Source organism: Gymnoscopelus braueri (assembly GCF_963280865.1).
Source record: "Gymnoscopelus braueri genome assembly, chromosome: 20".
NCBI lineage: Eukaryota > Metazoa > Chordata > Actinopteri > Myctophiformes > Myctophidae > Gymnoscopelus > Gymnoscopelus braueri.
Genome location: NC_137622.1, coordinates 29,592,720 through 29,881,077, shown reverse-complemented (window position 1 = coordinate 29,881,077; position 288,358 = coordinate 29,592,720). Strand labels below are relative to the sequence as shown.

General features: G+C 42.4%; 7 protein-coding genes across 7 annotated transcripts in view; 5 read left to right on the top strand and 2 right to left on the bottom strand.

Annotated features, from left to right (window-relative positions):
• Window positions 1-12,327, top strand: part of adad1 (adenosine deaminase domain containing 1 (testis-specific)) — a 12,721-nt gene extending 394 nt beyond the window's left edge. The window contains exons 2-13 of the mRNA XM_080415878.1: window positions 651-860; window positions 3,821-3,961; window positions 4,228-4,401; window positions 5,095-5,181; window positions 5,787-5,915; window positions 6,409-6,532; window positions 7,337-7,507; window positions 8,191-8,266; window positions 8,787-8,943; window positions 9,481-9,718; window positions 10,046-10,178; window positions 11,559-12,327. Of these exons, the coding sequence (XP_080272004.1) occupies window positions 659-860; window positions 3,821-3,961; window positions 4,228-4,401; window positions 5,095-5,181; window positions 5,787-5,915; window positions 6,409-6,532; window positions 7,337-7,507; window positions 8,191-8,266; window positions 8,787-8,943; window positions 9,481-9,718; window positions 10,046-10,178; window positions 11,559-11,672 (1,746 nt within the window). The 5' untranslated portion in view covers window positions 651-658 and the 3' untranslated portion in view covers window positions 11,673-12,327. The remainder of the gene's footprint in view (window positions 1-650; window positions 861-3,820; window positions 3,962-4,227; window positions 4,402-5,094; window positions 5,182-5,786; window positions 5,916-6,408; window positions 6,533-7,336; window positions 7,508-8,190; window positions 8,267-8,786; window positions 8,944-9,480; window positions 9,719-10,045; window positions 10,179-11,558) is intronic.
• Window positions 12,328-54,335: 42,008 nt separating this feature from the next.
• Window positions 54,336-58,366, bottom strand: cetn4 (centrin 4). The gene is made up of 5 exons (XM_080416012.1): window positions 58,258-58,366; window positions 57,221-57,382; window positions 55,742-55,870; window positions 54,966-55,103; window positions 54,336-54,621 (listed from the first exon to the last, which is right to left on the bottom strand). The coding sequence occupies exons 1-5, from the start codon at window positions 58,258-58,260 to the stop codon at window positions 54,532-54,534; spliced, it is 522 nt and encodes a 173-aa protein (XP_080272138.1). The 5' UTR covers window positions 58,261-58,366; the 3' UTR covers window positions 54,336-54,531.
• A 343-nt stretch (window positions 58,367-58,709) lies between these two features.
• On the top strand, window positions 58,710-66,770 carry bbs12 (Bardet-Biedl syndrome 12; the record flags this gene model as incomplete). Its single annotated transcript, XM_080415594.1, has 3 exons — window positions 58,710-58,841; window positions 62,614-62,905; window positions 64,156-66,770. 3 exons carry the CDS (start codon window positions 58,710-58,712, stop codon window positions 65,787-65,789), a joined length of 2,058 nt encoding a protein of 685 aa, XP_080271720.1. The 3' UTR covers window positions 65,790-66,770.
• Window positions 66,771-68,856: 2,086 nt separating this feature from the next.
• fgf2 (fibroblast growth factor 2) lies at window positions 68,857-76,571 on the top strand. Its single transcript, XM_080415476.1, has 3 exons — window positions 68,857-69,157; window positions 71,480-71,583; window positions 75,231-76,571. The coding sequence occupies exons 1-3, from the start codon at window positions 68,980-68,982 to the stop codon at window positions 75,414-75,416; spliced, it is 468 nt and encodes a 155-aa protein (XP_080271602.1). The 5' UTR covers window positions 68,857-68,979; the 3' UTR covers window positions 75,417-76,571.
• A 5-nt stretch (window positions 76,572-76,576) lies between these two features.
• Window positions 76,577-87,897, bottom strand: nudt6 (nudix (nucleoside diphosphate linked moiety X)-type motif 6). The gene is made up of 5 exons (XM_080415475.1): window positions 87,519-87,897; window positions 85,547-85,750; window positions 83,070-83,125; window positions 77,316-77,370; window positions 76,577-76,960 (listed from the first exon to the last, which is right to left on the bottom strand). The coding sequence occupies exons 1-5, from the start codon at window positions 87,823-87,825 to the stop codon at window positions 76,578-76,580; spliced, it is 1,005 nt and encodes a 334-aa protein (XP_080271601.1). The 5' UTR covers window positions 87,826-87,897; the 3' UTR covers window position 76,577.
• Window positions 87,898-88,455: 558 nt separating this feature from the next.
• afg2a (AFG2 AAA ATPase homolog A) lies at window positions 88,456-264,812 on the top strand. The gene is made up of 18 exons (XM_080416776.1): window positions 88,456-88,659; window positions 90,514-90,638; window positions 91,385-91,542; window positions 92,693-92,751; window positions 93,334-93,449; window positions 93,831-94,446; window positions 94,858-94,987; window positions 95,592-95,648; window positions 96,059-96,182; window positions 98,364-98,465; window positions 100,243-100,407; window positions 121,621-121,767; window positions 128,151-128,360; window positions 132,984-133,037; window positions 133,437-133,516; window positions 141,189-141,318; window positions 236,162-236,326; window positions 263,454-264,812. Exons 1-18 carry the CDS (start codon window positions 88,497-88,499, stop codon window positions 263,631-263,633), a joined length of 2,781 nt encoding a protein of 926 aa, XP_080272902.1. The 5' UTR covers window positions 88,456-88,496; the 3' UTR covers window positions 263,634-264,812.
• A 2,434-nt stretch (window positions 264,813-267,246) lies between these two features.
• spry1 (sprouty homolog 1, antagonist of FGF signaling) lies at window positions 267,247-272,123 on the top strand. The gene is made up of 2 exons (XM_080415841.1): window positions 267,247-267,816; window positions 270,003-272,123. The coding sequence occupies exon 2, from the start codon at window positions 270,061-270,063 to the stop codon at window positions 271,213-271,215; it is 1,155 nt and encodes a 384-aa protein (XP_080271967.1). The 5' UTR covers window positions 267,247-267,816; window positions 270,003-270,060; the 3' UTR covers window positions 271,216-272,123.
• The last annotated feature ends 16,235 nt before the right edge of the window (window positions 272,124-288,358 follow it).

Sequence of the window (288,358 nt, the reverse complement as noted above, 5' to 3'; positions counted from 1 at the left end):
GTCTTTTCATCATAAGGACCCCCATTGTGGTATCATGCATTAAGGCCACGGACCCCTTATCTGGCTGTGTACCAATCCATTTGTACACTCTCCCTAGTTACATAGCTGCAAGGGTTCATTTGGTTTTTCCTTATTATCATTTAGCTGGGGTGTGGGGACCCCGTGGAACTCCCTCAAAGACCCCTGGGGGTCCAAGCCGGACCCTACTTTGAGAACCAATGGCCTATGTAATGTTACTGACTAATGTTAGATTATGAAACTGTGATAGATCTAAACCCTGCTGCTTAACTGTATTATTATATTGTCCATGCATTTCGAATTATTACAGTATACATTATTTTTGTCAACTGTCTAAAGATAAAGACAACCTTATTGTCCATTACATTTAACATAAAATGGAAATTTGCCGTTGGCACACTGGCAGCCAGTATACAAACAATAAAAACATAATTAATACATAAATACACAAATGCATTACAATGCTGTATAAAATGCATTCCCCATAGCTCAGCAGCTGTGATCATGGGCTGTAGGAATTAGGTGGTAGGGCTATTTAAACATTTTCTTATTTAAAATATCCACTGCAGATGGCACAAACAAAGTCCTGTAACCCTTTTTTTTGGTCTTCCTGTTACGTAATTATTTTGTAGGTCCCAATATGTATCCAGGGCGTGGAACTCTTCGGGGGGCATCGGCGAGGGGTGCCAGTTTTAAACCAATCCTCCACCAGAACATGTCTGCTCCCCCTGGGAGGACTATATCCATATATTCGCCTCCAAGCATCCCCGGCTCTGTTAAACGCAACTTTGACCCAGCATCATTTACCAGCACATCCAACAACAACAATGTCCAGAGGCCAGGTACAGTAGCCAACGGTGGAATATCATTTCAAGCATTGGTATAGATTAACAAAAAAATTCTGGGCGGCCCAATTGAGAACTCTAATGTTCTATTTTACAGTGGAGAATGCGCCAGCATGGAGGGATATGGAGTCAAGTTCCTTGAAGTTACCTTTCCCTACGTATATCTATTCAGATACTCTTAAGAACCTAAAGAAGAATACACACAATCCCATAACTAAAAATATGATTTCTGTCTGGCATGAGGTAAACAAACACCTGGGCGAACCATCTCGCCTCTCCTGTTTTAGCCCAATTTGGGGCAATAAACAATTTGTGCCAGGGAGAGCGGATGGGGGTTTTAAATTGTGGGCTGATAGGGGAGTGGGGCAAATGAGGGATGTTTTTGGTGCTAATAGGAGCATGCTGACTTTTGAAGAAAATAATATTCCTCGCATTCATTTTTTCAAATATCTGCAATTGAGGGACTTTATTAGAGCTAACCAGGATCACTCCATGCTGGCCCCTCCCTTATCTGTGTTGGAAAGAGTTTTGGTTAAAAATCCATTCGGAAGGGGAATAATATCAGAATTTTATGACCTGCTAATGTCATTTTCTCCGGAATCCTCTGAGCATAGGCTTAATGCCTGGAGAGCAGACTAAAGGCAGGTACACATTGCAGGACCTTAAAGTGCTCGGGGGGTTATCTGATCGTTAAGCATTACACACTGCAGGAGTTTATTTCTTGAAATCGGCTGTCATAATATCGTTGTGGTCTTCACAACAGGATTGATCCCCGACAAGGGCTGACACACTGTAGGATAGTTCACTAGGATGCTATCTCCAGAGTCAGACCCAATACATACATTTGAGTTTATTCCAATTCATTTTAATCGACGTATCCCGTGATATGCCTCTCCCCCTCTCCCTCTCCCTCTCCCCCCTCTCTCGCTCTTTCTCTCTCTCTCCCTCTCTCTCGCTCGCACGTCAAAGTGCGCAGAAGCGGTCAGTGACAGAGTTGCCATGTCCGCTTATTATAAGAGACTTTGGGATAGTTTTTCTGTAAAGTTGCTTTTTTGGCCTTGTTTCCTAATGTTGTTTGAACCAGTTATTCTCAAACATTTTCATGGCAAGGACCCCCAAAATAATATTTGTCCGCAGAGGCGCAGACCTCCCCCTTCTGAAAATATGTCGTGCCATAGACCCTCATACAAGATCTGCGTGGATTTGGAAAATATTCCACAATTCCCCCCCCCCCCAGATATCTTCTTTAAAAATAGCCTATCTACAACGTGAGCTTGTAGATCGTCTATTTTCAAGTATCCAATGTATTTATTTATATATATAGGCTTACAGTTGTTTGGCTTGTTTTCACAAACCTGGTTGCTTATTTCTCTCGCAAAATCTGGCAACACTCACTCACAGACAAACACATACACACACACACACACACACACACACACATACAGATCGCTCGCTCTCTGTGTGTGTCTCTCTCTCTCTCTCTCTCTCTATCTCTGTGCAATAGTCTCAAATAAACAGCCCCCTTCGAGCACGCTCGCTCACTCTCATTCTGTTTTATAATAATGTTTAACTTAATACAGGACTGGACAGTAACTATGCGGGGGAGGGATCTGTTTGTTGTGGTCAGGCCACGGTGGCTGTAATGTGCTCTCATTGGCTGTAGCGTGCATCTCCTCGCAAGGTGGTCGCAGCCCCGTTCATAGTGTATGATATTGTCTGCTGTCCTGTCCCAGACAGAGCTGAATATCTAACATGGTAGTTATCTGAAAACGGTCGGAAAGCCGTCGCAGAGCGGATAATCGCGGCCATATCGTCTCGCGGAACCTTTCACACACAGCGAGCATTATCTCGCAGATCAAAGGCCGATCTGCGTCAGATCGGGAGGTTTTGTCGGCGAGCGCCAAAAAATTTCGGCGACAGCAATATCGGACCCAATCTCCTGCAGTCTGTACGGGCCCTTACAGGAGGACCTAACAGTGGAGCAATGGAGTACAGCTTGTAAACTGGCTCAATCCCAGACTGGGAATACACGCCTAAAACTCCTTCAATATAATTGGCTCATGAGAGTGTACATCACACCTGTGAAGCTTAATAAGTTTAATAACAATATTCCGGACCTATGCACCAGATGCGGTGAAGATAGAGGCACATTGTTCCACTGTTTATGGTCATGCCCAAGATTGATGGACTTTTGGAGGGAGATTGGGCAGGAAATACAAAGGATACTTTCAATTAACATTGTACCAGAACCTAAGTTCTTTCTGCTAGGCCTCTATCCAGTTGGACAAAGAATAAGGCGCAGTGATAGAATATTCATAGATATTTGTCTTTTACAAGCTAAAAGAGTAATTGCATTGACCTGGAAGAGGCCGGATAGACCAAGCATTGCACAGTGGTTCAGGGAATTGTCTTTATGCCTACCTCTAGAAAAAATCACATACATACTTAAGGACAAACAAGAGATGTTTCAGGAGGTGCTTCATACAATATATGGAAAACAATAATCTGCCACATTTAATGGAAGAATCTGGAGAGGAGTAGTGTTGATGCCTATGTATGTTTTTCTTTTGTTTTTGTTTTTGTCATTTCAATGATTGTCTTGTATGATTTAATGTAAATGTCCATTTTTGTTTTCTTTGTATTATAATGTTGATATATTTTGTGTAAAAAAATAAATAAATAAACATATTGTTGAAAAAAAATAATGTTAAACAAAAAATAATAATAGATACTTTATACTTAAAAAATTACATTAATAGTGGAAATAGCCGATCTACTGAGCTTGTAGATCGGCTATTTCCACTATTTTCTTTCAAATTTGGAACATATACGAAGATTTTTTAACATGGAGGAACTATTGCGATTATCTCAAATAATTGTGATTATGTAATAATTGTGACAGCCCTAAGTATGCTTTGTCTAAACTTAATTTTATCCTTTTTATTTTATCAACAAAGGTCCTGACACCAAGCCAATGGGTATGCAAGGCGTGCTGATTGACAGGTACAAGCGAGGTGAGCTCAACCCGGTGAGCACCCTGTACCATCTCTCCCAGACGCTGCCACTGGAGCTGGAGTTTAAGGAGACGGTGACCACAGGTAGGAAGGCTTCAAGGCAGATAATTACACTGAAATTAAAGCGAACACTTTGAACTCAAATGCTTGCTTCTGGGGGTCACTGGAACTAAATATTCTGAGATGGGGGTCCGCGGCCAAATACAATCTTTGGGGTCTTTGACATGAAACCGTTTTAGCACCACGGATATAGAAACATACGCTTTTCCGAAAACTGTTATATGACTTAGAAGACATGTTGTAGAATCGTCCCTCAGGTCTTAATGGGTTGATTCCACCCCTTTCTTCAGGCAACACTGTGTTCCTTTATTTTGCCTATTGCGCCATAATCGATGGCGTGACCTACAAGACGGGAATGGGAAAGACCAAGAAGGAGGCGAAGTCCAAATCAGCGGAGCTGGCCCTGGAGGAGCTGCTGCCCGTGCTGGAAGGCCAGGCAGACTTTCCAGAAGCCTCGGGTGAAGGTAAGATTAAATGAGACACGAGATTTTAATAATAAAGTATGAATAAGAAACCATTATTTCAGGGTTCCCCACAGTCAGAGAAATTCCTGGAAACATTTTGAAGTTAGAAAAACTGCCCTAGAAAAGGTTTTGGAATTAATCAAACTGATTGGATACACATGTTTTTTGTTCATTTTGTTCATAAAAATACATAACATTACGTGAACTATGCAAAAAATGCAGCACTGCACGAGCTGCGTGAATGCGGCCTAATGTATGCAGGATGTCACGTGACAAAAATAATAGATCTACATGCTAGCATGTTGCACCGTGATACGTTGCTAGCTTGTAGATCAGTTTTTTTTTGTCATGTTATGCCTTCGCTCGAGTCGTTGAGTCTAGTCTTGGGGCATTGATAGCACACTGGTGTAAGAGCCTCATTATTGCGCCATATGTGGTAAAATGGGGTAAAATACTTTGGAAAAGTTTTGAAAATTAATTGTTAGAAAAGTGTGGGAACCCTGGTATTTATTCCCATTGGTAAATCTGGTTGTCACAGCAGGAACTATTCCTGAACTTACGCAAACTCTTAGAGGGGCAAATAGGTCACCACCCCCCTTAGCCAGGGCAAATAAAGGTTGGGTATGTGATTAAAAAGTGGATATTCCACTGTATGTGTGTGTAACTAAGGGCTGTGCTACTATTTTTCTTCAGATTTTTCTTCAGAGGGCCCTCCTCCCCTGCCAGTGAAGGAGAAGGAATCCACAGCTGCTTACAACCAATCCTTCAGACCTGTCCATGGTGAGACAGTGGGTTTTGTTGACTCAGTCTTTCTCCCTCTCTCTCTATCTCTGTACAGCATTGGTTCTCAAAGTGGGGTCCTTGGGGGGGGTACCAGGGTGTCCCCAGCAAAATTAGTTAATATATAGCGTCACTATCATTTTAACCACTTTAATCATATTTTGTACCGTGGCTATTCAAAAATAGCAGATATACAAGCTCATAGTGCATCACTTCATGCCTCGCTATGAGCTTGTAGATGTTGTACATTTTTAACTAAACTGCTTCTGGAGGTCCTGCACAAAGTATTTTTGAAATGGGGTTCCGCAGCCAAATGCATACGCAAATTTTTGGGGGTCCTTGAGTTGACATGACATTTTTTGAGAACCACTGCGTGTACAGTACAATGAGTTCTTTACAAAGAGGCACCCCAGTAATGAAAGCTGACATTTTGGTACATTAGCCTGATTCCATAATTCACCTGATTCCATAATTCACCAGCCACTTTTAAGTATTTAACCCACCAAATAGGTTTCTTCCTGTACACTATAGTCTTTCTAAAAATATAAAGATTCACGCCCCCGAAACAAAGCCAAATGTTGATCTTTTGTTCCTACCTCATCCAGAACACACGAAGAACCCTCTCAATGACCAGATACCCCAGGCTGTGAAGGAGCAGCTGTTCAAGTTGATGAAGAGTTACCCAGAGTTTTCTTCCTGTATCGGCTCTGCTGCCGCCTTCATCATCCAGAGCTGTAAGTCCCTATAGGTTCACTTCCTCTTCTTTCTCTCAGTGGCAGGGATTTTATTTACTTTTATTGGAGGACATGTTCACTGCTGGTGGTTCTTAAAATCTTAACCGTAATTTATTAAATCTTTTGTAGTACGTGACCCCCTTGAGGGGTGTTGTAGTTGCTTTGGGACATAACCCTGTTGGGCACCGCTATTGTAAGTATAGAACGTTGTTGTCGGGCAGAAACCTCTAATCTCCATATTTTTACTTTTCGTAAAGTAACGGCCTACTTGAACATAGTACAGCATCACACAAAAGCATCAAAAGTAGCAGATCCGCAACTCGAAACACGATCTGCTACTTTTGCTATTTTTGAATTTGAATCCTGAAAAGTAACTGTTTTGGACATACTGGATGAGGTTTCCACCCGACAGAGACCAGAGTAAAAAATGATCAGGTTGCTGAAGTTGACATGATTCCTCTGTGTGTGTTCTGCCTCTCTTCCTCCCGTCTAGCAAGCGGATGTGAGGTGATCGCCATAGGAACCGGGAACTTCAACACCAGAGAGAGTGCCATGCCAAACGGACGGATTCTGCACGATTCACATGCAGTGGTGGCTGCAAGGCGATCCCTCATGCGGTTAGTAGCACATGGCTGTGTACTGTATGTATTGTGCAAGCAAGTCCCTTGACGTTACTGTAACATCCATGTTTTTCATTGGCAAAGTAGTGGCCAACACTAAATGAACCGACAATGCCATTGTTTGGTGGTTTCAGTTTCAATCGATGATGCGTTTTATCCATTCATTCACCCACTGTTTATTATTATTATTTAGCTTTTTACCCCTTTTATAATTTTTCTCCCCAATTTAGTTATGCCAATTGATTCCTCCCCAAACACACAGCTGTGTTGTCACTGTTGTTGTATCTTACTGACTCACCTGCCAGTGAGGAGCCCCCACCGGGAGGACGTAGAGCCTTCGTTCTACTCCTCCCGCCCAAGTTCACTATCTGCTGACAGGCGTCGCCCCCAACCCGTAGCCGGATTACGTGCAGTGACAATTATCACCCTCCCCGCCCCCGAACACGAGCCAATTGCATTCGTGTAGACGCTCGAAAAAGCCGGATTCACCACGGTGGATTCGAACTAACAACCTCCGTCCGCGGTGGTGGGCTGGCATTTTACCCCTGCGCCATGCCAGCGCCCTGAAACTGTTTATTATTTATTGTTGATTATAATTCATTGTTACATTAAGCAGTAGTCCACTGTCCGGCAGACTATAACCAACCGATAAATGCTAAGACCATTTCTAATAGTTTTTATGTGTTCTTGATTTGCCCTACTGTAGGTGAATAAGGTGCCTTCAAAACATTTAACACATTGCAATGCTGTAAAAAAAACTAAACTGCTTTCCTGTCGATTATCTATTCGCTGCATTGCCAGGTACCTCTACCAACACCTCCTGCTGTTCTTCAGTAAGAGCCCTGTATTGAAGCAGAAGTCCATTTTTGAGAAGAGCGGCAGCAACAGGCTCCTGGGCCTGAAAAGCGACATCAGCCTGCACCTCTTCATCAGCCAGCTGCCCAAGGGAGCCGCACAGGTCCCCGCCGTTCGGTCAGTATTTGTCTTGTCTGTTTCTGGAGGAGCGGAGAAGAGGAATTCCTCTTCTACATTCCCCTTCTAGCTCTTTGAAAAGTCCAGATCCCTTCCAGCATGTGAGTCTGTCGGATCTCCATCACTTGACCTCTGGAGGATTTTGTAGGGACGCTGTGCAAAAGTATTGAAAATATTAGATTAATTTAATAATTTCCTGGTATTGAAAAATAGAGAAATTATATAAATTAAGTGTTCATAGATCTCATAGAACCACTGTCATTTCATATGAAGGAGTTCCTAGTGAGTGGGGATCACCTTGTTTTTGAAGGTAACTACCTGAACCTATAAGTATACTGTAAATATGTTACTTGTTCAGTTGACAGTAGTCTTGCTCATCATTCACATATAAGAGATAATGAACAGTGACATTGAGAAATAAACCCAGACAGGATGATTAGACCCTGACGCAGGGATTTATTACTCTATTCATTATCCAGTTTTTTACATGTCTAATTAATGAAGAAATCAATTATTTCATAGATATACGAAAGGATTTCATTGCTTACAGTAAAGACTAATTCGTTAGATTATGCCAATGAGGTCCGTCAAGTGCCAAGTGCAAAACCAAGCACCGTGGATTGATATGACCCAGGTGTGCAGCATTTTCATATTCTGGTTTGTTTTTGTCCTCTTGCAACCAGGCGTCTGAACCCTATGTCAATGTCGGCGTGGGAAGTCAGCAATCAGATCAGCCTGCACCTGACAGTGGAGGGAAAGGTGGGCGTATTCTTCCTCCTAATGCCTGATTAGTTGCACAGAGGTGTCGCACACTGAAAATAGCCGATCTACAAGCTCGCAAAAAAACCAGCTCAGTGGCCTTGTGGTTAGAATGTCTGCCATGAGGGGTCCAGGTCCCCAACGGCTCCCTGCTTGGCACAATCAAGTGTTGGACAGGGGGCAAGTCCCTGCGACATACCAGCGTCATGTCCAGGGGGTGTACTTGTACTTCAAGCTGCCTTGCGCTACTGAAACGGGAGATGCGTAGGCTCCTGACCTATGGTTCGCAAGGCTACAGTACTTACTTAAAAGCTCATTGCGTCAATGCATTGAGTTTGTAGATGGTCTATTTTCGGTCCGTGACGCCATTTGCACCTGTGTCAATTTTCAAAATAGCTTGACAAAGAAAAACGACAGTAAATTGAAACCAGTAAAAACAATGCACTTTAAAGGTAAGAACAGAGAGCAAGACAGTAAAGAGAGTAATATCAGCTAAAATGGGATTTCTCTTGTGATGAAGGTCTTCTCGGTGTTCTCCTGCACCATGGAACAGTGGGACTCCAAGGTGGTCAGCATGTCGGTCACCGACAAGCTCAGCCGATGGCAGGTGCTGGGCTACCAAGGTGCCCTGCTCAGCCACTTCATTGAGCCCCTCTACGTCAAGAGCATCCTCGTAGGCAAGTGGAACTTCATGTAGACTTATGACGGCCAGGCCAGTCATACTGTAGATCCATAGAACCTCACACAAATCGCTATACATTGTCTCTGGAGTCATAACGCTAAACATCATTCACATTTTTTTATATTCCATTTGGCTATAATTCCATATGTTTGTGGTAGGGGCCCATTTGACAACAATTCCATAAATCGTTGTAATTTTTTCCACCAAATTAGGTACATGATTTGACAATGAGTGTCAAACAGGGTTTTCGTAAATGCATACCGTTTGCCTGGAATGTGCTTAATAAATGTGTGCGATGTGCCCATTTCTTACAAAAAAAAGCCATATGTAATGAATGCAACATCTAATCAATACCCAATTGGTATCACACTTTCACTTCTACCCATATAGGGGATGCCACGAATGTGCAAAGTTGCACTGTATGTCGTAGAAACTATTTCCTCTCGCAGCTTTCCGGGGATCGCCCCTTTCCAGGTTTCTCTTCTGTTCGATCTGTTTTTGTTCTATTCAGCTTTCCTCTGTTGACCTCCAGGTGACTCCAGCTGCAGCAACGTGAAAGGTATGGAGATAGCCGTGTGCCAGCGAGTGGAGGGCATCACCCCGCGCCTGCCCATGTACTACTGCATGCTGCAGCCACACATCAGCCTGTTGCCGTCCATCGTGGAGCCGTCTTCCAGCGCCAGCAGCCAGCGGAGCCTCAGCGTCAACTGGACCTTCGGAGACAGTGTCCTGGAGGTGGTGGACGGACTGGAGGGCAAGACTGTGGAAGAGTAAGGATTCCAGGCCGTGCAGGGCCACGGCTAAAACAGCTGAGATTTCATCATTTAATTGTATACTTCATTTACATTTTGTCAAAATACTAAACGTACGGTAAACGCTTTTGCTGGATATACTGTACAGTAATGGCCAACAAATACAAAAGCATGGTAATGGTGGTGTGAGTAAAGAAATCCTGACGTGGTTTTAGTAGAATTTATAGGTTTAGTTATTGATATGAAGTCTCAAATCTAACCTAGGTTGCCATGGAACAGAAACAAATACCGCTGCAAGTTTACCATTAACCCTGCTTCTCTTACTTCCTCTTCCTTTCCTTAAAGGTCTCCCTTTAAGAGTGGCCCTTGCTTGGCCAGCAGGCTGTGTAAAGCGGCCATGCTGAGTCGCTTTACCCTAGCGGCCAAGGAGGCAGAGAGACAGGATCTGCTGGCCACCGTCTCCTACAGAGAGGCCAAGGTGACCTAACAGCTACCTGGCTATGTACAGCAAAATAGCTTTTTTTTAAAGATATTTAAATTTGGAACCACACATTACACCACCAAATTAATGAAGAATGCACACAAAAGAGGTACCGTATTTTCCGCACTATAAGGCGCACCGTCAGTGCGCCTTATAGTGCGGATGCGCCTTATAATCCGATGCGCCTTATATATGTATCAATATTGGTTCCCTTGGTTTCCGCACTATAAGCCGCACCGTCAGTGCGCCTTATAGTGCGGATGCGCCTTATAATGCGGTGCGCCCTATATATGAAAATAATACATTTATTGAAGGTGCGCCTTATACTCAGATGCGCCTTATAGTGCGGAAAATACGGTATATCTAGTGGTGTCTGAAGAAGTGTTTATCTGATTTTATCCAACAATTTCAAGGTGGCCTATACTGTGAAGAAACAGCACCCTATAATTATATTTTCTCATACTGGCAAGGCAATTCAAAGTGATAGTTTACAAAAAAAGTAATCATCTGATTTCTTCAAAGTTCTGTATGGGCCTCTTTCTGAATGACCACAAAGCAGAATATAGTTCAGCCACTGTTAATGTGATCATCATCACTACTTTACTGGCTGTTTTTAATTTCTGTACTCCTGGTATTACAAAGTAGTGCAGCAAATCTTAGCCTCCTTCGTTGGCACTGCTCTTTGTTTATTATTTAGCCTAAGATGTGACGTATTTTCCAAGCAGCACGAGTGCCGTTTTCTGTCAAAACCGTTCACGGAGGCTCTGCCCACTTGTCATGTTCCGCATGTTGACATCATGATGCACTCATGACAGAGAATCTCTTGAGATTCGAGCACTGAGAGTGAAACGCAGAGCTGCGGTGGGCAGTGGTGTCAGAACGCATGGCTGGTGTAACACCACAACAATTTCGGTCATAAGCTTCTAAATAAAACCCACACTGATGCAATTCATAGCATTAACGATATACTGTGTGTGTATGTATATATATATACAGCTCTCTCTCTATCTCTATATATATAATTAATTCTCCTGTACGTACTATGTATATGTAATGGCTGAAAAAACAAATTTATCCTCCTCAATTCTGATCAATCTTACTAATCAGCTTCATACTTTTACCTCCCAGCAAGCTTTTAGAATACAAAAGGATCACTAAGTAATGGAGGTTTGCTTTTACCTGTCAAAGTGGCAGTAAATGGTATCTTTTAATTTGTGTCTTGGTTATTTTAGATTTGTTGCCATTTAAATATTCGCTTTTAATCAGCTTTTATTATTGTATTATGTTTTACATTCTGTAAATCTAGACTCTTCGTCCTATTACCTTTCTGGCCATTATTGGAGTAATGATTTGGTTGTTGTTAATGTTTCCCTGCAGATGATGGCCAAGCCCTACCAGGAGGCTAAGAGCTTGCTGAAGTCCTACCTGCAGCAACAGGGCTACGGTAGCTGGGTGCACAAATCGCCGGTCAGTGACCAGTTCAGCTTATGAGCACACAAAACTACCTCTGGATTACGTAATGGCTCCCAAAGACGTAGCTGTTCACCAAACGCTACTGTTTAAAAGAGGAAATGTGTAACTGCACGTATTTTATTTACCTATAATTTCTAAGCTGTTGTGTTAAACAGCATATTTTCTAATGGCTTTTCATCCGTTATACCAAATACCCAAGTATTTTACTGTAAGTACATGTAAGTGTAAGTGTACTTAAAGTTGTTCTGGTAAAACATATTTTCTGTTGCCGTTTCGGTTTCACCACGGTTTTTGACATTGTGTTTCATATACAGTAAATCCTAGTTTGTTTTGAAGAAATTCTGGCGTGAATGGTCAATGCTTTATACTTTAAACAAGAAATATTTTCCAAGCTGTTTTTGGGCCTTTAAAAAAAAAAAGCCTTTATTGACAGGTGTAGACGTGACAGGGAACTTTGAGAGAGAACGGGAGTGACATGCAGCAAATGGTCCAGCTGTTAGGCATTAGAGGCAAGCCGCATTTGATCGTTTACACAATACATAAATAAAAGGTTTACTGTTAACTGTGATGGCTGTAAACACATTGGTTGAATTGTTTTTGTTAAGAAATGGCGCCACACCCAGTATGCTTGGAAAAAATTGTTGCATGCTTGCAGCTGACGGTACAAGTGCTACTAGTAACTTCCTTACAGACACTTATCCTATCCGCAAGTTTCCAGTGTCCCATGAGCCCTTGCGTGAATTTTCTGCATCACTTTGTGTTGTCGCTCATTCCACTCCACACAGCTGATTCAAATTAATGATCAATGGCTCTTGACGCTTGCACTTAGCTGTAGTCTAACTCCTGTCCTGTGTTTCATTCTAACTGGCTGCTGTTACCAGTGTTGCCAGATAATGCAAGAGAAACAAGCGGCCAGGTCTATGGAAACAAGCCCAAAAGAAGCTACTAGGCTGTATTTTACCACTTTACATTGGCTATTTGAAAATAGCAAAATAGCTTGTTCCCCCTCACTCTGTCTGGCTGTTTCCTCGTGTGAGGGGGGGGGGGGCAGGGGGCTGTGGAAAGTTGAGATTGTTCTTGAATAAAGTTCATGTTGGCCTAACATTATGTATGTCAATTATTTGCAAGCTATTGAACATCAGTCATAAAGGTAATCAGCAGGTAATAGTTGAACATCAAATTATGTAAATTTTCAGAGCAGTGTCTATGTATTTATATGGATTAAAGTTCTCAGTCGCCACGACTGATTTCAGTCATTTGGATTCCATAGAAGTAAGCATGTCACACACTGAAAATAGGCTAACTACAAGCTAACTACAAGCTCACAACGCGTCGCAGTGTGTTATTTTAAGATTAAAGGGTATTTGAAGTGGTCAAGCTAGCAATAGAATACATGTTCAATCTTCCAGGAAAACCTAATGGTCTCGGATATTTTCATTAAAGTAAAGGTTAAAACCTCAATCTGCAATTTCAATTTCAACTGGTTGGCTGTATGGCTACCAAAACATTATGATTGTACATATTGTGCAAATTGTTTATGAAACAGTGCTAGTGTGTGGTGGGCTCCTTTCACGCCGTTTCACAGATTAGGACTTGGCCTAACAAAAATTTTCGGTTGTGAGATTTTATATTGCTTTAAAATCCATGGTATTGCCAAGTGTTTATATGAATTAAAAAGGCATACAATTACAAGACAAATGTCAATACTAGCTATTATATATTCAGGTATATTATCCCCTTAATAAAAACAAGCACTCATATACTGTGTTACCAGGTGGTTGACTGCTATTACTATGGTGCTGATATCCTCAGACCCCAAGTATGAATGATAGCAGTTCCACCAGCAGTCAATCCCTGAAGAAGACCTTTCCAGGGCGAAAAGTTGGTATCGATACATTATCCTTGGCAACCCCAGCCTAAGCTTGATTAGGGAAATTCCCCACACCTGAATTTTGATTACTGAGTCAGTCCACTTTCCATAGTCAGTTTGCACTCTTCAGACATTCTCCACAGACGTTTACCACTGCACAAGGACCTTTCAAAACTGCCGATCCACCCGATATGCCCATATATGGCCATATACTGATAACATGGGCATAAAAGGGACATAAACAGTCAGACAGACATAGATCTCCATATTTGGGCACAAAACGGACACAGACAGACAGATGGTTACGACGGGTACTCTGACAACGACTACAATGGGTATTGCATAACAGGGTGGGGATGCTTTCCCAACTTGCACTAATTTTCAACATTGAACTATGTCTTTAATACACCTTAGAGCTGTTGTGTGGAAATAAGATGCAAGTCCCCCCCCTCTATGTTGCTTAGAACTGGATAATTGATTGAGGTCATGTGATCAGTGACATACGCAGGGTGTACTTTTGGCTGAGGGGGCGGAGCCAAAAGTACACCCTGCGTATGTCACGGATCACATGACCTCAATCAATTATCCTTTTCTAGGCAACACAGAAGGGGGGGGGGCTTTTTTCTTATTTCCACACAACAGCTCTAAGGTGTATTAAAGACATAGTTCAATGTTGAAAATGAGTGGTCTTCCCCTTTAAATCATACTATAGCAGGCCACAATAACAAGTCCCTTGCTGTAGTTCACAAGCTCCGATAGTGTGGGTGTTTGAATCAATGGAACTTAACGTGATTGAAAATCATATCAGTAACAATATTCTATTACAATAAAAGCTGATTTATAATGTTCAATAATTTCATATGGAGGCGAGTGAGGTGTGGTTGTCAAAACATTTCCCCAAGGGTGACGGGTCATTGCATGTATACTGTATGTGGTGCGAAAGCTGTGGGAGGAGTAACCTGCTAAACTTTTTTGATGTTCAGGTGTGCATATTGCATGTGTATGTGGTACGAAAGCTGTGGGAGTAGTATCCTGCTAAACTTGTTCTTCTCTATTACAGAAGAAAACGAGCACTATATATTATAACAGCAGGGAGTTTACATGGCCATATGTGCCTCTGTGGGACTGGGAACCAGGGCCGGATTACCCATAGGCCGTTGGGGGCGAGTGCCCTGGGGCACAAGCCAATGGGGGCACCCATTCTTTTTTTTTTTTATAGAATGAAATAACATAACCGTAACATAACCCTAAAAACGAAATAAAGTAACCAAAAACCGAAAAGAAACTAACAAAACCGCCCATCTGGCCCTGCTGGGAACCGGCCCTTATTTCCGGCTTGCATCGTGTCTTATCAAGCTACGTTGAATATTTCGGAACCAAAAATAAATCAAGTACTATATGCAATTTCAAAACAGATTATAGCTTATTCCCGCCCTATCAGTATGCGACTTGGGACGGCCTGCTAGTTGACATGCAAGGCCATATAGGCTGTTTGATGCTGGCACTACCTGGTGGCTCGCTCCTGCATGCCTCACAAGCCTCAAGGCCTCTGATGGCAACAGTTTGTTACTACATATAACCCAGCTGACACCCACCGTGTGGGTGGATAGTTTGTTTTACCTCTTTCAGTGCTGCTAGCTACTGTTGTACTCTCCCGCTGTGATTTGCCTGTGATGCTTCCGACTCGGCCGGGGGGCTCCACACAAAGACAACAAATTAGCTGTGTTTGTGGGTGGCAAAGCCGGCAGGGAATTGTGCCCTTGTCGCTCACATTCTTTTAAATCCTACTGGTTGGTCTCTTGTTCAGCATGGAGCGGAACTGGGAGAGTTAGCGTAAAAGCCCTGCATGCATTATGCTCTCCCAGTGAAACTTTTCTCTGTCAGGTGAAAAGAAGCAGCTGGTGATTCCATGTGTATCGGAGGACACTTGTGTCTTCTACACCAGTGGTTCTCAATCTTTTTAGGCCGTGACCCCTCAAAATAATCATATTTGAACTTGGCACTTGGCATTGTGTTGAGGCATCACATTTAGTTTGACTCGGTTCCACAGATAAATATTGTGAAAATAGCCGAGCTCACAACTCCTCGCAACGCAAGACGTTGTGAACCCTCGTTACTTCACCCTTGGGCAGTGGTTTTCAAACTTTAAGTACCCAAGGGTGAGTAAAAAATCTGGCTTATCACTCTGATCGCTGTCAATGTTTATTTTTATTTACTGATGCCAAATAAAAAGTATAACGACTTAACACATTGCTTAGCTTGTTTTCATTGCAGTCTGATAACATTGCAGTGGACCGGGTGATTTTTTTTTTAAATGACGTCATTTTTGCGTCTTTCCTTCTCTGGAAGTCGAAGCAGCTCTGGAGTGCAGCTCTGGAGTGCACGCAAAGTACCGAATTGGTAAATGAAAAGATAATTCATAACTTTTTGTATAATTGTGCATATTCCAATAATGTGTGATTGTCACAAACCGTTTGGGAACCACTGCCCTCTAGGGCAATGCAGTAGAACCCTCTGCATTGTTCCATTGCTGATAATTAACTCCTGACTGAGAATCTGTTGTATCAATGTTATTTAAAAAATAGCGACTTCTGCGAAAAGCAGATCTACAACAATGCTTTGCGATGCAATGTGTTTTCAGCTTGTAGATCTGCTATTGCCTGTATTTCTGTGTGACACCGTTGTACAACAAAGTATACTGTAAAATGGGCCTCATGCCAGGCTAATTGATTTAGTTGATTATAAAAATCTTTTTTTTTTTGTCTATTTGTTGATATTAAAAAGAAAAATGTGCTTCTTGATTGCACTTATCAAAAATTTAGTATAATCTAATATAATAATAGTATAATCGCTAAGAAAATGATTGATAGTTGAAGCCCTAGACTGAAAAGGCATTCATGATGCAGTACCACCCTCGTTTCCTACAGTATTACTATACGTCTCAGTTCACCTTTAATACAGCACCATCTTCACTACAACACACGCACACAGGAAATGCTTGGGCTTCCTGTGTATGTGTGATGCAGTGGGTTGTAAACAGCACTGGTTGTGTTTTCAGCAGTCCTGCGACTGGAATGGTCTGTCGATCTATTTCATGTCCAAAAGGAAAGGATTCGGCAGTGTGTGAAGGAACAGGAACGTCAGGATTAAGCGTCTGAGTTGTACAGTATGTACCGCTAAGACATATCTGCTGAGGATACTTCTTTTTTTTACGTCTTAGACAAATCAGAGTTTTATGGTTTAGGATTAAAGCTTAATATTGGGGTGGGCACTGATGTGCAGATATACGGTCTGCATTTGCTGGCATAGATATGCAAGCTTGTGCATATCACAACAGCGCAATTTAAAAATATATATTTGTTGGCAATGTGCATGCAGTGTTGCTTGTTTTGGACCAGTGTTGGTCAGCGTTGGTCAATTTGCTCCACGACCAACAGTAGTTTGGCAAAGTATTCAGATCTTATAAACATTTTTTTGTGATACTTGCAGTAGATAAATATTTAGATATTGTCTCTGACATACACAGGTTTACGTCAGTTACAAATGCTTGCAGATGACAATGGGTGCTTGTCTAAAAGGGCAAGTGGTACGAAGCTCAGCATTTTATTTGCCCTTCTTTCTTGATAACCAGTACCTACCACAGCTTCACATTAACCACTTTAGCCCCTATATACGTTCATGTGCAGTATTCCACAGGCTCACGAGTTGCGATGCAACACATTGTGATCTTGTATCCATGTTTGTCATTTTTATTTTTTTTATTTTTTATGTTTGCCTATAATGACATGCCCAAAATAGTGATGCCAGGTTGAACGTTGTTAACAATAAAGGGATCACTTGATGTGAAACTCTGTTTTTTTCCCTTTCTTTTCTTTTTCGTACAGTAAGTTTGTGCTGACTAATACCATGCAGTGCTATTTTGGCTCCTGCCTGCTTTTGTGTTGAATTGTATCACAGAAGAGCTGCCTGTGACAGGAAAGAGTATAATGTGATCAGCTCTTACTCCATGACAAAACAGAAATATATCAGAAAAGGTGGGGTGGGGGACAACATGACTACTATATGTTCCCTCATAATCACTTTTCCCTCGCTATCTATCTCCTCGCTATTTGAGAGTAGTCTCAAACTGAAAGTGAAGCCTTATGATAAAATTATAAATGAGCATTGTCCTTTTAAATTGCCACTGTGGTGATGCTAGTAGATTTTGAGATAAACAGGATATGCAACTCTTTTGATGTGGTTGCACACTTGAGACATTTTAGACCCTGTGTGCTTTCTTTCTCTGTCAGGACGTGCTGGATATGGGTCACAATGACAGTACCTCTACTGAGGTGCCTGCTGAGATACGTACAATATGTACCGTCGTCCCCAATCACAGTAGTCTCTTTAGGATGGGCGACCCAACAGACGAATTAAATAGATCCTGGCTTTAGGTGGCAGTTATCACAGCTACCTTTATCAAAGTTGCACAAGCTTGCGCTACTGAGACTTAAAGGCAAAGATGTGAGAGAGCCTGTCAAAAGAATCCTAATCTGGATGCTTGTATTTTGTGTGGGACCTATTAGAGAGGCACATGCATTGTGGGTGCTAAGGTAAACATGTTACCATGTTTACCTTGGTAACATCAACAGACAAGTTTGAAATCCTGTGCGTTCCCTTGCTGGATGACGTTATGACTGTACATTTTCCATACTGCATGTGGCTAGCACTGGACTCATCGTTGAGGGAATGCACCCTGCTCCTACAGCTCATTAATTCACCTCCTACACCAGGAGAGGCCGTCAAACTAGCGATGCTGCAAACCGTCCGCTAAGGGAGGGGGGGGTGCAGACGAGGAAGTGACTAAGAAAATATGAACCCGAGCCAATCTGGAGTACACGTGCAAGCATCTTGGCCTCGCTGTCCCAAGTTGTAGAAATCCACACTATTTACACAGCTTAAATATTTTATTACCAAGTTACAAGTTCAGTATGTACAATATCACACAGACAATAAATACATTTACAATAAATATTCAACTGATAGACGATAGCTTACATCTGAAATATGGGACTTTTTGTTTTCATAATTAGTTAAATAAAGTTTTATTGTAAAAGTCCTGGATTGCAACTTTAATCTCCCAGGAGATTAAATTAAAGTCTGAAAAATATTAAACATAATTGTAGGTTTCACAGCAATTTCCAAGAAATAAGTTAACACATTAAATTACATCATTTACTTAATGAAGAAATAAATAGTGTGTTGAGTGTTTAGAAAACTACTACAACAGAGAACATGGATTAAGGTTTGTTTGGCAGTCAGACTGTAATGTCCACCTTCCCAAATACATTCAGTTTCATGTTCCATAAGTCCTTAGCCCCAGTCTCTAGAACCCCAGCACGTAGTGGGAACACATTGTAGGATTTGGTCTACCCTTTGGCTGAAAATGTTTTCATACTGGAGCTCTTGCTGAAATCTTCTTCATGGTCATTGCTGCAACTGTTTCGTTCATTTTGCGAAGAAACTGTTGTATACCACGTCTTGGCCATATCTCTAAGTCAGGACAGGTTATTGGTCCCTGTAAAGAAGAGTTATTGCATTATTTCCAACAAATAAACTCTATTTCACTCTTCAAATACATTTCTTAACAACTTGAATACTACCTAGCATCACTATTCTGGAGCGAACATTCAGCAAAAATAGCAGTTCTAATGGCTCATAATGCATTGCAACACGTGATGTCGTAGATTGCCTATTTTCTGCAAAGATATTGGGTGTAGAGGGAAATACTCGCAGACCTAGTATAGAACCCTGGGGGACCCCGGTCAACAAAGTATAGTGTTTAAATGTAACTTATTACTATTTCTACAAGCTCTGACTCTGGGAATTTGAGGTCACCCAATCTCAGCTGCTAACCGCTGTCCCAGATCTTTACCCTGTCCTTAATGACAAACCCATACTGTACCTCAATTTAACCGTTCTCTAACCTAATGCTTAAACACAACTATTGTAACCTCTAACTTAAATACGCCATCTCTGACATTATTCTTACAATGATTTCTACTTTATACCTACAACTTAGCCATGTCTAACCCATTACCTAGAAAAAGAAGAAGGAAGTCTGCACGCTGTTCTCAAGCTCCAAGAAACTCACTTTTTATTTTTGCAACGTTTCGACCTTCTAGGTCTTCATCAGGCAAATATATTTGATATTTGCCTGATGAAGACCTAGAAGGTCGAAACGTTGCAAAAATAAAAAGTGAGTTTCTTGGAGCTTGAGAACAGTGTGCGGACTTCCTCCTTCTTTTTCTTGATTCTTCCTTGATGTCCAGCACCTGGCCTAAATACAGGCGTGGGATGTGCACACAACCTTCTCTTTGAACTAACCCATTACTTAAACATAACCGTGTAAAACACCACAAACAGGTGGAACATTACCATTTGAAGGTCGGCTCGGCTCTGGCTGTCCTCTTGTGTTGCTTTCAAGAATTTCTTTATCCTGCCTATTTGGTAACGAGATCCATGGCCGTCTTCAGTACATTCATACTTTACGGTCTCCAGTTCAGTCTCAAAGCACTTCAGAATGCAGTAATCCTGTGAACAGAGGAAAGAGTTAGTTCTGCTGTTGAGTACTATGACCGACTGAAGATGAGGTTGTGGTTGTGGCTACAATGCTGTGAGTTGTAGCTGTATAAAAAATGACACCTGCCAAGCTCTCGTTTCCTGTACTAGAGATCCTTTTTTGCATGTGGTTTGTAAAAGTTGAGATAATACCTGAGGCACACAAATAGCTTACTGATACAAGTATGTCATAGTAGAGTGCTGCAACTCTTTTTTGTTCTAACTTTATATTTCTTAATGGACTGGTCTCCTGAATTGGGACTGTATATGAAAATGTATATCCAATCTAAATTCATATATATATATATGAAAAGAGTTAATACAATTATTGTTTTTGTTGTACAGTATTATAAGAATTTCCAATAGACTTTTAGGTAGTACGTTTCCTGCATTGATCAAACTTCAAGCCGAAATTATTTCAATCATTGCATTGTTCCTGAACCTCATGTATATCTGGAATTTAATTTAATTTCAGTGCCATGTAGACAATTCTTTACAATAGAGTGGTTCTGTTGCAGTACATCATCCTAAATGTAGGTAATTAAGTGTACTCTTACCGTCACATTGGATGTTGAATCTGTCCTATCCGGAGTGTAGAGTGTCGAATCCTGTTTGTATATAAGAAAGCAGATTACATTAGTGACACTTAATGACAATTTGTTTTATATATATAAAAGTATAAATAAAATGTAGAGGAGGAAAAAAATCTTATTTAACTTACACATTGGACCAGGAGGTTGCTGGTTTCATTGACTGCATTTATGAATTCCGTGAGTGTTATCGGTTTCATTGGGTTTGCTTGAAGGCAACCTGAGAGGGTAAACATCCAAAACGCAATCCTGAAAAGTTGATCCATTGTAAGGTATGACGCCCTGGTCAGCTGTGTGTTCAGAAGCTTGTTGAAGAGTGCAGGCTGTTAATTTCTATACCTTCTGAGACTGACATGCTGGTGTTTTATATGTGCAGGCCCACACAGAGGTGGGGTGGGCTGGACTGATACTGTAGTTTAGATATCACCCAATACACACATTGTTTTTCCTTTAGGTGACTCTCTTGGGATTTTTTTTTCTTCTTCTTCGTTGCTCTGTAACAACATGGGTAAACCCCCCCTACATGGCCTGCATCATGTCACATAAAGCAGAGCATTTAACTTTCACTGTTCATCTATCTGTTGTGAAACTAGGTTAGCTTTCCCTGTGTTTTCACTGGGTTTCATGGGTTTTTCTCATTCTCTTTTTGCATAAAGTATGTTACTTTAAAGGTAAAAAAGATTAAAACAAAAAGTATTTTGTTAAAAGGTTAAATCACTATATTCTGATAGTATATAGTCTGATAGTATATAGTATTGCTATAGAGTGTTTGTTCAGTAACAGGAGTCTCCCTGTCTCCCCAGCTCTTTAATAAACAGAAGAAAAAAAAATTCGGTAGGTGTCAAAATCTCAGCCAATCAGGAGAAAGTACCCATTTTTAAGCTTCATTTTTATAGTGTTCCATTTCAATTTTTTTCTTAGTGTCATCACTTCCAATTTCACTTGTTTAATCTATATCCTGATTGAGTTCAGGTCATTTTATAATGGAAGTGAATGGTGGTGGGATTGAGCTGACCTTGGCCAAATATTGAGTCATATGGCATATATAACTCATGTTGAAGGAACCTGGAGAAAGACACTTAACCCATTAAAACCGGGAAAGCGTCTGTGTCATTTTAGTGACACATGTGCTTTACAGAGGTTACATAGCTTGGATAGAGACCTATGAACTTGTCTGTACATACAGTAGGTTACATATCATCTCTGTATGATATGTGACTGAGTACAATGGTTTATGCCGCAAGTGAGCATTTTTCATTTTTCATTTTTTTTACAGATTATTAAAGTAGAGAATATAAGCTTTCATATGATGTATCATTCATTGAAATCGGAACATAGTTGAAGAAGATGTGCTCATTTGAATCTGGTTATCTATAATAGTGCAAACTGAGATAATCCCTTCTAAAGAATTGTCACTTCGAGCACCTCTCAGCTCCAGGTAATGGGCGTGAACAATGGGTAATTTATTCAGCCTAGCCACTCCTCTAATCACTCCCCCATGCTGTCCACTCTATTTAGTGCCAGGGACCCCCATAGAGGATCTGTGTTGTAAAAAATAGGCATATTAAGTAATCATCATCATAATAGATTTTATAAAATATTTATTTGAAAATAGCAGATCTACAAGCTCACAATGCATGCTTGTAGATCGGCAATTTTCAAATAGCCAATGTACGTCGCGATGCGACGCGTTGTGAGCTTGAGTACAGTACTTGAGTTACTTTCCACCACTGCAAATAAGCAGCTACACGTCGCATTATGTCCAAAACTTTCGGGATTCAAATAAAAAAATGGCAAGATCTGGCAGATCTACAAGCTCAAAACGTGTCGCTTCGCGCCGTGTTTCAAGCTTGCAGATCTGCTACTTTTGATGCTTTTGTGACGCTGTAGTATGATAAAGTAGGGCATTAATTTACGAAAAAACAAAAAGTTTAAATATGGAGATTTTCTGCCAGACAGCAACAATATAAAGACCGGTACATGAGTACCTGTCTGTATCCGTGTCACAATTGTTTGCACTCTGATGAAGATGCCATGCCATACAGTCTTGTTCTGCAGATTGTTTATTGATCAAAGAATCTAAAAGATGTTCCGTGTGCTCCAGTGTCTTCACACTCTGGGTAACTTGACTGCATAAGAGGGACTAACCCAGGGGAAGAAAAGTTGTTGAATTCATGCAAAAAAAGAGTGGAATAATGTGTTGGTATGCAATCGGCACAGTGAGTAGGGTAGACCTTTGTGTATGGTTCATAGAGGCTTTAAGAATGTTTGATTTGATAGGAACAGCTTAATTTTTCCTCTTGCTCAAAAGGGATTTTTCTTCCCTAACACCACTGCATGGTAAAACCCCTTCTGGCAACACTGTCACGCACCTTTTCACTGCCCTGAGGGTGGCATTTAGTCAAGATTGCAGTTAAGATTGAAACAGAAATATTGATCAACCCACTCCTTTTGCCCTGGGAATAACTGTACATTGTCCAGAATAGACGGACCAAAACACCCTAGTTGCAAGCCGGGCTAAAACGCTGTATTTTGTGTTTATAAATATCAACATTCTCAGCAACCTTCAGATCATGGTGAACACAAACAGCCTATTCCATTTCCTCGAAACAGTGAGTCTTGTGGCAGCAACGACTAAACATTACACTGGGTGAGATGCGTGGTATGTAGTCTCGCAAGCTAGACTGTTGCCTCCTACATTTTTCAAATGCTTCCGTCATACAGTCGGAAGCACGGAAGCGGATGTCCCTGGGCGTACCCCCCCCCCCCCCCCTTCAGCCCTACCCCTAACGTCTAAATGCTTTATCCTAACCCTGACCCCAACCTGAATCTTTTCCTAATTGTACACCCTGTAACTCCCCAAATCTTTTTTAACCATAGACCATTTTTATCGCAAGAACCATGGAAATGGTCATCACAATGTCTATTTCTCAAATTCAACTATACTTGTGGAGACATTTAGCCCTCACAATTATAGTAATAGAAGTACATTTTTCGCGCTCGGGTGTTGCTGTGGTAAAGTCTCCATCACCAGGGAGGTTGTGGGTTCGAATTCACCGTGGTGCATCTGGCTTTGTCGAGCGTCCACACAAACACAATTGGCCCTTGTTCGGGGGAGGGATGCCGTGCAGGGAAGGTGATAATGGTCATTGCACCTGTCATTGGGGGAGTGTTGGGCGGTAGGAGTCGGACGAAGGCTCTACGTCCTCCTGGTGGGGGCTCCTCACTGGCAGGTGAGTCAGTAGAATACGACAGCAGTGACTGACAACACAGAAATGCGTGTGGGGAGGAATGAAATGGCGTAACGACTAAATTGGGGAGAAAAAGGGGTAAAAAAGTATTGGCTGCTCTTAATTTTTTTTTTTTTTTTAAGTTTCTTTTTTTTTTAATTTTCAAATAATGCTTCTGTCATACAGTCTGGAGCATGGAGGCTACCCCCCCCCCCCCCCCACCAACCAAACAGTTTTGGCGAGGGTGCTACACCAATCTGGTGGAAATTCCAGCTACTCTACCAGCTCATAAAGTCATTAGCAGCTGGTAAAGACTACCAGCTGGTATAAAGTCTTAAGGTAAAGACTACCAGCTGGTATAAAGTCTTAAGGTAAAGACTACCAGCTGGTATAAAGTCATTAGGTAAAGACTACCAGCTGAATTACCTGGTGACGGATAATGACGCGCCAATGTTGTCAGTTACTGGGAAGTCGGATGTGAAGAACTTCCACAGGAATGGGAGTTAGAATCTCAAGGGAAACTGTACCGGATTGTCTGGTTGTGTCACCATTATTAGGAAATGTGCCCATAATCAATCGCATGTGTCTGCTCGTTCATGCATAAGTTGCAATGAATCAGTTAAGATGAGTTTTTTTTAGCTCTGGACCACTAGCATATCTCAGTTAAATAACCTTGGACTTGATTTAATTCACCTCGAATTAACAAATTTAATTAAGCCCGTATTATGATACCCCCCCCCCCCCCCAGGGTATGCAGGGTATGGCTGATTGAGGGGATCACATTAGGAGTTGGAGCCACATTGTGCTCATGACTTTAAATATCTAAAAAAAAGTCTGGGGTACAGGGGTGTTGTGATCTGACCTCACCTATAAAGACCTCATGCTAGGTGTGCTTTTGTACATGAGTCACGACTTGCAGTGGTCCTTGGCAGATGGACTGAAGTTTGTTGTCAGAGTTGATGATATAAACATGCTAGTCTCCCAAGCCAGACAACTATTCCATAATCACTGAATTCACTTCCGTTGCACTGACCGTGTAGGCGGAAGCATTTGAAAATTGTGTGAGGCAACAGTCTGGCTCAATTAAGAGACTAATACTATGCCAATGTTTACGCAATGTGTTGTTGATTTCTTTTCCAAGTGGAGAATATGTCAGGAAACACTTTGGTCTTTCCGCCATTTGTATATTCTTTCCGCTAGAGTTTAAACACTGTGACTGGGAGATGTGAATGCCTTTTTCCATTGCTTCTCGCTAGCCTCCTGCAGAACCGTGTTGTAAAAACACGCAGTTACTGTAAGTCCCTGCAGGCTGAACTCACCATGTTAATGAGAGGTCAGAGAAGAATGGCCAGACTAAACAGACATCTTGTCAAACCTTGAGATGGACACGTGTTGGCACTTTATTGAGTACACATACTTGGTAGATATAGTCTCGTGAGCCAGACTGTTGCCTCCCACAAATTTCAAATGCTTCTGTCATACAAATGCATTCTCTCCAGACTGGAGCAACGGATGCTCTGAAAATTATCAAGCGATAAAGCGGATGTGACGCCTCCTCCCCGCTTCCGTTTCGTGTTCACAGTCGCGTAAATGTATCCTAATATAAATCAAAATCATCTATTCATATATACAATAGCTGGCTGCTTAGCAGAAATGGAAATTCAGCTTCCTGTCTCTTTTTTGGGAGGTGTAGTTCCAGACTCTACTGTGTATACTAGGATTCGGAGATGGTGGAATAGTCGTCTGGCTACGGTGAGACTAAGGTAGATGTAACTTAATAAGAGATGGCGGTGGCTCAGGAAATAGAGCGGCCATTTTGGAATTGGAAGGCTCCTAGTTTGGGTGTCAAAAGCTGCAAATTCCAATACCTTTAGTTTCTGATAATTTGCTCACTCTGCACGCTTTTTGGAGGAGCTGAGAGTGAGCAGAGAGGAGGCTTTCCAAGCCGCTTGGAGCGATTTGAACTTGAGAGCTCTGCCAAATGTACTGTAGGCACCACCGCTGAGGTGGACACCGGTGCTCTGCTCAGCCAATTCCCAATGATTTTAGCCAATGATCATGCTTGGGCAACTTGGGTAGATTTGAAGATAAAGTTTGAATTTTATTTAACATATCTGCCTATTGCTAATGGAGCACTAGGGAGGAAATGTTCTGTCAGATAACTAAAGGAAGGGCATCTCCTCACACCTACAGAATACGGGGGATTCCCCCTGAATAGAACTTTGTGACTGGAGAAAACTCATACATCACGAGATATTGTAGTGATCATAACACATCTCTGTGTACCCCAGTGGTGTCTTCACCACACCTTGGTTTCAAGGGCAATTACTCTTGTTTCCTCAGGCAGAAATTTGTACACTCAGGTTTGTAACCTTTGAAGAGGGTGCCATTCTCTTACGTGATCACTAAAATAAAATAACAGGATTTTGCCACGACTACGAAAAGAGGGTGGGGGAATGTGGGGCTATCTTGGGGGTGTCCCCATTGTTTCCATGTCTAAATGAAGACATACCCACATGGAAAGCTATCCCTTGGTGGATAACTTTCTATAACCTGAAACTGCTTTTCAACCCATTAAAACCGGGAAAGCATCTACAGTATGTATCTTTTTTTACGTTTGCTATTCAAAAATAGCAGATATCCAAGCTCACAGCGCGTCACTTTGTGCAGCGTTTTTCCAGTGACGAAACCAATGTTTTTGTGCATGAAGTGAAAGCATGCAAGCTTAAGCAGCATTATGTGATATGCAGTAATGATAATAATCAGGAGACGTGGGAGAAACAAAAGCTCTGACATCGAAGCGAGAGGTTCCAAACACAGTGCATGGCCGTTACTGCGGTCGGAATCACTGTAGCCTAATGTCTCACATCCTGATCCAACAGACATCCGTGAAATCTTGACATACTGTATCAACTCAATATTCACCTGCTACATTCTCAGTTGCATTGTGTTAGAAACCTGCATACGCTTTTGGTGTTAGCGGGTCAAATTTGACCCGTGATTTAACTCAAGGGTTCCCCAAGTTGGGGTGGGGTCGCGGGACACTGACGGTGGCACAAAAAAAAATAGAACAGAATGTATTTCAATCTAAAAATTAATAATTACAAATAGTACATTTTACCCATCTCATTAGGTACTGTAAATGTGATTGATTGAATTCTATATTAACAAGATTATTAACAGTACAAGTAGTAGGCCTACAGTCAAAAGTCATACTAAAATACATTACAAATGCGCACCGAACGTGCAAGTTTATATGCATGAATTACCTCCACGGTTAGGTGGGGTCGCGAGTCAATGGCCGCATTATTTTGGGGTCGCGGGCTGAAAAGTTTGGGAACCCATGATTTAACTCAGCCCAAAATACTCAAATTATTTTCCTTTTTTTTTTCTCCCACCTCATAGCTGAACACATTGATTGCAATCAAAATCCATTTGACAATTGTGGTGTGGCATTTCAACTACTTGATACTTCCTTAACCCTATGAAATTATGAAATTCAGGCCTGAAGAAGGTCCATGACCATAAGCTTGCTATGAAAAATCAGATTTTGTACAGCTTTGAGTGTGCGGAGGCTTCCTTTCGTTCTTCATATTTGTTTCCTTTTGGCTCCAGCACCTCAACCAATTTTACTGGCAAATGAGCAGTGTTTTTTTTCACTCGTATTAGTTGTACCAAGTTGGGGTGGGGTCGCGGGACACTGACGGTGGCACAAAAAAAAATAGAACAGAATGTATTTCAATCTAAAAATTAATAATTACAAATAGTACATTTTACCCATCTCATTAGGTACTGTAAATGTGATTGATTGAATTCTATATTAACAAGATTATTAACAGTACAAGTAGTAGGCCTACAGTCAAAAGTCATACTAAAATACATTACAAATGCGCACCGAACGTGCAAGTTTATATGCATGAATTACCTCCACGGTTAGGTGGGGTCGCGAGTCAATGGCCGCATTATTTTGGGGTCGCGGGCTGAAAAGTTTGGGAACCCATGATTTAACTCAGCCCAAAATATTCAAATTATTTTCCTTTTTTTTTTCTTCTCCCACCTCATAGCTGAACACATTGATTGCAATCAAAATCCATTTGACAATTGTGGTGTGGCATTTCAACTACTTGATACTTCCTTAACCCTATGAAATTATGAAATTCAGGCCTGAAGAAGGTCCATGACCATAAGCTTGCTATGAAAAATCAGATTTTGTACAGCTTTGAGTGTACGGAGGCTTCCTTTCGTTCTTCATATTTGTTTCCTTTTGGCTCCAGCACCTCACCCAAGTTTACTGGCAAATGAGCAGTGTTTTTTTTCACTCGTATTAATTGCCTACTAGTTGCATAATATGGTCATGCAGAATAAGGAAGTAATACTGTAAGTGCAAGTGGTTTATAATGACTCAAAAAGATCCGATAATATGCATGCTAATAAGCAACTAATTAACCACTTTCCACCTAGCCTCCTTATTGTCTCCGCCAGGCCGAAAGGCATGGCGAGAGAGTATGTTTTACCCCCTGTCCGTCCGTACGTCCGTCCGTCCGTGTGTCCGTCCGTCCGTCCGTCCTGTCCGTCCGTTAGCAGCTAATCTCTGGCACCGTTGGCCCGGCCGCTGTGAAACTGTGCACGCACACTCCCTGGATGCCAACTCAGAACCTCTGGCCCAAATTTTAGCGCCACCAGGAGGCCGATATGTGCAAAACACATTTATTGATACTACTCCTACAGATTTTGTCCAAACATCACACAAATCGGTACACAGTATCTCTATAGTCATGTGATCAACACGGATTTATCCGATTTCCCATATTCCATCCTGATTGCCTAAGATTGGCTTCCAAAGTTTGCAGGATTGTTCCGTTTTGAACAAAATGCCTCAAATCATGAACGCAGCTTGCGATTTCCGTGAAATTTCACACGCACATTTCTATTAGGTCGACGAAGAAATGCCACCCTTTTCACATTGGCCTGTTATAGCGCCACCAGCAGGTCTAATTCTGCAAACATATTTTTGGAACAAAATGCCTCAAATCATGAATGCAGTGTCCGATTGCAGTGAAAAGCCCTTGAACAAATGGCACCCTTTTCACATTGGCCTATTATAGCGCCACCAGGAGGCCACAATAACGTACCTGACCTGGCGGAGACCTGAGCTCCGAGGAGCACTTTTTCTAGTTTTTGGATATGTTATAAAAAATTAATTAATTAAAAACCAGCGGATCTACAAGCTCAACACATCTCACTGCATTGTGGGATTGTATATCTGCTACTGTTGTAAAACTAATTATAGGGCAGTATAGTATAGTAGTTAATGGTGAATATGTGTACCTTAATATAAAGTGTTGCCAGATCTTTGTGACTACGTTGCCAATAAAGACAGAGTATATCAGCGAGTGCTGGTTTTCCCCTCTTCATGAGGCTGGAGCTGTTAGAGAATGAATTGGTGCAGATGGTAAAGTCGGAGTCAGTGAAAGTGGTGAAAGCCTAAATGTGATTCACTTAAATCTGCCATTAATAGCTTCAGAATCCCACAAATAACTCTTTGCTTCCTCTGCCCTCGTATGTCCTCTCATTTTGACTGAGGGAAATTCTAAGTGGGACATCCGCTTTGGCAAAAGACTCCCACACAATTTTAATGCGTGCATTCATGTGAGGGTGATAAAGGTAGTTGAGTGGTTATGGAGATAGGTAGTGAAATGAATACAAGAAAGTATTCACAGGAAGTGAGCAGAACCAATGACCCATCACCGGTAACTTGCCCTGACTTGTCTACATGCCCATTTAACATCTTAGAACATGTACAGTACACTTGTTACTAGCTAGCATGTACGTACAATATATCTGGGTCTGGAAAACACATTGATGCAAAGCGTCCCTGGATGCTCCATGATTATGATGATGATTTTGTGATATTGAGCTATAATAAATTTAACTTACACGATCAGATTGTAATCACGCAAAAATGAATTTTAAAAAAAAACGGTGTAAATGCACCCAAGATGCATTGCAGAGTGTATATGCACTTTGTCTCCAAGCCACATATAAAAAAGGGAATGGAAATAAACGTGTGCGTGTAGATTGAACTATTAAGTAAACAAACACTCCACAAAGAAGTGATAGACATACATGACATACACATATTTAGATTAACCATTAACGGTTATCAGCCCTAAGGCTGATATGGCATATCGCCATTTCTCTGCCCTCTGCCAGGCCAAAATAAAGACAGGGTATGTGATGACTCTTATAGCTAATTAAAACAAAATTTTTAATCCACTTAATGATGTTTCAGATGTAATTCATAATTGCAAATCTGAAATCAATCACCTTTAAAAGGAAGAAGGATAGGGCAGTAACGGTGCACAAGCTCCTTTTTGGAAGTGTGGAAAATGTTTTGATGGAAAGGACATGTTCAGACAAATGTCTCTGATGAAAGAGGGGGTGTGAGAGTGTGAACGTTAATATGTAGGCCTAGTTTCCCCCACAAAGCTTTTCACTGATGCAGACTTTATCGCTGGGCTATTTCCCGACTTCAAGGCAATCTTCTTGACACTAGATTAACCCTGAGTGAATTAAGTTGAATTCAAGGTTGAAACTAGTTTAAACCAGGGTGAACAAGTAGAATTTAAGGTTGACATTTGCTAAGCTGTTTGTTGCAAACATGGCTTCAAGTTTGTGAACCATCCCAAAATTTGCACTAGCACTAGTACTAGTAAATCTTGGCTGAGGGTTAGTTTACCCATTCTTACCTTCACTTTGGCAGGTATTGACATGCATCGTAGTTTAAGGTGTATTTACAGTAGGGTTAGGTCTCTATAGGGAGATATCGAGAGGAGATCAATGATATTCATGACTTACAAATATGACACAGTTGTTGTAAAAAGTAAATTTTCTTGAATGATCATCAATGATTTGACTTAACACTGTCCTTAGAGGCAGATTCAGTACAAAGAACCAAAAGTTTACCATCTCATACTTCATATTCATCTTTTATAGAATTAGTATAGGGACAAATAATTAGTATATTATATCACTTTTTAACCTGCTCTGAGGAAGGCTGATGCCGAAACGCGTTTGCGTTCTCAATAAATAGAATGTGCATCTGAGCCTGTCTTGCGTCTTGTCATTTTGGAGTGCTGCTTTTTTCCACTTTAATGGTTTCTTGAACGTAGTTGTCTTTAGCTGAGCGCACCTGCTTGTTTCTTTATTAGTGTATTATACTTTTAGTTTTTTCTTATGTATTTCTGCAGCAATGAACTCGAAAAATTAACAATTAAAAAGCTTTATTGTTCTAAAACAGCAATGTGACAGTGAAGCTGTTTGCACGTAGTGGGTCTGACAGTGAGTGGAGCAACATAAAAGAGAAAACCCTTCTGTCCGCATTTGACTTCCCATGACGCTTCATGTGTGCATGTGTGTGGGGGAGGAGGGGGGGGGGGGGGTCCCCATGTCTGTCACGTATCTACAGTAAGCGTCATTGTGACCACGAACGACCACGCTTGATTTTCATGTCAAAACGTGTGAGATTCGGAAAACAGCAACTTTGATTTCCTGGTCATTGGTAAAGTGTCTATGCCACAGAATGACACAATGCCACGTAATTGTAGTGGGTGTATTGTTGTGGGTTTATTGCTGTTGGCCTTTTAGTTGCAGGGTCTGAGTTCATCCATGCACTGCATGAATGTTGCATAGTAGTACAGTAATGCAGTTTTCCAAGTGTCCACAATGGAAATAAGCTTTCGAAGTGCTTCATTGGTAATTAAATAATAATTATCCATGAAGTACAAGTAATGAGGATAAAAGAAAGGAAATGAGTTGAAAGAAGAAAAAGAGTTTAATCCTCCTCCTATACAGAGGTCTCTCTGACTTAAACCACTGTGGGGAAAACCCAGTTTGACATTGACATATTACTCACACAGGCAATGGTCAGCATACAGGGTTCATAAAAACAAAGTGATAAACTTTTGCAATTATTTTGGAAAGCTATATTTTATGTAAGTTTCTATTGTTGTGAATTCTTCCCTCCCTTGAATTTCTTTTATCCACTTTCAACCTGCCGTCCTTATTTTGGTGATAGATCAACATTTTCAATATATATATATATTTTTTTTAAATAGCAGATGAACAATCTCACGTTGTGAGCTTGTATATCTGCTATTTCTTTTTGCTATTTTTGAAATAATTGGGAATTAATTGGGGTTGTAGTGGGACAGAACCACTTTTATTATTTACCTATCTATTAACTCTTTGACTGCCAGAGTATTTTCATAAAGTACTCCCCCAGTGCCAGCGATTTTCGTGTTTTTTTGTTTTGTTATTTAATTTTCATATAGTAAGTCTAGCTGTGGTTTTGAACACATACGATGGTTCCACCAGCAGAGAGCAGCAAATAGACACTTTCAACAGAGTCAAACAGTCAAATACGTCAAACCGGATGTGACGTGTTCTCAGATTCTCCGATTGGCCAAATTTACGATGTGATACATGACAGCGATGACTGTTCGTCACCCAGACTATAGATTATAGAAGTGGACCTCTCCGTTCGTTTTTTATACCGTGTGAAAAACCGTGTGTTTCCCTATTCTGGCCGAAAATGACCGTGGAAAAAAAAAAGAAAACCGGAAACGGAATTTGCGTCATAAAACCGGATGCAGGTGTGGGTGAAGTAAGTGGAACTCGAAACCTAGAATGAAAAATAATCAGAATAGCGCGATCAGAGATTAAACAATGAACGCGCGTCCAACGCGTCCAACGTGTCTAACGCGTCGACGGCCAACTGGACAAACTGGCAATTGACGCGTTATCGAGTCAACCGCAGTCAAAGAGTTAATTGATCAATTGAAACCTGGCTGGCTGTCCCAGGCATATCTCGGGCACTGCCCGACCAAACGGTGTCAAACTTGCTGTGTGTGTCTCATATGACCTGGGGGTGTGCAGTGCCAAGCGGCAATTAGATTGGACCAACGGTGTACGAGAACCGAAAAACCACTAAATATCTGCATGTGTTTGTATGCGGCTCTGCGGAAGAAGTGTGGAATGTCCGTGTGTGTGGGAGGGTTGTGGGCATCGACTTCCATGATTGGCTAAACAGACCCGTCGGCTTCACTGATTGGCCTTTGTACCGCTTCGCCGATATACTGCAAAGTGGCGGCGTGTGAGAAAATGTGAGATGAGCCTGAGAGTCCAACGCGGTACAACGACTACATTTGGGAAAGGAGTGTTGCGCAAACGGGTGGGCATATATTCCCGACTTGCGTGGCACCCGAGTTGGCCAGCACCCGAAGGTTTGCCAGATCTAGGAATGTACTGTATGTACAGTACCTAAACTACAGTCTCTAAAGTAAAGCATGGGACCATATTTACATATGATAGACAGTAGCCTGTCCAAATACATCACACACACATACCGTATGTGGAACTCACTGTGTGTATTCAGGCAACAGTGCACATTTTTGTGCATTGAATTTAGATTTCCCCAGGCATATCGGTAGGCAGAGATCTCTGATCGTCTGGCTACGCAAGACTAAATTGGTTCAAATGAAACAAGACACATATGGTCTAGTAAGGGTGTGTCCGTGTGCAGTTTAAGAATGAAGCTGCTTCATTATATTGTTTACTTGTTAATTGCATAATTAAAGTTAAATGTTCTTTGCTAAAGTACTAGAGGCCGGTCCTCCCTTAAAAAATATTTATTTTCTATCAATTACACACCCCATGAAGCCTTGTATTCAGATAAGCCAATAATTTGATGACCAGCAGAGTCGGTCTCCTACTGAGCAGCCACAGGGGGAGATAACAAGCAATTCAGATCTTCATCAGGACATATTACGTCCCGATGAAGACCTGAATTGATCAAAACGTTGACGACGCAATAAAAATACAGCAGAGCTTTTTCAGCATCACCAGTGTACAGACTCTATTCTCTTTTATGATACTTTTGCTTGTCGTGCACCTGGGCCACAGATGTGTGTGCACTACCTTCTTCCTCATGAAATCTACAGCACCACCTCAAAGCATCAGATGCATTCCTACCGGGAGCACCACAATGGGGTTTACCAAAACCACCACACACCTACAGTGCAGCTGACTTTACACCTTCCAGCTGTGCAACAGCTGTGCATTGTGCTTGTGCAGCAGTGACAGCTGAGAGCATTAAGAGTTGCATTGTGTGATATTTTTGATAGTCACACAAGGCCTGAAAATAACATGCACTGTGTGACGGTTTGATTAGCACAGTAGTTCTCAAACGTATTCGTGCCAAGGACCCCCAAATTGATATATATATTTGCCAGGGACCCCCAGTAGAGAAAATGTATGTAAAAAAAATTATAATAATCCCCGATATTTTTCAAAGATAGCAGATGTACAAGCTCGCAGCTCCTAGGACTTTGGGCTCCCCTCCCTGAGCTTTTCCAAGATCTGTTGAAATATTTTGTCACTTCTCTCAGTCTTTAACCACGTGAAGCCTAGCATCCCTATTCTGGGGGGCGAACATTTGGCAAAATTTGCAGATCTACAAGCTTGTAGAGCAGTTATTTCCGGTCCCCCCCAAAGTATATAGGGTTTAAGTGGTTGAAGAGGCAGTGCCACGATTTTGGCAGTTTTTTCGGTTTTTAATTCATCAATGGAGTCCTCAATGGAGTGCGAAGAATTGGATGCCTTCCCTGTGTGTTTCCCGCCTCTTTTTATGAGCTGTAAGCTTCTCTGGAAAACGGGCAAAAATAAACGGTGTAAGTGAAAGAAGTACAAATGGGAGCCAAAAAAAAAATCACATTCTATTTGAAGTGAATGGAGGTCATCTATTACGTCAGCGCAGGCGTGCACAGAGAATAGCTGTATACACTTCTACGCACTGGTGGAAAGTACTGTACTTAAGTACAATTTTGAGGTATTTTAACTTTACTGGAGTATTTCCAATTTTTTATACTTTTACTTCTGCTCCACTACACCTCAAAGGCAAATATTGTACTCTTACTCCGCTACAATTATTTGAAAACTTACTAGTTACCAGTTACTTTGTAGATTTTTATTATTATTACAAAACATGCATTAACCACTTAAGCCTTATATACTTCGGCTATTTGAAAATAGCCAATCTACAAGCTCACTACAGCTCAGTTGTGAGCTTGTAGAGCTGCTATTTTCAAAAGATTAGTATACATATTGAACTTGTGAAATGGGACATTCTGCATAATGAGTATTTTTACTTTTGGTACTCTAAGTATATTGTGATGCCAATACTTTTGTACTTAAAGTACATTTTAAATACCAGACTTTTACTTGGAACAGAGTATTTCTAGATTCTGTTATTGATACTTTTACTTAAGTAAAAAACATCAGTACTTTTTCCACCACTGCTACCTACCATATGTGTCCCTAGATGATCATGATATGATGCAGAACTGGACAGTCAATAAATAATCGCCAAGATTTGTCTTGATAGATAATGACCTGTGTGCTTAATGTTTGTGCTATTGTAGCTAGTGCTAGTCAAAGTCTATATGCCATTGGTTCTCAAAGTGGGGTTTGTGGACCCCCAGGGGTCCTCGGGGGTGTCCCAGGGGGTCCCTAGCAAAAGTAGTTAATACAGCGTCACAATCATCTTAACCACTTTATCCATTTATACGTTGGATATTCAAAAATAGCGGATCTGCAAGCTCACAGCGAGTCACTATGTGCAGCACTGTGAGCTTACATCTGTTATTTTTGAAAATAATGTCAAAAATATTGGAAATGTTTGGAAATTTTTGAATAATAATAATAATTTTAACACAAATGTTCCCTTGCTTTCCCTGGCAACAAACCTTTTCAGATGGGGGTGGGCCAAATCAATTTCGGGGTCTTTGGCACAAAAAAGTTTGAGAACCACTGGTTTATGCATTGGGTTAATATTTAATATGTACATGTACATGTATGTAGCAGTGTGGTGGTCAGTGAGCTGCTGAAAACCCCACCACCACCACCACCACCTCTGGGAACTCCAGGGTTGACACCTGCTGAAAAACATAGACACCTGTCATACAGAGACTTTCCTGTTGGTATGTGGTGGCTTATACCCAGATGACTTTGAGGAAGGAACAACAACATTGTTTTGCATGGGGAAGAGCTGTTTTACGGTATCTGTTTAATCACAGTTAATCACATAAAGCCTCAAAGGGCTTATATGGGGCCCACATCTGACAAAGGAAACAAAAACAACATCCTGATACTGATAGTGCAGGGAACCAGGTATCGGCTCTGCTCACAACTGCCCCCTTCTGGTTTGATGGGGATGTTCTCCCAAGTGCAAGTGTGGGCACCCCAAATAGTTGTCCAAAACACTACGATTTGAATGATAATACAACATAAATATAAGAAAATGGCGTGGTATTAATTTCTTTAAAACTTTGAAAATGTTGTTTTCATAGCAATACCAATAAATAAGAACTTCAAATATCGTCTGTCGGGTGGAAACCTCACATGTCCAAAAATGTTACTTTTCAGATGGGTGGGCCGTGAAAACACTTTCAAGTGGGCCCTGGCCCCTGATCCAGAAAAGGTTGGGAACCACAGCTCTGTGTCTATGAGCTAAAGCCTGGTGTATACTTAGTAGTAGGACGGTTTCACACACCCAGAATAGCTGATCTTGAACTCGATGGTAAATCGGCTATTTTACGGCGAGTGTTGTATGATGGAGCATGACCTTGGTGTCGGGCAGAAACCCCTTATCTCCATATTCTAACTGTTTGTGTTTTTTTTCGTAAATTAACGTCCTACTTGATAATACAACAGCGTCACACGAAATCATCCAAAGTAGCAGATCTACAAGCTCGAAACGTGGGGCGGTGCGACGCGTTTTGAGCTTGTAGATCTGCTACTTTTGCAATTTTTTTAAATTTGAATCCTGAAAAGGAACAGTTTTGGACATATGAGGTTGCCACCCGACAGAGACGATAAAGGCCTCATACCACATCAAACAACACGGATACTGATGATAAGAGGACACTGAGAGATTATGATGAGTTTGCATTACCCGCAGTCAACTCATTCAGTATTGCTCATTTGTTATCTCCCTTCATTACTAAAATAACTTTGTTTGTGTGGACATTGACTCATCAACCAGCACTGAAAAGTCACAAAACATGAACAAATAGAACGTATATGGAATGACAACTGATGAAATTATAATTTCCCCCCTAAATCTACAGTTAGTTAGTCAAATGAAAGCGAATACATTGTACACACGGACACACAGAAGCCAATTAAGAGTCAAGTATCCATTCCTTTTTTTTCAGTTATTTAATATTCTCAACAAATAACAGTTGTTTCCACTAAAGTATTCAATGTGAACAGAATTACACCATCAGTATGCATTGCATGTACTTAAGATGCATTGAGAACTAGAAACACACAATGTATATTTGAATAAATTAACTTGCATTCAATAATATTAAAAGTCAAATAAAACTGCTTGGTTCATAACGTCCACTAGGTGGAGCCAAAGCAGCATTTTTGAATACATTCTTATGAGCTTGAGGGGCTAACAATGCCTCTCTATTTAAATAAATATTAAATAAATTAAATATGAATAAATTAAATGGCCAAAATGGCTTCAGCCACGCCTAGCGTGCCTTTCAGAGTAGTGTCTTATTCATTCAATCCTTAGTCAGTCGATGGATATCCACCGTCCTTTCCTCATTGAGCTCTTCTGCTCAATGTGCTCCGGGCCTGTGGGGGGGATTGGACATTGTTTAGTACAGAACAGTAAATATTTTTCACAACAACTTATCATGTTACATTTTTCTATGTAAGCAATACATTATATTTTGTGTTCTATTCCATATAGATACAGTAAGTGAAATTATGCATAGATTTTGTTTTGCACCATCCTTCTCATCCATGTTCTCCTTGCTATTGGTTACTTGTAATGTCAGTGCAAAGTTACTTTGGATCAGAGCATTGGCCTAAATTGATAATGTAATGCATTCTCTGTAAACAATAACGGATACCGGTGTTATATATATATATATATATATATATATATATATATATATATATATATATACATGGGAAGCGACAAACTAGCATAGAAATAGCTATTAGTTATCATTAGTTATCAAACTAATAAAAATAATCCACAATAACGTTCTACTTGTAGTAGCAGAATGTTTTAAATGTGTGAGTTTACAGTTATATTTCTGCTGATGTCATAATCAAACCAGACATCATCTTTTTGTTTATATTGATGAAAACAATCCCAGTACCTTTTGAATGAGAGACTCCAGCTGATTAATAAATTCGGTGGCATTCTTCTTCGGATAGGAGTCACAGGTTTCACATTCTCTCTAGAGGATGGTCAGGAAAAACACGGTGAGAAATCAATAATGTGCAATCAACAATACTAATATAAACTTAGTAGACAAATAGACAAAATTGGCCAGCCAGATTTTGTATATTTTGAAATAATAGGATTATGTTTTCCAATAGGCTGTCACATTCAATTACAAACATGCTTTCTATTATAACTTTAACACTTACAGGTGTGCATTCAGCATCCAACGACTTCATGGCGGTCTTCTACAATAAGAGATAAGAGAGCATAATAGTGTTAGTAGATATCAATTACACTAACTTTAAAATGTTCAAACATATAGCCTTACAATGGTCTGATTTCATTGTCACTTACAGTCAGTGGACTGCGAAGACTTTTCAAGAGTCTTTTCTGGGTGATTTTCTTTGTAACACTGAGGCTTGTCAGGTTTGACTGGAAACAATCCAAGGCCTTTTCACTGCAGCATTCCTGTTCAAAGATAAAAAGCCGGTGCATGATTAGAATAAGAATAGTATGTTTGCCTAGAACGTCAGAAATCACACCAGGAAGTTAAATAATTGCGCTGAGACGACTAGCCATGTTGTGGATAAGTGAATCGAAAATAACTAAACTGGTTTCACCTAAAGTTCCTGAAAGTGAACCTACATACTGTAGCTTGGAGTAGCTCAGTGCAAATCAAAGCCTTAGCACTAACATGCTCTCTCTACCCATTAAGCTACACAAGACCATTCATTTCGCTTCTTCAACTCTTTGCTTTTGTTTGTCAGTGATGTACAGTAGCCACTTAAGCCTAATTTATATTTACAATCAATAATTATAATCAACAACATATTTTCCACAAGAGGGCACCATTACTCTTCTAGTAAATAGTTGTCTTTCTTTTTGCTCGATTTAGATGAACCATTATTGATCCCTCTGGGGAAATTAAGTCATGTTCTCAAGACAAAGGCCCTCTGACACCCACACATTCCTGAGGCAGTGTTGTTCTATTTTCTCCATCAGACAGCATTTGAGGATTTGGGGATTTGGACAAAATGGCTATGGTTAATATAGCAAGGTATAATTATGCCAGAATTGTTGCGACACTAAATGTACTTCTTTGTAGCAAGGACACTTTTAAGAGATCATTATTTCAAACTTTTGCATTGTTTGTTTAGCATTTAAGATTGCTGTCATTTGTTCCAATTAGGGACTTACTGTATGTTACTGGATATGCTTTTAAAAGTACACATGATATTTATTATTATTATTTTAACAAAAACTAAAACGTTTTCCTCCCATTTCTTGTCATAAAAAATATTTTCAAGAAAGCCTTTGTTCCCCGTTTAATGTCGAGTGTCACAGTTAAAACTTTCCATTCAGCTGAACCAAAACTGATAATCAACCAAAAGAGATTCGAGAGAAAAGAAAGTTTCCATTCTTTTTATAGATTTTTCTAGCGATGAGAAGAACATCATTGCTCTATTGTCCCCATTAGCTAATCATTGGATTGCCTATGTTTTGTTGAGGCTGCGTTATGTTTGTTATATAGAATTTAGATTTTCTTTGTTATTATATTCATGATTCATAATTGGTTTTTGTTTTTTTCATTCCATGTTGTTTCCTTGCACTTTACTCATTTAGTATTGTTCTTGTGTCCTAATTTGCTGAGTCTTGTTGTGTAGCACTTAATATATCTATATCTATTTTTGTATTTATTTTTTAAAAGCCATCTACATGTCTTCACAGCCAAGACAAATTCCTGTGCATTTACAGTATTGCTGTTGAGAAATGGAGACTAGATTAGTTACTAGAATTTGTTACTGATGATCAAGCTATTGTCGGTAGTGTCATAGTGAGAGAAGAGTTTTTAACACCCACAGACACTTTCATTAAGTTCTTTTTCAGTATAAGTTAAACCACAGTGAGCCATAACCTCTTACTTTTAAGACGAAGTGTAAACATGTTTTTCCAAAACACTAACAGAGGAAGGAGGACCCTTCTGATTTTCTAAAGCGATGTGAGGAAGCCTCACAGTTTCATCGTGTGTGTGTGTGTGTGTGAGTGTGTGTGTGTGTGTGTGTGTGTGTGTGTGTGTGTGTGTATGTACTGTAGTGATTACTCATCACTTTTCACTTGAGCGTGCACTAGCGCCTCTGAAAACAACATCTCGGTCTCGGGTTGACTCACTCAGATCAAAAGTGTGCTGGGAACCGATGGTAAAATAACTAATAATCACTGCCATGGTGCCATCTATTAATCTGTCGTAGCGATCATGATACTATTCCAGTTATACTGTTTACTGTTTGGTCTTGTGTAGAATACATATTTGCTATGTATTATAGTAGGTTGTTCTCGTGTTCATAACTATTTACAATTTGTTATGAGAAGAGTTTAAATTGCATCACAAGATATTAAAACTAGATCATTACAGGTGGCTCTGGTGCCAATGCTGCTGTTGTATTCCTTACTGATTAAAATGGCATCTCACATTATTCTAGACAAAATATCATACAAACAAAATTATATTTATTATGTTTTAGTGATGCTATATATTTAAAGTATAGTCTAGTGTGCATGTCTATTGATGTAGATCACACAATGATAGATATTAAAACTTCTAAGATATTAAATCAATCCTCTTCAGTCATGCCTATATGTTATAAGTGGTATCAGTTAGAAACTTTGTTTACAACATACTAGATTATCTCCCCTGCCTGGTACCCACATTTCCTGATTACACATCACATTTGATCTACTCCTACAGTTGTCTACTACTAGCACATGACTATTAATGACTACTGTAAGAAGGAGAGTCACCAACACTGAGTCAAGCAACCGCAAATAAGTGTCAGACAGCACAAACATGGACTTTAGTACTACTTACAGTATTCTGCGGAGTGTTTAGCATCACGTCAGTATGCTGCAAGACAGAAACCAGTAAAAAGTATATTTAGTCACGGCGAGTGCATTCATAAACAAGCAATTTGTTTAAAAAAGACCACATTGACTGACTGACCTGCAAATATTTCTTCAGCGCTGTTAATCCCTCACTAGTTTCTTGAAGTTTCCGATCCACATCACTTGAATCCTTGGCCAAGGCACAGCAGGTGACTGCAAGAAGGCAGAAAACAAGTAGCTTCATATTGTCAGTATGGATGGAGGGACCAGATAGTCAAAGGATGCTTTTTCTAAAGATATTTTCTGGATATGCAGTCAGGTACCTCGCTTACCTGTTTTATACCTATCCCTCAGGACACAGAAAAACCACTCCAAAGAGAGTTGGAAAACTCAGAAACTATTGAGTGAGTAATTACATTTTCTGTTCCACTGGAGAGTCGCCACTACGTGAGCCGAGAGTCGCGTCAGGCACCACATTGCGTGGGGGGGCCTATAGATGCGAAGTGAATGCACACGGCTGTAAGCACAGGAAGACGGCACTTCCCATTTTCAATCTGAATCAGCACCGTAGCAGCCGTGCCGTGTCATAGGTAAGCGTCGTAGGTGTGTTAACTGATAACCTTGAACCATCATGGGTCTCCTACACAAATACACAGAACCTGTTGCAACAACAGGAAACCATTTGAAGTATTGCTGATAAACCACAGGAAAACTGAGGGAACCCCACTATATTTCTATAGGCTGCCCCAATTAGGAAGAGTTTAGGAAGTCTAAACTTGTTTGTCAAAACCAGTGAATGATTGAACAACCTCGCTAATCCTTTGTGTACTTCACAGAGTTTATTTTTGGTTGACTATTGTTGTTTGTTATTTGCTTTGAGCTCATGTTTTAGTTTCTAAATTTGGATAGATGCTGGAATAAAATGGGTGGCACCCCAGGGATATTAGATTAGATGTCCCTTATTATCCACAAGGGAAAATCTTCTTGCTCGGGTCAATCCATACATTCAAGACAAGACAATACATAAATATACAATATTGTGCCCACTAGGGAAATGCTGAGGTCAGCACATCATTGCACAATACCTGAGCATTATGTAATTGAAACATGTTTTAATTATTTTGCTGGGTAAACCCATCTGAACCTAAAATTTACATGGATTTTTATTTAGCACTTCACCAATGACAAAGGCGTCATTTGAATCTTCAAAAATGTTTGTTGTTGAGGACATATTAGATTGTGAAAACTGACACACTTTCAGCTTGTTGAAATTATCACTGTGCAATTTTATCCTGTAAAGTTTCACTGCACAATTTTGCAGGGAAACCCCAATAAAAATGGATCAGTCTTTAGTCTTGGTCACAAAAACCAACAATAACAAATCTCTGGAATACTAATAGAAATGAAAAAAGTGTGGAAATCACTACCACTGTGCTGGGTGAGCTAAAGTGACTGGGTCAAGCTTATCATTAACAAACATTGCACATACAGTACAGTGCATGTACTGCAAATCCCACAAAAATACATGAGTATTGACATGACGTTGGCATTTTTATATATATATATATATTAGTTTATAAAGGTGTCTTTTTCCTTCAGAAATATTTATAAAATCCTTAGTTTCTGCAACTTACTGTAGATATTTAACATTAATACAACCCCTCATAACCTACTTATATTTCATCATATTTTTTATAGCTCCAACATTATTGACTTTGAAAGCATTTAGTTAAATTCCATGTGTCCAACAACAATGGCTGAATTGCCATTTTTTCTTTGTGTCCATTGGGATAGTTGGCATAAATTAATTATCATCCATCAATTAATCCAAATCTTATAATTTGGCAGTCTTACTCATACAGCAGCTACTTATAATTAATGTAGCTGGACCTGAACCTGGCATGTTTTAAAATGTAACAGCACCACCCAGGAATAAATCCACTGTCTTCATAGTTACTGCAATTCATGACAATTCATAATTTTCTACATGATCACACTTAGCAGTAATGTAAAGTGAACAAAAAATATATTTTTTACTAATATTTTATTTAAAAGCATAGTTTGTCTAGTGCAACCCGCGTCATAACTCCAGGTTGGTGGAAATGTATTAGGTATAGGACAGTGATTCACACAGGGTTCCTGCACTGTCAGGATTAGCACCTTGGTATCGGTGACTGTCTACTGCAAGCATATTGTAGGAAGTGAGCTTGTGACGACTGCGAGAGAAAACCCCTTTGTCGTCTCAATCTCTCGTTCACTCAGCATAAGGGAAACGGTGGGTGGGGGCAGGGCGCTAGAGAAAATGCTTCTCTACTGATAGGGTTCCTCCCCAATGGAGGTGACCGCATGGAGTCTTGTTATATGGGGAAAGGCCCTCACTGGCCCCCCTTGCTCAGTACATGTACGTAGTGAGATGTGCATCATCCTTGGAATGGGCAATCCCTTTCATGTCAGGAGTCCCTGGAGTCTCTTAGTTGTCCACTCGCAGAGGGGAGCATGTGACCTCAAGTCAATTTCAAATTCACAAGATTTTCCTTTGCTCACTACTTTCAGGAGTCTTATCACTGAGGACACGCAGTGTAAAGATGTAGATTTTGTCTAAAGTCAAATTTCTCTTTGCTCAAACTGAAGAATCGCAAGAATTTGATTCGGATTAGTTTAGATAATTAGATTCAATTGTCAATATTGGAACTCCAAAGTTTTCCATGAACTTCCTCAAAATTATTGCCACCCTTGAAAAAAGAAAATTGGGATATACTGTATATATTTTCCCCCTCGCATTTTCTATTGATATATCATTTGAATCAACCAAAATAATATACTTGACAATATAACAATATATCCCATAAAAATTGGTTTCACAACCAATATGATTATCCTAAATAAAATCAAGAAAACATAATCACTTCTGCAATACAATACTGCAAAATATAAAGTTAAAATTGGTTACACCTAGGGCTTTTTGTGTTATCCTTTTAACAATTATTGTAAATCGTACCTCTGTACTAATTGCAAACTGTTAATAAAGTATTCAATAAATCAATCAATCAATTGAGGGCAGCATTATAGTCTTGCATCACTTATAGATGTTATATAAATTAGGTGATATGCATGTATAATCCCTTTGCCATCCATCACCATTGAGAGCTGCAAATAAACTAAAGCCTTTAAGTTTGTCTAAGATCACTGGAACATATTGGTACAATAACCAATTTAAACCTTTTGGAAATTTCCAGCTGTGTTACCCATCACAAACGAATAAGAAACAACATAAACTAGAAAAAGTGCTCCTCGGAGCACAGGTCTCCGCCAGGTCAGGTAGGTTATTGTGGCCTCCTGGTGGCGCTATAATTGGCCAATGTGAAAAGGGTGACATTTGCTACTCAACATAGTGTGAATGTGCGTGCAGTTTGACCGCAATCGGACGCTGCGTTCATGATTTGCAGCATTTTGTTCAAAACAGGCCACTACTGCAAACTTTAGATGTCAATCTTAGTCAATCAGGATAGAATATGAAAAATCAAACACATCCGTCTTGATCACATGACTATAGAGATCATGTGTACCGATTTGTGTGAAATTTGGATAAAATCGGAAGGAGTAATATAAAAAAAATTGTATTATATAAGTTGGCCTCCTGGTGGCGCTATAAAAGGCAGATGTGAAAAATGCAGGGCAAAGGTTTTTCCTTGACCTCTAGGGAGTGCGCTTACAAAGTTTTACACAGATCGGTGCAGTTCTAGGTAAAAACACAAATCGTTATAGCGCCACCATGAGGCTGATTTGAAAAATTTCAAGTGACATTTCTTCCTCGCCTAGTGGGAATGTACGTGCAAAATTTCAAGGAAATTGCATTAGCTGTCCACAGACAGAATGACGGACGGACACACGGACGGACGGGCGGACACACGGACGGACGGACAGGGGGCAAAACATACTCTCTCGCCATGCCTTTCGGCCTGGAGGAGACAAAAAACTGACCCAGTGGCGGAGCGTCCAGGGAGGCGGCCGCCTCCAGGCCCGCGACCCTGGAGGGCCCGGGCCGTCAGATAATAAATCGGTAAAATCAGGCAAAAATAAGAATTAAACAACATAACCCTAACATAACCCTACCCTAACCATAAAACCGAAATAAAGTGACAAAAAGACCCCCAAAAAGTGACCGAATCCGCCCAAAACCCGCAAAATTTCACACGCGCGCACGGGACGTGCACCCACGCACGCGTGCGCAGGGGGGGGGCCTGATCACTGTGCTGTGCCTCCCGGCCCGGCTTTGAGTTGTTCCGCCACTGAACGGACCCATCTTTGCATACCATGTTAGATGTGCCCCCAACATAGGCAACATGGTCATCCACTCAGGTTTAGCATCTAGAAAACCTTTCTACTTTCTTTCTGTAAATACTTACAAGATCATCATTTTAGATCCAAGTTCTGTATTCTGTGTATGTTACCCACTTTAACCCTGGCATCCCTAAAAATGTTACCATTTTCAAAAACAGTAGGGCTTAAGTGGTTTGCAAACATAAGCACGGGTCTTATTCATCCTCTTACCAGGAAGACCATCAAGATAAAGACCATCAAGATAAGAAGCACGTGCTCCACCAACAATGTGGTCTACATGTTGAAGGGAGACATTCAAGAGGTTTTATTCCTCACATGCTCATACGCTCTGAACGCACGACTAGTGAGCAAACATTTGAATGTTGAATGTTAAGTGGAAAAGGTTGATTCACGTGATGTTACAGACTGTGGGATTACATGAGCCCTTAAAAGTGTATTGATGGAAGAACAGCAAACGGCATTACATTGGCTAAACTGTTATCAGCTACTGTATATAGACCTTTGAAGACGTATCATATCTTTTAGAGTAAATGTATCAGTGTGGCCATGCCATTGTCAGGACAGATACATTAACATTAACGGACAATGTATCGTCATTCGTCATCAAAATCATGTCTAACATTTCACAAATGGCTTAGCCTCTAATGCTTTATAAAATAAATGCATATCGTTGCTAAATTAACTGGACAGAAACCGTTTTATTATAATTATCTAATAAGGAGGAACGATAAGTGCAGTTGTGACCGTGCAATAAATGTTCTGATGTTCTCAAATACTGTGATTCACCAGTTTACATTTCCTTGACAGACTTCCATAGGCTACCACAGCTTGATGCCTATGGGCTTTGCATCACCACACATGATAAAACAACAAGTGGCAACCTGCAGACCAGAGAGGAAGGTTAGACTGAGAGCAGGAGCAGCCAAATTAATTTAGGTAGAGATTACAACAAGAAAGAGGGTGTTAACTATATGCTAATTGACAGTGGGTGTTGGGTTAAAGGCATAGATAGATATACGTTTCCATCCAACCTGAATCTTCCATGTCAAGATTACAACCAGGTCATAATGTAGACAAAAGTCTATGTGACCGGTTTCATCTTTTTCTTTCATCTTTTTTTTTAGATTTATTTTTGGGGATTTTTATGCCTTTATTGATAAAGTGAAGTGTGTTAGACAGGAAACGGGGGAGAGAGATGGGGACAAGCAGCAAAGGCCGCCGGGAACGGGACTCGAACCCGTGACGTGCTGTCAGGCTACATTATCGCCTAGGTGCACGTGACCGGTTTCATTGAGTGTCCAATCAATATGCTAAGGATTGGTTTCATAAAATAGATAAATGTCATGATTACATTAATAACGGCTTTATATACTGTAGATGAAAGAGATTTACTACATACTACGTAATACTGGTTCATGAAATAACGTTTTTGTCTAATTCACATTTATAACAAGTTACAGTTGCATTGCATGATGGTATCGCTCACTGACAATAACATATATCGTTGCTGTTGGGCAGAAAGCTCATATCCATATTTTAATAACTTTTTGTGTTTTTTAATAAATTTATGTCCTACTTGATCATACTACAGCGTCACACAAAAGCATCAAAAGTAGCAGATCTGCAAGTTCGAAACGCGGCGCGAAGCAACACGTTTTGAGCTTGTAGATCTGCTACTTTTGCCAATTTTTTATTTGAATCCTCAAAAGTAACAGTTTTGGACAGGTTTCCAACCGACAGCGACGATATTCAAGTTGACACTGCAACAAAGTATAAATTACACTTTACACTGACGTGGGCAGATTATGCAAGAGATAATTGCATAATCTAAACAGGGCACACTCGCAGTAGTGCCATTTCCTATGCTGCGGTCTCCCCTTAGTGAAGGTGTTTGCATTTCCGGCGGAGCAGCAAAGTTGAAACTTTGTCACATCCTACTGTCACATCCTACATCCCTGGGGCCGGCTGACGATAAAACCTTTTCCTTGTTTCCTGTTTATTCCTCTCATCATGATTTATTTATTGACAATATGTACAGAACAATAATGCGCACAGGAAAAGTCAAAAGCATAACACAAAAAAAAGCTAAAAGCTTATTTGCATTGTGGTCCCATTGAGGTGTTTAAACAGGAAGGGGGGTAACAAATAGAGTAAAAATGGTGAAAAGAGAAAAAAAATAGAAATAGTGCTCCTCGGAGCACAGGTCTCCGCCAGGTCAGGTACATTATTCTGGCCTCCTGGTGGCGCTATAATAGGCCAATGTGAAAAGGGTGCCAACCGTATCATTTATTCTTGCATTGACACGGCATTCATGATTTGAGGCATTTTGTTCCAAAAATGTGTTTTGCTAAATTAGACCTGCTGGTGGCGCTATAACAGGCCAATGTGAGAAGGGTGGCATTTCTTCCTCGGCTTAGTGGGAATGTGCGTGTGAAATTTCACGGAAATCGCAAGCTGTGTGTATACTTTGAGGCATTTTGTTCAAAACGGACCAATCCTGCAAACTTTGGAAGCCAACCTTAGGCAATGAGGATAGAATATGGGAAATTGGACAGATCCGTGTTGATCACATGACTATAGTGATACTGTGTACTGATTTGCATGACGTTTGGATAACATTTGTAGGAGTAATATAAAAAAATGGGTTTTGCACAAATCGGCCTCCTGGTGGCGCTATAACAGGCCCATGTGAAAGATTTGGGGCAGCAGTTCTGAATTGGCATCCAGGGAGTGTGTGTGTGTGCACAGTTTCGGAGCGACCGGGCCAACGGTGCCGGAGATTAGCTGGTGACAGACGGACACACACACACACACACGGACACACGGACGGACGGACGGACAGGGGGTAAAACATACTCTCTCGCCATGCCTTCGGCCTGGCGGAGACAAATATGTAAAGACATTTGGATATATTGGTAGCTTTCTAAACACCTATTGAAAGCCAAAAAGGTGAAAGGAAGGTGATGTGGTTTGTTTTTCACAAATGATTCAAAGAGAGAGAGAGAGTGGAGAGAGAATGCCTGATATTACCGTAAGAGTACAGGAAGAGTGAAAAGATTGCGCGGGCGGGGAATTACCTCTTATCGGCGGCCTTTGGGCACTTAGGAAGAAACAAGTTGTTTATAGCCGTTGATTATTTCTGTTTTGGGATCATTATTGGGTCATAATGGATCATGATGTTTATGATAATTAACATATGTATTTCTTCTGCAACGGTCAACATTAATGAGCGTGATCAACTGTGTTCAGATAACAAAGCCTCTTACAGTATCTGTGATGTCATCAAGAGAAAACTAAATGTGGTGATGCTCTGTTGACAGTGATTGAGAGGCTGGCTGGGGATCGAATTGTAGTGCTTTGATTGATTGATTGATTGATTGAGTACTTCATTTGTCAGAAATGTAAACAGCAGTGGTGGAAAAAGCTCAATCTTTTTACTTAAGTAAAAGTATCAATACTGCAATGTAGAAGTACTCCGTTACAAGTAAATGTCCGGAATTAAAAATGTACTTGAGTAAAAGTACAAAAGTATCAATATCAAAATGTGCTTAAAGTACCAAAAGTAGAAAGTACTCATTAGGCAGAATGTCCCATTTCACAAGTTTTCAAATGTATAAGAATCTTTTGAAAATTTTGACAAGCTCACCAGGCGTCGTATCGTGACGCATTGTGAGCTTGTAGATCGGCTATTTTCAAATGGCCAAAATGTATGTAGGGCTGAAGTAGGTAATGTATGTTTTGTAATAATAAAAAATCTACAAAGTAACTAGTAACTAATGTTTTCAAGTAATTGTAGTGGAGTAAAAGTACAATATTTGCCTCTGAGATGTAATGGCGTAGAAGTAAAAGTACTGAGAAAAAAGAAAAAAAAAAACTCAAAATTGTTACAGTACTTGAGTAAATGTACTCAGTTACTTTACACCAATGGTAAACGGCACGTTGTACAGTCAGACATTAAGGCTAAAAGTATAACACAAAAAAAGTCCTGGGGACTTGTTTCCATTGTGGTCCTATGTATTCAATTCATCAACATAAAAAATAACACTAATACTTGTCATCAACAAACACAAAACACTATATGTATAAAGGAGAAAAAGGAAAAGGGCAGCAGTGAATGACACTTCCTTTCTATGGGAATTTGCTAACCGCATTATCATGCATAAACATCCAAATCCCTGTAAGATAATTCTGTCCCCAAAGTCGGTCTTCCAAACACTGAGAATCTGTGTATCAGCTTTTGTCGTTTTGGCTGACTTGTTCACATGCTTAGACCCTAACTGAGATCTCCAAGGTCTTAAGAATATAGTATAGTAATGCCTTTTTGGTGGTTTACCTTACGGTGCATATAGAATTAAATAAAATGTGGTAAAAAACTGGTGATTAGACTTTAGTCATCCCAGTTACCAGTTGCAGAATAATCACCAGACTAGATAGACCACAAAAGATTTTTAAACAAAAAACAGGAAATTGGAAATGTGGACATAACAATCGCTTCACGACACTGTCACACTGACAGTCCAAAGTATTACAATGTGTGATCAATATCTATCTCTGATTATAAGTATGGTAATAAAATAAAATCTGCAGTCCATTAAACAAGAATAATGGAAAAGAGCATCATTTTCAAATAGTCAAACGTACCGCTTATGAAGTCACCCTTTGCCTTGTCTAAGTGCAATGACAGTTATTTCTTTATTTGACTTCTTTCTTGAAGTCGTCATACAATAAGTGGGGTTTGTACATATAATAATATAGGTTGCCTGCATAGCAGTGACACATACAGTACAGTATTCAACCTTTTTGGAGTCCATACCATCTTTTACAAGCAAAGATCAAAGGGTTGAACCAGTGAGTTGTTTTGGAAACCGATCGATTGATGGGAAAAGCTAAATACAGGCTGCTGTATTATTATGTATTAGTATCATTATGTGAACGTTGTCTGAAACACAAGGACAGGGGAATAACGTTCCAAGGAGGCGCTCTGTTGCTCATTGTGCAGACTGTCCCCATGTCACAAGTTCAAAGTGTATAAAAATATCTGTATATATATCTATATATTGTGAGCTTGTAGATCTGCTATTTTCAAATGGATGAAATGTGTGTGTGTGTGTGTGTGTGTGTGTGTGTGTGTGTGTGTGTGTGTGTGTGTGTGTGTGTGTGTATGTGTATATTGGCTGAAGTGGTTAGTGTGTTTTGTAAGTAAGTACTTACAAAATATTAGCAACTAACTAGTAACCAAAGTTTAAAAGTACAATATTTTCCTCTGAGATGTAGTGGGGTATAAGTAAAAGTATTGAAATTTGTAATACAGAAGAAAGTAAGTAAGGCTCAAAATTGTACTTTACACCACTGTGTTACTCTAACAGTGGTAACCTTGCTGAATGTTGAAGGTTAAAGGTGAGCTTGATGGGTTAACATATATCTGTACTGGTCATCAGGGGAAATTTAGTGATTTATTGTTTGAGTAATTGAGCATTTTCTTATCATTCCTATCAGAATCAGGTTCTATACTTTTTCCCCCTACAGATCAGAGCCCTGAACCAAGACGCAGTCAGAAAAAAAAGATAAACACAATAAACCAAACTGCATTCATCTATAAATAATCATGCTTGTTTGCTCTGTTATTTGAATGAATGTACAGAGATAAGTGCACTAGATGTACAGATGTAACTTCTATAAATCTGTAAGTGCACTGATGTATAAATGTTCATGCCTTCTACAAATGTATTACTAAATTACCCCCTCCCCCTCTTTTGCACATCTCCATTTACTAAGATTTTCTTTAGAGAAGTTTATAATGTGTGTCCTGCCTGTACCTTTTAACCCTTTTTTAAACATATTTTTTATCTTACTTTCTTTCTTGTTCTATTTATTTTATTATTACAATCCAAAATTAACTCTATTATTATCTTGTCTATATTGTATTGATGTTACCACAGTCGTGCATAACATGCCACACTAACGTTTCACTGCCTGTTCCTGCATGAGTAAGTGACAAATAATCGCCTCTTGACATCCCATACACTCTTGCAGGTATAGTTCCAATATTATTTAGCCACAATAGAAAAAAACAGACTTAAAGAAAGGAGAAAAGGCCTGACTATTTACAGCTACTGTATATGCCCTACATAATATCATTAAATCAGTGTGTAGATTTACTTTTATACAAGTGTGAGAAGCAGATTGGGAAAGTATTAACCTGAGACAAATACATATGGTATATATTTAAAAGCAACACACACACACACACACACACACACACACACACACACACACACACACACACACGTCACAATTTAAAAAATCACAACATTTCCCAAGATGCCAAATTGGAGAACCCTAAAGGATCATTTTACTTTGGTGCACAACACTTCCAGCAGGTTTCATAAATCCTCTATCCAAGATTTTTGGAGAGAGAAGTGTCGATAGACGGCATGCGACAACCTAAACAATTACATGGGCAACTGGCGGCCTAAGGGGGGCCACATGCGGCCCCCGGGTAATTGCAAACATGACCCGCTTTAATTACTTAAGTCTATATTAGTAGCTTAATGACTAGTATTAAAATTCAATCGTCTTTTTTACGTCCAATGTATTTGTATTTAAGTTCATAAAGTTAACATAAGTATAACTAAATGCATTTAAAATTAAATACAAATGTTACTTTTCAGGATTCCAGTTCAAAAATAGCAAAAAATAAATCATGATTCCAATTCAAAAATAGCAGTTCTACAACCTCAAAACGCGTCGCACTGCGACGTGTTTTGAGCTTATGGATCGGCTATTTTTGCTACTATTGTGTGACATAGAATGGCCCGACAGTATATGCAATGTGGCAGTGTGGAAATATAGTGGCCCTCTCCATCATCAAAGTTGCCCATCCCTGAAATAAGCTGGTTTACTTAAATGGGTGAGCTTAAACCATGGTTCATTGACCATGTGTTTCTCAGTTCTCACCTATTGTGGTGTAATGCTTTGATGTTTAACACAGTGGATTGTTTTGAGTCATATGGAATGAGATATTGCCTGGCACCTTTCTCTCTCTTTTTTTTAGGCTCACCAGTTGCATACTAGAGATAATAAAGATAATCAGTTCCATACACTGGTTTAAGGGGATTTTTAATACAATTATTATGGGGATTTTGAATTATAAAGTCATTATGCGTAGGGTTTGTGCCTGTGAATTCTTGTTTTTGGAAATTATTGGGAAACTTTTGAAAAGGAAATAATGTGTGTTGAATTTGCGTGAAGAGTTTTATTAGCAAAATAATTCTTATCCATTTAGGGAAAACAAAGCAAGACAAAAAACGAATTACCTGATGATCTCCATTGAATATATCAAAAGTATAGAGTCTATCAAAGGGTTATTATTGTCAACCAGGGGTTAGGGTTTCAGAATAACCTTTTAAGAGTGCCATTCCCCTTTGTGTTATCAATTATTTTCTAAGTGTAATTTTCTCGTTGTGAAATGGTGAATATCTCATCCTGGAACAAAACTCATATTTTCCATTAAGTCCGTTGCCTGTCTGAGCTTTCACAATAAACAACACGCATCCTCAAAATAATAGTCAGCTTATGGTTTCGGAAATATACGTCATTGCAATATCCTGTTTATTTTCACTGGGTACGATGATCGCTTCGGCCGAAACTAAACTTTCTGTTTTGGAAGTATATTAACCTTAAGCTACGCGTTTTCTGTTTGACAGTAGTCGCCTTAAAAGTCCCTTTTATTGCATTTATGCTGCATGCAACTATCTTACATTAGTAAGCAGGCCAACTGTTGCATGAATGTGACACATTCTGATCATGCATCTGTATACTTGATATTTCTGACCAGGTGGGTCAGGATCAGAAGTTGTCCCAACAGGGTCACTGACAACAAGTTACATTAAACAGAGGAATATTGCTACTTCACCATTTAAACCCTATATACTTCGTTGACGGTACACAAGGCCCCCTCCTTTTTTCCCTCTACACCAAATCTCTATGGCAAAAATAGCCAATCTACAGCTCACGATGCACCACAATGTGAGCTTGTAGATCTGCTAGGGACGCTATAGGGTCCATGTGGGAAATTGACTGGGTGCTTTAGGGACAATGGAACATTTCAGTCCCAGTATCAAACTAGTTTAGTACTCTACTGCTGCAAACATTTCAAAAACAAAACAATAGTGACACATTATTAGTTACCAGATCACCTCCTTTTACCTACTCAAAAGAGAGCAAAAACTAAATTTTCCAATTGCTTATTTGGTATAAGACCACAATGCAACTCTCTAAACATACAGCACATTGTGGGACTCAAATGGGTATTTAACTTTAAAACATTTGTAGGTTCATTTTCACGTCTACTCTGGCTTTTGTGTGCATCCCAGATGTTTTTAATGCCATGCCTCAGTCACACTGCTCTAAACGGTATATTCCCATTTTTACTTTTATACTTATTTATACCTCACTCTTATATTTTATACTGTTCGATCTCATCTGTTTGATATAATTTCTTTCAGAGCAAATGTTCTGATGGCTACTGTATATCTGCAAGACAGTGTTTTAAATCACAGGTTCAAGTCAATGGCATACAACCAAAAGTGAGAGTCACTTTTACTGCTTTACTCATCGCAAGTTAATGCGAGTCATTTCTACAGTAGCACATTCTGTTTGGTTGACTCAGTGATAGGACTTTCACTGTGTTTTCAAGCATGAAGTCATTGTAGGCATACACCACACATCATCACATCTACCGCACTCACCCAGTGTACTCATGGTTATATACCTTTTCTAGTTAGACAACATAGTGCCCAGGGAAGAAGGTAATGTACTAAATACACTTGGATGTATATCACTGACAAGTAAAACATGAAGTGAAATATATTTATTTGCATCGTACAAAAAGAGTTGAGGAAACACAGGTTTTAATTTATTTACAAGCAAGATCAAATCTCATCAGATAAAAAGCTAATGCTCCTGTATAAGTTGTCCTTGAAAGAACCAAAGGTAGATTGTTTAGAAAAATCAGTAATGCAGAACATCATTGTAGCAAAAGAAATAAAAACATTCAGTACAAATTGGTTTTCTTCATTATCCTCAGAAACTCCTCCTCGTTGACCTCTCCATCTCCGTCGCGATCTGCCTCGTCAATCATTTCCTAACAAATCGCAGAGGGAAATTATTTAAAATATATATATTGTGGCCACCCTTATGCCTAAATATTTTTGGCATTTTTTACTATTTTGAAAAACATTTTAAAATAGTGAAAATAGCCGATCTACATAGAAACGTTGTGAGCTTATAGATCGGCTATTTGAACCATTTTAAAATGTTTTTCAAAATAGTAAAAAATGTCAAAAAGGTTTAGGCATAAGGGATAAGGCAAGGTAGGGCCCCAAATGTACACACAGTTAAATGTAAATGCAGTACATTAGTTCACCCATCTGAGGTTGAGAACCAGTGAAATGCATAATAAAAGATACTTCCAGAGAAATGTCACACCTGTAACTCTTCATCTGTCAAGCTTTCACCCAGCTCCTTAGCAACTCTCTTGAGATTTCTGAAGGAGATCTTCCCTGTTCCGTCATCATCGAACAACCGGAAAGCCTTCAGTATTTCCTCCTTTGAGTCCTTTTCGCTCTGATAAACAATGAATCCAAAGATATACAGTAAAACCCTTATTCTCAATCTAAAGGTGAACTAAGAGTTATTTTGTTAAAATAAACGGTGCTCGATACTCGATACTCGAATAGCAGTCATTGCTATAGACTAGAGTGTTTGTTCAGTAACAGTGGTCTACCCGTCTCTAATAAACCTGAAATGGATTTTCATGGATACCAATTTTATACAATCTGGAGAGAGAACTTTTACAGGATAAAGAAATTAACAGACAAAATTGTAACTGTAACACTATACATTTTAAGCTGATATTCCTGATTGGCAGAAATTGGCAACCCACCATAAAATGATTTTTTTCTTTCTTATGTTTCTGTTAATAAAGAGCTGGAAATACCCCTGTTACGGAACACACACTATAGCAATGATTACTACCAGAATATTTAGCTTTTACTTTTTAACAAAAACATTTGTTTTAACCCAAAAACAATATCACTTTGTACATTACCTTTAACTCGGAAGAGTGTGCAAATGGATTTGATTCCATTTGTACACTCTTAATAATTGTTTCCATGATGAAATGTGTCAGGTAATTAGGCTATATGTATTTCTCTCCAAATGTTTTCCTGATTTTCCAGGACAAAAGAAACTATTACACTCACCATTTTCTGCGTCATCATACCAAGAAAGTCACTGAAGTCAATTGTTCCGGAGCCCTCCTTATCTATATCAGAAATCATCTTTTTGATTTCTTCTTTCTTTGGTTCAAAGCCGAGGGCTCGCATGGCGACCTGAAGGAACAGAGTAAATGCATGAAACGCTTTAAAGCACACTATTTGACCCTGGAAGGGTTCCATTTTCAGTTCAGTTTTGTATAGGATTAACACAAGATTCACCTGTGACGATGTACACATGCACATTATCTACAAAGTATGTTTCCACTGACGCCACACTCTTATTGCAAAACAAAACCGGTCAAAATCACAGTTTTAACACATAATCAAATGCAAACAAAGCGGATTATACCAATATAAAAACGTTTTTGTCCATTTATTGTTGGTGGTGATCTTTGAAATTCAAGAGGTAATATAACATGAATCAAGCCATTTCACTTTTCCATAACTAGGTAATATGACTCATTTACTATTGGCAGTATCTAGCTGTTTGTGTCTTGCTAAAAAAGTTTCCCCATACAACGCTTTGTATTAAATAAAGGTGTATAAGTGAAAATAGCCGGGAATACCTTTGCCATGCAACATTAATGGCCCGATAAAAGTATACTATTAAGGTTATATTCACACACATTTCTTAAAGAGTTTAATTTTGACTTTCTTACCAAATCTAAATATAGGTCATATAATGTAAACAAAACTATAACAGCCCCTACATGCAGCAAATATAGATAGAAAATAATTGAATTGAATGTATGGGGAATAAACCTGATTCTAACTCCCTTAGGTAAAGTATGTGATTGTGTAATGCGGGGAACACAATGACTGAAGAGTGAGTGACACCCAATGTCACTCCCTGACATTGGGTGTCACTCCCTCCATGATGGAGAAAATTCTCATTCTACTACTCAGCCACCAAAATGTGGAATGCCCTGACACCATCCATTAAAGGATGTGTAACACTGGTTTCTTTCAAAATTGCTCTGAAAAAACATTATCAGGAGACCACAAGGCAGTGGCCCAACTAAGATCTCGCCTCCCCTAAAAGGTGTCATTGCGTTCTTAATGTCCTCAAAGTCACGCATCCAACAAGCTTTGAACTGAGCAGATTGGACCTTCTGTTCCAGAGATAATGGTCAAAACATCTTCAAAAAAGCCACTTTCACAGGTTTTCGATTGAGTTGAAATTTCTTTTTGGGGGGTAATAGTATACAGACATTAAATGGGGACAGCAAAACGGGGAGTGACACGCAGCAAAGGTCGTCGGGATCGGGCCTCGAACCCGCGACACTGCTGTCAGACTGCAACGAGCCTGGACCGCTGCACCAGCCGTGTCTACATTTCTGACTATAAAGTACTATTCAATCAATCAAAGAACCAACTTGTACTTCCTTCACTTGAGTTCCTTCACATCTATCAGAACCAGAACTTTCAGTTCAGTTCCTTCACATCACATCTATCAGAACCAACCTTCAGTTCCTTCACATCTATGGTGCCTGTTCCTTCGGCATCAAACAGATCGAAGGCTTCTCGGATCTCCTGCTTCTGTTCCTCACTCAACAGCTCTGCTTTGGGACCAGCTGGCTTCTTCCTCTGGCTGGCAGTGGGAGTGGGTTTTCTGTAGCCTGTCGCCTGCGAAAAGAAAACAATATGCTTTTATCCTATTTAGTTGACCTTGTATTTGAACTTTTGAACTTTCATGTGCTTTTTCTCTGCAAACTTCTAAATTAAGTATTCAATCACTCAATCAATCAGGTCAGTTTAGAGGCTGCCACATAAGTAATTATTATTAACACAATGTATGTGTGTCATAAAAACAGGTTTACTGTTAGGAAACGTTCCCAAACAGACAGAGACGCGTGTTAGCTTCGACCTAGCCCTGATAAAGTCATGGATGAACATCACATAATGCTTGCTTTTTCTCACTTTTTGGCCCGTACATCTACATAAACGTTCGGATTTCAAATATAAAGTGCTTACCCCATGGCCACAGATGTTACAAGTATGTACGGGCCCTCAGAAGTACACGTATCTTCCAAATTGTTCAATAGAAAGCATTTTAATACGATTGGTGGCCATTTTCTTCATATGCTTTCAACTACTCGACCCTATCGGTTGGGAGGTGTATTGCACTCTCATACATTATAACTCCATGAGAAAATGGCCACCGATCGTATAAAAATGCTTTTTATTGAACAATACGGAAGATACGGGTACTTCTGATGGCCCGTATATAATTGTAACATCCGTGGCCATGGGGTAAGTACTTAAGATTTGAAATTTGAACGTTTATGTAGATGTACGAACCAAAAAGAGAGTAGGTACAAACACTATTGTGAAGTTCTTCCATGACGGACAGTCATGTATCAGGGCTAGCTTCGACCATGTTAGCAGGCGACGTTTTTCTTTCAGACTTCTCCCTGAAACTGATTGCAACAACAGACATAGTTTCGAAACGTTAAGTTGTACACATGCATACATCCATTATTTAGATAGAAGCATCATACCATTCCTGATCAGGACAGAGTGATCAACGTAGTGTGATGAACCGATGACAACAAAGTAAGCTGAGCAGCAACCAACCAGCAACAACAAAACGACGGGTCTAGTTTTGCTCCGTGCAAAAAAGTGATAAGAATCTTATCCAATCGACACACAGAGTTCACCAGGCTTTGAGTGTCTTAGCCAATCACAAAGTTACGTGGGCGGGACACAATCGTTTAGTTAGTGTTGGCTGTCTCCTAGCAACTAGTGTGTAACTCAGCGTCAGCGTTGCCAGATTTTGCGAGAGAAATAAGCAACCAGGGTCTGTGAAAACAAGCGATACCCTACCCCCCAGGGACCCCATATGAATACATATCAAAAGAAAATATTTTAAATACATTGTGACAGTTATTGTGTTCATTTTCAATACAAAAAACACTATTTTGTTGTTTTTACATAATTTAGTTGTAGTACAATGGAACATCACCTCAGACATGGCAACACTGCCAAGCGTGGCTTGCCCATGCGCAGTGTGTCGCATCACGCTCAGGACCAGGTGGACACAGAGACGGTATCACTATCAGACAGTTACATTCCAGATCATCAGGTATGTTGATGTTCTACATTGTGGTTTGTAAATTGTAAGACATGTTGCCCATTTTAACCCATTCTATTTCCGTTGTTATCACTATGACACAGCAGCTATAAAACAAGGAAGCAGTTGACAATAGGTTCTTAGTATCAGTTGTAAAGGTCCTTGCACACTGGTGCGTCTTTTCGTTGCGTTTTTTTTTTTTTCATTGTTTTTTCAATTTATTTCATTGTTGTAAAAAAAACGCAACGAAAAGACGCACCAGTGTGCAAGGACCTTAACTGTAGCTAGCCCCTACGGAACCTCTCCCTCCGCTAAGTAGCTCCGAGATGAGGTCCCTCTTTAATTCCTGCCGGTGTTTCAAATTGTAAGGAGACCAGATCAAGTTGAGACCGCGTCTACTGTCGTCCTAGTAACAGCAGATGTTGTCCCCGGTGAAAAAAACACGTAGCTGTCCTCGTCAATGCCGTTTTTTTTTCATATCACAATGTCAAAACATACCGATCTGATTCTTGTTTGGGTGAAGAAACGCCAGACAGACGAACACTCACGTTGCGTTGTGGACGGCTCTCCGTTGGTTTTGTTGTTGTTGTTGAGGAAAAGGAAGACAACCACTTCCTGTGTCAGTCTCTCTAACAATAGATTTACACGTTTTATAAATGCAACTATTTGCCATTGGAGTCGGAGTCAACATGTGTAAGGTACAATCACTATTCAGCCCATTCAAAGCGTGCAAATAAACGCATCAATGAATTAATAAATATATAAATAAATGTTCATTCCCTCCTGGGATTCGAACTCTTCCCAATGTCAGCATAAATACACCAGAGAGGCGCTTACTCCGGTGCGCCATTCTTTTCACAACAAATAGGTACCATAAACAAATCATAGAGTATACAACCAGCCATTAAAAAACAAAACAGACATGGTCACAGATTAACTTGAGACCTCAGTCACCACACTGATTTTATTTTACTGGTCTCTAACACACGGCTGTTTAGTACAGATTTGTTTCTCAAATATCTCACCATGATCATCTATTATTCATTATGTTATAGGCTACTTAGAAATAGTAAATATGACGCATGATAGGTTAGATAAACTGTTCGTTTATGATCAATGGTAGGCCTAATGATCAATGGTTATTTATATTGACCAGATCTGTAGAGGGCGCAGGTGAGTAATTTAATACTCACCTGCAATACATATTTTATTTTCTGCACAAAAAGTGTATTATACAGAGAAGGTGGTGTGCTGAGATGTAACCCACCGTGGAGAATAGTTTTTCAGCAACACAAAACAGCCTTTGTTTCGATGAGTAGCAAAATCGTTTTCTTTAGTTTTACTACAGTTGGAGACCTCGCACGGTAGTGGAATTTGCAGTCAATGGGAGGAGCACCGCTCCTAACGGAGACCAGAGCTCTAAATGGACATGCCTTGAAATGCCATTTTCTGTGCAGCGACTGCAACTGTATCTTAAACATACTATTTCCAGGTGATTAGATTACATAAACATTAGCTTCAATAATTTGTAGGACATTTAAAATTGACGGGTCAATAATCACGTCACTGTAATGTGGGGTTTCAGACACTTTTGGCCATATTTTCTCTATAATTGGTCATGTTATAAACAGTTTATCTAACCTATATCATGCGTCATATTTACTATTTCTAAGTAGCCTATAACATAATGAATAATAGATGATCATGGTGAGATATTTGAGAAACAAATCTGTACTAAACAGCCGTGTGTTAGAGACCAGTAAAATAAAATCAGTGTGGTGACTGAGGTCTCAAGTTAATCTGTGACCATGTCTGTTTTGTTTTTTAATGGCTGGTTGTATACTCTATGATTTGTTTATGGTACCTATTTGTTGTGAAAAGAATGGCGCACCGGAGTAAGCGCCTCTCTGGTGTATTTATGCTGACATTGGGAAGAGTTCGAATCCCAGGAGGGAATGAACATTTATTTATATATTTATTAATTCATTGATGCGTTTATTTGCACGCTTTGAATGGGCTGAATAGTGATTGTACCTTACACATGTTGACTCCGACTCCAATGGCAAATAGTTGCATTTATAAAACGTGTAAATCTATTGTTAGAGAGACTGACACAGGAAGTGGTTGTCTTCCTTTTCCTCAACAACAACAACAAAACCAACGGAGAGCCGTCCACAACGCAACGTGAGTGTTCGTCTGTCTGGCGTTTCTTCACCCAAACAAGAATCAGATCGGTATGTTTTGACATTGTGATATGAAAAAAAAACGGCATTGACGAGGACAGCTACGTGTTTTTTTCACCGGGGACAACATCTGCTGTTACTAGGACGACAGTAGACGCGGTCTCAACTTGATCTGGTCTCCTTACAATTTGAAACACCGGCAGGAATTAAAGAGGGACCTCATCTCGGAGCTACTTAGCGGAGGGAGAGGTTCCGTAGGGGCTATAACTGTAGCCAGCTTGAAAGCTACGATAGCCTGCTAGTTACCTATAGTGCCAGTTTGTAGCATCACTTGCTCTTGCCATGTACTTGTGTTCATGTTTAGTGTATCATGGCATAATTATGGATTTTCTCAGCATGATGAAGTGCAGTACCAGTTGCATCAGACAGTCGTTTCGTAGTTTAGCAGAGTGGTTCCCAACTTTTTATCCTTTTCCTTGGAGCCCACCTATACTTACACCTGACAAAAGAAAACCTCTCTCTCTCTCTCTCTCACACACACACACACACACACACACACACACACACACACACACACACACACACACACACACACACACAAATAATTTACAATTTAGGCATTTAGTAGGTCTACGCTCTTAATCCAGAGCGATTTACAGTAAGCAAGGTAAACACAAGGTAATACATCAAATGCATAGATAGATACACACACACACACACACACACACACACACACACACACACACACACACACACACACACACACACACACACACACACACACACACACACACAGAGAGAGAGAGAGGTTTCTCACAGACCTGTTTACATTTAGCAGTAATGTTATTTATTTACAGTTACAGGAAGAGTTGTGTTGACAACACAGGGAGTGGAGGATGAAAGCAAAGATTAAGAAATGTCATGAATATTAGTTGTGATTTTGTGCAACAAGTAAAAAAAAAAAAGTCCACTACCTAAAAACAGACAAGACCTCAGTGATCATAAACCTGGTGTATTTTAACCATCAACACCTGTGATTAGCTGCAGTTTAATTAAACATATTGTCTCTGTCGGGTGGAAACCTCATATGTCCAAAACAGGATTCAAATAAAAAAATAGCAAAAGTAGCAGATCTACAAGCTCAAAACCATGCTCAAAACACACGCTGTGTTTCGAGCTTGTAGATCGAGCTTGTAGATCCCAGGTACGATTTCAGCCCTCAGCAATGTGTCAAAGTGTCCCTGAGCAAGATACTAACTAACTAACTAACTAACTAAGACCCCTAACTGCTCACCCCCTCCGTGCTCCTCTGTGTGCAGCCCTCACATGGGGCTGAAAACTGAAGTTCCCCCAAGGGATGTTAATATGTATCAAAAGTTGGGCATTAATTTACAAGAAAACACTAAAAGTTAAAATATGGAGATAAGAGGTTTATGCCCGACAGAAACGATATACAGTATTAGCCTGGCATGGCCAGACTAATGGGCTTTTTTTTGTTGGCACTGGCAGATTTGTACTGGTTTCCAGGCTAATACAGTATAATAATATGTGACTAACGTGGTTGTAGAGAATTACTTGAACAGATGTGTCCCTTTTCACAGTTTCAGACTCCTCAAGTCATGCCTGGAAGTGCAACTGTAAACCAGAGACAACACGTCGGACTGCAGCAGCTCTCGGCGCTGGCAGGAATAACACATTCCTCTCTGGGACCCGCGACAACATACAAGTTTATCCAGGATGAGACGAGTGGAGAGTCCTCTGTGGTCTGCTCGTGTTTCCGCCTCCTGGAGAACCTGGAGGTGACGTGTGCGGTGGGTCAGCTGGCCTTCGAGACCGTACAGGCTCACCAGAAGCTCCGTCACTCCGGGTCACGCTGTCTTCTTTTTCTTGCAGGTAGGCCTGACACAAATTAGGCCTGTCACAATTATTACATGATCACCTAATTGCAATTATTTGAGATAATTGCAATTATTATAGCATAATCGTCCTAATCGTTTCCATGTTGAAAATGTTTCATACATTTGCAAACATTTTCAAAAATAGCCGATCTACAAGCTCAAAACGCATCGCATATTGAGCTTGTGGATCTGCTATTTCCACTATTAATGTTTTTTAGGAAAGTATGAAGTCATTAAATATGTCAGTCATTTCTTTGTTTATTTAGGTTATTTGTCATATCTGCCTTGTGCAACTTCAAAGCCTAAAAGCCAAACAGAAATGTAATTTCTATTCAAACGACAAATGCACAATTAAATAGTTAATCGCACTTATTTGTGTGACAATTAATCGTCAGGTAAACTCTCATAATTGTGACAGCCCTTGACACAATTATTAAATAGTCGCAATTATTTGAGATAATCACAATTTGTTTGCATAATTGTTATATTCGATACATTCATACTTTTTCCAAACATTTTCAGATCTACAATAGTGGAAAATAGCAGATCTGCAAGCTCTCAAAAACACAACACATTGAGAACTTGTAGATTGTTACATTTTTTTTGTATAAAATTATTAAATATATCAGTCATTTCTTTGTCTATTTCAGATATTTATCATAATCTGCCGTCGTGCCCTGTACAAATTTTTTTTTTAAGCCTAAAAGGCAAACATGTAATTTTTTTTTTATATGTTCCGAAGTTCAATGCAATTTATTAATAACCATTAAAACCTGAGGCCGATTCTAATGCCTTCTAAATCAGTAGTTCTCAAAAGTTTTCGTGCCAAGAACCCCCAAAATGATATGTATTTGGCCGGGGACCCCCATCTGAAAATGTTTCGTGCCCCCCCAGAAGAGAAAATTGTTTAAAAAATGTTCAAAAATAGCAGATGTACAAGCTCGCAGCACTGCACGAAGTGATGCACTGTGAGCTTGTAGATATGCTGTTTTTGAGAACCACTGTTCTAAATCCTAAGAGTTTTCTGAAATACTTATGTTGCTATATATATATATATATATATATATATATATATATATATATATATATATATATATATATATATATATATATATATATAGCAAAAATCTACAATGACACAGATGCTTTCCGGTTTTAATGGTTTAATCACTAATTGCAATTATCTGTAAGACAATTAATTGTCAACTAAAAATGTCATGATCGTGACAACGATCCCATTTGCAGGAGCATGGAGCCGAGCTGCTCTGGAGTGTCTCCAGAGAGGGGTTTCAATACCACACATCATCTCAGCGATGTCTGAAGGCCTGGAGATATGTCTGGATGTGTGCAGGAAAAACAGTGTCTCCATTCAGGATCTCGGCTCAATAGGGTCTGGGAGGGTTTGCGCCGCCAAATCTCAAGATTTGCAACTTGAACAAAGGAAAGCTAGTGTGGAACCTTTGCAGGCGTCATCCCTTCTCCAAAGGGCAACTCCCAAGATTCAGAACATCCCCCCCGGACGGCAGAAAATAAAACTCAGCCACAGTAGACATTTTCGTGAAGCCAAGGCTGACGATGTCACATCTAAACATGTTGACATCGTCCACGTCGCCAGGGCAGTGAGCCACGGTCGTGTTGATACGATGGATTTAGTGGTGGAAGCCGGTCTGATGCAGTCAAAAAACAATACATTTAGTGCAAGTCATTCAACATTTGACATCAATAAGGTGGTAACTTGCGTTCTGCCGAATTTATCAGAGGAACACGCTTGCGTTTTACCCGGTTGTGTGGCTCTGTTATCTGCTGAGCAGGCTTCTGTCACACGGCACTTGAAGGAAAAGCACTTGAGTGTTGCCCTCATTGACGGAGATCTGTGTGAGAGGTATCGCCATGTTGGCTTCAATAAGCCAACGGGTGTAGGAATCGTGTCTGAAACGCTGGCCACGGGGAGTTTAAGCAAAGAGGAAGAATGGATAGAGAATGTATTGGCAACTCTGTTGAAACTGAAAGTGAATCTGATTTTACTCACTGGTGCTGTGAACGAAAATCTGATGCAGCGCTGCGTTGGGCACACTATCCTTGTGGTGGAGAAAATGAAACCCTCCATTTTGAGGGCCTTTGCGGACGCAACTGGGGCTATCCCCGTAACCTATGCTACCCAGCTGACAAGGCATTGTGTTGGTGCTGGGGCGCAGGTCACTGTATGGAGAGACATCAGCAGCAGTGAGAGGAAATCATCACTAGCTGTAAATATTTCTAGTAATAATAACGGCACCGGACTGGTCACAGCGATCCTCACAAGCTGTGTGCGAGGTAAACTGCAGGCCCTGGAGGATCAGTTTTGGAGCTGTGCTTATCGTTTACACTGGGCACTGAAAGACAGAGCAGTCCTGCCTGGGGCCGGAGCCATAGAGATGCTTTGCGTTCATGGCCTTCAAATGCACGTTTGTTCGACGCATCAAACCACAGTGCAGAGAGCAGGTAACCCCTACAGAGAGGTAGTGCTGCCCCTCATGGCAGATGGTTTGCTGGACTACGTCTCCACCATTATGGTGAACAGCGGCAGGTGCTCCAAAATGGAGGCTTGGACTTCACTCAGCCAACGGCTGAAAGACGTGTTGGGAGTATCACACGTAAATGCAGAGTTCTCAAAACTCCTCTCGGAAGGTGAAATGGAAGACGGGCCGATTCCCTCTCGCATGAAATCCAGTGAAGATGCATCAGCAACAGTGAGGGTTTTTGATAATGTGAGTGTGAAGATGGAAGGGTGGAGGAGGGCTCTAGATCTGGTGTTCATTGTGTTGCAGACTGATGCTGAGGTCATCACAGGCATTGATGACAAGACTGTCGATGCACAGGCCAATGTATCGCTGCTATGATTGTCATTATTTGTTTGGGTTATGTCAGTGGTTCTCAACCTGTGGGTCGGGACCGACATGATTTTGAGGGGGTCCCCAGATGACAGTGAAGTGACAATTTAATGACTTAAGACCTTTTTAATACCAAAAAAAGAAAAGAAGACCATTACTGCATTAAAAGTAATCAACAAACTATACTATAAAAACTGGTCAAACATTGGCCACATTTTCTAATATTATAAGAAAGAGGCAAAAATCGTGAAAATAGCGGATGTACAAGCTCACAACGCCTTGTGTTGCAAGGCATTGTTTGTCCCCAGTTCAAATATGATCATTTTGGGGGGTCACTGCCTGAAAAGGTTGAGAACCACTGGGCTATGTTAGCTCAATCAGATGAGTGAGAGAGAATGACAGGGAATGTCTGATTTTTTTAATGGTCAAAGAATGTTACAGCAAAATCATTCGACTTGTTTTCATCAGCCTGTTATTTCTTTACATTGGGTGATTTCTGTTTATGTTCTGTCATAGGCTGTGTCACATAAAGGAACACAAATGAGCTACCATATGATTGGTTTGTGGTAAATGGTAAATGGTGCATTTATATAGCGCTTGTATCCAAAGCGCTTTACATAGATTGTGCATTACATTCACCCATTCACACACACATTCATACACCGATGGCGGAGGAAACCATGCAAGGCACCAACCTGCTCATGGGGAGCAATTAGGGGTTCAGTGTCTTGCTCAAGGACACTTTGACACTAACTCTAGGAGAGCCCGGGATCGAACTGGGAACCTCACGGTTCCCATCCGGCCACTCTACCCCTGAACCACTGCCGGTTTACTACCTCTGACCACATGGGGGAGACAAAATATATTTTTTAGTTTTTTTTAAACTATGGGCTTTGCTAGTATAGTATATTTTATTTATGTTTTAATTCTGTGTCTTTGTGCTATCGACACACTGTATACATACATTTGTCTGTACTGTGACATAAAACTCTCGCTGCTAGACTGCTTTTGGTCCTCTGTCATCATTGGTGGTTAATGGCCTGCTGTCATAAAGGAAATGTTTGACAGAGCAGGGGTGCCTCCAGACAGAGCCAATGTTTTTGGTGAAGTCTGACTTAAGTACTGCAATCACTGGGCAGTCTAATGCAAACGGCTGAAGAAAATTCACCAGATTAGTCGAACAAGTTGGCATTGTTACTTTAGGCTACATCCTGTTATATAATCATACAACTTGTTTCACCAGGGTCCAGTCGTGGAGCATCAGTTTGTCCAGCCGTATATGGGTGGGGGTATGACCAATTTAAACAAAACACTGAGAAGGAAATTGGCATGACAAAACTGGTGACACATGTAAGAGTTCAGACTAAGTGTACAATTGTTTTTCCTCTCTGTCAGCTCTATGTTTTGTATACACAGAAAATAATTTGGATTGCTGCTGTACATGACAAAAACAATGGATGAGGCCATATCACGTGTGATCTGTATAGATTGAAATACTCATACAAAGGCTTCAGTGATAAGGATTATTAACAGTTTGGGTGCTTCTAGCATGGCTTTGGACCTATCATGTTTCACAGGAGAACTTTAGTTCAACAGTTCTTCAACTTCTGAAGGTCAGTTCAGTCACTAGTACGTTTTTAGTCATCTGCACTCTCCATCCTCTATCTTTACAACTACTGTTGTTGTATACTATTTGTAAGACCTTTTACTCTGCTGATTTAGTTTGTAGGGTAGTAAGTAAGACACCGACACAGATGGTGGTCAGCATTGGCAATTTTCTCTAAAGTAGCTTAATTGTTTCTGAAGAGTGAGAGAGGGAAGAGAAAGTACAATTTTGTGCCCAGTGCTGCTGTCACTGAATCATATAATCTGGCCCAGTTAGTCTAGGTAGAGATTGAGCTGTAAGATAAATTGTCTCAAAACATGCATGTATGCTGTGCACACTGCGTGACAGAGTGTAGTGGAGTTCGCCCTCCCTTCATCATTTCATGTGCTGCCATTCACCAGAGTGAGTTCAACCAAGAGTGCAGCAGAATCAACACTAAACCAACATGCCTTTCAGATGTGGTTGCCTGCAGCCATACACATCCAGACCATCAGATGTAGTAGAGTGCAGCTATACACATCCAGACCAGAGCCTCTTATGACAAATAGATGGTCAAGTTGCTGTTGCTCTTAAGAAACAAATACTGCACGGAGAGATTCCTCTTCTGAGCCCTAACTCAAAACCGCTTAGGGAAGTAGAGGAGGACTGCCAGAGTAATTCATTCATTTTTCTTCTCTGGCTTTTGCCCTTTCCACTGTACATTGTTTTTTTTATTGCTGGAATGGAGTGAATCAATGACAGAACTTTTTTTTAACTGCCTCTGGTGTTATTTACAGTATGTCATGTTTTCTTGCTCTTGAACAACAGTGTGTGAGTCAGTGAAACACATGCTGTTGGTTCATTTTGCTGTGCTGGACGTCACTGCTGTCGGCCTTCTTGAGACTCCTGGTGACGCAGATCCATTTGCACGCCCCCCCTCCTTACCTTCCTCTCATTTCTCCTCTTATGTACAGTTGGTTGGTTAAAGCAGAGCTAGAGTCAGTGGGCGTATGCAAGAGAGGGTGTGTGTGTGACTGTGTCTGTGTCTGTGTGTGTGTGTGTGTGTGTGTGTGTGTGTGTGTGCGCGCCTTCATTGGGCGCATGCGAACTGAGGCCCACAGGGGAGAGCCCTCCACAGATCCAAGCCAGCTGCCCTGCTCTAAATATTTTGGTCCAAGAAAGAGTACAAGAGAGGGGGAACCCGCATGCGTCCGTCTTCCAGCGAAACCGCAGCGCACTGGGCCCAGTTTGCTACTGGAGCATACAAACGAGGACAAGCAACTAAAGATGGCAGACTTCAACCCCTTCGTCTAGGGGTGACCACCTTGTCAAAGTCCTTTTGGATGTCCACATTGTCGTTGCTCAATGCTCTTCGAGCTGGCATGTTGTCCGGGAGGAGGATTTTAAAGCAAACTATTTGACCCCCAACCCCAGGTTTAAACTTAATCAGGCTGTGTGGGGCTTTCTGGGGAGGAAGAGGAGGGGGGCGGAGGAGGAGGAGGGAACCCGACAAGACGGTGGGAGGTGGGAGGCCACCGTGGGGCTCCTGCACGATAGAGGAAAGGAAAAGTAGCAGTAGTGGGGAACTGGGGATTGCAGGAAAAAGAGGAGGAGATGGCTACGGGAGAAATCACCACACTTCCCACCGCACCTGAAGACAGCGGCAGCGGATGTTTTCCGCCGGGGAACTTCAAGGATCCCAAGCGGCTGTACAATAAGAACGGAGGCTTCTTCCTCAGAATCAACTCGGACGGCAGGGTGGACGGAATCCGGGAGAAAAACGACCCCCACAGTAAGTACCTCCAGACAGACCCATCTTTCCCTTTCTGTGCCATTACACTACAAGGCACACAAGGCATCTGTTGTTTCTAAGTAACAGAGGAAAGATAAATCGGTGAATGTGAATTATCCAACTCAGTGAGGTTTTATCCTCCATTGGCAAACACTGCAGCTAAAGTGTAACTTTAGTTCAGCATAATATTTACTCTTACAGCAAGAATGTTGACAGTGTGTGTGATGCTTATATATTTAACGTAGATTGTCACCAACATTCAAAGTCACAGCTACAGTACCTGCTTTTAGGATTCGCACAACAGAGAAACCATGGAGCTAAGCCAAAGGCATTCTTGATATGTGTGTGTTAATGGAGTGGCAATCAGTGAAAGTATGTCACCAAGTTTTGGAGCTAAACTACTATTACAGTTAAGCATATTAGCTTTATTTAACCAAAAGCGATACCTGAAAAGAAATTTTGATCAAATTAAAAGGTAGGTCTTTAATATTGTCACATTTAAGTAGATTGAGTAGATTTGACATCTGAGATGCCTCTTGGTGCCTTTGCATAATTTTGATTATAGGAGGCTATGTCCCCTAAGTTTCATCATCATAACTGAGAAGGAGGGATTGGGGGAAGCAAATAGGATGTTTCTTTGGAAAGCAAGCCTTCAGGCATATTGCATCAGATACGATTTCAAACAGGTGCTCTCAAACAGCTGTCCAAAATATAATCTGTTCAAGGAGAGAGAGGACATTAACAACTTGGCCTTCTATTTTTAGAATGATTTAAATATCACACAAATCACAAGTCACAAAGCCTAGTAGTGTATCACCACAGTTGTCCACTGTATCACAATTGCCTATTGTACTGTACTGTACATGGAAAATGAATTGAGCCAACTTTGGCAGATGGGAAATGTTGATTCATAACAGAACATATTCAGTTTCTTGCAACACTGTAATCAACCCCTGATATTTCTTTTTGCCAGTCCCTTTCCGAGGACGATACTAGGCTACTCACCATCAACACTCTGTGATAAAGCTTGTGATAAAGCTTTGTGTATCATCTTTAGAAGCTCTGTGGATGTGGGTTGAGCAGAGACATGAAACAAATCTGAGGGAAAGCTATCCTTCCATCACAATAGCTGTGGGCCATCCTATATGCCCGGCAAACAATCTGGTCCACTACACAAAGAAGAATTATGCATCCTCTCAAGGAAGAATGTCTCTTGATGAATGGCTTTAGTCATCAAGGCACCACCCCGTAACTACAGACAGATGCCCTAATGCTGTGTGAACTTTTAAATGGAATCATCCTGATTGCATCCTAAAACTTACCTTGCAAGGCCCCTGTTTAGTAGGAACATTCTTTTGCTTGGTCTGGCTTCATGTGGTCCGCTGGCAAGCACTGTTTTCTGTCTCAAAGTAAAAGTGAAAAGATATGTGGAAAAGGGCATTTTCTTCCATCCAGCAGGTACTGTCTCAGAAATCAATCATGTGTGCTACTGTGCACACTTAACCCATTAAGACCTGAGGCCCATTCTACAAATGCCTTCGTAAACCAGTAGTTCTCAAACATTTTCGTGCCAAGGACCCCCAAATTGATGGATATTTGGCCGCTGTATATATTTGACCCCCCATCTGAAAATGTTTTGTGCCAGGGACCCCCAGAAGAGAAGATTTGAGTAAAAAAGAAATGTAAAACAATAGCAGATATATAAGCTCACACACGAAGTGACGCGCTGTGAGCTTGTACATCTGCTATTTTTGAGAACCACTGTTCTAAATCCTATGAGTTTTTTTGAAAAATGTATGTTGCCATATGAATATAGCTAAAATCCGAAATGAGACAGATGCTTTCCCGGTTTTAAAGGGGTTAAAAATGGGTTAAGCAACCTTATTGCTACTGTAGCTTTAATGTTGGGATAATACCCTTGACTGAGGGGGTCCCCGCCCCGATTGAGGGTTTTAGGTCGTAGTGTATTGTTTGGTTTCCTTTGTTGATCTCATCTTAATATTTGTTTGATTATTTTAATACTTTCTACACTGCACATTTTATTAAACGTATTCATGTTATTTTATTTGCTTATTTCTTCCATTTTATGTAAAAGCACTTTCTAACTTTGTTTTGATAAGTGCTCTATAAATAATGTTTATTAGTATTATATTATTATCCATTGGCACTGAGACAGTTACCTCTCGAGCATGGTAATTTAGTTTGGGATCATCTATCTCCTTTGCATCTCCTTTGCAAATAAAAGACAAAGTGTATCCCTTCAGATGAAAACATCTGCAACATTATGCGTGCAAATAAATAAATATTTATTTGTTTCCTCAGTAAAGCTTCAACTCCAGGCAACTTCGGTGGGGGAGTTGGTGATCAAAGGAATGTCAGCTAACCGCTATCTAGCCATGAACAGAGATGGAAGACTGTTTGGAACGGTGAGTAGGCTGGGCTGTCCTCCCACAGTAAAAACTTGACTTTGGCAGGTTGTTATTGTGCACAAGTAGACATTGTCTTGACATTAGAGCAGTGGTTTTCAAGCTTTTTTATGTCAAGGACCCCCAAATTGATATGAATTTGGCCGACAGTTTAAAAAAAGTATACCGGTACTTGAAAAAAGACCCAGTTAATAATACATTAACAGCGCATAGTGCTACACAGCTCAGATGCTATTACTGCACATCAATAATAATTATAACTGAGGAATTAGGGAATATAGTGATAAGCATTCACAAACATAGATTTATATGGAAGTAATGTTTTTACAGTATTACTTTTTAAGTAGGCGGTCAAATAAAATTCAAAACAGACAGTTCATTGGTTAGTTACCATAATTATTGAGCATTTGTACTGTGTAAGACAGGATTCACAAACATCAGAGACATTAAACATGAAAGAGGGTTGTATTATTAAGAAAGTTCACATGCCAAACTGGTTCAATTGGAAAAGAGTATTTGGCCGTATTGTTTTGGAAACCAAACATTTAGCAGGTTGCCAAAGAGGAATCCACCCTCTGCTCTGGCTAGAGAGGAAATGATTAATTCTACACGGTCTCTCTGGCAAAGCTGCTTAACTACTGTCATCATTAATAGAACCTATAAGAAAGACTACTTATGCCTAAGTGTAAATTAACCAGTTAAGGGCTGGAGTCCAGCAACAGATGGGTCAGAGGTTTCCACCAGCCAATGTTGCTGGTGGAATGTTGTTGGTCCCTGTTGAACTATATCCTTGAGCAACACGGTTGGATGAAGTACAGTATAAATAGAATAAAGATGCCCATGGTGTCTCAGAGTGATGCCTGAAGAGACAAATTCTTAAGTGGAACGTGTGTAATATGAAAATGAAGGGCCTTAAAAAAATATATTGTATTAATTTGTATGACAAATACATTACATTTACAGCAATACAACTTAGCCCTGATTGCTAATGTAATGATCATTAGATAGAGAGGATGTGTGCACATTGTCTGAAGTGGTTTGCTGGTTGCAAAGAATGCTCCACGACCACGGTCCTTATAATCATCAGGGAGTGTTTCCTGCTGCTTTCTAATTACTACAGTAACAACAACCACCAAAGGCCACCAAGAGAGCAAACTCATCACATACAGTACCACACCATATCGTCGCGGTCGGGTGGAAACCTTATATGTCTGAAACGGTTACATTTTGGGAAATGTAAAAAAAAGACCCTGTGTTTCTATGGATCCAATGTAGTTATTATTTAGTCACAAGGTCTTGTTAATACTTTTCATTGGGTCAATCATTATAAAACCCACAGACAGACTTAAGCACTTTCACTTTCAAAGTGTTTAAAAAGTAGCGAAATAGCAGATCTACAAGCTCCCAACGTGTCGCGATATGATGCGTTGTGAGCTTGTAGGTCGGCTATTTTCACTACTTTTGTGTGACACTGTTGTACAGCATTAATTTACGAAAAGAAAAATACAAGGCTTCTGCCCGACAGCGGCAATATTATCTTCTGTTGTCAGCATCATAATATTCTTATTATCGTGTGCATATTGTATTGATAATGTTGAAGTCTTGCAGACCATGTCACACAAACATTTCGCTGCTTGATGAGTGAGCGACAAATATACCACTCTCGCTTCTTGATTATCATTGTTAAAATGCTGGAATGTTGTTGGTCCCTGTTGAACTATATCCTTGAGCAACACGGTTGGATGAAGTACAGTATAAATAGAATAAAGATGCCCATGGTGTCTCAGAGTGATGCCTGAAGAGACAAATTCTTAAGTGGAACGTGTGTAATATGAAAATGAAGGGCCTTAAAAAATATATATTGTATTAATTTGTATGACAAATACATTACATTTACAGCAATACAAATTTTCAATACAAATTTTCACTTTCAAAGTGTTTAAAAAGTAGCGAAATAGCAGATCTACAAGCTCCCAACGTGTCGCGATATGATGCGTTGTGAGCTTGTAGGTCGGCTATTTTCACTACTTTTGTGTGACACTGTTGTACAGCATTAATTTACGAAAAGAAAAATACAAGGCTTCTGCCCGACAGCGGCAATATTATCTTCTGTTGTCAGCATCATAATATTCTTATTATCGTGTGCATATTGTATTGATAATGTTGAAGTCTTGCAGACCATGTCACACAAACATTTCGCTGCTTGATGAGTGAGCGACAAATATACCACTCTCGCTTCTTGATTATCATTGTTAAAATGCTCTCAAGAGTGGGAAATGAGAGGAAAAGCAATAATTGATTGTAAAAGTTTGACACGCAACAGTATTTCAATCAAATAAATTGATCTCAAAGGTGGCTTTGAGTCTGGTGCAGTGAATGGTGAAAATACAACTAATTGCTTTTCACCAGGTTTTGTAATTACAGCAGAAATAGTGGTAATGAAAATAGTCCATCCAGCATGTTGACAGAATGTGCATGTCTGCTTTGTATTAGGGTCGTATTGTCATAGTCTTTGTTCTACTGACATTATTGCACTAGTATTATAACTATTATCCCCACTCTGATATCTGGAGATAAAATACTAATAAGTAGTAGAAATGTAAGTGGATAATCTCTTAGGTTTTTGATTTTTTTCCAGATTATATTCAACCAGGTTGCCTGCCCAAAGAGCCTTTCTTTTTTGTGTGTAATAGATTATTTTCAGCCACAGTCAAGTACCAAAGGCCGTCTTGTTGGGTTGGGTGTGGGGCTGTTAACACCCTGAAACAGAGGGATCATTTGACCCAAATGTTATTGATATCATTTCCATGGGTTTTGAATTCAAGAATCCAGCCAGCAAAGCAAACTACATTGTTTCGGTTGAGTACTGCAGGTCCTAGAATATCCACTAAAATAGATGCTGTCTGTATATTTAAAAAAAAGGAAAAGGAAAAGAAAAGAAAAAAAGGAACCACATCTGTCAACCTCCATTTTCAGTTGTAATAATATCCCTGGGCAAACATGGTTTCCTTTAAAGAAATACAGAAAAATGTCTTTATTAATGAGGGAAATTGAACAGGAATCCTGTCTACCCAAAAGTCCCCATTGAAACAATGGTTGCATTGAGGTCTGAGGTGTTTTATGAGCTAAATGAATTTAGGTGAAATGTCAGTATGACCAACTTTCTCCTCTTCCAACAACATATACTGTATGTAAAACAACACACATTCTTCTTACTGTCATCCACATTAAATGTAAGCTTATTTTGATTTCAAGACAGTATAGAGATGCCCTTAAGGTTGAATTTATGTGGACGTTCCATAGCTGGATCAGACTTAATTTGAAAGGGATTACAGCATATTATGTGGTGAAGAAGAGAAGTCATATAGTTGGACTAGAATTGTACCCATATGTGAATAGTACAGCAACTGTGACCAACCAGAAGTTCAGTACATGCTTTTATGAATTCAGGAGCACAGCCATTAGTAAATACTGCAGCCCCTCTAACAGTTTTGTGTGATACATACAAATGTCTCAAGCAGCAAGTTTACATTTCTGTATACGTATGTATTTTATAGCCTGTATATCACAGCACCGTAACTAAAACGTTTTCAAATAGCTGCTCAATCTGAATTATGTTTTGATCAATGTTTCTCTCTTTTACTCAGAGACGCGTGACAGATGATTGCTACTTCCTCGAGCGACTCGAGAGCAACAACTACAACACCTACCGCTCCAGGAAGTATCCAGACATGTACGTGGCAATGAAACGGACTGGACAGTACAAATTGGGAAATAAAACCGGACCGGGCCAGAAGGCCATTCTTTTTCTTCCCATGTCTGCCAGGTGTTGATCCAGCATCTGTCTGATGATTACTTAAGGTTCTGGAACAAGTGATAAAGAAAATGAACATGGACCAGAGTTGACAACGAAAATGCAAAGTGTTCCCCCAGCATCGACCAAAGTGGCTGTGACCCCATTAACCATGTTTATATTTCTGCAAAGGATTGCTGGCCGTTTTACTTTGTTTTAGGTTGTCTGTCATTAGTTCCAAACATTCACATTTAAAACCGGTCAGTACAACTGGTGTACTGGTGATGTACTGGTGCCTTGCTCAAGTGCAAACGACAACTATGTCATTCTTTTTAAATAATAATCGCAGAGCAATTGTCCCCCATGGCTATGGGATAAGCATCCCGTCAGGCAATGCTCCTGTCCTTTTGGCTTATGGGATGTATTAGAACTAGCCAATTGCAGACATGCAAGTTCGCTGGTGCAAGCCAGCGCTACATTTTACACCTGCCTTTAGTCAGTCTTTAGCCTCTTTTACAGAGTTTAGGATGCTCTGCAAAGCCTACACCACACCTAATATAGCCTTATTATACAATCTTGAAATCACAGGCTGTTGAGTACTGTTGAGTTTCTAATGCTGGATTTGAAAATAACATGTTTTGGGTGATGTGAGACTATAGATGACATATACTATATCTGGTAATCACATCCATGCTACTCTTTAATAGCTGTAGGCAGAAATGTACCAGCCTACATCACTATTATTATTAAGGCATACATCCTGATGGAGATTTGCCCTATACAGAGCTCACCTTTTATAGCTTTAAAATAGAGAATTAATTAGCTATTAATCTTCATCAAGCAGTTCTGGTAGAGAGCAGTCCCATTCAAGACATTCCAACCCATTCTGGCTTTAGTTTTTTAAAGCACAATGTGAAAATGCGTTTATTTTACATAATGGTGATCATCATGATTCTTATTGCACCTTATTCCTTTGACAGTAACAGTTATTTTAAAAACACGCGTGTGACTCACATGTGGAAAACACAATTGATCATAAATACACTTCAGGTAGAAGTGAGCTAGACTATGCTGCATCATTAGTCTTATGAGGCAGATCAAGTTGCTTGTTTAAATATGTTGTCCAGTTCAATCAAGTAAATGTAGGAACAACGCAAAACAAATTACGTTTCGTCCGGTTTAGCAGCTTCTCGAGGACTCGTTAGGGTTTCAGTGCCAGGGGTAGCTCCCGGTGGTACAGCTGGTAAAACTTCCCTGAGTAGACCGCCGGAAGCTCCACCATGGTGAGGTCGATTGCGTCGAAGCCACGGTCCAGGCCGTGAAGCAGTAGCCTGGCTATGCGGGTGGTAATGGGTGTCGTTTCGTTAGTCTTGGCGAGCTCGGCGAGGTCCAGCCACTCGCAGCGCAAGCACTCCTGAGTGCAGAAGTTGATGTCATAGGTGAGCGGGCTGAGGCGACAGATGATGTACATGTCTGACATGCCGAAGGCTCCCGGGAGGTTGTGCTGCTGCCGGATGCTGAGGAGAGACCTGAACTGGGAACGGATGCCAGTTTCCTCAAAGACCTCACGGATTGCGGTGGCACCTGGGAAGGAAGAAAATACTTTATGAAGGTTTACTTTTGAGTTTCTTTAATTCAAAGTTATCAAGAAAATGGCCATCCCTTGCCAAAATCTGATGCTTTAAGTCACGTGTCTACAGTATACTGTAAATAAGAAAACATTTGATGCTGCTTTGTTGGGTTGGGTTCTGTATTATACTATAAAAGCTGCTTTGAATTATGGTAAAAAGGTGAAATTTGAATTTTACAGCTGTTTCTTTGCTTATGTCATGTATTTGTTTGATGTGCGGTACACATGAATGTAGGTAAACGTAGTAAATCAAGTAAGTTAGACAGAAGTACTGTATTTGTTGCTGTGTTGAGTGTGCATGGTACTCACCGATGTCTTCTCCAGGATCAGAAAGACCACCAGGGAACTTCCATGCATTCTTTGTCTGAAATTGAAGGGGAAGAAAATCATGTTTAATGTAAATTTATCTAAAAAAAAGTAAATCTTGCAGTCTTAAAATGTGGCTTTTTTTTGCGCTTGTCACGTCACTTGTTTTTAAGAATTTTCCAGAAACAAGTGACGATATCCAGTACATTTATTTTTTATCCCTGCATTAATTTCAAGATAGGTCCCCTTAAATCAATAACATTTATGAAGCTTGCGTCTACATCTATCTTGCGCTACTGTTACATTTTCCACCTATTGTTTCAAGTAAGTAGTTCGGTAGGTAGGTTTAAGAAAACATTCTAATAGTCAGTGTTTGATTAAATGCCTTAACCACTTGAACCTTATCGTCCTCCTTATTCTGGGCATTTCATTATTGACGAAAATTCTGCAAAAATGTATTTACAAGCTCATATGAGCTTGTAGATCTAAGACATTTGTTGTACAGGAATACAATTAAGGGGGGCAAGGATAGATCCTTGGGTGACCCCACCACTGAAGTAAATTATATAGGGATTTAAGTAGTTAAAGTAGACCTTTTTATACAATATCTGGAATTATAATTAAGACAGCACTGTGCGGCTGGTAGTGATGTGCCGATACCACATTTCTTCAATTCGATACGATACCGATATTTTTGGGGACGATTTTCCGATACAGGAAACAGAACCGAAACGGAAATGCCGTTAAACCGGAAATGGAAGTACCGGAAATGGCCGTAAACCGGAAACGGAAGTATATTAAAAATTATTGATATTTTTTTTTAAGTATCGATACTCAAGCGATACTCAGACAATCGATCGATATATCGATACCAGTATCGATACGCACATCACTAGCGGCTGGCTTTCATTATAGCCTTCCAATCAATTCTGACCCAAGTGAATGCATGAACTACCTGGCCGACTAGAAAACTAGAACAGTAGTCTAGGACCAATGCTCTATCGTTCTAGAAAGTCTTAAGGTCATTACACACCGGCGATTATGCGAATATGCAAAAATACGCAAAATTCGGACTCGTTCCGAATAATTAAAAGACGCTTTTTCGCTCCGCGAAACTGATGTGGAAGCTTGCATTGACTTTTTTGTTTAAAAAAAAAAAAGGATTTATTCGCATGAAGAATTCGCCCCGGTGTGTAAGGACCTTTACAGTATGATGTTTGTGGTGTGCTGAAGTTTAAGTCCTAGAAAATATTTGTTGATATTTAATGACAGTTTGCTGCTGGTTAAATTATGATATAGTGTTGTCGTGTATATATCTTTTCTAAAAAAGAAAATCTTCTAGCTGATGAATTGTGTATACAGCTTTTTTTCCAGTACAAAGACTCGTTCATCTTATTTTACATTTTCTTCCTTGAACAGCCTGTCTGTAAGATATAAGAATGCACATGGGCCTATATTTTCATATTGTATTGAAACATTTATATTTTAAGCCATTTTATAAATGCAGAGGTTGAAAGGAATAAAACAAAAGATTGTGTACCAGTAAAAGTATGACTAATTGTGTAACTGTGATGTCTCATACTAAAACATCTCATCCCCACAAGGAGTATGGTAATATACTGTAATAATCATTACATTACACTTGTTGGAAATGGTTTTAATAGCATTGTGCACTCACTAAAAGGTCTTGCTCACACAAATGTTACTGGCAAATTATGAGAATCTTTCAGCGGGGCTATTATTCAATTAGACGCTGTAACCCATTACCTCATTTAGCACTCAATCTAGAACTACTGTGCCAACGGTCACAATTGCTTGTAGATCATTACGGGAGGTGGGGTATTAAAGAAGGCCGTCTAGTCAGAGTTAAAGCTGCAGTCCAGAACTTTAATTTAATCAAGAAAACGTTATTTTAACCAATCTGCATGGTGGAGTGTGTTAACCCATTAAGACCTGCGGCCGATTCTACAAATGCCTTCTAAATCAGTAGTGCTCAAACGATTTTGTGCCAAGGACCCCCAAAATGAAATGTATTTGGCCACGGACCCCCATCTGAAAATGTGTAGCCGATCTACAAGCTCACAGCTTGTAGATCGGCTATTTTCACAATATTTATCTGTAGAACCGAGTCAAACTAGATGTAATGTCTACAATTCCAAGTGCTTGTCAGGATGGGTCCCCGGTCCCCAGTTCAAAAATGATTATGATTATTTTGATTTTGATTATTTTGGTGGGGGTCGTGGTCTGAACAGTTTGGTAACCCTTGGGGTAGGACACCTACTGGTTGACAAGTAGTACTACCTGCAGCTCATAGGCGCAAAACGTCCCCTAGCTAAGCAGGACGTGCAGGATAAACATTTTGGTTTCCCACATGGGAGGCCGGGGTTCAAATCCCGGGTAGGACATGAGGCTAACGGATTGCATCTTTTAATTGGAGGGGGGTCTGTTTCAGGGCATTTTGTAACCCTTCATGAGCTCTGGACTTACTTAGCCTGCCAGACAGCCTGTGGCCAAGGGCCAGCCTGTCATGGAGCTCATTTCCAGTAAACGATTAGAGGGGGTGGAGGAGTAGAGAGAGGAGAGATAAAACACTCCCCACCACCAGCGGTGGAAGGAGTTTTTTTAATTAAGTAAAAGTAACAATACCACCATATAAAAATATCCTGTTACAAATCGTTGCTGTCGGGCAGAAACCTCTTATCTCCATATTTTAACTTTTTGTGTTTTTCATAAATTAATGCCCTACTGAATCATACTACAGTGTTACACAAAAATAGTAAAAAATACCAAATCTACAAAACAAGGCACGGAGCGGCGCACTTTGAGCTTGTAGATCTGCTATTTTTGAATATGAATCCTGAAAAGTAACCGTTTTGGACATAATGAGGTTTCCACCTCACAGAGAGACGATATTAAAATACTCTGTTACAAATCAAAGTCCTGTATTAAACATTTTACTTGAGTAAAAGTACAAAATGTTGTCATCAAACTCATGCATAAAGTACCAAAGTAAAAGTACTCACATCTAAAATATCAGATCTACAAGCTCACAACGCTGTTGGGATCATGTATGTTTTGAAATAATAATCTAAATCTGCAAAGTAACCAGTAACTCAATTTCTCAAAAACTTCTAGTGGAGTGCAAAAGAATATTTGAGATGTAGTGGACTAGAAGTATCGTAAAATGGAAATACTCAAGTAAAGTAAAAATACATACAGTACCTACAATTGTACAGTACTTGAGTAAACATACTTTCCACCACTGAAAACACTCCCCACACTTTTAAACTACTAGTTACTGCCTGTGGATCTGGAGAGAACCACAGTTCTGATACATTATATGCCCACAAAACTCTTGGCATTCCCAGGATGGATAATATGCTGTGGGTATTCACATGCCAAGCCAGCACACATCAGCTGATCTGTCACATTTTTTCGTCTTTTACAGTACAAGGCAGAAAAAAAATCGTTATTCGTTATTCTGCAGGGCTAAAAAATAACTTCAATTGCATCAGAAATACTGTACGGTATATTATTTCATAAAAGTAGTATACTAAGTACAAAAACACTGTGATTGAGGTTAATTTAATGAAGTATAATTTTACCAACTAAAGAGGAGTGATCCTTAAAAAATGAAATCACCAAAATACTGTTTTTGCTTTCATGCAATCAAACGTTTGCAGGAGTAGTGTGCCACTTCCGTCTTTATCTCATTTTAGAACAAAACTCTCCAGTTGTGTTGATGTGCCACTTGAGAATTCAAACAGGCCTGTATAGTGGAGCAACAAGGAGCCTGTTATATAAGTCTGCCTCATAACAACCTCAGTATTACAGGAGGGGTCTGTATGGGCAAACATAGAGACACTCTCAAACTCTAAGTTGTTTAGCTGTATTCAGCCTGTGTAAACACCAGCCTAGTGTGTTTGCTTGAAGCCAAGCAATGTTTGGTGGACTTTAAGGGTGAGGGGTGCTACAGTGAATGTCTTGGGGGAGAATTTGACCCCCATTTAGACATAAGGTGGACAGAGTCGTAGGCTAAAGGGAAGGAAACTTCCCATATAAACAAGTCTAATGACAGCCATTTTTAGCAACAGGCATGATATAACTGGTGCCATTCATTCAATATTATTCATTATCTCTGCCAGACTGAAGGCAGGGCCAGAGATTATGTTTTCTACCCCGTGTGTGTTTGTGTTTGTGCATATGTGCAAATGTGTCCGTGAGTGTGTACTGTGTGTTTAGTGTTGAGTCCACGGGTAATCTAGCTTCTAGCAACTAGTACACCGGTCAGCTTGAAGTTTCTTTGCACACTCACAGTAGGCCAACCACTGAATATTTTTCCAATCCGTCAATGACAACTATGTTATTTTAGTGCATTCCTAATGTCAGACCCACTGTCCCTCCATCCACGATGCTATGGAGTGAAACTGGCTAATTGGGCACAAGCTGCCCATCCGGTGTATGGGATCCATAGCTATAACGGCGGGCCATAGCTGAATGGCAGATGAATAGGCCGTCTGGGAAGCAGAATGTCCCAAGTTCGATGCCCGGCCCGGCAATGTGTCAAGGTGTCCCTGAGCGAGACACTTAACCCCAAACAGAGAGATAGAGAGTGAGACACAGAGAGGCCGTGCGTGGCACCTATGACATGCACACTGCACCCAGACAGAAAGAGACACAGAGTGACACCGTGGTAACCTCGCGTCACCAGGCTTTCCACCACAAAGCCGGGTATTCATTCTAAAACTGAGCTGTGTGATCCGGTTTATATATTTTTTTAAAAGTGTTCCGGTGGTGTGTTCCGATTGGCGTTGCATTGTTTTTTGTTCATCACATAATGCGAATCAATTAGTTTAGTTTCGCTAGTCGCGCTACCAGTTAGAATAAAAGATGGACATACCAAACGATTATAATACCAAAAGAAACTAAACGATTATGCCAAACAAATTTTAAACTGAGGGAATCATTTTGGAGGTGCACGGTGCCGGAGGAGTTATTTTCGCTCCAGACCGGATCAGAAACCCCCGAAAATGGTATTGATCCCAGGCTAACACCGTGGCACCTATGAGGCAGCCAGAGAGAGACACACACATGGAGAGACTGCAGCACCTGTGAAGCGCATGTATGACACACTGTTCAGTAAACCACATAAATAGCTTCTAAATTAGCCGATCGAAAAGCTTGTCGACAGGCTATTTTCGCACAACACTGTCGTGTTTTTAACATATTGAAACCATTAAGCAAGGCATTGTAGAAGGCGGCTAATTCCATCTGAAAGCTTGTCTCGAGCCAGGTGATGAGCCATGTGGTCAACCTAATGTCATTAGGTGTCCATTCTGTCCAATACCCCGAGGCTTTTTTGACATTGTTATTATTATTGCTTAATTATATTTATTTATATATTTTAGTTTGGTTGTTTTGTTTTGCTTCTTTTGTTCATTTAAATTATTAGTTTTATTCAATTTTATATTTTCACATTTTATATGATCCTATCACGGAAGTGATATGGTTTGTAAAAACGAACAAACGGTAAACTGCAATAACATTCACATCATAAAAAAGAACGATGCACACCTTTAGGTTTCCCTTTCCGTTTGATTGATGATGATGCATGTCACTCTGCAGACAGAGTGACATACCTGTACATACTGACATACATACATATACAGTATGTATGTACCCGGGCAAACAAACAAAACATATGATGAATAAGGAGGAAAAAATAAAATAGATGAACTTTTGGAGACATAAAAGTACCTTATTTTTGTCTTGAACAACGAGAACCTTTCCATTGGACTCATCAACCACCGCACCTGATGAAACAAAGAACTGTCAATGTGATGGCAATAAAAAGTATGTAAACACATGACTCCATTAACCAGCATACATACTAGCTAGCTATTCCACAATCTGCAGGGAGTTAGTAAAACATATAAAAAAACAAAAAATAATAATAATAATGATAATAATCTACCTGTTGGCAGTATAGCTTCTGGATAATTACTGGGTTGGACACAATATGAAAACTTCTATGTAATGTGACTGGCCCACATGGGAGTCCTGGGACTGTGCTTTTCACAAATTCAATCACAACCGAGCAGGACAGGACCAGTTATAGTAAATATTGTCTCTCAAGCAAGCCAGACTATCTCTTCCATAATCTTCGAAAATGCTACAGAGATCCTGTAATTCCACCTGGTAAAAGTTGAGAACAGGAAGCTCGGAAGTGTATTCGACCAATCGAACACAGTGTTCACAAAAGATATATTTTAATATGTCTTTCAAATATCTTTTTATCAAACCCAAGCTCTTAATAAATTCTTAGTTCTTACTTCTCAGGGACATAAACAGGGTGGCAGTAAATTAAATAGGCTATGGGGTAATACAGAACACATAATGAGCGTGACTCTGTTTGAACCACATCCCACTTTGCCTACACTATTTATTTTATTTCATTAAGACATTTTTTACTTATTTGACTTTTCTTCTCAACAGGTTGTGACTAAGAGAGTCGGCTATGTGCTTCTGTTGACAACTCGGGAGGAGGTGGTGAGAGGAAGGAAACTGTGGCACTGTCTTATTCAGCGCTACGGTACGTCTGACCGGGCCAGGTCCGCATTAAAAATGAATCTCCCAGCTGTGTAAGGATGGGATGGGTCATTCTCTCAAGTCCGACTTGGCCTCGTAAATGGAAATTGATGTCATTCCCAATCTTTACGCCATATGGCCACTTCAGAGAGGAAAAGGCCCCGGGTACGGCACAGAGAGCCTATCATTATGTAGCCTGCAGTCCAGGAAAGAAAATGCTTACGGCAGTCTGGGATAGGGATCATAAGAGAAAGAGAGAGAGAGAGAGACAGCTACAAGAAGTGACTTACAGCAAATAGAGAGGAATTATGGGTAACGTAGTGAGGAATTATTGGCTGTTGCTGTGTAGCTTATAGCAGCTTCATTAATAAGCACTATATTGTAAGGCTGGGTGATATGGACAAAATCAAATATCATATTTTTTACCAAAAGGCCTCTGTATCGATATTGTGGCTATTGGGGGAATTAAATTCTTCACATCTTCTTCTTATCTTTCACAAAATATGCACTATTTATTTATTTACTAGATGTTTGATAAATCAGTAAAACCTATACAATCAGGAGAGAGTACCCATTTTATCAGCTTCCGTTGATGCAGTTCTACAAGCTCACAGCGTGTCACTTCGTGTCACACTGCAAGCTTGTACATCTGCTATTTTGGAATATTTTAGAAAAATCATGAAAGTGAAATTTTTAACACAAATCTTCTCTTCTGGGGGTCCCTGGTACAAAACATTTTCAGATGGGAGGTCCGAGGCCAAATACATATCAATTTGGGGGTCCTTGGCACGAAAAAGCTTGAGAACATTTGTGGAATCGGCCTCAGGTCTTAATGGGTTAACAATAAGCAATGCATCATAGGGGAAAACGTAAGCGAACAAATATTACACAACGAAGTCCTTTCTGAGGAATTTGGAAATGTGGCTTGGTCTTGGCTATGCTAGCAGAGTTGAAACATGGATTCAACTAATCTTGGAGAGGAAGAACAATGATGTCAACAAGAGTGGAGTCTTCGATAGGGGGTCTGTGACCCCTGGGGGGTCCTCAGAGTTACTACAGGGGGGCCGGTACAGGGGTCAAATCTAGTACGGGGGTCCCTGGCACAAAATGTTTTCAGTTGGGGATACGCGGACAATTACATATTAACTTGAGGGTCCTTGACTTGAAAATCTTTGAGAACCACTGGTTTAAACAACATTAAAAACAAGCCAAATAAGCAACTACACTTTAGAAACAAGCACAAAAAACCCGCAAACCGTAACTACCAATATTTACAAGCGACTTTCCAGAAAAAAATTGCTTATAATAAGCAGACACAGCATATTGGCCACAGACTGTGAAGATGCTATGGACATGTTCTGACATGCTCACAGGTCATCCACTTTTGGGGAAAGACTACAAGTGGAAGTCTGCCCTCTGGCGGACAGTGGTAAAGTCAACACTTTCATTTTTGTGCTGTCAGAAATGCATTTCCCCTTAGTGCCCATCCAGTAAGGTTCCAATTTCAATGCTATAATAATAACAACAACAATAATAATAATAATGTATTAAAAGAGTATATATGGAATATTAGTATTATTAACAAACAGGACATAGTGGTATCCACAAATGATGGGGAGGAAAAATAGTCAATTTCTTATGGCTACCTGCCACTCCGATTTGGTGCGTTGCAAACCCAGGTAACCTGCTCTCCCCTTCCCCCAGCCAGAGAGCCAAGATGGCCCGGTCCTGTTTGGCGTGGTGGAAGGTGAAACCGTGGCCGGAGGCCGCGCCGGCGCAGCGACTCAGTGAGATGGGCACGTGAAGCCACACCGCCACCTTTCCCTCTGCCTTCCACTGGTCCAAAGAGTCTGTATGGAAGAGAGAGACAGTCAGTCAGTGGAAGGGACAGAAAACACACAGCGAGCTGACTGTGCATGCCGCGGCCATGTATTTGGCCGCGGACCCCCATCTTAAAAAGACAGGGACCCCTAGAAGCGAAGGTTTGTGTTAAAAGATTATCTAAATTATTCAATATTTCCCCCTTTTTTGTGTTGATATTTTTCAAAGATTTTCAAAAATAGCAGATGTACAAGCTTGATCTGCTATTTTTGAATAGCCAATGTATAAAATATGGTTAAAGTGGTTAAAATGATTATGATGCTATATTATCACATTTTGCTGGGGACCCCTACCCCTGGGGGTCTTCCCGGACCCAACTTTGAGAACCAATGGCAAATTAACTTACACCAGTGTGGTTCTCAATTCTCAAACATTTTTCATGTCTAGGACCCCCCAAATCGATACGTATTTGGCCACAGACCCCCATCTGAAAGGATGCTGTGTCAGGGACCCCCATAGGGAAGATCTGTGGTTATTTTTCAAAATCGTGACACATTTTTCACAGTTTAATGTTTAGAAGATCTACAATCTACAAGCTCACAACACATGCAACATATTGTGAGCTTGTCAATTTCGAATAGGCATAAGTATAAAATAGGTTAAAGTGATTGATAGAGTTAATCTCTTATCTTAATTATCATAATGTGTCTAGGGTCCATTAACCTGGTTAAAATGTCCTATTAATAATGGTGTTATATGGGCCTAAATCATTCATGTTAAGTATTGCTTCTGTACTTCCAGTCTCTGTGTCTGTGCAAGCCAAGGTCAAACCCATGCTGCAGGTTTTCTGTGGCTATCTATTGTTTGAGAACACTGTATGCTCTTTTCTACAGCTGTCTTCCTTTAGTGTCACCAAATCATCTCTGACCAGTGACAGGTCAGCCGATGTCAACGTGTTGACCCAGACATGGGGACGCTGTTTTTCCAAAGATAAACTGTCACACCATCATCATCATCTTCATCATCATCTACCATCATCATCCTCATCAGACGACGACGTAATCATCGCTCTCATCCAATCCGAGAAGTCCACCTTCGCCCGGAACCTCATCTATGTCACATCCTATGATGTCATATGTTTATGTTACTGGACACTGTTAAAGCCTAGTGCTTTCTCTGTTACACTACAGAGAGACGGACGACCGATGATGCGTTAATACCTGTGACACTGTAACCTTTTTTCTCTCTGCCTGAATACAAGATATTTCATTACATCCATGGCTGCCTGTCTTCTGAGTCTGGTTTTTCCTTATTGCCTCGTTATACAAGTTATCTGGTACTTTGTGTGGGTCGTAGGGAGAAAACAACTCTATTAGTGATTAAATAGATTTTGATGCTAGATTAACTAAACTAAACATCTGCAGTGGTTGGAGGCAGGTGGTCTCTGTGCGGATACAGGATAGGTGGGTGGGCACTACATTTTCCAAATATATGTTTTTTTTACATTTTAGAAAAAGATTGCCAATTTAACACCGAGGTGCCACCTCTTCCTTGGTGCCCAGTGCTGCCCACCTATTCTGTTACCCTCTGGGCTCTTCCATTGAGAACTTTAGACCCTGGTGTCGGGTAGGACATCTACTGGTTGACAGGTAGTACTACCTGAAGCCAATATACGCGCAATAGAACCGCACTAGGACATGCGGGGATTCTGTCTCGGCTAAAAAGAGAATAGAGAAAACAAGAACATGTTTTGCTCCTTGTTTTCGCCACAGATATCTTGTGCACAAACAAACAAACCTCGCAGTAATTCGCTGAACGCCTTTTCACCCATGTCCGACGGGAAGCTGCTGTCGTCCAGCTTGACCGTTACTCCGCCGAACCTGTCCACTTTCCCCGTCAGGACACGTGGTGTCCCGTGGACAGCGCTGTGGGAGGCATTACGGGACAACCTGTCCACCGTCCCCGTCAAGGGGACACTTGTCCTCCCCTGCGCGCTGCTCTGGGACAACGAACGGACGGTCTGGTTATTCAATAGGCGTGAGGAAACACTCCACGACGTTCTGCTGCATAGTGCGGTTCTCACCAAGGGGAAAAAAGCAGTCATGTTTATATAAACCTGTTAAAACCTGCTACCTACTAAACTACAACAATAACATTCTTGGTCAATGGATTCATAGTCGACTAAACATCGCGTCCCCGGGTCCGTCAAGTCAAATGCCTGGTTTCTATGTACTGTTTAGTGCGTAGATCCGGTCAAGAGCCCGCCTACTGTATCCGGTTATTTATACATGAATAATACATCACACACAGATGCCGTTTCCGTATCCGTTCTAGACCGGATCTGCAAGCTCTAAAGCGAACCCGGATCCAATATCTACATGCGCCGGGTTTACGTAAACGTCCGCCCTCTAATAATGTGTTACACAAATACCGTAGTACAGAGATAACGCGCAATACAAAACAGCTGATATCGATGATAAAGCATAATGTAGAATGTTTACATGCAGTGGTGGGAAGTAACTAAGTACATTTACTCAAGTACTGTACTTAAGTACAATTTTGAGGTATTTGTACTTATTTTACTAGTAAAATATCAATCTGAGAACTTCTTCCACCACTGGGTAACGTCAAGAGCATCACCCGGCGTTGAGCCTTAGTGCACAGTTCGAACATTCTTTACGGTAATATGGGCGGGACTCAACTCCAACCAGGAAGTTTACCACTTCGTCGCATGTTTACACATGTTTGCACTGTTTCACGTGTGGAAGAATTAACATGTCTTCAAAGAAAAACAAAAGCAAATCTAAAAGATCCATTAACGAAGGAGACGTTTTAACCGGGTTAACGGATGACGAACGGACGAGCCTGCAAGCTTTGGTCCAGGAAGGACAAAGTGTCAGCAACAATTCATTCATTGTAATAGACTTCATTGATAAGGGTAAGTTTAACACCAGGCAGATATAGTACTATAACTCATTGGTTCTCAAAGAGGGGTCCGGGGAACCCCCAGGGGTCCTTGAGGGGGTTCCAGGGGGCCCCCAGATAAATGATGGATAGTTAGGAACCAAATGGACCCTTATGGGTCTGTAACTGTCTCTGAGAGTGTACAAATGGAACCAAAATAAATGCACCCTATGGGTCTGTAACTCTGACTGTGAGAGTGTACCAATGGAACCAAATGGACCCTTACGGTCCATTTGGTTCCATTTGTACACTCTCAGAGTTATGGTGGTCCGTGGTCTAATGCAGGGGTTCTCAAAGTGGGGTCCAGGGACCCCCATCATGGCCTGTATCAGCTATTTTCAAAACAGCTTGACATTCTTTGAAAATGTCTGAATATTTATGGAAAATGTCACAAATCTTGTATTGGGGGGTCCCCGGCCACATACACATTAATTTAGGGGTCCTTGACATGAAAACGTTTGAGAACCACTATAACTAACTGTATTCTGTTGAAGTCAATAATACAGTAAGTTATAGATATTATAACTGTATCTATAACTATATGGTGGACTTCAGTCTAATGCATAGCGCCTATGACAATTATCCACATATTATTTGACACCTCACTTTAATATATATAAAGGTGTGCAGGTTGAGCCTCACTGCTGTTGCTACTGCTGATGATGCTGACCAACCACTGTTCATTCTAAACCAGGGGTCTTCAACGTTTTTCAGCACAAGGACCCCCTAGCTGAGGGAGAGACGAAGCAGGGACCCCCACTGCATCTTGTATAAAATTTTGTTGCAGATTAAACTTTTTCATATATTCCATTACATAGCTTCATAGACTTGTTTGACAGCACTCAACTGACAGTCATCAGTTCATGTTGGATTCATGTTAATGTGTAGTTTCAGACATTTAACCCACTAAAACCATTAATACTTGGTAAACTTGACCTTTCACTCTGTACTTGGTCTGCTCTTTTTCCCCTCTACACCAAACCTCTTTGCCAAAAATAGCCGATCTACAAATGAACTCGTAGTTTCCTCCTCAGAATAGGGATGCTAGGGTTCACGTGGATTATGTAAAAAGATCCGGCGGCCCCCCTGTAGTAGCTCTGAGGACCCTCTGTTGAAGACCCCTGTTCTAAACAGTACCTAAACTTGACACTCTATGCACCATTCACTCAAATTACAGGACAGCCTAATAACATAATTCTCAGTGACCACCATTCACTATCATAGAAAAATATGCAAGTTCACATAAATATGTTGTCAATAAAAATTAAGTGAGTGCAAATGAACACGGCCTAGGCATCTTAATTAAAGATGGAAGCAGTATTGTGGAAGGATTTAAAACTGTTTATTTTAAGAACCAATGATGTAAAATAATACGATGAATACAAAAGCAACACGACACGTTATCAAATATCAGTTTGATTGGCTACTACATTATGTGAATAATACAGTACCACATAAATACATTTTAATACAGGCACCTGTGGAACAGGTTAAACTGTCAGAATCCAGGGGGTTTTATAGGTACTTTTAGGAATCTGTGACTAAAAGAGAAAATACTAGGACAGGGATTGAAGTTCATAGTGTTTTCTTGTTATAATTATCAAGGCTGTCTTCTTTGGACAAATAACCATAATGGTATTTGTAACCGTCTATCTTGTTTTTCTGACATCAGAGACCATGTTGGAAACAAGTGATCTCACTTTTACATGTTATCCCTTGGAATTGTTGTCTTTTTCATCCCTAAAATCAAATCAATCAAGCGAGCAAGCACACAAGCAAGCAATTCCCAGCTTCATATTTTGCATTCATGTATGTGTATCGTTTACAGCAGATGACAAGACGCCTAAAAGAAGCAGATCATGTCTAGTCCAGCTGAGCCTCAATTCCATGAAGACAGCCAACATATGCATAGGAAGACCAGTTTTACTGACGAGCAAGACCGGACAGCAAGAGGTATGTATTTGCCACTGTTTAACATGTTTCCACGCACACACAATATCTCCTTGGAATATTGAATAAAATAATCAAAACAAAACAATGCGTAAAATAATTTGGTCTATAATTGTGGAGGAGCTATTCTGCCGTTGGCCAGTTGTGGTCGGGTATGAGGGGTGGGGTGCTGTAGTAATCGGCAGGGGAAGACAGGTGTAACAAACCAGTTAATTGCGGGTATGGGCACACGGGGAGATCGCAGTTTTTTTTTAACGTTAGTTTTTACTTGCAATAACAAAAGTATGCTGTGATTCATTCTACTAAATAAATGGGAACATCACCCAACAGCAGTTATGGTCTGGACATTTTGTTATTGAATGCATTGAAGCACTTAGTTTTCCCCTGCCCAGCCGAGCGGCTTAACAGTTGTTTAAGAAAGTCACTGCACATTGTTTAAAGCTGCTATCTGGAACGTATTAAGGCTCATAGCGCAATATTTCCTCTGGCCTAGCGGAGGATGATGAGTCTTGGCTTAGAGGTAGAAATTTGGTCTCTGGTGACCCAGATTCAAATCAACATTAACATGATGATGATGTTATGGATTGCTGCTTTAATTACAAGCTTTTCGGATTGGATGGCATTGTAACAGTGATTTTGATTGAACAGCTAATAATACCAGTGTAACGGCAACTCTGATTATGGTGGTTTTGTAATGGCAATACTAATTGGACTGCTTTGTAACAGCTGACCTGTTTATCTCTGAACAGGTGTGTTTAGCTTGGCCTGTAGCCTCTTTCCCTGCTGGGAAAGTGGGCCTTCAGAAATGTGTGCTGAACAGCCTCAGAGTGAAGCCAGGGGAGGGAGTCCTGGTCCACCCGGTAACGGGCCCTGTGCTTCAGGCCGAAGAAGTGTTTCTCTCCACCAGGTAAGAAACTGCAGCATTCCACAAATGCCTTTTAAATCAGTAGTTCTCAAACGTTTTCGTGCCAAGGATCCCCAAAATGATATGTATTTGGCAGCGGACCCCGATCCGAAAATGTTTTTTTGCCAGGGACCCCCAGAAGAGAAGATTTGTGTAAAAAAAAAAAAAAAAAGTATTCAACATTTTTCAAACACTTGCAAACACAACAAGCTCGTAGATCTGCTATTTTTGAATAGCCAACGTTTAAAATATGGATAAAGGGGATTATCCCAGACCCCACTATGAGAACCACTGTTCTAAATCCCAACAGTTTTATGAAAAACGTATGTTCCTGTACATACAGTATACCTGTATATAACTAAAATCTAAAATGACACAGATGCTTTCTCGGATTGAATGGGTTCATAAAAAAAATAAAAAAGATACAGGCATGTCTACACTTGATTATTATGTCGTTTTTATTGGTAAAGACTGCCATCTACTGGTAAGGTACTGACAATGACAACTGTCAACTGCATATCTTCCACACATACAGTATCTTTCTGTGTTATCATCAATTATGGTAAGATAAGGCTTTAGTAAATACAATTTCAGAGTTTGAAAATTGATTATTTTCAGACTTAATGGGAGTACAACTGCCAATGGACCCATTTGTACATATTTTGAATGATGACTCTAAACTGTCTCTTACTGGAAAGTCACGCAAAATCTGTCTGGCAGGACTTACAGCAGCCAAAAAGATTATAGTCCAACGCTGGAAACCTCCACATGACTTATCCAAAACACACTGGCTAAGGAGCTTCTTGGACATTGCTCAACAGAGCACAATTTCACTGTGTGGACAAACCTGATATCAGATCTGTAAGATCTGCTGACTCGATGATGCTGTGGATGTGTTGTGTGAATGTGTGGAAGGAGGGCGGGGTGGGAAGGGATGGGGGAATGAAGAGTGGGAAAAGGGAGAAGGGTGGGGGATACTATGTTCAATTATGATGGTTCTGTACTTGAAACGCATATTTGTTTATATATGTAAAAATCAATAAAAATTGAATAACAAAAAAAAAATATATAGTTTAGTGATAAAAGTTTGAATTAATAAAATAAATAATAAGAAAAAAATTGTCATTGTAAAATGTTTTCTTTTTATATTCAGGCTAAAAGATAACACACTAGATACAGATGAGTTCAGGAACTTCTTTCTCCGGTCGTTGGGTAAGTCACTGGCTTCCAAGGCCTCTGGTAGGGTTCAGGAGGCATTTGTCTGAATTGCACTCTCAATAGTCCATTTTGCTTTAACCTCATACTCAGGGATAGGGAAACCCCACCACTGTCAATAGAACACAGTCAATAGACCGACTCCTCACACTATTTATTATTTATTTATTATTATTATTATTTATTTATTATTTATATATTTTCTGTTATTGCGGTATCTTTGAGCAAGGCCATTTTTACTGAGGCAGACCATCCGTGGTCAGTCATCCTTCATTGATTAAAAAGGTTAAACTCTACAGATTTGATATTGTATCAATAAAAAGCAAGGATTCCCAAACATTTCATTTTATTAAAAGTCATTAAATTGTAACTTTAGAAATGTGCAGATACCCTGTATACACTTATACTGTATGTTGGTTTGTTAACTGTTGAGTGAGATTTTTTTTTTGCACATTAAGCTAATCGTCTGGGGACCCCCGAAAATAATTTGGGGAACCACTGTCTTAAAGGAATGTGTATACCTGGATGAATAACTTAAAACAAGTATGTATTAACCCCCCCCCCCTTCTGTGTAATTAGCTGGCAAAGTCCTTCTCCCGGGGAATCTCCTCTCTCTAAGGTACTTTGGCCGGGCTTGCAACCTGCGTGTGGAAGCTCTGAGAGGAGAGGATGGTGTCACTCTCCACAAACAACAGGTACATATAAAGCTGCAACTATTGATTATTTTCTTTGCGATTATTCCATCGATTACTTTTTCGATGAATCGAATCATCGATAAGGGTGTTTCTTTTAAATATGGGGGGGGGGGGGGGTTTTCGAGCTTGTGGATCTAATTTTGATGCTTTTGTGTGACACTGTAGTATGATCAAGTAGGGCATTCATTTACGAAAAAAATAACGCAAAAAGTTAGAGATAAGAGGTTGGAGATGAGAGGTTTCTGCCTAACAGCAACGAATTGCCTTCTAAAACAAAGTTTTCTGAAAAACCTATGTTGCTGTATAATTATATAGCTAAGATCTAAGATGACACGGATGCTTTCCAGGTCTATTAATGGGAACGGTTGCACCCTTACACAGGTAGCTGGTGGTGACGTCCAGGGAGGAGGCCCGGACACAGACGAGGCCTCCATGTCCAGCTCCATGCTGCAGTGCTCCACGTCAGCCGACCTGTCCCTGCAACTCAGCCTGCTCACCGTGGGCGACGACTGTGACAGCAGCGGGGCGCAACAAGGCACAGCCGGAGAGCCTGGTGGCCCCAGCGCCAGCAGCACCCCTGTCCGAACATGCCGCCTCCTCCTTTCTCCCTCTCCTACTTCTTCTCCTCCCCCTGCTCCTCTGACTCCTTCCAGCAACTCTCGGGAGGAGGACACCCCCTCCTCAGAGTCCAAGGAGGAGAGCTCTGCAGGCCTGGAGAGCTCGTTGTTGAGCCCGGAGCAGTCGGAACAAAAAAGTCCCACAGCACCCCCTGGTGGAACTTTAAATTGTGACACGTTCTACTGCGTCTCCCGAGCCACTAAAGTTAGCTTTAAGGACAGACTAGGAGGACAAAGGCAGGCGGGGACGCCAGGGGACAGTGAAGACACAAGGTCAAAAGTAACATACAGTATGATTGGCGGCCTCAGCAGCCAGTTGGATGTGATCAGAGAGACAATTGAACTTCCTCTCAAGCACCCCGAGCTGTTCTCCACCTATGGTATGGGTTCTGTATTCATGCACACCATTATAAATATTCATGTTAAATCTGTTGTACAGCTGTCACCGGTGCAGAATACATGCACAGAACTAATCATAATGTATATAAACTGCTCACAGAAAGTTAGGAAACTTAATTTCGGTTGATTATCTCTCCCCTTCAATAATACCAATTGGTATCGTATTGTATATATTTTTTATCGTTGATTAGTCACCTTTACAACGAGGTATAACTTGTAAGGATCGTGCAATCGTGGAATGAGCAACACAGCCAAACGTGTAGGTTAAACTGTTCCTCATTTTGCTTGGGACCCCCTGGAACCCTCCCCAAGGACCCCTGGGGGTCCCCGGACCCCACTTTGAGAACCACTGAGGTAAAATAAACCAAATGTAATTCATTTTTTCATTGCAGGCATCACTCCTCCCAGAGGAGTGCTTCTGTATGGTCCCCCTGGCACAGGGAAGACTATGATTGGACGAGCCATAGCCAATGAGGTCGGCGCGCACATGACTGTAATCAACGGCCCGGAGATCATGAGCAAGTATGGCCATATGTAGATATGGATGATTTAGGTCCGGGACCACCAGAGGTCCAAATGGACCCTTAACAAGTCTGTAACTCTGTGAGTGTACAGATGGAACCAAATGGTTCCAGCTGTACGCTCTCAGAGTTAAATTACCACTGCAGATTTTACAGTGTATATCAGGGTTCCAGAGATAACCCATTTCAAGATTTTTCAAAAATGTACAAAAATAGAAGTGACGCGCTGTGAGCTTTTAGATCTACTATTTTTTAATAGCCAACGTATTAATGGATAAAGTGGTTAAAAATGATTGTAATGCTGTGTTAACACATTTTGCTGGGGACCCCCTGGTACCCCCCTGGGGGTCCCCAAACCCCACTTTGAGAACCAGTGATTTAGGTTTCTCTGTTGCCCCAAGCCCATGAACATACAATAATCGTCGCTGTCAGGCAGACACCTTGTATATCTCCATGTTTCAACTTTTTATTTATTTTCTTTGTAAGTAAATGCAATCTGGATGTTATACATATCTTTATAGAATCTGGATGTTATACATATCTTTATAGAATCTGGATGTTATACATATCTTTACAGAATCTGGATGTTATTCATATCTTTGCAGATTCTACGGTGAAACTGAAGCCAGGCTGAGACAGATATTCAGTGATGCATCTCAAAGGTAATCTTTGTCATTAATGTTGCTACTTTTCTGTCTTATAATGTTGATCATTATACTATAATCCCACTGCTGCCTTCACTGACTTGCAACATATAATGCAAGCTCTGCCCTTGACATTTGAATAGATGTTCTTATAATCCACTAAATTGATTAATCTGAGGCGTACTTTATACTTTCTCGTACAACAGTGTTGCGCAAAGATGCTGAAAATTGCAGATCTAGAAGCTCAGAACACACCGCAATGCAACGTATTGTGAGATTGTAGATCAGCTATATTCTGTATTTAGGAAGATTTCCGCCTATAATGCCCCCCACAAAAAAAGGATTTTCCCTAAAATATTTTATTGTATCAATACATCGATTAAATCAACTAGTTGTATTACGTTTTGCACCCCTTCTTCCTTTGATAGGCGTCCTGCCATCATCTTCATTGACGAGCTGGATGCCCTATGTCCCAAACGAGAGGGGGCGCAGAATGAGGTGGAGAAACGGGTGGTGGCCTCCCTCCTCACTCTGATGGACGGGATGGGCGCAGTAAGTAGCACTGACGCTGCCATCACACTTGATAACTGTGGTATTCGAAGAGCATGCTGTTGGAGCACTGGTTCTCAAACCTTTGCAGGTTTTGGGCTAAACATTACACAGTGGCCATCATGACAGGAAAACACAGCTGCAGGGTGTTTTTTTATTTAGGCGTTTCTATGCGCCAGCGTGAAGTTAACTGGACAGGAGGACCTGTCCATGCTGGCACACTTAAATTAAACACATAACCACAATGAACCACTTTCAACTTGCCGTCCTTATTTTCGGCATGTCATTATAGGTCAACATCCAGCAAAAATCGAAGAACATTCAGCAAAGATTGCAGATCTATGAGCCCACAACGCATCCCAACGTGGCCCGTTGTGAGCTTGTCAATAGACGAAAATGACCGCCCGTGAAAAGTGTCTATTGGCTCGCTCTTCTGCGGTTGAAGTCGGATGTTCTTCCTCGTTCATAGCCCCGTAGCATATTTCACATCCGAAACGCCAAGGCCTCATCATTTTCTGATGTGAGCCTTCGTCTCTAGGGATTCGGAGCTACCTTTGGCTGAACCTTTATTGACTATCTGATCCACATATGCGTGTGGTTATTTCATTGAATGCTCAATGTGGAATCCGGCTCCCTCCCTCCCTCGGCAGTTTTGATTCCCTACTTCAGAATATATATTTCTCATTGGAAATGCAGATAGAGTCATGCAGAAACCATCTTGCCGCACGTTGGACGGCCTTCAGAGTACACGCTCCCAGCCTCGTCTCTCTGGGGTGTCGTCTGTCGGCCCGGCGCTGTTCTGTACAGTTACACCAGTCAGCCTGATGAGAAAAAGAGAGCTCGGGTCAGCCCAGATTGCCCTGCAAACCCCCCCCCCCCCCTTTCCTTAAAGAAGCCTGGGAAGCAAATCACGGCGGGTTACCATGACCTGCCAATTCGGCATCACTTTATCACCAGAGCACATCTCCATCTCTTTAATCAACAATAGAAGGAAAAGCCAAAAGCAGAGGAAGACGACGTGCAGTCTGTACACTTCTTCTGTTCTACTCTAGGGCTGCAGCCATCCATTATTTTCATTGTGATTGTTCTATCGATGACATTTTAGATTAGTAGAGTAATCGAGAAGCATGTCTTTATAGGACACTTTGTTTTATTTTTGATATATCGACAAATCGCAGTGAAAAGATATCTTAGATTTTTTTTAATCATTTTTTAAATATTTTTTTGTATCTATTAGTCTGAACCTTAATCTCTATTTAAGATTTTGCCGTACAACAGTGTCACAAAAAAAATCTAAATAGCAAACAAATATTTTTGAATTAAAAAAATATATATATGTATTGTTATATGTATATATAAAAATATAAAAATCTAATATTAAAAGATTCAATTGAAAGATTAAATCGATTAGTTGAATTAACTGTTGCACCCCTAGTTCTGTTCTCCCCTGGGCCTGTTTCAGCTGAGGTCGGCAGCACTGATTGGATACTGCAGAATGTGGAGGGAGGGGGGGCACTTCCTGTGTCCTCAGAATTCCTGCTCGAACTGGAATTTTGCACCCCTCTCCCATCCCATGGTATTGGAGATGGGTGGAAAAAGGCCATCATTTCTCTCCCTGAAGGCAGACCACCATGAAGGCTTATAGCTCCATAATCTGGGTCGAATATTATTTGCAAATCAATTTAAGGTTTTGTTTTTAATTAATCTTGTCATACATGACACAGTTTGTTTCATGTAATTTATGTTGTTGATCTCAGAAAAGTGTCGTCCATTCTCTTCCATATACTTCGCTTACTTATCGTCTCCGTCTGGTGGAAACCTCATATGTCCAAAAGCTGTTACTTTTCAGGATTCAAATTCAAAAATAGCAAAAGTAGCAGATCTACAAGCTCAAAATACGTTGCGCCGTGTTTCTAGCTTGTGGATCTGCTACTTTTGAGGCTTTTGTGTGACGCTGTAGTGTGATCAAGTATGGCGTTAATTTGCAAAAAAAGACAAAAAGTTTGAATATGGAGATAAGCGTTTTTTGCCCGACAGCAACAATAGGCAATTATTATTATTATTAGGATACAAAATACAATAAAGGTCCTTGGCGCCCATTTTTTTAAAAACTGCCTCAGGTCTTAAGGTTGAAATAAATAGTTGGACCTCACTGATTCTTACTGTACTGTGTCTTTATTCCAGGAAGATCACGTGGGACAACTGTTGGTGCTGGGGGCCACAAACCGACCCCACGCCCTGGACCCTGCCCTCCGCCGGCCCGGGCGCTTCGACAAGGAGCTGGAGGTAGGCCTGGGCGATATCACTTCAAATAGTATAATACAGGGTTAAGGGATCAGACTGATCGGTATAGTCGATTATAAAAATAAATATTTTTTATAATTGTAAGAAGAAAAAAAAATCGATTTAATCCTACATCAGCAAGATTAAGTTGGTTATTGGTTGTAAATGTCGGTTTTCGGTACATCTTCGGTTCATTGCCCAGCCCTAGCTGGAGTTTCATGCTAGTAATCTATTATAGATGTGTGCACACTCATTGCCCAATACAGAGCGAGGCAAATTCTGTACCCTGAAAAATATATTTTAACCACTTAACTCATTGAGTGCTATTCACGTGTTTCACGTGTTTTACCGCTATGATGCAACGTGCCAATCACGTGTTTCCTGTGTTTTTGAAAAAATAATAAAAAACTCAAAAAAATTGGGAAAAAATGTTTCAGAACCCAAGATATCAATATCTGAAGATTTGCAGCTCCATCCACTCCTTGTTTAACTTATAACTGAAAAAGGCTGTATCTCGCTTCCTAAGCACTTTTTTTTTACTTTGAAAAAATCTCTAGCACTGGGACAACATAGCCAGAAATAATTCTGGCACTCAGTGAGTTAAAACCTGGCGTCCAGATTTTGGTCATTATAGGTGAACATTTTACATTTAACTATTGATTATTATTATTATTCATTAATTATTTATTCTCACATTTTCAAAAATAGCCGATCTACAATCGGCAATTCTTTCTATGAATTCAGGTTTGCGTTCACATTATAACCATGGTATGTATGGCTTTAAAAACCACTGGTTTAGACAAACTATTCTGCAACGCGTTGGCCACAGGCCTGATGTAAATGTCAGTATGAAAGTCAGCATCTCTCTTTGTGGAAATGTGCAATAAATGTTTACTGCAATATGTACTTCTGCTTGGAACATTTGTCCTGTGGTGTTTCACCATGTATTAAATCCTGACTATTTTTAATTTTACCACATCGAAACCAAAGGCAGATGTCTGCATGTGTGCATTACAGCATGTGTGTGTTTCTGTCCTATTCTATTGCAGTCGTTCTCAAAGCGTTTTCAAGTCAAGCTGCGGCCCCCCATCTGAAAAGACTTTTGTGTCGGGAACCCCCGGAAGAGATTTGTCTTAACTCATTCAGTGCCAATGACGTCGCAGACGTCACGTTTTTCATAAGCCCAGAGTGCCAATGACGTCTGAGACGTCATGAAAAAAAAAAATTCCATTCACTTCTTGTTTAACTTCTTACTGAAAAGGCTGTATCTCGGCTCCAAAGCACTTTTTTTTTACAATGTATTTTTGGCCTTGGCACAGGGGTGATATAGCCAGAAATATTTTTGGCACTGAATGAGTTAAAACATGTCTAAATTATTCCTAATTGTTCACGTCTTTTCAAGATGGTTCGAAATGTGTCAAACATAGGGTTAAAGTGGTTGAACCGATTATGATGCAATATTAAACCACTAAAACCGGGAAAGCATCTGTGCCATTTTTGATTTTAGCTTTTAGATATACAAGGGCCCCCCCCCTTGTCCGTGGCCTGATATATATCAATTTGGGGGTCCTTGACACGAAAAAGTTTGAGAACTACTGATTTAGAAGGCATTTGTAGAATCGGCCTCTTAATGGGTTAACCAATTTTGCTGGGGAACCTCTTCAAGGACCCCTGGGGGAGGGGGGGGTCCCTGGACCCTGCTTCGAGAACCACCCCTCTTCTATCCCCAATAGAGGATGTTGATGGTGTGTGTGTGTGTGTGTGTGTGTGTGTGTTCCAGGTGGGGGTCCCCAGTGCGGCAGAGCGGGCGGACATCCTGCAGAAGCAGCTGAGCGCCGTGCCCTGCAGCGCCTCGCCGGAGGAGCTGGCCCTGCTGGCCGACTCCGCCCACGGGTACGTCGGCGCAGACCTCGCCGGCGTCTGCAAGGAGGCAGGCAAGTTACATGGAGTGAAGTTCTCTCAGTCGCCACGACTGATTTTAGTCATTTGTATTCCATGGAGAAGTCAACATGTCTTCTATGGAAGCATGTCTACAAACTTACAAGTACAACAGCCTTGTAGATAGCCTTGTAGATAGCCTTGTAGATAGCTTGTAGATAGCCTTGTAGATAGCTTGTAGATAGCCTTGTAGATAGCTTGTAGATAGCCTTGTAGATAGCTTGTAGATAGCCTTGTTAGATAGCTTGTAGCTCCAATTATTTGAAAACTTGAGTTACTGGTTACTTTCTAGATTTAGATTCTTAATACAAAACATACCTCTTTAACTGCCAGATTTAAAACGTCGTCTATAGCTGCCCTTGCCAGCGATTTCGAGCGTTTTTTTTTAGTAACCTTTGAAAAATCATAGAATATTATCCCTCGCAACGATCCACCCGGCGATCACCTCAAAAGACGTGGGGGGTCTTGGAGAAGTGGAGACTCTGCCGGTCATCAAATTATTGCCTTAGTAATGCGACAAAAACTAAAAAAATCTCCATGAATTAAAGGCCTCATGGGGTGTGTAATTGATAGAAATTTGTATTTATTTTGGGTGAACTACTCCTTTAAGTAAAACATCGGGAGTACTTCTTCCACCACTGATGGAAACGAAATGAAATCCTGCACAGCGGCCAGGTTAAAGATAGGAGCCGGTATTGTGCTGTAGATGCGACCCAGTTGACTTCTTTCAGATGTGTCATGGAAATGTAATTACATTTTTACATGTCCCAAATGGTAGCTACAGCTAGCTAAAAAGAGTGTATTAAGTTGTCAAACTGGTGTGTTCAAATGAACTATAGCAAAATACATGGTTATACATCATCTCTGTCGGCTGGAAACCTCATATCGTATGTCCAAAACTGCTACTTTTCAGGATTCAAAATTCAAAAATAGCAAAAGTAGCAGATCCACAAGCTCAAAACGCGTCGCTTCGCGTCCGCGTTTCGAGCTTGTGGATCTGCCACGTTTGATGCTTTTGTGTGACGCTGTAGTATGATCAAGTAGGGCGTTAATTCATGAAAAAAACACAAAAGGTTAGAATATGGAGATAAGAGGTTTCTGCCCGACAGCAATGATTATGGTTAAAAACGATTAGATGTTGTACGTCCGTCGTTGTGAGGAAAATGTGTACTGAACTTGGGGCGATAGGCCAGGGTAATCAATTACCCTGGAGTAGGCAATAGGTAAAACCAATAAAGTGGAGTTTAAAACTTGGTGCAAACCACATTTCCTAAACTCTGGGTTTTTCGCAGCATTTCCCCTCTTACCACCAAACGACTTTTTTTTTTTTTAAACTTTATTGTGATCTCGCTCGTAAGATATCGGCTTTTTTTGTGAAGCTTTTAGACACAGCAGCGGGGCACCTATTCATTGACATACGTTCCGAGAGGAAGCGGAGGATTTTCACTGGCATTTTAATCCCATTGATAGAAAAACCACCAAAACCACCACTTGTTGTGAAATTCCTCTCCCCTGACATTACAACCCAATCCACCACAATAGTAAGCACATCCAGGATATGAGGCTTATGTGCGTGTGTGTGTGTGTGTGTGTTTTATGTGTGTGTGCGCTCGTGCGCATCCGTGTGTGTGTGTCACATGCACAATAGTTTTTCTGTGTGTGTGTGTGTGTGTGTGTGTGTGTTTGCTTGCAACCATGTGTGCACGTCTGCGTGTCTGTGTGACCCCGTGTGCCTCCTGGGTGGTCCCGGGGCCTGAGGTACGTGGCGTATTGCATTACCAGCTGAGCGAGCGGCGGATCGGGGGGCTACCGCGCTGCGGAAGCACTCTGCCGAAGAGCGTGATTTACTGTCCGCAGAGAAGGGCCAGACGTGACTGCCAATGTTTTCAGAGAAACCTCTCTTCCCTCTCTCTCTCTCTCTCTTTCTCTCCCCTCGGGGGAAGCAGCGGACACCGAAGATTTTTCTCAAAAGAAAAAAAATCCAAAATAGCAGATGTACAAGCTCGCAGCGCGGCACAAAGTGACGCGCTGTGAGCTTGTAAATCTGCTATTTTTCAATAGCCCAGCGTATAAAATATGGATAAAGTGGTTAAAATGATTGTGACGCCGTATTAACACATTTTGATTTACCTTGTCCCTCAAACCCCGAAAATCTCCAAATCCCAAAGCTCCTATAGACAAACACGCCGGTCCTCATAAGTACGCCACGGGAAAAACGACCCCGTCTAGAAGATTATATCTCTCTCTCTCTCTGTCTTTCTTTATTTTTGTCCTCCCCTGTTTCAGCTCTCCTATGCCAACAGTATGTGTGCCTTGTTATTTTCACAGTAGGCAGTAGAAAGTCCTGGTCAAATAAATGCTGAAATGGAACCGTTGGGGTTCACACGGCACGTACAGTAGGATGCTCAATAGGGAGATGGTGGAATAACATCGCGAGGCGTCAGAGTGTACAATTTTCATTTCCATAGGCCGTTGTAAAGTGTCCTCAAATACCATGCTTACATTTTTATACACAGCAATGTATCCGCTGTGTTGATTTAACTCCAATGGACTGTCGATGGTCAATGTCAGAGTTTAAATACACACTCCGGGGTGATTGGTTGGCGCAGTTCCAATACGATTCACAATTTAGGCGTTTAGCAGACACTCTTAATCCAGAGCGATTCACAGTAAGCAAGGTAAACACGAGGTAATGCATCAAATGCATAGAGATGGTAATCTAGGATCATAGGTAAACCAAGAACCTATCATCAGTCTAAACAGTATAATATTGACCATCTCCAATACCATCCTGGCTATATGTGTCTCAAGTCAGACGATCCGTTAGAATCTTTGAACGCTACAGAGAGTCTGTAATTCTGGCCTGTTAAAAGTTAGAATAGGAAGCTGCCATCTGCTCCTCTGACTGGAAGGGTATTCAACCAATCACAATGCAGCTGTGTTCACCAAAAGAATTATAAAAATATCTTTAAAATATCTTTTTGATATTTCCATTTCTGCTAAGCAGCTAGCTGAAGATATGCGTATTACTATGTAACAGTGGTTCTCAAAGTGGGGTCCAGAGACTCTCAGGGTTCCTTGATGGGGTTCTAAACTGATCCTTACAGGTCTGTAACTCTGACAGTATTGAAATGGACCCTAACGGGTCCAGTTACGAGAATACACACAAGTGCGTGTGGGGAATTAGCACAACAACTACCTTGTGAGAAATAGGGGGAAATGGCATGAATAAATAAATAAAAACTCGATTTTACTGTGTATAAGCATCTCTACCCATTTATCTCTAGATCAAGGGTTCCCAAAATGTTCAGGCCGTAACCCCCCCCCAAAAAATTATCATATTTGCCCCCCCCCACCCTGACAAGCACTTGGAATTGTAGACATTACATTTAGTTTGACTCTGTTCTACAGATAAATCTTGCGAAAATGGCCGAACTGCGAGCCTTTGTGAGCTTGTAGATCGGCTATGTAGATCGGCTAGTGAGAAAACAATGTTGCACATTAAGCTAATCATCTGGGGGACCCCCCCCCACAATAATTTGGGGACCCCCAGTTTGGGAACCACTGATCTAGACGAGGAAAGGAACCTTCAAGCCCGGCCAGGCCAGTGTAAGAGCCATGCTCCGTCCGTTGAGCTACTAGGGAACAAACAGGACAGGACGTGAGTCCTCACTCCACACACACACTTCCTCTGCGTGTCCACCGTGTGTGTGTGTGTGTGTGTGTGTCGTTTCGTTTCCTGTCCCCGTGTAAAGGGACGTGTGGCTGTGACCTTGTGCTAATACCCAGCAGGGTCATTATGCTGTACATTAGGCCCTTCCTATGACCACACTGCAGTAACGGAAACCACGCAATGACAAACAGGTGGAAGTAGAGCAGAGCTAGTGATTTATAAATAAATGTTCATTTCAATGACCTCCCAGTTTGATATTGTCGTTGTCGGGCAGAAACCTCTCATCTCCATATTCTAGCTTTTTTGTGTATTTTTTCGTAAATTAACGCCCTACTTGATCATACATCAACAGCGTCACACGAAAGCATCAAAAGCAGCAGATCCGCAAGCTCGAAACGCGGCGCGAAGCGACACGTTCATAGATGTGGTTTGGACCCCCTGGAACTCCCACAACGACCCCTCGGGGCTGCCGTACCACGCGTTGACAACTCGTCCAGTAGAGTGTGTGTGTGCGTGTTTGTGTGTTGGTTGGCTGTGGTGGTGTTTCCAGTTGTTTGTGTTCATGGCGGTACACAGATGCACAAAACACACGTGCCCGCAAGTTAATAATCTGTTTTTTCCTCCCTTTAAGATAAAGGGGAACAAAACTTAAAAAAAAGAAATGCCATCTCAAGTAGGAACCCCAGTTGTTTCCATGTCCTGCTCAGGTAACAATGACCCGTTTGGGGGGGGGGAGGCAATCTGTGACGCACTACTTCCTTTGAAAATAAAGATGGAGGGACATGGTGGCTGGGCCATGCTAGGGTCACGCACATGTGATGCCAGACCTTCACACAGCTGTCTGGATCCCCCGCCAACACACACATAACGTACACACACACGCGCACATGTCACACACATGCACGCACGCATGCACATCATACATTTTACAGATACGTGTTCACATTTCAGAGATAATTTGAACACGCACACACACACACACACACACACACACACACACACACACACACACACACACACACACACACACACACACACACACACACACACACACACACACACACACACACACACACACACACACACACACACACACACACGCACACACATCCTGGACAGTAGACTGCTGCTTACAGACTAAAAAGTGCAGCTGTCCAAGGCTATTTTAGCCAAAGCGACGGATGACAAAACCAAGCTGTCATGTGAGACTGTACTGTACTGTACTGTACTGTACTGTACTGTACTGTACTGTACTGTACTGTACTGCATTGCACACCAATGGGAAGGTCAAAACGCGCCGCGTTGTAAGCTTGTAAGTACTGTAAGTAAGTAAGTAGCCTTGGGAACCAATGGTTCCAGTGACATGTGGCCCATAGGTCAGGAGCCTATCTCCTGTTTCTGTAGCGTGAGGCAGCTTGAAGTACAGGGACTTACCCCCCAATCCAACCCTTGATGCTGAGTGCCAAGCAGGGAGGCATTGGGTCCCATTTTTATTTTAGGAGTCGTGAGCTTGTTATTTGCTATGTGAGCTTGCTATTTTTGAACATTTGTGTTAAATAAATAAATACAATTCTCGCCTATAGTGACATGCCCAGTATAGAGTAGTACCGATAGAGTAAAAAAACTTTTTGTATAGTCTGCTGTTGGGTAGGAATCAACTATGTACAAAATATTATCTTTTCAGGAAATTAAAAAGAAATACATGTTTTTAAAACGGCACAATATTGCCTCACCAAACGTTGGCATGGTGACTTTTGTATATCTGCTATTTTTGAATAGCCTGCTTTCCCGGTTTTAATGGGTTAATGCCTTAATCAACATCCCTACTACAACATCACAGTACTTATATTAAGAGCTGTAGTGTTTATCAGCTGAAATGCCATAACAGTGTCAGTGTAGGCCTATTGGTCAGGTGCATATTTATATATTCTAGTTAGTATAATATTCATGCTGACACACTTTGTACCTAAGCTTCCTTGGGGATGTTGGTTGACTCTCAGTAGTGAACTCTAGTGGGCAAATGATGTATTGCTGGATAAGTTGGCAGTTGACTGATTTGAGATCAGTTGACTGATCTGAAAGTGTCTAAAAAGACCCAGTTAACTGTGTGAATTGGTAACCTGAAAACAATGTGTATTTCCTGTCGGATCGATAGTGTTATTGGAACAGCAGAGCAGGGTGATAATGTGTCTTCACAGAAACCTCTTTGGAGGTGAGGACAGAAAAACACAGCAAAAAATGCTAATGTTATATCGTCTCTGTCAGATGGAAACCTCATATGTCCAAAACTGTTACTTTTCAGAATTCAAATAAAAGAATAGCAAAAATAGCAGATCGACGTACAAGCTCGAAACTCAGCACGAAGCGGCATGCTTTGAGCTTGTAGATCTTCTACTTTGTATAATTTTGTGTGACGCTGTAGTATGATCAAGGAGGGCATTAACTCATTGAGTGCCAATGACGTCGCAGACGTCACGTTTTTCATAAGCCCAGAGTGCCAATGACGTCTGAGACGTCATGGAAAAAAAAAAAAAAAAAAAAAAAAAAAAAAAAAACTCAAAAAAAATTCTTTTTTTTTTTTTTTTTTTTTTTTTTGAAAAAAAAGGTTCAGAACCCAAGATATGATGATTTGAAGATTTGCTGCTCCATTCACTTCTTGTTTAACTTTTTACTGAAAAAGGCTGTATCTCGGCTCCTAAGCACTTTTTTTTTACAATGTATTTTTGGCCTTGGCACAGGGGTGATATAGCCAGAAATATTTTTGGCACTGAATGAGTTAATTAATGAAGAAACACAAAACGTTAAAATATGGACGTAAGAGGTTTCCGCCCTGACAGCAACGATATGGACCATTTCCACATAAAGGCATACATGAGGGGTAGTTGTAACACAATTATTGCAACGCTGACTGGACCAGACATGCTTGAGCAGTATAACAAATGCTATAGGAATAATAAGTCAGCATTTCCAAAATGTTTTGTTGTTTTGTTATCGTTAGCTCTGTGGGCCACGAGGGCATTGCAAGTAAGACCCCAAATAATTGGCAAAACACTAAGATTTGAATGATAATATAACATTAACTCATTCACCTTTTATTTTTTTTAATTATGTTTTGATTATTTTTATCTGTGCTGTCCTTTATGTATGTGGGTTTGTATGTGGGGAGGGGGGAGGGATGTGGGGGGGTTGTATGTATGTATACTTTGTGAAAAATTAAAATGAAAAATAAAATATAAAAAAAAACAAAAGAGATTTTTCATTGAAAAAAAAAAAGTACTCAGGAGCCGAGATACAGAATTTTTAAGTTTTAAGTTAACAAGGAAGTAGATAGGAGTCTAGATCTTTGAAAAATCTTTTTTTTTTTTTTTTTAATAAAATTACGTTTTTTACGTTCTAGGCAGGGAATGAGTTAATATTAAAAAATTAAACCTTGAAAAAAACGTTTTCATAGTGATGCCAATAAATAAGAACCTAAATGCTATGTTGGTTCCATTGATCTGAGCCGGAGCACGATCGATTGATTGATCATTGAAATGAACGTCCTCTGAAAACGCACGCGGGCCCACCCATCTGACCACTAACTTAAGTGGTAAGATGGGCGGGCCACGATCGCTCTCAAGTTTTTCAAGTGGGGCCTTTTGATCCAGAAACGGTTTGGAACCGCTGGTTTAGCCGCGTCTTTATGACATCGAAACCAAAGTCATGACAGCTCATCATCCCTTGTACGCTGCTTACAGTAGACCATTGGTTCTCAAAGTGGGGTCCGGGGACCCCCCAGGGGTCCTTGGGGGGATACAAGGTGGTCCCCAGCAAAATCTGTCAATATAGCTTCATAATCATTTTAACCACTTTAACCATATTTTACACTTGGCTATTCAAAAATAGCAGATCTACAAGCTCATATCTCGGCACCAAGTTCTGCGCTACAAGCTTGTAGATCGGATATTTTAGAAAAATCGTGAACATTAAATAAAAATATACATTTTGTGCAAATCTTTGTATATATATATATATATTATTATTTTTAAAGCGAACATCTGTAACTCAAACCTTTGCCTCTGGGGGTCCCTGGAACAAAATGACATGAAAAAATTTGCGAACCACTGCAGTAGACGTCAAAACCCTACATACATTACAAAAAGACTGACGTTACAAAGGTCTGTTCTAACCTTCTGATTGACTTCCTGCCATGCTATTTACCCTAAACCTCTCACGATAACCACAGCTGTGTGAGTGAATGGGTAAAGAGGCTGCCTGGGTAACACAAGGTCCTAAGGTTTGATTCCCGGGCCCCGGCTATGTGTCTCGGAAGTGTCCATGAGCGAGACCCCCTAACTCTGAGCGCTCAATATGACCACCTGGGCAGCCATCAGCTGGGTGAAGCTGAAACTGAATCCCCCCCCCCCCCCGTGGGATTAATAAGGCCTACATTATTATTATTATTACATTGCTCCAATTATAAGGCCACTTTAAATGGAGGATTCCTGTAGTTTAAGCTTGGAATGTGTCATGAGGTGTCATGTGCTTCTCCCAGATGCCGTCCTTCTGTCGGTCAAATGATCCCAGCGCTGGCAGATGACTCATTTCCTCTGCCTAAACAGCGTAAATTGGCATGTTTGTGTGTGTGTGTGTGTGTATGTGAGAGAGAGAGAGCGAGCATGAGCATGTGAGCAAAAGCGGACGTGTGTATACATGCAAAAACATGTGCACATGTGCGTGAGTGCACATGTTTGCGCGTGCTTGTTTAGTTTGTGCCACATCCGGACACACTGTTTACAAGACTTGAGTCTAAACAGGGGAAGCCCACTGGAAAAAAGAAGGGCCTCGTAATATAGATTATGAGGGAATAATAAACGCACAATTGCGCACAATGTCCTGTTAAAGCCTTTTGAGCCGTGGTGGAGTAACCAAGTACATTTACGCAAGTACAGTACTATACTTAAAGGACGACTGCACCCATTTTCATCTTCATATAGTTGCTCATTATACTATGGCAAACTGGTAGAAAAATATATCGTTTTTCTATTTTTTTCATAATTGTAAATTGCTCAAAGTGAAAATTGCAGCAGCAAACCTTTCGGTCCTATAGCACTGACGAAGGATCCGATTGGCTGATCTTCCCAACCAACCGCTCCAAGAACAAAGAACGGCGATGACTTGGCCTGTCACAATTATCACATAATCACCTGATCACAATTATTTGAGATAATCACAATTATTTTTCCGCACAATCATCAATCATTTTCATGTTGACAATTTTTCATATAGTTTCAAACATTTTTCAAAAAAATAGCGGAAATAGCAGATCTACAATCTCACAATGATGCGTTGTGATGTTGTAGATTGGCTAGTTCCACTATTTTTAAAAGGATACCTGGCTAATAAGCCTCATATGCCTTAATACATTATAATTGCCCCCTATAACAAAAATTAAAAACACCTTTAATATTTTATTTATTTTAGAAATAGTTCATCTTTCACTCCGTCGGCGTCGCAAGATGATGATGTAATATGTCCACGTGTGGTCCAGCCCTATGGCATGTATGGAATGCATGTGCAAATAAAAAACAACTCAATACCTCCTAAGGTTAACACATTGATTGCCAAGATATTAAACATCGTTTTCCATCCCCTTGCCAGCGTAATTACCTCAATCCGATGATATTTGAAACGCCGTGGAAGCGACGTTGTGTCCCAAAAACACAAACAAAATAGTCCCCTTGGGTTAGCGGAGGGATCTCTGTATCCATAGGAACGACAACATTCCAACCGCGATCCGCCATTTTGGGGCTTCGGCCCGCTGAAAACTGGTGGTTTTCAATGCAAAAAAAATAAACTGAGTTACAGCTGTTTTTCTTAAAATCCCATCGCTGGGGCGGATGGCTTCCTGTTTTTTTGGAAAGACGTCACATCCGACTACTTCTTCTCTGAGTGACGATTGATCATTCCAAAGCTGTGTTAGGTCGCCCCTTGTGGAATAAAAAAATAATAATGTTTTTTTGGAAAGAACGCATCAATGCGATCTTGGCAATCAATGTGTTAATTATGAGCATCAAATCAATATTTTAAATATGTTTTTATTAGCTCATGCATTCCAGACCTTCCATAGGGCTGGACCACACATGGACAAATGACATCATCAAGTTGCGACGGCTGTTGTCCCCCTTGAGTAAAAGATGAACTATTTCTAAAATAAATGAAATATCTAAGGTGTTTTTAATTTATAATTTTAGTTATAGAGGGCAATTATAATGTATTAAGGCATATAAGGCTTGTTAGCCAGGGATCCTTTTAAGTGTACTTTATACAAATATTATACATGTCAGTCATTTCTTTTAAGTTATTTGTTATATATGCCCTGAGCATTTTTGTCAACAAAGCCTAAAAGGACAGTATGTCCCAATGTTCAATGCCAAAAACAGCATTAAATCGTCAATTGCAACTATTTGTGTGACAATGAATCTGTCAAGTAAAATATCATGATCGTGACAACCCTAGAGATGACCCTGTTGTATACAGTAGGCCTTGAGGAAGGGCTAGAAAGAATGTGAGGAAACTGAGCAGAGTATTGTATTGTTTGACATAAATTGTGTGCTTGGAAGACGTAGAATAAGCTACGCGGGTGACTAAATGCTCCGTGGCGTTTTGCAGAGGCAGCCGTTCCCATATAAAGCGCTTTTTTCGTCTCCCCTGTCCTTTTAAAGACACTTGAGGAATTTCAGGACAGGTCACATAAATATCGCAGGGGATCAGCATGTGAAGTTTATTTGGGGCCTCTGTTTATAAAATCCGGAAATGTTCGCCTCGTACTCTTTAACCCTTGGCACTTACCTTTACCCAAAGACAGCTGTGTATGCACGCGTGCGTGCATATGTGTGTGTGCGCGCGCACACGTGTGTGTGTGTGTGGTGTCTGTCTATATCAGTGTGTTTGTCTTAGATTTGTGCACGTGCACATTTACACGTTTTTTAGTTTGTGTGGGGTGTTAGCGTGCACATTTACACGTGTATGTTTGGTGTGTGTGTGTGCGTGGCTGTGCACACTTAAAGAGCACATATTGCAGTGTTTGAGCTGGGGGGGAACAGATGTTGGCTATTGTAAATACAGGTGCAGAGAGCACTCCGGAAGCCCAGGCGAGTAATGAAAACGTTCCTGTTGTGTCTTTTTCCTTTCTGTAATGGTGTAATGCCAAAAGTATTTCGCCATTCATCTGAGGACAGAGCTGGGATGTACCTCAACAACACCAGTGCTGGACAAAGTACTCAACGCCAGTACTTGACTCAAAGTATAGATCAGGGGTGGGCAACTTTGATGATGGAGAGTGCCACTATTTCCACACTCACTCCAGAGGGCCACATTGCATATACTGTCAGGCCATTCTATGTCACACAAAAGTAGCAAAAATAGCCGATCTACAAGCTCAAAAGTTGTGAGTTGTAGATCTGCTATTTTCAAAAGATTGTTATACATTTGAAAACTTGAAATGGGACATCTGCATAATGAGTACTTTTACTTTTGGTACTTTAAGTACATTTTGATGCCAATACCTTTGTACTTTTACTCAAGTAAATTTTGATTACCGGACTTTTACTTGTAGCAGCGTATTTCTACATTGCGGAAACTTTTTTCCACCACTGCACACCCACATGCACACTCTTGCTGATGAGATCCGGAATGCTGTGTTGGGGTGCAGACAGAGTCTTTTGACACACTGTTGCTGATGCACTGCTGTCGTTGACAACTGGAGCCCTGCTTCTGAAGTCTTCTTTTGGAACGTTTAGGTTTAGCTTCCTCACCCATCAGGCTTTTCGATTGATTTATTTCTTACATTTTTCTTACATATTTTCTCCAATGAATAGGTGAATCTCAACAAGATTCTATCACATGTAGTGGCATGAATGAATGTAATTTTTTTTTTTTCTTCATGAAAATCTAAAAAAGGAAAATAATCCTATAAAAAGTATGATAATATAGGGCTGGGCGATATGGACAAAATAAAATATTATTGAATTTTTTGACCAAATACCTCTATATCGATTTTTGATAAATAATCATAAGTAATGCATATCATTTCTGTCGGGTGGAAGCCTCATATGTCCTTCAGGATTACTGTTACTTTTCAGGATTCAAATTCTAAAATGGCAAAAGTAGCAGATCAACAAGCTCAAAACGAGCTTGTAGATCTGCTACTTTTGTGTGACACTGTAGTATGAACAAGTAGTGCATTAATTTACGAAAAAACACAAAGTTTGAATATGGACATAGGAGGTTTCTGCCCGACAGCGACGATATGTAATAACTAAGTGGTTAAAGGCGAATCATAGAACAGCCATAACAGGCGGGTAAGTTCCGAAAATAACAATCACTTTACTGTAGCCTTTAAAACAAGGAAAAGACAACACTATCACGATATTACGGTATCCAAATCAACAGACAATATCTAGTCCCGATGATTGATGATATTGATAATATCAATACTGTATATTGTCCACCCTATGATATTGGCATTTTACGATTCACTCAACTCACGATACGATTCGAATCACGATAGTAGATTCACAATACGATTTTTCTATTTTTTTTAAACACAAAATTAGTTTCCAGACAAATGACTGAAAAATATTTATTTTATTTTATTTCTCACACAAATCCAGTATTTTCTTCTCTTTTTTTTTTTTTTTTTTTATTACAATACTGTGTTTTCTCTTATCCTCTTTTCAATAGACAGCAAATGACTGAAAACTATTTTTTTATCAATTCCTTTTCTTGTTTTTTCCTGCTGTTTGCATCGCGATACATTTTTTATTACATTTTGTATAAAATGTATTTAAATTGTCACCAGTTTGAATCGATTTAAATCAATTCACATGCTTACTAAGATAATATCATAGCAGTAAGATCACGCACACTCAAAATTGTGGTGTCACTACTAGTCCACTTTGCAATGTTAAGCCCATGCAGTCACACCAATAATTCACAAGGCAACGGATTGCAACACTCGCAACAGAATCCCCAAACTGCCCCGACCTGCAAGGGGTCAACTCAGAACACTTCCATTTCTTTCTGCCACGTATGGCACCGGTTGTGTTTGCCTGGCAAATCATTGGTGTGGACTGGCCTTTACATTTAAATCAAATTGCTGGTACTTAACGACTTATAGTGAGTGACCAGGCACTCTTTATTAACCACTTGAACCCCAGCATCACTATTCTTGCGGGGAACTTTCGCCCCAAATAGCAGATCTACGAGCTTATAGATCGTCTATTTGTGTCGAAGAGAGATTTGTTGTAGACTGGGGGAAAAAACGGTCTGAGTGCAGTTGTAACCCAAGTCAGTTTCACTAAGACGAGAGGGTTTAAGTGGTTATGGGCACTTTGACAGGATACTTGCTGGGATTGAACCTGTGGCCTTTTGATCCTGTCATATGGTACTGTAGGTTAACCACTAGAGCACCACCATTATGAATCGGAAAATAGTCAATGTAAGTATGTCTTCTGCTGTGGGGTTAGTTGCTTTTCAGGGGTTGAGGGGTTCAAGTCAGTGTTGCTGTTCGGGAGGTTGCACAGGAGGGAGGGGGAGGTCAGCATGGAGTTGACCCCTTTGGAGGGGCTCTTGATTTTGGGGAAGCTCAGTTTTGCATGCACCTACCGTAATTAAGACCATCCCTCTCTTCTTCTTCTCCTCCTCCTCTCCTCTCCTCTCCTCCGCTCGCCACCTCCACTTTCGTTGGTGAATATGTGTCTGCCTTCTCCTCAACCTGTACTGTACTCTAGTCTACCCCCTCTGCCTCCAATCCCCTCCCCGTCCAAATCGTAGCCATGTTGAATGGCTTCATCCCTCGTCTTCCGTACCTAGTTTTTGGGCCTGATGGTGTGATGTTTTGCAAATGTGCATTCTTGGCTGTGTTTAGCGGGGCCCCTTATTCTCAATTCCCACTAGATTGCTGGCGAATGTGAAGCATTCTCCAAAGAAGGGAACAAAAAAAAGAAAAGGAAAGGGGGGAAAAAAGCACCAGTCTGCATAAGGTTCAGATTAAATTGTGTTTTACCCCCCCCCCTCTCTTTCTCTTCCCATCGGATGTTTTCATAGCTAAACCAAATGTGTGCTTGCTGTGAGCCAAGAGCAGTCAGGAGAGAGAGAATCCCTGAAGCACCAATCCTTAAGTCACATCGTTGAGTCAAGTTTCCGCTGCCCTCGGGGCAGGCCGGCCTGGATGCAGCGAGCGCTCTGCGGCTTACAGCCCTCTTCCATTTTTCCTCTCGGTCAAGCTGTTTCCCTGCAAACCTCCACATTTCTGCTGGCGAAATAGCAGATTTACTGTAGATACTAGTTTTAGATCATTGTGTCTCAAAGGTTTACAAACCATTTTCCAATGTTTGTTTGTTGCTCTACTTTTACACTATAGCACTAAGCGTCCCATGACGAGAGTAGTTCAACATACTTACTGTAGTGTATATGTTACAGGGAAAATGGCATTCCAGGGAAATTGAAAGGGGTACGCTTGTTTTCATGCCCCTCATGCAATTCTGTAGAATCAACGCTAGAGGGCAATGCAAGCCAGACATGAGCCCCACACCACACACGCACGCATGCACAAACCAGCACGCACACACGCATGCGCACACGCGCGCGTGTACACACACATACACACACACACACACACACACACACACACACACTCCAGGGGGCGGGCCTGGCGGGCTATGTTAGTGCAGTGAGTGGCACTTGGGGCAAACGCAGTCCCCACACAACATCATTTACGATTCTGTGCCTATCGGTACATAACTCGGACGGCGCTTAAGTCGACTAGCAGACCATCGGCCGGTCGTCGCGGGCACTCGCGCCTGGAGGCGCTCGGGCGCGACTCCTCGGCCTCAAGGTCTGCTAAGTCGGAGCGCCTTCCGTCATGGTCCAAAACTATACTTTATCAGCGAAAAAAAAGTAGTCCGCGGTTGTTTGAAAAAGTAATGTCCCAAGCTGGAGTCAAACCCCGGCTCCCAGTGGTAGTGGGTGGGGAGTCCAATGATTATCGAAGTGCGCCACTGAGGCTTGTACTAGTGGTGCAAAGTAACAAAGTAGATTTACTCAAATTTTGAGGTATTCATACTTTACTTGAGTATTTCTCTCATATTATCCATTTTATTTTCAGCGTTCCCCTAGCGTAGCTTCCTGGTTAGTATGTTGTTGTTGTGGTCGTCGTCCTCGCATCAAAGCCCCGCCTCGCAGCACCGCCCCGTGCCTATAAAACAAGCGCTCCCCTGTCAATTTCCCTGGAATGCCATTTTCCCTGTGACATATACAGTATCAGGTGCTATTTACATGCAAGGTTTGACATCTCTCTTTAATATAGACAAAAAGTTGTTTTAATACATTTTGGTTGAAACATTAGTTAACCTCTTTTTCCTTTTAATCCAAAGACTTGTTCAGACCTAAGATTAGCTTCAAGCCGAGTTGAAGCCTGCAACCACTTGCAACATAATCTCTAAAACTATGGTTTGCATTTACTGTGGTTTGCACTTAAAGCAATTCCAGCGCAGTCCCCCTGGACGATGGCACATAAACTGACAGGCCGTGTGTGAAACATCTGACAGTATTTCCCGATAAGCTATCAATGTGTTTTGTCTTCATAAACACTACACGGTATGTGTTGTGATGCCATTTGGGACCCGGTACTCTGACTTTGGAAAGGCATCCCTGCAGAATATGGGAATGTAACGGTTGCGCGAGCGACATAAATCACAATGACTTACTTATGCCTGACAACCCTTACCAGGGTATATGCCGTCGACAAGGGACCTCCAGAGCTCTCGATCAGTGGAGTTATTTTCTATCTTGGACCAGGTGTATCCAAGTCTCTTGGTGTCTGCCTGGAGATCCCGCCGCCAGGTGGTTTTGGGCCGGCCTCTGGTTTTGGGCCGGCCTCTGACTTGGAACCCTTGCGGGTTCCAAGTCAGAGCCTGTCTGGTGGTATTTGACACTGGTTTGCGCAGTGTGTGCCCGATCCATCTCCATCTTCGTCCAATTTCGTCCACTGGGAGTTGTTTGGTCCATCCATAGATCATTATTGCTGATCTTGTCTGGCCAGTGTATATTCAGGATTCTTCTGAGAATTCTTTTGATAAATGTTTGCACTTTATTTGTTGTGGTCTCTGTCATTATCCATGTCTCTGCCCGATAAAACAGGACTGATTTGACATTGGAGGTGAAGATTCTTGTATATCTCTAGAGCGCCAGATGTTCTTGAGCAGCAGGAATGCTGTCCTTGCCTTGCCTATCCTTGCTTTCACATCTGCATCCGTACCACCCTGATTGGTGATGATACTCCCCCAAGTAGGTGAAGGACTCTTACTTCTTCTAGCGTGGCGTCACCTAGGATGATTAGCTCTGCACTGGTCATATTTATCCTCATGGATTTTGTTTTTCCAGTGTGGATGTTAAGTCCTACTTGTGAGGAAGTCTCTGCCAGTGTTTTGGTCTTTTCTTGCATCTGGTGCTGCCTATGTGACAGTAGTGCCAGGTCGTCTAGCTGTGTCCATAAAGTCCACTGAATTCCGTTCTTTCTTTCTTCTGTGGTTGTTCTCATTATCCAGTCGAGGACTAGTAAAAAGAAGAATGGGGATAGTAAACAACTCTGTCTGACCCCAGTCTTGATCTCAAACTGGTTTGTGAGCTGTCCATCGTGTATCACTCTATGTAGTCATTCCAGAATAGCTGTCTTTAATTATTTTCACTAGCTTAGTGGGCACTCCATAGTGTCTCAATAGCTTCCCGGTGGTCTCCCTGTGTACCCTGTCAAATGCCTTTTCGTAGTCTACAAAGTTCCATTTGTGTGAGAGTGGTAATCTGGTTGACACTTGACCGTTTTTTAAAAATCCTGCTTGCTAGATATATAGATAGAACTCCTCTTTTGCTTCTTCTTCACTGTCATTTGGTGCGTAGCATTCGATGAAATTGATCTTCTCCTTAGTTGTTCTGAATGATGCTGTGATGATCCTTGGTCCATGGGCCTCCCATTCTTGGGTCTTGATAGCATGAGAGCTACCCTTTATGTGTGTGGGGCACCGTCATCTTTTCTGTCTTGATTGCGTCCATCTTGGCTCGCTGATTCCCAATAGTGCAAGATTGTAGTTTTTCATCTCTTGCGCAGGTTTCCCTGCTTGGTATATTGTGCTTACATTCCATGTTCCAATGGTTATGTTTTTCCTGGTTGAGAGAATGGTGGTCGGTCCTGCGGCTTCCAGGGGCTCCTGGCTTTCACCACACAACGTCATGCGTCTTCAAGCTGAAGAACCTTCCTCTCCCGTTTCTGTAACTGAAAGTGTTTTACGGGGTGGGGTTGTTAGCCCCACGCCCAACCCTCAACTTGGAGGACCAGGTGCTGCTTTTCGTCCGACCTCTACTCTAAAACCTAACTGGCATGGTTGCACCTGCTGGGTGTATGAACCCCCGCCGGTATAGCCTTCAGAGTCACGGAGGCACGCAAGCCTCCCCACCACGGCATGGTAGCAGCACAGGGGGAGGATAAATCACATTATGACATATTCTGAAACGTGTTGCATGCAATTTGACAAGTTGAATCTCATGAAAGTCAATCAGCCGGCATCACCGAAAAGCAATATTCTAACCTGGTTTTGTCTCATTGCAAATCTTTGGTCTGAACTTAGCTGAAGGATGAACTGGTCACCCTAGTTTGCCTGATCCTTTTGTACAAGGGCCTTTGGTTCCCATAATGGAAGTAGTTCTTTCCCGGTCAATACGATGTTAAAGTATACTACGTTGGTTCCTATGGTGTTCTACAGTATTTTGGAGGATAGGTTCTCTGAATCTTAAGAAAACGATGGTCCAAATGACACAACCTTTTTAATGTATTTACATATTAATTGACAAGAATTTTTATGTTGCTGGGAAAACGTTCACCTTTTTGAACTGCTGTTTCATACTACTATCTTCTATTGTAGGACCAGGTGACACAGGGTAATGGGGCAGCACATATGGTGGTGTGACTGGTACTCACTCTCTCACGCGCATGCACGCACGCACGCGTGCACGGGCGCGTGCGCGTGCGCACACAAACCTCCTGCTCCGTCCACATCCTGCCTTGTCTTGCCTGGTCCCCGGGACTGGGAGCAGATGTTTTTGTGCACACGTCTTGAGCAGTGTGTTGAGGGCTGCAGGGCTAATGCATGAGAAGAGGTGGCCCAGTCACCCAGCCAGGAGCCAAGGTAGATGGATGTGATGTCTGGACCTCTGGAAGGAGAGAGTGAGATGGGAGGAGAGTCAGGAGGCATGGCGAAGGAGGGAAGCAGCGAGAGAGAGAGAGAGAGAGAGAAAGAAAGAAAGGGCAGGATAGGGGGACACTGAAACGGAGAGAAATGGCTCCCCAGGGTCCTCGGACTGGCGAACGCATCAGCCCTGCCTGACTCTCTCACTCTCTCTCTCTCTGAAGACTCAATGTTTTTTTCTTCTTTGCTCTCTCTGCTTCTCTCTCTCTCTCTCTCTCTCTCTCTCTCTCTCTCTCTCTCTCTCTCTCTCTCTCTCTCTCTCTCTCTCTCTCTCTCTCTCTCTCTCTCTCTCTCTCTCTCTCTCTCTCTCTCTATCTCCCCGTCTGTCCCTCGCTCCTCTGTTGGGTCCTGGAAAATATAAACAGGATGCAGTCTTGTCTGATCGTAAATCCCCTCTCGTCCGCTCCTTGGCCCCGGGCCCCCGCCCCCTGGCCCAACGTCCGCTCCCCTCCGGTCCCCCCCCCCCCCCTCACCACCACCACCACCACCACCTCCTCCTCCTCCTCCTCCTCTCAAACCCGACCAACCCCCTTAACTCAACGGAGGAGGTCGCTTGTGTGCTTGAGTGTATGCAAACCATTGTGTGTGTGTGTGTGTGTGTGTGTGTGTGCGTGCCTGTGTGAGAGAGAGAGCGTTGGAGAGCAAGAGAGACGTGTGTGTGACGGGTGCACATGTGCGTTGAGGAAACGGTTATGTGGCTGTGCTCATTCACCATGTGATTTCTGCCTCGTACCTGTGTCCTCTGAACTGCATGGCGTAAATCAACCCAGCTGGCTCCAGGCTGGGGAGAGGGGGATTTCTGCATCGTCATTGCACACCTACACAGGGTCCATAGAGTTGCACTGTAATGGTCCATTTGGTTCCATTTGTACACTCAAAGAGTTACACATCTGTAAGGGTCCATTCGGTTCCATTTGTACACTTGAGAGTCACACGTCTGTAAGGGTCCATTTAGTTCCATTTGTTGTTGGTTAAATTAACTTGTTTCATGTCGTATTCAAAACAGAACTGTGGGGAATACACTGTAGCAAGATGTTGAACATCATTCACAAGCCTCCACTCTTGATTGATTCGTTTCCATCTCTCAGTAGATGCAAATCTCTTGAACAGCAAGTCTTTAAACACCAAAGCACACAAAGGCAACATATTTTCCAGCATATATTCCAGTTTCACCTATTTGTGTTTGTGGAATGTGCATCCGTTGCACTAGTTTTCGTCAGTCAGAGAGGTCCTGTTTTCCAACCGCATGCAATGACAAATATTGTGCGTTTGGTGGTTTTAGACCCGTGTTTAATGTGTCTTTAACGTACCCTTTATTGCTTGGACAGATAATATTAGCTCTGTGTGCATGACACGTTGTTAGCCTGCAGATCTGCTGTTTTTGGTGCAATGGAGTATAATGTTGCCGTCGAGCAGAAGCCTTGTATGACCAAAACTGTTCTTTTCAGGAAATGGGGAAAAAAGAACCTGTGTTCCAATGAATCCAGTGAAGTTATTATTTAGTCACAACAACAGCAACCATATACCAATAAAGAGCCCTTTATCAGTGATAAGTGTCATCTCCTCAGTTTGTGTCTCTTGATTTGATCTGAGGCGGGCACTGAACGCACAGACGCCGAGGGCGTTCAAAACCTTAAGTGCTTTAATTACACTTCCCCTCGGCCTACTCGCCTTTTCTTCCCCGGTAATGCGCGGCCAATTATTCTCGCCGTCAAAAAGAGGGAATTAGAGGTTCATTTTGAGATTTGCGTTCATTAGACGTGTGTCATTTGCTGCGTGTACAAGCCTGAGTAAAATCTGGAGCGGGGTGAATTAAAACCCCTAAGCCATGACTGCATTAGCGCTGCCTGTTGAATGCCAATTTCCTTTCCTTTTAAAAACAATGTTTTCTTTATTTTGATGTTCATTTGGATAGGCACGTCAAATATACATAACTTTGTAGGACAGGGGTTAAGTGTTGTTAAGTGGTCAGATGGGTGGGCCGCGTGCATTTTCAGAGCATGTTACGATCAATCAATTGATCGTGTTCCGGCTAGGAGCAATGGAACCAACGTAGTATACTTTAAATTCATTTTTCAAGTTGTTAAAGAAAACATTACCACCTGCAATACCTGCGTGTTTTCGTCGTGGCAGCCGAAGTTGTTTTGTTGAGCGCTCGTTTTAAATCACTCATCGTCCTGCGTTACCACCTGTTTTGAAAATGCACATATGCCGGACGTTGAGTGATTTAAAACGAACGCACCCCAAACACAACTTCACTCACGCCCCGGCGTGAATCATTGCTTCACAGACTTGACAAAAAGTAGCTCATAATGACAGTGATGGATTTTGGCAAAACAAAGTCTTAACAGAGACAATGAGGAGAACCAAAGCTGTCCTTGGTGTACAATATTGGTGAGTTTGCTGTCGTTTGATGCAATCAGATGGCACTTTTCTGTCTCATAGTCAATGAAAGGAAAAGAAGCACTGCCTGCAGCAGGGCCAGCAGATGAAATCAATTTGTATGTATTATTGTGCTCTAGCTCAGTGGTCCCCAGATTACAGTGAATTGACAATTTAAGGACTTTTAAGACCTTGTTAATACCTCAAAAAGAAAAAAAGAGTAATCAACAAACTATAGAGGCAAATATTTTGAAAATAGACGATCTACAAGCTCACAACGCATCGCAACGCAAGGCGTTGTGAGAACCACTGCTCTAGCTACCCAACATAGAGTGTGTGTGTGTGTGTGTGTGTGTGTGTGTGTGTGTGTGTGTGTGTGTGTGTGTGTGTGTGTGTGTGTGTGTGTGTGTGTGTGTGTGTGTGTGTGTGTGTGTGTGTGTGTGTGTGTGTGTGTGTGTGTGTGTGTGTGTGCAGAGGAGATAGACTTTGGTTCAGGCTTGCGTGCAATTCGTGGTTGAACGACCGTACAGTCTGCGGTTTTCACACACAGCATTCACGCATTCGTTCGTGCAGGTGCAGCGAGGAAAAAAGACACTGACATGGCGTCGGAGCTCTGCTTAAAATGTGCGAGAGCATGACCACGCCCACCGACCTTTTCTTACATGTCAGAAATTCAGAATTCATCCGATCGCCCCATGGGATAATCGTGAGCAGTCAGTCGGTCCTGTACGCTGCACGAAAAATACGCCCGATCAGCTGTTTGCGCCAAATGTTCGCCTATTATGACATGTACTGAATAGGGATGCTGGGGCTCATGTGGTTAGTTCCCGGTATGATAAAAGCTGTAAATTCATATTCTCTCTGGTTTTGTGCAGGATTGCAGGCGCTGAGGCGAGCTCTGGGCACTGGCCGCCAGCCCACGGACGGTGACCTCAAGGGACAAGTGACCGTCACCCTCCGGGACCTCGAGTGGGCCATGTCTGTCGTCAAACCCAGTGCCATGAGGGAGGTGGCCATTGACGTCCCCAAGGTGAGAGAGCCATGGGCAGAAGAGAGTGACAAGCATCCATAGGTTCAGCCCACTGTACACATCTGTCTCCTGTGATCATGATCGCGTGGAAAGAAAATGCTGATCGCGTTGTCTTGATAGCTTGTAGATCATGGGTTCTCAAAGTGGGGTCTGGGGACCCCCAGGGGTCCTTGAGGGAGTTCCAGTGGGTCCCCAGCTAAATGATGGATAGTTAGGAACCAAATGGACCCTTATGGGTCCATTTGGTTGCATTTGTACAGTCTCAGAGTTAAATTAACTTTTTACGAATAAATTGGGGTCCAGAGATAGAAATGCCATTAAATAAGGGTCCGTAGCCTAATGCATGTCAAACTTGGGGTCCTTGAAATAAAAAATGGTTGAGAATCACTGCTAGAGATGTAAAAATCTTCTCTTATGGGGGTCCCTGGCATATCTTTTCAAATGGGGGTCCGCAGGCTAATAAGTGTCAATTTGGGTATTTTAAAAAACTTGAGGTTTGCAGCGGCTCTCACATCTACGTCGCACCGCCGATCCGACCGATATGCCCATATATGGAGATCTCTGTATCTGTCTGCCGGCCGGCCGGTCCTCCCTTAAGCCAATTTTAATATAGGATGTTTTGCCTATAATGACATGCCCAAAATAGGCACGCCATGTGGAAAGTGGATAGACTCCTTGGTAGAATAGAAATCCCACAGCAGTCTTGTTGTTGACAAGGGTTGAGGACGGCCACTCTTGAGCACAAAGCTACCTGTACGCATTTATACCTTTGCTCAAAACGTGCCTCGCATCGAATCATGTAACCCCCATTCAGAGACTGAAACAAGCAACAAATAAGACTTTGTCAACAACAACCATTGTCTCCCTAACAACATATCCTCAAACCCCTGACCCACCAGCTAACCACCACTTAAAGAGTGTGTGTGTGTGTGTGTGTGTGTGTGTGTGTGTGTGCGCGTGTGTGTGCGTGCGTGCACGTGTGCTGAGGAAGAGTGGGATGGAAATGACTCTGCGGCCACTTCACCCTCTGTCCTCTGTCTCTTGAGAAGAGATGAATTACTTTACTCTGAATGGATGTGGGGGGGGGGGGGTCATCGGAAGGAATGAAGGGAGGGAGGGAGGGAAGGAAAAGAGGGATAAGCAGAAGGGAGGGAGGGAGGGAGAGAAGGAGGGATGAGAGAGGACAGGCGGCTGGGGAGCCTGCAGGATGTTTTGGAGTGTGCATGTGCAAGACATAACGCACAGGAAGAGGGCTAACATCATCCTCCAGAGGTAATTGAAAGCAGATCGTCTCGCTGTCGGTTCCTGCCAGTAACGAGGACGAAAAAAAAAAAAAAAACAGAGGGAGGGGGAGAGAGAGAGGGAGGAGAGAGAGAGAGAGAGAAACCACCCTCCCACCCATCTCCTCACTCCTCTACAAGCGCTTTGAGCTCGCCCAGAAACATTCAGTCCTTTGCGGCTGGTTCTTGGAACGAGAGAAAGAGAGAGAGAGAAGGGGGGAGAGAGGAGAGTGGGTTTTGAGTACCCCACTAACGTTGCTCAGCTGAAAGGCCTGGACAGCACAGCACAGCACAGCGTAGTACAGCTAAACAACACGGCACTGGACAGCACAGCACAGCATAGCAAAACACAGCACAGCATAGCACAGCAAACAGTGGTGGAAAAAGTACATGTACTTTGTTACAAGTAAAAGTCCCGAATTTACTTGAGTAAAAGTACAAAAGTATTGGTATCAAAATGTACTTAAAGTACCAAAAGTAAAAGTACTAAAATGTTTGAAAATGCGACACGTTGTGAGCTTGTAGATCGGCTATTTTCAAGTAGCCTAGTACAATATTTGCCTCTGGAGTTGTAGTGGAGTAGAAGTAAAAGTATAGACAATTGGAAATACTGTGGTAAAGTAAAAGTACCTCAAAATTGTACTTAAGTACAGTACTTGAGGAAATGTACTTAGTTACTTTACACCACTGACAGAAAAGTACAATGCATCACAGCATAGCTCAGTTTAACACAGAACAACATACAGTAGCTTAGCACATCACATCAACGTACAGCATAGCTTAGCACAGCAGCACAGCACATTACAGTACAACACAGCATACAGACCAACAGAGCACAGCACATTACATTACATTACATTACAGTACAACACAACACAACACAACACAACACAACACAACACAGCATACAGACCAGCAGAGCACAGCACATTACATTACATTACATTACATTACATTACATTACAACACAACACAACACAACACAACACAACACAACACAACACAACACAACACAGCATACAGACCAGCAGAGCACAGCACAGTGCAGCACAGTCCTGGACTTGAACTTGATTATATCCACATGAGTGAAAACATTTGTTTCTAATCCTTTTTTCCCCCTCATTTTTTTATATAAAAATCTTCCACTGGTCCACTGTTACATCACAATGGATCTGTAGATAGATAGATTTCTGTGCATTTACGTTTCGCAGGGTTTTTTGAGGGATTATGCGCTCTTTCACGAGATGTTTGAATTGAAGCATATTGTTTCTAAATTATGCTGTTTAAAGTCACAGGACCCATACATATTGTTTGTTCTCAATCAGTCGGCTCCTCATTTTCTATGGTTCTTTTGCTTTCGCTGTGTGTACTCCCTCCTTTTTGTGTGTGAGTGTTCATCTTTCACCACGCGGCCTGGCTTTAATATCTAGATCTGGCAGCTGTAAGCAAACCAGTTCCTCTTCTTAAACTTCCTTCTCACCCCCCCCCATCTCTCTCTCTCTCTCTCTCTCTCTCTCTCTCTCTCTCTCTCTCTCTCTCTCTCTCTCTCTCTCTCTCTCTCTCTCTCTCTCTCTAAGAAGTCCCCCTCTCCAACCCTCATCAAAGAGCAGAGCCTGAGCGGCCACCTTGTAAAGTTCAAGAAAACAACAGTAAAACATAATAACTGGGTCCTACCAAAAAAAAAAAAAGGAGGGAGGGAGGGACTGGGAGAAGAATAAGAAGAGAAAGAAACAACACACAAGCAGAGAGGTGTGAGTCAAAACAGAGCCCTCTAATTCAGCCCCCGCCTCGTTCAGGGCAGAAAAGCACCTTCCAATTAATACAGCTGTGTTCTTTTCTTCCTCTTTATTATTGTTATACATTCAGATGTCTCTGTTTGGTCTGTACAAGGCGTAACAAAACAAATGCCAAAGAAGAAGGTGGGCCGGGTGTGGGGGGGTGGGTGTGGGATAGAATGTAAAATATGGACGTTTCAGTATTTTAATAGATATTAGATACATAAAAAAATAGATTTGGCTAGTTTTAAGAGGAGGAAAAATGTGAAACTTGATCTGCCGTGAGCTCTTGTGCTGCATGCACATCTGCCTTCCTGGTGGAGATAGATACAGTACACACAGTGCCTGGATGAATGGTGTGCCTTGCAACATCCACTGCCAGTTCTGGGAGGTGGTTGCCAGTAAATTGCAGCAGAGCTTGAACCCAGCATCGCTTCGCTATTCTGAAGGGGAACGTTTGCTGAAAATAGCAGATCTACAAGCTCACAACGTTTTTTTTTGCAATGTGATCTACAAGTGACATGATACAAGCCATGTGTCATGTCATGTCCAGACCTACAAAAAGCCTCGTAGTGCCATGACCTAAACCCAGGATAGGAAGTCGGAGACTCACCCACGTGGTGCTCCAACTCTGAAACTAAAGTTCAAATGTTAATTGTCAATACACTGCAAACACTCCCATTTTGACCCTTTCACAGTTAAATTAACACTCCAGATTTCATGGTGTACTGTACCTTGTCACTACCTCCTGCATGCATGTTTTTTTTTTTTTTTTTGCTGTCTTCCTCTTTTCCTTGAATGCTGTCTCTCTCTCTCTCTCTCTCTCTCTCTCTCTCTCTCTCTCTCTCTCTCTCTCTCTCTCTCTCTCTCTCTCTCCTCATTTTCATTCCTCTCCACCTGTCTCCTTCGCTGGTCTGCCTATCAATGTCTGTTTTACTGTTATCTGTCTCTATCTCTCTGGTTTTTTTTTTTTTGTCATTTCCCGCACTGCTTTCCATCAGGCTTCTTATCTCTCCAACAGCACCCCCCCCCCCCCTCTCTCTCTCTCTCCTTCATTCACTCTCTTTTTTTTCTCTTCCCCTTTGGACCCCTACCTCTCCCTCCCCTCTCTCTCTTTCTCTCTCTCTCTCTCTCTCTCTCTCTCTCTCTCTCTCTCCGTGCTGTCCATAAATTGTTCAGCGTGTGGTATTTACAGTATGTGGCCGGACGCCAGGTTTCCATTAGGTCCTCCGTTCCCCGGAGACGGCGCCGGTGGCCTGGGATGTGTTACATCAGGAGAGAGAGAGAGGGAGAGAGAGGGGGGAGGGGTAGAGAGCAGCGTTGCCATGTCCGCTTATTATAAGAGACTTTGGGCTTGTGTTTCTGTAAAGTCGCTTGTAAATATTGGTAAGTTGCGGGTTGCGGGCTTGTTTGTAAAATGTAGTTGCTTATTTGGGCTTGTTTCCATATGTTGTTTAAACCAGTGGCTCTCATACATTGTCATTTCAAGGACTCTCAAATTAATATGTATTTGTCCACGGACCCCCCCATCTAAACATATTTTGTGCCAGGGACCCCCGTACAAGATTTGTGTTGTTAAAATGTTCGAAAAATATTCAAAATGCTTTGTTTTTTTAGTTTTCTCAAGATCTGTTTGCATCGCGACATGTTGTGAGCTTGTAGATTGGCTATTTTCAAATAGCCGATGCATATAGGTTTAAAGTGCTCATATGTGCCCTATAGTCACTTCTTTTGGGCTTGTTTTCATAGACCTGGTTGCTTATTTTTCACAAAATCTGGCAACACGTGATTGGGAGCAAACGAGAGGGAAAGAGAAAACGAGGACGGAAGGATAGTGAGTTTGGGAGTAGCTGCTGATATGGAGGAAGTTTGACCTCTAACCCCAGTCGCTATAGTCTAACTTTAACCCTCAAAAAGTAATCTTCTAATCCTGTTTCCTCCTGACTTGAAAATAGACCCTTGAAAATTGCAGTGTCCTAATTTAGCAGGATGGGCCGCATCATTATGTCGTCTCTGTCGGGTGGAAACCTTATGTGTCCAAAACTGTTGCTTTTCAGGATTCAAATTAAAAAATAGCAAAAGTAGCAGATCTAGAAGCTCGAAACGTGTCGCTTCGCGCCCCGTTTTGAGCTTGCAGATCTGCTACTTTTGATGCTTTTGTAACAAAAAAGTTAAAACATATGAGGTTTCTGCCCGACAGCGACGATGTCCTAACTAAATATCCACACGTAGATTGATGTACAAAAAGCATGTACACACGTGCACACACACCCACCTCCATCTATCTGTCAGAAGTACAGCTGTTGGCAGACCGTGTGTGTTGTTTTACACCCAGTACAATGTCTCCCTGATTCCACACAAGCCTCTCTGCCTCCATCTCTCCCTTCAGTGCCTCCACCTCTCAGTACCTCCACCTCTCTCCTTTCGCACTTTATCCCCGGAGACCAAACAGCGTTTGAAACATTTAGACACTTAACTTTACCTTTATCATGCTATGGCTGTAGCATTAAGAGAGACAAATGAAGGCGTTTGCGTGTTCTTTCCATTACAAGTAGGCACGCTTTTGCACCTCATTTTTTCAGACAGGCAATCCTTGGGCAGCAGGGTCCTCGAAATGTCAAATCCATTGGCTCCTTTTAAGGTTCACTTCAGAGATCCTGGTCAGGTATTGGTGCACAGAACCTTATAAGGTCCTGTGCACCAGGAAGTGGTCCAGAACACCTGAAATTTACATAGAATATTCGTCTATGTCGGGTGGAAACCTCGTATGTCCAAAACTGAAAACTGATTCAAATTCAACAATATCAAAAGTAGCAGATCTACAAGCTGAAAACGTGTCGCTTCCCACCACGATTCGAGCTTGTGGATCTGCTACTTTCGATACTTTTGTGTGACACTGTAGGATGATCAAGTAGGGCATTAATTAAAATATGGAGATAGGAGGTTTCTGCCCGACAGTGACAGTGATATGTTACGTGTCCCCCATTCATCCCTGTTTAGTTTATTTGTTTGTCTTTTGAACCGTGGACCTTTTAAAAGACCAAGTTTTAGAAGCTGGAAGAAACGTTAAAATGGAGAAATTGGAGAAATACTTTTCAAACCAGTTGTTAACCAGGGTTTCTGTTTTTAATTGCAATTATACCGTCAAATAGACTTTGACACATTATTACTGAAAGGTAAATCCAATTTCTTATGGTCACAGAACTTTTGGAGTTTTAGCACATGCTTTCAAGCCAAAGGTGCTAATCTAGTAAATTCAATTCCAACGCTCTACTATCTTCTGTCCTGTTCCTCACCATACATTGTTTTAACACCACCAACCAAACAGGTCCGCTGGTCCGACGTTGGCGGCATGGAAGAGGTGAAGCTCAAATTGAAGCAGGCCGTGGAGTGGCCCCTGAGGCACCCCGAGGCTTTCACCCGCATGGGGATCCAGCCCCCGAAGGGGGTCCTGCTCTACGGGCCCCCAGGCTGCTCCAAGACCATGATAGCCAAGGCCCTCGCCAACGAGAGTGGCCTCAACTTCCTGGCCGTCAAGGTGAGAGGAAACCTAAACCCCAACCCTGGGCTGAAACACACTGCATGAAACACACTGCATGAAACACACTGCATGAAACACACTGCATGCTAGGGCTGGGCGATACGACTTCAAATCAATAGCATTATCATTATTTGATTATTTCAAACCTTTGCCTCGTATCAATTAACACATTGACTGCTAGACACATTAACTGCTTATATTGACGATCCATAGAGAGCCACGGGAGCCGCGATGTGTACACGGATGTAAACAAAGGGTGTCTGGGTGGTGGAGGAGGGTCTCCTCTATCCACCTGAACAAAAATGTTGTAACCACGATCGGCCATTTTGTTTCTTATCGGCCGTCGAATAAGGCTCGTTTTCACCAAAAAAAGAAGAAATCCGAGTGTTTTTCTACAAATCATAACATAGCATAATCTTCTCGCTAATTCCATTAAACTACCTGAGCAAGGTAGGTTAATGCAGATGCGTGTTTCTTGTTTAGTGTCGGTTCTAAACGTCGGTTTCGATACATATCTGCGGTTAATTTCCCCAGCCCTATACTCTCTCTGGATTTCATTCACTCAGACCCTGAAGGACTCGTCGTCTGACCTTTAACCCCGTGTTTGTCCTCCCTCATTCATCACCCCCATTCTCTCTGTCTCCACCCCTCCACTCTCCCCGCCGCCCCCACCCTCCCGCCTGTCAGGCCCCTAGTTGATGGAGGTTGATTGATCAGCTTGGTGATTTGTTGATTGGTGGATATTTAGGACACTGTTGCCGTGTGCGATTGGCAGGATGTGACAGAAGTTCTCAGCCTGTGTCATTAAGCTGTGGGTCAAATGAGGATGTTGTCTTTGTTTGTGAGACACACACACACACACACACACACACACACACACACACACACACACACACACACACACACACACACACACACACACACACACACACACACACAATGCAAAAGGTAGTCAGTTAACTTAGTTTTTGTATGGGTCATATCTACATTTTATTTGCTATTCTTTGGATGGAATTATTTAAATTCTGTTTGGATTGAACTGAATTAAAATTTCACTTTAAATCTTATGGTTTAATACATTTCAGTTCAGTTCATTTCAGATATCTACTGTCCCATAATGATGAATATTACAGTCTTAGAAATGTGAAGACACAAAAATGTATTTTTATTATGTGCGTGCGTGCGTGTGTGTGCGTGCAGATAAACTACTTATGGACTATACTGTACTATACTTAAATATTATGGAATAAGCTTAAATTCCTGCATCACCAACATTGAACATGTTTGAATTTCTAGATCGCTACATCACCACCAACCATTTGCGTGACCACAGCTATTGTACAAATGTTCCATCTGAATTATTTTCTTTTTTATCTCTTCTCTCTCACTTGAGTCAAAGTATGTATTTGAATCTCTTGAGATCACGTCGAACAATCAAAGAGCTAAGTATCTGTTTAAGAAAAGCGGATGAAAAAAAGAACGCGTCCGCTCCTGGATGGTGGAAGCCTGTTGTTTGGCACAGAGCTGTAGCAGTATCAGGTTTTTCCAGTGCAGTGGTTGCTGTGACAGAGATATGTTATCCAGATTTAAATGTGGACTCTTTAAGGCTCAGCCACTTCCTCTGTGTGAAAAGCCCTATTATCAGTCTGTCAATGTCAGCTTCCTTCCCCTGCAACCACACACACACACACGCACATGCACACACACACGCACGCGCGCGCGCACACACACACACACACAAACACACACACACACACATACACATACACATACACACACACACAGATGCGTGCATGAATATATGCACACACACATACACATACACACTACATAGAAACACGTGCATGCATTGCTTGCTTACTTGCTTGCTTTGCTTATGCACTAACACGCGCACACACACACACACACACACACGCGCACACACACATACAGTACATAAGACTTTATTAATATATGCACAGGAGGACATCCAGACACTACATACAGAGAAACATATGTATGAACACAGAAGTGTGTGTGTGTGTGTGTGTGTGTGTGTGTGTGTGTGTGTGTGTGTGTGTGTGTGTGTGTGTGTGTGTGTGTGTGTGTGTGTGTGTGTGTGTGTGTGTGTGTGTGTGTGTGTGTGTGTGTGTGTGTGTGTGTGTGTGTGTGTGTGTGTGTGTGTGCGCGTGCGTGCGTGCGAGTACACTCGCACAAGGCCAGGCACATGTATGCTAGTATGTATGTAGACAGACATGCACGGACACATACTGTACACACACACACACACAAAGCTTAGTGCATGGGTTTTGAAAGCACTGTGTTTTGCCCCTTGGCTCTGCCCCAGAAAGAGAGCAACCTGGACATAATGCGTCAGTCAGTCAGTCTCCACACTTATCTAAGGAGACGGAAGACCTGCGAGTGAAGAGTCGACTCCCCACAAACACACGTACAGTACACACACACACACACACACACACACACACACACACACACACACACACACACACACACACACACATAATCGCACACACACCCTGCCAACTCAGAGGTGTTGAAAGGGTGGATCGCAGAGTCAGGAAGTACTACTGATGGCTGAGTGGATGTTTATCTGCCTCCGAGGTAGGGCAGGAGAGAGGGAGGGCAGGAGAGAGGGAGGGCAGGAGAGAGGGAGGGAATACGTGAGAGAGGGACTGAGGGAGGAAAGGGGCCAAAGAGAAGTAGGGAGCGAGTAAAGACGGGCAGTTTGCTTGAGCAAGGCACTAGCCCATTGGTTCTCAAAGTGGGGTCCTTTGGGGGGGGGGGGTTCCAGGCTGAAGTAGTTTATGTAGAATCAGAATGATTTTAACCACTTTATCAATTTAACCCTTTAAGACCTGAGGCGATTCTTAAAAATGTTTTCTAAATCCTAATCTTTCTAGATTTTTCAAAAATAGCAGATCTACAAGCTCATAGCACGGCACTCGGTGCCGCGCTATGAGCTTGTATATCTGCTATTTTTGAATAGCCAAAGACATCTAAAGTGACACAGATGCGTCCCAGGTCTTAAAGGGTTAAATAATGTTGAGGAACACAAATATTCTCCTCTTGGGGTCCCTGAGAGCACAACACATTTTCAGATGGGGTAAAAGTAAATATCAATTTGGGGGTCCTTGACACGAAATTTTTTGAGAACCACTGCCCCTGCAGCCAGGCTGTGTGTTTTGGAGGTTGTGGTTCTGGATAACTCCCAGGATGTGAGTTTGTGTGTAACTGTGTGAATGTGCAGAAGAGCGCTGCTGTAAAAGTAGCATGCATGCTCAGCAGGGCTGGGCTGATGATTCATGATGATGATGACTTCAAATCAATATAATTTCAAGCTTTTTTCCCCCGATTTCGATGAAAGTGAAAATAGCAGATCTTTAAGCTCACAACGTGTCACATGGCAACAAAGTATAAAGGGCTTAAGTGGTTAATCAGACTAATCAATTTAGTGTATTATTTAGAAAAAAAATCGATTGGAAATTCTTCACGTCGATTCGTTGGAGAAAAAAAAGATCTAAGCAAAACAGATTTTCGATTATTTGATTAATGTACATGATCGCAAGATTAAGTCTGTTATTGGTTCTACATATTCGTTTTGAAATATTTTTCGATTAATTGCCCAGCCCTAATGCTCAGTCAACTTTCCCTGGTTAAATAAAGGTTTAAAAAACAGAAAGAAGCTGAACAGAATGGACTGGAAAATGTGCTGCAAGAGCTGGTCTTCCCTGGCCTTGCTCCCTGGCAGTTATTGTTTTGATATAGCTAGTCCTTTCTTGTGATGGCTGTGTGTGAAGCTAGTGGCCTCACGGCGGTTTGCTTTAAGGCGTTGCCCCTGTCTGCTTAAAACGACAACCGTAGCATCTCTGTCAGGTCTTATTTAAGGAGCGCATCATCGTGACAATGAATCATAACGCTCGCCGAGGACTGTCATCTGATAATGCCGTTCATGTGGTTGTGTGACATTACCCCTCCCAGCAGATGTCTTGAACAAGATGTCTGAGGATCTGTTTTCTGCAGCTTTTTTCCCCCCCCTTTATTTCACAACCCAAAATGTCATTTTCTTCTGGGGGAAAAAAAACCTAGATATCGTTGCTGTCGGGCAGAAAGCTCTTATCTCCATATTCTTGTGTTTTTTCGTAAATTAACGCCCTACTTGATCATACTGCAGCGTCACACAAAAAGTAGCAGATCCTCAAGCCCTCGATCTGCTGGTTTTGCTGTTTTTGAATTTGAAGGGGCGGCCATAGCTGAGTGGTTAGTGAGCCCGCCTACTGAGCCAGAGGCCCTGGTTGCCCCAGGTACGATTCCAGGCCACGCCAGCATATGTGTCGATGAAATGAAATTTGTCCCTGAGCAAGACTCTTAACCCCTAATTGCTCACAGGCCCTCATTGGAAACAAGCCCGCAAGGACTTTCATGAACGTCCTGTTAAAAGGAATTATTTATTTAATCCTTGAAAAATAACGGTTCTGGACATAATGAGGTTTCCACCCCGACAGAGATGATATAGAAAACATTAGGTGTTTCATAATGTCTCTTTCTCCCCCCCCCCCCTAGTTTAATAATGTCCATCTATAAACCTGTTGCATCATCCAAGCTTTCTTTTTCTTTTTTCAGGGCCCAGAGTTATTGAGCAAGTATGTGGGAGAATCTGAGCGAGCAGTGAGAGAGGTAAGTCATGATCTATTTGATCAGTGGTTCTCAACCAGTGGTCCGGGGACCACCAGTGGTCCTCGAGGGGGTTCTAGGTGGTCCCCAGCTAAATGATGGAGAGTTGTTTACCAAATGAACCCTTTTAGATCTTTAACTCTTGAGAGTGTAAAATGAAATAAATACAAATTAGTGTAAAATGATTTTATGCTCTCAAGAGTTAAATTATTGTTAAACATCTGCATTACTTAATCAAAGATTTGTTATTATACACAAAAAGCCCTAAGGGCTTGTTTCCATTGTGGTCCTGTGTATTCAATTAATCGAGAAGTGACATTGTATTATATCTATATACAGTATTGTTCAGGTCTATTGTATTGTGTTTCACTCTGCTCTGACATGGCCATGTTTGCCTCTCAGGTGTTTAGAAAAGCGAGAGCTGTGGCTCCCTCCATCATCTTCTTTGATGAGATCGACGCCCTCGCTGGCGAAAGAGGAAGGTGAGTGAGTTGCTTTTCTCTAAAACAAGTGATCCAACATCGGTGCCTTTTTGAAAAGAAAGAAGCCAAATCCTACTTCAAACCAATGTCCCCTCCAAAAAAAACTCTTAGCGTGTTACTCAGGCCTGGAATTTTGTCATTTTAGGGGCAAGGCCAATTGGCCTTTGGTGTTGTCCATTTTTTGAAGGCACAAAGGCTAAATGCCAGGGCAGGAAGGCCATCAAATAAAACAAGATTTTAGTCCATTGAAATAATTCATTGAATTTAAGGGTTAAAGGGGTAGTTCACCCCCAAAATAACTTTTTTTCTATTGATTACTGACCATCTGGAGCCTTGAATTCATAGATATTTTTTTGTTTTTGTCACATTCCTAAGCCAATAATTTGATTATAATAAATGTGTCCCCATTGATTCCGGTAGGAGACACAAATGCATTTGTGTCTCCTACCGGAATCAATGGGGCTAAATTTATTATAATCAAATAATAAAGGAAGGAATGCGACAAAAACTAAAAAATATCCATGAATTCAAGGCTCCATGGGGTGAGTAATTAATAGAAAAAAGGTTATTTGGGGGGTGAACTACCCCTTTAAGGATGATTTTTAATTTAATATGTAGACTACCTGCAGTGAAATAAATAAATGATGGTATTTACAATCTGATCCATGCTCAGCCCTGCACCAATCAAAGTCACTGGATTAGTTTAAAAATGGGGACAAGAAAGAGACACTGGTGTCTACATATTGACAAGAAAGAGACTAGAGAGTAGAAAGTGGTACAGTCAGCTGGGGCCTTAAGGCCACTGTGGCCTCAGGGCATGACATTTTTTTTGAGGGGCAGAAGGCCAAACTGAGGGGCAATGACGGCCATGGCCTTCGTGGCCTCCCTGAAATCCCTGCCCTGGTGTTACTACTCGTGTTTTCAACGCCGGGGTCATTGTCTGTAAGAAATGAGTAACACACAGTCTACTGGAATCAACTGAAACGTGTCTGCGGCCTGTGTCACTGTCCACCCCCCGCCCCCCGCCATGTCTTTCACAATGACTCACTTATGAATGGACAGCACCACCGACATCACCCGACTCAAAAAAAAGAAAGAAGAAAACTCCACTCTGCATGACTGCACTATCAAAGACGACTTTTCTTGTTCCCATGGCGCCCCGACAAGACTTTGGGTCTTTTTTTTTTTTTGCTAATGGCACGCACAAAGTGCTTATGTTGTCCGGAGGACATTCAATGGGATGGCACTGGGAACATCTGTGGCTTAAAAGAAGAGAGGGAGAGTGAGAGAGAGAGGGGGGTGGGGTGGGGGCGGAGGCGGGGTGCGGCGGACAGAGACCGGAGTCACACAGATACTTCTTTGTGTCCGTCCATGGCAGATGGGGAAGGCCGAGTGTGAGGGCCACTTCCTGCTCCCGGCCAACAATGAAGGTACATGCTGTTAGGACAGTAGTTATTAAACCCCTCCGTGCCAAGGACCCCCAAATTGATATGTATTTGGCCACGCGGACCCCACCATCTGAAAAGAGTTTGTGCCAGGGACCCCCCAGAAGAGAAAGAAATCAAAATCTTTCGATATGTTTCAAAGATTTATTAAAATTAGTTAGTTGTCCCTAACAGGGAGATAATAATAATAATGATAATAATAATACATACAATTTATATAGCGCTTTTCTGAGTACTCAAAGTTGCTTTACAAAACCAAAAACAGACTAAAAACTAGAATAAAATGTTTAAAACTAAAAACTATAGAAGTTAAGGTAAAAAAGAGGGATTAGGTAGGGAGTCTGAAAAGGTGGGTTTTGAGTGTGGTTTTAAACGTGGCGAGGGTGGGGGCAGTCTTGATGTGAGCTAAGAGTGAGTTCCATAGGGAGGGAGGGGTGGCCACCGAGAAGTCAGGTTCATTTCTTTGTCCTGGGGATGTCAAGGAGGTTGGCATCACCCGACCTGAGGGAGCGGGAGGGGGCGTGATGTTGGAGGAGTTCAGAGAGGTAGCTGGGAGCCTGGTTGTTGAGGGCCTTCTAGGTGGTGATCAGCAGTGTTGGAAAAAGTACTCAAATTTTTTACTTTAAGTGAAAGTATTAATACTGCAATGTAGAAATACTCTGTTACAAGTAAAAGTCCGGAATTAAAAATTTACTTGAGTACAAGTATTGGTATCAAAATGTAGGTCATCATTGGAAAATCCAGGTTTCTATAAATTTTTCGAAAGGTTTCGTTGTAACAAGTTCACACACTGTACACGTTTGATTTTCTCAACTGACTATTAACAAGAGGGAAATTGATCTTGCCATGATATAATTTATGAACCCAGGTTATTGTAAGGGACAAAGTGGAGGGTTAGCGTTAACCTTAGTTGGATTAGCCGACAAACCCTGGTTTGTTTTGGGTGGCAAAAGATGGAATTGGAGCATGGACCATGTTTAGGGTATCATTGGGTATTAGTTATTATATACCAAACCTACCATAATGTGTTAACTCATTAAAACCAAGAAAGCATCTGTGTCATTTTAGATTTTAGCTATATGTATAATTTATATAGCAACATAAGTTTTTCAGAAAACTCTTAGGGCTAGTACATACTGCAGGATATTTGCTCCGATTATGCTGCCGCTGACCTTTTTTGGTGCTCGCCGACAAAACCTCCGATCTGACGCAGATCGGGCTTTGATCGCTGAGGTTTTGCTCGCTGCACTATACCTGCACCCAGTGATCTTGGTACATAGAAATTGATCTATTGAAGATTCTGACTTTCAAATGTACATATTTCTGCTTTGGCAATGTAAACGTATGTTTTCTCATGCCAATAAAGCCCTTTGAATTGAATTTAATTGTGTGAAAGGCTCTGCGAGAGGATCGGCCAGCGATAATAGTGCTCGGTGATGCCTTCCCGCATGTTTCTAGAGATCTAGCAGGTTTGATATTTCAACATTCTGTGTGTGTGTGTGTGTGTGTGTGTGTGTGTGTGTGTGTGTGTGTGTGTGTGTGTGTGTGTGTGTGTGTGTGTGTGTGTGTGTGTGTGTGTGTGTGTGTGTGTGTGTGTGTGTGTGTGTGTGTGTGTGTGTGTGTGTGTGTGTGTGTGTGTGTGTGTGTACAGACAGATAGATGGATAGTTTGCAAAAAAAGGGCACGTGGCACAGATATATACAAAATAATGCTAAATAAGATAACCCAGATAAGCCCTCAGGGCTTGTTTCCATTAATTAGGTCCTGTGTATTCCCTAGAGAGAGAGAGAGAGATACAGAGAAATAGATAATTATTTAATGACAATCAATAGCGTCCTGTCTCGGTCTCGAGCATATATCACGGGAGCCTTGCACGTTTTCGTGAGACGTCGGTTAAAATGAATTGGAATAAAAACAAATGTATGTATCGGGTCTCGATTGCATCCTAGTGAACTCTTGCTGTGTGTGATTGAGATCCCTCCCTCAATCGTGTAGTGAAAACCACAACGACATATGACAGACTATTTCAAGAAAGAGACTTGTGTAGTGTGAAATGCTTAACGATCAGATGACTCCCCGACCACTTTAAAAGTCCTACAGTGTGTACCTGCCCTTAGGATTTAGAACATTGGTTTAGAACAGTGGTTCTTAAAAATAGCAGATATACAAGCTCAACGTGATGCCCTGCAAGCTTGTATATCTGCTATTTTTGGAAAAAAAAGAGTGTTTGAGTGTTTGTTTGAAAAATGTCCCTGGCACAAAGACATTTCAGATTTGGGGTCCGCGGGCCAAATACATATAATTTGTGGGGTCCTTGGCACGAAAAAGTTTGAGAACTACTGGTTTAGAAGGCATTCGTAGAATGGGCCTCAGGTCTTAATGGGTTAAAAGTGCTTACAGTAGTGGCGGAGGTTCCTCCCTCATCTAAGAGCTTCTTTGTTAAAATGTGAGAATGGATCAGTGGTCTGCTGGTTCTGAAAGAAGCTACAGCTTTCCTTTGACAGACCATGCGGTGTGACGAGGCTGAATTAAGCCTCAGTTATACTTAGTTGCGGGCCGGTGCCGTGCTCAGTAAATAGCAGGCATACAAGCTCACAACGCGGCACGTTCGTGACGCGTTTGTGAGCTTGTAGATCTGCTATTCAGATCTGCTATTCACCAACTTGCAACTGAGTATAAATCAGGCTTCACAGAACGGCCCAGCGCAAATGCAGACTAGGACGGCCGCACCCGAGAACCACTTTGCAGTGTGAGAAATGCACTTAGCAGCGATCGATCGATAAAGGTTATTTATTGGCCTTCGTTTCCTGGTGTGTTGTTTTATTCATCTTTTATTTTATCTTTTTAATCAATGTAGTGGCTCACGTCTGCAGGAATGAAACAAAAGTATCAGTGCGAAATGCGTGCAGGATTCAGGATTGAAGATCTTTGATTTTACATACTTATTGTATCTACGAGTACATGGGAGTAAAACTTATTTGATTTTGTTTCCTCAACATTGCTGTGACAGCAAAAAATTATAAACGATTTACAAATAGATAATGAAGAATAGCATCGATAGCGCTCGGGTGGCGCAGTGGTAAAGTCCCTGCCCACCACCACGGAGGTTGTGGGTTCGAATCCACCGTGGTGAATCCGTCTTTGTCACGAACACAATTAGCCTGTGTTCGGGGGGAGGGAAGCCGGGCGGGGAGGCGTGATATTGGGCTGGGGCGGCACCTGTCAGCAGGGAGTGTTGGGCGGGAGGAGTAGGACAAAGGCCCTACGTCCTCCCGGTGGGGGCTCCTCACTGGCAGGTGAGTCGGTAGGATACAACAGCAGTGACAACACAGAAATGTGTGTGGGGACGAATCAATTGGCGTAACTACTAAAGTGGGGAGAAAAAGGCTGTAAAAAATGATTGGCTACTCTAAAATAAATGCAAAAAATTGTAAGAAAGATAATTAACTAAGTATGAGGTGCTTGAAGGTGCCATGTTTATTGCTACGTTGTGTGCAGTCTTTGCGGCACACAGCCGTGTGTGTGTGTGGGTGTGCGCACATTCAAGCATGCACGCATGCGTGCACGTGATGTGTTTTCCCTCGCAAGAAATACCGGCAAAATATTCCGGCTCTGTTGGCTAGTAAGACAATGAGAGAGGGAGCAATAGAAAGTAAAGAGAGATGATGCCTATAATTAGTGCTCCGCCATATGACGGCAGTATGTCGAACAGCAGGAACAATATTACTAGAACATCATCATTTTACATATTGTGTTTATTGTTTAGGAAACGGCTGTAGTGTGGGGGGGCTCACAGTTTTTCCTGAGATTTTATTTTGCTTTAATTTTTGCAAACAACATGAGGGAGAGAACGAGAGATAGATGGACATAGTCGCAGACAACCTCTCTCTCTCTCTTTCTATACGTAGTTTCTTCACTCTATCCCATGATTTTGCTCTTTTTTTTCCTCCCCACCCACATCTCCCTCTTCTCCTCTCCTCTCCTCTCATCCTTTCTTTCCTTCATGTCCCTCTCTTTCTCTCTCCCTCCCTCCCTCCCTCCCCCCTCCCCCTCTTGTTCAGTTCTATATCTGGGTGACAGGGCTTCCATTGTGTTTCTCTGCGGCCTTGTCTGGGCTAATGACGTCTGGCACTTCCGCTCGCCCTGTCAACAGAGTGTGTGTGTGTGTGTGTGTGTGTGTGTGTGTGTGTGTGTGTGCGTGTGCGTGCGCGCGCGTGTGACATGGGGATCTGGGAAGGGCTGTCTGTCTGTACTGGCTTATGGAAAATAACCAGCTTAGAACAGTGTGTCTGATACAGAGATCTGATCTGTGAATTTTAAATGCAGCATCGCAGTATGAATACATGAATATTTTCAACTTAGCCCTTGTTCACTTATCACTTCCTCCCTTTCATGCTCATAAATTAACGCTGTACTTGATCATACTACAGCGTCATTCAAAAGTAGCAGATCTGCAAGCTCTGCTACTTTTGCTGTTTTTGAATTTGAATCCTGAAAAGTAACAGTTTGGGACATTTTTGAGGTTTCCACCCGGCGGAGACGATTATGTTCATACAATTTAACAGCATGTCATTTACAGCAGATTGTACAGATGGAGAGTTTGCTAGCAAGAAATAAATGTGATCAAACTGTCAAAGTGGATTATATTATTTGGGAAATGTAATCTGTCTATCCATCCATCCCAGTGTTTGCTGTGTCCACCCATTGATTAATTCACACATCTTTTCATTCATGGCTCCTTATTGATCTATCCGTCCATCCGTCCGTCCATCCATCCATCCATCCATCCATCTGTCATGCCATCAATCCGTCAGTCTGTCCATCCGTTCATCCATCCATCCATCCATCCATCCATCCATTTTTTTTAAATGTTCCATGCTTTCATTTCACTTACATTTGTGATGTATACATGCTATAAGTAAAATGAATTATGGTTGTAATAATACAGTTAGTAAATATTAACACTTTTTGTTTTTCTGTGTCATTGCTGCCAGCCAAATATGCTTCTTTTCCTTCTGTTTCGTTTGTTCTGAAGTGTAAGACTTGCAGCTTCGTTGATACTCGGTTTTCTTTATTTTTGTCTCCGCCAGGCCGAAAGGCATGGCCAAAACTATGTTTTGCACCCTGTCCGTCCATCCGTCCGTCCATCCTTTCGTCTGTGAACAGCTAATCTCTGGCTTGATCTGACTGTTGGCTTGATCGCAGCGAGACTGTGCACACACACTCCCTAGATGCCAGAGCTGAACCTCTGCCCCAAATATTTCACATAAGCCTGTTATAGCGCCACCAGGAGGCCGATTTTAGCAAAACACATATTTTTTTCTTTCAATACTGTTTCACAAATCGCAAATTAGTCCTTGGTCATACAAAAAAAACTCAGTCATGAGATTTTATTTTGTTTTAATACATGTATCTATACCAGCCACCAGCAGTACATCTTACATTGAGGACTATTTGAGGATGAGCTTTACACGGTTCCGGTTATCCTCTCATAGGCTGCGTGTGGAGATGGGGAGGTGGAGTCGCATACCACCCGAGCATACAAAACATATACTGGTGTGTCCCCTCATACAAGACATCAGAGGGAAATATGGACATTAGTTTACTAATCTGAGCTCACTCTTTGTGGGCACTAACAGAGGGTTTTGCGTGTGCTACATGCCTGCCTGTCACTTTTGGAGCAACTGAAAGCTGCTATTGTATGGATTTTGTGTTGTGTATTGTATGTATGTATATATATATATATATATATATATATATATATATTTTTTTGTATTGTATATTTTAATGCAGGGTCTTCAACAGGGGGTCCAGGACCCCTAGGGGGTCCTCAGAGTTACATCAGGGGGCCACCAAATCTTTGTGTGTTAGGTTATTTATTTTATACATGAACCACTGGAACCCTAGCATCCCTATTTTGAGCGGGAACATTAGCCAAAAACAGCAGACCAAGTAAAAAAAAAAGTTTAATCGGAAACACAATCTGAAACACAATTTTATACAATATAGAGGGGTCTATATTGTATAGTCTCATCTCTCTCTCAGTCCTTGGAAGACCCCTGTTTTAATGTATTGTACCTTTTTAACATCTTTATTCATGGGTTTTCAACTACTGTTTGGACTCAATGTTTTATACAATTGTGTCAATAAAGTAACTAACTAACTATCCATCCTTCCAATCAAACCACTCATCCGTCCCTCTCTGATCTCTCCACCCATCTCTCCAGCTCATCGGGTTCTGGGGGAGGAGTAGGCGAGCGGGTTCTGGCTCAGCTTCTGACGGAGATGGACGGGATCGAGCAGCTACGAGACGTCACAGTGCTGGCTGCCACCAACCGACCAGACAGAATCGATAAGGTTAGAACCAGTGGTTCCCAAACCTTTTATTTTAGCCTGAGACCCAAAAAGATGTCTCCCCGTGGGACCCAAACGATGAAAAAGCCCGGCTATATGAAGTTGCATCTGCTATTCTCACCAGAATTATGGAATTTCTTTGATTTTCTTTTTTTTATTCATATATGAAATTCTTTAGATTTCTTTTTATAATAATAATTTAAAACAAAATGTAGGAGTGAAAAATTGGCCCGCGATCCAAATTTGGGCCCAACTTGGATCCAGTGAGGTAGATAGTTTGGTAAACAGTGAGGTAGACGGATGTACTTCTGCTCCCTCTTTCTCTCTCTCACTCTGTCTCTCTCTCTCTGTCTCTCTCTCTCTCTCTCTCTCTGTCTGTCTCACTCTCTGTCTGTCTGTCTACCTTCGTCTCTCTCTGTCTTCCTCTTTGGTTCATGATTGATGAGGTTAAAGAAATGTCTCTTTTCTTTATCTTTATCCGGTTCCCTCTCTCTTTACATTGTCATACATGACGGATAAAGAAGACAGACATTGTCTCGCCTCCCACTCTCACCGCCTTTGTCCGCTGTCTTCCACCGTCTTCCTCTTTAGTAGCTGATTTATAAGACAGACAGACGGACAGACACTCTCTCTCACTTTTTTCTCATTCTCTCTTGTCTTTCTCTCCCTTTCTTGTCTTCTTTCATCCATGATTGATCAGGTCGAAGAGTTGTTGTCTCTCTGCCCCCTTTGTTCATTTCCCCTTTTTTCTTCCTGTTCTGTCCGTGATTGATGAGGTCAAAGGTCCTCGGCTCTTGTCTGACTCTCTCGCCGCCACATCGGGTGCGTTCACACCTGCCTTGTAACATGGTGTCTTATCAAACCCCTGGGGGGGGGGGTGGGTTCTTAACCGGCGGCTCGGCACCTGGAAGCGTGTCGCCCTGACGGGCTGACAGGGTCACAGACCGAGCATGACCTTTAACCCATTTAGACCTGTGTAACACCTATTCGTGGTTATGCTTTTCAAGCTGTGTCATTTTAGTTGTTGGTATTATATCGCCGTTGTCGGGCAGGAACCACTTATCGCCATATTCTATGGTTTATCGTAAATGAATGCACTACTTGATCACACTACAGCGTCACGCAAAAGTAGCAAAAGAAGCAGATCCACAAGCGACGCGTTTCAAGCTTGTGGATCTGTTGCTTTTGCTTTTTTTGAAGTTGAATCTTGAAAAGTAACTAAGAAAACTCAAAACGTAGGTACGATTCAGAAGGTGTTTTTTAGAATCGGCCTCAGGTCTAAATGGGTTAATAAAGTGTGATATATCGGGCTCCTCCTGACGTCACAGTCTTGAGTCTAGGGTCCCTGACTGTGTGAGACCAGTTGAGAGCCTCTGACGGTTTACCCAGGGGTCAAGAGGGGTGACTTCCTTAGATTGGTTTTACAAGGAGGTGAGAATGCTCCATTCCAACCCCGAGGGCACAACAAAAACCCATGCTGGCTGCACCACAGGAGAGAACTGCTCTCTTGCCTATATAGTGACTTAATCAAGTATCATTTTGTTTGTTATCAGATTACCAGTTGTTGTATGTATAGTTAAAACATCATGTGATGTTTATTTGCAGCTCAGTTGATGGGCTCACATCCCTCATGTTTGACACAGCAGTGGAACTAGTACAGCTGGCATTAACAGACTACAAAGTTGGGCCTAATGAAAACCGCTAAAACATTTTAGTTTGCCATTTTATTTGAGGTCTGTGTGTCTGATCAGTCCATGTGGTTCCCAAATAAAGGGGAAGGAGGGATGTAACATTTGTGTGCCAGTTAGATATGGCTGCCATTAATCAAACTATAGCATAGATGAAAGATCAATAAATAAATGTGTCACCTTTAGGCAAGGCAGTTTTATTTGTATAGCATATTTCAACAACATGGAAACACAATTATACAATGACACTAGGATGCATAAAACAAAAAAATAAATAAAAACGATTCATTGTTACAGTGCAGAAGAGAAAGGAGAAAGAAAGTAACTCAATCAAAGGCAGTGGCAGACAGAAAGGTCTTTAGTTGTGTTTTAAAAGAAATAAGAGTGGCAGCAGACCTGCAGTTTTCTGGAAGTTTGTTCCAGATTATGTGGTGCATAAAAAACTAAACGCTGCTTCCCCACGTTTTATGGTTTTAGGGACAGAAAGCAAACCTTTCCCAGATGACCTGAGAGATCTGGATGGTTCATGGTTCACAATACCGTTCAAGTCAAGATCAGAAATGTATTTTGGCCTAAACCATTCAAAGCCTCATAGACCAAGTAGTAGTATTTTGAAATCAATTATTTGACACACAGGGAGCCAGTGTAAGGATCTAAGCACAGGAGTGATATGTTCCACTTTCTCTGTACTAGTTGTTGGGGGTATTTGCCAAGTACATTTGGCATACCTGGAATTCATCTCGTGCATTCTGTCCATCCGAACTATCAGGAGTGGTGGGCAACTATTGAACAGCGTCGGTCAGCAGGATATGGCCGACACACCCACATCAGGGACACCACATCCACGGCAATGTTTCCGGCGAGGGATCCAACTTTTTTTTTAGCTGATCCCTGTGAAATATGATCAAACGGATACCATAAACATTAAAAAATAATCAATTTCGACTCTCATTCAGTAACAAATGAATCGTAATATAAGAGCAGTTTTCTCTCCGTCAGCCACTTATCTTTTTTCTTTCTCTCAGCTCCAACCCCTCCATGGCAAATGAGACCGCTGTCAGTCTCTCCATAGTTACTCCCCCCCACCTCCTCCACCCTCTCTCTTGTCTCTCTCTGTCGTGGTTCTCTGCCTTTATCTTCCTCTATACTTCCTGTTCCCCATCTCTAAAGCCAAAGCTTTCTTTAGCCTCTTATCCAGCCATCTCTGTCCTAATGAAATTTCCTGAGCGCTGATCAAAGACGGGAGTCTGGGTCACATCAGTGAGGACACACGTGAAGGGAGAAGGACCAGGCCATACTTAAGCCCCGTGCTCAGCCTCTCTAGACAGGCCATCTGTCTGTGTCTTTTCCTTCACTTTTCTGTCCTCCAGTCTCTCTTCCCTGTAACTGGCACTCGTTCAGAGCCTCGTGCATCTGCTGCCATGAAGCACAGTTTGATCCAAAGTTAAATGGGATTGTTGGAGGGGGTGATGGATGCCAAGTGTGACTGTGAACTCTGAATGTGTGTTGTTTTTGTTTCTTTTTACACAAACTGACAGTGAGCGTCATGACGTCCCATCTAACCCCCCGTCTATCCCCCCCCTCACTTTTTCCCTCATGCCGGCGCCGTTGATCCATTTCCAACCTTTTATTTTCTCCTTACATTTTAACACATCCTCACTCTGCTCCACAAAAGTGTTTATGAATATTGCTTTTAGGGATGCACTGATATGTCGGCCACATATCGGTATCGGCCCATATTTACCACTATCGGTCAACATCTGTATCGGTATTTGTTTGGATTATTATTATTTTTTTGTTAAAAGTTACAGGAGTTAGGAGGCAATTATGTGTTTATGCAGATTCAGTCTTTTATTATAATCCTCCTATAATTCCACAAAACTCTGTAGTAGTGGTGTAGTGGTGAGGCCAAAATTGGGCTCCTCAGTGGCTGGGGCAGTTGATATGAATTTGCACACAGCCATTGACCATTACTGTACCATGTGCACGGAACAGCGAAGCCCGTTTTTCGATTTCACCAAATCTCAGCTGTTTATTAGCGTTTTTGTGTCAAAGAATGTCTGCATGGTTACGGCTGCCCAGCTGTAGGATGGCCCCGCGAGCTATGGGACAAACTGCCTCCCGGGTTGCCAGATCATGTGCGCATATCCCCCCACGGGTATGGACTAGTAGACCTAATTTTGCAGGACCTTTTCTGTAACTCTTGAGAGTGTATAAGTGGAACCATTCTGTCCATTCCACTTGTACACCCTCAGAATATTGTAGTGCAGCAGATAATAGCAATCTTTTTGGGAGAATCGTTCAAAATGGTGATACAAGCGTGAAATTTGATACAAATCATCTTTGGAAGTCAGATTTGTTCCCGGATTGAATGGGTTAAAAAAACACGTTTGAGAACCACCGACATAAAACATTCTACATTCCATCAAAGAGAAGCAGCATGGAACGCTCGTGTATTGGTAGACGTTTTTGTGTGTGTATGTGTGTGTGTGTACCGACCGACACCGCCCTGGGTAAATAAGCTGTCCTGAGCACACACAGATGTCTGGTAGCCTCCTCCCCTGCTTCTCCTGCTGCTGGGAGGAGAATTGATCCATCTGTGTGGTGGGCTGACTGACAGCCACTTCCTCCTTCACCTCCGCAACCGGCTGCTGTCTCATCTCAAACTCCATTAGTGGTAGAGGAGAAAGACACTCCCCTGTGTGTGTGTGTGTGTGGGGGGGGGGGAGGGGGTTGTCTACCTTCCCATCAGTCTGTTTGGTTGTCCGTCTACACCTGTACATCGTCGCTGGGCAAAAACCTCTTATCCACATTTTAGCTTTTTGTGTTTTTTTCATAAATTAACGGCCCTACTTGATCATACAACAGCGTCACACAAAAGCATCAAAAGTAGCAGATCCACAAACTCGAAACGCGGTGTGAAGTGACGTGTTGCGTGTTTGTCGATCTGCTACTTTTGCAGTTTTTGAAAAGTAACATTTTTGTACAAATGAGGTTTCCACCCGTCAGACGATATGTGTGTGTATATCGCTGCTGTCGAGTAAAAACCTTGTATCTCCATAATTCAACTTTTGATGTTGCTTTTTTTGTAAGAGAGAGAGAGAGCGAGAGAGAGAGGGAGAGGGGGGGGGGGGGGGGAGAGAGAGAGAGGGGGAGAGAGAGAGATTCTGCTTGTGTGTAACAAATAGATGCAGTGAGAGGTTGGCGATCATCAGTCCCCTGGCTGTAGGGGTGGGAAACCCCGCTGCCCCCGAACCCCAGCTTACAGGAAGTTGTCTCCTGGGCAGCAGCCGAGAAATCACATTACTTCTGTCTCCACCCACACCGCCTTTTGTGTGTGTTTGTGTTTTAATTAAGGTTGAGGGGATGTGAATGAGAAATGTCTAAGCCGCACTGGAACACAAAATACTCAAAATTACGAATACACAATGCTCTATTGAATTCATTTCAAAGACGTTGTATTGGCATGCCGGTTGAAAAGTTAATTATAATTCATGCACTATATTACCATGCACTATTACCAATCATATCAACACAACAAACAAATACATTCACCCATGTATTGAGACTGGTACCCCTTTTCCCCATCCAGCCCCCCCACCCACCCCAATTTTCCCATACCTCCCCCCTTTACCATCACCACCTCCAACACTAAGCTGTGGTCCCAGCGGAGGTTATGGACTGCTTCATTTCCATACCAATGGCAGGATATGATGAGACAAATGGAGATTAATGTGGATGTTGGGGTGTCAATGAAGTCATCGTCAAGACAACTGATTGAGAGCTGTGTGTGTGTGTGTGTGTGTGTGTGTGTGTGTTGCTCTCTGACAGACAGAGAGGGAGGTGTGGAAAGAGAAAGAGAAGGCAGAGAAAAGCAGCATTTACTTTGGATTGAAAGAGGAGGCCTGCTGTCCGTCCCTCAACCTCCTGTTTTGACTCAGTAATTAAAATGTATTGCTCTGTAAGGGTCCATCCATCTGGACTGTGTAGTCCAGTGGTTCTCAAAACGTTTTCATGTCAAGGACCCCCACAATGTTATGTATTTGGCTGCAGCCCCCCCCCCCCCATCTCAACCTTGCCAGGGACCCCCAGAAGCAAAGATTTGTGTTAAAAATATTAAAAAAATATATATATATATATTCACGATTTTTCAAATTTTCAAATTAACCTGTAACTAGTTTTCAAATAATTGTAGTGGGGTAAAAAAGTACAGTATTTGCCTCTGAGATCTATAGTGGGGTAGAAGTAAAAAGTATTAAATGTAATTACTTAAGTAAAGTAAAAAATATCTAAAAATGTTACGTAAGTACAGGGCTTGAGCACTGTTTGTGTGTGTGTGTGTGTGTGTGTGTGTGTGTGTGTGTGTGTACACGTGTCGAGTTGTGACTGTGCTTGCATATGTGTGTTTGCGTGTCAGTGAGTATGAGGTTCTATGACAACAGCGCAGCTTAACAGCCACGATTTGCCTGTCAAACTTCATCCTGTCTTTAGATTGGACTGGAGATGTGTGTTAAGAGAACAGGAGAGGGGGGGTGGTGGGGTGGGGGAGTGCATACAGGGCAAGGAATATTTGCGGGGTGGAATGAAATGCATACCGTAAATAGCTCCACTTTCACAGCAAGCGTTCCCATTTTCTGTGGGAGGACAGGGTTTTTGGTGTGTGTGTGTGTGTGTGTGTGTGTGTGTGTGAGAGAGTGTTTGTGAGTGAGTGACTATTTATGTACCGGTAATTTCCGGGCCTCGTGTGTCCATGTAATTCAGATAGATAATAAAATACACAGTGTATGATGCTCCATGGGTCCCCCTACCATCCCTTCTGCTCAACCCCGACCTCGCTCCTCTCTCTCTCTCTCTCTCTCTCTCTCTCTCTCTTTCACTTTTTTCCTCAGTCTCTCTGTCCCTCCCCTCTTTCTCTGAAGGCCCCTATAGTTGTTCTCAGTAGTTACAAATCCTAACCAAACAGAATGTGTTATTCCTAAGCCAAAGCCATGCAAAACTCACCCAATCGCTGCATGCGATTGACGCGAAGGGAGCGCTCGTTTTGGCTCATGTGAAAATCCTTTCTCTACACCAGTGGTTCTCAAACCTGTTTTAATTGTATGGACCCCGATAACTCTGAGGACATACAAATGGAATCAAATGGACCCGTAAGGATCCACACACACACACACACAGAGGGCGCGCTTGTCGACATTGGCTTTTGGCTTGCCAAGAGAATCGCTCCGGCCCACCTCACAAGCAACATGCGGCTTTGCTGTTGCTGGTGCGCCTGCCTTTGAAAAGTTACGTATTGGTTGTTTAAACCTTTCATCTTGAACCGAAACAAGTGCTCCCCAACAATATTAGCTTCAGAATGACCTACATGCTGACCAAAGCATCCATGCATGTTCTATGAGAAGAAGCATTTAGACTCCAGTATCTTCTATCTCTTACTTGCATTCCACACTGTGTACTCGCAAAATCTGTTCTGTCCAATTATTCGTATTTTTTCTTTGCTCTGTTCATCACAGAGCATTTCTTTATTCCGTTGTAAGTCAGCTGAGCTGAGAGTGAATATTCTGTGTGGGTAAGATTGTTGCTTGTGTGCTGTGCTGTTTAAGACATTCTGGGCCCTCATCGTTGTAGCAGATTTTCAAGTTTACATTTCAGCTTTCCTTGCCTCTCTCTCTCTCTCCGTATGTACACACATCCCAGAGAAAGAAAGAAAGAAAGAAAACAGTTATTCCTTTTTTTTCTTTTCTCTGTCATTCTTCAGCAAAACTATCCCTTCTGTCAAAGGTGTGCTCTGTGTAAAGAAGGGCGCGCAAACTGTTTTTCCAGTCGTCTTTTGTGCATCGCGGCACTTCTCGGGGATGGGGGGGACTCCTCACAGTAACTCATGTGCATTGACAGCCATATGGTATACTGCTCAGTGTTGCCATGTCTGCTTATTATAAGCGTCTTTGGGCTTGTTTTTCTGTGAAGTCGCTTGTAAATATTGGTAAGTTGCAGGTTTTGTTTAAAAAAATATTAATAAAAATACTAAAAATATTTTGTGTCAGGGATCCCCATACCAAATTTGTGTTGTTAAAATATTCAAAATGTGTTTGCTGCTTTTGGGCTTGTTTTCATTGACCTGGTTGCTTATTTCTCTCTCAGAATCTGGCAACACTGATACTGCTCTGTGGGTTCTGCTCCGTAAACACTCTTCAATAGGGGGGGGGGAGAAAAAATACAAGAAATAAAGTAATGCACATTGTGACATACATGGGCCTCTTCTCTGCTATTTCTCTGCTATTTCAATATGAATGCAAACTCAGAGCATTTTCAGAGTGGTTTGGCAGCCCCCCCCCCCCCCCCCCCCCACCCTCTCCCACAGAAAACAAAGCTATGATTGACGCATGGGTTTGTAAAGCGGTCCTCCCCCCCCCCCCCCCCAAACAAAATTGAAAGTGCTCCGTCCATCTATAATTTGTCCATCTGTCTGTGATTGGTGCCTATATTGGGTAACATTATTGTGTTTATCTAAAGTATTGTTTCCAGCGTTGTGTTTTTTGGTGGATTCAGGCAACATGATTGTGTGGCATGATGTGTCACCACTATGATGTGAGCCGGGGAGACAGAGTACATGCTGTAGCTATTGGCCCGCTTAAATAGCTGTAATGAGGGTCAGCTCTTGTCAATCAGGATTTGTACGAGCACGAGAGTTGTGTGATAACATTGTTTGGAAAGCTGTATCAGTTTATTGCATGGTCAAAATGTTTTAAACTTGCATGCTTGGAATGGCTGTGTCCAAGTAATTACATGCACGCACACGCACGCACGCACGCACACACACACATATACACACATATACGCACGATGTAGAGTGATACTGTATGTGTGATAATAAGAGGTTTATATTTGATATAATGATTTAGTATTATCTAAAACGTTCATAACTGTAGAGTTGATTTATTAATATTGTGCATAATTGATCGGAAAAATAAAATAAGAACCAACCGTTTTCAAGGCTCACGGCCACCCAGAACATCGTGTGTAACGGATATTTCCGCGTCCTGAAAGTGATCCTTTTAAATCTGAATTACTGTAGGCTTGAACCACCGGATTACTGATGTTTTGATAGCAGCAAAGGCTAACTCCTTTTGGCTTTAGTATTAACATTAACATATTTTGGTTATAATGGCAGGATCTCCTATCCAGGCTGGCTCACGATGTGTCCCAAGTGAATAATACGCTTAAAATGCCAGATCGCCACAATTACGAGCACTCAACAGAAATCACGTGTGAGGACTGGAGGGAAAAACTAGGTTGACTAGAGAACGAAACACAAGCCAAGGACAAAAGGTAGAATTATTACCCCCCCCCTTAACCCATTAAACCCGGGAACGCATCTGTGTAACCACTTTAAGCATTATTTTATACTTTGGCTATTCAAAAATAGCAGATATACAAGCTCATACTTGGTGCCGCGGTATGAGCTTGTAGATCTGCTATATTTTTTGAAAGATATTGAAAATTTGGGTAAATCTGAATATATATATTTTTTTACTCAAATCTTTGCTTCTGGGGATTCTACAAATGTCTTCTAAATCCTAACAGTAAAAAAAAAAAAAAAACATTTGTTGCTATATACAGTATATCAGTGGTTCTCAAACTTTTTCATGTCACGGGCCCCCAAAATGTTTTTAGCCATGGACCCCCATCTCAAAATAATTTGTTCCAGGGACCCCCAGAAGCAAAGATTTGAGGTAAAAGTGTATATATATATTAAAAGATTTGCACACATTTTCAAGATTCTTTCCCTAAAAAATAGCAGATCTACAAGCTCATAGCTCGGCACTCGATGCTGCGCTGTGAGCTTGTATATCTGCTATTTTTGAATGGCCAAAGAAATCTAAAAAGAAAACCGTCTTAATGGGTTAAACGAGAAAAGTAATGGTGGCCTCGCTCATTCGTCTCCCCTTCAGCACAGAGACATTGCCTCAGCAGCTCCATTGGAAGACGTGGATAACTCAAAGCCCTTGTGGAGAGGAGCAGAGGCAGCCCAAAACCTACAGGAAATCAACTATTAAATATGCGGTCGATGATAAACGTGCGTAATTAAGAGTGCTATTTGCAGATCCAGATTTCCTATCCCCAGGCTATGGTGTCAAGTCAACAGTCTGCGCTGTACAGTCAATCTGTGGATATACTCTGAGCCACAACTACGTGCGTCCTACCACTAAATGACAGCGTCACTGCAGGCAAAACCCGACCAGTAATGACACACTAGAAACGGAAAGACAAATTCCATCTTAGAAATCCGCACTCTTAAAAAAGGACATGTCGCTTTTTTTAAACACATCCGCGTTACTACTTTGGGACTACAGTGTTATTTTCTAGCACAACATTATATATAAAAAAAAACGAAAAAAAAAACAAAACGCGGTGCTGTGTTGCTGTCATGATGGGTTTAAAGTACATAGGGGAAAGGATGAACTCGGATTTAGCTCTACGTTTTTACCCCTCACAAACTACTAAAAAAGGATGTACAATGAAATGGTAGTTGTTGTTTTTTGTTTTCATTAAAGATAGGGTATAAGTGTTGATATTTTTTTTGGGGTTAAAACAGGTTTTTGTATTAAAAGGTTACAGCACTACATTCTGATAGTAGCTAATCATTGCTATAGAGTGTTTGTTCAGTCACAGGGGTCTCCCCGTCTCTCCAGCCCTTTAATAAACAGAAAATATATTTTCAGGTTGGTGCCAATCAGGAGAGAGTACCCATTTATCAGCTTCATTTTTTATTTTTTCCAGTTCCAATTTTGTTCAGCCCATTTCTTTGTGTCATCACTTCCAATTTCCCTTGTTTAATCTGTATCCTGACTGAGTTCACTATCCTGATTGGATACAATTGGTATCCTGACTTGAAAATGCATTGTCTGATTAATAAACATCTGGAGAGACATGGAGACTCCTGTTACTGAACAAACACTCTATAGCGATGAGTACTATCAGAATATAGAGCTATTTAACACTTATTTTGACATCGAAAATCACTGACCCTACCTTTTAATAAAGAAAACATTAGATTTTGGGGTTATTGAGTTCCCCCCCCCCCCCCCAAAAAACATATCATTACGAGGAGCAAAGAATGTCCTTGATCTATCCGCTTGTATGCCGTGACCTCAAGAAGCTCGCCGGTTTGTAGCGCCGCATTGGTTTAATGATGCTCGGTTATTTGAGTCATTATTAGTTTGTTTATTGGATGCTTTACTCACACACCCCCCTCCAGTCCCCCCTGGAACTCCTCCACGGTCAGTGGTGGAAAGTAACCAAGTACATTTACTCAAGTACTGTACTTAAGTACAATTTTGAGGTGTTCTTGACTTTACTGGAGTATTTCCAGTTTTCAGTGCTTTTACTTCTACTCCACTGAATCTCAGAGGCCAATATTACCACTACAATTATTTAAAAACGTTAGTTACTAGTTACTTTGTAGATTTGTTGATTATTATTACAAAGCATACTGTAAATTAACCACTTCAGCTCTGTATACATTTCGGCCTTTTGAAAATAGCCAATCTACAAGCTCACAATGCATCGCTATGCGACACATTGTGAGCTTGTAGATCTGCTATTTTCAAAAGAAAAGAGAAGTGTTAGATGGGACATTCTGCACAATGAGTACTTTTACTTTTGGTACTTTAAGTAAATTTAGATTTTGATGCCGATTGTACTTTTGTACTTTTACTCCAGTGAATTTTTGAATACGGGACTCCTACTTGTAACAGAGTATATCTACATACATCGCAGTAATGATACTTTTACTTAAGTAAAACATGTGAGTACTTCTTCCATCACTAATGATTATTAGTTTGTTTATTGGATGCTTCTTGCTCGCCCCAACCCTGATGCAGGGAGAACGGGGGTCCTCCCTGCAACTCCTCTATGGTTCAGGCCAGCCTGGGGTTTACTGGTGGTGGGGGGGGGTAGGGGGATAGGCCGAGAGGGGAGGGGTGCAGAGAGGAAGAAGAAGCCCACAGAGCCCTAATTGGTGCCCTCCCCTCCTGCACCCATCTCCTACCCCACCAGCCCTCCTCGCCCACCTCCCCCTCCCCCTCCGTGGTGTCTATCCACTAATTGGGCCACTTCCTGAAACGGGGGCCAAATAGGGGGAGGGAGGAATGCATGGCAAAAGGCCACTCAGACAGGCTAGCGTCAGGGATAGAGGGGGTGGTGGTGGGGTTGAGAGAGTGTGTGTGTGTGTGTGTGTGTGTGTGTGGGGTGTTCGGGGGTATGAGAGAGAGGGAGAGAGCGAACACACATTTTCTCGTAGGCTTTTTTGTGACATAACATTTCTTATATCTAGGGTTGGGGTCCGTAACCGGAGGAATCGGAGAAACCGGATCCAACACATTGAGGAACCGGAATTGGTTCCATCCCATTTTTTCTGGAGCTTGTAGATCTGTTTCTGGAGCCGGTTTTATCACACTGTCAGAGCTGGCATGATTGTGGACTTCACGTCTGCTATGCAATTACAATACCGAAAATAAATAAATCGAATTCAACGCAAATGTCACATTTGGCAAACGAGGTGCATATACTAAATCATCATCAGCCTATACAGACGAATGGTTGGTCTTGGGGTGTTTTTCATGGTGACTGACCATCTCTCTCCGCTGGGTTCTGGTTTGATATGCAGCGTCTTTGATGTGGCTGGATGGAGTCTATTGGTCTGCTCCTGGGGTTAGAAGTTAAGCCCTTCGCAGCAGTTTGAGACGTCCAGGCCAGTTAAGAAAAGCCAGATGAGGCCGGGTCCAGTGGTTCTCAAACTTTTTCATGTCAAGGACCCCCAAAATGATATGTGTTTGCCTGCGGACCCCCTTCATCTCAAAAATATTTTGTGCCAGGGATTTTTCAAAAAATATCAGATCTACAAGCTCATAGCGCAGAGCGCAAGCTCAAGGCACAGAGTGCCGCACTATGAGCTTGTAGATCTGCTATTTTTGAATAGCCAAAGTATAAAATATGGTTAAAGTGGTTAAAATGATCTATCTATCTATTCTGGCTAAAACTCTGAGCTACACTAAATGCCTTTTATGGACAATTAGAATATTGTATTGTTGCTGTCGGGCATAAACCTCTTATCTCCATGTTTTAACTTTTTGTGTTTTTTCGAAAAATTTAACGCCCTACTTGATCATACTACAGCGTCACACGAAAGCATCAAAAGTTGCAGATATACAAGCGACGCGTTTCGAGCTTGTAGATCTGTTACTTTTGCTATCTTTGAATTTGAATCCTGAAAAGTAACAGTTTTGGACATGAGGATTCCACCCTACAGAGACAATATACTCCAGGCACTTAAATATGTGAATTCAACATTAATTACAAGATGACTATGAGGTAGAGAACATACTATAGGGTGACCATATATTCAGCCCCTCAAACCATGGACCCTTAAGTCAATGCGCACGTTCGTCCGTGCACACGCGCGCTCCCATTCATGCACGTTCCCATTCATGCACGTTCATGCACGCGCACATGTATACGCACCGAAGGTGTTAACGGCAGATTGGCAAACATCAGCCTCAGCGTTGAATTCAGACACGCAATGCGTTTTGTTCATGTTTTCTTAAACCCTATATTTATGCCAAATGTGCGTCTATTTTTCTCGAAATGCCTATCATGTCGTGCCCAGAATAGGGACTTTTAAGGTTTCATGCGGTTAAAGAGCTCTTAATTCATTTCATTATCCCAAAGGAACTTATCAACCACACTCGGTTACAACAAGACTACCGACGTTTGGTACTTCATGTGGCCAGTCTGCGACGCCGGTCGTATATCGTTGCTGTCGGGCAGAAAACTCTCGTCTCCATATTCTAACTCTTTGTGTTCTTTCGTAAATTAACATCCCTACTTGATCACGCTACAGCATCACACAAAAAGCATCAAAAGTAGCAGATCCACAAGCTCGTTTTGACGTATCTATGACTCCATATTTGGGCATGGTTTCAGCCCAGTTTCGAACTTCTTTCACCTCATCTTATATATCAGTGGTTCTCAAAGTGGGGTCCTTGAGGGAGTTCCAGGGGGTCCTTAGCTAAATGATAGATAGTTAGGATTAAAGGTTATTAGTTAGGGTAAATTTCCCTTATGGGTCTGTAACTCTTGAGAGTGTGACAAATGGAACCAACTTTTGGTTCCATTTGTTAATTGTTAATTTAACTCTCAGAGTTAAGTTAACATTGATTTTACAATATAAATTGGGGTCCCAGAGATAGAAATGCCATTAAATTGGGATCCGTAGCCTAATGCATGTCAAACAGGAGGTCCTTGAAATCAAAATGGTTGAGAATCACTGCTAGAGCCGTAAAAATATTCTCTTATGGGGGTCCCTGCCGTATCTTTTCAAATGGAGGTCCTAGTAAGTGTCAATCTGGGGGTCCTTGACATGAAAAAGTTTGAGAACCACCGTTATAGATAGCCTGGCTCGGAAAGAGCGTTGTCGATGACGTCATCCGTGCCCGAATTTGGAGAATCCGAGCCCCATTGACTTCCATAGAGAGAGACATTTTATCATCCCCAAATGCCTAGTCTTCATGTAATTATAGACACCTCTTGTGCAACTATTAAGTACTGTACCACAAGGCATTAATCTGCTGTGGAACAGTCACATGACGGTACAGAGGGCGATATGTGAATGTGACTCTTCCCTGCCTTTTGCTGGCAATCGACGTTAATAATTTAACTGGCAACATACTGGTGTTCCAATGGAAAGCTTAGTTGGTCGTGCCATTTGTATAGTTTTCGTCAACATGTAACAAACACATTTACTTGAGTACTGTACTTGAGTAAATTGTTTTAGTGTCTGTACTTTACTTGAGTATTCGTATTTTTGTATACTTATCACTTTCACTCCACTGCATTTCAAGGACAAATATTGTACTTTTGACTCCTACATTCCTAGGAAGGGGGTGAAAAGTACATTATTAATTAACCACTTAAGCCCTATTTCAAATACAGTGAAAATACCCGATCTGCAAGCTCACAACGTGTTGCATTGCAAACGCATTGTGAGCTTGTATATCTGCTATTTTCACTATGATTGTATTTTGTAATGTTTTGTATTATTATTTTGGAAAATGTCTTAGAGAATGTACTTTTGAATACTTAAGTATTTTTTTAAAGCAAGTACGTCCAGTACTTAAACTCAGGTACAAAGTTGACAGCGCAACTTTCCCTTGTATTTTTTTAATATTAGACCAGGAGTATCTATGGATGGAGAACACAGCAGGGTCAGAATATGGCAGCGAACCTTTTTGACAACAAGCACAGAGGAGGGCTAAAAAATACAGCTGCTCTGGTGAGGAGAAGGACGCTGGACAAACACACCAGACCAATCAAGGAAGGGGGGGGGGGGGGGTTATGAGTACAGTGGAGGTAGAGGGGTGAGGAGGTGGGGGGGCTCGAGACAGACACAACCCCCCATTTCCTGTTGTCCTAAATAGTAACAAACAACGGGGAAGAGCTATCGCCGCTAGACTTCCTGCCTTGTCTTGGAGGGGGTGGGGGGTCTTGAGAATTGGGTGAGAAAAAGAGAGAGACGCAATCAGACAGACAGAGGCAGAGAGCGAGCACGATGGCTGTTTGGAATGTGGACGTTATGTTATGATGTTATACAGCACCGAAAGTCACAGACAGTGTGTTTAGTGATGATGATGATGGAACGATCTGGTGTCTCATGTATGTGTTTATCATGAAGTGTGTTTGATACTGTGTCTGTCTGTCTGTCTGTCTGTCTATAACTTTGCTATACAAAGTTCCTCTGCAAGCCATGCTTTAGAGAAGGGAGGGTGCGGGGGAGGAGAGGATGGACAACATGAAGATAATACAGTGGTTTATGCCCAAGCTACGCCCAAATATGGAGTGTGTTGTCTAACCTCAATGTGTCGTCATGGCGTCACGCGCAAACAAGTCAGTCGGCTCTCAGGGGAGGAGTGAGCCAAAAAAGCAGTGGGATGAGACGGTTGAATAGCAGCAGATGTAGTAGTAGTGATAGACATAATGCATGCACATAAGAGTCATGGTTTGGGGAAAATATCAATACAAAGCAGAGATATAAACTCTAACAACCGTGAGAGAAAATACTGATGCATAAGTGACAGTTACAGTGCAGCAGTGCAATGCTGCTCAGAACATTAACTTGGGGGAGACGGCTTTATGGAAGGCCTACAATAGCGCAGCGCTTCTCTCACACCTTTTTGTGAGCCCCAAATGTATATGTATTTGACCGCGGACCCCCATCTGAAAATGTTTTGTGCCATGCAGGGACCCCCAGAAGAAAAAATATTCAAAAATACCAGATGCACAAGCTTGCAGCGCTGCACAAAGTGACACGCTGTGAGCTTGTACATCTGCTATTTTTGAATAGCCAAAGTATAAATGGATGGAAGTGGTTAAAATAATTAACTACTTTGCCCTGGGACACCACCAAGAACCCCTGAGGGTCCCCGGACCCCCACTTTGAGAGCCACTATACTATTAGAGAGAGCAGAGCAGAACAGAACATACGGAACATAAATAGAACAGATACTTGGCTGTTCCACACGTGGGGGGGGGGCAGGGACAGGCAGTATTGTGTAGCATGTGGAAATGTGTAGAGGGAACACTGCAGGAGGTCCCTGCAGGCCGTCCCTGGGGGGCTGCATGCCAGCAGATGCTGCAGTAGATCACACAGGCCGCAGGTGGCCCTGGTGGTAACACAGTCTCCTCCCGGGGCCCACTGGCACTCCAAAACAGGATGTCTGACAACTCCCCTGGCCTGACACTTCCTCCCTTCCAGCTCGGAGAGTTCAGCCAGCCAGCGAGTCAATAAGCCAGCCAGCCAGCCAGCCAGCCAGCCAGCCATGCAGCCCGTAAGCACAGCCAGCCAGCCTGCCAGCTTCCTCCAAAGCTCAGAGGACAACACATTGCAGATCTTGGCATGTGAAACACAGTCCGCCGCGCTCACTCCGAAACTGAACTGATCTAGCCCCCAAACGCACGCGTGCACGTGCGCGCACACACACACACACACACACACACACACTTATCTGGCCCTGGTCCCCCTCTCCGAAACAGAAATAGGAAAAGAGCCTCTTTCGCTTTTGCGTTTATATTTTGATCAGATTTTAGTTTTTGTAGACCTTATTTTATCCCATAGGAGAAATTCAGTTTCAGCTTTTGCCAGCTGATGGCTGCTCAGATGTTCATGATGAGCCCTGGGGGGGGTGGTATGTAGTATTACTTGGTGAGCCGGGAGGCGAACCAGTGACCTTTTGATTACCAGATGGCCTCTATACCCACTAAGATCCGGCCGACCAATGAGGGTATAGAGAGTTCATGCTACCTTCTACGCCGTTATTTATTATTATTATTTTTTTGGTGGAGATGAGAGATATGTGAGACATGAAGGGGGGGGGGGGTCAGATTCAAAACTGTGTCCTCACGCCCACAAGGACCCCTGGGGGTCACCCGGACCGCACTTTGAGAACCAATGCACTAAGTGACTGAGCCACCAGGCACCCCGCAGTGAGATCTCTAGAACAGAACTTCCATTATTGCACTGCCACCGAGGCAAAATGCAAAGTAAAAAGCAACACACGCATCGTAGAAAAAGGTGGCAGCATTGACTTGAACTCTAGCGACAGTTCAGTTCACGAGGAGCATTTACTCTACAGTGTGTGTATCGACGTATTGTATGTGTTTTCCTCACAAAAGGAACAGTTGCAGAGTCACTCGCCTAGCAAGCACCCGACAAAACACTCAACCACGCACCGGGAATGAGTCACAATTTACACTGGCAAAGCCTTCAGTGTTAATTGGACCATAGGAGTGTAAAAATGGTAGAAAAAAGACTCCCACTGCACAAGAACGCCAAGGAAATCTCCTTCGAGAGTAAGAAAATACATTTCTCTTTATTTGTCCACGCTCAATAAAGAGCTCCGAGTGTAAAGTGCAGCAGACGTTTCGGTCATGTGACCATCATCGGTATCATGGCACTGATGATGGTCGCATGACCCGAAAACGTTTGCTGCACTTTACACTTAGAACACTTTATTGAGCATGGAAAAATAAAGAGAAATGTGTTTTCTTAGTGTCTGTCTAAGGAGTTTTCCTTAAAAACAAATTTGGAGCTTGAGCGTCTTTTTCTACCATCTTTCCCACATGTTTTTGAGCCCACCCGCACCTGCAGTCAACCCTGAACAAAGGACAAAAAGAAGGGCGCAATAGTTTACCCTGTTCCACAGGAGTGTAAAAATGGACCATTATGGGTGGTTCATAACAGTGTTATGACATCAATACATTATCACGTGGTTTCAATATTTTGACGAGCATTTACTTCCTGCCTCTACTCTAGGTGACCCTGCCATGTTCCTCTAACGTAGCCAATAAACGGCAACAGTTATGGCTTCAGTCAAAAATACATGAATACTCCCTCACACCACAATTCGGAGGTATTTTTTTTACCTTACTGGAGTATTTCCAATTTTCAATACTTTTCCTAATACTCCACTACATCTCAGAGGCAAATATTGTACTTTTTGCTCATCTACAATTCTATGAAAACTTTAGTTACTTTGTAGATTTTCATTATTATTACAAAACATACGTTAACCACTTCAGCCCTATTTAAACTTTGGCTATTTGAAAATAGCCGATCTACAAGCTTATAGATCTGCTATTTTCAAAAGATTCTTTATACATTTTAGAGATATGATAACTTGTGAAACGGGACATTCTGCATAATGAGTACTTCAACTTTTGGTACTTTTATTATATTTTGATACCAATACTTTTGTACCTTTACTCAAGTAAATCTTTGCTACCCGGACCTTTACTTCTAATAGAGTATCTCTTCATAATTATGTATTGATACATAAGTAAAACATTTGAGTACTTTTTCCACCACCCGTTTCCTCAAACACACACACACGCACACGCACATGCACGAACAAACTAAAAAGTCCTGGTAGTGCTTCTCTGATGCCTTTTAAAGGCTCACAGCTGTACGGGCTGTGTTCACAAGCGTGAGCTGTGTTAATACCATTAGCAAAGATAGATGAAAGATACGTTGGCCTTTGAAGACAGGGGCGGATGAATGGGGCGTGAGCGCATGAGTGTGCGTGTGCGCTGTGCACGTGTATTTGTGTGTGTGTGTGTGTGTGTGCGTGCATTTGTATGTGTGCGTTTAAGGAATAAAAGTGGCCACATTAGAGCAAAGCAGTTTGCTGGAGGCTAAAGTGGGGGTGATGGGCTGGGGAGGGTTTGCTGTAGTATTCACTGGCCCTACTTCTCATGTCCACATATGCACAAAGACACACACACACACACACACACACACACACACACACACACACACACACACACACACACACACACACACACACACACACACACACACACACACACACACAGTGACTTCATTAAGATGGCACGTTGTTTTGACAATGTGGTTCCAATTGGGCCCTGCACTGTAAATAAACCCCGCAGGAAATGCAGCTGGGTGACAGACTGTCCAAAAATAATGTAGTGTGTGTGTGTTTGTGTGTGTGGGGGGGGGGGGGGACAAGCGATTGTGTGTGTGTGAGAGAGGGAAAAAAGAGCGACGCGACAGACACACACACGCGCGTGCACATACACACACACACGCGCGCGCGGAGGCCATGATTAACGACGCCAACACTTTGAAGGCAGGAAGACACCTGGCCACCATCTTGTCTTCTCCTCCAGGCTCCCCCGGACAGACGGTAATGCTTTGGCATGTAGGAATTAGGCCCTGTGCGTCCCCCCAGCTTTAGCACGGAACCACCAGGCCAGATGTGGGAGGGGGGGATAAGCCAGTGGGATTGCCGAAACACTCCGAGAACGAGGGGAATTGGTGCACAAATGTATCCCCATTTGTAGTTTTGTGGGGGAATAATACACACAGGACACTTGTCTTTAACTGCTCTTAAGCCTAATTTGTGCGCCGAAAGTAGCAGAGCTACAAGCTCACCCGAGGCGCGTTGTGGGCTTGAAGGTTCGGCTATTTTTGACGCGTGCGATACCATCGTATGTAGAAGTACGAATGGGGCTTTATTGACTAAGAGAGTGCTAAATCCCTCCTGCGTGGCCCGGCTCTCAGGAAGAAGACCCATGATGTGGCCGTGTTGTGTGCATTTTCCACAAAGGATACCACACGTCTGAGCCGTCAGTCCATAAACAGCTATTGTTTTATTTGAGTCTCGCCAACAAGCATTAAAAAAAAAAAGTGACCTTAAATGTGCTTAATTGAAACCCTGGCTGATGTAAGGACAGCTTGTGTGTGTGTGTGTGTGTGTGCGTGCGCGTGCGTGTGCATGTGCGCGCGTTCCCCAGTAAACATTGTTGTCTAGAATCATAGTGTAGTGTATGGGATGTTTAACTGTCATTAACTGAACCGTTCCTTATCCACGAGCCAGCGTCTTCCCTTCCTTCCAAGCTTTTGGGTTCAAATTGCATGGGTCACATATTATACGTTATCCCTCCCATTTGTTGTCACAAAACAAAAAAAAAGACCTTCAAAAAAGACCTTCACACTATGTTTGCATCCCCCTCCCCCCCTGACCTTCAAACTATGTTTGCACCCCCCCCCCCACCTCCCCAATAAACACGTTGTAAAACTGCCAGTTTCACATCCCACAAAGATTGCAATAACAAAAACCATGACAGGCAATGTGACGACAACAAAGCTCAGTTTGAAACCGAGGCCGGCCTGAGGGCTTTAGTGCAGGCTTTTAGGTTTAGAGCTATTAGAGAAAATGGATGGGTTGGTGTGTGCGTGTGTGTGTGTGTGTACGAGCAAAGAGGGGGCACCAGCATCGAGTGTCTCTGTTACGACCCACCGGGTCTAGGGGAGTAGGAACGTAACAAGACAAGATGGTACAAGCCAAAGCTTAAGTTTTATTACAGATAAATAAGTGGTGGCATACAATTGGTGCACAATAGATAGGTATACAGTGAGGTGCTACTCGGGCATAATGTGATTAGGGCTGGACAGGAACCAAATCAAAGAACTGAATAAAACAAACAACACTTCCTAAACCACTAGGGAAACCCCAACGCTGGCTATCTAAATACTCCTAAGAAAGCAATAAAGAAAACTTACCCTACCTGACTACTCTAGTCTGAACTGGGCCAACAAACATACAAGACACTGGAACCTGCCCTCTGAGATCTTAACACATGAAAGAAGGAATGTAATAGTATCTACAATACTTGCCCTGTATAACACATCATTAGCACGTTAATGGGAGTAGCAACCTGTACAAGGAGAATGGAGTGAAAACGGCACATTCGGAAACTCTCTGACTGCTCCGGTGGGCGCGCTGCCACTAGCCTACTCTAGTCTCAGATCACAACTGACAGCGGCCTTGAATGAAGGATTCAGGTCGTCTTTAAAGGGACGGACAGAACGGTGATTGGAGGGGTGCGGAGTGCTGAGCTTGAAGTGAAGAGCTCCCCACCAATCCTGGAGACGGAGTCGCACACAGGATCTGCATAACATCAAACGAAGGACGAGGACAAGACAGGCGCGCGCACACCTATAACAAACACATAACACAGACAACATATCCTCTACACTGACGCTCTTATCCGTAACACCCCCACCCTCAAGAAACAAACCATTCGGTTTGGTTTTACAAAGTTACGACAAACAAAAAAAAATCCTACTATTTAGAATACCCACCTACCCCCCCCCCCCCACACACTCTCTGGACAGGGCAGCAGTAAACACATTTTATTTCCTCTTTTTACTCTCGAGATTGCACTCCTGAATTATCAAAGCCCATTTCATGAGTATTTGATTGCACATTCCCGACAGAAAAACCAGAGGATTGTGATCCACTCTCTTCACCATTTGCATGCTTTAATTGCAAACAATTTGCAATTACATGCCCAGGTTTGTGGCAATAATAACACTCCCGGTCATCCTTACGAGGGGGTGATGACTTGAAAGTGTTACCATTAGCCGCAGAAACAAATCGAGAAGGATAAGATTTTTCATTATGTGATGATGAGAACACAGTCTTGTGCGTAAGAACAAACTCATCCGCTAGAGTTGATGCTGTAAAAAGCGACTCCACCTTTTGTTCATTTAGGTACACCACAACGCGCTCGGGCAAACATTTCTTGAACTCTTCAAGTAAAATTAACTCCCGCAGTGCCTTGAAATCACTAACCTTACAGGAGGTGCACCATTTATCAAAAAGATTGCCTTTCTCTCTGGCAAACTCAACGAATGTTTGGTTAGCTTTCTTGTGATTCCTAAACTTCTGCCTATAGGCCTCAGGCACCAACTCATATGCCTTTAAAATAGCTGCTTTAACAGAGTCATACTCCAGACTATCTTGTAGAGGGAGAGCCGACACCACATCTCGAGCTTTGCCATTAATTTTACATTGGATTAACAATGCCCAAACCTCCTTGGGCCACTTAAGTGCAGAGGCAATGCGCTCAAATGCATTAAAATAACAATCCACCTCATCCTCACGAAAAATAGGCACCAAAGCAACGTGCTTAGAAACATCAAGAGTAGATGGAAAGGCAGAAGGAATATTCATAGAAGACGCACCTGATCTAGGTTGGGACACTCTCAGAGCACCCACCTCAAGCTCCTTTATGCGCAAGGCAGTCTCCGCCTCAATTTCCAGCTTGCGTATTTTTAGCTGGTGCTCGAGCTGTGCTTGACGCATTTGCACTTTTCTCATAAGAACCCACTTTGATCTGTGCAATACGGACGGTCACGTCATCTTTAGACCCATCTGGATCGGGCAGGGAGGGAGGATCACCACCCCCACCTGCCTGTGGCTGTGCCTCAGCATGTCCGCTGGGGCACCCATGCCACCATGCACATTGAGCACATTAACGCATCGTCAGGCAACACAGGCAACACAACCAGAATATCCTTCTCCACCAATCCAGCCACCACCAGAGTTTTAAGCTCATCTTTACATGCCGACTTGGACACCGTGATTTTGAAATGAAAAGCTATATGGTGCAAGTCCTCTTTGCGACAATTATCAATTGCTTCCAATGATGGACTTTCCAGAAAATGTCTCAAGATTAAATGGAGCCATCCCTCTACTCCTAGCCAAACAAACTTTACACAACTGTATGCCCACTTGATTAATTAACTTTGAGGAGAACAAAAACTTAAACAGCTCAGGTTCAATAAAGCTGACGAGCCCCCATTATGTTACGACCCACCGGGTCTAGGGGAGTAGGAACGTAACAAGACAAGATGGTACAAGCCAAAGCTTAAGTTTTATTACAGATAAATAAGTGGTGGCATACAATTGGTGCACAATAGATAGGTATACAGTGAGGTGCTACTCGGGCATAATGTGATTAGGGCTGGACAGGAACCAAATCAAAGAACTGAATAAAACAAACAACACTTCCTAAACCACTAGGGAAACCCCAACGCTGGCTATCTAAATACTCCTAAGAAAGCAATAAAGAAAACTTACCCTACCTGACTACTCTAGTCTGAACTGGGCCAACAAACATACAAGACACTGGAACCTGCCCTCTGAGATCTTAACACATGAAAGAAGGAATGTAATAGTATCTACAATACTTGCCCTGTATAACACATCATTAGCACGTTAATGGGAGTAGCAACCTGTACAAGGAGAATGGAGTGAAAACGGCACATTCGGAAACTCTCTGACTGCTCCGGTGGGCGCGCTGCCACTAGCCTACTCTAGTCTCAGATCACAACTGACAGCGGCCTTGAATGAAGGATTCAGGTCGTCTTTAAAGGGACGGACAGAACGGTGATTGGAGGGGTGCGGAGTGCTGAGCTTGAAGTGAAGAGCTCCCCACCAATCCTGGAGACGGAGTCGCACACAGGATCTGCATAACATCAAACGAAGGACGAGGACAAGACAGGCGCGCGCACACCTATAACAAACACATAACACAGACAACATATCCTCTACACTGACGCTCTTATCCGTAACAGTCTCTTACTAAGGTCATCCTTGGAGGTAATTGGCTTGGTCGTTAGCCACGGTTAAGCCCCCCCCCACCAGTGGATGCCCCAGGGCTCGCTGTCATTACCAGGCTCCCTTTGAAGACACCCAAAGTGCAGGACTGACCATTCGTTACGCTCTGTATGCCCTCGCTGATAAAAGCACCCATGTTGCCGCTAGTAACAAAGCTTCTAATAATAGCTACTGCGTTGACTTTTGATGGATGTCTACCGTTGACCCTTAACGAGATCCGCAACGGGACGGCTGTCTGCGTCTCGTCTCCTTCCCTGGCAGGGACTTGATTGCACTGAGCCCGCTGCATTGGTCCGGGTTGTCAACTTTTGTTTTAGGAAAATGGCCTCTTTTAGTAGGATTTCTTGACTAAACAAGACAGGGCCCAATAACAGCGTGGGTTCCTTGTGCCACCTGTAGCTATGCATAGCAAGTCACTGCAGTAGGTGTGCAGTTTGTGTACAAAGCAGCGATTATGTGCTAATTCGAGCTTCAGCGACGCGAGGTCAGCTGTGATTGGCGTAGCAGCGTCACAGCCGAGTGGGGGTCTGTACTGTGTATATCTCAAATACAAGGGTGCCTAACTTTGATCAAACATGGGGGAGCAAATGTTTACATTGGAAGTATGCCCCCCCCCCCCCAACAAAACGTCACAAACCAATTTCATGCAAGTCAAACCCACAATATACTGTATACAAAACTATTTTGTAATACAGGGAGACAGATTCCATGTATTGACTAAACTTTATTATTGTATTTGTGATTACGACAAAATGTCACAGCGTGTCTTTTTAACAGAATTGTAGCTTACGTGACAATTCACAATAAACAGATGTGAAAATATGAAATATAAGCCTATTTACTTTGCTCTTCAATACAAATTGCAATATGTTTGTTTGTATGCTATTTAGTTACACAAAATTAAATTTAGCGAGTTATATAGCCGTTTTATCATAAGCAATACTATTTCAATCATTAGGAACAAAGCAGTCTTTTTTGTTCACTCATTCTCTCAACTTGTTTGTTTGAAAGTCAGCTGCTGATTTGCTAGTGGAATGTGATATGTTTCCAGTTTTCCCTCTAAATATGGCTCAAGTGACTTTGATTATCCAATAAGAGTATACACAGTTGGAGTTAGTTTGCACCAGACCCAGTGAAAGAGATGGCTCTGGTTTGCGCTACTTCTTTATCCTATATTAAAATGACCATAACCATATACGGTTTCCCCAAATATGGAGTGTGTTGTCTAACCTCAATATCGTCACGGCATCAGGCGCAAACAAATCACTTAGCTCTATATGGACATAAAGGGAGTCGGGACAAGGACTGACAGATACAGAGATGTCTCTAGTATGTGGTAAAATGCCCATGCAGCTGCTTGTTGGCCTACTTTCATGTTACATCCAATCAAGGGAATAATAATAATATGCTGCATTTGTAGCAAAAACTATATCCAGATCAAATGAGCCTTCAGTACGTCTATACAATGATAGTTGTGTGTACAGTATTAATTTTATGTGATCATGGGGGAGCAATGTGCCTATGGTAGCGCCAAGGGAGGGTGATGGCTGATGGCTGCTTCCGTGTGAGCTCCAAAACATCGTCACGCTTTTTCCGTGTGTAAATATGTAGATAACTTTTTATTTATTTATCTCCTTTCCCCCTTGCCACCCCCCCTCCCCTCATCTTCTTCCCTTCTTGTTTCTATGGAAATAACGATACAAGGGGAACGAAAACGAATTTCACCCACTTTTTACTTCTGTAAACCTGCGATGTGACAATAAATCTGATTCTGATGTCTAATTATCATAGTAGAGCAAGTGCTTCAATTGTGCCACTGCTCAGGTGCCAGTGCTCAAATAATACCCACACAACTTGCTAGCATGAGCCTAATAGCCGACATCTTAAAATGTCAACTGAAAACATTTGCTCAGTGTTACTTTGTGGGAGGATTGCTTTCCTTCATACTTTTACATTGGGCTACAGTGATATACATATACACATTATCTTGAACAATGCCTACGCATCACTAATGATGTGTTGACACAACACGCTAGCCTGAGCTGTGTGTGGTAATGTCGCTGAGCTGTGATTGGCCTAGCAGTGGCGTGTTTAACTGTGAATAGTGACATAGCAGCCCTGTTCTTGAGAGAGAGAGACAATGATGCCATCAACAAAAGGCTAACCATGGGTTAAAAATAATGACGCTTCAGAGAACCTGCACCAGGCACACATAACTGCAAACACAATGTACTGGTGTCCTTAACCCATTTAGACCGAGAAAGCATCGGTGCCAAGTGTCATTTTTACATTTCTTTGGCTATTCAAAATCGTGAAAATGTGTGCAAGGCTTTGAATATATGTATTCTTTTTTAAAACGAAAATTTTTAACTCAAATCTTTGCTTCTGGGGGGTCCCTGAAACTAAATATTTTCAGATGGGGGTGGGGGGGGGTGTTCGCGGCCAAATACAATATCATTTTGGGGGTCCTTGACATGAAAAACTTTGAGGACCACTGATAGAGTAACAGAAGTTTTTCAGAAAAGGATTTAGAAGATATTTGTAGAAGCGTTCCCGGATTGAATGGGTTAACAGTGAATAGTGACATAGCAGCCCCTGTTCTTGAGAGAGACAATGATGCCATCATCAACAAAAGGCTAACCACGGGTAAAAAATAATCACGCTTCAGACCGAGAACCTGCACCAGGCAGCACACAGACATAACTGCAAACACAATGTACTGGGAGAGAGGAAATGACTGAGTGTCCTTAAGTGAACAACCGATCTGCGTACATCGTGTCATGACCCAGTCTTCCATAAATACGCACAACGCCGGGCCAGCGCCCACAGAACATGCCACAAGAAAGAGCGGTCCTGGCCAAGGGTTGTAAGCTAAGGACGTCTGTAGGCCCCGGATTTCAGCTACAAGCAGGTCTCCAATCAGCGCTCGGGGAGAGCAAAACATATGTTAGCTGTGTTATGGTTAGAATTAGCATCCCTGGTTTGCAGCGGATGTGGGTTTGATCCCTACTGGCCTCTGGGCTCAATCAAGTCAATCTAAAATTAGTGGGCTGCCTCGTTTTCCGGAAAGCAGATAATTCCCCCCTGTTGATTGTGGAGAAGGGAAAAACATTTGGCAAAAGCAAAACGCGGAGAGAGGAGCGTGGAGCGGGGGCAAAGTCTCTGGGGTGACTATGGAGGTAATACAGCATGTTGAACAGTCCCGCTGCAAACGATAACAGGTGCAGTCAGTCACCAAAAGTCACAAAGATACGTCTTAACCACTTAAACCCTATTATACTCGAGCGGGGTCCACCAGGGGTCTATACTTGGTCGTCTCCTCCAAATCTCTTCGGCGAAAAAGGCCGATTTACAAGCTCACAACAATGCCTCGCATGTTGTGAGCTTGTAGATCTGCTGTTTTCACTGAACGGTTTCCTATTTTTGCGTTGCGAGGCGTTGTGAACTTCGGCTATCGGCTATATAAATCGCGGTCTGAAAAGGATCTCTGGTAACCAACCTTTTTAGCTCGAGACGCGTTGCTTTGCGCCGCGTTGTGAGCTTGTAGATAATATGCTATTTTCACTACTACTTTTTTTTTCATGGGAATTATTCGATTTTTTTATTTTATTTATGAAGTACTTTTGATAAATATTTTTTATTGATAAAGTTGTGATTTTTTTGTTTAAACTTTTTAACATCTATTGAAATAATATATATATATTTTTAAATGTAGGTAACGGAAATAAATAGTTATTTACGCACAACCCATAAAAATGGGTCCGTGACCCAAACATGGGTCCCGACCCACCGTTTGGGAAACGGTGGTATGTAACTATAAACAGATACGCACTTACTTTAGGCTGAAAGATTTGCCGCTGCATGAAGGGCTCATGAACTGCTTTGGGGAGAACGAACACTCATAGGCCACGAGTTTGATTCTCTTTGCATGTTTTTGGGAAGTCAGACTAACCAGTCAATCTCATCCTGATAATGGTGATGACAACTATAATCTATGTATAATATAATAATATGGGTGCTTGGAGGCAACAGTTTGGCAGAGTTGTACACGGCAAAAACAACTGATCTTGGCCCCGGGGCGACTTGTCATTGGCTCGGCTGTGACTTGCACACGGGGCAAGAGACGGAGGCGCAGGCACCAGCAGCCTTCAGCGAGCCCCTTTAGGGAACAATGTGACAGAGGGGACCGCACTGGTCCGGGAAGCAAACGAGCCCTCTGCCCACAAAATGTGAAAAAAGGGGGGAACTGGGGGGGATGGTTTGCTTGGGCCACGTGCAACATGAGCCTCACATCCAACTGTGGCTCTTCGGGGTGACAGTTTGGCTCCGTCAGACACACAACTGCCACACAAAAGGCCCTGGATTCTTTTCTTTTTGGTTTTTTTTGGCTTTGAAAGAAATAGAGCGAGAGATGGCAGCTCAACCGCCCTGGACAAAGCAAGTCAAAGCAATATAGACCAGTCTTACTGGGTCTGTACCTCAGAGAGTGTACGAATAATGCGGGGTCCATTTGGTTCCATTTGTACACTCTCGGAATTAGATTAACGGTGAGGATTTTGTTGTGTAGATTTGGGTCAAAGAGATGAAAACAAAATCGGATCAAATGAGGGTCCGTGGCCGAATACGTATCCAACTGGGGTTTCTCGTTTGAGATCCGTTTGAGATCCACTGATACAGGGCATAGCAGTGGCGGCCATTTTGTGGTGCCACCGATTGAAAACCTGTTCATTTTTCCCATTGGGATTTGGGAAAATATTAATATAAATTATTTTAAGCCTGGAACCAAGCCATCCAGGCTCCTGGTGAATCGTGACCATAAAACATTTGATTCGGTGTAATTTTCTTTCTTCAAAACTGCAAAAAATATGGGTATTTATTAAATATAGTATATAATATATTTAAATATTAAAATATTTTTTGACACAGAATCAAAGGTTTTATGGTCATGATTCACCAGGAGCCTGGATGGCTTGGTTCCAGGCTTAAAATAAATATAAATCTCGAAGGGAAAAAAATTATGGGTTTTCTATCTCTGGCACCTCAAAATGGCCGCCACTGCTATGCCCAATAGACGTAGACGTATTTAGTTTTCTTAAAGTTGGCTGTAGGCCTAACATTCCACGTAGACGAGACAACAGTGAGAGAAAACTACTCCGGTCTTGACAAATGACTTCAGAAATTGACAGTGACATCGCTCTGTTTTGTCACAAAATCAAGATGTGTTCTCTGTCATGACTGATCATGAGTGACATATTTCTTTACCCCAAGAAATATGTCATGCTCCGGCCATCCTGTTTTGTACATTTCCTGAAAGCCAAGGTGTAGGGGGAACAGGGAACGGGACAAATCCAAGCCTGAGAGGAGAGGGCCGGACGGCCTTCAGGCCTGCCGGTGTCTGGAAAAACCATTAGGTTAGGAAGGAAGGGAAGTGACAGGGCCTAAGTTATTCTCCCTCTTGTTCTCTTCTCTCCATCATTTGAAAGACAGAGATGGATAGAAGACAGACTAGTCCTTACCCGGCGATGCACGTGTCCGACTCCGAACTATTGTGCAGAGACTTCAGATTTGGGGCCCGCAACTGGGCACTGCAGGTCCATATTATAGCCCCGTGGCAACACAATGAGAATAAACAGCTTACATTTGGGGAAAGTCAGCTTGAATCAATGTTACTGTAAGAAGTTCAAACCCACTGAAGGGTCAAAATGCATAAGAACTGTATGAACTGTGAGAACTGTATATGAAAGTCCCCGTCTGCTGATTGGTCGGTCTCTGTAGCACGCCAAGTGCTACTATGGCGGTGTTAACGACACAATAGATGAGACAGTTTTGTGATTAACCCATTAAAACCGGGAAAGCATCTCTTTGGTTATTTTATACTTTGGCTATTCAAATATAACCTCTCATAGACAGCAGTGTCACACAAAAAGAGATGGAGATGGATGAAAGCATGCGTCATCCTTGTAGCTATGACCATCTTTTTGACAGGAAGTAATGACAAGGGGGAGTGGGGTACGTAGACTTGTGTAAATTTGACAGGGTACCTGTTCTCGCAACCGTGCTATGTGTCTTATCCACATACAGTTTCCTGTAACGTAGTGTAACACTGTATCGTGCACAATAATGTAACACAGGGGTCTTCAAAGTTTTTCAGGCCAAGGACCCCTTAGCTGAGAGAGAAATGAAGCAGGGACCCCCCACTACATATTGTATAACATTATGTTAGCGTTTGTCAACGTTTGACAGCATGTCAATGTGTATTTTCAGACATTTAACCACTTAAACCCTCAATACTTTGAAAATATTCTCTTTTTCCCCTTACACCAAACCTCTTTGCCGAAAAATAGCCGATCTACAAGCTCACAACGACTCACAGCGTTATTTTCGGCTAATGTTCCCCTCCGAAAAGTTCATTCTAGGGTTCAAATGGTTAAATGTAAAAAAGGGTCTTCAACAGCGGGTCCCGGACCCCCTGTTGAAGACCCCTGCTCTACTAACCAGTGTAGCTTTGATGAGGTTCCAAGCAGTTCGGTTACAAAAGAGCTTGTGGCAAAAAAAAGCTGTTAAAAAATGCTTTGGTAATTACCTGTAAAAGAACGTGCCGCAAATGGAATCAGCAGTGGAGATTTATATAAAACAGGCAAGGGTCCTTATGAATTTTTATTTTAATTAATTAATTAAGGACACAGGGGAAACAGTGAGCCAATCGGATGGCCGACAGCATCTAGGAGTTGTTACTTTAATGAGAACATTGTATTTTCTTATTGAAGTGATGAAGCTAATTTGATCCTTTATGTTGTAGCATATCCCATCTCACATGTGAAACCGACAGTTGACCCAGTTTTGTTGCTAAACTAGGCTTGTGTGTCTGAACTATGTTTTTACATAATGCCAGTGGTGGAAAGTAACTAAGTACATGTACTCAAGTACTGTACTTTTAGTTAATTTTGAGGTACTTTTACTTTACTGGAGTATTGTATAATTTTCTATACTTTTACCTCTACTCCACTACCCCTCAGAGACAAATATTGTACTTTTACTCCACTATAGTTACCACTTGAAAACTTAAGTTGCTTGTTACTTTGTAGATTTTGATTATTATTACAAAGTATACATTAACCACTTCAGCCCTATTTAAACTTTGGCTATTTAAAAATAGCAGATGTACAAGCTCACAATGCATTGCGATGACACGCGTTGTGAGCTTGTAGATCTGCTATTTAAAAAATATATATATATTACATTTTAGACATAATGATAACTTGTGAAACGGGACATTCTGCATAATGAGTACTTTTACTTTTGGTACTTAAAGTATATTATGATTTGCCAATACTTTTGTACTTTTAATCAAGTACATTTTGATTACCGGACTTTTACTTGTAACAGAGTGTTTCTACATTGCAGTATTGATACTTTTACTTAAGTAAAGCATCAGAGTACTTTTTCCCACCACTGCATAATGAATAGCGCAAGGGATAGTTACTTTACAAGATTGGTACATGCCAGTTTCTGAGAGTGCCGGCTATATGCATCATGCCCCCCCCCCCCCGCCCCCCAATAAGACTGGCAACTGCCAAGTGTGCCACCAGGATAAAGGGGAGCGTTCTGCCTTGCTAAGCCCAGATTAAACACCATTCCCTCTGGAAACTTTTCATGATCGCGCGGGGGCCCTGGTCTTTTGTGGGGGGCCGGCTTGTACGTGGCAACCCTGTGGCTTTTCCTCAGGTGCTCAGCATTTCCCCGTAGCCTTCCAAAGCAACCGTATTGGTTAACCACCCAAACCACTCGAGCATAATGCAATCTCCGACTCACAACACTCTGAGATGTATTGGCAGTCGTCCACAGAACCTAATCCAGGAAGGGGAAATATTTCTGCAAACACGCTCTTGTTGAAAACTTCTGATGAATGGTTTACTCGTCTATTCTTATAAGCTGGGGCTGCTGTCTCCGGGAGCTTTCTAACCCCCCCCACCCCTCCCCATTCCCTGGTTTGTGCATTTTTGTATTCCTCCATTCCTCAACTACCTACATGGCTAGGAGGGAAAAAGAGAGAGAGAGTGAGTGAGACAGTGCTGCCTCTATGCATTCTGAGGCTTTCCAAACACAAGACAGCTGCCTTGGAATGTGCACACAAGCATACAAGCGGGCTCTGAAATTATGGCCCTGGCCGTTGCTAAATAAAATAAAATTGATGCAATCTGTAGAGCATGTAGCTTTTAATTAGTGGCTTCCGTCTCCTAATTGGTTTCTCTCCATTTCCCTCCGCCCTTAATTCGGGACCGGACCAATTGGCCGTCCCGCATTTAGCGAGGCTTTGTTTGTCTTGAGCGAAACCGTACACTGTAATCAAGGCACAGAATGAACATTTTCGAGGGCAAAGCATGAGCAGATCTGCACAGAGCCCAGTCAACCTCAGTCTTTTTTTAGTCTGCGTGCTTTTTTCGAGGAGCTAAAAGTGTACAGGGTTTGGGGATTGACCAGAGGAAAAGGTCTGTGGTGTCTTGTAAACACAACATGAATTGTGCTGTATGTTTAAGAGTTAGGAAAGTTTTGAAGCTTCAAGGCACTTACACTACATTTACATAATCATGCATTTAGCTGACAAGGTTAGCCAGCGAAACATATGAATAAATAAATAGTCCAATAAATTACATTGCACCAATACATTTTAGCACACAGCATGTCACATGATTTTACATTATACCAAACCATTGAAAAAACAACCTAAAATCCCTAACAAATATCAAACCATAAAAGCCCAAATTAAAGTGCGTCACTAGCCTGTAGCTTTTGTCACAACAGTTTTTGTCAACAGTTTTTTCACATTGTTTTAATACGACAGTTTAGATTGAGACTGCATGACACGCAGAGGCAGCTCCTCGTTCCAATGAGAAATTCCTGTGTAAATAAAATAACTCTTGCCACAACCTTTGACTCTTGGTATGTCATATACTGTTTGGTTCGACCTAGTTTCATACTGATGTACAATTAACTTAGCACTACTCCTAAGTTAGTCAGGGGAATTACCAGTAAAAATGTTGTACATATGACCCAGCTTAAGTTGATCCACCCTGTATTTCACAGGGAGCATCCTCACCTCCCTAAACTGGTCATAACCCAATGAATGAGATATCACAAGATTCCCATATTAATATGTGTCCATAACCCTTCCAGAGCATTGTGCCACCCTCTTTTGCTATTCAAACCTAATGGCAAATTTATGCTCCGTCGCACGATGGCATCGCGGACCGAAAATAGCCAATCTAACAATCTCACTTATTAGATCGGTTAATTTTGGTCCGCGGCGCTTGTCGTAGAACAAAGTATAAATCGTAATTCAGAAAAATCCCCTGTATAAGGCCAGCTTGTGCCTTATAGAGAACTGCGGAGTGGCAAAATACCCCCATTCATGTAGAAGCGGAGACTATTGCCTATGTGGTGAAGTGTGCTTCGTAATAACCTGCAGAAAGTGCATTATCTAAGTGCAAATGTTTGCCCATGACCTAACAACTCAGGCATGTTTTATTACACGCAACGAAAAGAAAAAAACACACACACACACACACACGGGACAATGTGATGATGAAACCTGCTGCAGTGCTGTAGTTCACAGCTGGGCCTGTGGTCTTTCAGCAGCATCGTGTCATCAGGACTCAGACTGGTAAACAGACCCCAGTGCAGCAGCAGCAGCGTGCTTGCAGGTTGCAGCCGCATGTCTGCGTGACGCAGGACACAAGAAATGCAATGATGAATTTAGTTTTTTCTTTTTTTTTTAAAGGAGAGACAGGCGGCAGACCACTCCCCGTTTTCATGATTTTTTTTCACAAAAATCATGAAAGCACGGCAGGCTATGAGATTGTATATCTGCTATTTTTGAATTGCCAAAAGAAATCTAAAATGACAGAGATGCGTCCCCCGGATTGAATGGGTTAACCACTTAAACCCCAGCATCCATATTGTTTACAAGCTTACAACCAGTGGTGTAAAGTAACTAAGTACATTTACTTAAGTACAATTATGAGGTACTTTTACTTTACTGGAGTATTTATTTCCAATTGTCTATACTTTTACTTTTACTCCACTACATCTCAGAGGCATATATTGTACTTTTACTCCACTACAATTATTTGAAAACTTTAGTTACTAGTTACTTTGCAGATATAAATGATTACGTTAACCACTTTAGCCCTATTTTATACATAGGCTATTTGAAAATAGCAGATCTACAAGCTCACAACGCGTCGCATCGCGACCGGACTTTTACTTGCAACGGAGTACTTCTACATTGCAGTATTGATACCTTTACTTAAGTAAGACATTTGAGTACTTTTTCCACCACTGCTTACAACGCATTTGCGTGCGATGCGTTTTCAATCGGCTATTTTCAGCGAAAGCTTTCCCCACAATAACAGAAAACTGAAGAGACACAAGCATAGAGCTCTGCGGTACTCCGCTCAACCATATGGGGGGTTTGAGTGGTTCTAACCTGCAGGGTACATGTGTGCATCTCTAAGGCTAGTACTGTATGGTGAGTGGGGGGGGGGGGGCGTTTCAACTTTCAACAACACCAAGGGGAGGGTTATAACGAAGTAAAAGTAAAAAAAAACAGCCATATGATTCCATTTGTGCAAATCAAATGACACGGCAGGCAGGCATATAGGCTGGGCTCTATTAAGCATTTGACCATGTACCGTAATTCCATGCAACATTTAGTGGTGAAACACGACACGGGATCCCCGCGTATATATATGAGCAATGATGGAATTATGAGGGGCAGAACATAAAGGAGAGAGAGGGAGAGACTGAGAGAGAATATGTAGATTTAAGACTTCTTCCATTGCGCTGTCTGTGATCACGATTGGCCCTCTGCTCACATGAATGAAAGCCCCCCCCCTCTCGCTCTCCCCACATTCTGGTCTTTCTTTCTCCTCTCTATCTATCTCTCGCTCTCAGTGGTGTAAAGTAACTAAGTACATTTGCTCAAGTACTGTACTTAAGTACAATTTTGAGGTACCGGTACTTTTACTTTACTGGAGTATTTCCAATTGTCTATACTTTTACTTCTACTCCACTACATCTCAGAGGCAAATATTGTACTTTTACTCCACTACAATTATTTGACTTTAGTTACCTTACAGATATAAATGATTACATTATGAAATATACATTAACCACTTTAGCCCTATTTTATACCAAGGCTATTTGAAAATAGCAGATCTACAAGCTCTAAACGCGTCTTATCGCGACGCGTTGTGAGCTTGTAGATCTGTTATTTTCAAACATTTTAGTACTTTTACTTTTGGTACTTTAAGTACATTTTGATACAAAAACTTTTGTACTTTTACTCAAGTACATTTTTAATTCCGGACTTTTACTTGTAACAGAGTACTTCTACGTTGCTGTATTGATACTTTTACTTAAGTAAAACATTTGAGTACTTTTTCCGCTCTCTCTCCACATTATGATCTTTTGCTCTCTCTCTCTCTCTCTCTCTCTCTCTCTCTCGCTCGCTCTCTCTCTCTCTGTCTGTTTACAATTACCGTGCGGCGAATGAATCTTCCACGAATGAGCGCTCAACTGGCAGCCCTGACTAGTCAGGAACAAGGGAGCTATTAGTAGAGGAACAGGGGAAGGAAGGAAGGAAGAGGGGAAAGCCAAGAGGAAGGCAAGCCAGCCCAGGGGCCCAGGGAGAGGAGAGGAGAGGAGAGGAGAGGAGAGGAGAGGAGAGGAGAGGAGAGGAGGGAGGGAGGGAGGGCGGGATGGTCAGAAGAGCAAGGAGGGAGGGTTTAAAGCAAAGGAGGGATGAGTGGAGTCACAACACCGACAGGCAAAGGAGACGGAGAGAGACGTAGAGAGGAGAGGCGGGAGGGAGAGAGGAGTGAGACAGAGAGACACCGGCGAACGCATAGGGAGAGAGAGGAACATAGAGGGAGGGATGGAGAGATAGAATGTAAGATAGTATAGAGCTGAGGGAGAGAGAAAGCAGGAAAGGGATTGGGTAAAAGAGGGAGAGAGAGAGAGAGAAGGAAGGAATGGAGTACAGTTAATCGAATACCGTAATCAATTTAATCAACTATTAAATAAATAGTCGATAATCAACTTTTTGAATCACAATTCACAATATGAAGTCTGATGGAAACCTTCTTCTTCCAAAACTGTTCCTTTTTTAAATATGATTTAAAATAAGATTTCAAATATTGAAAATGGCCGATCTACGAGCTTGCTTTCGGTACTGTTGTTGTATTGTGACACTCTTGAATGATGTAGGGCCCTGTGAAGTAGGGCGTTCGAAAACGAAAACAAAACGTAAAGACGTTTAAATATGGAGATACAAGGTTTCTGCAACGAGAAGCAATGCTCCCTGAAGGTGGGGAGGACCCCCCCCCCCCCCCCAGCAACGGCAGATGAATGAGATTAGTTCTGGGGCCTGGCCTTACCATGCAGGGAACCTCTCAAATGCTTCCATTTCTCTACAAGGGGTTTAGGACAGCATGTGTCCCTGTGTGGTGTTTGGTGTATCCGTGTGTGTGTGTGTGTGTCCGCGTGTGTGCATGCGTGCGTGTCCCTACTGTGTGCGTGTGCACGGTTTGATTTGTACAAAAAAAAAAGAACTGAGGATGGCCATTTTCTTAAACAGCCTTATATACTCATTTGTATGAAAAGCAGTGTGTGTCTGAAAGTTTTGAATTCATTCTTTTTATTCATCGTTACATTATCAAGCATAAATATCAAATATATGACACAGTACTAGACACACATACAGTATTTAACCCATTAAAACCGGGAAAGCCTCTGTGTCATTTTAGATTTTAGCTATATATATATATATATATGATATCAAAAATAGAAGATATACAAGCGTTATATGAGCTTGTAGATCTGCTGTTTTTGAAAAATCGTGAAATCTTTTAACATTTTTAACTCAAATCCTTGCTTCTCGGGGGGCCCCCAGGGACAAAATATTTTGAGATTGGGGGGGTCCGCAACCAAAATACTATATAATTGTGGGGGTCCTCGACATGAAAAAGTTTGAGCACCACTGATATAGCAACATCCTCCCCCCCCCCCCCCCCCAGCAAACTAAACCCTGTGCGTGTGAAACGCATCCATTTTTCAGGGCAAGCATTTTTAGGCTTGGAACCTTGTGCCCACCAACCGGGCCCCCCTGACCACCAGACACACACATGAGAGTGTCTGGGTCCCACGTGCATGCGGTCAAGGTTTTCCTTCTAGGGGACATCCTGGCAGCCGTAAATCATCACCGCCACTCGTGAAATGATGTGAAACACACAGAAACCTCCCATCTCCATATTTTAACCCATTAAGACCTGAAGCCGATTTACATAATTATGTCTTCTTCTAATTCCCAACAGTATTCTGAAAAAAAACGTATGTTTCTATATCAGTGGTGCTCAAACTTTTTCATGTCAAGGACCCCCAAAATGTATATGTATTTGGCCGCGGACCCCCATCTCAGAATATTTAGTTTCAGGGACCCCCAGAAGTAAAGATTCAAGTTAAAAATGTTCACTTTAAAACAATACATATTCAAAGATTTGCACACATTTTCGAGATTAAAAAAAAATTGCAGCTATACAAGCTCATAGCGCGGCACTCGGTGCCGCGCTATGAGCTTGTAGATCTGCTATTTTTCGAGCCTGTTGAACTGCTACTTTTGCTACTGAAAAGTAACAGCTTTGAACATATTAGGTTTCCACCCGACAGAGACGATATATAAATATAATTGGCATATATGCACAGGCATGTGTACACTAACATGTAGTCATATACATGTACGTCGTGGACTAAAAATAAAACGCGCACACACACACACAACAGACACACACAACAGTGTGCGCGCGTGTTCACACGGGTGCACACACACACATTCCCAAACGTATAAGAAACAGTCACTTTTCACACGGTCATTAATCAAGCAGCCAGCCCCTGGAGAGGAAATACATTGACACAGCGGCGTCATCTTCTTTCCGACGCCGGTGCCAAAGTCTGGCCCCTGCAGAAGGAAGGGGGGCCTCGCAGAAGGGACCCCCAGCATGTTTATGTTGCCGTTTATCTCTGGACCCTTTAACCACGGCTGACCCTGGGATCCTCCATTCGACCTACCAAAAAAAATTGCTGTGAGGTAGAAACCTCCTATCTCCATATTCTAACTTTTTGTGTTTTTTTTCCATAAATGAACGCCCTACTTGACACATCACACTACAGCGTCACACAAAAGCGTCAAAATTTGCAGATATACAAGCTTGCATATTTGCTACTTTTGATGTTTGAATTTGTTTTGAATTTGAATTTGTCACAAACTCTTGTTAATACTTTTCAGTGGTTACATTTTTTATAAAAACCCACAGACACACTTAACACACTTTAGCTTTCAACATTTTTCTAAACTAGCGTAAATAGGCTATTTTTGAAGTAGAGCAAACATTTACAAAAAAAATTAATAAAGTTGAAATACAAGGTTTATGCCTGACAGCGACAATATACACTGGCTTATTCATAACTCATGTTGAACACTTTTATGGTCTAGTTATATTATGTATTAAAGAACAAAGGCGAGCCGAGTGCTTCTGAGAGTTCACAAGGGTTATATTGTGTATTGTTTGGTTTTTTTATGTTCCGTTTTTCATTCACTGTTTTGAAAGGCTTCATTATAAAAGCTTGTATACTTATTATCTGTGCATTTTACACAGTAAAATCCTGAGGGTTCATTTCTCCATTTTGTAACTTTGAGAGTGTACAAATGTAACCCAAATGGACCAAATGGCACGTGTATTTGGTTGTAGTTGTACTCTCAGAGTCAAATGAACACTCAGGATTTCACTGTGTACAAGGACCAGTCACTCTTGCATGGCGGAGCGGTTAAGACCCCTGTTATCCGCAAAGTGAGCTGGCAGTATAGTTTAGAGGTTGATGTAATGAGTTTGTGACCTAGAGGTTACTAGTTCAAATCCCAGATTGATTAGTACAATGTAGACGGGGGGAAAGTGAATGTCAAACGCTTTCCCCTCCCTCTCTCAAGGTGCCCTTGAGCAAGGCACTTAATGCCTGAATGGCTCCGCTGACCCGTATGGGTCCATTTCCCCCCCCCCCCCCCCCCCCCCCTGAGTTAAATTAAAACTCAGGATTTTGCAGTGTTATGTATACACGTATACATACATCCATAGCTCTAGTCCGTGGAAACACGAGCCCTGCTCTGACAGCTAAATGGAACTCTTCCACACAGCAGCGGGTTTCATTTCACCTCACGGTGGGAGTAACTTAAATCTGGAAGACTAGCGAGGTTATGCATTGGGATAGCGTTACTTCCCTGGCCTGGCCCGAGCCCGGACGGGAATTATCCCCCCCCCCCCACCCCCCCAGCAGAATAAAAGCTCATTTGTTTAAAGCCACGCTTGAAAAACAGTATGCCCCATTGTTGAATCAAAGATAGCCCCCACCCCCCCACCCCCCCCCCCAAAAAAGAAGCTTTTATCTTCGAATGATCTCGAGCTCTATCTTTGTTGCATGTTACCATTAAGATACCCGCACACCCCCCAACCCCACTTACGCAGAGCCCCTTTCTAAATCCCCGCCAACCGCCACCCCACACTTACACAACCTAATCCACCTGTAAGTGCCTCTTAATGTGTTGTTGGGATCCGGCGGAGGAGAGCCCAGCTAGTAGGATGTAGAGCTCAGAGAGGAGGGCATTACTTTGTGCTTAAGGCGTATGCATTTCTCTCAGGGATCGATAAGGTTTCATCTTATCTGAGGTCTGCATAGATCATCATGGTAATACATGGTAATATCTCAGGTTTCCATACGGTAGAGCAGGGGTCTTAAACAGCGGGTCCTACAGGCGGGCCGCCAAATATATATATATTTTTTTACATTAACCTCTTGAACCCTAGCACCCTAGATCAGTGATCACCCAAGCTCACAACTCCTTGCGCTGCGAGCCGTTGTGAGCTTGTGAGCTTGTAGATCGTCTATTTTCGGCAAAGAGGTTTGGTGTAGAGGGAAAAAAGAGCAGAACATGTACTGAGTGAAGTTTACTAAGTATTCGGGTTAAATGTCTGAAAATACACATTAACATGAATCCAACATATACTGACAACAACAATGCTGTCAAACAAGTCTATGAAGCTATGAAAACGTTTAATGTGCAACACAATTTTATACAATATGGGGGTCCCTGCTTCATCTTTGTCTCAACTAAGGGGTCCTTGGTCTGAACTATAATAATAGTTGATAATAGCTGTAATAATAATAATCCTACTATTAAATGAACAAAACTGACTTCATCCATTTTACTCCTTTAGTAGGTTGACCAATTAAACAAAAAATTGCACATGACAGTTGACATATTATGCAGGGAGCGAGGAAGCCGATTCGTCTCTCTTCCCAAATGTAAGTTGTTAATTAGCATTTTTGCCACCGGCTACAGGATGTGTAGTTGTGGTCCCCGTAGGCTATGGGACCTGTAGTCGCAGTCCCATAGCCCGGATGGATATCATCACTGGTGTTATTGGTTTGCTGGTTGGTTGTCAAGGTGACATCCACGTCCAGTCGTGACGTGGCATCCCGAGATATACATTACTAAGATTAGTATAATGTATAACGGCAAACTAGGTAAATGGTTCCCAAACTGGGGGTCACCAAATGATTTTGGCGGGTTCCCAGATGATTAGCTTAATGTGCAACATTGTTTTCTCACTCAACACAGTTCGGCTATTTTCACAATATTTATCTGTGGAACTGAGGCAAACTAAATGTAATGCCTACAATTCCGAGTGCTCGTGAAAAATATATACCCCCAAAATATGATTTTTTTGGGGGGTCACGGCCTGAAAAGTTTGGGAACCCTTGGTCAAGGTGAATGGCCAGTGCTTCAGTATCTATTCGTAACCTCACCCCATGTCTCATCAATTGGAGGTTTGTCGAAAAAGGAATAGAATTACACTCAACATTAGAGGATGTATTGCAATCGCTGCCGTCATGCTATAGAATTATACGTGGTTATCTATCCTTTTTATTGATTGAGATGCCCTGTTTATTTTACATGCAATCTGCATGAATGGAAGACAACGGGCATCAGATAGTCTGGGTGGATTGTCCCTCCTGCAAGCTGTGCAGGGTAAAACATTTTTATAATAATAATGATTAGCTTGAATTGAACAAAGGAGCATCTGGTATGTGGATACATCTCATAATGGAAAACAATGCTAAAATAATACTTATTATGACCAGAATATTATACTTCGTTGACTGGAGTCCCCCAGTGGTTTACACATGGTCCCCTCTACTCCTTTTTTCCCTCTACACCAAACATCTTTGTTGAAAATAGCCGATCTACAAGCTCACTAGCTAGTAGATCAACTATTTTCACAGATTGTTTGCCCCAGAATAGTGATGCTAGGGGTTCATGCATGTGGTTTAAGTACATTTTGTTCTCTTTGTGCATGCTATTATTCTACATTGGATCCAGTTAAATACTTTATATGTGGATGTAAATGCATTCTTTGCAGCTCAATTTTTGACTGGGGTTCAATTATTTCACTGAAGGTTGACCAAAGAAAGAGACATACATACACAGAGAGAGGTGGAGGAGAGATAAAGACAGAGAGATAGAGACTATACGACTTCTTTTGAATGAGGGACAGTAAGGGAGGACAGATACACAGAATCCTGGTAATTTAAAGAGTTCATTATTTTTTTGATTTCGCCTCAGGAAGCAGGCAGAGACCAGCCAGGGAGAAACAGACCCAAAGAAAGAATGACAGAAAGAAAGACAGTCAGAGAGACACAAACAAAAAGCCAGTGGATGACAGAGAGAGAGAGAGAGAGAGAGAGAAGCGTGTGTGTGTGTGTGTGTGTGTGTGTGTGTGTGTGTGTGTGTGTGTGTGTGTGTGTGTGTGTGTGTGTGTGTGTGTGTGTGTGTGTGTGTGTGTGTGTGTGTGTGTGTGTGTGTGTGTGTGTGTGTGTGTGTGTGTGTGTGTGTGTGTGTGTGTGTGTGTGTGTGGGGGGGGGGTCTCTCTCTCTCCCTCTCTCTCTCTCTCTCTCCCCCCCCCCCCAGTGGAGGGGTGGAGGGGGAGTTTATGAGAATAAAGGAGATTTCCTGAAGCGAGAGCATTCCAAGGGCGCTGGTGGTCTTCCCCCGCCAACAGGCAAGACGACACACGCTGGGGATGTCTGCCAGGTAGCAGAGCACAAAGAGCCCTCATTTCCTCTCCTCCTCCTCCCATATCCTCATATCTTCTCTCTCTCTCTCTCTCTCTCTCTCACCCCCCCCCCCCCCCCCCCCCCACCCCCCCCCCAAAAAGAAGGAAAAAAAGGAAGAAAAAAAGACGACAAGCAAGTTGACGGAAGTGGAATGCGCATTGCGTCCATTGATTCACCAATGGTGAATAGACGACGTGTCGGGTCACGTTTTCCCATCAGTTGATTTTTTTGTGTGTAAATTAATACATAAACACAAGAGATACCTGTGTGGGGGATTGGGAGGCATGTTGTGCCCTTATCATCAACGTAGAAAAACCCACACACAATCTTTTTTTACGTCAAAATAGTGTATTTTATTATGGCCAGAATATTGTTCCTTAACGATCATTGGGGCCTCTTTGGGCATGCTATTATTCTATGCTGGATCTAGTTAAAGCGTTTGGGCGTAGATATCTGCAGTCTATGTGGATATGGAGGATTTCTCTGAGGCTTGAAGTTGGATCAGGTCTTTGTGGGGTGGTATTCTTGGATGCACACATGTGTAAGCCGACACTAATACAAGCCTTGAAGTTTGATACTAGCCTGGGGATCCAGCATCCCCCCCACCCCAACCCCCCGAATCCCCATTTATACACACACACACACACACACACACACACACACATGCATGCATTCGCCTTCCCAGCTCTAAGCCATGCCTTGCTGGTATCTTATTACCTGGTTGTGTGTGTGGTGCCTGCGCTGGCACACACACACACACACACACACACACACACACACACACACACACACACACACACACACACACACACACACACACACACACACACACACACACACAGCGCCTCTTGTTTTCTTTTGCCACTGTAGTTGGTGTAAGCCACAAGCCAGAACTCTCACTCTACCTTCTCATTATTGCATCTCACAGAGATTAGCATGTCAGGAACTGAAACAAAAAAAAAAAAGCAACCCAACATGCAATACAGTAGCATAGAAACATCAGGGTTTTAAGAAGAGCATGCGGCGCTAATAGTTACGGCTAACGTTGTCAGCTTCAGCCTAAAGAGTTGTAAAGGAGCTTCCGTTGACAAACGTCACAGAAGAGAAGAACCAAAGTGCTTTAAATAGAAGTTTATCGCCAACTGATCACACTGACGCACCAAAATCTACCTCAAGGCGGTTTAAACACTTGAACCCTAGCATCCCTATTCTAGGCAGGCGAACATTTGGCAAAAATGTATAAACGTTCAAATTCAAAAGTAGCAAAAGTCGCAGATCCACGAGCTCCAAACGCGTCGCTTCGCGCCGCGATTCGAGCTTGTGGATCTGCTACTTCTGACGCTCTTTTGTGACACTGCAGCATGATCAGGTAGGGCGATAATTTATGAAAAAACACAACAAAGTTTGAATTTGAAGATTAGGAGGTTTTCTGCCCCGACGGCAACGATATAGGGTTTAAGTGGTGAAGCAGAGGAACACTAATAGCTGGAGACAATATTGACAAGCTCAGCTCGGCTTCGGGTGGGATGCCCTGTGCTGCTGTGGCAGCAGCAGCAGCGGGCCCATTCAGAACTGTGCAAGTCAGGGAAAAAAAACCTGAATGGAGCCTAATCCTTTAAGACTGCACCAATAGAGATTCCATCATGCTTGACTCGCCGCGAGAGAAGAGCAAAGCTTGGCACGATGATAACGTCGCTCCCAACACAAAATAAAATATGGCCTGTTTTGACTGGCAGGGCTTACTGCCGCTCTTTTTTGCGGCGGAACTTTCGTTTCCTGTTGCGAGGGCTCGGCGCGGCTCAGGTAGATGTTGCTGGTAAATAAATAAAAAACAGGCATGACAAAAGGCATTCACTGGGTGAAAAAGAAAAAAAAAGAATCCATGGGAATCCTCCATAGGCTCTTTTGTGCGTGCCGGTGGTTTTGCGGCAGATAAAAGCCCTGTGATATAGAGGCTTTAAGCACTTAAGCCCTGTGTTGTACTTCGTCGTGCGATGGTGTCGTGCGGCGGAAATATCGCACGACCTTGACCAGTCGAGGTCATGGCGTGCAACCGTGTCAAGTCGAGGTCACGATGTACACGGTATATGGGAAATGGGAATCGAGAGGCAGTCGTATGAAACCACGCATACACACATTGAAGTGTGCCAAAAACATGCTGTATAGTCTACACATCAGATTTAGGCCAAAACAGCATTGCTTTAATGCCATAGACATTTGCATCACAATGATTATTTCCAATGGAACTTGATTTATCGATCGTTTCTTTTAATTAATTTATTTTAGAATTGGTTATATGACCATGTTTATCATGACCCGCCTAGTCTTTTTTTTTTGTGTGCAAATGTATTTGGCCAATGAACATCTGATTATAGTAATGCAAATCACATTATATGCAGCCGGTAAAACACACACACACACACACACACACACACACACACACACACACACACACACACACACACACACACACACACACAGTTTAAAAAGTGTCCAAACTCATACTTGATGTGGTTTAGTGATGTAGATAGACTTAAATGGCTTTTTGAACGTAAGGTATTTGTACTTGCTGATTATTTACAGAAATCGTGGGACCAACGATCAAAGAGAACCTAAGTGATGCATTTATTTTGGCTTGTGTTACAGATATTGTCTCAACGATTTCCCATGTTTGCGTGGCTTGTGTTTATCGTGCAGCTTTCTGTTGTTGTGAACCGATTGTGATGTTTTGTAGTTTTGCCGAGTGTTTGGGTGAAAATAATTCATTCATTCATCCATCCTTTATTCGCTCGAACACACACACTCACACTCACACACACACACACACACACACACACACACAGACACACACACACACAGGCTCTCACAGGAACTCTGAAAAAAAAAATCAAAGTTAGACTAATGCCCAAATATCTACTAAGAGGCCTGCGCTAATTACAGTCTGGTGCAATTAGACTGTGATTACAATTAGCGATGTCCAAAGTAGCTAGGAAAAACACTGTCAGATGTTCAGGCAGCCCAAACTGGCCTGCTGTGGGGTATTTATTTCTGCCCAACCAAGACAAACAACTCTACGCGATCTGTGTGTTCTGACCAATTTTACATTTCATAGCATCACAAATCCCACCTGCAAATCGTTGCTGTCGGGAAGAAACCTCTTATCTCCATATTTTAACTTTTTTGTCAATTAACAACCCTACGTGATCATACTTCAGCCTCACATTAAAGCATCAAAAACTGCAGATCCACAAGCTTGAAACGTGGCACGAATCGTCGCGTTTTGAGCTTGTCGATCAGCTGCTTTTAACGCTTTTGAATTCTATATGAATCCTGAAAAGTAACAGTTTTGGACATACAGTATGATGTTTCCACCTGACAGCCGAAATGTTACTAAACAAGATACTATTCACTTCAGTACCAACAGTAGTACTGGCATAGCGCGGGGGGAAAATGCACACATTTTCACGTTTTAAAAACAAATATCAGATCCACAAGCTAGACATAGCAGCACTCTGTGAGCTTGTAGATCTGCAATTTTTTTTAATAGTCAAAGAAATCTAAAATGACACGTGATTTTCTTTGTTTCATTGTAATGTACATGCAGTTATTGTTCCATGGCGTTGTGATGCGGACGCTAAATCTTGAATATTTATATATCCAATCAGTGACCTGAATGCACAACGCCACGATGACGTGACGCGTTGAGAGCTTGTCGGCCTGCTATTTTAAATAATAAAGCGGTGAAGGCCACAGTTGTTTCAATTTAAATGAACTTCATGGTACTATTAGACGTGCAGTTATAGAAACACCTCCCCTCTTCCTCTTCCTATCCAACATACACTTATTAAAAGGTCTCTGAGGAAGAAAGGTTGCAAGGGGTCAGAACTCCACCTCTTTGCAATCATGTGTGCAAAATTAAAATGTACTCTGGGGGGGTGGAGTTGGGGGGGGGGGGTAGTTTTGGTCCATTTAAGGCCTATAAACCGTGTTCTTTGGTGAGTTGCAATCACGCAGACCCTCAGATTAAAAATTTATGAAAAGGACCATTGACTCTGTCAAGACAAGCATGGCCTACAATTACCGACGGTGACATGCATGCAGCCACTGTGAAGCGGTCACGTATTGCGCCGGGAGGGAAGTACGAGAGAGGCTACAAGGAGCAGGAATGTGCACAAGGCTCAGTCTCTTGAGAACGTACTTACATTATAATTCACCTTTGGCTACATTTTTAAACATCTTTATCTGACGGATGTTGGTTTATTGGCCAAGTCATTCTCCTAGTACAGCCATTACCAACCTGTTGGCTGGGAAGCCCACTGGTGGGCCATGGGGATATTGCAATTATTTGGCCCCCAAATAATTGGCAAAACAACTTAAGATTTTATTCATAAAATAACATTTATATGAAAACATATTTCATTGTGATACCAATAAACAGGAACTTAAATATAGGCCATATACTACGTTAGTTCCATATATCCAAGCTGGATCACAATCGATTGATAGATCATTAAAATAAACATGCTCTGCCCTGGACCGCTGGCCTAGCGGTCCGGGCACTTAGGCTCCAATGTAGCCTGACAGCGCATTGCGGGTTCCCGATCCCGATGATCTTTGCTGCATGATCTTTCCCCGTCTCTCTCCCCCTGTTTCCATGTCCCATCTCCACTATACACTATAAATAAAGGCAGAAAAGCCCCCCCAAAAATATCTTTAAAAAAAAAGAATAAACTTGCTCTGAAAATGCACACTCGGCTGCCGTGTAAAGTTCAGAGATGGGTGGGCCCGCGAACGCTCTCCATATTTGCAAGTGGCCCCTGATCCAGATAAGGTTGGGAACCGCTGTTGTAGAACATACAGGCATGAATAGCAAGTTAACCTGATTCGGATTATTTGCCTTTGAGAACGTTGAGAGTTCATACTGTAACATCCATGATTGTGACGTGCAAATAAAGGCTATGTACACCCAAGGGTTCCCAAACGTTTCAGGCTGCGACATCCCCAAAATAATAATATTTGAACTTGGGACCCACAAAAATAAATGATATTTGAACTGGCACTTGGAAGCACTAGGAATTGTGTGAAAATAGCTGAACTACAAGCTCACAACGCAGTGCGGGGTGTTGTGAGTTTGTAGATCGGCTATTTTCACAATGTTTGGCTCTTGGCCAATTTGGTATTAACCCATTAAGACCTGGAACTGTGTCATTTTTAGATTTGAGCTAAAAAGCATTATTTTACACTTTAGGCTATTCAAAAATAGCAGATCTACAAGCTCATAGCGCGGCACCGAGTGCCGCGCTACGAGCTTGTAGATCTGCTATTTTTGAAAAATCGTGAAAATGTGTGCAAATCTTTGAATATATATATTTTTAAGGCGAACATTTTTAACTAAAATCTTTGCTTCTGGGGGGTCCCTGGAACAAGATATTTTGATGGGGGTCCGCGGCCAAATACATATAATTTTGGGGGTCCTTGACATGAAAAAGATTGAGAACCACTGATATAGAAACATAGGTTTTTCAGAATACTGTTGGGATTTAGGAGACATGTAGAATCGGCTTCAGGTCTCAATGGGTTAAAAGTCATATTGACCTCCAGTTTGGGAACCACTGATGTACACCACTTGTAGACCGTTTGATCCTGTAAGTCTTCATCTAACTCTGAGAAGAACTGACCCATAAGAATCCACTTCAACCCTATACTTAGTTGACCGGCCTCTCTATACTAGGTCCACGTTTTTTCCCCCCCTCTGCATCAAATCACTTCGCCAAAAATAACCTATATACAAGTTCACGTACAGTAGCCTCGCATTGTGAGCCTGTAGATAGAGATATACTGATGCCATTTTTTTCCTTCCCGACCCGATAACTTATCGTATCGGGTCGAAACCGAGTACCGATCCAACGCCAGTATGTAATTTAAAAATAATCTAGGACAGTGGCTCTCCAAGTGGGGTCCAGGGACTCTCTGGGTTCCTTGAGGGTGATCCAAATGGACCCTTACAGGTCTGTAACTCCGAGAGTGTACAAAAACGTTAGGAGATGAGAGGTTTCTGCCCGACAACATCGATTTGCAAGTACTAGGCTAATGGAGGTTATTGCCATTGACGGTCAATCCGCTGTCATCCCATTCTTGGGGCTACATTATACGTTTCCCCCCGAAGCTGATGGAGATCTGGTGGGTAACTTTCGGTCACAAACAAAAAACAGCTCCATCTGCTAGTAATTACGTCCACGGTTAAGCCGTCCTCCTACCTCCTGACTGCATGTTGGCCTACAAACCTTCTGTACAACAACAAACCAACATCATGTTCCCACCAAGATGAAAGGTGTCCGTGGATTTAGAGCCACAATTCTGACTTTTCTTTATTTTAGTTTTTGACTCATCCGCTGGGGGGGGGGGGTGGGTGTGTGTGTGTGTGTGTGTGCGCGCTATACCCACTATTTGGGGATAAACCTACATGTTACTGATTATAGAGAATGTTATAATATTGTAATCCGTTCTTTATTTCCTGCGCAATGGATTAATAAAACTGAAGTGTGTAATTTGGAGCGAAGGGCATCGTGCAAAATGGTCTTCTTTGAATAGACTATCATCTTATATAAACACAATTGACACAAGGAATTGACACTCTCACTTCTGCTGAATCACAGAGATGCGTTGAGAATTAGGACAGAGGGAGACTTTTGAAGGTTGTGCCGTTGTGCGCCCGGCTCGACTCCCGACATGTCCATTGCAGGCGCGCTCCACCAAACGAATTTGGCATAGCGGGTGGTTTTAGAATCCGCTATGCGGAGCCCCCACCGGGAGGACGTAGGGCCTTCCTCCTACTCCTCCCGCCCAACACTCCCAGCCCGTGGGAATACATGCAGTGACAATTATCACCCTCCCCGCCCCGGCTTCCCTCCCCTTAACACGGGCCAGTTGTGTTCGCATAGACGCCCGACAAAGCTGGATGCACCACGGTGGGTTCGAACCCACAACCTCTGTGGTGGTGGTGGGCAGGGACTTTACCACTGCGCCAACCGAGCGGCCCGCGCTATGCGCTTTCCCAAGCGTACGTGGGCAAGATTTGGGCAATTTAGGGATAGCGCAACAACACGCCCATGGCCACACCTCCAGGCGCAAATAACAGAGTCGGCATAATATATAGCGGGTAGCAGGCCAGGCGCCCGGATGAAATGACTGAGGGGGCAGTTGAAAATTGTGGGGGGGCACACCAGTCGCGCAGCATGCGCAAAATTGCGCGGATTGTGGCCGTTTTGGGGCTTTTTTGTTACTTTATTTCGGGTTTAGGGTTAGGGTTAGGGTTAGGGTTAGGTTAGGCTTATGTTATTTAATTCTTATTTTTGACTGATTTTACCAATTTTTTTATCAAAAAAATAATTATAAAAAAAATAATTTTCATTTTTTCCCCCCCCCAAAATAAACTGAGGGGGCACAATTTGAAACTGAGGGGGCAATGCCCCCTCAGGCCCCCCCGTGGCGCCGGGCCTGGCGGGTAGTGCGGCCGTAAGATGCTGTTTTGGGACAGAGCCAGCTGCCTTGTGCGTAATTAACGGGTAGCGGGTAGGGCCCTCTGTCTCTGATGGCTGGAAACCTCAGAAGTGTTACTTTTCAGGATTTAAACTCAAAAACAGCAAAAGTAGCAGATCTACACAAGCTCAATAACCCTCAGGGTTCCTTGAGGGGGGGGGGGTTCCAAATGGACCCTTATACACTGTCTGTAACTTTGAGAGCGTACAAATAGAACACACTCTCAGAGTTATGGGGGATAGTGTGTGTGTGTGTGTGTGTGTGTGTGTGTGTGTGTGTGTGTGTGTGTGTGTGTGTGTGTGTGTGTGTGTGTGTGTGTGTGTGTGTGTGTGTGTGTGTGTGTGTGTGTGTGTTGTCACTACAATCAGCCAGCCAGCCAGCTGCTCCAGTAATAGAGTGACGGGAGAATGGGGGGGTGGAGGGGGGTGTCTGGCTAAATATCCTGGTGACTCCCATCCATCATCAATCACCACAACCAGGTCACCCGAGAGGTCGGAGGTCAGCCTGGATGATTGGTGCAATACAAAGAGAAGAGGAAGTGTGGGAATTGGTGGTAGGCGGATGGGTGTGTGGGTGGGTGGGTGGTTGGGTGGCGAGGTTTTTATAGTTACCTCAAGCTAACGAAATAACTAAAACTACATTTGAAAAGAAAATTTGTAGCTAACAGAAATAAAAATGTGGCTTTACAAAAGAAAATGATAACTTAACTGAAACTGTATTGTGTGTTTTCAAAACTAACTATAAGACCAACTGAAATTATAGAGAAGATGTCCTTAGTTTTATTGGCGAATTTGTCCAAAATGACGGGAAAAAAATCTATATTTGGAAAATGGTCTTAAGTAATGTAAAGTATACATGATTAGAACATTGGATACGAAGCCTGTATATATCCAGTCATTTTGGGCATAAACAAGAAGTTGAAGGATAAATGTAGCTCTGATAATGATGTACCGTGCATGTTCACATCATGTATACTTTACATTACTTAAGACCCTTTTTCAAATATTTTTACATCGTGATGCCCACTCTTCCTTAGTGCCCACTCTTCCTACTCTTCTTGTATCCAAATGGAGCAGGCTGGTGGTACATGTAGTTGTAGTAATAGTGGTGGTGATGGGTGTTTGTGTGAGACTTACAACAACATCCTGACCCCCAGACACAGGCCTGTGTAAGGCAGGGTTAAGGCCTTTGTTTCCCCTCGCAGGAATTATGTTTATATTTGTATATTATAGCATAGCGGTACCTGTATTGATGTGTGAAAGGTAGGAGCATAATCACACTCAAAGCGTTGTCCTCACTACCACTGTTGTCGGAGCCCGCTTCCTTTTTCTTTTCTTTTTTGCTTTGAAAACCCCCTGGAACAAAAGCCCCCTTTCTCTCCCCCCTTTTCCCCACATCCCACCACCCCCCCACCCCCGCACCTCACTCAGTCTATCTCTGTCCCTCGCTCTCTCTGTCTCTTGTGTTTTGTCATGTTTTACTTTCGTGCTTGTCTTTTATCATTATGATTATGAAGGGGGCTGAAGGATGGGGGGGGGGAGAGAAAGGGTGCCGACTTGGACGCCGTTTCCCCTGAGGGTTTTATCTCACCTTGACGACTCCTCTGTAATTCCCATGCATGAAAGGAAGCGAACGACATGAAAAGTCCAGATCCTTCCTGCGGTTTTGTCTAGAAATGTATACAGAATCAGAATCGCTTCAGTCACCGAGGGAGATAAACGTGCAGGTAGTGTCTTCTTGGAATGTGACGTCGGTAGCAGTTGCATGGGACGTACTGGCAACGTTGTGCATTTGCAGGGTTTCACGTGCATGCAGCAGCGCACATTAACATAATGTGAGACAAGAGGGTCTAATCCATAGAGGTATAATATAACTAGAGGGCGGATTGCCCCGCCCCCAGCTATCATTTCAATGAATGTGCTCAGTGGCGTTTTGAAGCACCCGGAAACCTGCCGGAAGTAGAATTATTGGTTCGATTTTGACCACACGTAGAGTTATGAGCATGCGCACTAGTGTCCTTTTTGCGTTCTACGGCAGCCCGTGTGTCAAGGATTGAACGCGAGATATTTATTAAATACACTCGAGATTCATATTTATATGTAAATGCATATGTATGTATGTATAATATGTTTACATATTTATATGTATAAATATAAATATCTCTCAGTATGTTTTGCGCGTGCATGTATTTCTCCCTGCCTGCAGTTCCAGCTTTGGCCACTGGGGTGGCAGCTTCAATGTTTCTCAGCAACTCTGGGGGCTTGGTCTAATCCCATACGGCGGTAGTTCTCAAACTATTTTGTGCCAAGGACCCCCAAATTGATTTACATTTGGCCGCGGAGCCCCATATGAAAATGTTTTGTGTCAGGGACCCCAGGAAGAACATTTGTGTTAAAAGAACACTTTCAAGATTTTTCTAAAATGTTCAAAAACTAGTCCATACCCGGGGATGCGCGCAGTCAAAAGTATTTGCAGACTTTGGGTTATACACAGTAGCCTATAGCACGTTGTGCTCGCAGCGCGGCACAATGTGACTCGCTGTGAGCTTGTATATCTGCAATTTTTGAATAGCCAACATGTAAAATATGGATAAAGTGGTTAATACATTTCGCTGAGAACCACTGCCCTAGGGGGTCCTTGTGGGGTTTCCAGCTGGTCCCGCTGGGAAAGAAATCAAGAGAATAATCTTCTCTTATGGGGGTCACCTGGCACCCAATATTTTCAGATGGGGGTGATTTCCTTCCGCTCCATCATGTTAATGAATGCAGCCGTTCTCACTGGCCGCGCACGTGAAACCCTTTTTTTTTTCTCGCTCTGGGTCACGTTTGGCGAGAACAGTTGCACTCAAAACGGTGCAGGCGCTTTTTTGGGTGGGTTCGAAGCGCTATGAAATGGGGACGACGGCACTTCATGTAGTGCAAATGGACGGTGTGAGACATATTAGAGCAGTGGTTTTCGACCCATTTCATATCAAGGCCCATTATTTATTTGTCATTTGCGCCGCGGACCACCGTTTGATGAGATTTAGACTCTCAGACCCAAAACTACAGAATATTTTGTTATCGTTGGATAAGATTTTGTCAAAATAACAATTCTTCTACATTGTTTAATTGTGTAGAGTTATTGTAAATTAAGTAATGCAGATGTTTAACAATACTTTAACTCTTGAGAGAGTAAAATGAAACCAAATGGATAAGGGTCCATTTGGTTTCATTCTACACTCTCAAGAGTTAAAGATCTAATAGGGGGTCCATTTGGTTACCAACTCTCCATTTAGCTGGGGACCACCTGGAACCCCCTCAAGGACCACTGGTTTAGAACCACTGTATTAGAGGCATATTAATGTTGAGTGCATTTGAACAGTTTGGTATAAAGTGTGATTATGTTATTAGTGACACTAAGAGGCTATGAAGTTATTTGACCTGTTTCTTTTGTAAAAGAAAGTCAACAGTCCAAAGCCATGCACATATTATTTGTCTTCATAGTGATACACAGGTAATCAACCGTCATTCAGAGGCTTTATTCTATTTAGTCTATAATCTAGTAAATTCACATTATTTGCGTTTTAAGTTCAACCTTACTAGGCACTTACTAGACTACTACACAAGAGTGTATGGGCTCCCTGACACTTTGACAGATCTTGTTGAAAGAGTGGTGAATACTGAGATGAACTGTGGTTTTCTGCCCTGCTTATATTTGCATCTGCAATGTCAGGCTAACATATTCCCATGTGAAAATATCAAACTCTAGTCTTCGATAATATTTTTGCTAAGAGACACGCATTCACGCCATTGATATGTCTTTTCCACATAATCAAAATCCAAACATGTTTCACGTGGACCGTCTCATGTTGTTGAGTGTGTTATATGTTTTCACCAAAGTGGTGAAAACAACTTTGGGTCAAACGAAGTTGAATGTGAGTGCCTTTTCATGGAAGTTGTATCACCATGAATGTAAGTCATAATAAGATATATACTGTAGGCCTGGGCCTCTTGCATCAGAGTCGGGATGTAAACAAGACCCCTGTAACCTCGGTGTGTTGTGTTTTTTATTATTTCCACCAGGCAGAGATCTTGCATTTGGTCCTGTCTGTGTCTGTCCGCACCTCACAAACTACTCAGCCGATCAGCGTCATATTTCGTGTGCTCACTGCCAGCAGGCAGACATGTTCCTCAAATTTCTAATTGGTCACTGACATCTATGTATTTTTTTTAAGAATTACTCATTGGAGAGCAGTCGTCCATCCAGGTTACGGGATAAACATCCAGGGTATGGAACCAAACTAGCCAATGGGTCGCAAGCATTTTTTTCTGGCTTATGGGATCTACACTATAATTACAACTCCCGGCTCATGGTATGCACCGGTGCTAGTCAGTCGCAGGCATGCAATATACCTGTGTTCAGACTGAAAAGCCAACTCGTAAAAGTTGCGTTGTAGTTGATAATCTATGCATGTAAAATCAATTTTACAGCGGATCCACAAAATTATATGTATTAGGCCGCGGAACCCCATCTAAAAATTTTTTTCCAGGGACCCCCAGAAGCAAAGATTTTAGTTACAAATGTTCGCTTTAAAAATATATATATATTCAAAGATTTGCACATATTTTCACGATTTTTCAAAAAATAGCAGATCTACAAGCTCATAGCGCATCACTCGGTGCTGCACTATGAGCTTGTATATCTGCTATTTTTGAATAGCCAAAGAAATCTAAAAGGACATGGTTTAATGCCCGGTCACAGTTTACATTTTTGGACGGAAAAGGCCTTCAATGGCTACAGACAGGCAGATACAGACATTTGCGGTTTTTCGGTTCTGGGAAACCGTTTGTCAGATTGAATTGCCAGGGGTGTACTGGAAGAGCGCCGCTCCACTAGCCCAGAGCCTGTGCTGCACGTGCGTACCCCGAGAAAGAGTGCGTCTACACTCGCGCATCGATCAAAAAACAACCATTCACACCTCTTACCAAAGCTCACAAAAGCTGCCGAGTGTCAGCAGCGTGAATTAACATAGAAATGGCCCTGGCTGGATGCATATCAATGGTTCATTGTGTGACCTGCTAAGTACTGTAGGTGTAGGCATGCTGTCGGATGTTCTGAAGCAGTCCAAAGAGAACATTTGGATAACAGTGGCTGATGGATTCATGAACTAAATTACAGTGGTGACATAATGACAACACTAAAGTATCCCCATTATGCAAGTAAATAGAATAAAATTCGATATATATTGTGGGTTAATTCAGTCGGCGCTCGTGTGTGCACTTGACATAGCACTCCAGTAGTTTAAAAAAAAGAATCCTCAGTACACTGCTGGTTATGCCCCGAGTGAGCTTTTGGAGGATGTCAGCGTTGCAGTGACCCAGGTCATTGTCCTCGTCTGAGGGCCCACTTCCTTGGAATCCACCTGCCCTGCAAAGACTTTGTGGTTCTCCACTCCACGTCCTTGAGATGCTTATACCGACTTTCTTGGACTGTGTCCAGCAGCTCAGTCTTCACCCTGAGAAATGAAAGGCAGTAAAAAATGAATGACATGATTTGAGTTGGGGGGGGGGCAGGTAGGGAAATGGAGGAGGTCATCTGAAGGGAATCGGGAGGAAAAACCCAGGAAATGTCATGTTTACGCTGTTCTGTTAATGTCTTAAATGTGTTGGAGATGTAATGTGACTTGAGTACTTAGTTATGAACCTAATTAATTGAACTTAACCCATTAAGACCGGGAACGCATCTGTGTCATTTTAATATTTCTTTGGCTATTTTTTGTTTGCAAATCTTTGAATATACATATTTTTTTAAAGCGAACGTTTGTAACTCAAATGTTATTGCTTCTGGGGATTCTACAAATGTCTTCTAAATCCTACAGTTTTTGGAAAAACGTATGTTTCTATATCAGTGGTTCTCAAACTTTCTTCATGTCAAGGACCCCCAAAATGATATTTGTCTGCGGACCCCCCCCCCCCCCCCCATCTCAAAATATTTTGTTCCAGGGACCCCCATAAGCAAAGATTTGAGTTAAAAATGTATTATATTCAAAGATTTGTACACATTTTCACAATCGTTTTTTCAAAAATAGCAGATATACAAGCTTGTAGCTTGTAGATCTGCTATTTTTGAATAGCCAAATAAATAAATAAAAATTACACTGATGCGTAGCCGGTCTTAAAGGGTTTAAGGTGTTGGTAATGTAATGTGAGTACTTAGTTATGAACCTAATTAATTGAACTTAAAGCGATGGTTCAGCCAAACATGAACATATTTCCCTCATTACCTTCTGGCAGACTTTCATGGTGCTATGGTGCTTTGGATATCATAAGGGTTTGATTTGTTGGGGGAGGTGGTGGGGGGGGGGGTAACATTAAATGCTCTGCACTAATGCAGTGGTTCTCGAAGTGGGGTGGTTTTAACCACTTTAACCATTTATATGTTGGCTATTCAAAAATAGCAGATCTACAAGCTCACTGTGCGGCACGAAGTCAGCGCTGTGACCTTGTAGATCTGCTAACTGTAGAGCTGTAGAGCTTGTACATCTTTTGGAAACCTTGGAATATTTTTTTATTTTTTAACACAAATCTTCTCTTCTGGGGGTCCCCCTTTTCAGATGGGGGTCCACGGCCAAATACATATCAATTTGGGGGTCCTTAGTCCTAAGGAATCTAGAGGGTCTGCTGCTTGCCATGCGTTTTTCTCAGTCCTCAGTTCAGCACCCTTTGCCAGCTCTATCTCTCTCTGTGTGTGCGTGTGTGCGTGTGTGCGTGTGTGTGTGTGTGTGTGTGTGTGTGTGTGTGTGTGTGTGTGTGTGTGTGTGTGTGTGTGTGTGTGTGTGTGTGTGTGTGTGTGTGTGTGTGTGTGTGTGTGTGTGTGTGTGTGTGTGTGTGTGTGTGTACGTGCGCGTGTGTGTGTGCGCGTGCGCGCGCGTCCGGCAATGTGTTGTGAGTTTGTATTTTTAGTTTTTGTAGCTTCAAGCTTTGACTGCAATTGAACAAACATTCAGGAGACAAAGAGGATATCAAAATCACTGGCTATATTTGTTAACTCATTCAGTGCCCAACTTATTTATGGAATTTTGTCTCTGAGTGCCACAGCCAAAATTCATTGTAAAAAAAAAGTGCTTATAGGAGCCGAGATACAGCCTTTTTCAGTAAGAAGTTAAACAAAGAGTGAATGGAGCAGCAAATCTTCAAATCATCATATCTTGGGTTCTGAACATGTTTTAAAAAAAAAAAGATATATATTTTTTTTTCCGTCATGTGGCACTGAATGAGTTAATGTCTAAATCACCCCTTGAGTACTGGGCATGAATACATTAACCTGCCCCAAAAGTACTAACACAATTAGGCTCCATAGATGTACTGTATGTAGGTGATGTACACAATTGCCCCACAGAATAGAGCCTCTCGTTAGGAAAATTACGATCTCGGTGTCCTTCAATTATGAACACTTGATGCCTGGAAGTTATAACATAGGACATAGGCCAGTATGCACTATGCAGTGCCTCATGATAATATTATGTTTATATTATAAATATTTGAAACTAGGATGAGATCCCACACTAATCTGGGTCACCAGGGCCAGAGGTCAGAGCTACAGCTTCAAATTGTTTTCCTCTCAGTAGAGATGCTGCATAGCCAATGCACTGTGTGTGTGTGTGTGTGTGTGTGTGTGTGTGTGTGTGTGTGTGTGTGTGTGTGTGTGGGTGTGGGTGTGTGTGTGTGTGTGTTGCCCAATAGCCGTGCATGCATGAGGCTCACTGTAAACTCGGGAGACTATCAAAAATGGTGCAAGGGAAAGGGCTAGTTATTTTTAGGTTAAAATCATCGCAAAAATCATGCAAGAATTTAGTGGTGAACAGAAAGTCTGTGCTGCATAAACAACTAGAAAGGAATCGCTCAGTGGAGGGCATATCTCTGCCAGGCTGGGTGGCTTTACCCTGGGCTGTAAGTCGTGGGTTGAAGCTGTCATGATCCGAGTGAAGCTGCTGGGGGAAGTAGCGTTTCTTCATAATACGGATCAAATTTTTGCATTTGTGGCTCCTCCTATGGTCAGAAGTAAAAGCGCCTTTGGAGGTGCACTCTATAGGGGCCCCTCAACATATGATTCTAATTTGTGGGTTGATTAGATATTGTGTTCATGAAAAGAAATGGGGGGCCCTCCCATTCATTTTGGAAGGCAAATACAGGCAAATAGTATGGAATATTAACATGTGTTGACACTCATTTTGAATGATGATGATGATGATAGCTTTTGTTTTGTCAATGTTAATTATGTCATCATGAATGATGGCGAAAGGAAGGTAGATTACTTGCCTGCAATGTAGGCTATGTGTGTCACCAACTTTCACAACTTTAACCATTGCAGACAGACAGTCACTGTGCTTGCTTGTGTGATATCCACGACCCATACGAGTTCGGGTCCCTGTTCTATTATCGACAATGGGGTCCTGCTTGGTTCAGATTCTATTACCTTGGAACCCCGGTTCTGTTTATCATAACACCCAGCGCTGAGCCGCGGTTGTGCAAAGCTTGATTTGTGCTTCGCCGCATGACATGTTGTTGCGTATTGAAAACGCTCCACAGCATTGTACGATGAATAGGCTGATCTATCAGATAACTGCTGCACACAGCAGCAGCAGGCTGTCGGGAATTAAACCATTATGATTGTTTTAATGGTTGTAAACTACTTATTGCATTCATATAATGTTGTGTTACTTTATCCAAATAATATAAATTATGATAAAATAACCTAATAACAGCATTTTCCCAAGCGGCCACGGTGGCCGTTGATTTTTTAATTAACAGCCAATTAAACATTTTATATCAGTCAATGGTCGGTAAATATACCGGCTAACGGAAACCCTGGTTCAGTCTGCAGTCTGATTGATTTTCGTCAATTAAAATAAGCAGTCTGCTGTCATATAGTTCTCTTAACGTATTTATTGCTTTTAAATGTGCAAAACAATATCCATATGGTTTCTGTTGCACTTAACTATGTAATGTGCTCTAAATCAGCACTGGAACGCTTGCATTGCAGCCTCCTATTTGGCCATAAAGACCTATTTTATATTAAACAAATATTATGCAGAATTTTAGGGTGCGTACCAAGCAACATCTCCATGTGCTCCCCTGAGAACTAGACTCAAAACATTATGTGCACCCCTGGATGTTAGCTCCATACACACAGACAGACCCCTCAAAGATACACAAGGGTATAAACATAATGTCCATCCTCAGCCGTTCTGGCCTTGAAGAGGTTAACCCTGTAGACTGAACTTGAAAGAAAATGAATCATATATCGTTGCTGTCGGGCGGAAACCTCCTATCCCCATATTCTAACTTTTTGTGTTTTTTTCCCGTAAATCAACGCCCTACTTGATCATACTACAGCGCCACTTAAAAGAAGCCATATCCACAAGCTCGAAACGCGGCGTGAATGACGCGTTTTGAGCTTGTAGATTTTTGCTATTTTTGAATTTGAATCCTGAAAAGTTACAGTTTTGGACGTATGATGTTTCTACCCGACAGACGATATACGAAACATAATATCACGCAGAATGGAAGTATGGTGACTATGGCCAATAAAAAGCAAAGACTATTTTGTTGTAGAGACTGCTACTAGTAGGCTACCACAATTTTTGATCGGGACCAAATTGACATATTTGTACCCTCTGTTTTGAAAATATATAATACTAATTAAATCTGGTGGGGGGAGTGTAGCGCCCAGGATCACATAGGAAATTGGCACCGGGTGAAAAAAAAGGGTGCCAACATTTTTTGCATTTAATACTAAATAAATACACATTTATTTAAATGTATTTAGTTTCAAATAACACATGAAATAAGAGTATGTCAAAGTCTGTGAGAGCTAATATGTACACAGTACAAGTTTAAACTACCCACGTCATCTCAGCCTCTCTCTCCCCCCTCTCTCTCACGTCTATCTTCCTTATTTCTCTTTCTCTTTTCCCCTGTTCTCTCTCTCTCTCTCTGCCTCTCAGATACGCACGCCTGTGTGTGTGTGTCTGTGTGTGTGTGTGTGTGTGTGTGTGTGTGTGTGTGTGTGTGTGTGTGTCTGTGTGTGTGTGAGAGAGAGAGAGAGAGAAAGGAGAGAGGGGGAAAGAAAGCAAGGTGTTGCTCGTGCAGATAGGCATGTACATGCAGCTCCTGGTCTGAATGCCACTTCCTGCCGTATGAAAGGCGAGCTTGGGGGTGGGGGGGGGGGGGGTTGAAGGGAAGGAGGCGGGCACCTCCTCCTCCTCCTCCTCCTCATGCCGTTGAAAGCCTTGTTTGCCATTCTTGTGGGCTGCAGGGGCCGAGTGCCTCTGAAAAGGCAGTCACTGTGTGTGTGTGTGTGTGTGTGTGGTGGGGGGGGGGGGACAATGAGACAGGGGGAGGAGAAGGGGGGAGGAGGAGGAGGAGGGACACATCCGTGTTTGCCAGGTGTTCCCTTTGTGATCCTCACCTTGTGATGGAGGCAGAGACCATGGAGAGAGAGAGGAAGAGGAGAAGGAGACAATTGAGAGACGGGAGAAGAGCGAAAAGTGTAGAAGGTGGGAGAGAGAGGGAGAGGCTGGGAGGGGGAAAAAAACACTAGATCCTGCCATTCTTCCACAGAGATAATCTGTCGCTGGTACGGGAGGTGTGTGTGTGTGTGTGTGTGTGTGTGAGAGAGAGAGAGAGAGAGAGAGAGAGTGAATGAATGAATGAATGAATGTGTGCGTGTGCACTTGCAACGGAGTCTCTAAGGGTGTGTGCTGCCTCTTATTTATTTTGCGCAGGTCCGTGGCTTTTGTGCGCGGCATTATGCTCTGGTGATAAAACGCTTTTCCACAGCCCATCAACAATGGCTTATCTACCACCCAATCATAACCCCAAACGCTATAGCTTGTTAAACCCGAGTGCATCTGCAAAATGATCGTAGTGCAGCTTTCCTCTTTTCTTTTTGTGTTTTTTTTTAACGTCCCAAGAACCACCAGCAACGTCAATGTAAGAAGATCCGGGAGTCAATAGTTTATGGCCATATCGAGAAAGGGCTGCAGGGAATTCTGTCTAACAACTGGGATTCCATTCATTGTCATTTCAGAATATACTGTACATGCAGCTGGATAGCGAGAGAGCAGGGGGGAAAACAGCTACATTTAGCAGACTTTAAACTTCTGTAGATTTCCAATTCAAGCCGTTCTTTTCATCGCTAGTGATCCGTATCTAAAACATCTAGCATACCTGTTAGCCTGTCTTGTCAGCTTTTACATATCTCACAGGCTTGGTTGTCAACAAGCTGAACATTTAACAGTTAACAACTTAAAACCTAGACTTAGTAAACTTAACCTGCATGAGTTGGCTCTGTACTTGGATGAAAGTAGCCGATCTACAAGCCGTCACGGCTTGTAGATCGGCTATTTTTGGCTAATGTTCCCTCCAGAATATGGATGCTGGGGTTCAAGTGGTTAATAACTCTGTGAGTCTTCTATTTGGCTACTATTGCTTCCTGTCTTTCTTTTACGCTTGTCAACATTACAACGTTACAAAGTGAGCTGCAAAAGGACACAAATGCAGTGTAGAGTTGGCAAAAAAATACCCTGATGGTCACTGCTACGCTAATGGAACAATCATCTCAAAAGATTTTTGCTCAATTTGCACAGTCATGCATATGTTCCCTTTTTCCTGTTTCAAACTGACTTGACTCAGCGGATGTGAGTGAGTTGTTTTTGAAGATACGGGTCAATACATATCAGCAGCATAACAAACCATAGTCAAAGGAGGCTGAGGAATTGTGGTTGGGAAAGCCATAGCGTGTTGTAGTTTTGAGAAGACTTTTTTGTTAGTTTTGAGATTAAGCAGGTGGTAGCATGTGAATAGACCAGTTTATCTATCTTTAGAAACCAACGGTTGTTATTTTTCTTTTTTAGGGAATCACCTAGATGGTGGAGTAGTTACACAACTGAGGTGTGGTTAGTTTGGCAGAGAGAGCATACAGAGGAAGGCCATGACGGAGGCGGGAGGAAGACTTGTGTATGCCCTAACTCTGTGGTTCCCAAACTGGGGGTCGGGACACCCAGGGTGGTCCCCCAAATTTTTGTGGGGGGTCCCCAGATGATTAGCTTAATGTGCAACATTGTTTTCTCACTCAACAGTAAACAAACCACCATGCAGTATAAGTGTATACAGGGTATCTGCACTTTTCTAAAGTTTAAATTTAATGACTTTTAAGACCTTTTTAATACCAAATTGGCCAAATTGGCAAATATTGTGAATCTACAAGCTGTGAGCTTGTAGTTCGGCCATTTTCACAATATTTATCTGTGGAACCGAGTCAAACTAAATGTAATGCCTACAATTCCAAGTGCTTGTCAGGATGGGGGGTCCCCAGTTCAAATATATGATTATTTTGGGGGGTCGTGGCCTGAAAGGTTTGGGAACCCTTGCCCGAACTGACATTATTATTATCCTCCACACATGAAACATGAAATTTCGTTTTTAGCATGTGTGGAAATGTGTCTTTGGCTCAATTGAAAGTAGACAAGACACAGGTGAAAAGTGCACAGCAAAATCCTTTGTGGTTTCCCAGAGATAACAGGATTTTTTATTTTATACGATGGCTATTCAAAAATAGCAGATGTACAAGCTCGCAGCGTGTCACTTCAAGCTTGTACGTCTGCAATTTTTGGAAACATTTTAGAAAAAATCTTGAAAGTGTGAGAACTACTGATTTGTAGAATCGGCCTCAGCAAAAGTCCGATTTCACATGGTGAAATCTCTTGATTGCATGGGCTGTCGCTGTAAAATGGCATCCGTGCTCAGTCAACTTTCCCTGGATAAATAAAGGTTAAGAGAGCGAGAGAGAGAGAGAGAGAGAGAGTGAGAGAGAGAAAAACCCAAACAACCCAAAATTGGAGTCACACGACTTTCATGCAACAACAGCAGTGAGATTACTGCCTTTGTGCTTAACAGGGTTTTTTTTTTCTTCTTTTTTTTCTTCCCCTCCCTAACCACTCTGCACCACCATTCATGTCCTCGCAGTCCTCCTGGAGAGCATGATTCAATTACCGGTAGCTTTACTGTAAGACAAATACAGAAATAGACTGGAGGGAGGTGTAGGGTTTCACTCTGTGTACCCAAGGTCAGGAGACTGTAAAATAATCTCCCCCCACTGTTAAAAGGAATACATCTCTGCAAACAGGGCGTTGCTGAGTCGGCTGAATGCATAATAAGACCTTTTTGGAAGGGGATGGAAATATCATTCGGAATAATTCAAATCCCGCCCGGCTCTCCCTGCTTATCGTGTTGTCTTATCTGCCTCGATGAATATTAATAACGGAACAGAGTAAACCAGGGGTCTTCAACAGGGGGTCCGTGACCCCTAGGGGGTCCTCAGAGTTACTACAGGGGGGGGCCGCAAAATCTTTGTGTGATAGGAACTTTTTATTTACTTTAACCGCTTGAACCCCAACATCCCTTTTCTGAGGGGAACATTTGCCGAAAGGAAAAGCTCACAACGCCTCACGCTACGAGGCGTCGTGAGCTTGTAGATCGGCAATTAATGTCTGGATTTATAGAAAGCGCAATAAGGTGTATAGAGATACATGTATATACCGTAATTTTCGCACTATAAGCCGCACCTGAGTATAAGCCGCAGCAGCTAAATTGAATGATTTGTACATATATAAGCCGCACTGGACTATAAGCCGCGGGTGTTTTAATGTTTAATTTAATTTAGGTCCCCTAGTGGCCGTTGGCTGTAAAAATCCATAGATAAGCCGCACCGTTATATAAGCCGCAGGGTCGAAAAATTGGAAAAAAGTCGCGGCTTATAGTCCAAAATTTACGGTACATTGTGCGGTCGGTTGGAGCCTTCTATACAGGATAGGTTGTAGTTTTGAATGCAATCGTTTAATTTAGTTTTTTTTTCTTATTATTTTGTTTATCGTCCATGTCCTTGTTCGTGGCTCTGGCAGCTGTCCGGAAAATATTTCTTAATTTTAGCCTTTAGGTTATGCCCCGGGCTTTGAAACACCTCAAGCGCTTACCAGTCTGCATTGTCACAAACAGTCTCTTACCTGGGATGTGGTAGTCCAAATCTGTGACATTATCTCAAGCAAGTTTCAAATCTGGATGTTGGGTTTTCATACTGCGCTGAAAGGAACAGAATGCAGTGGCTTCCTCGAAAATCAAATGAACACACATAGTATGCTTTTGGAAAATGGTAATCTCAAGTATAGCACTTGTATTCATCAGTGTGGGGGCGAAACATGCCAGACCACTTGGTATGGTGCCTTTTCACATGCAAGAAAATCTCCACAAAATCCACAGACAAACATCAATTGTTAAGACTAGAAGAGGAGCCAGAGCAGGCCCACATGCTATGTTGTCCTTGACCAACTGCAAGCATTCATTCATTGATCCAGTACGGTGTAGATAAATACACTCCAGCCTGTCCCCTGTATGTCCAGTGACTTATGCCTACTACTTCCATATCATCTCTGTCGGGTGGAAAACCTCACATGTCCAAAACTGTTACTTTTACAGCATTCAGATTCAAAAGTAGCAGATCTACACGCTACGAGCTTGTAGATCTGCTACTTTTTGACGCTTTTGTGTGACGCTGTACTATGATCAAGAAGGGTGTTAACCCATTAATACCTGGAACGCATCTGTGTCACTTTAGATTTCTTTTGCTATTCAAAAATAGCAGATATACAAGCTCATAGCGCGGCACCGAGTGCCGCGCTATGAGCTTGTAGATCTGCTATTTTTGAAAAATCTTAAACATTTTTTTTTGTATTTGTTTAAAAAAACTGTTAGGATTTACCAAAAGTTAGAATATGGAGATGGGAGGTTTCTGTACTGACAGAGACGATATGGCACGTGTCCAACTTGGGGGGGGGGGTGTCCCAGGGCCTCCCCTGTGCCTCAGTACCACCCCTGGCACAACGTAGCTACTCCACACATCTCAGTTTCAAATTCAACTCATGACCTCTGTCCAATGTCAGCCATTCTCTCCCCCTCTCTCTCTCTCTCTCTCTCTCTCTCTCTCTCTCTCTCTCTCTCTCTCTCTCACTGAGCTGTTCAATAAAGTAGTAGTCTCTCACGAGCCAGACTGTGTTGCCTCCCACAATTTTCAAATGCTTCCGTCATACAGTCTGGAGCAACGGAAGCTCTGAAAATGATAAAAACGATAAAGCGGATGCGACGCCTCCTCCTCCCCGCCTCCGTGTCGTCTTCACAGTCGCGCAATTTTTGTCCTGATTATATATCAAAATAATCGAAGCATATTTGGCCTGCTGCTTATCAGAAATGGAAATTCTAAAATAGTAATAAAATGTTCCTCTATCAGCATCTCCCCTCCTCCCCCCCACTCTCCCTTCTCTCTCTTTCTATCTCTCTCTCTCTCTCTCTCTCTCTCTCTCTTCACCTCTCTCCCTCTTTTTCCCCCTCTCTCACACAGTCTCTCTCTCAATCCACTGAGTACCTCATTATGTCCAAAACTGTTACTTTTCAGGATTCATATTCAAAAATAGCAAAAGTTGCAGATCTACAAGCTCAAAAGGTGTCACTTCGCGCCGCGTTTCGAGCTTGTAGATCTGCTACTTTTGATGCTTTTTGTGTGCCGCTGTAGTATCATCAAGTAGGGCGTTAATTTACGGGGGGAAAAAAACACAAAAAGTACAATTATGGAGATAATAGGTTTCCGCTCGACAGCAACGATATTTTACAGGGTAGATTGGGAGTCCCAAAGATTACAAAGATTTCCTTTTAGTACAGGCTCAGAGTTACTGGCCCCATAAAGGGTCCAAAAAAAGGGTTTTTGGACCCTTGGTGGTCCCCTGACCAGACGTTGAGTAACCAGTCCCCCTATAGGGGCCGTCACCATGGCGACAGTCAGTCTGACCTGGAATGCTGCCGCTCAGAGATACCAAGGGGCTTGACTCCCCAACACACACACACACGCACACACGCACACACACACACACACACACACACACACACACACACACACACACACACACACACATATACACTCTCTCTCTCTCTCTACACACACTCAGACACTGTCCTTACCCTATTCCCTTCGGAAAAGCTGAAAGTATCAATTAGGCCAGCCTCCCCCCCCCCCCCCCCCCCCCATCCCGCCTAACATACAATCGGAACTGGACGGGACACCAATTTGACCGGATTCCACTTTCTCAAATTGCAGGAAAACACACTTAACTGACGGGCAGTACTCCCTGTCTTTTTGAGTGGGGCTTATTGTTTCACGCCTTGTGACCCCCCTCCTCCATTCGTCCTCCACGCACACGCACACACACGCACACGCACACGTACACGCACGCACACCACTTCCAGTGGTAGAAAGTAACTGAGTACATTTACTCAAGTACTGTACTTGAATACAATTTTGAGGTATTTGTGCTTTACTTGAGTATTTCCAAATTCCAATACTTCATTACTTCTACTCCACTACTAGTTACTTTGCAGATATACATGATTCTATTATAAAACATACATTAACCACTTCAGTCCTTTTTTATACATAGGTTATTTGAAAATAGCCGATTCACAAGCTCACAACGCGTCGCATCGCGACGCATTGTGAGCTTGTGGTGAGCTTGTGGATCTGCTATTTTCAAACATTTTAGCACTTTTACTTTTGGTACTTTAAGTATATTTTGATGCCAATACTTTTGTACTTTTCATCAAGTAACATTTTGAACACAGGGCACTTTTACTTTGAGTATTTTCATGTTGTGGTATGGCTTGCTACTTTTACTTAAAGTAAAATATCCGAGTACTTCTTCTTCCACCATTGACCACTTCACCTTGGGCCCCCTCTCCGCTCTGTGTCCCGTCGCATGACAACAAGCTAAGTGTGCACCTTTCTGTGAGGTCAGCAGTAGAGCCCCTCTCTCTCTCTCTCAGCAGAACAGACAGTCCTGACAGCTCTGGGGGGCCTCTCTCTCGCTCTCTGAGTGTCTGAAGGGGGGCCCGTCTCCTGCCTGGGGGTCTTTGACAGCAAGGGGAAGGAAACCCACTATCACAATCAGCATGAAAAAAAAAAACACTTTAGTGCCGTGAATGAAAATATGAGGTTGCAGTGGTGTAAAGTAACTAAGTACATTTACTCAAGTACTGTACTTAAGTACAATTTTGAGGTACTTTGACTTTACTGGAGTATTTCCAATTGTCAATACTTTTACTTCTACATCTCAGAAGCAAATATTGTACTTTTACTCCACTACAATTATTTGAAAACTTTAGTTACTACTTACTTTGCAGATATAAATGATTACATTATAAAAACATGCATTAACCATTTTAGCCCTATTTTAACCTAGGCTATTTGAAAATAGCCGATCTACAAGCTCACAACGTGTCGCGATGCGACGCGTTGTGAGCTTGTAGATCTGTTATTTTCAAACATTTTAGCACTTTTACTTTTGGTACTTTAAGTACATTTTGACACCAATACTTTTGTACTTTTACTCAAGTAAATTTTGAATTCCGGACTTTTACTTATTTTTTACAATGCAGTATTGATACTTTTACTTAAGTAAAAAAAATTACTGTAGTACTTTTTCAACCACTGGTTGGTTGTAACACTTGCTATGCATCCCACAGTCTATGATGTATTATAACGCTACTGTCGGGCAGAAACTTCCTATCTCCATATTTAACTTTTTGTGTTTTACATTTATAATAATAATAACTTTATTTATATAGCACTTTTCAAAACATGAGTTACAAAGTGCTGAACAGCAGCAGTTGGAGCATAACATATAAAAGTAAGGTCAAAATAAAACATAAGGGAATAAGTTAATTCTGACGAGCAATAAAAAAACACATTAAGTAAACTAAAAGGAGACCAAAAGAACGTTGGTCTCGTTGCACTCATCAACAAACAAACAGATAGACATACGCAACACAATTATGGCAAATGAGGTGATCTAGGCCGGGGAAGGTTTTTCTGAACAGATGTGTTTTCAGAACAGGGGCGCAACCATGGGTGGGCTGGGGTGGGCAGGCAGTGACCCACCCACATAGGAAGCTGGCCCACCCAATCGATTTTGCAAAAAAAAAAAAAATCGCGTTAATTTCGATCAATTAATTACAGAAAAAATATCGCGTTAAAAAAAATTACGCATTTTAATCGCACCTATTTTTGCACCGCGGAACGTTTCTCACTGGACGAGTTTCACACGGACCGATCATACCAGCACACCAACAACAAACTGCAGCCAGTACAGTGCATGAAAACATGAATGAAGACGTGCCCACATAGCCGGCTGCTTGATAATGTTGGCTGGGCAAATCCGAATCTGTAATGGATGCCCCCCCCCCCCTACACGCGCGTGCGCCCCCCCCCCCCCCCCGTTTGTCCCGTTTGGGGGGTGGGGGTTGCGCTGGGGGGGGGTGCACGATGCCGTGCGGGTCACATGCGCATGATTTTTATTCATAATTATTAATTACACTACTATAAAACAACAGTAACAACACACTCTACCAGCCTCCAGTGGTGGAAAATAGCAGATCTACAAGCTCACAATGCGTTGCGCTTGTAGATCTAGTAACTAGTTACTAAAGTATTCAAATAATTGTAGTGGAGTAAAAATAAGTAAAAATGAAGTAAAAATGTTTTAGAAATTGAAAAGACTCGAGTCAAGTGCAAATACCTCAAACTTTACTTAAGTACAGTTCTTGAGTACATGTACTTAAAGGCATACTAGGTAACGTTTTCAACAAAACTAAAGTTAAATTGTATATCTTTTGTGAGTGGCAAAAGTTTCACAACACCCACTCCATGAATTTCACCCCCGGAAGCCTTTTATTTATATATTTTATATTGAACGTGGACTGGGGGGACTTTCCCGGGGAAATGACGTCATCTGGCCGGAAAACGGAGGTGGAAATGCACTGGTTTCCTGTTTGGCCAGGAACTACCGCAACGGTTTCCTGTTTGGCCAGGAACTATCGCGCTAATAACAAAAATGAACCTCACGCTGATTTTAAGAGAATGTAGGATTAGAAGATCGAAAAAGAACAGAAAAAGAAAGCACAGCTCATGGTAACTAATGCTCCACTGGCTAAGAGAAACGATCCGTAGATAGTATAAAACAATTAAAAGATCGCTTTTTGAAACGCTTCCGGCTTCCGGTGAAAACGAATGGAATTCTGGGTAATCGAGGACTTCAGAAATTGTATGCAGTGACGGTAGTGACCAGCAGAGGTTGCTAAAAATCGTTAGTTGTGAATTTGCATTGTACAACTTTAAAGACGTATGCCAAAATCCGTTTGAAATGCTTTTCACTGTTCTCAGGTCAAATATTGATATGCGATTAAAATGCGATTAATTGCGATGAATTAATTACAAAGCCTCTAATTAATTAGATTAATTGTTTTAATCGAGTCCCAGCCCAAATTTTTTGATAAAAAAATCGGTAAAATCAGGCAAAAATAAGAATTAAATAACATAACCCTAACCTAACCCTAAAACCGAAATAAAGTAACAAAAAAACGCTTCGTGCGCTCGCACGTGCATGCATGCCCACCCGCACCTGCTCAGGCCCAGCCTATACTAGCGTTCTGGCTGCGCCACTGTTTCAGAAGTGATTTAAAAGATGCCACGGAATTGGCTTTTCTGATTGCCAAGGGTGGGGTGTTCCATAGCCTAGTCCGGCAAAAGTCACACAAAAGTATCAATATTATATAATGGCCAAGTATTATAATATTTTTTTATAATTGCTGGACACTCTAACATTTGTTTCCCCAAGGATTGTATTATAATTGCCACAGTTGTAATGCCAATGTTCTAATGTGTTATATAATCACTGTTATAATGCATTTGTGTGATTATTATGAGTCAATATAAGTGGTCATTGGGTGCTTTGAGTAGAGTAATTATATTACTGAAGGTGTAGGCAGAAACCTTTTTGTGGTGTTCTTGCATATTTCTTTTTTTTACTTTACTTGAAGCACTATTTATCTGTGGAACCGAGTCAAACTAAATGTAATGCCTCAACTCCTACAATTCCAAGTGCTTGACAGGGTGGGCCGGTGGGGGTCCCCAGTTCCAATATGATTATTTTGGGGGGTCACAGCCTGAACATTTTGGGAATCCTTGAGCTAGAGAAAAGGCCATGAGGTTACTAAAATCAGTAGGCTTCATCCTCTGGGGAGCATTAAGGTGCATAGCAAATTCCACAGCAATCCAGTAGTTTTTTTTTTTAGATATCTTGCTTGGGACCAAAGAGGGTGTAAGGACAGACAGACAGCTGGACCAACAGAACACTGGAGTGCCTGACTGATCGACATACTATAGCCATCGCTATAGACCCGCCGCTATAGCTGGGCTAAAAACAGATCATGCGTGCTTGCATGAATGCATCTTAAAGGAGTAGTTCACCCAAATAATTACTTATATTCTATCAATTAGACACCCGTGAAGCCTTGAATTCATGGAGATTTTTTTGTTTTCGTCACATTCCTAAACCAATAATTTGATGACATCAAATTATTGTCTTAGGAATGCGTCAATAACAAAAAATCTCCATGAATTCAAGGCTTCATGGGGTGGTGTTATTGACAGAAAACAAGCAATTTTTTGGGTGAACTACTCCTTTTAAGATGCTTTTAACCCATTAAGACCTGAGAAGATTCTAGAAATGTCTTCTAAATCCTAAAAAAGAATTTGAAAGAAAAACCCAAATTTTTTTTCCTCGATTTTTCAAAAATAGCAGATCTACAAGCTCATAGCGCGGCACTCGGTGCCGCGCTATGAGCTTGTATATCTGCTATTTTTGAATAGCCAAAAGACGTCTAAAGTGACACAGATGCGTTAAGCACTCGCTGTAAAGCAAAAAAAAAATATATTCTTAGACATAAATATTAATCTATAGCATGTGGTAAGTTAGGCTAAAGGGCCTGGGGGTGTAGGAGTCGAGGATTGGTCGTGACAACGCTGATTTAAGGCTTATAGGAGGGGTGGGCAGCGGAGAGGCTGATTGGGTGCGCACACCACCAGCTGGTGTCTAATCCTGTCCTGTCATTCACAGTGATTTGTGCCTCTCGTTCCTCTGTTCTCGCTGCCTCTTGCTCAGCCAATCCTCTTCTCCCTTTTTTTTTGGCTATCTTTTTGCTTTTTACACTGGGTAAGGTGTGAAAAGACAAACTTTAAGACCTGAGGCCGATACAAATGCCTTCTAAATCAGTAGTTCTCAAACTTTTTCGTTACAGGAGCTGGGTTACAGGAGCACTCAACCCACAAACCTTTTAAACACAATTACTTTTGCTAAACTACACAAAAAGATACAACATGTTCACTTCTACACATCTGGCGGTCAACAGACAGTCAAAGACAGACAACGCCGTTACAATAACTCAAATCCTTTGTAGAGAGGGTTTAAGGTCCTCACACCGTCTTAATGCTCCCAGAAAAAAATAAAATAATTATGCAGTGGTATAAAAACACAACGTTTCGGCCTCTGTGGCCTTCGTCTGGTGTACACCTGACGTACACCTGATGATATAACCTTTGTCAGGTGTACACCTGACGATGGTAATATGTGACCATGTATGACCCAGTTTGTCGGTTACTTTTGACGTAGTAATGGTCTGGATGTACACCTGACGAAGGCCACAGAGGCCGAAACGTTACGTTTTTTTATACCGCTGCATGCATAAATATATTTTTTCTGGGAGCATTAAGATGGTCTCCCTCTCTACAATGTTATTCATTCTGATCTAGCACCCTTCGAAATAGCCGACTTATGGATGTGCGTGCACCTCTTGACCGCTAATAACTCAATTTACTTTGCTGGTGTTTATCTGCATTGAGGCTTAGATGGTTTATGGTGGTTTTTCACTGCACTGGATGTCACAGCAAATTCCTTATACCGGTATGTTCCATTTGGCAATAAAGTGTTTCTGATTTTAATGCAGTGCTCTGGATCCTGTAGCACAGCATAACATAACGGCACTGTTACGGTGAGTGAGGAATAGGACCCAAATGCAGACGAACCGTAGAACTCAAAATGTTTATTAACAACAAAAGACTATAGCCCCAACACAGGCAGCCAAAAAAATCAAGATACAGGAACAAGATCTAGGCAAAACAGACTGAAGGCTTAAGCCACATAAACTCACAGCGACATATAACGACAAACTAGTGAACAGCTGAAGACACAGGGGAGTATATATAGACAAGGACTAACTAGACACAGGAGAACTCAACTGACAATCAACACTGGGATAGGCTGGGGGACTAAGAGGACGCAGGTGGAAGCATTGACAAATCACAAGACTGGTAGATAAGACAGGTAACTAATAAAAACAGGAAACACTAGGAACAATACTACGAAATAAGAAGCACTGGGGAAACAACAAACTACCAGAATGCAAGACTAAAACAGAACATAGCGCTAAGAAACACGAACAAAAACCCTAAACCAACAGGAAACGATAACAGAAATAGGCCTAAACGTCCAAAAAGAATAAACACAGTCAAAGTCCATGCGCTGAGGAGCGGACTGTTACAAGCCCAGTGTTTCACAGGGCCGAACTGCAGTAATACTGCTTTACTAAAATGCTAAGTAACCTTTAAGGCGTATAACTGTATGCGCAGGGCCATACGTTACATATTTGTTGCTTGTTTTCTTTTGGTTTCTCTGTCATCGGCAAGAAAACATTGCTTAACGCGGCGATGAAGGACGCATATATACTGTGTAATTTCTTGCCCGTCCGAACAAAATTATTTAGCCCTCTACTCGGGGCTCAGCTGCTCCGAATTTTATGGGGGAAGTTCCTAAAAAAAAGATCAATGATTTAGGAAAAGAAGGGTCAGCGGGCACCACATAAATCACCCACCACTGCAAAGGATCTTTGCCCAGGAGCAGATGCTGTCTTTGGCAACTTGGCACAGGACCGCTTCGCTCGGATCAACCCAACCCTCAGACCATAAACATGTCCTTCCTCAACCCCAAACAGAGGCAGTCCTCCTGCACAGCATGCATGCCCCTCTCTCTCCCTCCTCCTCCTCCTCCCTCCCCTCCCACCATCCCTCATGCACTGTTTCAACACATCCCTCTCTCACAACTTCCTTCCTGCCCCGCCCAGTGGATTTTAATACCTGCCTGTCATGTTTTCTGCCTCCCCCCCCCCCCTTCCTCCTCCGACACCCTGCCTCCCTCCCTCCCTCCCTCTCTCTCTTCACCAGACCCTTGCCTGTGTGTATCTAGTAATTACCCGAGTGCTGAGAAAAAACCCTTTCATTTTAAAGGGATCGGCAATTATCTCAATGGAACACAATAAAATGGCTTCCCCGCCACCACCAGAGGAAGGGGAAGTTTGGGGGGCCGGCAGTGTGTGTGCTGGCTGCTGCACCCCCCCCCCCCCCACCCACACACACACAGACACACACCCATCCTTGCTCCCCAGGAGGTCCTCGTGTGTGTGTGTGTGTGTGTGTGTGTGTGTGTGTGTGTGTGTGTGTGTGTGTGTGTGTGTGTGTGTGTGTGTGTGTGTGTGTGTGTGTGTGTGTGTGTGTGTGTGTGTGTGTGTGTGTGTGTGTGTGTGTGTGTTCTTTTTGCATGCTCATGTGTTAGATAAACACAGAGAGTGGTTAAGGAAACAATTCACGTCAAGTTGTTCTTGTTTTGTTAGGTGTGCAGTGTGGGTGTGTGCATGTGCGTTTGTGTGAGATGTATATACTATATATATATCTCGTCTCTGTCGGGTGGAAACCTCATATGTCCGAAACTGCTACTATTCAGGATTCAAATTAAAAAAATGGCAAAAGTTGCAGATCTACAAGCTCGAAATGCATCGCTTCGCGTCACGCCTGCAAACCTGTTGGAGAAACTAACTAGTCCTAGATTCATCGGTTCTTAACCCATTAAAACCAGGAATTCATCTGTGTCATTTCAGATTTTATCTATATATATATATATACATATATATAATATGTATAGCATCATACGTTTTTCTGAAAACTCTTAGGATTTAGAACATTGGTTATGGTTCTTAAAAATAGCAGATATACAAGCTCACAGAGCGTCACATCCTGCCGGGCTGCAAGCTTGTACATCTGCTATTTTTTGAACATTTTTGAAAAATCTTTTGAAAAAATGTTGAATAATTTATATACTGTATATATTTTTTTACACAAATCTTCTCTTCTGTTGGGGGGGGGGTCACTGGCACAAAACATTTTCAGATGGGGGGTCCGCGGCACGAAAAACGTCCGAGAACTACTGATTTAGAAGGCATTTGTAGAATCGGCCTCGGGTCTTAATGGGTCTTAAGCAACAGTTGTCGTCCTGCTTGTTAAATATGAACGTACTTTGGGGTGGAAACGGAGCTACCTGGAAGCCAGGCTTTGATTTAGTGCCATGGCCTCCTGTTCACCTCTAAAGGGGGGAATCTATAAAGTTTCTTTCTGCTGTAAATAACAGCTTTACGGCCCTATGGACTGCCTGCCTGCCTGCCTGCCTCCAGGCCAAGACCATGTTTGATGATCCCAACACCTCTCCTCAAATCAATACTCTCCTGTGCAATACATAAACATGGCACCAAAAGTTTTGGCTAGATTATTTATCTATTCTAAACCAATGCTTCTTTGGCGATAACTTTCATACCGTTTGGAAAGGCTGTTTATTTCCCGTTCAAACCCATTATTTTAGCTATATATATATAGCAATGTAAATTTTTCAGAAAACTTCGAACATTTTTGAAAAATCTTTAAAGGGTTTTCATTTTCAGATGGGGGGGGGGTTTGCAGAATCGCGGCCAAATACATATCAATTTGGGGGTCCTTGGCACGAAAAAGGTTTGAGAACTACTGATTTAGAAGGCGTTTTGTAGAATCGGCCTCAGGTCTTAAAGGGTTAAACGGTGCCCCATTTGTAAGGAAACATGCATTTGTGGGATGAGCAGCAGCGTAGCTAAGTATGTGGGTTGCGCAACTTGCGCCCGTGAAACATGTCACAAATCTTCACTGCCACTGATGCCAAACAGCTTGGCAAGATGCATTGTTACAAACAAGCCTGAGAACAACATTCAAAACCGAATAGAACATGGTGGCCGCGTCCATTGACTTCAATGGAGAAGTGGCGCCATGTTATATTCGGCTCCTCAAGCTTGTATTGAGAAATAATCTACCAAACACACATTTCCAAACTTGTTGTGCTGTGTTTAAATAGTTTAACCACTTAAACCCCAGCATCCGTGTTGTGGGGAAAGCTTTCGCAGAAAATTGCAGATCGACAAGCTCACAACGCATCACAACGCAACGCGTTGTGAGCTTGTGTGAGCTTGCGTGAGCTTGTTGATCAGCTATTTTCAGCGAAAGCTTTCCCCACAATATCAGAAAACAGAAAATACACTAGTATTGAGCCCTGAGGGACTCCGCTCAACAGATGAAGTTGTTAAACTGTTGTATTTCTGAAAATGGTTTGGTGGGTGGATGGCTGGGTAGGTAGTAGATGGTTTAAAAAAAGAAAACCGTGAAGCCGGTGATGGAGCTTCATAGTGAAGGAGAGGAAGGTGTAGTTGGACATCACCTCTTTGGATGGCCTATACAGTACAATCAACGATTCAGCCATTAACAGCTATGGTTTTCAGCTATCAAACAGAAAGTAAAATGGGATACAAAAAAGAAGTGCAATCTACTGTTGTGGAAGTGAGTTTGGATGATGTTTTTTTAGGATCCCTAGTGTTCTAAGCTCTTTGGAACTTGGGAACATGATTATTTGAATAAGACAAGATAAGGGGTCGCACCAATTAGCCGAGTGGCGCGTAGCCGCGTACCACATAGGCTCTGATATCTGATCAGCGAGACCTGGGTTGAATTCGCGGGCCTGGCGGACCCTCTCCCCCCTTGTTTGCTGTCTCTCTCTACACTGTGAACTATCAATAAAGGCAAGAAAAGCTGGACAAAATAAAAATAAGACGAGATCAGATTTCAAAAGTACTGATCGGCATCTATGTGGCATGATGCAATAATACATAGCCGAGCCACCAGGACACCTGTCGTTCTAACGAATGACGGGTCATTGGACCTCCAAACCCCCCCCCCCCCCCCCCCCTCGTGTTCTCTCCGCACCACCACAGACAGCCCGCCACTTTGGATCTAAGCAGCAATATAAAGGCTTGGCACTGTGTTTAACCCTGGCAGGACAATCAGTGCCAACTGTCCTGAGTTTGAATCCACCCCGGGGGCTTGTGTGTGTACGCGCGTCACATGTACGCGCGTATTTCTCCCTCTCAGCCCTACCCGTCTTTCTCCACCCTATCAAATTAACCCATTGATACCGGGAAAAGCATCTGTGTCATTAGAATGTTTGCGTCGGCTGTTCAGAAAATAGCAGATATACAAGCTTCGTGCCGCGCTGCGGGCTTGTGAATCTGCTATTTTTTAACAGTGTTTGGGAAAAGTCTTGAAAGTGTGAGAACGACTGATTTTAGAAGGTGCTTGTAGCATCGGCCTCAGGTCTTAATGGGATAAAAACGGAAATGCCTTAAATAGAACTGGGAGGTGTGTGTATGTGTGTGTGTGTGTGTGTGTGTGTGTGGGAGGGGGGGGGGGGGGTGCCGGGGCAGTCCAGAAAGCCGCCAGTCTCTCTGGCAATAATAACCTCAGTGTGCCACGGCGAGAGCAGATTGGGGAAGGGGAACCGGAGCTTGCAGGGCTGCAGGCGGGGATCTGGGCCATGCCTTGTGTTAGCAGATTATCTGGTTTCCATTCAGATGGCTCAGGTGTCGGGGCCCAGCTCCCTTGGCTCCCTGGAAAAGCGGCCCCGGGGCCAGCCTTCTTTCTACGGGCCCCCAGAGCCCTCTCCTCTCTTCTCCCGTTTCCTGTCTTAATTACCTACTCCTTTGTGCTGCTGTTGTTTTTCTTCTCTCTCTCTCTCTCTTTCTCTCTCTCTCCTGCTGCTTCTTCATCCCTCCTACTCTATCTCCCTCTCTCTACTTCTCCCCCCCCCCCCCCTGCCAAAGCCTTCTCACTCACTCCCTCTGTCTCTCTTTTATTTTTATTTATTTTCCCCCCTAAAGAGATGAGGGCAGAGATTTTAAAGTTGGGAGTTTGTCGAGGGCACTACTGTCCTTGGCCATCCCCTTCCTTCCATCTCCCCCTTTCCACCCTCCTCCCCGTCTCACCGATCCGAACCCACAAGTACCCGCACCTCGCCCCCCACCCACCCACCGTTCTCCCCTCTTCCATCGTCTCCGCACCTGAAAGGGAATACTGTGTTTTTTCGACGCATAAAAGGCTGGGTGCTGTCAACGGGACAAATCCACCAGCGCCCCATTGGAAAACACACTTGGTGCCATAGCTACAGTTTCTCTGGAAGGAGGTGGAGGGGTGGGGTGGGGTGGGACGGGTGGGTTTGGTTGGGTGAGTGAGTGAGAGGGACAGCTGGTAGGGATTACCATGCCGTTCGATAAGCTGCACAATTACAATCATACCAAATGTTAGCTTGGCTGCATAGCACAACTCTAGCAATGATAATACTTTGGCCCCGGGAAGTAGAGCATGCAGAGCTTTTGTCTGTGTGTGTGTGTGCGTGAGCGTGCACTCGTGTGTGTGTGTGTGTGTGTGTGTGTGTGTGTGTGTGTGTGTGTGTGTGTCTGTATATCGTCAGGTGGAAAACTCACATCTCCAAAACTGTTACGTTTCAGGATTCAAGTTAAAAAACATCGACAAGCTCTAAACGCGTCACTTCGCGTTCCGAGCTTGTGGATCTGCTACTTTTGAAGCTTTTGTGTGACGCTGTAGTACGATCAAGTAGGGTGTTAATTTACGAAGAAAATTCTGGAGATAAGAGGTTTCTGCCCGACAGCAAAGATATGTGTGTCGTGTACATTTTTGGTGTGTGTATGGGGGGGGGGGCCTTGACAGCTGTGCCTAGTTACATAGAACTCCTAGCCTGCCTCCTCAGGTAAATTTGAAAGGTACACAGCAGAATGGGGAGGAGGGGGGGCGGCCTGGGGAAAAAGCTAAGGCAGAGAGAGAGAGAGAGAGAGAGATAGAGAGAGAGAGGTGTTGTGTACACAATGGGCATGTAAACCAAGTGGGCACCTCCGCTGTGACAAAAACAGGTTTTGTCGCCCGTCCCGCGCCGGGATCGGGTTTCTGAGCCGGGCCATTGAGGCGAGGCTGGGAGAGGGTGACCTTGTCTACGACGAAATCTGACACAGGTTTTCACATGCTGGATGGGGATTTTTTTTTTTTTCCCTCTCTTCCTTCCTTCCTTCCTTCCGTCCACTCTCTCCCTCTCTCTCTCTCTCTCACTCAGTCACCCGCTCTTTCTCTCTCCCTGCTACCCCCCCCCCCTCCAACCACACTCTCGTTTTCTCTTTCAGCTTTATGTGGCTAATTGCCTGCTATAAATCCCACAGTCCATCAGTCTAATATTTTTTTCATGCGCTTTAGCTTAGTTTCCTTCATTTATATTTTTAGATTTGTTTAAACAAGTATAACGGGAGAAAGGAAAGCATCAACCACAACCGTGCACGGCAACGCATAAATTAGCCTTCACCACTTAAACCCTATATACTTAGTTGACTGGTGTCCCCCAGGTGTCTATACCGGCCGCGCCTTCGCCTTATTTCCCTCTACATGAAATATCTTTGCAGACAATAGAGGATGTTTTGCCCCAGAATATAGAGATGCTAGGGTTCATGTGTTTAACTCTTTAGCCTATAATGTCTGTACCAATTCCTCCATGATAAAAAAAGAATAATAATAAAAATACCTGTACATTAAAGCAGCACTTTGTAGTTTGGGGTATATCAGTGGCCACTTTGGACACAAGTAACATGGCAGTCAACGTCTTTGACTTCATTACCCAAGAGTCTGCAAGCATGTCCGGCGAGGATGCACTGTGATTGGCCAGTCTTCGCTTTGCCTGGCAGTTCTGCCTTGGTGCCTTGGCAAATGCCAGGATGAAACTCATTGTCTCCCCTATACATAATGATACAGTCAAGCCCCTAGCAGGGACCCCCCTGAGTCTATAAATGTACGGAAGGATGATTGTCATTGCTTAACTTTAACTTTATAATTCTGTGGGACATAATATGCTATATTGTTGTTAAAAAGTTACATAGTGCTGCATTAATCGTACCAGGAATTCACAATAAGACGCATGCTTTTATTTGAGAAAATATTTCAAGCCAACACGTCACACCTCCCAAATTCACATAACATCACACAACTGGAATACATGCATAAATACACATACTGTACACACACACACGTTTGTATTACTATACTTGTGAGGACATAATTTTTTTTAGAACAGCGTTGGAAAAAGCTGAAAAGACCCGAAAATTTGCGGTTTTGCAGTAGTTCTACTAATTAGCAGTTTTCTTGTAGATCTGCAGTTTTTCAGTGAGTGACATCGCCGCACAACTAACTATAAAATAGGGAAAACTCTAAACCCCTAAAACCTAACCTCTAAATGTCTAATCCTAGTCCTAACTCCAACCTGAATCTTTTCCTACCTGTAAGCCCAACTCAAATCTTTCGTTACCATAAAAACATCAATTCCTCTTGCAAGGATTAGGAAAACGGTCTTTGCAATGTCTATCTCTATCTTATATTAAACTCAGCCATAACCATATAAGAAGTTCCCAATGCATCTACGACCAAATATGGAGTGTGTTGTCTAACCTCAATGTGTCGTCATGGCATCAGGCGCAAACAAATCAGTCAGCTCCATATATGGGCACAAAAGGGGCAATGCCCATATTGGGCATATACTGATGACATCAGGGATCTCCATATATGGGCAACAGCATATAATTAGATTTGGCAGTGTGAGGGCTCTGAAACTAGAGGTTCGGGCTGCATAGCGGCCCGAACTTCTAGTTTCTCAAATTCTACTATACTTGTGGGGACCTTTTTCCCTCACAAGTATAGTAACAACACACATAGCTCGCGTCCCCCAGGCCAGGCTGGGATTGGGGCGAGGAGGGTAAACAGGCTGATGTTTAGATTTCACGGAAGTGGAAAGCGATCCGGCCTCATCGCTCAGCAACCAGCCTGTTTATGTTTGTCTCCTTCCTAAGGATCTGCGAGTGGGAGCGCATGTGAGCCGTCTAGTCTGCTCTCTCTGTGTGTGTGTGTGTGTGTGTGTGTGTGTGTGTGTGTGTGTGTGTGTGTGTGTGTGTGTGTGTGTGTGTGTGTGTTTGTGCTTGTGCTCATGGCATGCACATCAACCACTTAAGGCCTATTTTATACTTTATACGAAAATTGCAGCTGTACAAGCTTACTTTCTTTTCTTTTGAATATTTGAAACAATGCGTGTGTTTGTATGTGTGTGTGTGCATTTGCGTGTGTATGCACATGAAGTGAACAGATGTGTATTTTTTTCACCACGCTAGAAGAGGTGATGATAATGGTGATGACAGTGGTGAGGATATTAACCACTTAAACCCCCAGCATCAGTATTCTGGGGGAAACTTTCACAGAAAACTTTGCAGATCTACCAGCTCACAACGCGTCGCAACATTAATATAAAAATAAACATATTGTCTCTGTCCAAAACTGCTTACTTTTCAGGATTCAAATTCCAAAGTAGCAGATCTACAAGCTGAAAACATGTCGCTTCGCGCTTCGAGTCTGTAGATCTGCTACTTTTTATATTCTTTTGTGACGCTGTAGGGCGTTCATTTACAAAAAAACACAAAAAGTTAGAATATGGAGTTAAGGGGTTTCTGCCCGACAGCAACGATATGTAATTATTTTTTGGACGAAGTAGGGGGAGGAGGGGGATGGGGGGTGCAAAAGAGGACGAAGGCAGGGTGAAGGGAGTTGGGGCCGGGTGGGGGGGGCTGGGGGGGAGACAAGGGCCGCCGGAGAAACACAAAGTGCTCAGGGTTGCGTGTTAGGGGCCGTCTGAATGGCACCAGGCCTAACGAGGGCCCGGCAGGGACCCCGAGGTGGGCCTGGCACCTGCAGTCTGCCTTTGGGAGGGAGAGGGGGGGGGCTGTGTGTGTGTGTGTGTGTGTGTGTGTGTGTGTGTGTGTGTGTGTGTGTGTGTGTGTGTGTGTGTGTGTGTGTGTGTGTGTGTGTGACTGTGACTGTGTGTGTACAGTCAAGGGCCCACCAAGTGTCATTCTCTGACTCAGCGGAACAATCTAACCCCACTGGTTCTCAACGTTTGGTCCGGGGACCACCAGGGGGTCAACATGGACCATTAGGGTCTGTACCTCTGAGAGTGCACATTTCTTTACACTTTCAGGGCCCTGTATCTTCCGCGACCGGCGCTAGAACTGATTTTAGTGTCTTGCGCCAGGGCTATCATATCGCTGCTGTCGGGCAGAAACCTGTCTCCATATGCTAACTGTTTGTTTCGTAAAAGAACGCCATACTTGATCATACTACAGCGTCAAACAAACGCATCAAAGGTAGTTTGAGCTTGTAGATCTGCTACTTTTGCTATTTTCGAATTTGAATCCTGAAAACAGCCTGCTCAGGGACTACAGATGAAAATGTTTGGCTAACTCTGGCTCATTTACTGTACATTGATGTGACAACTGACATGTTGATTAATGTGCACTGTCCATGGTAAATAAAACAAATAAACATAGACATATGAGGTTTCCACCCGACAGAGACGATATCTTCCCCACGTTTATACTGTATATTGCGCCTGGCGTTAATTAGCGTCATATGAAAATAGGTCCCTCAGAGTTAAATTAGGACTGAGAATTTTACAGTGTAGATTGGGGGTCCCAAAATGGTAGCATCTGTACCCTCTCAGACTTAACAGGCCTGTAAGGGTCCATTTGGACCACTGGTGGGCCCCGGACTAGACATTTGGAGCCAGTGATTTAACTAACAATTGAACAGTCCATTAGTATTATATGATAGCTGCGTCTGAGCCTGCCAAGCCTCCCCTACGCATGTCTTTTAGTTTCTTCCTGCTCAGTGGATATGAGGTGTTCAGGTCTGTCTCAAGACCGGGTTTATACCTCGTCATACAACGGTGCCAAAAAATAGCCACTCGATAACGCATTGCATCTGCAACGCGTTCTGAGCTTATAGATGTTCTGTTTTCTGTGCCTGACACCGTCGTTCAATTGGCGAGCATGAATGGGGTTTTATTTATATATTATATTATACTGAATGAGACATGATGTCCTTAAGCAAGGGATAATCAATAAACAGGTAATGTAATGGTCAATAATGACCATTACACGGCTACTTAATAAAGAAATGTGTACATTGACCCAAAAGTAACAACAAAAGGATTTCATTGACTTTAAAAGGATTTCATTGCTTACGGTAATGAAAGTTGTCTGTTTTTTTTATGTATGCCAGGTGCGTCCAGTGCAACGCGGTCTTCTCGGAAAACGACGGGAAGCGTTGATTAAATAGAATCAATATTCGGTTACTGCATTGTCTATTACTCGCTTCAGATGTTTTCAGAAACATTGAGCGTGCTGTTTAGTTGTAAATGACATTGTGTGTTTGTTTGCGTGGCTGCAATGTTGGATTATACGGCACAAATCAAGCAATGCAGATTGATATGAGCCAGGTGCTCTGAGTCTTTGATTAGACAGCAGCCTGTTATTGAGTTCAGCGGTCATTAGTCAAAATGAATTCAGTGATGGACCAATCAGAATAAAGCATTCAACCAAGCCGTGTAATACTAATGTGTGGTGGTTATGTGGTGCTGGGGCGCAGAGGAGGCAACTCGGAGTTAAAGAACTGCTCACATCTTGTAGATCTGCTATGTTCGGCTAATGTACCCCCCCCCCCAGAAAAGACAGGCGCAATGCCCTGGCCCCTGGTCAGCGAGTCACGATACCGACGAGCCCGTGGAGCCTCAATCACTGTCAATCATTTCACAGGGATGGACAGGGATGTGACAGAAGGAGTCATCTGTAACTCTGTACAGCTGTTAAGCCCCGTTTTCTTCCACTGTGGACCCCTTACACACTTAAACACCTTTATGCACACACGCATGCATGCATGCATACGCACACAGTGTGCATTCTCACCAGCTCTGCATCCTACACTGTTTGTTGATGTTGGAATTCCACACGTTAGATGACATTCATATGCCTTGTTTTGCGTTTTCCCCCTTCCTAACACACACACACACACACACACACACACGTTTACACTCATCACATCCCTTTGAGAAAAAGAAAACACACAAATATGAACACGCCCACGTGCCAACACGCAAACCTGCACATACTGTATGTATGTGGACCAGACGGCTTCACTCAGTGTTGCCAGATCTTTGCGAGAGAAACAAGCGGCCAGGTCTATGAAAACAAGCCCAAAAGAAGCGACTATTAGCCGACATGGGGGTCCCCAGCAAAATTAGTTAATGTAGCATTAAAATCAAGTTTTAACACTTGAACCCTACATCGACTATTTGCGACGTGTTGTGTGCTTGTAGATCAGCCATTAAAAAATCACACCCAGTGTGAAGAGAGTGGTGCCTTTCATGAGTTCATTTCATTAGTTACTTTTTACAGACTTTGATGACTTCAAAGTATTTTTAATCATTTTAAGTACTTTAAAATGTTTTTACAGATTTTTATGTGTTTTTACTCATTTTAACATCTTTTAAGTATTTTTACTCATTTTAAGTATTTTTACTCATTTTAAGTGTTTTTACTCAGTTTAGGAACTTTAAAGTATCTTTACTAATATTTTAGTATTTTTACTAATTTTAAGTATTTTTACTCATTTTAAGTATTTTTACTCAAAAGTGTGTGTGTGTGTGTGTGTGTGTGTGTATAATTAGTGTAACTGGTTGCATCTTTGTGTTGCAATCAGCCGCAGCTGTTGAGGCTGTGCTCAAACATACAGAGAGGCCGTGCTCATACGTACGGACGGACACCGTGCTCATACGGACGGACACACGGACAAAGTCACTCATTGGAGTGGCTAGCACCACTCAAAAACAAAATCCTGAAAGAAATGATTTTTAAACATTCTAACTACACAAATCTTGTACAGGGGTCCTTGACACAAATCTTTTCAGAAGGGGGCTGGCGAACAAATACTAATATTAATTTGGGTGCCCTTGACCCATGTTTGAGAACCTCTGGTTTAAACAACATCAGGAAGGAACTACCCATATTTACAAGTGACTTTACCGAAAAACGAATCCAAAGTTGCTTATCGTCTGTTTTGGGGGGGGAAACCCCTTATGTCCAAAATGGTTACTTTTCAGGCTTCAAATTCAAAAATGGCAAAAGTATCAGATCGACAAGCTCAAAACGCGGCGCGAGTGCTTATGTGTGACACAGTAGTATAATCCAGTAGGGTGTTAATTTATAAAAATAAAAAAAAGTTCTGCCCGACAGCGACGTTATAATAAGCGGATTTGGCATCCTTCTCTTTTCTGTGCCCCCCTCCCCTCATACCAGGGTGAAGCAGAAAAGAGAAGGATGATCACTTCTGGCCTGGGGTGTGGGGGGGGGGGGGGGGGGTTATGGGAACCAGACCTGGCGAGTTTACACCGAGACGCACAGCCCCGTAGAACAAAAACTGTGAACCGCGGACGGGCTCACAGGAAACGGCTCTTTGTAAAGCAAACATACACGTATTTTATGGCCGTGGCTTTAGCCTGCTATTTTATTTCGGCGGAGTGGGAGTAGGGGTGGGGTGGAGTGGGGGGGGATTTCAGATGAGCAATGAGTCGACATTTCAGCATGGCCTCAGCCTCATTTCCTCTGCTTTTCCTCACCTCTTTTTTTTTTTTCCAGACGGCTGAATGCCACTCACCTCCCCCACCCCATCCCCACCCCATCCCATGTAAAACCGCCTCCTTCCCTTTCCTATGAAAACACAGGAGACACTTAAAGGTTGCTGGATGGGGGGAGGGGTGCATGGGAGGGGAGGGGCACTTGGGGGTGTTGTTGGTTGTTGGGGGGGTGGGCTGTTTTGACAGTTTCGGGGGGACTTTATTGCAGCCCAGCAACTGTTGTGGTGGTACTTGGGGACCAGGGTACCCTAACTTGCCCTGACCCGACCACCCCTCAACGTGCGCTCATATACACACACACACACGCACACGCACACACACACCCCCCGCCATAAAGGAAGGGGAACACAGCTGCCATCACTTCTCCCTATCGTGCCTCAGCAACAGGCCACCCCTCCACTCTCCCTTCACCTGGTCTCCATATGATCGCAACCCCTGTAACACACACACACACACACACACACACACACACACACACACTCTCACTCGCACGCGTGTGCAAACACTCTCTTGCACACCCACAAACACACACCCTACCATAAAAAAGTAAAGGAGGTGTTGTGGCAACTCATAAATGACACACGGACAACACACACACACACACACACACACACACACACACACACACACACACACACACACACACACACACACACACACACACACACACACACACACACCTAACATAGAACAAATATTAAAAGCAGAAGGGGTCACACAGTATTTCTTTCTTTTACTTTAACACAGAGTACAGTGGAGTTACAGAACAAGGTGTTTTTGTGACTTTGATTCAGCAATCATGAGAGGGTGTCCCTTGTTTACAAATGGTCCATGTCTGGGTTCAGATTAAAGCTCTCCACCTCCACCCCCATCTGAAATGTTTTTGTGCCAGGGACCCCCAGGAGAGAAGATTTATGTAAAAAAAGAAATTCGAAATGATTCAATTAAAAAAATAAAAAAAGATGTACAAGCTTGCAGCACGGCACAACTCGCTGTGAGCTTGTAGATCTGCTGTTTTTGAACGTATACATGGATAACATGATTGTGATGCTATATTAACTCCTTTTAGCCGGGGACCCCCTGGAACTCCCCCAAGGACCCCTGGGGGTCCCCAGGCCCCACTTTGAGAACCGCTGGTTTACGTAACTCGTCACCCACAGCTGAAGTGGGCATGAAAGCGGGCAGATATCCATAATGTATGATGTTTTGTTTTATGAACAAAACTTGGTGCAGAGATTAGCTGAAATATATATAGGGCGCGTTCGAAAATTACGCACCGGAGCACACTCGCCTATTAGTTTGTATTGGCCAGTGCGCTCAGTGCTGTATTTTCGAACGCACCCATATATATATTATTTTTTACATGCATAGATTATCAAAAGCAATACAATTACTTGTACGAGTTGGCATTTCCTGTTTTTACACAGTCAGACTCACACCTTTTATATTTAATAATATTTCATCTTCCCCAAATGTCTAGTCCCCCTTTAGACACCTCTGATACAAACATTACGTCCTGTAGCCCATTGGTTCTCAAAGTGGGGTCCTTGGGGGGGATACCAGCGGGTCCCCAGCTAAAGTAGTAGTTGATATAGCGTCACAATCATTTTAACCACTTTAGCCATATTTACATACTTTGGCTATTAAAAAATAGCAGATATACAAGCTCATAGCGTGGCACCGACTGCTGCGCTATGAGCTTTTAGATCTGCTATTTTTGAAAAATCCCTGGCACAAAATATTTTTGAGATGGGGGGGGGCCGCAGCGAAATACATATCATTTTGGGGGTCCTTGACATGAAAAAGTTTCAGAACCACTGCCACGAGGGAGGCCAGTGTGTTGAAGGACCATCTTCTGCCTTTGCCGGCTATGTTTTTATCCAGCAATGTTATGGATTCTGTGTGCAGAAGAGGCTTAAAGTTGCAGCCAATAGACATATAGCAGTGGTTATTATCACCTGCTATTTATCCACTAGTTTCTTTGTGCAGGCTATAGGTCCCTCAGCAATGCTGTAACTTCATTTCTTCTCTGTCGGGTGGAAACCTCATATGTCCAAAACTGTTACTTTTTAGGAAGGAGCAAAAGCAGCAAGCTCGAAACGAGTCGCTTCGCACTGCATTTCGAGCTTGTGGATCTGCTACCTTTGATGCTTTAATTTGTGTGACGCTGTAGTATGATCAAGTAGGGCTTTAATTTTACGAAAAAACACAAAAAGTTAGAATATGGAGATAAGAGGATTCTTTTTGCAGGCCATAGGTGCACTCAGCAATGCTGTAACTTCATTTCTTTCTTCTCCCTGCAGGCTTTGTGCCGTGCATGTGTGTGTGTGTGTGTGTGTGTGTGTTGCTGGTGGATAGTATGTGCATTGGGGCTGACTGTGGGACAGTAGGGGGTTAACAACTCCCGAGTAATTTGGTTCTTGGACACGGTGGCCTCGCCTGCCGGATGCGAGTTTGACTCAAGGGCAAAATCCAGAGTGAAAGCCTCTCATGTTTTTTGACTGGTTGCCAACTATGCTCTGGTCTCTCCACTCTGCTGTCTCTCTCTCTCTCTCTCTCTCTCTCTCTCTCTCTCTGTGCGCTCTCTGCTCTCATTGTGTACCTCTCTCAGTGCTGTGTGTCTCCTCTCCTCTCTAGTATATTTCTGTATTTTCTTCCTGTCTTTTCCTCCTGTCTTCCCTCCTGGTGTGCTTCTTCCCTCACTTCTCATTTCACTCCTCTCTTCTCTTCTTTATATTCAACTCCTCTGTCGCTGTAAACGCAGTATAGACGTCCAAGCTGAGTCTCAGGTTCTCCTGCTACGCTCTCTTACTGTCCCTAATTTTCTCTCTGTCTCTGTCTCTCTCTCTCTCTCTCTCTCTCTCTCTCTCTCTCTCTCTCTCTCTCTCTCTCTCTCTCTCTCCCTCTCTCTCTGTCCATGCTTGTCCCCCACAGCGCTGTCAATGGGAGATATACAATGAGTTGCCTGTCTCTCATATTACCCACTGCTTTCTCTTCTACTGTGACAAACTAGACTTTTACGAACTTTTGCTAACTTTGGGCCACTCAGGGCAGCCGCCATGGCAGTGGGGTTGTTATGACGCAATCGAGTGCAGCAGTCGGAATCCAGAGTTGTCATTTAGCTAAAAATGGACATGGACATAAAGCATTTACCTTCATTTGTACATTTCATGAGCCCCGTTTAAGGGCAGGGAGCAGACTTTCTCAGTCCACACGGGAACCGTACAGTACAACTGAAACGCATCAGTCACATTTATCAACCCAACACTGATATTTAGAATCAAAACAGACCCTCTGATTGGGCCTCTAGATGGTGATTGGATCACCTTCCACACACACAAGCAGCCTTATAGGATCAACAAACCAGCCACAGGAAAGGTTTTCCACCGTTTGCCTGCTAGTCCGTTTTTTATTTTTTTACCCACAGTTCATATACCCAGCCAGGAGTCTTCCAGAAGTCGTCCATCTCTCTCTGTTGTTGTTGGTGTGTGTGTGTGTGTGTGTGTGTGTGTGTGTGTGTGTGTGTGTGTGTGTGTGTGTGTGTGTGTGTGTGTGTGTGTGTGTGTGTGTGTGTGTGTGTGTGTGTGTGTGTGTGTGTGTGTGTGTGTGTGTGTGTGTGTGTGCGCGTGCGCGTGTGCCCTTGCATACATTCAGGGTGGCCCTTCATCTCTGAGCCCGGTGTGAGTCACACAGGCCTCTGTGGATTGCAGACTGACAGGTTAGGAAACCACATACAGCAGATGCCTTCAGGGCAGGGAACAGAGTCAACTAACGTCTCCTCGGGCCAACCAGCCAGCCAGGCAACCAGCCAGCCAGCCATGCTAGCTAGCTAGCCAGGGGGAAATGTTCATTTAGAGAAAGAGCAAGAAAACAATAGAGCTTTGAATAGAAAGCAGCCGACACACACACACACACACACACACACACACACACACACACACACACACACACACACACACACACACACACACACACACACACACACACACACACACACACACAGGATATTTCCTAAACTGTAGCAGAGGATAAGGAAAAAGTGAATGGAGTTATATAAAGTGTCATAAAGCTCTCCTGTTGATGGGTTATTATGCCTGGGGGGGCAAAGTGCGTCTTACACCCAGGCATTCACCCACGCTGCTACTGCGTCTGAGCCTTGATCTAAGAATAAAGACACCTGAAATGCGTGGGTGTCAGTTTGTAAACAGCTCTCCTCGCAGACACAGCCCAGAGCAGGTCAGGGGATTCGCAGGCAGCCAGGAATGTGTGTGTGTGTATGTGTGCGAGCGTGCGCGCATTTCTGTGTGTGTGTGTTTGCACATTTCTCTGTGTGTGTACAGTATGTGTGTGTGTGTGTGTGTGTGTGTGTGTGCGCCCGCTAGTGCAGCAGGAGCACAACACGACACGATGCTCCGAGGAGAGCAGATTCCCAGCATTCTTTGCTGGTTAGGGAGAGGCAACGTCCTTCGCAGATAGGAAGTTGTCTGTCATTGGGGGGTAATCACTTCTTGAGAAGGCTCGCAATGCCTGGAATGATTGCTGTTGTTATCGGCAGTGAAACTTGGCGCAGAGAGAGAGAGAGAACATAGTATACGAGCAGGGAAAGGTCTCTCTGTCTGTCTCTCCTCTACGTGTCTCTCCTCTACAGGTTTGGCTGATTTTTGTTTTTCAAACTTGAGGCCCAGCGTGTTCTCACCGTCTCGCTCGCTCGGATCTCAAGGGCTCTGTGTTTCGTTAAGCAGCCGAGGCCAAGCTTTCAGAACCATATTGATGGTCCAATGTCAAGTTGTAGCTTGGCTGGGATTTCATACCTCGAGGGCATGGCTAATTACTAATGGCTGATGTGTAATGATGCCTATCATTTCAGCAGGGCTGCGATGGTCCATGCGAGCCCTCTCTGCAGGCTTTCGTTAATGGCACGTTTGTGATTTTAGAGAGACGGAGTGTTGTTGACTTCCCCTCTGCGTTTATTTTTTTTCTTCTTTTTTTCTCTGCTTATTGGGGTGGGGGCCTGGGGGGGAGCTTCATTTCCTCTCTCGCTCTTTCAGCCTGGCCGTCCACTTCCCCTGATCCAGCTGTTTTTGTCCTCGTGTCTCCGTACCCCCTCTCCCCCCGTTCCCCTTCACCCCCCCCTTTTTGGAGGGTGGGGGGGAGGGATGCAGAGTCTAGGCTTCAGGTGGAGCGATGCCGCCACGAAAAGAGCCCGTCAATGCTTGCCCGACATGCCAAGCCAAGTATTTGCCTCACTCCACTATTTGCCCCCAATGCAGACACCTCCTTCCCGTCCTCTTACACCCCATCCAACCCCACCCCATCACCCCATCACCCCATCACCCCATCCAGCCCCTTCCCACCCCATCCCCGGATCCTTGAGAACAGGAAGCATATAGTAGCTGTCGGGCAGAAATCTCTTATCTCCATATTCTAAGTTTTTGTGGGTTTTTCTTTTGTAAATCAACGCCCTACTTGATCACACGACAGCGTCACACAAACGCATCAAAAGTAGCAGATCTACCAGCTCGAAACGCGCCACTTTGTGCCGTGTTTCGAGCTTGTGGATCTGCTACTTTTGCTATTTTTGAATTGTAATCCTGAAAAGTAACAGTTTTGGACATATGAGGTTTCCGCCCGACAGAGACGATATCTTGTTAAGTGATGGATAGGGCCCCCTGAAGGAGAGAGAGAAGAGAAGTCCTTCTTTCCCTGCAGGACAGGCGGCGAGATGAGTTTACCAGTCACTGTGGCTGGAGCCCACCCTGGCACCTCTTCATTGTGTGTGTGTGTGTGTGTGTGTGTGTGTGTGTGTGTGTGTGTGTGTGTGTGTGTGTGTGTGTGTGTGTGTGTGTGCGTGTGCGCGTGTGTGCGTGTGTGTGCCCGAGAGAGACAGTTAACTGGCCGATTAAAAAGTTTGGCGGATGTCGCTTGTAATGAGGGAAAAAAGTAATTATTATAATAATAGCGATACAGGGCTTACGTTTTGATGGTGGCAGAATGTGATGTTTATGTATGTGTATATGTGGTGTTGCCTGTGCATGTGTTTCTCTGCGCATGATACAGTAATGTGCTCTCAATCATGTCTACGTATTGTATTCATGCATGTACGCATGTCTGTTTGTCTTGCATGCCCAGTGCTTGCCTGAGTGAGTAAGTGTGTGTGTGTGTGTGTGTGTGTGTGTGTGTGTGTGTGTGTGTGTGTGTGTGTGTGTGTGTGTGTGTGTTGAGTCCGAGGGTCATCAGGTTTGTGTTGGCACGCAGCCTGCAGATACTTCCACTGGAGAGTTGCTCAGGAAGCTTTTCCTGGCACATACACACAGTAACGCGAGGAACACACACACACACACACACACACACACACACACACACACACACACACACATACACATACCCAGACACAGACTCACAGACATTCTCACACATGCACATAGACAACATGCGCACACCACAGACATGGACAGGCACACATAAACGCACACCTGTCGGCCCTTCCTCCCCCCACCCACCCACCCACCCACCCGCTCCTCTTGGGAGTGAGACCAACTCTTGTGCTATTGTGTAGTTGTTGTTGTTGTTGTTCTTGTTGTTGTCGTAGGTCCAGATGGATGTTTGTTCAGCTTTCTCTTTCCTTCTGCCATCACATTATTATGACTTTGTTTTTCTTTCCGCATTAAACCCATTTAAAAAACGGGAAGCATCTGTGTCATTTTACATTTGAGCGTTGGCTAGTCAAAAATATCAGACATGCAAGCTCACAGCGCCTCACTTCGTGCCGCGCTGCGAGCTTGTACATCTGCTATTTTTGAAAAATGTAGAAAAATCTTGCAAGTGCTTGAAAAAATTTGAATACTTTTGCTATTTTTAACACACAAAATATTTTTAACACAAATCTTCTCTTCTGGGGGTCCCTGGCACAAAATATTTTCAGATGGGGGGTCTGCAGCTAAATATATATCAATTTGGGGGGTCCTTGGCACGAAAAGTTTGAGAATTACTGATTTAGAAGGCCTTTGTTGAAGCCCTCAGATCTTAATGGTTTAAAGCAGTGTTACTACGTGTCATTGTCAATTGTCACCATCGGACACATGTGTACACAAATCTCAACTTTTCACAAAATTGCCTAAATTTTGTAAACATGTAAACGTCACATTTTGTAAACGTTACAGAATGTCCCTGAAAATCTTGGTTTTCCAATGGAGGCCGAGTTGTGTTAAAAGTGTACACGCTCACTGCATACACATGTGCACAAAATATTTTTGAAGACACAAGCAATCTCTGCAGATGGCTAGACGTAAAGGAATTTGTAATTCTTAATTCCAGTTATGTACTCAGTGGAGATTGCCATTCCATATATGGTTCAAAGGCATTAGGGCTACGGATCACCATTTGGTTCCATTTGTACACTCAGAGTTACCAATCATTTAGCTGGGAACCCCCTGGAACCCCCTCAAGGACCCCTGGGGGTCCCTGGATAACCATTTTGAGAACCACTGGCTTAGCTCGTTCTCCTACCTCCACCCGTCATTCATCAGCCAAGCACCCCCCCAACTGAGTGGAAGAATCTATGAAGGGGGGGAAAGGGGTGGGGTTGAAAAACTAAAATAAGCAAAGAAAAGACATATCCTATTATGATCCATTAGCTCTTTTGTAAGGTGTGTGTGCGTGTGCGTGTATGCGTGCGTGCACGTGCTGTGGTTACGGGAGGATACAGCTACCTGTGTGTGTCTCTGGTTTCCCATTACAACCCATTACAAATGAATGGGAGTTTACGCCTGTCCAGAAAAAATAAACTTGATATGTTAGAAAAATCCAAGGCTGTGTATTCGTAGCTCAATGGTGTGTGTGTGTGTGTGTGTGCATACCTTTAAATATCCTATGAACATATTTCATAGTTGATATTCCAAAAGAGAAAAAGAATGAAGTCCACCACACTGTCTCATATGCTCTTATCAAAAAATGTAAATAATAAAATAAATTCATGCACACTGACATGTCACCTGCAGGTATATGGGCATGATGATAGCCTGGGTCGCAGATGGTATTGTGTGAAGTAGATGAGTGCGGGTTCAAAGACCCTCTCCAACCCACTTCACTAATCGCTGCTGACAACCTCCCACACTGCTTGAGTTTGAACATGTTATTTTGCCTTTTCTCTGCTGGCCTGGAATCAGCCATGCCATTTCTCAGGGCAATTGAACCTGTTTGATGATGTTTTCTTTTTAAATCCAACTCCATATTGCTATTATTAAATTCGATAATGTTGCTCTGGTGCAATGAAAGTATAAACTTTCGACACAGTAGATGTTGAGCTTGCCCTAATAAACCCAAACCTGCTCCTTCTAGGATGAGGTAAAAACGGGTCCAACCCACCCTACATGTGTGTATTATATATGTGTATACACATATGCATGTATGTTACAGTCAGATTGAAAAAGGAGTGCTCATTTTCTTCGGGTTCACCTCCCCCGCTCCCCCGCCCAAAAACTAAATGACGTTTTGGAGGTACCGAGACTAGGGGGGACAATGATTCACGAGTCTGTCTCTATCGGGACACAACTCGGACGGCGCTGACTCGGCTGAAGGTGACTTTGCAACGCTCGGCATGACCTAAGCTCGCTCGGCGGTGCCTCTCGCTCAAGTCGTCTTCAGATGGCACGCCTCCGTCGGTGAAAACGAGTGCACCTTTTTCAATCTGACTGGCTTTCCAATCATACTGTGACATATATACCCCTCGTCTCCATTGCCTTGTCCAGCTCAAAACCTCTGTCCCCAGCCAGTGTGTTTACAATCTAACCATCTCCAGCTGGAGCATGGCTAAGCCAGCTGTATTATAACACCACCAGGACAGACCTGGGCCACATGCAGGCTTTGGAGATCAGCACTGACTGGTTCACAATGCATTTGTAATGTAAAGCAATTTCCTGGATTTTGTGGGAAAGAAGTTGATCACAGCTCTGGGTTTTAATAATTTTAGTGGTATTAACATTTATATCCATTTCACCAAATAAGTGCATTGGAGAAGAAAAACAATGAACACTGCTGTTCTCCTATAAACATTTCAGCTTGCACTTGGGACTTTACTTTACTTTATAATGGATCACCATTAGCACTTGCCTAAGCCTTGGCTATTCTTCCTGGTCAGTCGCACCCAAATACACATCATACACAACAACATACTACAGATACAACAAACAGACAATAGTTCACCTACAAAAGTTAAGAAACGGGTACGAAAAAGAAAAAAGACATTTCAGAAATGTACAATTTTACAATATTGTACATTTCATGACAAAGGATAAAGGGTTAATCATACTTAAAATGTTACAACAAATCATACTGTACGTTTTTATTTTAATTTTATTTAAAAATGTTTCTTCCGTCAACCTACCGATATCAAATTAACTTGAATAAAAGTCAGTCAAGTTCATGAAATATTGACATGCTCGTTATTTCCCAAACTCGCCCGTTATTTGGTCTTGGCGGTCAATAGATATAGAGAACCAAAGTAAAGCGTATCAAACCACGCCGTGGCTTGGCCACACTGGGGGGGGCCGGACAGGAGTTAATGAAGACGGGGGCCTATTTGTCTGTCCCATCTGCCTCTCCGCTGGGCTGGCGAGGCGCCTGGCCCTTAACGACGTCTGACAGGCGAGACAAGCAGCGGCTTTGGGTACTCGTGGGCTGTTTTGGGGTCACGGAGATGTGTGATCATCAGATAACATCCACACAGTGTCTCCATGCTGGCTGGTGGGGAAGTTGAAAAGTTGCACGTGTGCATGGATGTTTCAAGGGATGATTTAAGTTCTGGAGCTTTTTGGGGGAAAAATTTGGAATACTTCTTTTTAACACAAATCTTCTCTTCTGGGGGTCCCTTGCACAAAGTATTTTCAGATGGGTCTGCAGCTAAATATATATATATATCAATTTGGGGGGTCCTTGGCACGAAAAGTTTGAGAATTACTGATTTAGAAGGCCTTTGTTGAAGCCCTCAGATCTTAATGGTTTAAAGAATCCCAGCAGTGTTACTACGTGTCATTGTCCATTGTCACCACACATGTGTACACAAATCTCAACTTTTCACAAAATTGCGGATTGTTTTATTTTGTTTATCCCATTAAGACCAGAGGCCGATTCTACAAATGCCTTCTAAATAAGTAGCTCTCACACTTTCAAGATTTCTAAAAAAAAAATCAAAAATGGCAGATGTACAAGCTCGCAGCTGTGAGCTTGTACATCTGCTATTTTTTGAATAGCCAACGCTAAAAATCTAAAATTACACGAATGCTTTCCCGGTACCTTAAACCCTCTGTACGTAGTAAACCAACACAGATTTGACCGGGGTTTGGCTCTGTACTTGGTCCACTCCTTTTCCCCCCCATCTAAACCAAACCTCTTGCAACGTTTGGTGCACTTGTAGGTCGTGTATTTTCGGTTCAAGTTTAAGACCTGGAACGCATCTGTGTCACTTTAGATTTCTTTGGCTATTCAAAAATAGCAGATATACAAGCTCATAGCACGGCACCGAGTGCCGCGCTATGACCTTGTAGATCTGCTATTTTTGAAAAAAAAAAAAAATAGAAAAAAAAAACTGTTAGGATTTACAACCGAAAGCTGACTTCCTGCTCCACCCCTCTACCTCCCTATAGGCTCTGATGCGACCGGGACGTCTGGACAGGATCGTGTACGTGCCCCTCCCAGACGCCCCAACGCGGCGGGAAATCTTCTCGCTTCAGTTCCGCAACATGCCAGTGGCTGAAGATATCTCTCTGGATCACCTGGTGACTCAAACCAGCAAGTATTCAGGAGCAGAGGTGAGATGTATTCAGTTGGAATAGAAAAGTACACCCTGAGGATTTCACTGTGTAATCGAATAGAGAGCGGGGGTGGAAAGAGTATTCACATTTTTTACTTATGTAGAAGTATCAATACTGCAATGTATAATTACTCAGTTACAAGTAAAAGTCTGAAATTCCAAATTTACTTACAAAAGTATTGGTATCAAAGTGTACTTAAAGTACCAAAAGTAGAAAGTACTCATTATGCAGTGTCTCATTTCACAGGTTACAAATGTATAAAATGTATAACAAATATTTTTTTAAATAGCAGCTTATCTATTGAAAATTGGAAATACTCAACTAAAGTAAAAGTACCTCAAAATTGTACTTAAGTACAGTACTTGAGTAAATGTTCTTAGTTACTTTACACCACTGGTAATCAAATAGAGAGTGTATTGTCCAGACATAATAATTTGTGGTAGACATTAAAAGAAGGCAAGATGCAATACAGTAAGTATACAAACACCATGAGACATATGGATGATATTATGGATGATTACGTATTCCAGAGCGATCGAGACTAACTTGTGCCTAAATTGTACCCACTGGCATTTGGTTCTGTAACATGTTAAAATGGTTCTATATAGGGCTGGGTAATATATCAATATTATATCAATATAGTGATATGAGACTAGATATGGTCTGGGATATCATAATATCGTGATTTTGCAGATGTAAGTGTTGGATTTTATCACGTAAGCCCTATTTTATCCTTTATAATATTATAAAACATTTTCGACAATATTGAAACTAGGCAATCTACAAGCTCACAACGATGGTTTGTCTAGAAACGATTGTTTTTGCTATTTTAGATTTTTTTTTTAAGGTTTTATTATCGCCACAAAATACGATATTTGGTCGAAAATGTGGTGTTATTTAATTTTGTATAAAAGTGTTTACGCTCTTGACTCAAGGCTTACTAAAGCTAAAGCCAGTTCCGAGAAGCCAGTGTTGAAGTTCACAAAAAAACAGAAGAGGCTCGCACACTGACAAATCAAAAATATATATTTCTTTTTTACATGGTGCAAAAATAAGGTGACACAGGTGCAAAAGTGAAGAGAACAGACCATCATCAGCACTCACTATTTGGTTTTGTCCACATTGCTCTGTTCCAGTTCCATGTAGGACATTTTTAGAGGCCATAAAACAATGAAGCGAGCATTCAGCGCTACCACATCAAAGACTCTCTTGTTAAGAATGCAGACAATGGATGTAACAATAGTAGTAACTCCTACTGTGAGGACCATAAATAGTGGCTGCGTTTGTGAAGGCGAAGGGCCCTGCCAGTGGAGCGGATGGAAGGCATGTAGCGTAGCAGTACCTCTTGACTAGAGCCCGACCCATATATCTGTCTGGTCGATGTATTGGTCATTGTTTGACTTTTTTAACGGCATCGGTATCTGCAATTATGCAGCCGATATGTCTCGTTTAAAAAACAACTTTTGGGCATGTTGTTCTTGGTGAAAATGTTCGAAACCTTTTCAAGACTTAAAAAAATAGCAGATCTACAAGCTCACAACGTGTCATGTTGCAACAAGTTGTGAGCTTATACTGTAGATCAACTATTTTAGTGTTTAAATGAAATAAATTCTAGTCAGAAATGTTGCACTTTTTGACAATTAATGTTGGTTCAAATCAGTAATCGTCCGTCTAGGACTCTCCAAAACCGGGATCGGCTACCGGACTCAGAATTCTGGCATTGGGTCAGGCTCTACTCTTGACACTGGCTGGGGGGATGGCCCGGTCGGATCGGTCCAACACAAACCTCCTGAATGGAGCACTTAACAATGGACCCCAGGAAAGACCAGGCCACTGTGGAAAAGTCAATAATGGCAGTGAAGGGCTCTTTCGCCTCATTGTTATTGCTCCATACTCTTAGGGCCTGCCTTTAACCACATAATCCCTATTTTATACACTTTGTTGTACGGCGGTGTCGCACGGTCAAAACAGACGATCTACAAATTATCACCGGAAGTCTACGGCAAATGGGTTTCACAGATGTCACAGATGATTTGTTGAATTCTGGCGTTCTATGGAGAGCCACCCCCACGAAGACTTGCATTTAGTCCCAACACTTCATGTCCTTAAAGGGAAACTTTTCCGATTTTGCACCCAAACCCTATTTTACTGAAGTTGAGGACATTTTCTGTGTTTTAATATGTTGTACATGATTTCGCCGACTGTGACATCGTACAGAATGTCAGTCCAGGAGGAACTAAGCCTAACCCTCTAGCAGCAGGCTAATGAGATAGCTGACTGTTGCTTTGAAACCACAGTTCAGAAACCAAAATTGTATCACCTTTTGGGTGTATTTAGTCAATATTTTTGTCTTTGCTGTTTTGGTAGCTAGGATATGTACTGTATATATTCTCAAATTGTAAGTATGTGCATGCATTTTCTTACCTTTATGCATTTCTACTTGCATGTATTTGTATATAGATTTGCATAAAAGTGCATGCTTAATAAATGCATTTGGGCCGATCTACAAGCTCACAATGTGTCGCATTGCGACACATTGTGAGCTTGTAGATCGGCTGTTTTGGGGCGAAGAGATTTGGTATACAGGGGGAAAAGGAGGGGACCTGGGGCACTGCACTCAACAAAGTATATTGGGTTTAGGACATGTTGACATTTGGGCTATGGCCATGGTTGTAGCTATTGGCCATACGTCCCAACTAGGACAGTGGTTCAGAGAGAGAGAGAGAGAAATTGAGAATTTACAGAGTTCTATTTGTCAGAGCTAACAGAGAATCATCTCAACAGCTCTGGAATAGAATAAGCACTGTGGTATACTAAATCTTGGAAGCCCAGAGACATAACTAACTGCTACCAAATCTCTCATCCTTGACACAGCAGCACAGACAAAACACAGACACCATTCAACAGAGTCATAGCATCTCCCACTCTCCTTTCTATGACCTTGGCTTTGGTCACCTGCTTCTTATTTGGTGAAAAAGTGTAGGGGGGGGGGGGCTGTGAACAGAAGGTCATCGGTTTCAATTCCTAGAGCGGGGTGGGGAGTACAACATTTGTTAATATAGCGTCACAATAATGCTAACCACATTATCCATATTTTATACTTTGGCAATTCAAAAATAGTGATGACAGGAAAAGTTGGATCACCACTGATATAGCAACATACTGTTTAGATATGTATTTGGCCGCGGACCCCCATTTCAAAATGTTTTGTTCCAGGGACGCCCCAGAAGCAAAGATTTGAGTTACAAATGTTGGCTTTAAAAATATATATTCAAAGATTTGCGCACATTTTCACAAATTTTCAAAAATAGCAGATCTACAAGCTCGAGTGCCGCGCGCTATGAGCTTGTATATCTGCTATTTTTGAATAGCCCAAAGAAATCTAAAATGACACAGACGCGTTCCCAGATTTAATGGGTTAATATGGATATGATAGAAAAAAGCCGTGGCGGCTCTCTCTCTCTGACAGGATAAGAAAACAAGCGTCTTTCAAACAAATTAAGAGGCTATGGCGTGCCTTGGCAGGCTATGGAGATCCATATTTCAATGTTGTCCCATTCCTGCGCTCCATGTGACATGTTTGTGAACGCCGCAGCCGTATCAGTGATATGTTGTTTCATTGCAATCAGTTGCCTGGAGAGAGTTTATTTGATCTAAGACACAGACAAGCCCCTTGACAATTTGAAACACGCACGTACACACGCACACACACACACACACACCAACCTTTTAAGTAATATAGGACATGAGTAACCAGCCATATCATCGCTGTCAGGGCAGAAACCTCTTATCTCCATATTCTTTGTGTGTTTTTCGTAAATTAACGCCCCTACCTGATCATACTACAGTGTCACACAAAAACGTCGAAGGTTTGCGCCGCGTTTCGAGCTTGTAGATCTGCTACTTGTAGATCTGCTACTTTGAATCCTTGAATACTGAAAAGTAACAGTTTTGGGACATATGAGGTTTACCACCCAACAGAGACAATATACAATTTGATGATACTTTCATCCAAAGTGCCTTTACTTAAATGTGTCAACCTTATTACACACTCACGTGTAACCGCTTTGACATGCTCCGAAGACACATTTTATTCGATTTTATTTAGATAATCAAGTCTGAACAGGAAAGGGAGGTGTCAAAAGGCATTTGGGATTCCTCACTATGGGGATCCTTTACTCCTCTATCATGGACTTAAAGGGCAGATTGAGGTGGTATATAAGGGCCTCTCTTATCGTCAAAGTATAGGCGCTCTCTTTCTCTCCCCGACTCCTTCTCCGTGCGGCCCCCCACCCCAGAAAGCAGCTTAACCCTTTAAGACCGGGAACGCATCTGTGTCATTTTTTTATTTCTTTGGGCTATCAGAAAAATAGCAGATATAAAAGCTGAGCGGTTATAACAATCGTGACATTTTTACGATTGTTGCAAATCTTTGAATATATATATATATATTTTTAAAGCGAACATTTGTAACTCAAATCTTTGCTTCTGGGGGTCCCTGGAACAAAATATTTTGAGATGGGGGTCCGCAGCTAAGTAATTTTAGGGCTCCTTGACATGAAAAAGTTTGAGAACCACTGATATTATAGCAACATAAGTGTTTCAGAAAACTGTTAGGATTTAGAAGACATTTGGAGAATTGAGTTACAAATGTTTGCTTTAAGAATTTATATATATTCAAAGATTTGCACAAATGTTCACGACTTAAAAAAAAAAGGATCTACAAGCTTGTATATCTGCTATTTTTGAATAGCCAAAGAAATCTAAAAATGACACACAGATGCTTATCCCGGTCTTCATGGGTTAAAGCAGGCATACACCTGGAAGGAGGTATGCGCTGGGAAACCAATCCCCCAGTATCAGGTGTTGCGCTTGACATCGGGGTGTTTGGGAAAATCTCGACTTTGGAATGGTGGTCTGCAGTCACTTGCAAGTTGCTTCTTGGAAACCCCACGGAAATCCACAAGACGATCCACTGTGAACATGACTGAGTTCGTTGACAGAGTGTAATCTAGGTTTCATCTGTTTTTAGTACACTATATATACTGTAGTATACTAGTCTATAGTATACTAACAGTATATACTAAAGACTAAGACACTACACCTCCAGGGGTCCTCAACAGGGGGGTCCGGGACCCCTAGGGGGTCCTCAGAGTTACTACAGGGGGTCCGCCAAATGTTTGTGTGATTGGATTTTTGGGCGGTGAAACCGCCCCTATAAGTGAGATTTGGAAAAATGTACATTTTCCTGCGCTGAGATCTGGGCCCAGGAAATTTGTAGAATTATCCTGCGCTGTGATTGGCCAATCACAGTCTATTCAGGACTGTGATTGGCCAGTGTCACATGACACATGTGCATAGCCCTATATAAGCAACCATAACTCGAAAAAAACCAAAACTTGTTTTTTTTCGAGTTATGGTTTCGTCCATCATAAAGAGTGTTTCAATAAATGTATTTATCTTTTGTACATGATTGGTTGACTCCATTCAGTATTGTGATTAGCTAGGAATACACCGCCCACTTCACACAGGGTGTGATTTTTTTTTTTACATTAACCACTTGAACCCTAGCTATTTGCTATTCTCAGGAGAACTTTAGCCGCAAAGAGGCTTGATGTAGAGCGGGGAAAAGAGCAGACCAAGTACAGACTGAGTGAAAGTTTACTTAGTATTGACGGTTTAAGTGGTTAAATGTCTGAGAGTACACATGAATCCAACATACTTTGATGATAGTTGCTGTTAAACAAGTCTATGAAGCTATCTATGAAAAGGTTAAACTGCATCACAATTTTATACAATATGTATTGGGGGGGGGGGTCCCTGCTTCATCTCTCTCTCAGCTAAGGGGTCCTTGGCCTGAAAAAAACGTTGAAGACCCTTGTACTACACTAGGCTATGCTATTGTAGTCTAGAGTCGACTGCATTGCAACCTACTACACAGTATATAAATAAATACTGCTCTCTGCCCCAATACGCACGCACGCACATGCTCGCACACACACACACACACACACACACACACACACACACACACACACACACACACACACACACACATACTGCAATAAACATAAACATTGTTCCCCCGTAGATTGATTATCACTATGCCTAGAGGCTTCAATTATTCTTCATTCCATAAGAACAATAAGCACAAGCACTCACATTTCAGCTCTGCATTGGAATAGCATTGCCCCAATATTATAGTATAACATTATAGTGATGATGGCGTGCTGCTACGCTAGGTTTACTGTAAGTAACTTGGCAACATGACCTTTTTTGATTAAAACTGGGGTGAATTGCTGCCACTTGTGTGTTGATATTGTGGTATTGTGTATTATTTATTTTCATTAAACATAAACATGCAATAGCACCAGTGTGGTCCTATAAGTTGAGTATATCGTCTCTGTCGGGTGGAAACCTCATATGTCCAAAACTGTTAACTTTTCAGGATTCATATTAAAAAGTAGCAGAAGCGGGGGCACGGTGGCGCAGTCGGTAGCGCTGTCGCCTCACAGCTAGAAGGTCCTGGGTTCGATTCCCGCAGGGGGCGCTGGGGGCGTGTTCTCTCCTCCGCGTCATCAGTGCCCATACCCTAGGTGGGGTTGGCGAAAGGGCCTTTCTGTGTGGAGTTTGCATGTTCTCCCTGTGTCTCCTAGGGTAGGTACCCTCACAAAAACATGCAGTAATCCTGGTCACTATACTGCCTCCCCCTGGCCAGCCGGGGCGCCTGATGGAGGGGAAGGGAACTGGTTGGAATAACGTGTTCCTTCCACGCGCTACGTCCAACCAACTCTTCCCTGTCAGGTGACAAGAAGGTCAGTTGGCTCTCATACATTGAAGGAGGCATGAGCTCGGCCCTGGCCTCCCTAGGTTGGCAGAGGGAAGGTAGTGCCCAGGATTACATAGACAATTGGCACTGGGTGTAAAAAATCACACCCAGTGTGAAGAGAGTGGTGCCTTTCATGAGTTCATTTCATTAGTTACTTTTTACAGACTTTGATGACTTCAAAGTATTTTTACTCATTTTAAGTACTTTAAAATGTTTTTACAGATTTGTACGTGTTTTTACTAATTTTAACATCTTTTAAGTATTTTTACTCATTTTAAGTATTTTTACTCATTTTAAGTATTTTTACTCAGTTTAGGAACTTTAAAGTATCTTTACTAATATTTAAGTATTTTTACTCATTTTAAGTATTTTTACTCATTTTAAGTATTTTTACTCAAAAGTGTGTGTGTGTGTGTATAATTAGTGTAACTGGTTGCATCTTTGTGTTGCAATCAGCCGCAGCTGTTGAGGCTGTGCTCAAACATACAGAGAGGCCTGCTTATACGGACGGACGGACACCCGGACAAAGTCAAGTGTAGGAGTGGTTGGCACCACTCAAAAATAGGGTTACAAAATCGTGGGATAAAAATTTAGTAAAAAAAATTAAAAGTAGCACAAGTAGCAGATCCACAAGCTCGAAGACGCTTGTGGATTTGCTACTGTTGTGTGACGCAGTAGTATGATCAAGTTGTTAATTTACGGAAAAAACACGCAAAGTTATAATCTGGAGATAGGAGATTTCTGCCCGACAGCAACGATTTGTGAGAAGCTGGGCCTGAGATGTGAGGACAAAGTTGTGTCCTGAAAAACAGATAGTAAAAAAACTAAAACCAGGTATCTCAATGAGGCTTAAAAGGTTTGTGCCCGACAGCAACGATATAATAGCACAAGTATAATATAGTAAGGTACAGAAAAGGTGCGTTTAACAACACTAAGCCTCCAGGTAGTGATTTGTACCAGTCTGATACAGATTTCTGTTACCTTATAAAGAAGGAGTGGCTGGACAGCTTTGTCAGGCTGCTGAGGGTAGGATGTTGGTCTTGGCATGGCATCATGATGCAGTAAGCTGGCAGAGCAGAGCAGAGCATGCCACGGCACAGACAGGCATCATCAAGTCGTGTATCAGAACCAGGCTCACACAGAGCAGAGCAGGCCGTGTGGAGCGAGGGCTAGAGTTATCAACGGGCCTGAGAATTAAGGCCCGGCCCTAACTTGGTCGGCCCGAACAGGCCCGGCGCGAACAAATACCATAATGTTAGGCTAGAAAACCAGAAAAAAAACTAGGACCTGACTAATTAGCACACATTTTCGTCCCGGCCCGAAAATGCCAGGGTAGGGTCGGGTCGGGTTCGGGCAGAATTTGAGGGCCTTCATAAATCCTCTGCAGGGCTCTGATAGGAACTGGAAGCCACTCAACAAAGTCCTTTTTTTCACTGTCTCTCTCTCTCTCTCGACTGTCTCTCCTCTTTCAACTGCCTCTCTTCCACAACCCTCCCTCTCTCTCTATCTCTCTCTCTCTCTCTGTCAACCATCTCCTTCTCTTAGCGGTTCCCTCTCTTCTTTGCACTCACTCTACCACTCTCTTATATAACCCAATTCAATTTCAGTTCAACGTAATGCGCTTTCTCACACCATGAAAGTTGAGACCACCACTGGCCCAAAGCATCCATTCCCACCGTCTCTCCCCATCCATGTCAGTGTAGTGTGTGTGTGTGTGTGTGTGTGTGGTTGTCGGTGGGTGAAGCGGACGAATTACCTGGAGCGCTGAACAACTTTCATTTGCATTCCTGGGAATGGAGACCTGTCAGACAGACGCACTGTGGCAGGAGGGAGGGAAGGAGGGAGGTCACGGTTGTCAGCTTGGATCCAGTGCCTTGTTGAGGCCGATTCTACTGTAAATCAGTAATCAGACGAGAAGATGTGTGTTAAAAAATTCTAAATTATTCAAAACTTTAAAGATTAAACGTTAAAGATTTTTCAAAAATGTTTCAAACATAGCAGATGTGCAAGCTTGTAGCGCGGCACGAAGTGACGCGCTGCGAGCTTGTATATCTGCTATTTCTGAGAACTACTGTTCTAAACCAATGTTGTATAGTATATAACCCTATATACAGTACCTGCATTTACATATATATATTTTTTAAACTTGGGAGAAAATGTGAAACATGTACATCTTTGACATGAAAATATGTCAACTTGGATCCAGAAGCCTTGTTTAAAAATCGCCTCTCTTCCTATCTACCCATCTAAACACACACACACACACACACACACACACACACGCACATGCACACCCACACACCCCCTTCATGACAGGATACCTGCTTGGGCTGACATCTGTTTTCACCACCACCCTCCTGCACCCCCCCACCCCACCCCCACCCCTGACAAACCTCACGCTCAGCCCAGATTGCTCCCGGCTCCCACCTGCACCCACCCATACTCCACCATTACACCCCCCCCCCGCCCCCCGCCAAACAGAAGCAGCAACATTCGATACTGTAATCAGCGCCATGTTGTCACGACTCGCGAAAGAAGGCCTCCAAAAAAAGGAAGGTGCCACGCTACTAGTCTCGTTCTTTTTTTTTTCTCTTCTTTTTTTAACGATCAAGCCCTGACAGGAAAAGACCTGTAGGATCCATGGGTTCCTGTCACACACATCCAGTCAAATAAAGGCTTTTCACTTAGAAGCCTCGTTGAGATACCTGACGTTCAGCTGTTTTTGTTTTTGCGTGTTAATTTTTTAACAGGCCACAACTTTGTCCTTACATCTCAGGTGCAGCCTGTCACAAATACAGCTTCTGGAATGGGAAAGTACGTAACACAAGCTTCATGAGAAATTAACCACTTAAACCCTATATGGTTGACAGGAGTCCCTCAGGGCTCTGTACTAGTGTCTTTTCTGTTTTACTGTTATTTTGGGGAAAGCTTTCATTGAAAATAGCCCATCGACAAGCTGCGCAACGCGTTGTGAGCTTGTCGATCTGCTATTTCCTGCGAAAGCTTTCCCCACAATATGGATGCTGGGGTTTGCCTCACTTTAGGGTTTAACCCTAAAGAAAGGCTCTATGACTATAAAATAGAGAGCTACATATTTTGTTGTTATGAATAATCTTTGGCTACATGGTAATAGCAATGGCGTAGATGAGTCACCATCTGCATTCATAATATGAACTAAAATCTTCTAAATCAGTCAATTTGAGTCTGGGAAAAGGTATGCCCCCCTCCAAATAGGAATAATAAACACACAAGAACCCTGAGAAAGGACTTTCAGTCTTCCAAAAATCCCGGTAAAAGGTTGCGTGTCTTCTCTCCCTATGGAGATGGCTTTGTCTTGTTTTTTTGGAAATCTTTGTCTTGTTTTGAGACGACGCGCTGCGTCTTGGAACGAAGGACGACGCCAGAGACGTTGGGAGCAGTGTGAGGTCATCACTAAGGGACGGAATGCAGAGAGAGAGAGTGTGCATAACATCCTGTGCAAAGGGCCAAGGACAGGACAGGACAGGACAGGACAGGGGGACGCTGTGGTTTTCATATCCCTTTAAGTGGAACCACATTTTGTCATCTCCGAGAAGACGGATGATCGCCCTCCATGGATATCCCCATAATGTCATAACATCCGTCTCCCCGGGAGACTGTTTTGACCACTAATAAAAACCCCAAGCGCCGGTATTCCGCCACAGCCAGTATCAGAGTGTGTCTGAAGCTCTGAGTGTTCCGTCACACAAGTTGCCTTTGACCGCACGCGACCTCCCCCTCCCCCCCCCGCTGTGGGCTGTTTTCTCCAAGCCCAGGTGTCTCAGTTGATTTGGACGTTGGCCATTCAAAATAAACAGTGTAATTGTTTTCTTAGGACTTTTTGTCTCCTTTTTTTTTTTGTCTACAGTAGCAGCAGCAGCATGTCATTTCCTGTACGCAGGGCTTTGTTCTTAAAATCCTGAGTATTAATTTAACTTTGTAGAGTGTAAACATGGACTCATGAGGATCTATTTCTTAAGTTAAATTAACACTGAAGGTTTTACTATGTGTACAGAGGAACAAGCTGTCTACGGGGGTGTTGCAGGTGATTTATACTTAGTCGCACGCCAGTGTCACACACCTAAATTAGCAGATTGGCTACTTTCGGTGCACGGCACGCCCTGCAACCAAGTTTAAATTAGGCAATAGTTGTTAATTGCTGTGTGTGTGTGTGTGTGTGTGTGTGTGTGTGTGTGTGTGTGTGTGTGTGTGTGTGTGTGTGTGTGTGTGTGTGTGTGTGTGTGTGTGTGTGTGTGTGTGTGTGTGTGTGTGTGTGTGTGTGTGTGTGTGTGTGTGTGTGTTTGAGGTTACCTAGGCTCTGAACAAACTACAGAATGTGAAGAGGGTGTTTGATGATAAATCAGATTCCAGGATGCTTGTTTTCAACGATTAAAGGAGGCAAAAATAAAGCTGGGTGGCCAATGAGGCCATGTGTAACAACAGACACACACATGCACACTCGCAGGACACATACTGACACACACACACACACATAGATAGATAGATACACAGACACCCGGAAAAACAGACACTACTAAAACAAACAGACACCACATAAACACACACACACACACACACACACACACACACACACACACACACACACACACACACACACACACACACACACACACACACACACACATGCACACACAAGGCAAAAACCACCCTCACAGGAAGACAAATGGCTTCCTCTTAACACCTGTTGTGGTTGCGGCTGTACCTCCTCTGGCTCCGCTCTCCCCGTCTCCCTGATTTACGACCTGCTATTTGTTGTTGCAAAGATTTTTATCACCAAGGACACCAGGCACCAAAAAAATGCATCAACAAATGTGTTTCTGTTTGCGTTAACAGCGGGATTAAGCAAGCACATGAGGCAACGGAGCTGATGTAGACTCAGACATCAGTGCCAGGGTTTTGTGTCAAAAGATGATCATATAAAAATGCAGTGCGCCCTCAAGTTAACCACTTATAAGCCCTATATACTTATAGTCGCACAACGAATAGCGGAAATAGACGATCTACAAGCTCACGACACCTCGCAATGTGACATGTTGTGAGCTTGAAAATCTGCTATTTCTGCTGTTTGTGAACATTTAAAAAATGTAATGATTTATTTTCTTTTTTTTATTGCCTATCATTACATGACCAAAATACTAGAGACACCAGCCTGGAAATGGTTAATGTGTTGATTTTCAATTTTGACAAAGTTTGGTTTCCAGCGGTGTAAAGTAACTATTACATTACTACTACTAAGTACATGTACTCAAGTACTGTACTTAAGTACAATTCTGAGGTATTTTTTACTTTACTGGAGTATTTCCAATTGTTTATACTTTTACTTCTACTCCACTACATCTTAGAAGCAAATATTGTACTTTTACTCCACTACAATTATTTGAAAACTTGACGTTACTAGTTACTTTGTAGATTTTGATTATTATTACAAAACCACTTCAGCTCTGTATTTTCGGCCATTTGAAAATAGCCGATCTACAAGCTCACAATGTGTCGCATTTCAAAAGATTTTTATGCACTTTATACATTTGAAAACTTTGTGAAATGAGACATTCTGCATAAGGAGTACTTTCTACTTTTACCCAAGTACATATTGAATTCCGGGCTTTTACTTGTAAACCGAGTACGTCTACATTGCAGTATTAATACTTTTACTTAAGTAAAACATTTGAGTTCTTTTTCCACCACTGATGGTTTCACACTCCAACCAGCGACATCCTGTTTTTGTGCTTAGCTCCTTGTTTTTTGTCAGTATACTCGTGAAATGCCTGAAACGCACACACAGTCAAATCCTCTGTGTTCATTCAACTCTGAGTGTAAAGACGGACGAGACCCCGTTTGGGTTTTTATTTAACTTTATTGTGCAGACATTTATCTCTTACCCCTGATGTCATCACATTCTAAGAACAAGATTCTTCATTCATTAATAGTTTCCTCTTAACCCATATAGACCTGAGGACGATTGTACAAATGGCTTCTAATTCAAATGGCTTCTTCCTGATTCAAAAGTATTCGACATTTTTCAAAAATGTTAAAATTAGCAGATGTACAAGCACGATGTGACGCGCTGTGAGCTTGTACATCTGCTATTTTTGAATAGCCAATGCTAAAATCTAAAATAACACAGACGCTTTCACAGTTTTAATGGGTTAATTGCCATCTATCGATAGATAGATAGATAGATTAGTTAAATCGATGCATATAGATATATGTAATTCTGTTAGTGGAACACCAATTAAAACATTCCTGGGAAATGTGAGCCGGCCAGTTGGCTGCGTTTCTCTCTTGGACCAGAAAGGTATGTTAAATGTAGAATGTGTTAATTGAACCCTAAACTAAAACCAAACTTATATTGATGCTTGAGGAGGGAACACCTGGGGGTGGTCTCCTCCAAATGGTGGAGCGAGAGGAGAAAGGAAGGGCAACGCTAGTGCAGCAACACCAGAGCAAACTCATAAAAGAGAAAACAACAGTGGCTTCTGGCCTCCCGGTCACAGAAACACACACACACACACACACACACACACACACACACACACATTGGTGTATTACTATACTTGTGAGGACATCAACCTTTCAGGTCGGCAATTTTATGAATGCCATATTTATTTATTTTTTGCCATTTTACCGTAAGCCTAAAGCCGAAAAATAGCCGATCTACAAGCTCACAGCGCATCGCAGCAACACAAGCGCTCAATAAAGTATAAATCAGGCATGACTCTATCTCTACTCCCTAAATACCTAACAGACAGTAACACTAATCTAAATCTTTTTCTAATTGTAAACCTATCTCTTTTTTCATATATTTATCATAAAACAACCATTTCTCTGCAAAACCAGGAAAATGGTCTTCACAATGTCCCGTCTCAAAATATTCTACTATACTTGTGGGGACGTTTGGTCCTCACAAGTATAGTAATGGACACATACACACACACACACACACACACACACACACACACACACACACACACACACACACACACACACACATACACCGAAGCACACACATTATGTAGTATCCTTTGGAGCACTAAAGAGCCGACTACTACACTAAACGGCGCTGAGAACAGAAGTTCCAGCCCAGGGCAGGGTACCTGGTCCTTCCTCTCCCTGCCCTGGCCTTAGGGCCCCTCTGTTGGATGGAGGCGTGTCGGGGGCCGACTATAGCCCCCCAGGACAGGAGGTCTGCAGTTAACAAGAGCCCTGAGAGGGAGGGAGGGAGGGAGGGCCTCCTTTGTTAAACAACATGGGCAAACAGGAAGCCAAGTCACTCTTTTAACACCTCAACAAATGAGCGGCCATCCCCTGGCACCTTGGGCTAACAGAATGGCTGCTTCCCTCTCCAGCACAATTAATCCTAACGGTTTTCTGGGAAAACGTGTGTTGCTATAATATCAGTGGTGCTCAAACTTTTTCATGTCAAGGACCCCCAAAATTATATGTATTTGGCCGCGGACCCCACAAAATAATTTGACTTTTATGTAGCCGTACACAAGATGTAACAAGAAAGAAACCTTGAAAATAGCAGATCTACAAGCTCACGAGTTGCACTGTGCACACATTGTGCTATTTTCGGTGTATCGTGAGTCAAAACTAAATCAGGCTTTAGCTCTGTCACTTCACTTGGTTTTGCGGTTTGCATATTAGGCAAGGTTTAGGAAAAGAAGCCCATTCAATGAGTCCGTCTTGAAGTAGTCTTAACTCTTCCAATCAAGATTTTTATTTTCATTTAATGGAATGTTTAATTTAACAACGTGGAGCTTGTATCCTTGTGCACATTAAACATCTTCATTACATCTCAGGGATAGGCATGTTTATGAATCTCACACGGGGGGGTGAAAAATAATCAGTTTGGAACACATCACATAGGCAGAGTATTGAATTTGGAGTGCACACACACACACACACACACACACACACACACACACACACACACACACACACACACACACACACACACACACACACACACACACACACACACACACACACACACTGAGCAGTACAGTACAGTACAAATAAATCACACAGACACACAACCAGGTTCAGTTCAGGCGTGTTTGGTAAATATGCCACCTCTGCCTTCCCAGGCTAGAATGTACTGCTTTCATTCGCTTGATTAAGGAGCGAGGACAAATATGCCCTTAGAGTGAGGCCCGGTTTGGTTCACCATCCACCCACCCTGAACACGACGGAGCCCATAGCTCTCCGACACAGGTGCTGTCCCACACGGGTCTTTCCAAAACATGTGGCGGTGAGGGGGGGGGGGGGGGGGGGTAGTTGATAAGTTTCCCACATGAGTGCGGTGACCAAAACGTCCCAGTTTTGTCCGGGGATTATCCCATTCTAGAGCTGGGTGTCCAGTGCAATAACATATGAGCCAAGTAAAAAAATGTTTTAGCCTTAAATAGATATACTTTGCACCTTTTGTACCTGTTTAGCACCTCTGTTTATGTGTTAATGCTTTGTTTTCCCTCTTTATTGTAATGTTATGTACTCTATTGTCTGCTTGTTTTTATGTTTTTTGTGGGGACTGCGGATGTGAATTAGCATCTTTGCTAAATCCGGTGTATTTACATTATAGCATTGATGTGCCATTAATATGCCGTCAAAATAAACAAAGTAAAGTAAAGTCCCGACAGATTATCTGTAAAACATTCAAATATATACCGGTGTTCGACATTCACTACCATTGTCCTGGTTTTCACCACAATTAAAACTAGAAAAAGTGCTCCTCGGAGCACAGGTCTCCGCCAGGTCAGGTAGGTTATTTTGGCCTCCTGGTGGCACTATAATAGGCCAATGTGAAAAGGGTGCCATTTCTTCCTAGGCCGTGCACGGCAATCGGACACTGCATTCATGATTTGAGGCATTTTGTTCTAAAAATGTGTTTTGCTAAATTTGACCTGCTGGTGGCGCTACAACAGGCCAATGTTAAAAGGGTGACATTTGTTCCTCAACATAGTGTGAATGTGCGTGGAAAGTTTCACCGCAATCAGATGCTGCGTTCATGATTTGCGGCATTTTGTTCAAAACAAGCCACCACTGCAAACTTTAGATGTTAATCTTAGCTAATCAGGATGGAATATGATAAATCAAACAGATCCGTCTTGATCACATGACTATAGAGATCATGTGTACCGATTTGCGTGAAATTTGGATTAAATGGGAAGGAGTAATATAAAAAAAAAGTTTTACATAAGTCGGCCTCTTGGTGGCGCTATAAAAGGCATATGTGAAAATGCAGGGCAAAGGTTTTTCCTTGGCCTCTAGGGAGTGTGCATACAAAGTTTTATACAGATCGGTGCAGTTAAAGGTAAAAACACGAATCGGCCTGTTATAGCGCCACCATGAGGCTGATTCAAAAAATTTGAAGTGGCATTTCTTCCTCGGCATAGTGGGAATGTGCGTGCAGAATTTCAGGGAAATTGCATACTGTGATCATGATTTCAGGCATTTTGTTCAAAACGGAGCACTCCTGCAAACTTTGGAAGCCATTTTTAGCCAATCAGGATGAAATATGAAAAATATGAAATACCGGTGTCGTTTAATGACTATAGAGATACTGTGTACCGATTTGCGTGGTTTGGACAGTAATCTGTAGGAGTACTGTAAAAAAAAATGTTTTAGAAAAAGCGGCCTCCTGGTGGCGCTATAACAGACCCATGTGAATAATTTGGGGCAAAGGTTCTGAATTGGCATCCAGGGAGTGTGTGTGCACAGTTTCGCTACGATCAAGCCAACGGTGTCACGGCATTTATAGGAAAGGAGAGAAAATAGGAAGGGCTGTGCTTATAGCATCTAACAAATTATCCTTGGAAGCAGTGGTGGAAGAAATACTCTAATATTTTCCTTAAGTGAAAGTAGCAATACCACAATATAAAAATACTCTGTTACAAGTAAAAGGCCTGTGTTCAAAATGTTGTAAGTAATGTAAAAGTACAAAAGTATTGGCATCAAAATATACTTAAAATACCAAAACTAAAGTACTAAAGTGTTTGAAAATTTCCCTCCATCTCTCCCCCACTCCCTGGTCCTGCTCTCCTCAATCTTCACCCCTCCCTCAACCATCTCTCTCTCTCTCTCTCTCTCTCTCTCTCTCTCTCTCTCTCTCTCTCTCTCTCTCTCTCTCTTTCTCTCTCTCTCTCTCTGTCTTCTCTTCTCCTTCTTTCTCTCTTGCTCTCGCTTTGTTTCTCCTCCTTTCTGTCTTTCTCTCCCTTTCTGTATGTATCGCTCTCCCTCCCTCCCTCTCGCATCCCCTCTCTTTCTCCCTACTGTCTCTGTTCTATGTCTCTCTCCCCTACTCTCACCCTCTCTCTCTCTCTCTCCCTCTCCCTCTCCCTCTCCCTCTCCCTCTCCCTCTCTGTCTCTAGTCTTGTAATCTTAAATAGGTTTCACATGGTTCTGTGGTCAGGCCTTATTTCTCTTGGCAGGGTTCTGTCACTGCAGACACTTCCTCTCTGCCTTTCTGGGGGATGAAACCTTTTATTTCTGCTTGGGTCTCGGGCTCCCGCACACACACACACGCACCCACGCACACACACACACAGCGCACGCACACATGTACAGCGTTTGATTTATATATTATTTAATTTCCTCTCAGAAAATTGGATGCGGTGTAGTGCGGCCTTCTTTTTTTCCCCTCTCCTGTTCCGACGGGAGCGAGGGTTGGAGGGGAGTTTATGGGGGGAGCCAGAGTTTTTTTTTTGTTGGCCATTTGCTTTAACCACTTGAACCCCAGCAATGCTGCCTGGGCCAGCATGCCTATTCTATTCTATTCTGCGGGGGAACATTCGTCCTCAAAATAGCAGATATCTGAGCTTGTAGATCGGCTATTGTTGGCGAAGGGATTCGGTGTGGTGGACGGGAAAAAAACGGTCCAAGTGCAGCTGTAACTCAAGTCCGTTTCACTAAAGACTAGAGGGTCTAAGTGGTTAAGAGTTCCCCTCTGAGCCAATATCACCACTGCCTCTAGATGTCAGTTTGATTATAAGGAGCCCCCAGGCGCGTGTGTGTGCGTGCGTGCGTGTGCGTGTGCGTATGATGAGAGTATAACTTTGTGTGTGTGTCTGCTTGCTCGGGTGAATGATTGTGCACTATTTGTCAAAGTAAGGGTGTGTGTGCATGTGCGTGCGTGCAGCAATGTGTGCGTGCTTTTGTGTGTTGGAAATTTGTGCAAGTGTGTGCTTCATAGAGGCCTTTTACATGATTGTATATATCACTGCATGCCTGTATGTCCATAATGTGCTGTAACAAGCCCTTGATTAAGAGCCGCCTGGAGAACACTGTCAGTGTCACCAAAACATTGTTATGAGACATTAGTCAAGTAGTTGAAAACCATTTTTCAATTGGCAACACTGTTACTGAGAAATGACCAGTGCAAGCTTGTTAGCATGTTGTAGCCATGCTAATAGAAACTAATGGTTTCAGCTAGCTATAACCCCACCTTCCAGCACCCTTGCTTAGACTGAGCCCATCTTCGAGACTGGTCTTCATTATGATCTGAACTACACCTGTTATGGTTGTGTGATTGTATCTCACATGGTTGTGGCGCTTTTGCAAATCTGTCCACAGACAAGCTGTTGCGGCTGGTAAAAAAAAAAGAGACTTTAAAAGGAAAGAACAAAACGAATACATCTAGGCTACATAATAATGTTGCTGCTAATGTGTGTCCCACATGTGAAAACGTATTTGTGTGCGCGCACATATGTACTGTAAGCTTGCATGTTTGTGTTTCTGTCTTCTGTTCTGTTTTTGCCATGACAAGGCTTCAAAGAGAATCGGGATGCAACTAAACACAAAAACACTCACGCAACGCACTTGTGCACATGCTGTACATGCAAACAAATAAACAAACAAACACATGTGTGTGTGTGTGTGTGTGTGTGTGTGTGTGTGTGAATGTGAGTACATGAAGATATAATGCAGTGGTCAAATTTGTTGTGATTTTGGTATAAATCTGATTCCCTTTCATCTCAGTTTCACGTTAATCTCCACCAAATGGACAGGAGTTTGTATGACAGTGCAGAAAACAGCCAAGATATAATAAGGACAATAGAGCTCATACTAAATCACTACCCAGCAGCAGCAATGGGACTGTAAGGGTCTGAGAGTTCAACTAAACACTCATGATGTTGCCGTGTATGCCAGCAGTTCTCAAATTCAGTCCTGGGCAGTGCAGCTGGTTTCCAGTCTAACCTTTCATAGGGCATAGCAGTGGTGGCCATTTTGTGGTGCCACAGGTGCCACATGGGAATTCTTTCCATAGAGAATTCCGAAAATATTTGTTATAAATTAGTTTAAGCCTGTGTCGTAAAACTGTCAAAAGATATTTGAAAACCGCAAAACAAAGGGTATTTCTTAAATATAGTATATTATATAATATAATTAAATATTTTGACACAGAATCAAATGTTTTCTGGTCATGTTTCACCAGGAGCCTTAAAATAATTTATATAAATATTTTCGGAAATCTGTATGGGAAAGATGTATGGGTTTTCTATCTGTGGCACTACAAAATGACCGGCACTGCTATGCCCTATTCAGGAACCCTATAAGAACTGTGTTCCAAAAATAAACAAATTATCCCGGCGGTTTGACTCTTATGGATATGAAGCATCAACTGACGGTGAGAAAACGCTAATTAGTCACATTTTCGCCAGAAACAGACTGTATCAAATATAAGTGACTGACTATCATAAACGATACAGAACCTCCTCCCTGACAATATCGCCGAGACAGTTTGTTTATTTTTGTACCACAATTCTTATATGAGACGATTCTAAGATGACCCAATGTTATTCTAGCCTGGTAAACCCTCCCTCCGGAAATCTCAATTCCATTTCATTTCAGGAGTGAGTCTGGCCTGATCCGCCTGTCTGCAATATTGGCTGTGCTGGAGTTGGGCGGGAGTAATACTGTTGACTGACAACCCCTTCAGCCAATGATAATTTTTCCCCTTCAGCCAATCAGCAGTTCACCAGTCTTAATGTGACGCGACGGGACTTTTGAGACAGCCATACCCAAAATGGGTTGCCTTTTTCGGGTACAATGGTGTCACTGCCCGCCCCTACCGGTTCTCTAATTATTATTTTTTAAATAGGCTTTGTCATGATTAATTGACCACATATATGAAGTTAAACAACTAAATTCTATCCAAACGATATCTTATAAGTAAATTCCGTGCCTCAAAATAGAAGTTAGAGAGCTTTTTGAAGTAAAAAAATAGCGGAGAATTGGCCGCACAAGAAAAAGATGGCTGCCGTTCGTGTTTTGGGCTCACTCGAACTCGCCACCTGATTGGCCAACGTAAGCTGTCAATCACAGAACAATGAGCGACGACGCTGATAGGCCCGGCCGTTTGGCATACAGAGCCAATATTGCAGAAAGGCGGATCATGCCAGACTCACTCCTGAAATGAAATGGAATTGAGATTTCCGGAGGGAGGGTTTACCAGGCTAATGTTATTCTCCATAGAGAAATTACCTTACGAACCAGGGGATGAACGAGTGACGTCAGGACTTCTCTACTCGATTGGGGTCCCTGCCATATCTTTTCAAATGAGGTTCCGCGGGCTAATAAGTGTCAATTTGGGGGTCCCTGACATGAAAAAGTTTGAGAACCACTGTACATGAGAGTAGCAGCAGTAGTATACAGGGGGAGGTGTGGGGGGGTTAGTAAGTGACTAGTAGCGCATGAAAGCTGCTGTTGTGCTCAGCCCTCACGGTTGACACCCTAATGGCTCCGAGCACAGGGAGCGAGAGGAGGAGTCGAAGGGCCCTGGGGAGTTTGCCCGCACACGTGCCACCGCTGATGTCATAACCTCATGAGCCCGTTCGAGCGGCTCACAAGGTTTTGATGGCAAAATGTCCCCTCTGTAATCCTATTCTATGTGTTTCTTTGAATTGAAAAGCATTGTTTTGATGTCTTTTCTCTTGTTTGTTATCTGTCTGTCCAGTTCCTCACTGCTGCAATGAACCTATGTCTCTCCTCTCCTCTCTCTTTTCTGACCTCCCCATCTCTCTCTATAGCGCTCTATCTCTCTCTCTCTCTGCGTCACGTTCTCCCAGCTCGTCTCTCATCATCCTGACACGGTTTTTAGAGAGACGGATGGATCGAGGCGGTCGATTTGCAGTTCAAGCAGAGACCTAAATGACTTTGCCTGCCCCATGAACTGGCCAATAGAGAGCACAAGTCAATATGACTGGGGGGGAGGCACCGGTAGCTGACCGGATAGTGCATTGACCACATAATTGCAACGTCCGCGGTTCCATTCACACACACACTGCCCTGCAAAATAAAGCAAAGGAAACTGTGTAACAATAGTCAGTCATTATGACTAACATCTGTCGGATTCCCCTTACATCCCTCATTTATCTCTGTACCCACCTCCTACTCTGTCAAATCCTTAGTGTTAATTTCACTTTGAAAGTGTTCAACTGTACTCGTGAGGGTCCATTTTAACACTTACACAGTAAGTGCTGTGGAGCAGCAAAATGTTTGACGAAAGACTGAATAATTTCTTCTGTTTGAGTTTTCCATGTTTGTTCCTCTAAAAGCGATGATTGGCGAGTTTATGAGCATGGGACCGGCTTCCTGAACTACTGCGATGCTCCATTCATTGCGAAAGAAAACAGCTGCAAAATGTAAGCGAGAAAATGGATGTAGTATGCTACATATCAGTGATAACAGAGCTTACTTCGTCTTTCCAAACCAGAGTAGGCAACATTTTATCACGGTATCATTTTCCCGGGGGTCCACGACACCCCTCTGCGAAGGTCCTCTGCTACAAATTGTTTCGGCGTCACTTTCGTTGTGCAACGCGTTGTGCCACACTCGTCGCGCAAAACATTGACCGTAACTGCTTCAGTGGGCGACCCTAAAAAGACAGATTGTGTGTCTGTGTGTAACAGCACGGACGCAAAGCACTTACATTTTTTACTGTTTTCTTAGTCATCAAAACGTTCTTCGCATTGCAATCACACTGTGCTGGGCGATGTGGTCGCTCTAAATCAACCACTTCTCTCCCATACACACGCACGCACACACACACACACACACACACACACACACACACACACACACACACACACACACACACACACACACACACACACACACACACACACACACACACTTACACAAAAATACCCCCCCGTCCCAATCTAAGAAACTCCTTTTTCCTCGCTGGGTTTGGATTTTATGACCACTGCATCCGTCGCCAACCAGACAGCCAAGAGCTGGCTGCAGAACTGCCCCACATCAGCAGCCCACTGCCCCCCCCACCCCACCACCACCACCTCCACTCACCTCCATATATTTAAGTGAATGCTGACATAATTTATGAAGGGCATGAAAAATAATGTCTGCATCGCCAATAAAATTTAAAAAAAGTACATAACATAATTTAGTTGGGCTGCCACAGGCCCTGCAGCACCCAAGCACACTATATCCCCTCCTGTTCACCCCTCTGTCTGTCTGTCTATCTATCTCTCCTTCTTTCTCCCTTCTCCCCTCCATTACATTGCTGGCATTTTTTTTGGACTACTTTTTTAGTCTACTTTTTTTTTTTTTACTTCTCTCGGGCCTACATTTTGGGGAGGGGTGTGTGTGTGTGTGTGTGTGTGTGTGTGTGTGCGTGCTTGCGTGTGTGCGTGTGTGTGTGCGTGTGTGTGTGTGTGTGTGTGTGTGTGTGTGTGTGTGTGTGTCGAGGTGGTGGGTGCACTGCTGGCTCCAGGCTTTGGAATGCCTTCACGTTTAACAAACAAACCGGCGTTTTCGCCCGCCTCTGTTTGCCTCTGTGGGTTTTCTTTGCTCTGCAAATCGCGCACGGTAAACACGCACCGAGAAACACTAGCGTGTTGATCGGCCTCCGCAGACACCCCCTCCCTTGTAAACCCCCCGATGTGGACAGGCCATGAATGCGTAGCCCTGTGTGTGTGTGTGTGTGTGTGTGTGTGTGTGTAGGCCTACCCATGTGTGTGTGTGTGTGTGTGTGTGTGTGTGTGTGTGTGTGTGTGTGTGTGTGCGCGTCACTTGTACACTTCGTCGGAGAGCATGCAGCCTCGGCAGCCACAGCCAAAAGTCTAATAGTCTTTTAATAATGTGTGGGGTGTTGTTGGAGTAAACCACTGTTTCCCAAACAATGGGTCAGAGTAAATATCACAGTTTTTTGCAGTTCCTACATTTTCTTTCCATTATTTCAAGAGGTTTGGAAAAGAAATAATTTCAGAAATGTGTGCTATTGTCACTGTTAAATCATTTTCAAATTTTGGGTCCTGGGGAGACACCAAATGTATATATCTTGGGTCTCAGCTGAAAAGGTTTGGGAACCAGATAATGAATGGCTTCATCACGGGACGGAGAAACAATGAAGCTAACATGTCCCTCATGGCAGGGCGAGAAGTAAATAAGAAGAAATCACAGTTTGATTGTGCTGCGGTGTTTCTGTTCCTGTGTGCGGATGTTGCTTGGAAACCGCACTAATAAGTTCTCAGTCACCAAAAGTACAAAAGTATTGGAATGAAAATATACTTACTTACTTACAATACCAAAAGTTAAAGTACACATTGTGCAGAATGTCCCATTTCACAAGTTCAAAATGCATCAAATATCTTTTGAAAATAGCCGACCTACAAGCTCACAATGTGTCGTATCGCGACGCATTATGAGCTCGTAGATCTGCTATTTTCAAATGGCCGAAATATATATAGGGCTGAAATAGTTAATGTATGTTTTGTAATAATAATCAAAATACAAAGTAACTTGTAACTACAGTTTTTAAATAATTGTAGTGGAGTAAAAAGTACAATATTTGCCTCTCTGAGATGTAGTGGAGTGGAAGCGAAAGTATTGAAAATTAGAAATACTCCTGTTAAGTAAAAGTACCTCAACATTGTACTTAAGTACAGTACTTGAGTACATGTGCTCAGTTACTTTCCACCACTGGGTTTTTGAAAATGGTGAACGGTGGGTCATCCTGGGCATCACTTCACCACCTCTCTCACTCTCTGCATTGCTCTCACTCTCTTCCGTCTGTAAACAGGGGAGCAGGGGGTACACAGGTTTATTGTTCCACATCATTATTACTGACAGGCCCCAAATGAGTTGAATGATGGGGGGCCCTCGTCTAGAATTAGCCCAGACCCTAGCATGTTTACCCTGTCTAAATCATGTTGTTCACTATACTCCAAGCAGAAGAAGGAGCAAGGGAGGGAAAGAAATGCTCACATCCTGACATCTGCAAAACACCTGTCCTAGCTATGCATGCATGCTAGCTGGCTCAGCCAAAATTGCACGTTCCACCGGCCAACTCGCTTCGCTCGCTTCCCGTAATTTCGCTCGCCGATCCTCAACGAGTGGCGCGGCCGTCACCTGCTGTCAACAATCAATGCCTTTTTTTCTGAATGAGCGACTTAAGCCCGGTTCATACTTTGTCACAATGACGGTGTCGCGCGTCGCATGAATTAAGCTTTAAGCTGAAAGTTTGCACCAGATCTTCTGCTTCTTTTGGCTGATGGTTCTGTTCAAATCTGAAAATGTGCCCACAATTTGAGAGAATTGTCTTTGTCTTATTTGTTTGTCTCAAATCAGCCTTTATGATTTGGGGGGATAAAGAAATGACCTCATGAACAGATATACAAATAGTGAAATATCATTTATATGCTGAGTTGGCCAGTTATCAGTTTAATTCTTTGCGTAGTAACTACAGTACACTTTGACCTTGTAGGGCAGGATACATTACCATGATATATTTTTTCAGTGGATGGTATGCATGGAATATACCAGTGGCTCTCAACTGATGTTGGTTTGCAACCACATTTGAAACAATGTTCCCCTCTTTAAGTTGTCATTGCCGTGATAATGTGAGAACGCGTTGCGGTCCACACACTGGACTGCATATAGCCATGGACTATACCATGGCTACAGTACATGCAGAACTCTTTATTGGCGTTTAACATTCCGTCGCTGTGCTGCATCACGGGACTCCATGTCCTTCTAACCTCTTAAAGCAGCCCGACATTATCAGCGACTTTAAAAACGGATAGCTTCCACTCGGGCCTCTTATTGGAGGGAGTTGCATAAGCATGGCCCTCCCTTACGTCTGTCTGCGCACAGCGCCAGTGAAGAGCATGCCCAACAACAAAGCGGTAGTTCTGGAGAGGGGAGGTGGAGGAGGAGGAGGTGGAGGAGGAGGAGGAGGGTGGCGCTGCTGGGAAAAGGCGCCTGGCCTTCATCAGCTATCACCACCAATTCGGAAGTGACTCACTCCCCTGGCGTGTGCAGAATCTCTCCCAAAGGTCACAAACACGCATGCTGCGCTGCAGAGCACGGCACTGCAAAGCACTGCACACACCACTCCTCTCCGTGGCACCGTTGCATAATTCTGCTATTGTAGGAAAGAGGCCATGTGGGAGTGTGAGAGGGGGCACACTATGCTCACATCTCTTGTACTTTAGGCATTTTGGCGGCTGCCCCGCTATCCAGACTGACTCTGTTCCTTGGCAACTAATGATACTGGCACCAGCTCCCACACCAGGACGACTCATAACGGCTTAGTATTGTGTGTTTTTTTTTACCAGGGCACGCCGGTAGACAGTGGTGGACAAAGTACTCGGCCCCAGTACTTGAGTCAAAGTACAGATATACTTCTGGTGAAATATTACTCGACTGCAAGTGAAAGTTGCTCTGTCAAATGTGTACTTGAGTTGAAGTGGAGGAGTCCTTGCTTTTAAAAATACAAAGTACAAATTACAAAGTAGGCCTGATTTTGTTTCTTATATCATTGCATTGCCTGCTTGAAATTTAAACATTTTCCAAAGCAATTCCAAACTTTTCCAGAAGTTTCATCAAATATCAATAATACTGAAAATGTCATATCTACAAGCTTGGCTATTTTCACTAAATAGGGCTTAAGTGGTGAATTCGTAATGTACTTTTCCCCTTCCTAGAAATGCAGTGGAGTCAAACGTGCAATATTTGTCTTTGAAATGTATTGGAGTGAAAGTCATCCAAAAATACAAATACTCAGGTAAAGTGCAGATACTCTGAAAATAATAATTAAGTACAGTACTCAAGTAAATGTACTTAGTTACTGTCCACCCCTGGCGGTATGTGATCCGAAAGTGCGTCAACCACATAATGGCAACATCCCTGTTTGGATTCCAGCTGGAGTGGTGTGTTGCATGACCTTCAGTTTTCTGTCTCTGTAGTATCCTATCTAAATAAAGCAAAACATGCCAAAGCTGTATTATTGTTTTTACCTGATGCATGTGAAAGTAATTCCCCAGTATTCAAATGCTACACATGAGTTAATCAGCTGATGCTCTTAATCCAGAATGGCTTTAACTAACATTACAAACACATAAGCGAAGCTGCTTGTGTTATTTATTTGTCTCCAGAGAGAGAGAGAGAGAGAGAGAGAGAGAGAGAGAGAGAGAAAGAAACAGAAAAACAGGTCCGATATCAATATGGGCAATACTTACGTATTCAAAAGTACGAATGTAAGTACAACAAACATCAATAATAGTGAAAATAGTGAAAATTGTTTTCACAGTATTTGAAATAGGACTTAAGCGGTTTATTCATAATGTTCTTTTTTCCCTTCCTAGAAAAGTAGTGGAGTCAAAAGCACAGTAATTGTCTTTGAAATGTAGTTGAGTGAAAGTCGTCCAAAAAAAAAATACAAATACAATACCATAAAAAATGTAAAGTATATATTGTCTCGTCAGGTGGAAACCTCATATGTCCAAAACTGTTACTTTTCAGGATTCAAATACAAAACGCATCGCTTCGCGCCGCGTTCCGAGCTTGTGGATCTGCTACTTTTGATGCTTTTGTGTGACGCTGTAGTATGATCAAGTAGGGTGTTAATTTACACAAAAAGTTAGAATATGGTGATAGGAGGTTTCTGGCCGACAGCGACGATGTACAAAAAAAGATTACTGTAAGTAATTGTACCCAAGGTAAATGTATTCTAAACTTCAAATATCAATAATACTGAAATTGTCATATCTACAAGCGAGGGCTTAAGTGGTAAATTCATTGTGTACTTTTCCCTTTCCTAGAAATGTAGTGGAGTCAAAAGTGCAATATTTGTCTTTGAAATGTATTGGAGTGAAAGTATCCAAAAATACTAAATACTCAAGTAAAGTACAGACACTCTACTACTAAACATGTACCTAAGTACAGTACTCAAGGTAAATATACTCTGTTACTGTCCACCACTGATCTGTGTGCGTCTGTTTCCTGTCGCAGATAACAGCAGTATGCAGAGAGGCTGGCCTCCTGGCCCTTCAGGAGGACATCAAAGCCCAGCACATCAGTGCCAGACACTTTGAGAGCGCCCTGACCGCCGTCCAGCCCCGCATCCCAGACTCTCTCCTCCAGCTGTATGTCAACTACCAGCAGCAGCGCAGTGGTCTGTGCTTCGTTTGATGATGATGATGATGATCATGATGACTCTGCTAAATAAGCCAAATGGCAGAAACCGTGTATGTTTTTTTTGTTTTTTGTAAATGAATGCTCTACATCAGTGGTTCTCAAACTTTTTGAAGTCAAAGACCCCCCCCCATCTCAAAAATGTTTTGTGCCCGGGACCTCCCAGAGCAAAGATTTGAGTTAAAAAACACTGCAGAAATGCCCATTTCAAGTTTTCAAAATGTATACAAAATCTTTGTGAGTTTGTAGATCGGCTATTTTCAAATAGCCGAAGTGTGTATGGCTGAAGTGGTTAATATATGTTTTGTACTAATCTTCCAAATCTACAAAGTAACTAGTAACTATAGTTTTCAAATAATTGCAGTGGAGTCAAAAGTACAATATTTTCCTCTAAGATGTAGTGGAGTAGAAGTAAAAGTAGCCTATTGAAAATTGGAAATACTCCACTAAAGTAAAAAAATAAAAAAAAAGTACTTAAGTACTGTACTTGAGTACATGTACACACCGTTAGAAAATAAACAAATGAAAACGGTTTCTTATCAGGCAATACCGGAACTTTTGCTGCCAAGGAGGGCATGTAAAAACCGTCTCTCCCCTCCCATTGCAACTCCAGCAAGTTATGCAAATGTTTTTGCAACTCCAGCAAGTTATGCAAATGTTTTTGCAGGAAGATTTTTGGCACTGTAGTGAAAACACAGCTTTAGTTATACTTTACACCATCAGTAGAAACCCTAGAGGAAATAAATGCTGGTGGTAGTTAAGATAATGCTGCACATCTCTTAAGACTGTAGTATTTTGTTGAATTTTGCCTATTCAACATCTGCAGAAGGCTCAACTGTCCAGACACTGTAGTCAAGTCTTTCTAGACAAGAATATTAACACCAGCTAACCACCAGCCAAATGCAAATGTTGGCTGTGGTTTAAAGTAAACCATCCACTGTCACCAGAATACCAGCAGTTTCATTCACGGTTTACTTCCATGCACAAGGAACTGTCGCTACTTTGGTGTTGGTTTGTAAGCATCTCAGACTAGTACTAAATAGCCTAATAAACCATTACATACAAATAAAACAACAAATATTACCATTAAGTTGACCAATCATTTAGAGGTTCCATTCTATTGCTCTCAAATCCTAGCCTATTCTGTTTTATTATTTTATGCTGTATATGCGAAATCCTTGTGTTCCTATGAAAAGAAAATGAATTTGTGTAATAAATGCATTATTCACATTTATGATTTACTGTTGTGTTTATTTGAATCATAGTTGATTGACAACTGATCATTATACAAGAACAAATGAGTCGCATATTCAAAATGTACTTGAGTAAAAGTACAATAGCCGATCTACAAGCTCACATTGTGAGCTTGTAGAGCTGCTATTTTCAAATGGCCGAAATATAAATAGGGCTGAAGTGGTTAGTGCACGTGTTTTGTAATAATAATCAAAATCTACAAAGTGGAGTAAATGAAAAGTACAATATTTTCCTCTGAGATGTAGTGGGGTAGAACTTAGTAAAAAGTATTGAAAATTGTAAATACTGAAGAAAGTAAACAATTGTATTTAAGTACTTGAGTAAATGTACTTAGTTACTTTACACCGCTATCCGTGGGGAGAGAAAAAACCAGCACGACCGGGATATTCATCACATTCAACCCCGTGGAAAATCAGCTAATTGCTGTAATCGTGAGATTTCCGTCCGCACTTCCGACCGCTAAGAAGAGCTTCCAGAAGACCATCTGTCGTTTGGGAATCTACCAGGGATTTGCTTTATCACCAACCCCACCGCTAGCAGTGGTGGAAAAAGTAGGCTAAATTTTTTTTTACATTGCAATACTGCAATGTAGAAATAATACTCTGTTACAAGTGAAAGTCCGAAATTCAAAATTTACTTGAGTAAAAGTACAAAAGTATTGGCATCAAAATGCACTTACAGTACCAAAAGTAAAAGTACTCATTATGCAGAATGTCCCATTTAAAGTTTTCAAAATGTATAAAAATATTTTGAAAAAAGCAGATCTACAAGCTCACAACGTGCTGCAATGCGATGTGAGCTTGTAGATCGGCTATTTTCAAATATATATATATATAGAGCTAAAGAGCTCAAGTGGTTAATGTATGTTTAGTAATAAAAATCTAAATCTAAAAAGTAACTAGTAACTAAAGTTTTCAAATAATTGTAGTAGAGTAAAAGTACAGTGTTTGCCTCTGAGATGTAGTGGAGTAGAAGTAAAAGTATAGAAATGTTTAAATACTCAAAGTAAAAATACCTCAAAATTGTACTGAAGTACAGTACTTGAGTAAATGTACCTAGTTACTTTACACCAACTGCCAACCCCGCCGCTAGCCCCACTAAACTGCCTTTTTTTTTCATGTCTAGCCCTTAAAAAAAAACTAAAAAACATCGTTAACATTATTGCGCGGGGCTGTGTCCGTCTTAACAACAGCCCCCCTCTCTCTCTCTCTCTAAACTCCAATAGTTTTATGAAGACTTTGCTGCTGCATGCTGCTGCTGACCCTAAATGAGATGCAGGTCAGTCATCTATTGATTTTTCCATTTGAATGGGGGATAAATTGACTTTGTATTGAACTTCCTTTTCTCATGGATCCGGATGCAGCGCATCCTGCGACACCAATCAAACCAGACAGTCAAGAACAGAGAGGAGGGGGGAGGTGGAGGGGGAGGGGGGCTCTTTCCCCTCGCTCCCGGGGTGCTTTTTTTTCTTAAGGTGGACCGGGAACCAACACATTTATTTATTTATACCAGCGTAAAAGAAAAAATAAATGTGCCATTTGCTAAAACAGGGAACTCGCGAAGACTGACAGTGACAGGGCTGTTTGTCGTGTGTGCAGTGCAGAGACCGTGCAAGCTAAACATTGTCTGTATTGAGTTTATGCAGTATTCCATAAATTGTAGTAATGTTAGGGTACACACGCTAACTTATTCAGCATGAGGAGAAACCATAGAGTTTTAGAGTATCGGGAGAAATATATAGGTTTCAAACGTAACCCCGGTTATTTGATCTCGCTTATGGGAGAACATTCATCTTAAAATTAAATAAAATCCTCACTCCATGTATTAGCCCAGTGGTTCTCAAAGTAGGGTCCAGGGACTCTCTCTGACAGTATACAAATGGAACCAAATGGACCCGTTCCATGTGTATGCTGTCAGAGTTAAAGTTTGAGAACCATTGTATAATAGCCTGCCTCCTGGCTTCACAAGAACGGAAATTAGTTTTTTCCTGTTCAGCCTTGGTGGTGGAGGGGAGAGGGGGAGAAAAAAAAAAAGAGGGAAGAAATAAATAAATAAGGCCGGTCCACCTTAACCAGTGCACACATCTCTATCGGGCCGGCCTTCCACATCTGCCCAATGAATCAAGAGCGGATGCGATGTATCCTTTTTCAGCCCAGTGAATGGACCAATGGGAGTGGCCAGTGAATGGCCAATGGGAGTGGGCCAATGGGAGTGAATGGACCAATGGGAGTGGCCAATGGGAGTGAATGTCCAATGGGAGTGGCCAATGGGAGTGAGTGGACCAATGGGAGCGGGCTAACTGGGCTGGTGGAGCGAACAGTCAGCCCTACATTCCCATTCATTCAGTGCTAGACAGTCCCGCAGTGTTGTGTTGGTTGGAGCGACGAGAGGCACCTTCTCCGTGATTCAACCCCGTGCAACAAACAAAAAAACACCACTTTTTTTCTGCGTTTCTCCACGCAAATATTCGATTCGAAGAGTTCTGGATATATTGGCTGATTGTCTTTGAATTGTGATATTGTTTCCCCCCCCGATCTTTGGTGATTTTCTCTTCCCCAACAAATTGTAGGCTACTACTACTACTTGGCTGTACGGGACTAAAAACTGGGTTGACTGTCTTCAGATCGGCCTCAAGTGCGCAACGTTTATTGGGTTGCCTTTTTCATCAAGAAGCTTCCTTTTGTGGATTTACTATTCCTGGTGGGAAAAAATGCAGTTGCACTGAACTTTTAACAAGGGAATAACGAGAAGAAGGAAAACAAGAGGATACATTGGTACTTTGGGATTTATAGAAAAACGTTACGAATGTTTTATAATATATAAGTCAACGCCGTTTGGACATAATATCGCTGCTGCTTGGTCCCATTTGGATGGAGTTTTGGTAGATTGTGTTCATGGATTCAACGTTATGGATGATTGCATATAGGTAAGCAGCCCTGGATGTTATCATTAAATGTCTTTTGAAAAGTGTGTGATTATGGTTTATAATATATTTATTTATATATCCACGCGGAGCGTCCCGACCTAGAATCCGCCACACTGTTCGAACGGTATATGGTCAGGTTTCTGGGAGTATTTCTATTATTTTAGCTACTTTCTTGCAGAGATCACAATGTGATCCCTGCAAGAAAGTAGCAAAAAATAATATTTAAAAAAGTGATCATCACATATTATTTGCGTTTGTCATTTTTCAAGTTAGATCGTGATCAATCGGATTAGATGCCAGTTGGCTGGTGAATTAGTCCTCGGGTCTGCTGCTTTTCAAACCACAGGCCACTCGTCCCGTCCCCCCCACCCCCTCCCATAAGGAATGACTGTCAGTCAAACACCCCTCCCCCACGTCGCTTGTTTTCATTCATAAGTTTTTTTCTCCCCGTCTCTCTCTCTCTATTTGTATCCGTTCTCTCGTAATGTCCCTTGACCTCCTCCAGGCTTTGTGGCTTTTAATAAAGTAGCCTCATACCTACTTGCATTATATATTTTAATAAAGTAGCCTTATACCTACTTGCATTATGATATTTTTGTAATAAAGTAGCCTTATACCTACTTGCATTATTATTATTATCTCGTGTTCAATGTCGTCTTTTTGAATTCGCACACAGTGGTGTAAATGCTATTTATCTGACTCTTAAAAATAGAAGTTAGTGTATTTTTGCTATAAAGAGCATATTTTTCGTAGAGATATCGGCCACATGTCCCCAGGCTGACAAATCTGCTGCTGGGATAGATGCATTGCTTCTGAATTGCTATTATTTTATTTTACAGTTGCTGTGTGTTTGAGATCCCAGGCGTTGCTTCACAATGTCACTGTAGGCTCGAAGCCTTTAAATTCCTTCTGTTGTTTATTATGTCGTAGTAGGCCAGTGGTTCTCAAACTTTTTCATGTCAAGGACCCCCAAAATTGACACGTATTAGCCTGCGAACCAAGATACGCCAGGGACCCCCATAAGAGACGATTTTTACGGCTCTAGCAGTGATTCTCAACCATTTTAATTTCTAGGACCCCCTGTTTGACATGCATTAGGGCTACGGACCCCCATTTAATGGCATTTCTGTCTCTTTGACCCAAATTTGTATTGTAAAATCAATGTTAATTTAACTCTGAGAGTGTACAAAATGGACCCTTTGGTTCCATTTGTACACTCTGAGTTACAGACCCATTAGGGTCCATTTGGTTCCTAACTATCTATCATTTAGCTGGGGACCCCCTGGAACTCCCTCACGGATCCCTGGGGGTCCCCGGACCCCACTTTAAGAAGCACTGTCTTAGACTACTCGTACGCCAACTAATATCCCTTCCAAATACTAGTCTAGGCGTATCGTTCACTACGTCACTATAATCAAGTTGTAGACTGCACTAATGTAAATGTGTTTTTGAGGTTTTTGTTGAGACTTGGGTTTGATCTTAGTTTTTTTTTGGCTCTACTTTTGTCCCCGTTTCCCCCTGAAACCCTTTTGGGGGGTTTAGTAATAGAATACTAAGTGAGGCAGCTTATTTGGTTCCCTTGGATCGTGTCCTCATTTAAATGTTAACTAGTCATACACATGTAAATGAAGAGGGGAAGTATTCGCAGGCCTACTGAAGTTTAAATGTTTGGCGTATTAGTGAGGAAGGAAGCTACTGAGAGTTTTGTTAATAGAAATATGTTGTGTTAATGGTCAACTTTCCCCCCCTGGTCGCCTCACTAAAGAGAGATCAAATATTATGACATTGTGAAGCTCACGCTGATAAGAAAAGTTGGCATACATAGTCTTAACCTAGGCCCCCCAGATAGCCTATCAAAATAACCAGTATAATTTAAAATAACGGCTCTTAATAGGACATGGCGCATTTCGTATTTTTTCATCGTTTTATTCCTATATTCTATTTGACATTAGAGAGCTGTGCATATCCTACTACATAATGCTAACAATAATCTTAAAATTGAATTGTTTTCACATTAAGTAGAATAGCATGGGACATGCCATTTCACCCCTCTTTTTTTCCCCACCATGACATTGTTTGCCAGCCATGTTTTGGCTTCTCTTTTTATTTGCTGATGACATCTCCCTCTTCCTCCCCCCTCACTCCACTCCTCTGTCTATCCTGGCCTCCCTCCCTCCTCCCCGCAGGTTTTCCGATGCATGCCAAGTCCACGGTGAATGTCGGAAGTGGTGATCCTCGCCCCAGATGGAGCTCCAAAGTCAGCATGGCCCCGGTGGTTCATTAGTGGTGATCCAGCAGCCCTCGCTGGCCCTGGAGGGCAGGCTACAGAGGGCGGAATACGAGCGGGAGCTCCACCACCATGCCGCTAGCACAGCCGCCACCACCATCCTGTCCCTGGACCAGATCAAGGCCATCCGCTCCAACAACGAGTACACAGAGGGGCCCTCGGTGGTGGTGCGGACTAGGCCCCCCGCGCCCCGCCAGGCCCCCAGGACACAGGACAAGCAGGAGAGGACTCACGAGGTCATCCTCGTCAATGTGAACAACAACTACGAGCACCGGCTGTCTGGCCACCACAACCACCACAACTCTAACCACCACCACCACGTGGGAGGCGGTGTGGTGGTGGTGTCCGGTGGCGGGCAGCAGTACGGCGGCTCCTCGCGGATCCCTGGGCTCAGCCGCTCCACTAGCACAGGCAGCGCCGCCAGCTCGGGGAGCAACAGTAGCGCTTCCTCGGAGCAGGGACTTCTGGTGCGCTCGCCCCCCTCGAGGCCCGGCGTGCCATTGCACCACCACCGGGCGGAGCGCCCTGTTCGGACCCAACCCAAGCCCAAGGCACTCTCGCAGCCCCAGCCCCACTTCCATCCGCTGCCTCCCCTGGAGGCTCCGCTCAAGCCCTCGGGCAAAGGGAAGACGGACCTATCGGGCGATAAGGGGCCGACGGGGGCGGTCGGACTCGGTGGGCACCAGTTCATCTGCGAACGATGTGGGAAGTGCAAGTGCAGCGACTGCACGGCACCGCGGAGCCTGCCCTCGTGCCTGGCCTGCAATGGCCAGTGCCTCTGCTCAGCGGAGAGCGCACTGGAACACGGCACGTGCATGTGCCTCGTCAAGGGCATCTTCTACCACTGCTCCAATGATGACGAGGGGGACTCGTGCGCCGACCACCCCTGCTCGCTGTCGCGCTCGCACTGCTGCTCACGCTTCCTGTGCATGGGATTAATGTCGGTACTCTTCCCCTGCCTGCTGTGCTACCCGCCCGTGAAGGGTTGCTTGAAGGCGTGTCAGGGCTGCTACGATCGGGTCAACAGGCCTGGCTGCCGCTGCAAGAACTCAAACACTGTCTATTGCAAACTGGAGAGCTGGGGCGCGCAGACGCAGGAGAAGCCTTCCTGATCGCTCCTGCGTGGCTGTGTGTGTTTTGGGGGACGCGCGTGCATGAGCGGAGGACTCTTTAACATGGATCTGACAACGACGATGATGATAATGGTGATGATGGTAGTCAGTCACAAATTGATGTTTATCAGAAAATTCTAAGCACCTCCCATCCCAGTCTCCCTTTCTTCTCCTCCACTTGTGGAATCCTGCTAAGGAGCTAAGCGAAAGGAGTAACAAAAACCACTCAATTCTTCTTATTTTTGTTTTGGATCAGGACCATGTTTTTACAGACCAGTGTTTGCCTTAACTGTTTCCATGTCTATCTTCAGCTCCTCATTAACACTATATATTTTTTTTAAATAAATATTTTCGTCTGTTTTTAGGGTAGGCAACTTCCCTGATGCTTTTGGCATCACAAAAGGGAGCAGCCTCTTACCAAATCTGTGAAGGACGATATACTTCTAGGGCGTTTATGTAGCTGTTACCATGTATTCATAGCAAACAGGTGTGTCTGCAACTCTCATTTGCTACTACGTTAAAAAGCCATGGCTGCCTCTGCCATGTTGCATTAAGGAAAGCACATCAATCTCATAGTATTGTCATTCTGTTGGATATGTTTCTCTTCCTCCACCCATCTGGACTTCTCCATATGCATTCTGTGGCATTCACCAACTTTTTTTTTGTAAATTGTATGCTCAAATCCATAAGAGGAATTCTGGCTATTTTTTAAAAGAAAATGTCTGTTAAAACATTTTTTTTGTTGTAAAAAAATATTTATTATGTGAAGCTCTATTATTTTATGATATTTATTGCAAAAGACAGTCTTAAATTTACTCATGTCTGAATATAACAAAATATCAATACTTACTGAAAAATTAAAGGGTGGCACAAAAGAAAAAACTATGTTAACTTTAATGCAGAAAATATATTAATTAATGAAAAAAACTTTACTGCCTTGGTGTCTTGATTATGTTTGTTTGAATTTGAGGAACATCTGCCTGTTCTGTGGGATCCTGCCACGATAATGACCAACTTCCGCTTGACAAATGATTTCAAAGGAATGTTGGCGTCACTTTTTTTCTGGGTTGGAGTGTGCATTAGTGAAGATCACATCAATGCTCTTGGTGTGTGTATGTGTGCGTTCACTACAGCAGTGGTATTCAATAATAATCTGCAGCCGGAAGAAGCAACGTATAGCTTAGAAAAGTGCCTGTTTATATTGTTGGAGGACTTATTTGGCACAATCCTCCTCACTAACTCTGAAAGCTAAACAAAACAGGTCATTGACACGCTATAGCCCCGAAGCTACTAGCATCAATGCAGCCTCCGCTTATTTATTTTTCAAAGGAAGTTTCTCTACTTTTTAAAAGAGCCTCTCAACCATAGGTCACCACAAAACTATGCACTGTAGCTTTATTTCCCCCGGGCTTTCAACCACTTTCAACATGGCATCCCTAATTGGGCATGGCATTATACTAGGCAATATTCATATTTTTTCAAAAGTTTTTTATTTTTGAAATAGGACTTCAGTGGTTAAAATGGCTAGACCAGAATGTTCTGCAACTCCCAAATGGTCTCCATACTGTGTGTGTGTGTGTGTGTGTGTGCCTGCCTGCCTTAAGCAATGGGAGAGTCATCATTACAACGACCCAGGGCCACCTGTTCAAAGATCATAAACCCAGGGCTATCAATGCAGGGCTTTATGGCATGGTTCCTGCACTGAAGGCAACAACAGGGGCGACCCCCCCACCCACCCCCTCCCATTTGGCTGCTGCTGGGTTTTTTTCTTTTCTTTTTTTCCCCTCTCCCCTCTGGTCAGTGCATTTATCACTTGGGAAGTTCACTGACCACCCCACCCCCCCAGGGGATGAGATCATCTCTTTCAAAGTTGGTTGGTCAGGAAGAAATGTCAATTGGGGGATGGGAAGGGAGGGGGGGGGGCAGGAAATGCATTACTGGGGGCTTGTCAGAAAACATGCTTCTATGGATTAGCTGTGGCATCATGAGCATTTAAAACAAAAAGCTGTAACCCACAACTGTGTGAGTGATCAATCACATGCCATAGTCTGTGTGTGTGTGCGTGTGCGCCCTGAGGCGCTTTAAGAGTTTCTATAATCTTTTAGATAGGGAGCCGTGGCCATTCGTTATGTTGTTGATTTCACAACACAAATCGAGGTGAATGACAATGTCTCGAGGTAATTAAAGGTCAGGTGAGAGTAGTTTGCAGATGTGAGAGCTTAATGGTAAACACTTGACACAAAGGAAGTATCTAGTTTCTTTTGTCATTTAGCTGACTAGGCTTTTACTAGCATGCAGTCCTTATTTTAGTTTGGTCAGCATTTTGCTTTAAATGACCCCTCCCTCCAAATGGGCCCTCTGTACTTAATGTGCTTTCTTTTTTCTCCTCTCCTTTTTGGTGGAATGTACCTTTTGTTGCCCTGAATAGTTAGGAGTGGATTAGTGATTTGTCAATTTCCTGTTACCTTTCAGAGCTGCAATTTGAGCCCCCATTTGCTCCTGGCTCTTGGACAATCGCAAACAATAGGAGGCCTCTTTTTTTTTTAGTTTTCATTATGGTTCCCCCATGCGGATGGGGGGGGGTCTAAACTGTATTCAGAAAGCAGTGGACAGGAAGACGCTGTTTACTTGATATTTTCCAGTCTAATCCAAATAAGGAAACGGATCCTGCTCCTACCATTTCCAGAACTGGGCTCCACTGCCTTAAAATGTCCCTCAATCCCCATCCGATGGAACTAGCTGCGGTGTCTAAAATAACCTGCAAGTGTTTTGTTTGCTTGTTCAGTGTTTTTATTTTATTTTTTACTTTAAACCCTGCCAAGCAACAATATTCACTAAACGCCTTACATTGTGGTTCATATTCATTGTTGGGTCTAACCATCTGCTGCAAAAAAAAAGCTGCGGTTTCAATATTGAGTATCTTTAGTCAAAATGAAGTATTTCTATCTCTGGGACCGTTTGGTCCACAGTAAAATCCTCACGGTTCATTTAACAGAGAGTGTACACGTCTGTACGCTCTCAGTGTTAAATTAACACTGAGGATTTTACATTGTCCCACCAACATCCTTCCTCCTGGAACTCGGCGCAGGAGTAAATTTAGCAGCGGCGCACACCCACGTAATGTTATTTGGAGTTGTCCGGGGTTTGACGTAGGCATTGTACAGCATTTTGGGTTTTCTCTTCATTCTTTCTTTTTTTGTATTTTTTTTTGTGGAGGGAGACCATGCAAGTGCAAACACGCATGACTACCGAGTGAGTCACGGTGGAACCTCCAACAAAAAACCCACACACATCCTACCAGGGCAGTCCTTTCACCCTGAGCCAGGGCACTGCTGACGCCACCACTGCCATGGTGGAGCTCTCTATACCCCCACCACCACCACCACCTCCCTCCTTGCTCTCAACAGCATTCATCACCAGAAGGGCCAGCTTCACATTTTGCTCCTCGGGGCCAGTCATCTGGCTTTCATTATTTCCTCCTCTCATGGCATATAAATAGAAATTAGCAATCAGGGGGAAATGTGGGGGTAGGTTGGATCTTGGGAGCGGATGGCAGCCTGTTTCTTTTTTTTTTTGGCTTTGGGGGACTTCCACGGGATGACCGAAGTTTACGCAAGTTATCTACGCAGATACTGGTTTTAAGGAGCTGCATAGGGTAACATGGGAGTGAAGACTCGCCTCTCTGGCGTATTTAGAGGCCCTCGTCTGACCCCCGCACAGGTCAGAAAGAGAGCGGCTTTAGAGATAATGTTGCTGATGCTGTATGGGAATTTCCAAAACACACCTCATTTACATGACACTAAACTCTTACTTCCTAAAACACAAAGGTGAATTAACCCAGTTTAGACAACAGTCTGCCCTGTTTGTCAGCCCGCTTGTGTTTTATTACAGGAAAGGTTATTTGTGGCTCTCTCCTTGGCCACCATAAAGTGCCTGTGGTGATGACTATGTTGTTTTATCAGGTGTCTAGGACTATTCAAGATGGAGGTGTTTCATTGCTTCTTCCGTATTTGCTCCTGGGAACACACACACACACACACACACACACACACACACACACACACACACACACACAGGTTTTAGTGTAAAGTATTCACACATTCAAACCCCCCACCCTCCTCTCATCCATGCAATGTTGTGTACCTATGCAGTGTTAATGGCTACCTGATACCACATTCTAACAGGCGCTTCCTTCCTTCCTGCCTCTTGTCTTTGTCTGCTGTTTTGCAGACACAGGCCACTCAGGTGCAAGGTGTCGGAGACACGGGGATCAATACACAACCCTGTGCAAATCATTTGATTGGAGATCCTTTTGTAATTTATGAGGAGGCATTATTTTGGAGAGCGGGGATCAATGGCTTTCTGTGAGAGCAAATGACTCATCATTATTCAAAGTGCCACTTCCTTCCTGTGGAACTAAAGTGTTAAGCCTTTTGCCAGTCAGTCAGTATAACAGCCCCTCGTAGATTTTACAGACTTGACTGGCTAATCACATCAGCAGCGGCATTTCTCCGGATGGAGGCTGTTTCTGAAAGTGGACAGTTGTTAAGACTCACTGGCACAGGATAGGGCTATTATAAATGTTATAGTTGGCCAAGACGGTAGACAAAGCTATGTGAATTCCAAAAGACACAGATAAGAATGGATCCACTATGGACACGTCTTATCTCATCTCGAATGTATTCCTCAGTAAAAACATCTGATGAAAAGTCTCGTCTGCATCAGGCGAGACGTTCGATTTGGACAGCCGTGTGTTGTGTTGACCTAATAATGCTTTAACTTGTTCTCGGATGATTCCAACAATGAACAGATCATGTCCTTGTACTTCTGCCTTCTATTGGATCTCTCCCCTTAACACAGCTTTTGTTCAGTCTTTTTTGCTAGAAATACTAAACCAATGAGACATGAACTTAAACCCAAATACTACTTTGACCGGGCTCCCCCAGGGCTCCCCTCCTTTTTTCTTCATACACCAAATCTCTTCACCAAAAATAGACGCTCTACAAGCTTGTAGATCTGCTATAGATCCGCCGAATGTTTCCCCCAGGACCCAGAATAGGGATGGATGCTATAGACTAGAGTTCATGTGGTTAAGGCCGCTCATGAACCTAGATAGATAGATGGATAGATGGACACACATGCATAAATTATATAAACAAACAAATGGTTTCCCAGTGCCTGTGTGTGTGTGTGTGTGTGTGTGTGTGTGTGTGTGTGTGTGTGTGTGTGTGGGAGGAAGGGATGTGCAGGGACCCCCCCCTGCTCCCCATGCCTCCTCCTTAGCCCCCCCTACCCTCACCCCACTTTTTTTTGGGAGATTAGACTACGCACCCAGCCAGATGGTTCCCGTCTGCTGGCTTTTTTCAATGCACTTCCTCCTCTCACAGACAGCCCACCCCCCCATCCATCCCCTGAGCACATACACTCTGCATCCCTCCCTTTCCCTCTGTCTCTCTCTCTCTCTCTCTCTCCAGCCCCCCCCCCCCCTCCTCCTCCTCTAACGGCTCCTCTGTTATGCGGCTGGAAATAATCTTTTATTGCCCGGTTGTTCGGAAGTGACCTCCTGCCCTTGATTAGATAGGGCCGACTCGTATCACACCATTGTGTTTGAGCTGGAGGGTCAAACCCCCCCCCTCCCCCCCCCCCCCCCCCCCACACACACACACACACACACACACACCTACAACCAACCAAGTCACCCTCCTACCCCCACATCCCCTCTCTTTTCACTGCCGCCCAGGCCATGGTGATCCTGTGTGTGAGGGGGGGGGACAACAACAATGGAGGGCTTTAGTTTAGTCTCCCCCCCTTCTCTCTGCTCCTCACTGGCTGCTGTGGTGGTGGTAGTGGGGGGTTATGAGGGATTTTATTCTTTTGTGTCGTGGGGGGGGGGGGGGGGTTGTAGTTGGAAAGAAGGTAGTTGAGAGGGAAGCCCCCACCCACCCACCCCCCCAAACACACACATACGTTTGTATACTTATACATATCAACCTCTTATCTCCATATTAAAACTTTTTGTGTTTTTTCCCCCGTAAATTAACGCCTTACGTCATCATACTACAACGTCACACAAAAGCATCGACAATAGCAGATCGACAAGCTCGTTTTGAGCTTGTCCATCTGCTATTTTTGAATTAGAATCCTGAAAAGTAACAATTTTGGACATATGAGGTTTCCACCTGACATAGACCATATATATATATATAAAATATCTAATATTTTAGACCGCAATTGTATTTTTAACAAACATAAAATAGTCGATCTACAAGCTCAGCTATTTTTGGTGCACGGTGTCACCAGCACGTGACTAAATATACGTCATGCATAATCCTAAACCTAACCCCAAGCTGGATCTTTTCCTAACTGTAAGCCTAAAGAACCACAAAACAACATTTACCTTTTATGGACCAGGAACATTGTCCTCACAATGTCTATTTCTCAAATTCTACTATAGGCCTACTTGAGTGGACATTTGGCCCTCACAAGTAGTAATACAAGTGCACGCACGCACGTGCGCACACACACATACACACACAGACTTTAAATAATTATTAGTATTTTGCTTGTATCTTTAATGACCTATAGATCTTAGTCTTAGTCTTAGTAGGCTACGAGGAATAGTGAAAATAGAGCTGTGAGCTTAGATTCATAGGGCTGTTTTCCATATTGCTTTTCCGTTGAAAATCTTCGGCGTATAATGGCATGCCCAAGAATAGGGATGCTAGGTTGGAAGCAATCTGAGAACCCATCGCCAAATGAAAAGGAAAAACAGCGCCCTCTGCTGTTTTTGACTATCACAGTTGGCTCTGGGAGGAAGTTGACGTAGCACCCGTGCGCAAGGAAACCGGGGTTTTGGTCTGCCTTCAGCGCATCACTTCCGGTGGTGCGACTATGTTTTCATTCCCACTAACAATATTTCTACACGGAACACTAACACCACTTCTCCCAGAGAACATGGATCGTTTTGGTTATAAGCCCACTTGTTTCTATGATGAAAGAGCATGTTAAAATGTGAATATCTTTCCGTGGTTTTATCTGCTCCACGGACGCTACTGTTAAATTAGTTTCGGTTTGTTTCGAGTGGGGAAGGATCGGCAGACACGTAAATCCCGCCCACTACATTTGATTGGGTAAAGCGCGGCCTGCTTCCTGATCTGAAGGCACGCCCACTTGTAGGCCAGTGCGTACGTGATATGACGAACCCCCCCGACAGATTCTTGAGAGATTAGGTTGGAAGTGGTTAAATGCTAAGTATAACTGAAATCCTTTTGAGTATATATATAGGTTCAACCAGTTTTTCTGAAGTCTCATGGGTCACACAAATAAGCCCGATGTCCTCACTTCATTGATTTCTATATTGTCTCTGTCGGGTGGAAACCTCATATGTCCAAAACAGTTACTTTTCAGGATTCAAATTCAAAAACAGCAAAAGTAGCAGATCTACAAGCTCGAAACGGTCGCTGCGCGCTGCGTTTTGAGTTTGTAGATCAGCTACTTTTGAGTGACGCTATAGTATGATCAAGTATAGCCGTTAATTTACGAAAAAACACAAAAAGTTAAGAGGTGTTCTAATGACATAATCCCTTTCCACTGTGGGGTTTCAGACACTATGTCTATTATAGCACCCGATTTATTTATCAGAAGAACTGAAGATTCTGATTCCGAAATGACTGTCCTCAGAGTCATTCCCCTCTGGCTGTAGCTCATTTTAATGTTTCCTAACCTCGGCGACAGCTTTACAGCAGTCATGTGACTACTCTATGCTCTGCAGTACGACGGTGCCGCGCGGCGGAAATAGCTGACATGCAAGCTCACAACGCAACGCGTCGCGTCATACGACAAAGTATAAAATCGGGCTGAGCCCAAGTAGATACAGGGCCCTTTTTTCTATGTCTCCTGTTGTTTGTCCTCCTTGTCCTCCGGAGCTGTAAACCCATAACAAAACCCTGGGTGTCTAGTTTCACTCTGGGAATGAAGGCCAGGGCTGTGTGAATAGAGGAGAATAGACAGGAAGAGAACTCTGGTTACTTCCATAAAGGAACTGACCTCACTACACTCCCTCCCTAAAGGGTTGCCTAGAAAACCATTTTACACCTTTAAGGCATTGGGGGCTGATGCTCTCATCATCCAAGAGTGACCAAGAATGAGTGTGACAGTATGAATAACCCTTGATTCCATGGAATGTATCACACAACCAAACAAAAGAATGGACAATGCCTAAACAGGAACTAATGTCAATTCCTCCTCCCGCTCCCGAAGCAGCCGTGCTGAACTTTATACAGTCCTGAGTGTTTATTTAAGTCTGATTTGTGTATTTGCGGTAACCACTTACAACCCGGCGTCCCCATTCAGTAGCCTATTGGGGTATTGAAAAAAGAAGAAGCAAATGTTTTAAAAAATAATAATTATTGTGAAATAGCTGAAAAATCTTAAAAATAATAGCCATATATATATATATATATAGCTATATATATATAGCCTATGATTCTGAAATGGCCATTCTGCATAATGCGTATGTTTACTTTTGCTACTTACATATTTGTACTTTGACTTTGTGGTATCGCTACTTTAACTTGTCCTTCTTCCACCAATGATGGCTTCCCACTTCCAGTACAATGACTGTCACACTAGAATACACTTAAATGCTTATCAGCAGTATTGCCAGAAAGCAGTGATAAGCACTCTGATTACTTCAGTCAAAGGAAATGACCTTGCAAACGCTTCCTGGTCTTCATGTAGTCCCAAACGGTAAGAGCATTGGCTAAACGCCTAAACATGTATTATCTGCTTAAGTCCCCTGAGAGGAAGATGGCATCATAGCTCATAGCATTTCAGTAATTTCTGGTCCGCACGTTAATTAAATCAATGGATGCAGGGAAGAATAGATGGCTGCAGTGCTACTGTGCATCACAATGCTGTACCGTCTCTGTCGGGGTAGAAACCTCATATGTCCAAAACTGTTACAGCAATGTTATCTAAAACATATAAAAGATGACTCGTTATTGATGCCACCTTTCTGCCAACTTGCTAATGAAAGGCGTTCTATAAGTGAATCGAGTCCCATGTGGAAAGTCTGGTGTATATCAGGATGGTCGTTGAATATTTAACACTTGGCACATCTCTCAGAACAAGTGTTATTTTAACTGTGGTGAAAACCGGGATAGTTTGGTATAGTGAATGTTGAAAACCGGGACTTTTTAGTGTTTGTTGGGACTCGGGGACACCCAGCTTGAAACCGGGACATTATCCCATGTCTTGTCACCGTAACCAACAGAACAGGGGTCATATGATGTGCAGAAAGGATCACTGAGGAATGTAGCCGATGGCTCAATAATGGAACATCATGTTGTTTATCGTTGCTGTCGGAGTGTCGGGCAGAAATCTCCATATTTGAATACTTCATACTTCTTGTCTTTTTTCGTAAATTAACGCCCCACTTGATCACACTGATCACACACAGATTTTTGGTACAGTATGTGGTCAGGTTTAGGCCTGGCTCAGGGAAGAGGACGCCCCTGCCATGCATAGTCCACCATGGGAATTGTATTGGTTCTTTAATTATTATATTTGTGCTTATTTGTGCAATAATTGTTTTTAAATTGCACTGTAATTTTTTTTTATTGTACTGTTTGACCCCAGGAAGAATAGTCACTGCTGAGGCAGTCACTAATGGGGATCTAAAATAAACAATAAACAACAATCACACTACAGTGTCACACAAAAGCATCAAAGGTAACAGATCTACAAGCTCGAAACATGGCGTAAAGCGACACGTTTTGAGCTACTCGATCTGCTACTTTTGCTATTTTTGAATTTGAATCCTGAAAAGTAACAGTTCTGGATATATGAGGTTTCCAAACTACGTTATATTGTGTCCTCACTTCATACTTCAGCAAAACCAGTGGAGAACCATTGAATTAGTGGGCATTCTGCTGGTAGAGGAGCCTCCTCTCTCTCTACCTCCCATCCCCCTGACTCCCCAGTATAGTATACCTCCTCTGGGGTCTCAGAGAGCCCCACAATCCAGAGGGGTCCAGAACAGGAAGCTTAAGATGCCCCCCTCCCCTCCCCCTCCCCTCCCCTCCTCTCTCTCTCTCTCTCTCGCTCTCTCTCTCTCTCTCTCTCTCTCCTCTCTCTCTCTCTCTCTCCTCTCTCTCTCTCTCTCTCTCTCTCTCTCTCTCTCTCTCTCTCTCTCTCTCTCTCTCTCTCTCTGTGTGTGCTTGGGTGGGGGTGCGGGGCGCCCAGATGAAAGAGCCAGCACACAGAAAAAGGCTTATCTGTTGTTGATTTTGGGCTTACACTCAAGCACAGGGTTCTAGAAATGTGTCGAGGAATTACAGGGCAGGATCACAGACCCCCCCTTCCAGCTTTTATTTTACACTTTTTGAAATGTGTTTGAAACTTAGGAGGTATGTACTGTTTTCAGAGAGGAGAGTTTCAAAAGAGAAAGTTAAAACAGATGGAAGGCAGATGAACGAAATAAGGATAAATTAGGAAACAAAACAGTTAACTGATAAATGCTCCAACAACTGAGTCTGGCAGGCAAATAGAATGTCAACCAGCTGACATTTTAAAAACCAAGACAAGTCACTTGTGGCGTGCCGCAGGTTTTCACGGTGGATGTAGTGTTAAGATCCGATAAGATTCCAGTTATTTCTTGTCCAGCTCGCTGAGCTTTTCACATTTCGATTCTCAACTCAGCAAGAGGTAGCCATTCTATCTGCATCTTGTTTGAATGACTGCTTTGTGCCAAAGAGGGAAACCATACCCAGGGGTCGGGCCTTTTCCTGCGCTGTAGTTCTTATTATGTATCTCGCCTCTATAATGCACCCCAGCTTGACTCTTTGAGACCACGCCCCTAGCATAGAAACACGCCTGTCAATCACATTCCCTAGGAAATGCTTTTAAATGGGTGACTATGGTGAGAGATAGCGTGATTGACAGCTCAGGCACAGGGCACAGGCTGTGAGGGACAACTATTGACAGAATCCTCTGCCAGTGTGTTGGCTTGCATCTCATAAAACAGGCATTTCATTCATATCTGACTCGGCTCCTTCGGTGTAATTGATTCTTCGGTAAAGTTGTTATATTTGATAAAATGTCTGGTACAGTAATGCTTTGGTTTGTTTTATGAAGCCAAACTAATTGCACTAAGCATAATAAACAACTTGGAAACTTTGAAATGATGTTCACCACATCATTCCACAGTTTCAGGCTTTGTTCTATTTTAAGTCCTTTGATTTTCTGAGTTTCAGATGGTTAATTTACAGTGGCCTGGAAGTGTAGACTTTCAAAAAGAACAAATGAGCAAATCATTTGCATAAAAAAACATGAAAAGGAATGTCAAAGAATGTCTAGAATGTCTAATTCACCCTATAAGTGGTAAAAATGACAAGTCTGCTATGTTGTCCAAAAAGTTATGAGATGTAATCAAAAAATCACACCCAGTGTGAAGTGGGTGGTGTGGTCACAGTGGTCATCACAGTGATGGAAGTTCACTTAAAGAAAAGTAATATTGTGGTACACTGGTGGCCAATCACAGCGCAGGGTTGGGGGGTGCAATGTCCAAACCTCACATATAGGGGCGGTTTCACCGCCCAAAAAATGAAGAATTAACAACTAATACTATATTACAGAGAGTGGGCTCAACTGGGGAGATCTTGAAAGAACCGCTAAGAACCGAGTGAAATGGGGGGCACTTAAGTCAAGTAAGTCAAGACTACTATATTATGTTGTAAAAGAAAGTATATGCTGTCATACTACGTTGGATGTTTCCATAGTGTAAAAGCCACACCACATGAAGCCACGACCTCCCCAGTTTGATTACAGAAAGAGAACATCAATTGCAGTCAAAATATCATCGCTGCCGCTAGCATCACTCAACGCCATTGTCGGGAGTTTACATCTTGAATTATTTAGCGGAGTGACGAATCTGCCGATCCACACAAAACCATCTTTTGACCTCTCCCTTCAACCTCAAATATGCCCTTAAACATCTCATCGATGTGAAAGGCCTGGCTGCACAAGAGAAGGTGGAGATGCTTCACAAATCTGATGATTGGGGGTTTGAATCTTAAAGGTCCGGTGCAATGACATTTTCTCATATTTTTATACAACTAGATTCTGACAAGGAGCACGTTTTTAAGATTGAGTAATTAAGATTGTTTTTTTAGGGACTTTTGATATAAAAATACACAAAAATGAGTTACATTTTTTTTGGGCATCTATTGTTAGGTATGCCCATATAATAACGTGCAGCTATGAGTATCACACAGGTGAACAAAATCAAGATAAATTCATATTCATAAAAGTGTATATCCCTCCTCACACTCTCACTCACTCAATGACATATGTCAGTAACATGGTCAGTATCATGGTCAGTTAAAACCAAGTGTCAAAAGTAGCAGAAATAAGCGATCTACAAGACCCCAACATATCGTGTGTGTGTGTGTGTGTGTGTGTGTGTGTATCTTTCATTTACAGAGAGGAGGAAACCAGACAAACTGCTGTCCTGTGCATTTAGGCCGGGGAATAAAAAGTACCATTACATCACCCGTCCCTAATAATAATAATTTGACCTATTTGATCCTGTGGCGTAGACTCAGTTTCCAGCTTTACCCAGCTGATGGTTTACCACAGTTAGGGGTCCAATGCCTTGCTCAGAGACACAATGACACATTACCAGGAGTGGGAATCGAACTCTCCAGGTGGATTCTCTCTCCATTCAGCTATGAAGCCTCGCACTGCACCTTCCATCACCATGTCCTGAGACACTTGTTCAGACCTACAGTCTATTCTGTGTTCAGAATGTTCCGTTTTTTTTACATGCAATGATGGGGTCCTTTCCACATGCAGTAATTTTAGTAACACTAGGTTAGAGGGGAGTGCCGACGCGACGCGTTGTGAGCTTGTAGATCTGCTATTTTCAAACATTTTAGTACTTTTACTTTTGGTACTTTAAGCACATTTTGATACCAATACTTTTGTATTTTTACTCAAGTAAACTTCTACATTGCAGTATTGATACTTTTACTTAAGTCAAACATTTGAGTACTTTTTCCACCACTGGAATTCACTTTATTTAAATGGATTTATGCCTGATTCAAACTTACTTTATATTAACTAAGGCTTCTAGGTGTTAACATTTACTTTCTACTACATCAATATGTTTGTGTTTTAATGTACTGTATAGTTCAAAACCATCTGCAACAGTGCAGCTGCACCTAAAGTCCCTTTCCCCACACCTTCTCAGAGGAAATGACACTCAGACATATTAATGGGGTGGGACTTGATCCTGTGACTTTCTGTTTACCAGGCAGTCTCTCTACCCATTCAGCTATGGCTGTCTCTTTAATCATATTGGTTCTCAAACATGTTCATGACAAGGACCCGCAAATTGATACGTATATGGCCGTGGACGCCCATGTCAAAAGATGTAGTGCCAGGACCCCCCCATAAGAAAGATTTATATTTATAACTTGGAGGGAAAAAAAGAGTGTTCCAAATTTGGCAAGATGTTAGGTACACCTTGATACATTGTCAGAACATGGACTTGAACTTGCAACCTCCCGTAACATAGGCAGGCGCCATTACTCAGCGAGCCACTGAGCTTTTGTTTAAGAAATTAAGACCTGAGGCCATTCTTAAAAACGTTTTCTAAATCCTAACAGTTTTTTGAAAAAAATCCCCAATTATTTTTTTCAAGATTTTTCAAAAATAGCAGATCTACAAGCTCATAGCGCGGCAAAGACTGTTCCAAATTTGGCAAGATGTTGGGTACACCTTGATACATTGTCAGAACATGGACTTGAACTTGCAACCTCCCGTAACATAGGCAGGCGCCATTACTCAGCGAGCCACTGAGCTTTTGTTTAAGAAATTAAGACCTGAGGCCATTCTTAAAAACGTTTTCTAAATCCTAACAGTTTTTTGAAAAAAATCCCCAATTATTTTTTTCAAGATTTTTCAAAAATAGCAGATCTACAAGCTCATAGCGCGGCAAAGACTGTTCCAAATTTGGCAAGATGTTGGGTACACCTTGATACATTGTCAGAACATGGACTTGAACTTGCAACCTCCCGTAACATAGGCAGGCACCATTACTCAGTGAGCCACTGAGCTTTTGTTTAATGCATATGAAAAACCCATAATAAGGATTTCTTTAATACGTCAAGATTCTTCTGATAGTTGTGGGACTTGAACCCAGGACCTTTTGGTCATGCAGAAAGAGTCTTTTCACAGTGAGCTATTGTGGTGACTGCTAGAACAGCCAAATAGAACAGATTCATCACAAAAAAGACAGAGGATTTTGTCCATAAACATTGAAACATCTAAGCTAAACTAAATCATTTTAACTGCATATTTTGATGTGTATTTTGTTGCAGTAATTAAGGAAGTGAAGGGACAGTGGGAGTTACAGTGGTTCTTCCTTAATCTGAAGCATGTTTTAAACACCACACTTAAAAGCACTAAAGAAACATGTGGAAATGTGTGGAGGTGCCATAGGCAAGCGAGTTCTGGCGTGGACACCTAGGCGACCTTGTAAACAAGGCCAAAGCAGGTTCAAGTCTCGCCTAGGCACTGAAGCACATACTCATCGATGTACTCTGTTACCCCTGGTGTACGGGGATGCAGTACAGTGGGGCCGGGGAGCGGTTTAGCTCCCCGGTGTTTCCACACAGTAAAACTAGGTGGTTATGGCAAAATAAATCACACCTATCTGAACTTTTATGTAACCAAGGTAACAATGACAATTAGGTGAGGTCACTTCCTGAACTGCACTCCTCCCACCTCACTGTTTGATGTCTGTGCTGCTGCCCTGTCTGCTGACAGCCATGGAGGTAGTGATAGGAACCTGTGTGTGGGTGGGCCGGGGGGAACAGTTTAGGTGACGGACCATTCATTCATAGCATCTGAAGCTACTGAAAGGATCATGGGAGGACCATGCTAACAAAATTTAGCGCGTTAGCATCGTCTAATTAAGGGTTTAAAGGCTCTGTGAGGCAGTTTATAACATGGTAAAGCAAACGATTTAATGCTCAAATAACCTGGTGAGTTGGTGAACAGTAGTTTCGTTTTTAGATCAACCTGAGACTGAGATTGTATAATTGTGTACTGGGCTGTCTGTAACCTGCAGCTTGGGCTTAAAGCTAACAACAGTCCATGTTAGACAAATGTAATGATTCATAAACATACTCACTGATCACTATCATATCATATTGAAAATAGCTGATCAACAAGCTTGTAGATCAGCTATTTTCAAATAGCTGATGTATAGGTTTTATAGTGGCTATAGCTGATGCTATATAAAAAATGTATATTGTGTGATTACAGGTCAATCACTAAACACCGAAGGAGAGCTGTGTTATTCATATCTTTTCATTCATTTTCATGCAAGTATGGACATATGGTGTCAACATGGCAAAAAAGCACTGGTAGTCGGTACACCTGATTTCTACTGGGAACAGGGTTCGATTCCCTGCAGTGCTGTGCTTACTGTTTCACCTTTGTCCTGTTGTGTATTTTTACATTACAGCAGACCAAAATTATGGCGATTTATAAAATGCCTTGACTTACATAGGGTTTTTATTGTGTACATTGCACTGTAAATTATGTCCCACAGAAAGTAATGCTCACTCATGTACTTTGATGTCATTATTGAATGCACATCATCCTGGCTTGAAACCTTGAAATTTAGGAAAATTAATTTGTTTTTATTTATCATGTACAATTATTTCATTCAGCCTATATTATGTTAGCCCCTACGGAACCTCTCCCTCCGCTAAGTAGCTCCGAGATGAGGTCCCTCGTTAATTCCTGCCGGCTGCGGTCGACATTTTCGCACATTTTCCAGTTTTACATGTTTCTTACCCCTTTCTGCACATCGTATCCAAAAAGCAAAGCAATTGCGCCACTCTCTCAGATGTTTTAAGTTCTAGCGGAACATAACAGCTTCCAACGTGTTGAAGAAAGTATTTAATTTGCATCGGATTTCATCCGGTTCCATGTTTTTAAGACATTGCGCAAGAGTTGCGCCCGTAGAGATAACATTACTGATTACCCTACTGGTCAAATGTTGAATTGCATCTTCTAATGCAAAATATTATGGAACCGGATGAAATCCGATGCAAATTATATACTTTCTTCAACACGTTGGAAGCTGTTATGTTCTGCTAGAACTTAAAACATCTGAGAGAGTGGCGCAATTGCTTTGCTTTTTGGATACGATGTGCAGAAAGGGGTAAGAAACATGTAAAACTGGAAAATGTGCGAAAATGTCGACCGCAGCCGGCAGGAATTAACGAGGGACCTCATCTCGGAGCTACTTAGCGGAGGGAGAGGTTCCGTAGGGGCTAATATTATGTGTGCTTGAGAGATACATAATAGCATAATTGCTTGCAGCAGGATTTTACATGAAGCTGAGTTAGAATTGCATCCATTCCCTCAAAATGTCTCTCCTTTTCCCTTCTTACAGTCCAATGTTCCCCAGCTTCAGCTCACAGAGGAGCAGTTGTGTCTAGTTTAGAGACACCTAGACACCCTGCTGTAGTCGGGTCTTGAACCTGTGACCTTCTGCTCACAAGACAGTCACTCTGCCCATTCACCTATGGCTGTCTCTTTGATCATAGTGGTTCTCAAACATTTTCATGTGAAGGACCCCCAAAGTGATATGTATTTCACCCCCATATGAAAAGATGTAGTGCCAGACAGATTTATATAAGATTTATAATGAAAACTTCTTAGAAAAATTGTCAAGGAACCTTGTTTCTTGTTGTTAATCAAAGCAGAATGAAGACTGTAAGAAGACTGTAGTGCAGAGAGGCAGCAAATAGCTCAGCCTGTTGAGACGCTGTCTACATGATCCAGAGGACGCGGGTTCTAACCCCACTCTACTCTTTAACCTGCGGCTTTCCTTTACAGGCTGACTTCCAGGAGAACAAGTTAAAAACAGCACAGAAAGCAGTGTGAAGTGCGCTGGACCAGTGGCGCAGCGGACTATTCCGCAGGATACCTTGCCGGTGGTTGCTCCACCGCTCGGTTCAAATCCAGTGTCGGGTCCTGAAAAATAACCCATCGATGCGTAAGCAGTGGGGGCGAGGTGGGCCGTGTCCTCCTCGTTGTTTCCAGATAATAAAGTGGTGGG

Excerpts from the sequence above, each read along its gene's own strand:
- afg2a (XM_080416776.1), top strand. The coding sequence starts at position 88,497 with ATGTCTTCAAAGAAAAACAAAAGCAAATCTAAAAGATCCATTAACGAA. Across the intron at positions 90,639-91,384 it reads GCAAGACCGGACAGCAAGAG|GTGTGTTTAGCTTGGCCTGT; the intron begins GTATGTATTTGC and ends ATCTCTGAACAG. Across the intron at positions 96,183-98,363 it reads TGATGGACGGGATGGGCGCA|GAAGATCACGTGGGACAACT; the intron begins GTAAGTAGCACT and ends TCTTTATTCCAG.
- cetn4 (XM_080416012.1), bottom strand. Across the intron at positions 55,871-57,220 it reads TAGATGTGAAGGAACTGAAG|GTCGCCATGCGAGCCCTCGG; the intron begins GTTGGTTCTGAT and ends CTGTTCCTTCAG. Across the intron at positions 55,104-55,741 it reads GTATGATGACGCAGAAAATG|AGCGAAAAGGACTCAAAGGA; the intron begins GTGAGTGTAATA and ends ATTGTTTATCAG.
- nudt6 (XM_080415475.1), bottom strand. The coding sequence starts at position 87,825 with ATGACTGCTTTTTTCCCCTTGGTGAGAACCGCACTATGCAGCAGAACG. Across the intron at positions 85,751-87,518 it reads GTTCAGCGAATTACTGCGAG|ACTCTTTGGACCAGTGGAAG; the intron begins GTTTGTTTGTTT and ends TCTTCCATACAG. Across the intron at positions 76,961-77,315 it reads TGATCCTGGAGAAGACATCG|GTGCCACCGCAATCCGTGAG; the intron begins GTGAGTACCATG and ends CTTCCTTCCCAG.
- spry1 (XM_080415841.1), top strand. The coding sequence starts at position 270,061 with ATGGAGCTCCAAAGTCAGCATGGCCCCGGTGGTTCATTAGTGGTGATC.
- fgf2 (XM_080415476.1), top strand. The coding sequence starts at position 68,980 with ATGGCTACGGGAGAAATCACCACACTTCCCACCGCACCTGAAGACAGC. Across the intron at positions 69,158-71,479 it reads GGAGAAAAACGACCCCCACA|TAAAGCTTCAACTCCAGGCA; the intron begins GTAAGTACCTCC and ends TTGTTTCCTCAG. Across the intron at positions 71,584-75,230 it reads ATGGAAGACTGTTTGGAACG|AGACGCGTGACAGATGATTG; the intron begins GTGAGTAGGCTG and ends TCTTTTACTCAG.